This window comes from Diadema setosum, chromosome 2 (genome assembly GCF_964275005.1).
Source record: "Diadema setosum chromosome 2, eeDiaSeto1, whole genome shotgun sequence".
Taxonomy (NCBI): Eukaryota; Metazoa; Echinodermata; class Echinoidea; order Diadematoida; family Diadematidae; genus Diadema; species Diadema setosum.
Genome location: NC_092686.1, coordinates 41918789 through 42189533, shown reverse-complemented (window position 1 = coordinate 42189533; position 270745 = coordinate 41918789). Strand labels below are relative to the sequence as shown.

At 38.3% G+C, this 270745-nt stretch overlaps 4 protein-coding genes and 1 pseudogene across 4 annotated transcripts; 3 read left to right on the top strand and 2 right to left on the bottom strand.

The window, feature by feature from the left end:
- Positions 1-18476: 18476 nt before the first annotated feature.
- Positions 18477-19475, bottom strand: LOC140245190 (uncharacterized). Its single transcript, XM_072324787.1, has one exon. It carries the CDS (start codon positions 19473-19475, stop codon positions 18477-18479), a length of 999 nt encoding a protein of 332 aa, XP_072180888.1.
- An 8108-nt stretch (positions 19476-27583) lies between these two features.
- Positions 27584-63925, top strand: LOC140245180 (plexin-A1-like). Its single transcript, XM_072324781.1, has 27 exons — positions 27584-27598; positions 28465-28677; positions 29733-29870; positions 36020-36157; positions 37196-37289; positions 37749-37939; positions 38357-38511; positions 42281-42445; positions 42994-43093; positions 49049-49288; positions 51123-51311; positions 51444-51666; positions 52038-52177; positions 52724-52845; positions 53246-53311; positions 53999-54076; positions 55805-55871; positions 56276-56419; positions 57009-57162; positions 58364-58464; positions 58845-58944; positions 59347-59432; positions 60427-60522; positions 60765-60928; positions 61610-61748; positions 62669-62803; positions 63842-63925. Exons 1-27 carry the CDS (start codon positions 27584-27586, stop codon positions 63923-63925), a joined length of 3537 nt encoding a protein of 1178 aa, XP_072180882.1.
- Positions 63926-77188: 13263 nt separating this feature from the next.
- Positions 77189-94988, bottom strand: LOC140245169 (uncharacterized; annotated as a pseudogene).
- Positions 94989-95458: 470 nt separating this feature from the next.
- On the top strand, positions 95459-189868 carry LOC140245158 (plexin-A4-like). The gene is made up of 30 exons (XM_072324760.1): positions 95459-95960; positions 96156-96499; positions 101822-101959; positions 102336-102458; positions 110723-110860; positions 114284-114382; positions 118417-118571; positions 120690-120804; positions 162202-162335; positions 163340-163504; positions 164583-164682; positions 165306-165554; positions 166255-166443; positions 167173-167395; positions 170262-170404; positions 171979-172100; positions 172619-172684; positions 173058-173132; positions 173789-173855; positions 174215-174361; positions 176875-177028; positions 177830-177939; positions 178982-179062; positions 179969-180058; positions 180757-180932; positions 181854-182001; positions 182348-182488; positions 183369-183446; positions 183648-183670; positions 189760-189868. Exons 1-30 carry the CDS (start codon positions 95459-95461, stop codon positions 189866-189868), a joined length of 4404 nt encoding a protein of 1467 aa, XP_072180861.1.
- A 45966-nt stretch (positions 189869-235834) lies between these two features.
- LOC140245996 (plexin-A4-like) lies at positions 235835-254907 on the top strand. Its single transcript, XM_072325447.1, has 20 exons — positions 235835-235884; positions 236386-236485; positions 237189-237437; positions 238723-238911; positions 239342-239564; positions 239854-239993; positions 241097-241218; positions 241899-241967; positions 242691-242768; positions 246451-246517; positions 247385-247531; positions 248760-248913; positions 249403-249503; positions 249841-249940; positions 250447-250532; positions 251660-251755; positions 252400-252563; positions 252839-252977; positions 253897-254031; positions 254821-254907. Exons 1-20 carry the CDS (start codon positions 235835-235837, stop codon positions 254905-254907), a joined length of 2496 nt encoding a protein of 831 aa, XP_072181548.1.
- The last annotated feature ends 15838 nt before the right edge of the window (positions 254908-270745 follow it).

The following is a 270745-nucleotide window of genomic DNA, read 5'->3' as shown; positions in this document are numbered from 1 at the left end:
ATCGGAAACAAAAAGAGAGTCTTAGGAATTATTCAAATGTGCTGTGGTTCTTAAGGGGACTTCACGTAGGCCTAACTACTTGAGAAAAAGCAAGTTTAGGAAAAACAAATCCTGCAAATAATCTTAAACTGTTATTCCGATTGGAAAGAATATATCACACAAATGCCAACGTCTGAAAATGGGCTCGACAGTTGCCCGGAGGACAGGTGGCCCGGGGCCGCTGAAAATTTCTATCGGCTACCAAACTTTAAAAAGGCTATCTTTTGGTTGTCCAATCAAGAAACTAAGATTCAATATGGATTATTATGTTTCCTTTGATTTCGGGCAGTTGAATCTTTACTCGGGCCACCAAATTCCAAATCTAAAAATTTCAGTGGGAGATTTGGAACACCAGGGAGAAAGAAAATGTCGAGCCCTGCAATCTTCAATCTTCTCAGTTCTCATTATCAAGAGTCAACTGAGTAAAGGACAAACTGATAACGCTTCTTTCACGAAAGGATCAAGTCTTTGTGAGTCATTCAGCACGTTAGTATTATAATTTCTTAGGAATGACAATTTCTTTCTCATAAAAGCTAATTTGTGAAAAAAAATGATAATAACCCCACGGCTCTACTTTCTTTTCATTCTACCTTCATAACAGTCAACATGGCTTGGAGGAGTCCAAAGTCGCAGTCATTTCCAATTTCCCTGTTTCACGCACTCTGCCTCGTCAGCCTGTTCAATCTTCACATTCGGCTCCTCTCTCCTCCTACCTGGTGTCATCCTTCTCCAGTCCCAATCCCAGGCTGCCTTTCAGACTCATGGTTGTAGATAACACTACTGGTGATGTCTATATTGGAGCCGAGGAGGAGATTTACCACCTAGGAGCAGATTTTAACTTGAGAGAGACCGTTGAGGTCGGGTTATGCAATATACCGGGATCTGACTATATTGGTGAACAGGACAAGAACAGACTGCTTGTCATCGCACCTGCACCTACACAGAGACTCATTACGTGTGGAACATGTGATGGATATTGTGAGATGAGGAAGCTATCCAATATCACTGATGCAGAAACAAACTATGGTTGGCGTGATGAAGTAGTAGTGAGGAGAGACGATGTGCCTATGGTTGGAGTGGTAGTTCTAAGTGCCATCCAGAGGTCGCAGTATCTCTTTACAGGCATCAGTCTAACTAATGGGTATGGAATCCCTATTTCCAAAATTGATATTATTTCCTTCGCACTTCAGCAACAAATACCATACCAGACAGAGCACGTGACTGTTAACTACATTTAGGTCATGCTGGAGACTTCATATATATATTACACAATTCAGCTTAAAGAAGCAACAACGTCGCCTGTAATAGGTCGCTTATGCTTGGACACAACTGATCCAAACTTTGAGTCCTACACACAAATTCAACTAGAATGCATAGACCAAACTGGATCAAACTTTAACGTGATTCAAGCAGCTCACATTGGTCCAGCAGGATCCCAGCTAGCCGACTCCTTGAGTATAAGTAGTACCGATGACGTCATGTATGCTGTGTTTATCAAGGAGAACTCATCACCTGTACAGTCTGCTCTGTGTCTCTACAAGATGAGTGATATCCAACAGAGATTTACACAAGCTGTAGTTGACTGCATCACATGCTGGAGTGATTGTGATGGAAGATCAATCGACTACTTGGAACGCAATAGATGTGGTGTGGTACGTTTCTTTCTTTGCGTAGGATATACACATACAAATCTCTTTGAAATTAGGTCAGGCATTTCATGAAAAAAAAAAAAACATTATTCAAACGATAGCAAAGGTTAATGGAGATCAGAAAGATACAAATGACATTATTTTTTGTATGCTGAATAGTAATCTTACACTACAACCTTCTCGACAGTTATCTCGTGATCATTTCGTCATTCCCATGCATCATGCTATTCTTTCTGTTATGTGACCATCAGCGAGAAACCATTAAAGTTGTTTAACAATCTCTCACCTCTAGGGTTGTATTTTTATGATTATGATTTCGTTGTATTATGGACCCACTACAACCCACTACACATATGGACTATGAACGGAGGTCTTTCTTTGATCCCATCATCACCATCGCCACCTGATTATGTGCATCTTAATGAGTACATTCAGGTCCTTGGATAATGACGATTGTGCAATCGTGCATTGTCACTAACAAAAGTAACATGTCCTTCATTGCGGTCTTGTTTCACTGATTTGCCTTTTTCAGACGGAAATTGTCTTTGAATAAATACAGATGATGAGGAGCAGCAAAATCTGAGAACATGGCAAATTCTGTGTCAAAAGATGGATAATTGCTGATTCGCACATTTTCGCACACGCATATAGGACCTTGCCAAATGGCAAGATATACATGTTCTCTACCATTACCGTCCCGAAAATGACCATTTAGTTGACGAAATGTTCATTTCGTAACGAAATAGGCCATGCGACACTTGGCGCTCCATACAAATTGTCCATGGTTTAAACCATGGTTATACGGCTCACACCTGTAAATAAAATTAAATGTCCCAGACCCCTTCACAAATTCGTACCAAAGATACCAAAATAAATGAAGAAAAAATAATTAAAATTCATTAATGCAGTTTGGCATAAAACTGAATAGCTGCAGATATTGAGTATGAATTCCTCTACAAACTGCATTTTTGTTTGAAGATGAAAGCTTTTCTCATGGAATTTGAAGGGACTTTATTTCATTGGGTGCGTGTACGGAAAATAGGTGATTTTTTGAGTGAAAAGAACTCGTAGTCTGGCTTTGCGGACCCTTGGACAGAGTTAAAGCCAAAGAACCCGCCTTGGAAATTTGATGGATGACAGGGTATAGCTCACTTATCCAGGTTAGTGAAGATGAAACACCTCATTTCTCCCAGCTATTTTACAGAATTTTTTGAAATTTGAATTTTAACACACGTCTCTATGTGGAATTATTTATCCGTGTGAGCCTTATAGAGAATGCACGCAATGCACACATTACAAGTCAATGGGAAGTATTCATCCTGTACAAGCTCATGCTGGTTTATGTTGATTTATTCTGTCAAATCCATCCCTCCCCTTCCCTCCCCAACCCCCCCCCCCCCCTTCTCCCCTTACCCATCCCCCTCTACCCCCCCCCCCCCAACTTTGCTTTACTACAATTTGTTTTCTTATTATGTTCTTGTTAGAAACTAGTCTTGGTAGAAACTAGTCAGCAGTATCACACAACTTTGAATGATTGTGTCATTTTAATGTATTTCTTTGTTTGGGCTACCACTGAAACAGCATCAAAATACATCAAATTAATCTGTTTGATAAATAAAAGTGTTTTACAGTACTTTGAGGCAATAAGGTGATGATGACACCCCCTTAATCAAGGATGATAACTACCTGCATCTATGTATTCATCTTATGAAAAGCTAATCAAAACTGCAAGATTTATGTTTGGAAAAAAAACTCCAAAGGGCATCATTTTCAAAAGTGTATCTTTGAGAAGCTTTATAACCCTTGAATGCGCAATTTCCCATATGATGTAGGGGCAAATATCATCAAAAACACATTTATGATGTTAAAAAGTCAAATAAGAAATATGACCTCTACTATAGGCTCACACCTGTAAATAAAATGGAATGTCCCACACCCCTTCACAAATTCGTACCAAAGATACCAAAATAAATGAAGAAAAAAATGATTAAAAATCATTAATGCAGTTTGGAATAAAACTGAATAGCTGCAGATATTGAGTATGAATTCCTCTACAAACTGCATTTTGGTTTGAAGATGAAAGCCCTTCTCATGAAATTTGAAGGGACTATATTTCATAGGGTGCGTGTACGGAAAACAGGTTCAAGTTCAAGTTCGAATTTATTCGTTTTTCCACAATAAAGTAATATAAACATAAATCTCACTTTCTTGAGTGACAGAAACAATGCATGTAAATTTGTACAAAGAAAACAACAATAATGGGATAAACTAACAGTATCAATACATTGCAATTGTTGCAGAGGTAACGAAAATGAAAGAATTGTCAATATATACTGTGTGAAAAAAAAAAAACCGGAGGGACCCACTAAAAAGTCAATGTTTGTAGAGTGTGGGCCCCTCTTGTATTAAAAACTCGATGCAAAATTTGACTGAATATAGCAACAAAGCAGCACGAAAAGTTTGGCATAAAAAGTTTAGCAGCCCACTAAGAGACAGACGGACAAACAGTTACACACAAAACAATAACAAACGAAATAATGAGCATGAGACAAGACTGGGACAGCAACAAGACTACTTATAGGACAGAAAACTGACTTGACGACACGACAGGAAACAAGACTATAGCGCGACGAAGAGGTAACAAAACAGACAGGAATATGCAACAGAGACAACGATCCTCGGAGGTTTGAGGAAGAAAGAGAAGAAGAAGAAAAGAAGAATATACAACAAACCCTTCAACTGCGAGGTATAAGTTAAAGAAGATCTTATCATAAACAAGGCTTAGGCAAAAGTAACAATAATAAAAAGAACGCCAATAAAGATTTTGCGGACGGGTAACAAAATAAGCCTATGAACTAATCTGATTCTGGGGGTCGTCATTCATAGGATTGCAAAAGAAAAAACTTCAGTCTCCTTTTAAAGGAGTACATAGAAGGAGCAGATTTTATATCGTGGTACAGGGAATTCCAATAATTAGGTCCAGTGTAAATAAGTGTATTCTTTGCTAGAATCGTTCGAAGAAGTGGTAAATGAAACTCGTTAGAGCGTCGGGTGGGGTAATTATGGAATGATTGATTTTTTTGGAACATAGAACCAAAGATAGGTGGCAGTAAACTTTTATCATACATATACATAAATTGGCCTAAGTTGTATAAAAATAGTTCGTTGATTTTTAGTAGCTTATTACAGTTAAACAATACATTTGTATGTGAACGAGTGGGAGAATTGGAAATGATACGGAGTGCTTTCTTTTGCAGTAATAACACTCTATTCAGCAGCGTCTGATGAGTATTGCCCCAAGCTAAAATTCCATAATGAAGGTAAGGGAGTATCAAAGAGGAGTATAACACAAGTAATGTCTTTTCAGGAATATAAAATTTTAGTCTGTTCATAACACCTATATTTCGAGAAATGATTTTGCAAATATCAATATGTATTTTCCAAGAAAGTTTATTATCTACAAAAATACCAAGAAATTTAAAATATGACACACTTTCTAAATTACAATCATCCAGAACTATTTCTGAATTCAAAGAATCAACAGTATTGCTGAAAAGCATACATTTTGTTTTTTGAACATTCAATGACAACTTGTTAGCTCTGACCCAGTTGGTCACTTTTTTCAATTCTGTATTAACTTGTTGAACAAGAACATCGATATCGTTATGGGCAAGAATCGATATCGTTATGGGCAAGAAAAACAAAGGTGATTTTCCGTACACGCACCCTATGAAATATAGTCCCTTCAAATAGTCTGGCGTTGCGGACCCTTGGACATAGTTTGAGCCGAAGAACCTGCCTTGGAAATTTATCCAGGTTAGTGAAGATGAAACACCTTATTTCTCCCAGCTATTTTACATATATATTTTTTTTTTTGAATTTGAATTTTAACACACGTCTCTATGGGGAGTTATTTACCCGTGTGAGCCCTTCAATTGTACCACCATTGTGGATTCGGGCCCATGTGTGTGGTAGGTCCATGGTTATACATGAATTTTCATATCACGCTGGCGCAGTGCTTATACGTAGCTGTTGTGTACTACTTGAGCAGGAATGAGAAATTATATTCTTGTGTTCACGGTAACTGATGTTCAATATCTCAAAGACTGCTGAGGAGATTTCCCCTAATGACTGTTGAGTGAAATTTCAAAAACATACAATATGTATCTTGAAAGGAACTCTTACCAAGTGATCCAATAAACACATTTTCTCTGAGCAGAAAACGTTTAGCGAGAATACCATTATATTGAGTGAAAATTAAGTTCAAAGCAACTGATTTTTCAATTGAGATTTTTATGGGATTGCAAACAGGAGCCGTTATGGCCCAGTTTCATAGATACAACCGCGAACTCGCAATCATTAGTTTCCCCGTTCAATTATAATGGCTGCAGTGGTTGTGCCCTTCAAGCAGACGTCCACTTGGGCGCGGACAAGCCCAGGAAGTGTTGCAGAAGCAAATTCTGTCATTTCGGCATCCTGTCCGCGTCAGACGCGGAATAAGTGTGTGAATCGGCTTGTCCTGGGACATTCCTAGGAATGTCCGCGGACTGTCCGCGGACTGACTGCGGGCATTCCTAGGAATCACTCCGGAAGAGCGCGAAATACTTCGGAATATGCTAATCGTAGCCGGGCAGCGCGGAAACATCTAGAATTACACCAGGAATGAACGCGGACAATCAGGATGCCTTCCGGACAACATAAGTTAGGCATGCGGACAAACTGCGGACAATACCAGGAAATGGAAAGGTATATATTTGGCGCTGACTTTGACCACTTCCACCTCCCTGCTTTGACTTTTCCTCATCTGACTGCTAGCCGTCATTGATGCTCCTTGTGCTTCCGCAGTAGCTGCTGATATAAATATGATATGGTCATTGTTATTTTACAAATGTGACCACCAAAAGTCGAAGAATAGGATTGTCTGCATGTCGGCTGACGACTCATTTTTTTTTTTTTTATTTGTCTCATCTGGGAGAACAATCTTTTCTCTGCCTACAGTCACATGGATGATATCAGCAAACTTATTGAGCCATATATGTATATATATATATATATACATATTATACATATATATATATAATATATGTAAATATAAATATAAATATAAATGTATATATATGTATATATATGTATATATATATATATGTATATAAATATATTATAATTTATATACGTATATTCTTTTAGACCTGTGCTTTATCCATCGTGAAGTATATATATGTTTTGTCTGATACTTCTGCAGATCATGCCAAAATGATCCTAATCATTAAATTTGTTTTTCATTCTCTCATTTTTACCCTTGTGCATCTCTAACTCTCTTTTATTTTGATAACTTTTGAACATTTTGCAATGATTCAAGTCCGAGAATTTTTTTTTTCATGCTGAGAGCTTACTAGCCTATTGTCAATGAAGTGTAAAAATGGGAAAATACTTTTACCCTACTTTAATTTACCATTTTTTTGGGGGGGGGGGGAGGGTTCAGCTGGGCTGTCAAATGGGACAATCGAGTTTATTTGCAACTAAAACAAAAAGAGAGGATAGGATTATTAGGTAATAACAACTACGAAAATCATTCAGGTAAAGGATATTTCTGAAATGATTTGTGATGCTTAGAGTGTACTTAAATATATACACTCAGCAAAAATAAAACGAAAAGAAAGAAATTAAACACTTTTTCGGGTTCATAATTCATTGCTTTTTCTCTCATTTCACTTGAATTTTGATTTGACAGAAAATTCTTCATTTTCCTCCATTATCTTTAGCTTTCATTGTTATTTTGGGCTTCAAAGATATTACTAGTACATTGTAATGAGACCACAGGTATATTTTTGCAATTGAATTCATGCTTTTTATTGTGATGATGGTTTATTTGTCTTTTGTTCTAATATATTGTATCATTAGGGAGCATTTACATATGAATAGCAACTTGTTCATGTTCATATAATACATTAACATTTACCCAAAAATTCTATGCTCTTTTTTTCTGAGTGTATTTCCACCTACTTTTTGATTTTTCAGCTGGGCTGTCACATGGGACAACCTATATTGTGCAGTTTGTTTGCAAATAAAATAAGAAAACAACATAAAGGAAAATGTACCATAGTAAGAAATGGGAACCATGAAAGTCACTCAGATGAAAAATAATTTCTGAAAAGATCAAATCAACATAAACTTTCTAGGAGGTTAGGGGGGCTTATTTCACTTCTTTCTGGTTGCTATTGGCACAGTCTCTACTACCTTCTTCTTTGCCTTCTGGGACCGGGAACTCCTTAAATTTACCTGTTCTTCATCACTAGACGAAAGATGTGCCTGTGATGGGGATATTTGCATGGGGGCCTCGCCTCCCTTTTTGCTCTTTTTGCGTTTCATTGGCATGACGCTCACGGAAAGTGTCGACACTTTCGTGTCTGGATCACAAAATTTCCGCATCGGTTCCGGACACTTGCACAGTGGTCGGACGTCCACTTGGGAGCGGACAAGCCCCGGAAGGGTTGCGGAAGCAAATTTTGTTATTTCGGCATCCTGTCCGCGACAAACGCGGAATAACTTTGTGAATCGGCTTGTCCTGGGACATTCCTAGGACTGTCCGCGGACTGACTGCGGACATTCCTAGGAATCACTCCGGAAGAGCGCGAAATACCTCGGAATATGCTAATCGTAGCCGGGCAGCGCGGAAACATCTAGGATTACACCAGGAATGAACGCGGACAATCAGGATGCCTTCCGGACAACAAAAGTTAGGCATGCGGACAAACTGCGGACAATACCAGGAAAATGGAAAGGTATAAATTTGGCGCTGACTTTAACTTTTCCTCATTTGACTGCTAGCCGTCATTGATGCTCCTTGTTTTGCTTCCGCAGTAGCGGCTGATATTATATCAATATGATTGGTTAATATCATTTGATAAATGTGACCACCAAAAGTCGAAGAATAGGATTGTCTGCATGTGGGCTGACGATTCATTTTTTTATTTCTGATTTGTCTCATCTGGGAGAACAATTTTTTCTCTGCCTACAGTCACATGGATGATATTCGCAAACTTTTTGAACCATATATATATATATATATATATATATATATATATATAGTATGCATAAAAATGTAAATGCATATACATATATATATATATATGTATATATAATCATGTTGATATACAAATGATGCACAGGATAGAGTGTGTTAGTGTAGGCGTGGTGCACTCGAGGGTATTTACAATTGTGAAACATGCACGAGGCGAAGCCGAGTGCATGTTGCACTACATTGTAAATACCCGAGAGTGAGCTACGCCTCCACTAACGCCACGAAATAATCCTGTGCATCATTTGTTTTATAAAATGGGTCGAAAATTCGAAAACTAACATCATTTTTCAGCGTTTTTCACGTACCTTTGTGGGTCAAGACGTCCGAAGATGTTCGTCCCAAACATTTACGCACGTCGCACTCGCGGAAGTCCCGCACATACAGTATGGCCCGAATTCACGAAGGTGGTACAAATGAAACCATGGTTTAAACCATGGACAAAAACCATGGAGCGCCAAGTGTCGCATGGAATATTTTGTTACGAAATTGCTCATTTCGTCGACAAAATGACCGTTTCGTTAACGAAATTATCATTTCGTGGACGAAATGTTCATTTAGTTACAAAATATTATCATTTCATTACAAAATAATAATTTCATCGACGAAATGACGAAATTTCATAACGCAATATTCCGTGTGACACTTGGCGCTCCATGGTGAAGTGAAGAAGTGTAAAGCTTATCCTCTCCTAAATATCATACCAGCAATATAATGTATGTTTTCTGTGACAGTACCAAAGGTTCTGTTTAATGGAATTGTTTTCCTGCCCTTTGTAGTTGTTTTTAGGACAAATATGCTTTAAAAGAAAAAAAAAACAACAACACCAAACAAACTAGCAAATATGCGGAAAACGATCCCATACTACCTAAGTAATGTACTTGACTTCTGCATATCTGAAGACTGACACAATTACTGTACCTCATCCATACAGTAATTATTTCATAGAGAATTAGAAATTTTGTTATGTATTTCCAAAGCCTGATGCACCTCTTGCTATATCTGTACAGAGATGTGTGATGGTGTTTCAAGAACTGCTCGGTACACAAATGACGAATATTGTGGGGAAAAAATGAGTGAACAAATGAAAACATTTTGTTAAGAATATTTGACAGATTATAACATGACAAATACAAACCTCACCTTTAGATTGTAAAAGTTAAGGTGAATAAATACATTTCTGCAAATTTGTGAAAGAGCAAATTTCTATGGTTTTCAGTTCAATTCAATTCAATTCATTTATTTCATTCTCATTTTCTTTCCAACAAAACATAACACGAGGTAAATCAGAAAATCCATCATAAGCATGTATACAGTACAAAGTGCGAAGGATTAACGATATCCAACAAACTAATAGAGATGAATCATGTATACATACGGGAAAATACAAAGTTATATTTTGAGGAGAAAAAAAAGAGAACTGAGAGGTCCACTAAAAAGCAGTGCTTGTAGATTGTGGACCACTCAAGAATTTCTTCCAAAAATACACATACAATTACAAATACATTACACATATGCACAACAACATAACTAAACTAACATAACTAAACTAAGGAGATACAATCGAACGGAATGGGACAAAAACAGAATTAGTGGAAGAAAGGGAAAGGAAGAAAGAGAGAGAGAGAGAGAGAGAGAGAGAAATGAGAGAGAAGGGGGAGGGAGAGGGAGGGAGAGGAAAGATAGAGAATGCCTACACGCTGAACAAGAGAAACGGAAGAGAGAATTGATGAGGTGCTTCGAACAGCTGGTGACTGCACGCAGCTGTGTACGTGCAGTGTAGAAATTATGCAAATAACATGCCGTATTTCATTGCCTAGTAATGCCGTTTTTCACTGCGTAATAATGAATTAAATAACCGATGATGACCCTCATGTTTGCTGTAACCTGTATAGGTAATGAAAATAAATATCTTAGCTAGAATTTAACAAAAAAGATTTCAAATTACGCTTAAAAATGTATAACGATGAAGAATTTTTTATTTCAGGACCTAATGAATTCCAAAATTTAGGGCCGATGTATATAAATGTGTTCTGAGCTAATAAGGTTCTCAAAAGGGGTAAGTGAAACTCATTAGAGCTCCTAGTAGGATAATCATGAAAAGATTGATTTCGTGGAAACATTGAATTAAAAATATTGGGAAGAGCATTTGTGTTATAATTGAACATGAACTGGCCCAGTTGAAAAAGAAACAAATCTTTAATTTTTAAAATCTTATATTCAATGAACAATGAATCTGAATGAGAACGTGGCGAAACCCCACAAATAATACGAAGTACTTTCTTTTGTAATAATAATAATTTATCTAATAAAGTTTGATGGGCGCTACCCCATGCTAAAATTCCGTAATTAAGATAAGGTAATATTAAAGAAAAATACAACGTTAACAAAGACGACGATGGAATGTGAAACTTAAGTCTGTTGATAATACCAATATTTCGTGAAATTATTTTACTTATGTTGATAACATGAGGCCTCCACGAAAGCTTATCATCCACTGTAATACCAAGGAATTTTATGTGGGATACACGTTCTAATTGAATACCATCAAAAATAAGATCTGTGCTTAATGTTTCTATGGATTTACTAAAAAGCATATACTTAGTTTTCTGGAGATTAAGTGATAATTTATTAGCTCTTATCCATTGAGTCACTTTTTTCAATTCAGAGTTGACGGTGTCAATTAAAGTAACTGGGTCTTGATGGGAAAAGAAAACATTTGAGTCATCAGCAAAAAGTATAAATGAGAGTGTATCAGATGACCTGCAAAAATCATTGATGTAAACAATAAAAAGTAAAGGACCTAATATACTACCCTGAGGGATGCCACATTTAATAAATTTGAAACTTGAGTTATTCTCGTTCAGAGATACATATTGTTTTCGGTTTTGCAGGTAACTCCTGAACCACTCCAAGGCCTTCCCCCTTATGCCATAATGTGACAATTTATGAAATAAAATGTCATGATTAATTGTATCGAAGGCCTTGGAGAAGTCGAGGAAGATACCAACAAGATGCGAATGATTATCTATTGTATGCGCGGCATTATCAATAAACTTCAGTAGAGCGTGAATAGTGCTGTGTTTCCGACGAAACCCAAATTGAGAGTTTACAAAAACATTATGAGAATTAAGAAAATTAATTGTTCTTTTAAATATTAATTTTTCTAAAATTTTAGATAAGGATGAAAGTAAAGAAATGGATCTATAATTGCTGACATCAAGATCATCTCCTTTTTTAAATAAAGGGACAACCTTAGCAATTTTCATTTGATCAGGAAAAACGCCATATAACATAGATTTATTGAAAATATGTACAAGTGGGTCCACAATTGAAGATATAATACCCTTTAAAATGAAATTACTTATGTCATCATAACCCGCACTGCGTTTGTTATTCATTCCAGCAACAATATCCATTATTTCATGTTTCGTAGTTGGAACGAAAAAAATAGAACTAGAATTAGATTCACCTAAAAAATGTGAAAAATGTGTATTAGACGGTGGTACTTCTTTCGCCAAATTCTCTCCAATCATTGAAAAATAAGAATTAAAAATATTTGCCATATCACCAGAATCTTCAAAAATTCTATCATCGAATCGAATTTTTGTAATACTTGATTTCTTTTTTGATACATTCATGGCCTGTTTCAATACCTTCCATGTATTCTTCATATCATGTTTATATTTTTCTAACTGAATCGCATAATATTTCCTCTTTTCAAATCGTATAACTTTAGTTAAAACATTTTTATACGATGTATATTTCCTTTTTGACTCTTCAGTTTTTTTCATTTTATATTTATAATATAACCTATTTTTCCTATTCACAGAACGCAAAAGGGATTTAGAAATCCATGGAAGCTTAGGGGATGTTTTATAATTAACTAACTTATCTTTTATTTTAGGAATATATTCATCTAAATTTCTATTAATTATCTCTAAAAAATTATCACATGATACATTAACATCATCATTATCACAAACACCAGACCAATCAACTCTTTCTAAGCTAGCACCAAGGCTAGCTAAATTTTCTGGTGTGGCTCTTCGTCTAGTTGGAGGAACATGAAACTTATTAACCGCATGCTTAAGATTAAACCAAGCCATAACTGGGAAATGATCAGTCATATCGGATAAAATTATAGAAGAATCTAAAAATTGTAATAAATTACCAAAAATATTATCAAGGAGGGTGGCGGAATGATTTGTAACACGTGTGGGTTTCGAGATTAAAGGCAAAAATGAGGCTGATAAAAGTATTTCAAGAAACTCTTGTGACATGATATCATTTTTTATCAATCAATATTAAAATCACCCATTACAAAAACATTGTTATTAACAAAAAGGGAACTCTTTAACACATTTGTAATACAATTCAAAAAATCATTAGGATTAGAACTAGGGGGTCTGTAAACAATACCAATTATAATATTCTTACTTTGTGGAACAGATATTTCCACAAATAAAGATTCTATAATATCATTCATTGAATTTAACTCATCGCAAACGTTGTAATCAAATTCATGAGACAAATAAAACGCTACCCCACCACCCGTCCTATTCAATCTATTATTAACTATTAAATTATAACCATTTATTGCATACGGTAAATTAATATCAGATGATAACCATGTCTCAGTTAAACCTATAACTGAAATTTGTTGTTTATTTTGATTATCTAATAATATCTGTAATTCATCAAAATGCTTATTGATACTCCTGACGTTTAAATGTAACATAGAAAAAATATTTCCAGAAAAATTTTTCACGATACCTTTAAACTGATCAACTGTAACATACTTAGAAGAAATTTGGGCCGGATCATATTCAAAATCAAAATCATCATATAAATCTTGTGAAGACGAATTAACATTATTGGCAAAACAATTATCAATAAAAGCAGATGAATGTGAATTATTCCGACTTGATTCTGTAGGGGAGTGTCTAAACAAATCAAAGAGTTCATCATCATCAAGGGAATCAAATGCTAGGTTGGGTCTATTAGCCATAATGAAAAGCAGGATCTACATAACAGCATATCAATTGGTGAGGTTGCAAGAGAAAGACATATTCTGGCATAAGTGAAGCACAAACAATTCCGAGTTCATGGAGAGTACAGCGAGTAGGCAAACACAAATAAACAAAGAATTCTGACAACATAAACAATGAACATAGAACACATAAACAGACTTGAATAAGTGTATGAAAAAACATTAATTTTCAGCACAAAGCATAATATGTCTGCGTTGCAGGTCTCATAAATTAATCTTCTTGTTTTTCTACATGGGACATTGGCTATCCTCTTGACAAAATATGGATGTAATCAAGGTGTCGATAAAAATTGTTAATGGCAAACAGATATTGCAGAATGTTGGGGTTTTTTTTAAATAAAAAATCAAGATACACATGAAAATGAGCTATAGCTTATCATGCTAAGTGGATGAGTAATAAACAGATTAAAGCTTTCACGCAATGAATCCATTTTGGGAGAAAAATATACAAAGAAAGTGTATATTATTTGTGTTGAACAAAAGGAGCGACAATGTGGAGGCCACAAAGAAAAGAAAAATATATATATAAAATCACACATTATCAACTCAATATCAGAATAAGTTTACACATATTACACAGCACTGTTATTTCCAATAACAATTCAACAGTAAATCTATTCTGATCACTTTAAAAAAAAAAAAACTTGAACTGCATGTGAATAATAATCAATATATGTAAAAAAAAACAAAAAAAACAACAAAAAAAAACATGCAATACCCTCAGAGTACATCGTTAACCTGTACACCTGTTTTGCAGTCAATCACCTCACAAATGATTGTGCATACAGCCACGGTGCAAGTCATTGTGCATGACCGGACGGTCGCGCACAGAGTACAGTCGAAAAGGTAAGTGTGCCAGCACGGACGGACAGCAGTACAGGTGTGGTGAGGTAAATAAGAATTCCTTTCATAATCTGTAAATACCTTTCATACTTGTGACGTTTGTAATAACTATTAACCTATGCATCAACTTACTATAACCTATCAATCATTTAAAAAAAAAAACGTTTTAGATATAAATTCATCAATATTCAAACCTATCATATCGAGTGGATGACTGGTAACAACTACAGACAATATCATTCTCATCGTATTAATATAAGCTAAATATTGTTTATGCTTAGAAAATACGAGGGAAAAAATGAGGGAAAAAATGAAGAGCCTGTTTGCAAAAAACCGATAAGTCCACATTTGCCAAACGGAGATATTTGCGATTAAAGGACAAGAAAAATAAAGAGAATAATAAGAAAATTTTTGCTTCTTTTGACCATAACTTCAAAAAAGTACCTTTATATGTAATGACCAAGATATCATTTAAAAAGTGATATTTTGTACTTTATGACAGAGACCGTACTTCAAAATCTTCAAAAATGGACCCATCGGTTTCTGCAAACAAGCTCCTCAAATGTACCAGTACAGACATCGAATAAAGAAAGCACCGATATAGGAGTCATGAACTCGATCCATGTCGAACTATCACACAGCTGACTCGATCATCATCGGGATATAAGCCAATATACATGTACCGATGGGTCTGTGTATTAAACAGTACCAGCCACCATTTATAATACCTATTCTTATCAATAAATTCCTAGATTACTTAATACTAACGTAGTCAAAGTAACGCCACTCTGAGCCTATTCCCTATTACACAGACGAGCGTAAAAAAGTACTCATACTGCATGCACAGTACATCACCTTTCGCCCGCACGTAATCATTCTGAAAAATACATGTTGTGTAACAGCAGGGATGGACGGTAACACCACCCTTTAACATGCGCGCACACCCACATAAAGTTACATGTTTAATAATTACGACTAAAATCTATAGGAGTGCCAAATGAAACAACTGATTTCTTAAAATTCTTCTTGTTTATCGGATTCATACATAAGATCCAGATGTAGGGCTATTACTATAAGCCTCGGGCCTTCCTCCCCATATCATGTTATTGCACTAATACTATGTGCAGTACGTGAATCACCGTCTTCATCTATGCATGTGAAAAAGAATTTTAAAAAATCTAAACAATTTGCGTTAGAGAAAAAAAAAAAGCAAATAGTTTTATGACTTGTGGTCTCAGTACAGATTGTTGTGATAAGACTGTAAACCATGATGAGAAAGACGAAGTGTATAAACTGCTCTGGATGTCAATTTCAGTCTGCCAAAAAAAAAAAAAAAATAGAAATGATAAATATATATATATATATATTCGGCTGTTTTCCTAACAAAAATGTTTATATATAACACACCCCGCGCACAATCGTCTTGCCTTTTACATGCGGATATCTAGACTTATTACTCAAACACAAAAACAAAGACTGAAACGTTCAGAAGAAAAAAAAAAACAAAAAAAACAAGGAGAATTATCTAACTGATCCATACTCACTCCCACCTCAGTTTGATAACTTTCCCCCAAATTGAGTGAGCTGCAGTTACCGGAGAGGGGATTTAGATCATAAAAGTACACGTATTCTTCTTGGGCGACTTAATTCATGCTGACAATCTATTCATCTAGTGCTTTATACTTACTGAAAAAAGGTTACCTTAAAACTGAAAATTCGAATATCAAAGGTAAGTCATGGTGCTTGGCTGTATGGCCGCGCACAGACAGTCTGAAAAGGTGAGTATGCCAGCACGGACGGACAATAGCACAGGTAAGTATATATGAAATGAATAAAAATTTATCTTATAATCTGTAAATATCTCTCATACGTGTTACTTTTGTAATAACTGTAATCCTATATACCAGCTTATTATAACACATCATTAATTAAAAAATATAATTTACGTTTCAGTGATGGATTCATCAATACTCAAATTAGATTGTCCTGTCATATAAGATGGATGACTGGTAGCGACTACATCATTCCCGTCGTGTATATAAACATATTATTGTATATGCATATAGTAAATACAAAAGAATGTACCAATTCAGACATCGAACAGAGAAAACAGCGATGTAGGAGTCATGAATTCAATTCATGTCAAGCAATCACACAGCTGACTTGATCATTATCGGGACATAGGCCTTATACATGTACCGATGGGTCTGTATATTAAACAGTACTAGCCACCATTTGTAATAATATCTGAAGAGCCCGCTCGCAGAAACCGACGAGTCCACATTTGTCAAATGGAGATATTTGCGATTAAAGGTCAAGAAAAACAAAGAGAATAATAAGAAAAAATTTGCTTCTTTTGACCATAACTTCAAAAATATACCTTTATATGTAGTGATCAATATATCATTTAACAGGTATTATTTTGTACATTATGACAGAGACCGTATTTCAAAATCTTCAAAATGGACCCATCGGTTTCCGCGAACAAACTCTTCATCTATTCTTCTCAATATATTCCGAGACTACCTGATACTAACGTAGTCAAAGTAACACTACTCTGAGCCAATACACTATTACACAGTCGAGCGTAAAACAGTACTTGTGTGTACTCATACTGCATGCACAGTATGCACCACCTTTCGCCCGCGCCAGTGCCGTATATTATACGGCACTGGCCCGCGCGTAATAATTCTGAAAAATACATGTTGTGTAACAGCACGGACGGACGGTAGCACCACACCCACAAAGTTACATAAAATGATTACTACTGATGTTTGAGATCTATGAGTGCCCAATGAAACAACTGATTGCTTAAAATTCATATTTATCGGATTCATACATAAAATCCAGATCAAATATCATTAAAGATCCGTAAGCCCATTACTATAGGCCTCGGGCCTTCCTCCCATACTATGCAAATGTACTATGTGCAGTACATGAATCACATTCTACATCTGCATGTGTGCAAAAGAACTGTGAATATCCAGACAACAGCAAAGAGATGAGAGCAAATGAATGATAACTTGTGGTCTCAGTACAGATTGTTGCGATAAGAATGTACACAAGACCATGGTGAGAAAGTCAGACTTTTAGAAACTGCTCTGAAAATTATTTGCAATTTGCCAGCTAAAAAAAAAAAGAATACTCGGCTGTTTTCCTAATAAAGTGTTTTTTTTTTTTTATGTATCACACATTGCACACAAGCGTCTTGCCTTTTCACTATAACACAGATTAAAGGATGGAGCGTCAAACAGTACTGATATTGAACAGTACGCCACCTTCCGCCCGCGCGTAATCATTCTGAAAAAAATACATGTTGTGTAACAGCACGGACGGACGGCAGCAACACTCTTTAACATGAGCGCACGCCCACATTAAAGTTACATAAAATGATTACGACTGAGATCTATTATAGGAGGCTGAGGGCCAAATGAAACAACTGATTTCTTGAAATTTGTCTTACTTGTCGGATTCATACATAAAATTCAAATCAAATATAATTATACCTCAAAGTGAGCTTCTCAAATAGCTTTATTTCTCATTAATATCAAATGGAGAAGCATTTGTATAGCTTTCTTGATTGAGGACACAGTGTAAGTTTGATACAAGAACTAAAAAAAAAAAAAAATAAATAAATAAATTGCCATATATGCCAAATGAGCGTTGCACGTAATTTGTTACAAAAACAAAACAAAACAAAACAAAACAACCCAAATGGTTATTAGTCAATATCCATATATTCTTATCAGATTCATACGAATCATAGATATACAGCAATTATTTAGCACTTATCTTCATACATGTAGGTCGTCCTTCACTCAAAGTTGAAGGGGATGCCACCAGCCTGTCGCCATTTGCCGGAGTAAAACTTCAGTTTTGTTCCTTTGTTGTATAGATCCTGAACTTGTTTTGTCCACTTCTTTTTTTCCTCCAGGTCCGTTGGGGTGAGATCATCTGTGATGAAATACCTTTCATCCTTCAGGGTCTCGCGGGCACGGCGCATGATGTCGACCTTTTCTCTATACGAGAGAAGCTTCACTAGAATATGCCTGGGACGACCTTCGACTTTTTTCCCGTCACGATGGGCTCTCTCCACTTTCGTCTTCACCTTAAACTTGGAGTGGAGGATCTCCTCCACTATGGTGACAGGATCTTCGCGTTCGCCTTGAGGAGCTTCCGGAATACCCACCAGCCTGATGTTGTTTCTTCTGGAGAACCTCTCGCTTTTGTTGTTGGCCGCTTTGTTTCTCTGAACTTCCAGTTGGAGCTCTGCTATTTCTTTTTCCATGGCTTCTAATTTGCTTTTCATGCCCTTTTGATTTTCCACCAGGTCGTCTACACGCTTCCGCTCAAATTCCAACGAAGCTCCAAGATTCAGCTCGAGCTGGTGCAGCTTATCCAGGAAGTTATCCACCGCACTGCTGATCATCCTCTCGAACCTCTCAGTTGCCTTCTGAAAATATTCTTCCATGTTCGATAGAATACCTTCTCTCTCCACCACAGGTTCCGCAACGGCCTGGCAAGAGGACTGGGAGGGTGACCGACTTTCGTAAGACGTGGTTGCAGGCGCCATATTGATGACGTCATCACCCTCAGCTTCTACAACTGGTAGCGTGTCGCTGTTGTCTGGCGGCGTAGTGGCTGAGTTCACCGGGCTAGCAAGGCTTGCCCGGCTCGCGGACCGAGCATTCAAATTTGGCGGGCTGTTCCGTGCCGTAGCTGGTTGGGCCTTTCGAGCAGGTTGAAATGGTACATAAGTTTTCGGCCTCGTAGCAGCTAGTCGTTGAGGTCTTTTGCTCTGTTGTTGATCCATACTCGATCTACGATGAGTAATGAGTAAGATACTGCAGAGATTGTTTGAAGAAAAATGGCCTTGGAGTCCCAAATCTGGAAAATTGTAGCCACTTTTGAGACGAGCAACAAAACGCGTGTTCGCTATTCCATAGCGCCCTCTATCTTGAGTTAGATATTGAGTAATGTTTAGTTATTGAGTAATGTTTCATGAAAATATAATTGGTGAATTTCATGTACATATATTCATGCTTGTGAAACTGTGTGTGCATGAGTGTGTTACCCTTGCTTTTTTTTTTCCAGTGTCAACGATAATGTATGGCATGCTCATGTATTGCTAATGTATGTTTTGTACGTATGTTTGACAGATGCGTTTTGACAAGTTTGTGATGCACATTTCCAATGCAGATTCATACTTAAATGTCTTTAAGAATGGTGCCAGTGAAGCACCTTACCAGCACTGCATGTGAAACACACCAACAATACAGACATCAATTCACATACTACATTCTAAGGAGAAAAAAAAAAAAGGTTCTTTTGAGCACCATTAAATGGTTCTCAGCACTGTCACAATAGCGACATCTTTTTTGGAGCCTGTAGTGGACGCCTGGTCATATATAGATCCGCATCGGCTCCGCGCTGTTCTAAAACATTCCTGGTGTCTTTCGCTTTCATTCGCGAAGCTTCCCCACACCGCGGGATTCTTTCCGGAGCGTGTGCGGAAGGCACGGAAGGGTTCCGGACAAGCGGGACATCCTCAGGACACCGTGAGGACAAATCGCCGAAGGTGTCAGGAAGTTCATTTCCGCGTCCAAATTTTGGTCTCGATCAAACTTTGGACGCGGAAATTTTTCTCTCTCCCGAAGGTGCGGAAACGCCCGGACATGTTTAGGACAGTGAGCGGACACGTTCAGGAACGTGCGAACAGGTTGCCGAATTAAAGGAGTGCCGCGGAATACCAAATTTGTATTCCGGGTCTTGTCCGGGGCTTGTTCGCGCGCCTGGTCGAAAGGGCATATCCTATTTTGCCTTGTCATTCAGCATGTTTAGAGGAGACTTATAGCACTCGGGTCAGTGGTAGCGTTTTTTTAAAGAGCACTGTTTAGGTGCTTTGTTGCTTATCGTGGTCACGTTATAATCCAAGCAAGTAGATAAATTATAACAAGATACGTGCTTGAGGAAATTGATTAAAGAAATGAAAATCACTCGAAACAAAACAAATATCATTCCTTTAGATGTCTTGCAAAAAGTAATAAAAATGTTGTGTAGATTATATTAGTAAGTTTCTGCATTTCCAATCATTTATAGATTTCATTTCAATTCAATTCATTTATTTTCATACTTCTCATTTACGAATATTACATCAGAAATAATAGTACAAATTCTTTTACCTTGTTAACAATGTGCAAAAATAAACAATATATATGGTAATAACACAGCAATTGTAATGATAACTGGTCGAAATCGAAATGGGGTTTAACAAAGAGAAGTATGACGGGACCTCCATGAAAGCAAGCTTGTTAGGCTGTAAGCCCCGAGTAATCAGTGTTTGTGAAAAGGAAACGGAGAACGAATAGAAGATTATACCAGGTGACTAGTAATACCGAAGAAGCGGGCTATGCCTATGTGATTGGGGGGGGGGGGGGGGGGAAAGAGGAAGAAGAGAAGAAGAAGCAAAGAGTGACATGCACAGCTATTTAGCCATTTGGTACCTGCCGTCAAGCTCCTCATGGGTAGAAAGTGAGAGTGAGGTAGAGGGAAGGAGGAGAGAAGGAGACGAAGTAAAGTGAGGAATTGCTGATCATAAATTCGGAGAGCCTGACGTCAAGGCCCAAAACACAATCTGCAGCGTATTAACAAGAATGTTTGATCGGACAATAACATTGCACGATATTACATAAGACATTGCAAATTTATTCAGTGTCTGCAGGACATACACTCAATAAAGACTCGTTTGATTTGCGAGCAGCTTGTTATTTGAGGGGGGAGGTCATTCCAGTATCTGGGACCCGTATACATTATCTTTTTTTCTTTCTATTTTTTTTTTTTTTGACGAAAATTGTTCGAGTACGTGGAAGGAGAAATGCGTCACTTTGGAGGGAAGGATGATTATAAATCAAATTGTTTTTCCTGAACATGCGAGTAAAAACATGCGGTAACTCCTTGGAAGAAAATTTATACATGAATATGTCGACGTTATAACTGAACACATCTGATGTTTTCAATATTCTATTTTTGAAGAATAAGGTGTTCGTGAGGGACAAAATTCGACATGGTTGATTTCATTATTTCTAATGACGCGTTTTTGAATACGGAACAGTACATCCAGAAGATTTCTAGTTGCATTCCCCCACACAAGAGTATCATAACTAAGGTACGGAATAATCAAAGTAGAATAAAGATAAAGCAAAATTTGACTAGGAAAAACACTCTTATGTTTATTAAGAACACCCGTGTTTCTAGAAAATATATTACTTAACTAACATGGGATTTCCAAGATAAATCGCTATCAATAAATAGCCTTTAAAAAATTGTACAATGAGCTTGATTTAATTCAATTTCATTAAACGTAATATGAAGGGGAAGCCTTTTGAGACTGTTGCTTAAAAAGCACACAATGAGTTGTATCTATATTAAGTGATAATTTGTCGGCGTATATCCAAGATTGCACAGATTTAAGTTCTTTATTCATTGTGTTAACAAGAGTATAAGGATCTCTGTGCGTGTAAAAAAAAAAAAACCCAGATCGGAGTCATCAGCAAAACATAATTATAAAGGAAAGAATTGGGAATTTGGAAGAAGAATTTGGAACTGGGAAGATCGTTGATGCAAAATAATGAACAGTAGTTGGCCTAATAGGGAACCCTGTGGAACACCACATGAAATTAACTTTAACTGAGAATCACGGCCATTTATTTTCACAAATTGTTTCCTGTTTGATAAAATAGAAAAAGTAGAAAGATAAAGTAGAAAAAGAATAATCTGCCTTTCTTGAGGTGTTCAATTTTCCGCTATATTGAGGTATTTGTACATATTGAACGGTTGAAAGCTGTACTCTAATTAAGAAAAATAAACAAAACATGTATAACTGCAATGTGCAATAATTCTGGCACTGAGGAGTATCACAGTATTTCAACAAGAAAAGAAGCTGTGCAGCTATAGCTGCACAGCTTCTTTTCTTGTTGAAATACTGTGATATTCCTCAGTAAAAAAAGGTTCTCAGACAGTTAAAAAGGTTCTCAGAGAACCTTTTTAAATGGTGCCTGACAGCACCTTTTAACATTGGTGCCCAGTAGAACCTTTTCCAATGAAATGGTTCTCATGAGCACCTTTTGAAAAGAGTAAAAAAGGTGCCCATCTTTAGTCAAAAAGGTGCCCATGGGCACCTTTCAAATGGTACTCACGAGCACCATTTCATCGGGAAAAAGGTTCTAATGGGCACCTTTTGCAAAAGGTGCCGACAAGCACCATTGAAAAAAGGTTCTCACGAGCACCAAAAAGGGTGTCGCTATTGTGGCAATGCTGAGAACCATTTAATGGTGCTCAAAAGAACCTTTTTTTCTAAGAGTGTACATGTATATACTTTTTTTTACGCTTGCAATGCTAGGCCCCTACCTTACCATATCCAGAAAGCAGAGAGTGCCAAGCTACTGAGGGTGGCAATGCTTTCTACGCCTACGCCAATCGGCCGTCAGATGGTAAAACGGTCTATCTCGAAAATTGCTGTTCTGAGAAAAATGACTTTAAAGTTTAGAGGTTTGAGCTTTTTTACGAGATGGGTATAATGCATTTTTAGCAATGGGACAAGAAGAAGCATATCAAACACTGATAACTGAAGAATTTTGTGCTTATTTGGGGTTTTAATTATAAAATAAATGAGATTTTTGTGCAGATAGACTGTTTAACCACAGCACATGTATACACTCCGCTACACATCATAAGATGGTAAAATGGTCTATCTTCTAGATAGACCACAAACACTATTGCCATACTATGGTAAAATGGTCTATCTTTTAGTTAGACCATTTTACCGTTTTATCTTGTGGTTTTAAAGTGGTCTTTCTTCCCAGATGAAAGTTTTGCAAAAATACTGAAGTTTAGCGTACGGCCGGATGTCAAGCGCGTTTTTGCCGAAAAATGCCTTTTTTAGCCAAAAATTTGAAAGAATATCAAAAAATCAAGATTTTTACTTTTTTATCGAAAAAATTAATAGTTTATAAGTACCTTTTAAACTAGAAATGTGTTATCTTCCATTTCAAGTGTAGAACCTAACTAATATACATTTGAAAGTAGAATATTACACGCACATATATGGCGCAATGAAACATAAAACCGTGATTTACTTAAAATTTTACTTTGCAGAATCTACCAATATTTCAAAGTTGTTGTTTTTTTTAAACTACCGAAATCAGTCTATTCAAACGTTTTTATTTGTTCGACATATAATTTATGTTCTGATATCTTATGCAGCAAAGAAATTACAAGATAAGGCGAAAGATAACTCGTTTTATGTTATCCTAAATGGGACAATGTATTTTTTACTGGACGCGCATTTTGAATGGAAAATCGAATGCATAGCGTAGGCCCATATATATTGTACATGGTATAGTGCGTGTAGGTATACTTATCTTACACAATCGGCGAAGTCAATGGACAGGTTGGATAGCTGACTGCAAAAACCCTTTGTGACACCTTGATATGACTGAAATGTGCTTATTTGCCACAAAAAAAAAATACAAAGAGGGCTGGTCAGTAATGTTGTTACCATGGCAACTGATCATTTAGGTCACTCCCAGAAAATTTCAAATATTCATGATTTTAAAACGTAGAAGTGTTGAAACATGTTTTTGTATGTGTGTGTGAGAAATGTATTAATCTATCTAATCTGTTTAGCAATGAAACCTGCTTATACCAGTTATATATAGATTGCTTACTATGTTTGGAAATGGTTGTCATGGAAACCGTGATAACAAATCACGTTTTACTTGGCAAAATTACGGTACCAAATCTCCCATCCTGCATACTCAACCTCCCCCTCCCCCCCCCCCCCCCGAGAAGCTTGGGAATTCATGGTTATCAATACAATGCTATATAGTTTGCATTCTCGGGCCCTGAAACGCAGCCCTGCAAGGGATAGGCACGAAAGCACTTTTACATTTGTAATGTTCTAAGGCGAGGTCTTTGCGTTTTATTTTGATCTATCCTCCCGCAGAAGACTTACTAAATGTTTCTTTTATGATGATTGATTGTTTACATGAGCGTTGTTTGGAACGCACAATTATTCGGCGACATAAGAATATCATATATGTATCCTAGATATTTGTGTGAAATAATAAGGCAAATATCACCCTCAAAAAAAAAAACAAGTAAAAAGGAAGTAGAAATGAAATGCGAACAATGCAATAACAGCCTCATTTCCCCTTCCCATCATTAAGTCGGTTAAATCATCGAGTCTATAATATTTATCCTTGGCCAAGTTCTATGACCTTGGAGCAGACATGTAACAAATGGTTTGTTTGCAATTCGATTGTTTTTATTTTTTTGCGTGTGTGTTCTTTATTATCACATCTTTGTGATTAAAAAAAAAAAATCATTTCAGTTATCATAAACACTCTAAATTCCCAGTCAACCAACAAAACGTATTACACAATGTGCACACGCTCGCAACCATCGTCTCAAACTGCGTTTACGGACTATATCAACACACAATGAAATACAGTAAACACTAAACGAAGCAATTTCTCTCTTTTTTTTAATAATGATTTGCCATCAGCGCACATTTACTAGAAAAGCAGCACTTGACATCTATGTTGTTGGTTATCAAAATGCTTTTTATCTATTTCGTTTTGGAAGGTAAAGAACATCAGTCTCGATTTGTGGACATCTAAAAACAAAAACAAAAATTCCATCTGAAAGCAATCTTCTTAAATGAAAGAATGAGTCCTCAGTGATTTTTTTTTAAATCATGAACAAATGTCTGTGACATACATCCAAAGACTTTGAAAATCAGCAATACAAATTGCACTGACTACATTAACTGCATTGATAAACTCTATTTGTTTAATGTGACGTATGCTATGTGTCCACCATCACAAACGTTACACCAGTTAGAAAAACAAAATTTTCTCTTTAGGCGATATTTCAATATCTCTATCTTTTTCACAGTTTCTGGTTACATATCCTAGCTAATTATGACTGTACGCTGTTGCATTGAACTTTCGTTACTGTATAACTAAATTAGAATAGTGACTGCCAAAATTTTAAAATTCTACCTTTAGTCTGATATTATTTTTGTGTTCTGCAGACCAGTGCGATAAGATATCTGTACTGAGCATTCGTCTCTCAGTGAAGAAAAAAAAAAATCACCTCTCCAAAACATGTGGGTAATGCTTCCCTCTAATACTTTCCCTTATCCCAAGTACCAGAATACATTGCTGGGGCCCTGAATAGCTAACATGAATTATATTATAGTATTACTAACATCATGACAATTATGGCACATGTGAAAAAAGAAAAAAAAAACTGGAAAAACATACATCTTGACCAGATCATATTCTTTTCACTACTTCTTGTACTTGGTGTTTGGGTTGGAACCTTTTACTGATGTCTTTTATATCTTAAACTAGAAAAAAAAAAAAACATGCTCTGTGCTATTTCCTTTCAGATTCAGCAACTGTTCCTTTGTGAAATTTTCTCTTTTTAAGCACTTCAATGTGCAGGGTTTCTTTTTTCTGACCAACATGTCATATATTTTCCTCCATCTGATGAAGAAAGGCAAAGTTCACTTCCCTTTTGTTGACCCCCCCCCCCCCCAAAAAAAAAGACATTCCAATCTGGCAGACCTCTACTCTAGAGACTAGTATTAATTAGTGCTAACGTTCAGAGCTAATGTTAGGATATTCTATTCAGATCAAGATCTAGAAATGCTAGATTTAACGTGAACTCTTACTTTTATGGAGCAAAGTTAGCCTAACGTTAGATGTATAATATGTATCATTTATGCAGAGACTCCAACTCTCCCGTTTTCGACGGGAGATCTCCCGCCGAAAACCCGTTTTTGCAAAATCTCCCGTTCTCCCGTTTGAGATTTAATTTCTCCCGCCCTGGATCAATGTCTCCCGTTTGAGAGGATTTCTTACATATTGCTATCGTATGTTGCAAAAATTAGCCTTTTGATAGCACCAGAGAGCATCTATAACCCTAGGAACTTCGCGCTTCGCACACATATACTTGGATCTCCCGTTTGCTAGGGGTTTCAGGCGGGAGAATCTCCAGACAAGAAGGTGCTTGGGGTTGGAGTCTCTGTTTATGCATAGATTTTAGAACCTCAAGAGGGTCTAGATGTCTAAACCTAGGTCTATCTAACGGTAGGCTGGGTCTTACAATAAAACTGCCATTATATACTAGCGTAAGGTTACCAAACCTCTAACGTTAGGTAGAATCAGTGGCCCAGATTTTGACTAGACGCCAGATATTTCTACTTAAGACTCGTTAGATTTTATGATAATTATACAGGTCTAACTAGGGTTAGTACTGTATTTGATTAGACTCTAAACGTTAGTAATAGTAGATCTAGCGTTAGAGCACTACGCTATACGGTACCTTCTGTATAGACTATGCACAGTCTCTTGCCCTGGACCTGGCTCTAACGTTAGCCCTACAAATACAGTGTACATCTAACGTTAATAGTAGGCCTATTAGGGTGGGCCTGTACTGTCTACGGTATACAACTGCTAATGTGCTAACGTTAGGTGTTAAGTTCATTGTGATTAAGGCCTAAAGGTTAGCTCGATTGAATAATTGTTTTGGCATAACACTTAACACCAACAGGCGTAGAGCCCTAATTCACCTAACAGTTAACACATTCTAACCCCTAACGATAGCTAATGTCCAGAGTTAAAGAGAGTGTAATCGTTAGATCCCATAGACCTAACGTTAGACGAGGATTCAGTCTAACTGCATGTGATGAGGCCATAGATTAGAAACCTTAGATCGAACAAGACACCTAAATCTAGACGTAAACCTCAAGCAAGGCCTCTTTTCGCACCGTGTCAAGACGTGCCTTTATACGGAATAATCGGTGTTCCACACCGCCGGCACGGTCGGGTGGCGGCCCGGGGGTTGGTAGGCATGCCCGCTGGATCGGTGCGAAATGCAGTCATAAGGCATCGGCCTAATACGTTAGATTCTACTAGCGCTTGAACCTTGATATTTTCTACCAAATCTCAAATCAAAGTTATATATCTAACTGTTAGATCAAAACAAATTTAAAAGTTCCCTTATGCAGTGCAGTAGAGAACTATGTATTTATTTACTAATTTACTTACATTCGAAGGAAATAGTCCCCTTTTCAGTCACCACGTCTCCAACTCAACGACTGTTCCAACATTTTAGAGAGATTTTTACCTGTATAGATCAGACGTACGCACACGTATACAACTTACAAGCAACGCGCGGCCGTGAGGTGGTAAATTGGTCTAACTCGAAGATAGGCCATTTTACCATCCGACAGCGATGATCAAAAAATCTCACTTAAGAAGGTTAAAAGGTTTATGTAAAAGATAGCTCGTTTTACCTCCGAACGATATTACCGACAATGGGCTAACTCAAAGATAGACCGTTTTACCATCAAATCTGAAGGAAAAATACAAAAAAGTACCAAGATAGCGGAAATTATCTCTAAAACAAGACATGATGGGATTTTCTCGATAGCACCATTGGAAAGAGCACCCTCACATATCCCGGAAAGTGAACTTACCTCAAAAAGTCAAATTTTCGAGTTAGACCGTTTTACCATCTGACGGCCGCAATGGAGTGAACCCCGTGAATGCTTCACCAGTACTGACCTTCTCTGATGTGGAGACTACGTCTACCATCACTATACTACAGAGAGAAAAATACGGTGGCTTTCATTGGAAGTAGTGAGGGTGACATGCTGAGGGTATCAACCATTGTACTACTTACTTTGGTTGTTAAATTCAGTGCGGATATTGTTTTGTTTACCATGCTAGTTCCCAAACTCACCACATCCGGAAAGTAGAGAGTGTCATGCTAGGCCTGATGAAGATGGCGATGCTTACTACACCTACGCCAATGGAGTGAACCCCGTGAATGCTTCACCAGTACTCACCTTCTCTGATGTGGAACCTACGTCTATCATCACTACTACTGAGAGAGACTATACTCTGGCTTTCATTGGAAGTAGTGAGGGAAACTTACTGAAGGTATGGTCCACTTTGTAACCTGATGACATAAACAATGAGAATGAATAGCTGTGGCAAATTACTCTAATTCATGAAATATGGGACATTACTTCGTTAACTTCGGAAAGGAAAACCAAACATGTCATGTGGATTGCTTTATAGAACTCATCAGCGAAGTTTGAGGGAAGTCGGAAATTCCGTGAATAAGTTTTGAAATTGTGGAGTTTCCGTGCAGCCATTCATGGATGAAAGACTACTATATTTCGTGACACTTCGTAGCCTATACAATGATATACAAACTTATATATACATAAACTTTCATTCTTTAATGAGAGGTTCCTCGACTCGTTACTGACATGTTAAGTTTAATATTCCCTTTGCTTTCTGAAAGTGCTCTTTCATTATGCTAAAATAGTGAAAATATGTTGATATTTGAATAATGATGATGATGATGATGATAATAATAATATGTTAATAACTTCCTTTATATTTTCTCTGCATCGTTATCCATGGCGTGAAGTTACAAACTGTTGTAGTCTTTTCGTCCAGCAATGGCTGCTCAGGAACGTTAAAAATTCGTTTACTTTTGAATGGATTTTATGTATTTTTTCAAACTTTGCTGATGTGTTTTACTAATATTCCCGCATCCTGTCAAGTCACATTTTTGTGAGGTTTCATTCTCTTTTGACATTTTTTCACATCGCCTCTTACAGCAAACCCGAGTGAAATATTCTCTTCCCATAAAGAGAAATTCTTGTCATGTTTATTAAAGAATAGATTTTTGTCCGTTCGTATTTATTTTGCTTGTCTAACGTCAAATCAAATCAAAAAGAATTACATGGATGTGACAATCTTAAACAAAAACATATCAACCAAATGACAAAGGAGCAATACAAAAGTGCAGTTTATACTACATATACAGAAAAATAAAATGTAAATTTAAAAACATAACTATTTTGATTTCACGATGAATGCATTTAGAAGTAATTGCTGCATTTCGAGAGATAAAAATTACAGCTGAATGACCTTAAATCGATGTCTTTGGTATCACAACTTCTTTGTAACCTGCTGTGCAGATTCACACTTTAAACAACTCTTCAGCCTACCAGTACGAAAATGTTCCCCTTGGACAAGGATCCGTTCTACGAGATGTGTTTCTAGATGAAGACAAGGAGCAAATCATTCTGGCAACAGGCTCTGAGGAAGGTTCAGAGGTGATAACACGTGTACTGTGTATTAAACTGTAACATAGTGAATTCCGAATGCTATAATCAACATCACGATCGAGGTTAGAAAAAAGGTAGGAGCCCATTATGTGGTAATGGCTTTAGCAGGTATCAAACAGTAATTAAGAAAACTGTTGACATTTACTGAAATAGTTCTATATGTCACATGCATTTAGAAATGGATCGTCATAAGCTATTCAAAGCTTGACTGGGACGTCCATGCAGTAGATATACACCTACATGTATGTACATAAATATTGCACGGGAAATTGTATTTTGCATGTTCAGCAACCTCACAAACACCAGCATTTCTAATTTTACTCCACCGTGCAGGTGTTAAAGCTCTCTCTGGCAAACTGCAGTAATTTTATGAACTGTGAAGAATGCATCGGGCCTCTCGGCAAACACGATGGAGACCCATACTGTGGGTGGTGTACTCTTGAAGGCAGGTCAGTATTCATTCATCCAATGTGCATGCCCTACGTGAGGTCCATGATACAAATTGTTTAATACTGTTTCAGCTTGGGAAACACGGTACAGGCTGGGCTGGCACCACCAAGTTATTGCAGCACAAGTGGGAGTGGTTCAGAATTATTACTGTATATTGTGTAGCAAGTTTAACAAGATCACAATCTTCTTGTTGGTATGCCCTCGATGATATGTACATGACATCATGTATGATCAGTGTGTAACGATGTGATTTACCAATTTTTTCTTTCCTTTTCTGATAACAAATATTCATCTTTATACAATGACCTCGACACAGCATATGCTTCTAAAATAAAGTAGAGATTGCATGCATGTTTATTTTCGAAGGTGCACAAGATTAAGCGACTGTCCACTAGGTCAGGAATCCACCAGATGGTTGCCTTACGACACCGTGCCATGTGCTTCAATCTCTGAGATCCAGCCTTCAGATAAAATCATTTATGACCAACCTGAGCAAAGTGTAAGTTTTTCATGTGCAAATTAAACACTTGGTTAGAGTAAAAGTTCATCTGTATTGTAACTTTATCTCCACCGGTGTTAAACTTTTGATCTAAATACAAAATATTTACCTCCGGAATTTTCACCTGACAAATCCACAGCCTTCATTAGCCGACTGACCCGTCTTCCTCTTGATCATGTGACGGTCAATTAGTGGGTCAAAAGCTTTCGAAAAGGTATGGCGCCCAAGTAACTGTTGAGAGAAGGTCGGCAGCCCCTGAAAGATTGCTTCCTTGACTCCCCATTCGAAGCATCGAGGTTCCAGGTCCAGAACCTCAACCGTTACCTGGTGTGTTGGAGATCCGATGTGGATATGCTTTGAAACCTCAGAGGAGGTATAACTAACATTCTTCCTTTACGGCTAGGGAGTTTCAAATACCTCGCGGAAAAATGTCAACAATATTGGCTATTATGATGGAACATTACGCCAGTGTTAAGTAGCGCCGGAGGACAAAACTGAGAAGAAGGACATAGTAATCCCGTGTACACAATCGTACACTACAGGAAGACATTCAAAGGGTATCCCAGGAATCGTACATCTGTGGTGAAGCATAATTATATAACGCTCACTTACAAAACTGCAGATTCCGGGAACCAAGACGCTCTATGTAGGTCCACCTCCTTTTAAGTTTATCAGCATATTTACATCGAATCTCCAGGACACAACATGGACCTAGAAACGGTTGAGGTTCTAGACCAGAAACCTCGATAGTTCGAATGGGGAGTAAAGGAAGAAATCTGTCGGGCCCTATATTAACCTTCTCTCATTAACAGTAATGGGGGCGCTATAAACTTTCGAAAGTCAAAGACCCGCTTAGGCTGCGTTCACATAGAAGTATACTATTCGGGTATTCGGGCTCGTTTTTCGAGGGCACGCGAATAGCTTGAATCGAACGATAGGATTTCCTCACACCGGTTCACATAGGAGGGCACTATTCGAAAGTACCGAATAGCTGCGAAAAGTATAGCAAAGTGGGAATCGAACTTGTTCGATTTTCTTGCAGCGTATACCGTCTCTCGTTTATGAAATAATGAAAATTTTGGTCTGGATTTGCCCTTTAGCAAAAATAAGCATGTAGACTGACATTCTGATGCAGTTTAGAAATTGTTAATAAGATTTGCTAGGATGTAGGAGGAAGAAATCCTCACTGCATGGGATGGTGAGTTGACGGTGCGGGTGATGGTGTATTCGGGGCCCGAATAGCGAATAGCGAATAGCGAATAGCGAATACCGAATACTTCTATGTGAACGCAGCCTTATGGACCGTCACGTGATCACGGTGAATACGAGTTAGTCCACTAAATGTGACCGTGCATCACAAAACGAACAAAAAGTCGCACCCCTTGATTTTACGTGAGGACTCAAAAAAGGTGAAATGGGTCAACCAAGTCAATACTAACTTTTTCATACTTTCTGGAAGAGCTACCCTTCTTCTACATTATTCTTAAGTTAAGGATCATAAAATGGATGGGAAAGTGGATTTTTAGCAGTTTTTCTACAACCTTTTTTGTAGAGTAGTGAGATCAAGTGTGTCTTAGAGGCCCCTTTTCATTTTTTTGATTAAACCCTTTGCACACTCTTCACTTTCAAGTCTGATAACTATGAAAGGGATAGCGCTACTGCTTTGAAAGTTGGCAGTAATAATGGACAGAATGTGTTAATAGAGCATGTTAATTTCATTTTAATCTGATAATCCCTTCATTGTTGTTACACCAGTGGTTTACACCCTGTTTTTTGTCCCATTCATCACACAGCAAGCACGGTTTGGTAAAGATTAAACGCTTGAATAGACAGATAGACCCTGTACTTCAGAGCCTCTTTTCTCGGTTCACACTTTTCCAGAGTGTGTGCTTTCTTTTCAATATTTAGATAGGTTAAAAGAGTCCATATCAATTGAGCTATATATCACTTTAAAGCTTAGAGTCTGCTTTTTCAGAATCTGCCCTTAATTAAAAATCCATGTTTGGCGACTTTTTGTTTGTTTTTTGATGCAGGGTCACAAATGGCACCGCCTGTGTTTTCATTTATCCATTCATTCATTCAATTATTCATTCATTCATTCATTCATTCATTCATTCATTTCAACACGGGAAGACTCATTCAGCACATACTGTTTTTCAATGGGTCCGTGCATTAAACTCGTAACAATTAACAATCTAAAAGTACAAACGAATGAATCAAATCGCGTACAGTATATCAAAACAGAAAGTGTATGATGCACATAAGAAATGTCAAAATATAAAGAAAGAGGGAAAAAACTCGTACATAAAACAATCAAAGGCAAGGTTGTAATAAGATAATACACGTAAGTTGAGTTGAAAATGAACTTTAAGGCGAAAACATCAAGAAAAAAAGAAGAAAAAAAAAACACGTACATAAGAACAATTAAACACAAGGTTATTACATGATACAAGCAGGTTGAGTTAAAATGAAATTCAAGGGGAAAAACAGAGGAAACATAGAGTAGAGTTACAGCTGAAAATTCCGGAGGTATAGGCCTGAAAAGCTTTGTAACTGATCAAAAGTTTAACACCAATTCAAAAAGCACTTGGTTTATAAAATTTGCGATGAAGTACAGCAAGGGAAAGTAGGTACTACTTTAAATATCTCTCTTAAAAATGACCAGGCCCTACATTTGTTGTTGCAGTGCTTTTCCTTTTCAAATATTTCCCTGATTTAAATAAGTCTCAATTACTCTGGAAGTCGTGACATTTTATTTCAGTAACCTCACTTGCTTTCTGTATCAAGTTGTCACGATACGAATGACATGCAAGCCATTTTTTTTTTTGTGATCAATTGTCACATGTGTCTTATTTTGCATGATTTTATATCAATGCTTGATTTAGCACGCATTTTGCAATCCATGAAAGCTATTTTAGCAACTGTGAACGTTATGCTTACCTTTTCTTTGACTTTTCATCCAAAATAGATCGACATCGTCGTAGAGCAACTGCCAGAATTGTTTGATGGCAACCAGTACATGTGTGTATTTGACGTATATCAGGTACAGGCTGTTACCAGTGGCAACACGATCAGTTGTGTGACGCCTCCTGCTAATGTGTTACCGCTGATACCTGATGGAGGTAAAAGGACATACAGATAATGACTTCTTCACTCATATATTATGTACCGAGGCTGTGATCATGCCTGTCTTAGTAACATTTCATGTGTTCTTTATCTGATATTACAGCAACAGACTTTGAAAAGTTTTGAAAAGTATTCAAAAATACAGTGTACCTGATTTTAGTTTTCAACAATCCTGCCAACGTGTTACCTCAGATACCTGATGGAGGTAAAAATGCCTACAATAGTGACTCCTTCACCAGAATATACACGGTACTTAAGCTATGATCACAACCGTTTTAGTAATATTTTATGTGCTTTTATTGTCATACAGTATCTGATATTAAAGCAACAGACTGCGAACAATTTCTTACCTGTATTCAGAAATACCTGATTTTTCAGTTTTTAACGATTCATTCCGACAAGGGGATCACGTCATGATGTCATTGGCCATCAAATCAACTGAAACTGGTGTTCTGTTTGCAACGAGGGATCTTTTCTTCTTTGATTGCACCCTTATTGTCTCGTGAGTCCGTCTTTTTTTTTTCAAAGTTTAACTTTTATGGTACTGACTCTCAACTTATTATTTGCGCTAGCTTTGGTCATGTAATGAATCACCAATCTTTTATAGAAAGTCTATACATGAATATGCTCCTATGTGCCAAACATCAGTAATTTTCTTTCTTTAGTTTAAGATCTTTCCCCTAATGAGGAGGATGTTATGCAAACATGATACAAACTTGTGATACACGACACACTTTTAGTGAAAGTTATTGATTCACATAGAACAAGGGGGGAAGGAGACTGGGGAAAACTATGATGCCTTGATTTCAAATTTTTCAAATTATTCCAAAAATTTCCATTTAAACTAGAACTGGATGCAGTACAGTGGCGGATCCAAGGGGGAGCGCACCGGGCGCCCCCCCCCCCCCGCCTTTTATCTTTTTGTTAAAACAAAAGAAATAAAAAAGAAAAAATATGGGGGAGGGGTGCGTGCGCCACCTTTAATTTTGTAAAGGCGCCACCTCTTTGCGGAATTCCTAGATCCGCCCCTGCAGTAGAGTATGCACACATACACACTCACACACACACACCAGGGAGGTGTCTCACCTCCCTGCACACACACACACACACACACACAAAATCCAACAAGGATTGTATGGGAAGGTATATCCTTATTTGTCATAGGCTAATCCTTGTGTGCACTTATTTGATTCTAACTGGAATTCAGACTTGTTTCCTCGTTTTTATTTCACTTTGTACAAAGATGTTCGTCTTGCGTCACTCGTCCCTGGCCGTGTGATTGGTGTATCTACGAGAACAGATGCACACCTGACAGTTCGGCCTGTTCTGATGATACCCTAATAATTGGAGTGAATGTAAGCAAAGGTTAACGTACTCCTTTCATATGACATTAGATATTTCACTATTCCTTACAATGTACACTTACTATAAGGTTTCACCATTGTACACTCTCTTGCCTTCCCTGCTGGAAAGAACACAGTGTCCCACAGTGTGAGCAACACAGTGTGAACACCGTGTGCCTGAACACAGTGTGAAATCTCTTCACACTGTTAAATTTGTCCGTTTTAACTGTGTGAACACAATGTGAGTCATCAATTCACAGTGTGAAACTAAGCATTACTACCTGAACACTCTGTGAGAACCACACCGCAGTATTAAATCATCTTCACACTGTTAAATTCGAGCGTTTTCACATAGTCAACTATGTGAACACACTGTGAACACACTGTGGGACACTGAGTTCTTTCCAGTAGGGTTGTTTACCTTATTCTCTGTTACAAAAGAAAGTGAAATGTATTTTTTTGTCGATAACTGAAAATAGATTTGAATTCAGCTGAATCTAATGTCTATTTCTTTACTATTACCTTGCAAAAGGCTGTGGTTTCAAACTTCTGAATGAGACCTCGCATTATCTCTGGCCACCAGATATCGCTTATTGTTATGAACTTCATTTGCTGGATTTATTTCTCCTTGCCATTTACTGTGAACCTGTAAGCCTATAGAGGTCAATTTTCCTGCTTTTCATACATTATTTTTCTATGTTGATATCATGATCAAATAGAATCCCCTGGGAATGGGTAATAGAGGACAGGAATTCTGTCCCCAGCTGCTCGGTGTCCAAGAAGAAATTCTTGCGCCCGTTGGTGTCAACACGGCTTACACTCTCCTAGCGAAACATCTACCCACTGACCAGAGAAAGGTATGAAGTCGAGTGGAGCTTGTAAATTACTAGTTTGGCAGAACAAAGAACTAGACTCGTGTTAATCGTAGCATGGCTCAGAGTCATTTGTGTAACTTGTTCTTTCATTCTTCAGCTAGTTTGATAATTTGTACATTGCCAGAGTAATATAAAAACAAACAACAAACACATTGACATACGTAAGGGCTTCCAGAAACACAAATAGTACATTTTTGATGTTCCATGCATGTGTGCTTAAAAGTTTCAGACTTTCAAGGGGAAAACATAGCTTTGGTTGGAATTTGGCTTAAGGCTTCCAACTTTTTGTATGATGATGAGAAATCTCTAGTGACGCACTAAAAAGCATACAATTTTGAGAGGAATTCAAAGTTTATTTGATGAAAACCTATGTTAAAATGGCTGAGATATCTCAGGTTCGCTCTGCTTTACTTTGTTTATGAATATTTCGGCCATTTCAAGACCGAATTTTTATCAAACTTTGAATTCCTCATAGAATTGTATGCTCTTTAGAATTTCATAGAAGGTTTCTCAATATCTCGCAGAGAGTTTGAATCCCCACCTCAACCCAAACTATCTACCCCTTTAAAGGGTATTATGAAATTATGGACCAAAATGAAATTCAAAGCATTAACCTCTTTTGCCCTAAAATCCCAAAGAGCATACAAACTGTTTAAACAAGTTAACTACACTATAATATTAAAAGGGTGTAGCTTCTTCTTCTTCTTTTCTTTTAGGTCAGATTTTATGAGTGCATATTGGACGTTGAGGGCGCTGAACAAGCGGTGAGGGCAACGCATTACAACGAAAGCCAAGTCAGCTGTGAGGGAGCCGTGAGTTCAAACTCTTTTCGTGTGTCGTTCCATTAGTTTAGAACAGTTTGGCTTACAATAATTGTCACTCGGAGTTGAAAATTTACAAATATTCAAGCAGCGAGGAATGTTGATTTGAGCACTTTAATTGCTATTTGACGTTCAGAGAATTATTCCATGTGAAGATTATTTGTTTTCAATTGTCTCTTTTTTGTCCCCGTTCCTTCAGTACGCATACAACGAGGAACTTCTGTTGAAAAGCGTTCGTGTGTCAGTGCGCTGGAACGGCAACAATAACATCGATGACGTCACAGGCTCCCAGGGCATGTTCCTTATCTACATGTTACTTTGCATTTTGAAGGGAGGGGAAATATCTAAAACGGCAATACAGTTTCTTGAATTACGAGAATACGTTCTTAAGCAAAGTAACTGAGTCCTTTATACACACCAATAATGAGTCTTGGCAACGTAAACATAACTTACCGTTTATGTGAGTCAAACTTTTAGTAGGAGATAGTGGCAAATTTTTCCATGCTTAAAACTTCACACAGGCCTATGCACGATTTATGAAAAAAAAGGATGTTATTACTTTGATTTGAATGTGACATATCTTGCAGTTTTGATTATCACCACATTATTCAGTTCACACATGCATGCACTGATCGAGCGTACGATGTAGAAATGGCATTGATAAGATGTATACGTTTAAATTTAGGTTTGGAGTGAAACTGTCAGCATGAACAAAATATATATAATGAAACTCATTGCTTTTATCTTGCCAGTGACTCTGTACAAGTGCTCGGTGAACAGTGAAAGCTGTAGCCGCTGTTTGTCGCCTGAAGTCACCCCCGCCCGTCTCGGCTGTGGTTGGTGTGGCACCGATTGTAATGTCGCTGGGAGCGAAGTCTGTCTCGCCAATGGGTTTCTTAACCAAAACATGTACCTCCAGTGCAATGGGCCTGTCATCACTTCGGTAAGTTGTAGATACACGACTGATGCGACCGAAGTTTTTTATGTTCTTTCCGTACAACTACTTGTGGCCTAACCTTGTCGCATTAGTTAATATTAATTGCCGAGTGTGCAATATGCCTGTTTGATACAACGCGATGTCATCAGGCCAACATTTAGTTGTGCTTCTGCCATGAGTGCGAAAGGGAACATTTAGGAACAGGCAATGATACCAAGCATCAATCATTTTTCTTTTATTTCTTAAAAAAGCATTGATATTATAGTCTCATTCCAAAGACATATTCGTATTTCGCATTGTCGTCAATGATATTATAAGCTGTCATCTTTGTTTAATTTCTTATTTTGGATCGAGCAGAAATATGGAACTTTTAGTGCTGCTTTGTGTAAAATGATGGTCTGTGAACCACCTTTGATACCACAGATATTTCCAGCATCAGGACCGCCTGAAGGCAACACAAGGTTGGAGATTCAAGGAAAAGATCTGGGGCTTACTTTCTCCCACATCACCAAAATAAGTATTGGCGACTCTGACTGCGATTTAACAAATATGGAAATTTTCTACGAACCCGGACTAAGGTGAAGAACACACACACACACACACACACAAAAAAATGAAATGAACTCAGTGCTTTCTTTCAAAGAAGATGTTTTTATAAAAAAAAAATATATGTTTTATATCTTTCATACGTGTACGTGCTGTAAGAGAATCCGTGGTAATCAATTCAACGGGCAAACAGCGAGAATGCACATAATTCAGACTGACAGAGCGCCTGGTTGAAACTATGTTTGAACTTGATAATCTTGACAAGAAAATATAAATTGATATCATAGGGACTGATTTTACGGTACTCACGTGTAAGCTGTCTCATTAGGCCAAAAAAAAAAAAAATGGTTTGTTTGCCCTTCGCGACCGACCGAAAATCACGGATTTTTTTTTTCTCTTTCAAGTTTATTGTTTTTTCCACAAATTTCATCTTCTACAAATTTGTGAACGGTTTTAAACCCAAAATTATCCATTTTAAGCTACAGAAAGAATGAAAAAAAAAGTCTAAAAATGTTTTTTCATCTCATCGACCCGTCGTAATCGTGTTCGGGCCGCGCGGGGCCGCAGGCTACGTTTTATAGCATGCATTGCATGCTAGCTACCTTTTTGGCTCACGTGCATAGGTAGTGCGCTAGCTAACTGCGACCAGCAGCCCCATACGCATAGCGTAATGGGGCTGCGGACTGTAGCATTCAGGATCATGACAGGTAGCATCGCGGACAAATATCAACTTAATATCGAAAAATTTCTTCAATTTGAGGACTTACCAGTGAAGTTGAATTATTGACAACAGGTAGTCCCTTTCTGTTCGAATTGATGACTTAATGTGACTCGGTCGAGAGGAACCTGGGAGAGCCACACTGAATTGACGGCCAGCGCATGCGCACACAGACATCTTATCTAGTCAATGGATTTGAAATTTGTGCGCATGTGATGTGTACGCATGCGCTGGCCGTCAGTTCAGTGTAGCTCTCCCAGGTTCCTCTCGACCGAGTCACATTAAGTCATCAATTCGAACAGAAAGGGACTATTGGCAGAACCAAACGTTGCACGAAACCTGCTGTCAATACTTCAACTTCACTGGTAAGTCTTCAAACTGAAGAAAATTTTCGATTTTAAGTTGTCCGCGATACTACCCTGTCATTATCCTGAATGCCACAGTCCGCAGCCCCATTACGCTATGCGTATGGGGTCGCTGGTCGCAGTTATGCGCTAGCTAGCTAGCTACCGTACCGGCCGCGGCGCAGCACAGCGCGACTGCCAAGATGGCTACTTTTGCAGCATCCGTTACCAGCTGCCATGGCACCAAAACTGTTTGGAGTTCAGTTGCCAGCATCTCACTGGAAGGTACTTTTTTTGGAGCTGTTTGCAAAATTTAACAAAAGGGGTCATATACAGTAACCGCAGTACAAAGTATTTGTACAAAGCCGTTTCAAAACAGCTTTGCGTTTATCTTGCTTCAAAGGGCTTCTAGAAACAGGTTTCTAGAAACCTGTTTCGGAAACCTATTTCTGAAAGCACAAATTTGCGGCTTTCGAAAAGGCTTTCCGAACCCCATAATCAAAACAGCTTTGCGTTTATCAACGCGTACAAATTCCTTGAAAGCCGTTTGGAAAACCTGTTTCTGCCGAGAAAAAGAGTTGATAAACGCACCCAAAGATGAACGTTATAAGTGTTTGTCAGTGAGTGTTTCTGCCTCGTCTACACGGGCCCTGGCAAGACGTATTTTTGAATGAATCCCTTGGAGTTTTGAGTGCATTAAACTTGCGCCACATCCTGTACAAAGTTGAACTAGAACTCAAAGTACCGCCAGAAGGATGAGTGTATTACTAGATGCCCTGCCAAAGTTACAAAATTACATGGGTAAAAAGGGTATTAAAAAACACCCCCCCCCCAAAAAAAAAAAAAAAAAAAAAAAAACCCGACCTACCGACCCTCTTGGGTTTTGACAATTAAGGGCAAACAAACATTTTTTTTTTTTTTGGCCTTACGTGAAGTATTGTAGTCTAAAAGATATTATTTTCCCAAGTTGATGACAATGGAAATAATCATCATAATGGCAGCCATATCAAGCCACTTTGAAGTTAATATCTGCATGCCATGATTCTTTCATTTCAAGACATATTAATTCAATTTGGAATACAATGTAAAGCATGATCTTCTTTTTCTGCTTGACAGTGTCAGCTGCGTGACAGTTCCACACGAACGAATTTCTGCGGAACAGATACAGATCGTTGTTACACTAAGTGATGGTGAACGAACGGCTTATTTTGAAGACCCCTTCTACTTCAGGGTAATTCTAAAAGTATATTAGTTTAAAGAAGCCTTATGCGGATTCACTGATTGAACGAGAAAACTATGTCTTTTAACTTTCTTGAAAATCTTTCAAAGAATCTTCTACTTACTCGATCAAATTGATATTGTAAATTATGTTCTAACATCATTATCTCTTATGTCATTGCTATTGTGTGATATCAAATTCATTTAAGTATTGTAGTAAGATAGCTGTATTCATGTCTGTGTTTAAGCGTAGTTCTCAACATTGTAAAGCGCATTGAGACGAAACAGCCATATAAGCTTATTGTTATCATTCATTATCATTATCCTTTAAATGCAAATGAACCACATTTTCATTTTAGATCCCACGAAGAGGACCAACCTCTCATTTTTTACAACATGCGTTGAGGAAATTAAAAAATGTTTTTGAAGGTATCAACTAGTAGATTTTAACAAATCTTGAAAATATCGAAATGATCTTGTCAAAACTTTGCCGATACTGCTTGAATCTTCAGCATTTTTTTTTTTTTTTTTTGCTTTTAAAGCGCACTCTAAATCCGATAAGTTCTCAGTGTTTATTTTTTCGTCGTTACAATAATGGACCAGCGCTGTACATGCTGGTTAACAATGATATGGAAGGAATTTTCTTTCCAGTTGAGATGTATTCTAGTTTCACAGGTAACGCAGTTACAGTTGTTAATATTTTCTCAAAGTTTCAAAACATCAAACAGGTCGATCCTCTTTCCTTTCGTTGTACAGGATCCTAGGGTGACCAGATTTAATCCCACGAAGGGACCCGCAGCAGGAGGGACAAGGATTACGATCTACGGAGAGTTCTTAAATACTGGGAGAAATATCACAGCACGACTTGGCAGCTCAGAATGCAGTGATGTGTTAGCTGAAATATACACTCATATTCTTCTATTTCTAGTGCTGTATATCCGTTATAATAGATTTTACGTATTTCATTCTGAAGCAGACTAAGTGCACAGGCATATTCAATGTACTGATTTGCTCGTTTAGGTGACCAAACGGATACTGTTTTTGTATCAAATTACTTTAGGTGCTTCATTTTGTCAGCATTTTTTTTTTGATACAGTGAATACCACATTTTTGGAACTTTAACTGGGCAGGCGGGTGACGTAGCAACGGAGTTTTTAGAGCAATATACTAGTCACTTTCGTTTTGTTTCACTTAATTTGTTTGTTCCTACAACACAACAGCTTTAGTACCTAGGGCTTACTCTGAATCTGGTGAAATTGATCTTCAATGTTTATCATCGATACAACAGTTTTGGACAAAACCATTACCTTGCTTCTCTGCTTAAACGAAGTCTCTTCAACTGGGACAGTCGTGAAGGTCTTTGTTCCCCGACGTTAGACTGAACTTTTTGTGAATAAAAACTTAATTTCCGACGGAACAGGCAGTACACCCACTTTTTATTTCGCCTTACCTAAAAAAAAATACATAATTGTAGGCTGGATCGAGTTTTATGAGAGAAAATGTATTTCAAAATTGCTGTAGAACGTACGAAGGAAGCGAGGCAAGATGTACAACCACAGCTGTCTCTGAGGGAGCACAAAGTTTGATCATGACGTTTGACGGAGCGGATAGATTCTCACCTGACGCTTTCACAGTCCTGCCTAATCCCGTAGTTACATCCGTGGACCGGGAAGAAACGATCATGTCGTATGTTATCATTCCACTTTGAGTCGGACAATAGTGGACTGTAATAGAATCGGAGAATGTGGTTTGTTTGCAAGAAGACACTTGCCACATTATGAACACAAGAGGTAGTGGAAATGCATTTTTGTATATCCTCTTCATATTCGTGTGTCTTGTGCACAGCTATTATGTGCGTAGGCCGTATATTTGTAAATGTATGTATGTACGTGTATAAATAGATAGCGGTATTTATTTGTAATACATATTTATTTCTTTATACATACATGCATATGCAGTGTATGATCATTGTATTGTATTATTATATGATATTATATCATATTACATTATTTTTATCAATTATGTTATATTATGTATGTGATATGGTCATTAACATGTTCAGTCAAAAAAGGTTTACATTCGAGTTTCGATATCTTCCCTAAATACTCCTACATGCTATTTCGACTGAATAGGTACCCCCCGTAATTCAGCGCAGTATTTTATTGTTCACATAGCACGTGATGCCAAGACAAGTCGTAAATTGTGTGTCCCTATTTTTTTTTCTTTTTTTTCAGGGGAGGATTACAAATGTACATTACAGGGGAACGATTTGATATCATCCAAGAGTCACGGATCATTTCGCAGTCACTGTCATCTGGAGCTATCCGTACAGAGGTCTGATCTTTTGTCATCCATCGTTCGATCATGTTTTGCAAATAGTTAAAAAAGCGTAGGGACTTCCTATACAGGGTGGCCCAGAAAGAACGGAACACCCATGATCTTTCATCTCAGCAATATTGTTGCAAATATGCAATTATTTGCATAGAGAAATCTTTAATTTCAGCAGTATTATTGCAAATATATCATTATTTTGCATACTATTGGGCAGACCATTCTTTCTTCCAATAGAATGACACCAAGTTCTTTAATTTTGGTTAATGCGTTATAATTTTAGGACCATTTTTGTTAACCCTTGCAATTTATCATTTTGCACTCGCAGAGATACCGAAACCACCGAAAATTCGGCTTGCCATAGAACCAGTAGCGTTCACAATGTGTGGAATGTGGGGCGGACGGTGTGATTGTCATTGTCCGTTATCATTGTGAATGAGACGACATGTTGGGCTCATGGAGATGCTAAATTTAGCTGGAAAATAGCGAGGTTTATTCAAAGGCATGATTGCAGTGACGTGAGTTCATGAGTGGTTTAGGAATACTTGATTCATTGATTAATACAGTGAAAACTGAGAATATTGCTGTGTCGGTTTATGAACGAATTAATGGGTATCTCACCGGGCTTAAAACTAGTTCGCGACTGCAGATTTTGCTAGTTGCAGAGATGTTGTTGCGACACGACACGTTGTCGCCCCCGTCACGGATTGTCGTCTGGCGACAATCCGTGACGCTTGTGCAGTTCCCAGTTTTTGACCTCGAAGGCGACAATCCGTGATGGCAAAAAAATTGTTGCGACACGGATTGTCGCCCCGTCACGGATTGTCGCCCCGGGCTCGGGGTGGTTCCTCCGGTGTTAAGCTTTGGTGGGATGGGTACGACTGGTAAGTTATGCGTATGTGTGTGTGTATGTGTGTGTGTGTGTGTTTGTTTGTTGTGAGCTGCATGATATGTGCTGTGTATGATTTGTAGGTGCGTACAATAAGTGACTTGTGTATGAGTTTCCGTATTGTTGTGAGTGTGTGTGTGTGTGTGTGTGTGTGTTTGAAGTATAATAATACAATATGTAGAAACTGTGCATGTGTGGTGGTTGTTAGGTATAGTGGTAGTGGTTTGTTTGTCTGTGTGTATACGTGTGCCTGTATGCGTACGTGTGCATGTGGTATATAGTGGCGTATGTGTATATCAAAGGGTATGTGATGGTGCGTGTTTGTGGGCGCAGTTTTGTGCCTGCATGAGTATCTGAGGGGTTTGGTGTTCGTGGGCTACGTAGGCCCTACGTATGTGTGTTGTGTGTGAGCGTTCGTGTGTCTACGTAAGGCCCCAGTCACATAATGCTCTGCGTCCGGCGTTACTTCCAAATAAGTCATTTTTTTTTTTTTTTTTCTGCGGACACCCGGGGATCTCTTGCTGTCACCAGAGCATTTTTACAAAACATACGGGAAAAAAATATGCGGGCGATACGGAGAGATGCGACCAAATGCGAATACTTGCGTCCACTTGCGGATATTCTTACGAATTGGCACGTAATTTTGTTCGTTCAACTTGCATAAACTTCCGAATAGTTCGGAACACTTGCGGAAAGTTGCGACTATTTACGGAGAGTTGCGGATATTTTCGGATAGTTACAGATTGTTATAAATAATTATGTACAATAATATGACGATCCCTGCCAAGTCAATGTATTATGACAGCAAATTTATCACATATTGAACTGTCTTACATTGTACACTGCATGGGGAAAACTCAAATTGAATTTACGTACAAGTTGTGAAATGTTTTCGCATTTCTTTAGTTTGCTTTACAGTAATGAAAGATATATGAAATTTTGAACTTGAAGTTTGAATTTTGTTTTTGCAGCTCAAATATGGATAAACATCATAAATGTAAAGACTACATAACATAATTATACCACAAATAGAATACTATCTAGATCGATAAGTTAAACAGAGTATGAAAATATTACTTACAGTCATGTATTAGACAAACTGTGGTTACGCTGTCATTGTGCAGCAGTATTCATGACTTCCTGGGTTATGTTAAGGAGATTGTTAAAATAAAGCAATGCCTATTACATTTCCGAAAAAAAAAACCCCAAAACATTAGGACATTCGGACACCCCTCCGACACCCAAATACAATATAAAAAAAAAATGTAATATCCATTGAGCGTAAAGTGGGTAAGACTATAGGGAAATAATAAATTCGTTCTCATTTTATATAGTTTATCGCTGTCCCACACCTTCCTGGCCAGAAAAGTGAAAAAAAAAAATGCTGTCACCTCATCCCCAACCCAAAAATTGCCTTCCGAGTTACGTATATACATTCAAAGAGACAAGAAAAAAATGTTCATCATCAATGGTCAAGCGATTTCATGCGTATATGGGTGCCACCTAAAATGACCACAAATCTTCTGCTGCAGGCGCTACTGTGGCAATGAAAATGCCTTCAGCGTGTATGAGCACGTGTTTAAAGAGTTCACACCAGCGTTGATCTAAAATTAGTATGGGTGTGACAATTTCAGCGGTTAGGCGGGCTAGACGAGAGAGAGACCGAGAGAAAATACATACATACGAGGGAGGTACCCTCCCCAATGTTATCTGTCTTTGTTTATTTTTTTTTTTACTGCAGTCATTTTCTTCCATCAGTCTTAACTACAAATTCCATACCACTATTTGTCCCAGAATAAGTTTGGCATGCTTTATGCATTAGCGAATAATTTCCACACGCCGTAAATAATTTGTCAATCGTTAGTTGATTTTAGCACAAACGAACTGCCATATGCACACCACTAATACATACGTAATACAAACAAACACCAACAAACACTCAAACAAATCCTCATAATGCAAATAAACCAACTCAACACTTTTTTTGGTGTTTTTCCTTGATATTCATTGATTTCATTCAAATCATTCATAAATCGACCCATTCTGGATGTAACATGAACAAAAAAGTTACAAATGGCAATTCGAAACACAAACAAATCCATTTGTCATTTTATACTACAAATAATCTCATTTCAGCATAGATAACTCGATTATAGACCAACCCTACTAACAATTTCTTCACGAGAAAGTTTTGACATGTAGGGCCCTACCAAACCTATATCCCTTGAATATATTGGTTTGGATCATGTAACACCTCCTTACTTATAAGGGCATATACATAAAAAAACAACAACACACAAATACATTAAACAAATCTAGAATGAAATCAGTCATAAAAAACCCGACCAACCCCCCCCCCCCCCCAACCGAAACAAATCTAGGGCCTACATCTATCCTAAATATTAAATTCTACCAAAATCTGTCATACCATTTATAACTATCCTTCTTCAAATCCAATCCCCAACCCACCAACCCCTGATTGACCAAAGAATTAATCATCCCACACCCACATTCACCAACCCACATACATACACACACCCACACACACACACACACACACACACACACACACACACGAAGGCTCGTTATTCGGAAGGTTCGTTTTTTTCCGAAGCTTCATTTATCCGAAACACACAATTCCCTGTACCTAGAGGTTCGTTGATCCAAAAATGAAATTCGGAATAACGAACCTTCGAATAAAGAACCTTCGGACTAAAGAGTCTTCAGAATAACGAACTTTTGCAATAACGAATTGTAACCCCCTCCCCACATACACACACACACCCGAACCGATACCGCATTCCTTCCTGATGAAACGACTTCCCAATGTTGATAAATAAGACATAATGGACCGTACGCAGAAAAGCAGCATCCGCCCGCACGCAAGCACCACTCTGAATTCACAAACAAATCCGCCAAACCAACTCATCAAAGTCAAAGCTGCTGATAAAAATCAATATCAATGTTTATGCCAGCAACAGCTTACAAGTTATCCCTACCCACGCGCAGCTAAAAAACACATACGCAAAAAGCTGACATAATAAACACATTCTTCCAGCATACACACACACACACACGCACAAACGGACACTAAATTATCATGTGTCATACCATGTGCGCGCGCACATACACACTTCCTTGACACCTCACCATGACTTTTTACATGGCATGTTTGCATGGATGTAGCCATGTTAGTTATGTGTTAGTATTTCAATGACTATGTCCAGAACGATATTACCCAGCAAAATGTGCTTCGAGGGCGGGCGACAATCTGTGCTGCCAGCCCTCGTCACGGATTGTCGCCAGACGACAATCCGTGACGGGGGCGACAATCCGAGCCGCCAACGCCCGTCACGGATTGTCGCCCCGAGCAGGAGGCGACAATCCGTGTAGGGGCGACAATCCGTGTCGCAACAGATGTCTTCGCTAAATGCCTACGACTCTGAGACGTCTATTGTGAAATTACAGTGTCTCTGAGCAGTCGCAAGAAATAATATTTAAAGACACGATTTAACAATGTAGCTGACCGATTTAAAAAAAAAAAAAAAAAATCTTAATCTGAGCTGTCTGTTGGACCTGTATGATTATGTTCAGATGAATGAAAACTACAAAGAAAAGCAAGCATAATGAAGATCATAAATTAATTTAATCATAAACCGACACAGCTATATTCTCAGTTCTCACTGTATTTATCAAAGTACGGGCTTTATTTCTAAACCACTCATGAACTCGCGTCACTGCCAATCATCATGCCTCTGAATAAACCTCGCTATTTTCCAGCTATATTTGGCATCTCAATGAGCTCAACAGGTCGTCTCATTCACTATGGTAACGGACAATGACAATCACACCGTTCGCCCACACATTCCACACATTGTGAGTTATAGCAGGGAGGTGGTCCCTGGTTATAAAAGGGCTCACACGGGTAAATAATTCCCCATAGAGACGTGTGTTAAAATTCAAATTTCATTAAAAAATTCTGTAAAATAGCTGGGAGAAATGAGGTGTTTCATCTTCACTAACCTGGATAAGTGAGCTATATACCCTGTCATCCATCAAATTTCCAAGGCACGTTCTTCGGCTCAAACTCTGTCCAAGGGTCCGCAAAGCCAGACTACGGGTTCTTTCCACTCAAAAAAATCACCTATTTTCCGTACATACAACCAATGAAATAAAATAGTCCCTTCAAATTCCATGAGAAAAGCTTTCGTCTTCAAACCAAAATGCAGTTTGTAGAGGAATTCATACTGAATATCTGCAGCTATTCAGTTTATGCCAAACTGCATTAATGATTTTTAATTATTTTTTTCTTCATTTATTTTGGTATCTTTGGTACGAATTTGTGAAGGGGTCTGGAAATTTCCATTTTATTTACAGGTGTGAGCCCAGTAGTGGTTCTATGGCAAGCCGAATTCTCGCTGGTTTCGGTATCTCTGAGAGTGCAAAATGTTCATATTTTGAAAATTGCAAGGGTTGACAAAAATGGTTCTTAAATCATAACGCTTTAGCAAAAATTAAAGAACTTGGTGTCATTCTATTGGAAAAAGAATGGCATTTCCAATAGTACGCAAAATAATCACATATTTGCAACAATATTGCTCAAATTAAAGATCTTAGGTGTTCCGTTCTTTCTGGGCCATCCTGTATATTGAGCCTTCGAAAAGATCATCAGTTTGAAATAAATCCTTACTATAGATATTTACATGTTATTCGATTAAATAGAGTGTATATAAACAAATTAATTCTTGTGGCATGCTTCACAAATCGCGTGATGCATTCGTCAACCATTAGCATAGTAATGAAAAAGACGCATAAAGATCCATGACATCTACTACACAGCAATGACCATTATTCAATAAACTACGATTCTTGTAATAAAGTAAACATTTCCGTTGCAAAACCTTTAGGTGATCTTGAAATATATGTGTACATGTGTACAAAGTAGATACATCTGATTATTCATAGAAACATAAACAGTTTCTGAGCAGTAATTTTGCTTCTTCACCAAAGTTAATGCACGAAAAATGAGAGGCTCTTGCCCGATAGTAATCGTGATTTCTGCCTCACAGGTGTGTGTGAACGTGTCTCCAACTCTGTTGGTATGTCCCACACCTCCTTACCCCGATGGCCAGTCACACGGGAGAATAACAAGGCAATCTGACGCCAGGGCAGCAAATATAACCTTTGACCTCGATGGTTTCGTCACCAATGGTGGTATCATAACGTATCTTCCAGACCCGGTTTATTTCGACATCGCTGAAAGTGATCGAACTGCTATTATCACTGATAATAGGAGGCTTGACTTGGAGGTGAGTTCGTCTTACTATACATAATTAATATACATATATGTATATACACACACACACCTGTATTTTCCATTTTTTGTATTACTCACTGTTAAATTTCCCAACGTCATAACCATCAGACAGTCAGCAGGCTTAAAATGGCGCTGTGACTAAACTGGTACGGTGAAAAAGAATCAAGGTTCTCTATACTGTTATTACCAAGTCGATCTAAATACGATTTGAGATTTCTCTACCGCCTTCACGACTGTCCTTCGGGTGTACGAGCTTCTCCTTTATAACTGTCCTACTTAACATGTTTAACTTATAGGTAAATTCTTTATTAGTAAGCAAATAATCAACGTTGGTGAAAGTGATGGGACAAACCATCACTTCCGAGGCGATCTTGATGTAGCAATCTTTCCGAGGCGCAGCTGAAAAAAGATAGTGTATACATTCAGATCGCCGAGGAAGTGATAGTTTGTCTCATTGCCTGAAACCAAAAGTTGATTATTTGTTTTATATTCCACATCTGAAACCATTTTAACTATCCATAGAAAAAAAAATGATATTGAACAAGACAAAACGGGGTACGAACAACACAGCTGACAGTTAGGTCTAGTTAGATATAAAAACATGAAGACTGCAGATCTAACGTTTTATAGGTCTAGCAAAAGTCTAGCCTATCCTAGGTAGGCATATTTATCATTGGGCTTAGGCTACGTTCGCTTACAAATTATGTTGTTGCTAAAAACGCTGAACATTCTGAAGCACGAACAGGGCAAAACTCCAACAAGACAACTGTTAACAATTCAAACGACGCAAACTCACGACTATAGAATATGTATAATGTACACGCACGGTAACACTACACTCATTCCGGTGTCCAAATCATCATCTCTGCACTCCACAAGCTGGGCAGTACTAAGGCAAACTCAACAAACATTCAGGGCTTGAAGGGAAATGCAGAAGAAGGAGGTCCTCTGTCAGTGAGTTCCTGTGGTAGACTGTCTCATTCAGAACCCACAGGATTTGCATATTTAAATCACAGAGTTCACAAACCAATCAATATGCTATCAGGAAGAATGCGATCTGAGGTCAAACCAATAGAACCAATAGAAAGTAAAGATGAGGTGATTATGAGCTGAACTTACACATGAATGTGAGCAGAACAAAAGAATCATGAAATGTGGAGGTGAAGGGAAGGTACTGGAAAGTAGACTATGAAGGCACAAGGAAGGGGAAAAGAATTGGGATGTATGGGAGGCTAAGTATGAAAAAAGAGTGATTAGGAGCATGCATGGAAAATGAGCTCTATGGAAAGCAAAAGAAAAAAATGAGTTTAATACAAATATATCTTTAAATCAATTTCATACTCTTACACGAGTCCCCACGCATCGCGGCAACGTCTGCGGACACTCGGACTATCACTAAACCTAGGTCAGAGGATAGTCCAGAGTCTAAAGCACTTTCATTTCGCGTATACTCAACACTATAAGAGATCACGCGTTGGCAGGACTGTGTGGACTGAAGAGATCAGCGAAACAAAAAGGATTATCACCACTTTTCTTAGGTAATGTGATGAGCAAAACTAGGCTTTATCAAGTGATCAGCTCTTGACCAATCCTATATAGCAAGATTCGTAGTATGCATATCATCATTCTTAGTTGTTGAGATAGGAGTGTTGCTATATCAAATATGGGCCACAAATGGCGATAAAGAGAAAAATCTAATGGTTACATTTCGTAACAGACTGAAGACATCTACATTAACCGTTATATCTGTCGTCATTGTTTGTTTGTTTGTTTTTGGCATATTACGTATCCTTTTTTTTTTTTTTTTTTTTTTGGTTTTATTCAAGGGACAATATTTAGATACAGTCAGCAACAAAGATGACGTACAAGTACTGATAGGTCCCGATGGAGTATGTGATGTTCTAATCCTGGAATTCGACAGCTTGATTTGCTTCGTACCTATCCCACTTCCCGGGGCTGGTGATTATAACGGAAGTCATGGAGAAGGCCCCACCAAGTCGCTTCCTGCTGTGGTGGTAAGACAAACCGCTTGATTATGATTGTTTAAGTACCCGTGGTAGTCTGATTGGAATTTTCGCGTTATTTTATTTCATTGGAAGAAGCTTGAGCCAATAACCGAAACACATTGATATGGCGTTGTCTTTCAGGTCCAGCATGGAAATTTGGAGTTCCGGCCAGGTTTTGTTAAGACACACTCAGAATCAAATATCCTGCCAGTAGTCATCTCGATTGCAGTGATCGCCATTCTCGTTCTCCTGGCAGTAGGTGTAGGTATCGGATGGAGACTAACAAAGAAGAGGCAAGAAGCAAATCAAGTTAAAGAGGAATTGGAACTGGAACGACGAAGACTGAGGTCAAGAATAAAAGAAGGTATGGCACTTTAACAACAACAACTACTACAACAATAACAAGCTCCACTTCTCTTTATTATAGCTGTTTGTGTAATTTCGTTGCTAAACATGACATTCAGTAGGTCTAATTTGCTTTGTTTTTATTCCCTTTTTACATTTGTTTTTTCATCATCAATTGTCTGTATATAGGATCTATGATCTCGTTCTGTTTTCAAATAGCGTTTATTGCCACTTTCTTCCACATACTTGATAGGGATGAAGGAGGACATTGCATACTAATCGTTTAGTTTGATATGCTTTTCTTCTGTAATTTGTTTGCTTATATTTGTTTGTTTATTGGTTTTGTTTTGTTTCGTTTTGTTTTGTTTTTGCCATGAACTACATTGGCAGTGCCTGATACTAAACTCGAGCTGACTGATGTGGACGAAAGAGTCAAGAAGTACGGCATCCCATTCAGAGATCATAACCAGTACGTGACAGTCATGCTCTTCGGTGGGCTTGGGGTTCGTCCAGAGACATCGGACCCAGAGGTAGGAGACATTCGAGAGGAATTTTGCCACTTAATTGATTCTTGCATATATCATAAGACCAGCCTGACATTAAAAATATACCTTTTCCTTTTTGGATACTGGAAACATATATTTACTATCAAATTATATCCATGGAAGGCCTTATACAGCGTCCATACCAGTGCGCATTAAATCTCCATGGTAACTGCGCTGTCCCGAATTCATGATGCCAATGTCCGATCATCCCCTTCCTCTAATGACGTCGCAGGCTCTTTTACAAGTCTTTCCATAATGCAACCTTTTCTCTCTCTCCCCCCCCCCCCCTCTCTCTCTCTCTTGATGCAGTTAACACATGTACTAAAAATATATCAATGCCATACAAACAATTAAAAAGCCTACTATGTGAATTTCTGATCTAGTAGACACAAAATGATGAACTTGAGCCATGTCAGATGTATCGATTCCTTAAAAAAAAATAATCGGTTTGCAGGTCAGGGGCACTGAGAAAAAAAAAAGGATTTGTGTTCATCTACGTCATCTCCTTCATTATCATTGTTTTTATTGCAGTATATGGAAGACTTCATGGAACAAGCAATAGTGTCCTTTTATCGGTCGCTGAAGGAAGAGGAATCTGCCGTGGCTTTCATCCAAACTCTTGAAATGCAAAGGCAATACGAACAAAGTACAAGGTAATAGGACCTTCGCAAGTATGAATTAGAGAATCAATAGTTTTGGAGAGATTTTCAAATAAAAATGTTTGTGATTTTTCACGCCTTACTCTGATGAAAGATGAAAAAGAGTACTTTGGATGAAAATCAACTGAACTTAATCCAGGAATAAGAACAATCCCTTGGACGTTGTCTGTCGGTATCGTTTTCATGCAACCGTTTTCTTTAGTTTATTAACCGATTTCGTTTGGGCAGAAATATGAAATAATACATTTTTGTGATATAGTGAGAATGAAGATCAAGTTTTTGCGGAAACAGCAGAATGTTGCAAAAGATAAATCATGTTTTTACCTGGAAACATACAGTATATCTGGTTTGGATTTATTACAAAGGTGCACTTTTATGTTGATTTCCTTGCCAGGCAACTGATTGCATCACTTCTGTCTCTTATCTACGTGAGCGAGGGCAAAAGCATCTATTTCTCAAAGTGAGTGAAATTACATTGTATGTCTCGGCAGAGTAGAAATCAAATACAGTCGCAAACACATCCAAGAGATTTAAGCCACCATGAGTGCGACATGGATGTCCAATAAAGTCCTTGAGTAAAGATTAACGAAAACTTGTTTTAAAGATTTTACAGCGTAACAACCTAATTGCATGTCAGGCCTTTTAAAACGATACAATGTAAATTAAAGCGGCAGCAGTTCTGGATTTTAACACTGTTTAAAGTGAATGTTAGTGTTTGGTATCATGACGCAGCTATGCCAGTGTTATTGACTATAAGGTTTTTTTTTTTCTTTTGTTGTTTTGAAGCTTATGAGGTAAATCGGTGATGCTGGGTATAATTTCCTATTTTATATGTCTTAATAGTGGCATTATACAGTATCTGTGTCACCCTTTAAAAGTCAAATAATATTGAATGTAGGCCCACATTCAGTCATCATTGCAGTGGCAGGCGCTTTTCATAACAATCTTGTTCAAGAGGATGTCAATATATATATATATGCTCCTCGTAAAAAAAAAAAAAAAAAAAAAAAAAAAAAAATATCGTCAGTCAATATGACATTCGCCCCTGAGAAGATATGAGTTGAGGTTAAATCATTTTGGTATTTGCTCATCTACTTTTCGGAAAATGTAACATTTTTATGGTGGAGTATCGTTTTCTTATGAAAAGGTTGATTTCTAGGCTGGTTCGAGATAGGGTTGCTGTCACAGCAAGTTCTTCAGGAAGAATGGATGAGTTGTTTAGCAGGTAAGAGTGATATACATAATATTTGTTCACTGACTGAATAGGTTGATGTTCGTTGTTTCGAAGGTTCGTTCTTCCGAAGGCTTGTTATTTCAAAACACAAATTTCTGGTACCTAGAGGTTCGTCAATCCGAAAATGAAATAAGGTTATAGTTATTTCGAAGGTTCGTTAATCCGAGAATGAAATAAGAGTCGTTACTCCGAAGGTTTATTATTCTGAAAGTTCGTTCATCCGAAAGTGATATAATGCCTGTAATTCCAACAAGAGGGGGTGGCATAAAAGAGGAGGAGAATTTTTTTTTTCATCATTGACTTTATTACAATTAATATTGCATTCCAGTATTTGTGTGTCTGAGTTTGTGGCCATGTAGGTCTGCGTGCTCTATCTAATTTTCATAGTTTGATAGAGCCTATCATTCAGAATAACGAAATGTTACTGAGTCAATACAGGAATATTGTAGAACACATCATTGAAAAATCGAGCAATCTGTTGAAAATTTATGAATTTTCAAAGTTTCGGTGCTGCCATCGCTGGATAAGAAGGCTACAATAGTTTGCGACGTCACAGTACACAATTCCTATGATATATTACTGATGTTATAAGATAACTATTATTCCTCTGCTTTCTAAAAGATGTATACAGTCGATTGCGCTTTCAATAAGCTTGGCAAATGAATTTATTCACACTTTCTTCTCAGTTAATTTGATTTAATGATAAACTTTGAAGAATTATGAACTTGGGTGTTATACTTTCCAAAGGGAATTCTGATCGCCTTGTGGCACCTTTGTCATGGAAGGTTATAACACATTATCGGTAAACATATTCGTGGCTTCTGAATTTGTCTTTGGATGTCTTTGGATTGTGTGTATTGGGCAATCGTGTTATCATAAACTTTACTCTCTTTCGTTGTTACTTTCGAATGTGTATAGTGTGTTCCCTTTTATCATTTTTTCTATACCCACATGAATTTGTGTTTTCTAGTTCTGATTCATGCTTATAATGATACAAGTTCAAATGACGTTTTTGACATTTTTTTTTGTTCGTTCGTATTTATTTTGCTTCGCAAATCAAATCAAATTGAATAAAAAATAAACTACACCAATGTGACAAATTGAAACAACACATAACCAAGTGACAAAGGAGCAACACAAAAGTGCAGTTGATACTCCATGCATAATATTTTTTTTTTTTTGTAAAACATTTATAGTTACATATAATACAGATAAGGAAAATTTGATTCAATAACGAAGCAGGAGACCGTCAGCATAAGCATAGCTTGACTTGGTTGATAGGCTCACTTTTTTAACACTTATTAGTCTAGTCATCCTTTGATTATAATAATTATGCCTTTAAATGTTTGCCGTCGATTGCATTGCCATATCATGTACTATCTGTATTGTATTATGAAGAGCTCTCTTTAAACAGGTTCATTTTAAGTATAATGGAATTATCATACCCTGCGATTATCTTCTGTTGTTTTGGGGTTGATGATGATGATGTTATTGCTGTTGTTGGTTTAAAGAGAACTCGATGTAATGGAAATGAGATGTTCACATAATTATGATAACTGATGATAATTTGATGTCACTTAAAGATTGCAATAACAATGATTTCTTGATTTGATTGTCTTTATCGTTTTGCCAATATTCTTTAATAGTAGAATGTTGTCATCAATATTTACTGGGACCAACCTTTACTTTTTCTTTTGTTGTTGTTGTTGTTTGCAACAGGTCGGAATCCATCGTAGACAGACTGTTGGCTAATTGGTTTGCTTTGTGCATGTGTGGGTACATCAAGGTAAGGATAAAGGTAGTCTTCTCAACTGTTTCAATATCTCTGAACGATATACGTCAGGAATATTTCTTCTGTGAATTATTGAAGGTGAGAGGTTTTTTGCTAGTTTTTGCAAGTTGTGTCGTTGATCTTAAAGGGAATCACTAAAATACATGACAAGCTTTTTTTCTATCCGAGTTCAAAGAAAATTGGTATCCATTACCATATAATCCACCTTATATAAGTATATGAAGAGTATATATATATATATACATATATATATATACATATATATATAATATATATATATATATATGATTAACCTTGAGGAATACAGTGAGTTTATTTTGAAACAAAAAAGAACCTCATGTTTTTATCCTTACCAGTGCTAATACGAAATGTTTCTTTTTTGTTCTCATACTTTGCAGCAAATGCTGTACCCGATGTTCATGTTGTATCAAGCCATGAAGTCTCAATGTGAAAAAGGACCAATCGATGCTATCACTGAAGAAGCATATTTCACTCTGGATTACAATCGCTTGTTCGACCAGGACATCACTTTCCAAGAAGTGGTAATTACCCATAAAATATTTCCACCCCTTATATGCGACATAAATTTGGAGAGCACAATGTAACTCAATGTCTATTCCAAGCAACGTTGACGCTGGATTTGCACTGTAACCCAAGAAGAAGTTAGTAAATAGTGTGCGTGCTGCGACGATTTCACAATTTATTTCAAGAATACAGCAATCTTTTTCGTAAATGATGTCAATCGATAGGGGAGAATTGTTCTCTTGATCATTTTGTGACAATGAGGCCAATTCTATCATTTCTGGGCCCCGTTTTATCAAAAGATATCGTCGATTATAAATTTCCTTAATACCACACAGGCTGCCATAGACTTATGGAAATCGACAATATAATCAATTATAACTCTTCATAAAACAGGGCCCTTGTGTTGACACTATAAACGAAAAAAAAAACAAACAAAAACATTGTATGCATGCAAGAGGGGAAAAATAAGCAGCACTTTCATTTCTGAAAGACATTGTTTATTTTCTGCACTTTATTGTTTTGGGTTTTTTAAAGCTTATTTTCGAATATGTCATACAGTAATTAGGAATCATATTCAGAACGGCTTTTTGGCGTTTCTTCTTCCAGGTACTTTTTGTCGTGGATGAAGACGACAATGCCTTCCTTAAGGTAAAGGTGTTGAATGTCGATACCGTGGGACAGGCAAAGCAGAAAATCTTGGATTCTATGTGGAAAGCTGGACATCGTCTTCTTCCGACCAATGGAGAGTATTTGGATGTAGGTAGGTCTTTAAATACTCATGAGCCATGCTGGTTCATGTAATACTTGACCCATGGCAATATTGAAATTTTCTCTGGTAGACAGTCAATTTGATCACATGCTAGAATGAACTGTCTGGGGGCACAGGAAAGTTTTCGCTCTTTTTTGTATGCAGAACTTGAGGCAGTGTGTCAAAAAGAGACTTTCAGTGTAAAATCTGGAAACAAACTACCCAACCACATTATTTGGAAATAGGTGAAATCATCATAATGTAAGTAAAGTGCAAAATCTGACAAGGAAGTTTAAAAATAGTATTAAAAGCCAATAATTATCCTGTGTGGATTAATGTGAAAAAGTAACAAGTTGCGTGTTATGATCTTTCTTGAGATTTGATGCCAATGTAATTATATATGTCGCCTGCGTAGCAAAAGCGAGGCATATGCGTTACTTTTCCGTCGTGGTCGGTGGCGTCGTCAACAATTTCATGTACTCAATAACTGTCCACAGCTTTGAGCCATGACCACCAAACTAACATCACAGGTACATACCTGAAAAATGCTGGTCAGGTTTGAGTATGGGTGATCGAAATTTGACAAGATAAAAGGTCAAAGGTCAATGAGCTTTCCCTCACAAGCTCCGTACTCGCAGTCTTGTGGTGTACTATCAATAACTTTCCACAGCTTTGAGCCATGACCATCAGACTAATTAATACACCACATAACCTGAAACATGCTAGTCAGGTTGGAATGTAGGTGAAGTCCGACTAGGTCCTAAAGGCTAAAATCTCTATGAAAATTAGCTGATAAGCACTATACTTGCAATATTAGGTTCTACTCTAGACAGGTATATAAATAAGTTTACAAAGCCTTTAGCTGTGATGACCACTTTTTTTTTTTTTGTTCAGCTTCTTCAGATCTTTATAACACATTCCTGCTTGGAAGCTATGTCAAGTCAACAAAATAATGTACATGATATACAAACTGCGATATGCAGACAAGACATCTCTTGGCGTTTGCTTGTTTTTCGACAATAATGAATATCGTCCTAATCATGTGGAAGATTTCAACTGTGTCCTCGAGATAAAAAAACAACAACAAAACCCTACAAGAACACAAGAAAACACAGAAAAATACAAGAAAAAAAATCATAACATGTAACGAATAAAACTCTGTTCATAGCTTAATACCCCTCTCCCCTCTCCCCCTACTATTTCACACTCAAAGTTTGGTTGAAAGACGCCGGGACATACCTGATCTTGCGAGACGAAGACGAAGGAACTGACGGTCATGTTTCGGGGAGAATGAATACTGTGAAGACGTACGGGGTAAGCGCCAAAACATTATTATGTGATGGCAGGCCAAGCAGTCCTTACCCTGTAATTCCTGCAAAGTATGTTATAGTTTTAGTTTCTTAATCATGGCACATTGGCAGATTAGAACTTAATGTGAATGCCGATACAAGAGTGAGGTGGTTAATGTAGCATGCGAATATAGGGGTGTCTCTGAAATCCTTAGAGGCGACTTTTATGAATTTGAAATACAGTATACAAAAGATGTTTGAGATTCCTCTGAATGTATCCCCCTTTTCATCAGCAAGATAAATATTAGGATGAAGCCCGTGTCACACAATAGATCATAATAATGATATGTAACACTCCCGAGACTCATCTAAACATTGCATCTCTCTCTCTCTCTCTCGTACAAGTTGGATCATGGATGTCGAGTCACTGTCAGACCAAAGGAAGCTATGGCGGATTCAAGTGGATATCAAGAACTTGTTCCCTCCACTTTTTTGTCGAACAAATGTAAGATTACCTTCCTCTCTCTTGCTTACTTTTATGCTGTCAATTCTTTGACAAATTATCATAATTATTTCATATACGTAGGCTATTCATACAGAATTCATCACTTCGGTATGACTTAAGTGTGCAGATACATCTTGACCATTTTATTGTTCCTTTGAAATGTTTCGATTATTTTGAGTTTCGGTACTACTACTTATCTTGAATTGTTTAAATTTTCAACGGCAACGTCCAACTTCATCAGTACTGCACTTTTCGAATATGTGTAACTTACTTTGACTCTTGTTTCCGAGTCTATTGTATGTGTAACTGTGTAGTATGTGTAACTTAGTTTGACTCTTGCCTCCGAGTCTATTGTCAATCCTCTCATACACGGGTTGTTGTGTATATATCTCCATCTCCCAGACGAAAGTTTGACAGCAGATCAGACGTCACCTCCCCCTGGCCCTTCGACCCAAAAGCCGAGCAACCTCGGAGCAACGCATCTAAAGGTAAGGGGTATATGTGTCTGATTTGACTAATCAAACATTAACCGTTGATTTCCGTAAAGTTTCATAATCCTCATGACGCAAAAGTCATGTCAAGATATTCATCACGTTTTTGTACTTCGAATGTTGCTTTATGTTGCAACGTCACGTTGAATTTGATGATGCGGAGCTTTAGATTTGCGGCGCAGACGTTCGAGACGACGCGTCGCTTGAGCTGGACGTTCTCCTCTTCCTTCCCTGCGTCGTGTTGAAAAGCAGCTTTAGATTACGCCGAGACGCAACCAAAGAGATTTTTCTCCTCTCCATCACTTATTAGGAAAAAGCTCTTTGGACGCAACCTATAAAAAATAAAATGGCGCCCCAGTTATGATCGGTGCATGAAGATGGTCTTTACGTAGTGAATTGAGCGGACGTACAAATAGCCCAGAACGCGTAGTGAAAACTCAGACGATGCGAGCTATAAATAGATCGACTTTGATACACGATTCTGCGCATTCTCAGATCATTTTTCCCCTCTGAACGTCCTCGTCGCAAAAATCTAAAGCTCCCCAATGCATAAAGTTTAAAAGGTCAAATAGGTATTTCTTTTAATATCGCATTTAATCCTTGTATTTCATCTTGTCTTCTAGTTAAAGTGGGAAATCTATGTCACATAAGTATGATATAGAAATAGGTCTACACTCTTGTGGCAGTATGATCAAGTTTTGATAGCTGTAGTCGGGATGACACATTGCATGGATATCAACCAATCCATCACTTGGTAATGAAATATCTCCTTCTAATCTAGGAGGAGAAAGATAACGGATGAATTCTCTACAAGCAGTGTAATAAGTGAAAACAGAATTACCCAATAAAGGTGTTATCTTTCTTCTCAAGAGTATAGTTATCAATAATCATTCGACATCTGCTTTAAAGAAGAGCAGTCGACATGACATAATTTTTGGCTACCTCATGACACTTGGAATTACATCATTACCTGTTAAATGAAACTCGGCAGCTGAGGACGGATGACACCAATTCCCCAGTTCACGTCACACAGGGGCGCGCTGGGCTGGGTAGAGATCTCGCTATAGCTCACATGCTGACTACAAAGGTAGGCCTTTTATACACAAGTATTATTTACATGTTCACGTTCATATTTTACCTATTGTTCACATAATGTACATTTAACCTGTTGAATACTCTAATATGATTTCGTCATAATTTGTGGTAGCAGTAATAATTTATAGAATTGTTATCATCATCTTATCACCATCGTCATTCTTGCCATTACCATTACTGCTGTTGTATGAAAATGGATGAAGAAGATGAATGAGAAATTCTCGTCCTTCACAGGCTGCAGTCAGTCCATACGTGACGAATGTTTTGGAATCGATGTTCAAGTTTCCACAAAAATATCCACTCCCGATCAAACATCTGTTCGACACCTTTGACGAGCTTGCCAGAGAATATGCAGTTGGCGGTAATACCAACGTGGCGGAAAGATGGAAAAGGAATTGGTAATGAAACGTTGATATAGCGTGATTTGATAAATGTGTGTATTTTCTAACTGTAACCCTACGTTTCCAAAACTCGTGTTCTCAAGGCCCTGAAATATGCATCAGGGCCGATCAACTTCATTTTCACCGTGATAATGTGTTAACAGACCATATGGAAACAGTAGCAACAGTGACCATAACCTTGAATACCTTTACGATCAATTACGTGCGTTCTTGATCATTGTACAGCTTTTGCTGCTGTTTTTTTTTTTTCACTGTGGGGCCATTAAGTTTCAAATCCTTTCCTTTCATCCACACGTAATTAAGGGTGACTCACTTCACATGAATGAGCGCTTAACTTCAAAACCTCTCTCCGGTAGACCTGTTGCTATTCCTGTAGGAACATTGAATATTTATGACTTGTTATCAACTTATAGCTCTGTACCTTCGCTATTAGAATTTTACCCTAATCAGAAATTCGATTTGATGATTTTTTCCATCGGTTTTGTCTTATTGACATTTCGGCTGATACCAATGTTATTAAGACATTCACCATTCAAGAACTTCAGTGGGTATTGTGGGGGATTGCCTTCAATAACTTTCCGTGCCGAAGCACTGTTATCGGCGTTCTCAAAAACTAGTGTTACGTACACTTAAATATCAAGCGTTTTACATGCAAATATCCTTTCTGCTTCGTTCCAGCTTGACGCAATTCTGGGTGGGGCTTCTCGCTAGCATCCCTTCTCTGTTCAACATGCCGAGGTCAGACCCAGCGGACCAATGCCTGAACGTGCTCGTTGATGCCATCTACCACGCCTTGAAAGATGAGCCACCTCCAGAGGTTCGTCCGCCTTGGTCTCGATGTTTGTAAAGGCAACGGTTGCTAATCCCGAAAATGAAATAGTTTATCGGGCATGCCGAAGGCTGAAAAATAAATAATCTTCCTGACATTCTTACTGTGCCTTGAACTTAAAATGAATTACTTTTCTCCTCATTTGGAAATTGAAAGATATTTATTTAGTGATAGCTAACAAACCTCGAAGAGTACTATAACAACGTTTACAATAATAATTCTTTGCATAGGCGAATGAATATGGAATATAAGCGTCTTTTAGCTAATCATGAACAATGGTGAAAAAATTACTAGATACATGTAATCATATCAGAAATTGATTAACGGCTCCAGGTCATGATTATTGCGTGATTATTCCGGTTTTACCTTCACCAGCCGGTTATACTTTTTTTATGAGTTTGTTTGCTACCGGTGTCTTTTTGCCAGGTTGCACATAAATTCCGTATGAAATTTAAAGAAAGTTTCGATGATGGTCTGAAACCGACTAAGAAATAAGTGATAATGATTTAGTTCATGATCTGCGTCACCGTCTTGATCCAAGAATTCAAAAAGAGTGATTGTCATCACGCAATAGGGAACGTTCAAGATTTTACTACACAGCTCCTCAATGAATGTCAGGGTGTGGTAAGAAAACTCCGGTTAACCTCACATAGATATTTGTTAACGACTCAAATTTCGATCTTTGTTTTAGCAATACCTGAATCTTGAGACTCAAAATGGTAATATCAATACTGTTCGCGAAAATTGGGATAATAATTATATGGATATGATACTATATGTTTGGGGAAAATGAGCTGTATACGGGGGAGGTCTATCTGTAGCTAGCTCCGAGCTCTGTTATTCTTTTCATGTAGAATAATTTCATGTACTAATATCATACTCTATACATTGCACCATCTCAAATTCAGACTTCAAAGCAACAACCTTACTTCGGAGATTACGCGCTCCAATCGCGTATGGTGACGACGTTCTGCAACGGCGTGTCAGGTCTACCCAAAGTACGCCAAACAAAGTTGTTCAGTGCTTGCGCCACTGTCACAAAGGTATTCAAACATTGAAACCTCGGTAGGAAATTAGCCTTGTCTCATCGTGTACTCATAATATATCCTGCGGTAATTCATGAAAGTTGCTTTCTTCAGCATGTTCTTCGCCGCCAAACGCTTCCAGGTGATAAAGATACGTAGATGCCATGTGGCTAATCTGCTTTAGAGTTTGTCGTGAAGGGCGATGATATTATTCTGGTATCAAAATGATCTCCCTCCCCACTTTTATAGGTGTCCTGGAAAGTTTCTTTATAATCATGCTCTTATATATTTTGATTATAAAAGCTCTGCTCTTAAAATGACGTATGAGAAAAATAATTATCTTAGCATTATTAAAATTCATGTATGCAAAGGTTATAACCAACTGTAATAAGTAGGACCTAATTGTGATAATTAGTTGGTAATATGTGCAGTATTTCTTTGCCACTTCTGTAATGAAGTGCTGCCAAAACGAAGTATAAATGAAAACCCAGAAACTACATTCATAAATAAATTTAATGTAGAATCAGTTTGTTCAAGAAAGATGATACTTGTGAGACGATCATCATACAGCTATTTTCAATGACTTATAAAATACTATGTAATACTTCAGACATGTAAGATGCTTTTGGTAAGCAAAATCATATCAAACCTTTACAAGTTCCCCCCCCCCCCCCAAAAAAAAAAAAAACCAACAACCGCCAACTCTACTGGATCGAGCAATGTTCACAAGGTAAAAGAACTTGTCTGGTTTCTGTTGTAATGTTCATAAATGAGAAGTATGAAAATAAAATGAATTGAATAAGGAAAAAAATGTGACAAGATACTCAAAAAGAAAGAAAAAACAAAAACATACAAGAATTAATGATGAAATCAAATGAAATTATAGATGAAAAGAAATGAATGAATGATAAAATGTTTAAATATGCGATAATACAATGATTATGCATTACGAATTTGTTCACTACCTGAACGTTGAATGTACTGAATTGAATTGTAATAAATTGATTATAATGATCAACTTTGTTATTAACTGAAGACACTTCACTTTTGAAACAGGAGTTCCGAGGGCACTTTAGCCATCACGCCGCACTCCTGCAGCTCTTCAACCTGACCAAACACGACCTGCAAGACATGCTTTAATAAGCACACGGGACATCTGGTTGTCGGCTTCATCAGCGTCAAAGCATCACTTCAATTTCACTACAAGACAATACAAGACATAATCATGTTTTATTCTCGCTATATCCCTTTTGTGTACATCTATGTATGGCTTCGTACCAGTGTAGTGTCAGAGTTTAATACAGCAAGGTCCGCGAAGTCCTATATTGCAGAGGCTGTAATGTGTAAGGAAGTCCAATTACCAAGAGAAACAGAAGCAGAATGGAGTAGCAGTTTCATCGCTGCAGGGAATATCCATGCCACTGAGGCTGAACTCATACGGGATGCTCGCCTCTCCATTTACCATCTTCTCCTTCATAATGATAAGTGAAAATGTAAATACTTTGCGCTGTACATATTAAATATCCGCTTTACCACCAAGCAGAATGATAACACGCAGTGAAATTTTAGAACTGGAGGGAAAGAGAGCAAGTTTGGAATGCCTTTACCCTGATGGTATACCTCCTTGCGTAATGTATCAAGGTATAACAAGAACAAAAATGCAAGTCGCATAAATATGAAATCTGCTTGCATCAAAGGTTATCAAAGGGGATTTACCCGAAATGTATATGTATAAGTGAATGTAGAAATCCGTATAGAACTCTTCAATGAAGTTTTAGGAAAATCAGACAATTCCTTCAGAACTTACGAATTTGTGAGTTTCAATTCCTGTGATGTCACAGTAAAACAACGATACAACGTATAATGCATTTATTGTGTTTAAAGCTCTCGATATTTTCTTGCCCTTACTCAGTATGACGAGGAAAGACACGCATGTCTCAAATTAATGTCAAATGTCACCTGTTTTATCATGGCTGATTATTCATCAAACTTTGGATATCTATCGCGGGAAACTGGTGTTGGCTAAGTAAATATTTGGATACCGTTTTATAGATGTGCTCTATTGAAGAAAAATTGTATCAGTATTGGTTTAGGTGATTAGATGAGATGTTTATGACGTTGGGGAATTGGTGTCTGTTTGATTTCTGGATGAAACAGTTTTGAAGTTTACGAGGTGATAGTCTCTTCGACGAGCAATTTGATACGTGTGGATAATCAACTTTAATACAATGAAATATGTTGTTGAACAGTAAGGAAGAAGAAAGTTGATTTGGTATTAAGTATAATGCCAACATAATGCTAATTGAAGGAGAAATATCGATCTTGAAGACGGGCAGAACGGAATATAATCATTTGCATATACAGGTATTACTTTATTATGATTTCTGCTGAAGATTACGGATTTAAATGGCACGTTTGATATGAATTGTTTACTTTGTTTGATTCTGTTATTAAGTTACAGTAACATACAGATACAAATTGTGCAAACAGTATAGAAGATATATGTGTGTGTGTGTTAATTGTGAACTTAGCTCCTGTGTGGATCAGACGACTTTTTTGTTTTTTTACTATAAAGTTAAGTATTGATCAAACTTTGAAAATGTATCGCAGGATATTGGTGTTAACTGGGTAAGTATTTGGATATCCATCAGTCCATTATTATCAGATGTGCTCAAAAAATGCAAAAGAGTTAGTACTTGTAATGTGCACTAATTATTTCAGGTGATTAGATAGCATGTGTCAGACGTTGGGGCAGTTCGGTCTATTTGATTTGTGAACCTAGACATTTTCGGGATTAACGAAGTGATGGTCTTTTAATGAGCAGTTTGATACGTGTGGATATTAAACTAACAATATGGTGTGCAAGAGTTAGCTATGGTAATGGTCGGGGAAGCTGATACGTTGAAGATGAATACGCCTCCTGATGTGGCTATGAAACGAAGCTTTTTACAAATCGTACCTTGGCATATATAATGTTAAAGGACGGGGGCAGGAGAGGCGATTGAGTGACAATAGCGAAAACAGTTGCCCACAACCTCTATTTCACAAATCTCCAAAGTCTCCCAATACATTTTTTTTTTTTGTCTTTTAACAGTGAGATACACAGAGGAAAATGAAATAAATGGCTGTGAACATATCCTTTGTGAAATAAGAAATCCGTAGAACACTTCAATGAAGTTTTAGGAAAATCAGACAATCCCTTCAGAACTTACGAATTTGTGAGTTTCAATTCCTCAGTCGCTGGTTAAGGAGACTACAACGGTTTGTGATGTCACAGTAAAACAACGATATAATGTATTTATTATGATTATAAATCTTTTCTTGGCCCTACGATATACTCAGTACGACGAGGAAAGTCATGCATGTCTCAAAGTAATATCAAATGTCACTTTTTTTATTATGGCCGAGTATTGATCAAACTTTGAATATCTATTGCAGGAAACTGGTGTTGGCTGGGTAAATATTTGGATACCATTTGATTGATGTGCTCTATTGAAGAGAAATGAGATAATTATTGCTTTAGGTGGTTGGATAAGATCTTTATGACTTTGGGGCCGTGATGTCTGTTTGATTGCTGGATGAAACAGTTTTGCGGTTTACGAGGTGATGGTCTCTTGAACGAGCAGTTTGATACGTGTGGATAATCAACTTTAATACAATGAAATATGTTGTGGAACAGTAAGGAAGAAGAAAGTTGATTTGGTATTAAGTATATGCCAACATAATGCTAATCGAAGGAGAAATAATGATCTTGAAGAACGGAATATCTTAATTTGCATATACAGGTATTAGTTTATTATGATTTCTACTGCAGATTACCGATTTAAATGGCACGTTTGATATGTTTACTTTGTTTGATTTTGTTAAGGTTCAGTAACATACAGATACAAATTGTACAAACAGTATAGAAATGTATGTGTGTATGTTTGGTGTCAACTTAGTTCCTGTGTGGATCAGAAGACTTTTTTTTTTTTTTTTTTTTACTATAAAGTTAAGTATTGGTCAAACTTTGAAAATCAATCGCAGGATATTGGTATTAACTGGGTAGATATTTGTATATCCATTATTATCAGATGTGCTCAAATAATACAAAAGAGTTACTACTTGTAGTGTGCACTAATTATTTCCAGTGATCGGATAGCATGTTTCAGACGTCGGGGATGTTATGTCTATTTGATTTCTGAACCTAGACAGTTTCGAGGTTTACGAGGTGATGGTCTTTTTAATGAGCAGTTATACTTGTTGATATTAAACTAACAATATAGTATGGTGTGGAGGAGTTAGCAATGGTAAGCGTCTGGGAAGCTGATACGTTGAGTATACTTGAAGATGAATGCGCCTCTTAATAATATATGTGAGTATGAAACGAAGCTTTTACAAATGGTATAATGGACGGGGGCAGGAGAGGCGATTGAGTGAGAATAGCGAAAACAGTTGCCCACAAATTCTATTTCACAAATCTTCAAGGTCTCCCAACACATTTTTACGTTTAAACGGTGAGATACATACAGAAAAATGGAATAAATGACTATTAATATATCCTATGTAATACATTGTCTTGCCTCTCATCTGATGCCTTTTGAAGTCTGCCCAAAGAGGAAAAAAAAAAACCTTTGTCACTTGTTCCTCTCTCCCATTTCCCCCGATTGCTATGTAAACTGTGTTCCGTAAAACAACTAGTCGTCCTTGCCTTGTGGGAAGAATGTTTGTTTTTGATGGACCATGTTCAATGATTACCTCGAAAAAAAAAAGTGCGTGAAAAATATATCCAACCACAGCTGAATATGAGTCGGTGTCGGTGGCATGTCAACAACATTAAGTAAAGTGTACTCACATGAACGTTCAAATAATGTCATTAAAGCTACGTCTCATTCGTTGCTTAACATACGTCAAACTACAATATCGCACATATCAAGTAAAAATAAGCTATGGAAAATGGTTTCACTCGTTATTACTGGATGATTACGTCGATTACAATAACATGTACCAGTCAGATGAAAGGATAGATCTAAACTATATGATAATTGTCTCGCACGGTAATGATAATGAGAATGAATGATATCATGGCATAATTCACATCATATATGACGCAAACATTGCATTCGGATTTTTTTTTTTTTTTGGGGGGGGGGGGATAAAGAGAATAGCAAATCACACATACATTGGTCTACACGCACAAATGCTTGTGAGATTTTATTCTTTATGAAACGTTTCCAAAGGTGTTTTATTTCAGGAATATTGTTGACCAATTACAAACAACTTTAAATTTCAGTTCTGTTCCCCTGGAAATATACGATTATGTTCGATTTCATTCTTCTTTCTAAAAGAAAGGACATTCGCGAAAAGAACATACATTTGCAGTAATCGGTATAATTGTTTGGATTTAATCTTCAATATCGATGATAATATCTGTTTATCGTTTTTAACTGTTCGCCTTCAAATATTTTTGTGCGGGGAGGAACAAAAGGGTGTATGAAAATATACACGTTGTGATGCGTCATTTGGGCAGAACTGGGGGGTGTTTCATCAACGAGTTCGTCGGAGGTTTTCACCGACAAATTTGCTATCAGCCAATCAGACGCAAGGATTTACACTGACAACTGTTAAAAGCTAATGAAATCCTTGCGTCTGATTGGCTGATAGCAAATTTGTCGGTGAAAACTCCGACGAACTCGTTGATGAAACACCCCCATGGTGTGGAACAACCAGTGGGAGAAACAATGGGGAGCTGATTTAATGGGCGTGAGAAAATCACAGAATGAAATCTGAACTCGTGTAAAACGCAATGATAAAGAGGAAGCAGAATATGATTTAAACAAGTTTGAGACAGAATATGAAAACAAAAATAAAAATATTCGAAGTTCCAGAGGCGACAATTACATTTCTTTATTTACTCCAGTGAAATTAAGGCACAATCTTAACAAAATTAGCAATGCTCAGCCCGTCTTTTCGGGGGGGGGGGGGGGGCACACTCTTACCTGCAGTTGCTTTTGTTCCCGAATCGAAAATTTCAGTAGTCGCTCAGGCATACGGATATATCAGCCACTTATCGTGTATCACGGAGTATTCTGTTTGTGCCTGATGATCCTGTTTGACAAAGTGGTGACCTTATGCTAAATCGGGTGGGTGATCTCATAAAAAGATGTGGAATACTTCAATCTCACTTCCAATCTTGTAATTTCATAGATGTCCCCATCTGCTGAATTTACGTCAGAAGTGTTACAAATGGGTTTGTGGTTATTTCATGTCAATATTTCGTAGATATTCAACCATCAAATTATGTCAGGTGTTTCGGGATATTTATTGACAACTTACATAATGTATATAGCAATGGGGTGGGAGATTGCAACCTTCACGTGGTCCACCCTGTTCTTTACTTATGCGATCAACCCGATGCAATACAACTTTGTACAAGTTCTCTGCACTATACGTTCCAAGATTACACACTTTCTTGTGTAATCCTTGCCATGGCGATCGTGGCCAACAACCCAAACGGCCCTTCTTAGGGCCAACACATCCGTAAATCCCAACGTATCCTCCAGAAGATTGTGGAGGGTATGTTTCGAGCAAAGAATGACTGCATTTCTCGCATTGCCAATGATTTTGATGTTGATGTTCTTCTCCAAGAGACGCATATATTATCGTAGACACGTCCTGTGCTTCCAAGTTGCGCATTTGGCTCTAAGCTAGTTGCCTATGTTGGCCATGAAAAATATGGCATTGCTACCTAATGCCACCTACCTTAGGCATGATCTGGAGGATTTTCCTGTCTTTCAGGAGTCTAGTTTCGGTGATATTTTCGTCCCATCTGTCAGGGTTGGTGACATCACCTCACTAATGTGTAGAAACCCCCTGGGGCCTCATGGCCTGTCCCAGCACTGCCGATCTTCCGCCACCCACAGGTACATGCAGGAGATTTCAACAGTCACTCTTCCTGGGGCTATTCTACTAATGACGCCAGTGGCGAACTTCTGGATGAATGACCGTCTCTCAACGACTGCTTCTTTCTTCACGATGCCTAGCAATCTGGTACTTCTCACTCCAGCAGATGGAGACATTCAAGATCGCTAATGGCCTCCCCCTTCTTGCTTCTCGGAAGATTCTCCCCAATTTCCCCCTACAGCCAACACCGCCCAGCCCTGATCCACATTGGACTGCAGATTCCAATCTTGCTTTCAAAGACTAAGCCCTGGTGGAATTTCAGAAAAGCTGATAAGGTAGGCTATCTGCAAGATGTGGAAGAATCCATTGCTGATCTCGGTCCAGTCTCAAAGAACTATAATACTTTCTGCAGTATCCTGAAACAACGCGGCAAGGAGCCACATCCCTCGAGGTTTTCGAAAGGCTTACACCCCATGCTGGCAACCTGAGTCTGAAGAACTGTTGGAACTTTATGGATCTACAGGAGACCCCAGACATCGACACTGAACTCCTCGCATCACATGACATTGCAAGACGTCAAAGGTGGCAAGAAACAATGGATGGGTTGGATTTCACTCACTCCAGCAGAAAGGCTTGGAACCTCTTTAGTCACCTTGGTTCAGCCCCACCGGCTCAGCACCAGCCTCCTAAGGTGTCTGCCAACAAAGTTGCCTGTTGTCTGGTTGTGAACTCAAAGGTCCCCTCCTCTAAGGCAGCTTGAAAGAAAGTTGCTAAGGGCCAGAGAGAATCCTATTCATCCTCACAACTGGCAACTGGTCTCTGTGATCCTTAATCCTTGGCAAAAGTGAATATAGGCTTGAAAGCCACCAAGTCAGGCAAAGCGGCTGGAATCGGTGGTATCTACCTGGAGTTCCTGAAGAACTTTGGACGCAAGGGACACATATTGTTGGCATCCTTCTTCTCCTACATTCATTCTACTGGAACAATTCCTAAGGCATGGAGAGAGTCTAAGATTATCGCTCTTCTAATGCCAGGGAAAGCTGCTGAACACCCTGCCTGCTACAGACGTATCTCGCTGTTGTTTGCAACTTTCAAGCTGTTTGAACGACTCCTACTCCCCAGACTCTGTCCTTTGGTTGGAGCATATCCTGCTGAGAGAACATGCAGGTTTTAGACCAGGCAGGAGCTGTGCCGACCAAGTTCTAGCACTGACCACTAACATTGAGGCTGGCTCCCAAAGAGGTTTGAAAACTGGTCTACTGCTCATAGACCTTTCATCGGCATACGACACTTTGTAGCGACGTGGTCTCCTTTTGAAAGTGTCCAAGTCGTTCCTGAATTGCCAGACTACTCTGCGTTGTTTGTCTTCGGTCCTCAGCAATCGAAAATTCAGGGTCACTCTTGGTAACCAGACCAGCTCTGTTACACTCAATGATGGCCTCCTCCAGGGGTCTGTGGTTAGCTCCATGATTTTTTAGCATAATTGAGTAACATGCCAACCACTTCATACAGGAAGTTTGCTTATGCAGATGACCTCGCCCTTGCATTTCAGGGAAGGTCCTTGGATGACATCAGCCAAGTCCTGACCAAAGATCTGGAGACAATGGAGGAGTGCTTCATCTTGTGGAGACTTCACGACAACCCTTCAAAGACTACCGTTACTGCCTTCCATCTTAGTAACCATCTTGCCAATGCTACACTGAAGATAGCCTTTTGTGGCAAGTCTGTCAAGCATGAGAAGTTACCCAAATACCTTGGATTACGTTGGACCGCACTCTCAATTACCGAGAACACCTGAAGAGAGTTGCAGACAAGTTGAAATCACGGGTCAACATCATCAGGAAACTTGCAAGCAACAATTATTGGGGTTCAAAAGCCAGTACTCTCCGTACTGCAACACTGGCCCTCGTCTACTCAACTGCAGAGTATTGCTCATCCTCGTGGGTCAACAGCTGCCACATGAAGCGAGTTGACACGGTTCTGAATTTGGCAATGCGGGTAATCTCAGACACACTCAAGTCCACCCCTCTTTACTGGCTGTCTGTCTTGGCACACATCACTCCCCCCTCCCTACGCAGGAAGGAAAGAATGGCAAGGGTCGCCAATGCCATCAATGCAGACCCTGACCTTCCAATCAACGATGACCTACACAACCTCCCATCAATGCGCCTGAAATCCCACAAGCCAGTCTGTATGTCTCTTCCATTACTGGAGCACTTTGACTCTAAAAGTGAATGGCGCAGATGCTGGTATGATGCTTTCTCCAACACAACTCAAGTTACATGCAACATCATCACTGACCCGACAGCAAAGCCAGAGGGCTTCAACCTCCCTCGGAAAGAGTGGCTTACCCTAAACCGCTGCATCCGAACCCTCAAAGCAAGGACAGGGAAATAGGGGGTTTTCGCCTGACCAAACTCTGCGTGACATCGTGGAAGACTGCCACCTGCGGAAGTTCCCAGATGGGCTTGAGGAGCTTGCTCAGGCAGGTGGTGCTGCCCTGGACTGGATCCGCAGCTTGGATATCAACCTTTAAGGCTTAACCCTCACCCACCCCATTGTATTGCATCATGCGACAAAAGAAGAAGATGCTGTATTTAACAATGATGTCTGCTATTAGTATAATGCGTTATATTCTATCATAAAATTCTCCAACTATAGCATTGACCGAGAACTTCTCACGTGACTTACAATAATTTTACCAGGAAAAGAAAGTGGATGTGGCGTCTCGTCAGCCTCGGAATATTTTTCGCCCGGCAAATATTTTGACGTCACTTTTTGTCAATGAACAGATACATTAATCGATATAGCAATCAGAATCGCTGAAAGCCAGCTAGCGCGCCTACATGCAGTGTAGCTTTACAAGGTGCAGTGCATAGCGCAGTGTTAGTGCTTTGCACAGGGCGGGGAGTTGGCTCACTCGGTAGCGCGTCTGCCTCACAATCACGCGTCCCGGGTTCGAACCCGAGTCTGGACTGAGCAATGTTGTGTGTAAACATACCGTCCCTCTAGCAAGAAGCAAAATACTCTGTCCCTCGGATAGGACATAAAATGGAGGTCCCGTGTACGAGAGAGTAATAACTCATGCACGTAAAAGATCCCGCTTCATTCATTCATCGCAAAGAGCAGGGTGTCTAATCCGGTCAAGTGGTCCCACCTCACATCCAGCTGGACCCCATGGAAGACCAGCTTAACGTAGCTGAATACGGGCTATCCAGCCATCTTCGCAAATGGAAATAAACAAACAAACAAACAAACAAACAAACAAACAAACAAACAAACTCTGCGCTGCGCCACTGCACTGCGCTGAGACTGGTATACGCTGCAGAAGCATGTACTGCACTGCGCCATGCACTCACAAACTATTATTGTACTGCACTGTGCAATGGCGCTTTGTTGATGGCACTACTTGGTAATGAGGACTCTGCACTACTACAACTGCACTAATTCCATGGTTGCGTGTAAGATATACAACAAATAACAGAGCCATATGATTAAAGACACAGGAAATATCTCCCAAGTTTTCCAGTTTGCATCGTTTCTAATCTAACTCGATTCAACTGCACGTTTTCATTGTTATTGATGCCTCTTTAATAATGGCCTTAGGTGAATTTAAGCAAAATTAGCGATAAAGTTGCTACAGATTGATACAATCTAGTTTTTTATAATCATCACATTATCATTATTTTTTATCCGAAGGCCCAGACTTTTCTGTTGCCATTTATCAGCATGCACTCTTTTCGTGGTACCAACTGCAATTATGGATTCTTGGCTGGTATGGCTATTTTTTTCTTCGGGGTTACGCCCCTCGGAAAATAGTACAATGCCAGTCACCTCACAGTCTATAATTTTAAATGGAGCCTCTAAGTGCATGGCATAATTGACTCCTTGGTAGGATCGAGTGTCTATACAAAGTCATACCAACGTAGTTGTGTGTTAGTATTAGTTTTGCGCATAATAGCATCGTAGATTTGATGAACACCACATTAGACAGAAACTGAAAGGGTTCACACCCATACGCGCGAAAACACATCAAAATGCAGTATATAAACATGTAAATGTGCATCATTTTTGACACCCCCACCCTTCCCGATGTGTTCATGCGCGGAACTTCATCACTGAAACAGCCCGTGCTCACTATACGCAGTTGTACATAAATTCAGGAAGGCACAATAGCTCTCACAGCGTGATCCGTGGGTTAAGCAATGGGAAATTACCGAGTTCATAAAAAGGAAGTCCAAAAATCAAATCATAGTCTATAAACACACAATGGCAATGCCAAGAGCAAATAGCAAACACAGCACTACAATTAACCAGTAGTGATTCTTGGCTCTCTAAGACCATGAGAACAGTAGGCCTAATTCTCTTCCCTATTTATTGAAAAGAACAGAACAGTTTTAACCTTGATAATCGAACAAAAGACTAGTCACGTCTTGGACAATCAGTGTTGTTTGGTCCGTGGGAGAATTTCTCATTCCTGGCTAACCACCATGAGAATGGTTGGTTCCGGACAAGTATGGTATCTCCCGTGTTACATGGGGTTACAGTTCAGTATTCTAAGTTTGTTTGGGGTTTTTCCAGAATGTTCATAACTCCGAAGTTCCGTTAGTCAAAAAAAAAAGAGAGAGAGAGAGAATAGTTAATCCAAAAGTGAAATAACTTCTTTTAGTGTCAAAATATTGTGCTGAAATTCAGAAATTACAGACTGGTACTCAATGAAAATGGGGTATCGTCTCAGGGAAGGATGACACACATACACATACCGGGTTAACATGCCTGGTTGTGGGCATTATACACTCAGCAAAAAAAAAAAAAAAGAAAAGAAAGTAAACACTTTTTCAAGTTTAGATTTCTCATCGAATATTTGGTTGAAAGCTACTGTATTATTTATTATATTGAAGGTAATTTAATTGGCTATCAACCTGGTAGGTCAACAAGAAGGGAAACTTTACGCATGAGTGAACACCATTGTTTTTCTCTTCCAAGGCAAAAGAACAAAAATTGCAAAACTGAACAAGATGTCATTCATGCGTATGTGCTCTTCCATGGAACAATAAGAACAAACAACAAATTTCACACAAAAAGAACCATGAATTAAGTTGCAAAAATAAACCTTTGTTCTTTATGATATCTCTAAAGCCCAAAAAATCAATGAAGGCTAAAAATAATGGAGAAAAATAACGCATCTTGTGTCAAATCTAAATTCAAATGAAATAAGAGAAGAAGTAAAAATTAACAAGAATGGTAGAAAATTGAGGGTTTTTTTTTTCAAATTAAGAAATTGTAAATAATGTTTGGTTCTTGAAATTGTCACATCGACTATTTAATCACTATAGATTAAAAGAAATGGATAAAGAAATTCTGCTCATTTAATCATCTTTAAGCATATTGTTCACATTGTCATTTGAAGTTTGACTTGACAGAAAATTCTTATTTTCCCCTTAAGTTTCCCATTTTTTTTTATTAGAGGTTATAAAGAGATAAAGACAACAAAAACTTATTTTTCCTATTTCATTCATGTCTCCAATTGTGCAAAACTGGTCTGTTGTTAACAATGTTATTCTGAAGGGCATTTGCCAATGACAGAAAACATGTCAATTTTTGCAATTTTCAATTTTGTGCCTTGGAGGACAAAAGCGAATGTGCTCAGTCATGCGTAAAGTTTTCTTATAATTAACCTATTAGCTTAATAGCCAATTAAATTACCTTTAACATGGTATATAGTACATTGATTTTCATTAAAATCTTCTATGAAAAATATGACTTCTAAAAAGTGTTTACTTTCTTTTTTTGCTGAGTGTAGTTATAAAGAACTTATTTGCCCCTCTGCTACTCCATCATCTGGATGCGGTGACTAACAAACTTATGTATTTGTGTGTGTGTGTGTGTGTGTGTGTGTGTGTGTGCTGTGCGGTTTATTGAGAACATGGGCATGAATATTGCTGTTCAGTGTTATATTTGTCCTTTTTTGTCTTCCATAATTTCGCCAAGTTATATTCGAAAGAGTTGAGGACTGTGCTAATTACCACATAATCCGGGAGTTCAGTGATAATGCGTTTTGTGACATTTGTCCGCTCTTGAGTTTTTCATCTGTTCTTCGTCACCTTACACTTGTGCCCTCTAGTTCTGTTGTCTGTTCTCAAGTTGAATAACTTGCTTAGTCGAATATCTTCCAGTCCATTCATAATCTTGAATGTTTGTGTCAGATCTGCTCGGTGTCTGCGATAACTTCAGTTCTGCAAGTCTCTCCGGATATGTAAAACTCCTGAGGTTAGGTATTGACTTGGTTGCTCATCTTTGCACCTTCTCAGTCTTCTGGGTATCCCTTTTCAAGTAAGAGTGCCATATGTGGGAGCAATTTACCAGTAATGGGCATATTACAGACTTGTAGATATTTGGCTGAATGATCTTTTATCAAGGGAATAAAACGATCGTTTCATAAATCCCATCTTGCGATTTGAGCTTGCTGTAACGTTATCTTCATGAGTTGAGAATTTCAGCTGGTTGTCAAATGTAACAACCAGATCCTTCTCAGTACAAGATGAGACGAGAGACATTGTAGTCAAAGCAAAGGTTATTCTTCCCATAATGGACAGCATTGCATTTATCTTTGTTGGAGGGTAATTTCCACGTGCATGCCCATTTATTCAGGTGTTCAAGATCACATTGCAAAACCGCATGGTCACTAATGTTGCTTGCCACTGAGTAGAGATTGGTGCCATTGGCAAAGAGTTTAGGTAGTATCATTGGCAAACCAATGGTGTCGGGCAGGTCATTAATGTAAATGATAAATAACTCCGGACCAAGAATGTTGCCCTGCGGTATGCCACTCGTTACCGGGTTTGTTTAGATAAAGTTCTATTAACTACTACTTGTTGTTGGCCATTCCTAAAAATAGTTACGGACAAGTCGAAATCACCTGTAAACATCAACAGGAAACTCACAAACAACAATTGGGGTTCAAAAGCCAGTACTCTCTGCACCGCAACACTGGCCATTCATCGTCTACTCAACTGCAGAGTACTGCTCATCCTCGGTTTGCCAACAGCTGCCAAACGAAACGAGTTGACACGGTTCTGAAATCGGCAATGCGGGTAATCTCAGGCACACTCAAGTCCACCCCTCTTCACTGGCTGCCTGTCTTCGCACACATCACTCCCCCTCCTTATGCAGGAAGGAAAGGATGACAAGGGTCGCCAGTGCCATCAATGCAGACCCTGACCTTCCAATCACGATGACCTAAACAATCTGCCATATGAATGCGCCTGAAATCCCGCAAGCCAGTTTGTATGTCCCTTCCATCACTGGGGTATTTTGACTTTAAAGATGAATGGCACAGATGCTATGGTGTGATGCTGATTCCAACACAGCTCTAGTTACATGCAACACCATCACTGATCCGACAGCATGGAAAGCCAGAGGGCTACAACTTCCCTCGGAAACAGTGGCTTACCGTAATAAAACCGCATCCGAACCCTCCAAGCAAGGACGGGAAAATGGGGGGGGGGGGGGGGGGGTCGGCTAGCCCGGCGTGTTACTGTTGCCATCCTGACCAAACTCTCCATCAAATCGTGGGAAGACTGCCACCTGCGGAAGTTCCCAATCGGGCTTGACGAGCTTGCCCAGGCAGGTGTTGCCCTGGACTGGATCCACAGCTTGGGCATGGATATCAATTTAATCTATATTAAAGGCTAAAACCCCCACCTAACCCATTGTATTCAATCATACGACAGAACAAAAAGATGATGTATTTTACAATAATGTATTATATTGGCATAATGCGTTATATCCTGTCATAAAATTCTCCAGCTACAGCATTTACCGAGAATTTCTCACGTGACTTACAATAACTTTACCATTGAAAGAAAGTGGATGTGGCGTCACGTCAGTCTCGGATTTTTTTTTTTTTTTTTTCGGCCGGCAAATATTTTGACGTCAATTTTTGTCAATGAACGATACATAAATCGATATCGCAATTAGAATCGCTGAGAGCCAGCTTGCGCGCCTACATGCAGTGTAGCATTACAAGGTGCAGTGCAGCGTAGTGTTAGTGCTCTGCACATTGCGCTGCGCCACTGCACTGCGCTGAGACTGGTATGCGCTGCAAAAGCCTGTACTCCACTGCGTCATGCACTCACAAACTAAATTGCACTGCACTATCCAATGGCGCTTGGTTGATGGCACTACTTGGTAATGAGGACTCTGCACTACTACAACTGCACTCATTCTATTTCCATGGTTGCGTGTAAGATACAAACAAATAAATGAGCCATATGATTAAAGACACAGGAAATGTCTCCCAAGTTTTCCAGTTTGCATCGTTTCTAATCCAACTCGATTCAGCTGCACGTTTTCATTGTTATTGTTGCCTCTTTAACAATGGCCTTAGGTGAATTTAAGCAAAATTAGCAATAAAGTTGCCACAGATTGATACAATCTAGTTTTTACAATCATCACATTATCATTATTTTTTATCAAAGCCTAGATTTTTCTGTTGTCATTCATCAGCATGCACTCTTTTCGTGGTACCAACTGCAATTATGGATTCTTGGCTGGCATGGTTACTTTTTTTCTTCGGGGTTACGCCCCTCACAAAATAGTCCAATGCCAGTCACCTCACAGTCTATAATTTCAAATGGAGCTTCTAAGTGCATGGCATAACTGACTCCTTGGTAGGATCGAGTGTCTATACAAAAGTCATACCAATGTAGTTGTGTGTTAGTATTAGTTTTGCGCATTATAGCATCGTAGATTTAATGAACACCACATTAGACAGAAACTGAGATAAAGGTTTCACACCCATACGCACGAAAACACATCAAAATGCAGTATATAAACATGTAAATGTGCATCACTTTTGACACCCCCCCCCCCCCTCCTTCCCGATGTGTTCATGCGCGGAACTTCATCACTGAAACAGCCCGTGCCCACTACGCGGTTTTGCATGAATTCGGGAAGGCACAATCGCTCTCACAGCGTGATCCGTGGGTTAAGCAATGGGAAATTACCGAGTTCATAAAAAGGAAGTCCAAAAAATCAAATCATAGTCTAATAATTATAACACACAATGGCAATGCCAAGAGCAAATAGCAAACACAGCATTACAATTAACCAGTAGTGATTCTTGGCTCTCTAAGACCATGAGAACAGTAGGCCTAATTCTCTTCCCTATTTATTGAAAAGAACAGAACAGTTTCTAGGCTAGTGCCCACGTTTCAACCTTGATAATCGAAAAAAGACTAGTCACGTCTTGGATAATCAGTGTTGTTTGGTCCGTGGGAGAATTTCTCATTCCTGGCTTACTACCATGAGAATGGTTGGTTCCGGACAAGTATGGTATCTCCCGTGTTACATGGGGTTACAGTTCAGTATTCTAAGTTTGTTTTGGGTTTTTCCCGAATAATTCCGAGGTTTTGTTGGTCCCCCATCCCCCCCCCCCCGCAAAAAAAAAAAGAGAATAGTAAATCCGAAAGTGAAATAACTTCTTTTAGTGTCGAAATATTGTGCTGAAATTCAGAAATTACAGACTGGCTCTCAATGAAAATGGGGTATCGTCTCAGGGAATGATGACACACATACCCATACCTTGTTAACATGCCTGGTTGTTGGCATTATAGTTATAAAGAACTTATTTGCCCCTCTGCTACTCCATCATCTGGATGCGGTGACTAACAAACATATGTTGTTGTTTTTTGTTTGTTTTTGTTTTTTGTGCTGTGCGGTTTATTGAGAACATGGACATAAATATTGCTGTTCAGTGTTATATTTGTCCTTTTTTGTCTTCCATTATTTCGCCAAGTTATATTCGAAAGAGTTGAGTACTGTGCTAATTACCACATAATCCGAGAGTTCAGTGATAATGCGTTTTGTGACATTTGACCGCTCTTGAGTTTTCATCTGTTCTTCGTCACCTTAAACTTGTGCCCTCTAGTTCTGTTTTCTGTTCTCAAGTTGAATACTGTAACTTGCTTAGTCGAATATCATCCAGTCCAATCAATATTGAATGTTTGTGTCAGATCTGCTCGGTGTCTGCGGTAACTTCAGTTCTGCTAGTCTCTCCGGATATGTAAAACAAAATAGGTATTGACTTGGTTGCTCGTCTTTGCACCTTCTCGATATTCTGGGTATCACTTTTCAAGTAAGGATACCATATGTGGGTGCAATTTATCAGTAATGGGCATATTACAGATTTGTAGATTTTGATGAATGATCGTTGATCAAGGAAAGAAAACGATCGTTTCATAAATCCCATCTTGCGATTTGAGCTTGCTGTAACGTTATCTTCATGAGTTGAGAATTTCAGCTGGTTGTCAAATGTAACAACCAGATCCTTCTCAGTACAAGATGAGACGAGAGACATTGTAGTCAAAGCAAAGGTTATTCTTCCCATAGTGGACAGCATTGCATTTATCTTTGTTGGAGGGTAATTTCCACGTGCATGCCCATTTATTCAGGTGTTCAAGATCACATTGCAAAACCGCATGGTCACTAATGTTGCTTGCCACTGAGTAGAGATTGGTGCCATTGGCAAAGAGTTTAGGTAATATCATTGGCAAACCAATGGTGTCGGGCAGGTCATTAATGTAAATGATAAATAACTCCGGACCAAGAATGTTGCCCTGCGGTATGCCACTCGTTACCGGGTTTGTTTAGATAAAGTTCTATTAACTACTACTTGTTGTTGGCCATTCCGCAAGTATGACTTGATCCCATTTCAGAGTTTTCCTCTAATACCGTAGGCGCAGATTTTAGATTAGAGCCTTTGGTGTGGGGCACTGTCGAAATTTTGTTCTTTTTTTTAAGTCCAGATATAATATATATACAGTCAATGGAGGCGTTGACATCCAAGACTTGCTTCCATTCTTCTGATACTTCCAGTAATTGAGTAGGACAAGATCTTCCCTTTCGGAATCCATGTTGATGGGGACTGTTGTAGTAGGCCTACATGTTACTGGATACCATGTGTCTATTAACCTCGTCTTGAACGATCCTTTCTATGACTTTGCCAATAGTACTGGTTAGACTGACTAAACGATAATTCCCTGTTTTTTGTCGCCTTTTGTGAATAGTGGTGTTACATTAGCAATTCTCCAGGACGCCAGAAAAATACTACTGTCCAGTCACTCATTGAAGAGATCTGCAAAGGGTTGGGCTAATTCTTCACCTAATTCCTTGAGTACACGATTGTGTACTCTATCTGAACCTGTTGACTTTAAATGGTCTAGTTTTTCAGGTGTATTATTATACTGTATGTTTTTGTGTTTTATTTTGCTGAATAAATAGCCTAAATTGGCCTCAATCAATTAAATGAATTCAATAATAATAGTTTTAACAACTTATTGCTATCATTATCATCACCGTCATCATCATTGTTATTACTATTCATGGCATGAGAGAGAGGGACTAGACGAGAAACAAAGAACAACATACGAGATACCAAACAAAAAAAAATTAAGACTACAGAAGAAGAAACATGTACAATGTATCACCGTTTAAGATATGCTGAAATGGAAGTTTACCTTACACAGAACAGAACATTGATGTTAAACTGTATGTGAAAAGAACTGTGTTGACAAACATACTTGTAGACATACTTGTCATACAGAGAGAACTACATGTAGTAGAGGCTAGATTGTAAGACTTTGGGTGACAGATGACTATCAGCCAGCTTACCATCCTCAACTTGACCCAAGTCAAATTTGAAGTGACAACAATTTGATTTTGTCACTGTAAGGGATCACCACTTGGCTAATTGTATAACTTCCTTCACCTCATCATCCTTCCTATTTCTGTTAACACTCCCCTTGTTTCGTCTCAACCATAATTCTCTTCACCAATGTTCTTCTCTCTGCTGCATTTCTGTTATTAGTGATAACATTTCCCTTTAACAACTGTTCTTAATCTGTTCGGTATAGTTTCTAAAGCTAGGGCCCCAGATCCAGCTCTCCTCCTCTGTCGTCATTATAATGAGACAAAGGACAGAATGTAACATTCATCAATCAACCACACTTAATCTACAATATTAGACTCCGGTGACATATAAATTGTCTATTAGTAACCCTACTTGTCATATACCGGTCATAGAGAACTGGTTGAGGCTAGACTGTGTGACTTTGTGCGCAATACTAAATGGCAATCAGCCAGCTCGTCACCCTTGTCCTGACCTAAGTCAAATTAGTAGTGACAACAATTTGTTGTTGTTACTGCCACATGCCCAAAATTGGTAGACCCATTATCTGCTTTACATCACCTACTCCAAAATTCCCTTTACAGTGACAGCATGCCATAAAAGCCTTGGCCATAGACACGCTGCATTTACATCACAACGCAGCAAACACTGCACTGGCACTGGTCTGACGGTCCCAGAACATTAGTAGGCCCTAAAAACCACTGTTGCACGAGCAAATTTTCAGAGATTGTTAAATTCCTGGTCTGACATGACAGGTAAAGGCCAAATCGTGATGTCGGTCCCCTCTCGTTCTGTGTGTGTGTTCATAATATACAATTGTATGTGCAAAGTCTACAACTCACAAGAAAGAAGTCCCCGGCTTTGACGAAAGGACTGGAGGTGAATGGAGTGGGGACCTACATTGTATTTTGCGATAATGCCCACGTAAAACAACCAGTACAACATTGTCAAGGCCAACTGAAAAAAAAAAAGTAGGCCACTATGCTACAGAACCAGTTATGGGAACAGAATAAGGAAAATGCATGCCCACGGCATGGGTTAGTCACTGTAAAGTGTGCAGTGCCCTATCTAGCTGTGTGTGTTTATACTGTGGAGTGTTACATGTACAGTTACTCTAGATCTGGTATTTTTAAGTTAAACAAGCAGCAGAAACATACATGAAAATTAGATATAGCAGGGGAATTTAATGAAATTAACTTTCAATATGCTAAGTTACGTAAAAATTGAACGAGTGGATCTAACGTTAGAACCTCTATACCGTATACCGATACCGTACCGACATTGTGACTATTTTAAGTAGATTCTACAGTTTATTTACTTTTAAATTTTGGTTAGGTAGTAACGTTAGAGTAACATTTTGTCATCAACCTCGAAATGTAGTGAGGACAGAACTAAATCATGTTTCAGTTTCAGTAAATATAACCACAGTAGATTAACTCGATGAAAGACGGAGTGGTTTAGATTCTACAATATCCGATTTGGGAAATAAATTAAGAAATGCATAGACAACCGGGCCTGGCCACTGCACTGGCACTGTATGTACGCAAAGCACGACAATAAGCGTTGACGCGTGCTTGAGAAAGTAACTCCAACATCAACATTTCCTCACACATGCTCTATTATCACCCGGGTATTTCCCTACACACGTTCAATTAGTATTATGAGATTCTTACTCACCTTTACCTTAGAAGGAAGTAACTTTTCTCGAAATGGCATTCGCAAGAAACATCAGACAGAGGTTCGACCGATCCACCTGCCTCACCGTGCACCACCACCACCCCCGGGACCCGCCGCCGCGCCGCCGGGCGGCGCTCGGCGGCCAGGATTGTCGAGAGTTCGCTCCAGGTTTCGAGTCTCGCGCATGTTGGTTGCGCGAAAGAGAGCGACGATGATACGAAGACTGTAATTTACATATGCAAATACAGTACTGTGATGCAGCCATTCACGGGCGACGGACGTATCCGCATGCGCAGATAAGGTTTTGACACAGGGGCATAAGTTCGGAAACGTTAGGAAAGTGTTAGGAATGTTAGGAAAGTGTTAGGAAAGTGTTAGGAAAGCGTTAGGAATGCTAGGAAAGTGTTAGGAAAGTGGGTGCCGTCCAATCCCCTCAATCTGCATCCCGTTCTGCTTGTACTTGGGGACATACAGTAATCCCAGTGGCCTTCAAGATGGCTGTTTCGATGCTAGTGCATCTAGTTGAGGTGTCTGCAGGAAGGTTGAATACGCCGTTGTCTCTGACATACTTTCTCATTTCCTCGGAGTTGCCTATATAGTATGCATATCATGGGGTGGACTTGATTCTCGTTGGATGCACATCTATTGAAAAATCAAAATGTGTCAAATGATCACTTTTGCCAAGAGGGGCATTTAGCTCCCAGTATTCCACTATGTCAACTTGATCTGTAATTAACAGGTCCAGGATGTTTACCTGCTGTCCTCTTCCCTTTCTTGTTGGTCTGGTCTGGTCTGGTCTCTTTCTTATTACCTGCTTCAGACACAAATCATCTAACGTGTCTAACAAGTCCAGAAACTGTTGAGCAAATCTTTGTGAACCTATCACTGACTTACTGTCCCAGTCAATCTCCAGGATGTTGAAACCACCCAATAATACCAGATGAACATATTTCTGTGAAAGTTCAACAACATTTTTGACTAACTGTTGACGGGGCTCATTGTTCTCGACTGAACTAGATGGACTTCTATACACATCCGACGAGAACCAATCCAGTTGCTGTTTTTGGTTCACACCACACACTTTCCTCAAAGTCCCGACTGGAAAAGTCGATTTCTCTGGCAGTGATACTTTGCTTGACGTACACTGCCAATCCTCTCCAATGCTTAGATGGTAGAATCAGATTGTAGCCTGAAATTGACAACTGACTGGTTTGCACTTCATTCTGGAAGTTTTTAGGATACACCTCAGTCAATGCGATGACGTCAGGATCAGACTAAGCAATTCTGGCCTCCAGTTCCTCTCTCTTATACCCCTTTCAGGTAATCGTGGATGCGGATAATAGGAGCACAAGTCGTAAAATTTCGATTACATGAACGGGAGAGGAGTAGAAAAGTGCGCATTATTTTTATGCTGCTATTATGCGCATAATTGCAGCATGAGGAGTAGATCGAGAATACATGAACGCGTTTTACGACTTATCCGCACTAACATTCCACAGTTCGGTCAAAGGTCACTCGATTTCCCGCACAACCGCTGATTGCTGAGCTTGAGCGCGCGAGAGGTGTGCATACACGTGAGGATATTCACCGGAAACATTACGTCATTATAGAGGCGTGCGCAGTAACCATGACAAATAACTCGCACCATTATATGAACGGGTGCTCGTAAAAGTAGTGCGCACTTCATGGGATATATGAACGCGATTTTGACTACTTCATCCGCATTATTTGGATGCGGATAATTGAACCGCGATTACCTGAAAGGGGTATTATTGAGTATCAATTGCATCAACATTACTACAGAAACACTTAAAGGGACTGTAAAGTACTGGTTGAGGTGGGGATTCATGTTTTGAACATTCCTAAGTCATGTAAGTGAGATAATGAGAAACCTGGTATGAAATATGAAACAGCATGTAATTTTAAGAAGGATTCAACGTTTATTTGATGAAAATTGTTTTTCAAATGGCTGAGATATCCCAAAAAGTGATGATAATAAAAGGCGACAGGCCACGCCTTTTATTAGAATCTCTTTGTTTCACCTTGTTTTTGGATATCTCAGCCATTTCAAAACCGATTTTCATCAAATAAACTTTTGGTAGGCCCTCCCTACCCCTTAGAATTGCATGCTCTTTGACGTCTCATAGAGTGGTTTCTGAATATCTCGCAAAATGTTAAAAGCTAAATCCTTACCTCGACCAGAACTGTACACACCCTTTAATGTGCTCCGTTGCATAACTGAAAGCAAAGTCACAGGTGCCGTAATAAGAAAGTGCTGGTGAGTGATCGCAAACAACGGGAATCTCCGAAGATTTATGGTCTGAGAATGGAACGCGACAGTGTTGTGCCGCCTTCTTTCACTGGATTGCTTCTCTTCTTTACCAGTTTGTCATTTAGTTTAGTTCATGTGTTGTCTCCTTCACTTTGCTTTTTCTTCAGCTCTTTAACAAGTTCTGCCCTCTTGGCTCTTTCCTTCTGCGTACGATCAGGCTGTACATAGATACCCCTCAGTGAATCGGGTGCTTGGCGAGGTTTGTTTGCTCGCTGACACAAGTCCTCGCTACAAGTGTTGCTAGGAAACTGAACTAGAACAGGGCGAGACAGCCGAGACTTTGAGTTCTCCTCCCGTTTCCCAGTCTTTGCACTTTCTTCACTTCGACTTCAACACTGTAGAAACGCAGGCTGAATCCTCTTCAAGTCAATTCTTCGAAGTTTCTTTGGTTGATTCTGGAATGCAATGTAGTATTACATTCTTTCCTCCTCCGTCTTTTTCTCTTTCTTCTTCCAGTGACTCTGTGGCAAGAAATTGCACCGCCTCTGATAGAGCTGAGGGACTGACTTCTGTCTTTTCAATCATATCCTTTTTAAGCTAATATAGATTGTTTCCCAACTTTGCACATGTTTTCTCAATGCTCTTCCAATTTGTAGCCATGTCTTCAAGTCTGCAAAGCCTGTCTCTTGTTTCACTCAAGAACTTTTTACATCTCTTTTCAACTACTTGATCAGCTTTATAATTGCTTCCAGGGCTTTTTGTTCACATGCTTGACAAAACCAATGGCCTGCTGGCACACTCTTGAATAACAGGAAGTCATCAACTGACAAAGCACAAAATGTCGCACAGAACCATCTCTCGCATCGTTCACATTCAATACTCGTTTGGTCAGTATCTGAGAATATGTGGTTACAAGACGCACAACAAGTGTCATCTACATCTGATTCTGGTGTCTTAGTGTCTCTTGCACAGGAGCTTTTAGAATCTATGCGACCTTTTTTCTTTGTCACGTTTGAGCTGATGCTCCTTTCAGGTTACTATTTGGTTTAGTATAGGGTTTTGATTCTTTTTGATTTGTGTTTGAACTTCCGTATCCAATGTCACACTTTAGCTGGGGGGCTCTGTGTCACCTCAGGTGGTGTGAGTGATAATAATAATAATAATAATAATAACAATAATAATAATAATAATTGTGAATTTATATTGCGCTGTTTCTACGAAGCATATAATTACTCAACTGCGCATAACAATAAGATATAATCAAAGAAAGAAAATCAGATTCATAAGGAACACAATATAATTCTTAACTGAAAGTCATACAATATAAAGAAAACACAATAAGGACTGATAATTGCATAATCATAATTCATGAAAAAATATCCGATATCTGTGAACCATGTAGATAATGTAATAAACTGTGACTATGGGAAACTTTCGTGAAATAGATGTGTTTTAAGGAGATTTTTGAACCTGTTGATTGATGATGTATGTCTGATTGAGGGAGGGAGGTTATTCCAGAGTTTTGGTGCAGCACTAACAAAAGCACGGTCACCTGAGGTAATTTTCGTCTTGCACCGTGGATGACTGAGGAGCATGGTGTCATTTGAACTACGAAGTCTGTAAAACTGGGTTGCTTTTATGGTGAGAAGTTCGCTGAGATAAAAGGGAGCCAAGCCATGAATAACTTTGAATGTAATAAGAAGGAGCTTAAACTTAATTCTCTGGCGTACTGGGAGCCTGTGCAGTTCATAAAGTAGTGGACTTACATGTGAAAAAATTAGAAGAGTTGCAAATGAGTCTGGCACACGTATTTTGTACGCGTTGTAACTTACTTATCTGAGATTCAGGTAACCCATACAGCAGTCCATTACAGTACCAGATGAAGGCATGGACCAATGTTTCCATACATGTGCTACTTAGATATTTGCGAATATGACGAATATTATATACAGATAGTAGAATGCTGCTTTGCAGGTCTTGGATATGTGTATCTCCATGCTCAGCTGAGAGTCAAACCAGACACAAGGTTTTTTGCAACCATAAAACTCGTAATTTCAGTGTTTCCAATCGTAATTGAATTCAGATTCAGTTTTGACACTTGCCTAGGTGTTTCAATAACAAGAAATTAAGTTTTGCCCTCATTAAGTTTCAGCCTACTGCCTAACATCCACCTACGAAGATCCCTAATACATTGTTCAAGTTCCAAAACACAGGACTGCTCTTGTATACTCACGGGGCTGATTGAAATAATAGTTGAGTATCGTCTGCATAACAATGACAAGATATTTTGTGAGAGCATGGATCAATTATAGCAAAAAGTCGGCTAGCGTAAAGAGAGAAATGAAGGGGACCGAGCCTCGAACCTTGAGGAATGCCCCATTTAACATCAAACTTCTTTGAAATAGTGTCACCAATTAATATTTGTTCTTCCCTATCAGACAGATACGACTGCAACCAAGACAGAACAGAGCCTGTGATCCCAAAGTTAGATTGCAGCGTCTCAGCAAGTATGCTATGATCGGTAGTGTCAAAGGCGGCACTGAGATCGAAGAGTACTAAAAATGTGACCTTTTTTTTTCATTCATTGCCATCAACAAATCATTCTGGACTCTTAGAAGAGCAGTTTCAGTACGATGATACTTCCAGTATGCCGACTGTGTTACAGGGAGGAGGTTATTACGGAGGAGGTGTTCCTGAATTTGAGAAGTGGCTGCCCCTTCAACCAGTTTAAACACATAATGAAGGTTAGGCCTATTTATTGGCCTGAGATTTCTGAAGTTAATTTCTGCACTAGGCTTCTTCAGCACAACTAGGGCAAGCTTCCAGGCCGAATAAAACTCACCATTGTGTTGTGACAAATTGATCAGTTTTGTGTACACAGGCAATAATACATCTAGACATTCAACCACTAGTCTTGTGGGCATAGGGTCAAAAGAACATGATTTCTTACTGAGATTCAACACAAGCTTCCGAACGTCACTTTGAGATAATAGCGTAAAATTAGCGAGCACAGGTGGGTTAGAAACAGAGGAGTGTTCACACGAATTACCAACACCTACAACATCTTTGTGTAACATTGATTCAATATCACAGTGGATCTTGACAACCTTCTGTTCAAAATATTGACCAAGTCTGTTGACGAAGTCATGAGTGTCTACACCAGGGAGTATAACAATGTCACACTTTGTCATGTGTAATAAAAATTTTGTTATATCGAAAAGTTTCTTTTGGTTTGACCTGTTATCCAAGATACAATCAGTGTAGTATTTTTTGCGTGCACTGTTCATCACAGACAATGTCTTCTCCCGAGCTGTCTTTAGAGCATTGTGGTCGGAAACAGATCGAGATTTCCTACATATTTTTTCTGCCTTTCTCCTCTTCCTCTTTTCCATTCTTGCCTCATCAGTAAACCATGGCACTCTGCGGCGAGTATGCACTTTTTTAGTGGTTAAAGGTGCATGTTTGCTGAAAATAGATGACAGGGTAGAATCATAATGTAATGAGGCTAAATCATCCAAAGAATCTGGTGGGCTTACACACAACCCACTTGAAACAAGGTCATCTGTCAATGCATTGAGCTTAACATTGGATAATTTGCGAAAAAACACCCCCTTTTTCCGATGAAAAGGGTCTACTAACTTTAAGTGTACAGAGAACGGACATATGGTCAGAGACCAAAGAGTCTGCCCAGGATGGACCTAAGATAAGATCATCAGACTGACGGGTTATTACCAAATCTAAAGTGTGACCAAATACGTGAGTAGCCACTTTGACGTGCTGAACACAACCAAGAGATTCTAACAGATCTCGGAATAATTTTGACTCAGAGTTATCTGCAACATCAACATGAATGTTATAATCTCCTGTGAAGAAGATAGGAATGTTTGACATCAGGTGTGGCTGTATAAATTCACTGAATTCAGACAAGAACATGGAAATGGGAACACGCTGATTCTCAGAGTAAGGTGGTCTGTAGAGGATGAAGAGTCGAAGCTGAAAAGATCTCAAGGTGATATGATACTCAGCGAATTCAAATGACTTTGTTTCCCCAGCTTTGCATTCACGGACAGTGATGTTTTCCTTGTGAAGAAGACCTTTTCCACCGCCGCGACGACCAGCTCGTGGATGGTGTAAGAACTTGTAACCTGACGGGACAATATCACTGATGACTGCTGCATCATATTCAGTCAACCATGTTTCTGTTACAGCATAAAGGTCTGCTTTGCTGTCACAAACGTAATCCAGTACAGATGCTGATTTATTCTTTAACGATCTAAGCAGTCATGCAGGTTTGTGGTATGTTGACAAGGTTGTTCAGGTTTCTGCTGCGGCAGCCGTGATGCCTGACGGGCAAATCATGTCGAAGGGTCAAGCCAACGACGGGGATCCTCTGCTGCTCAGAGAAGGTAGATGATTGCTCTGCCACATAGGCATGAGATGTTTGAAGTGGTGGAGTAGCTCTTTGTCGGGGCTGTGCCTTTGTCAGCAAGGACACTGTTTTACCAGCTCATGATTCACCAGTAGATATGAGCAACCAATTTGCATCTTTCTTTGCTGATAAGGTCAAAGATATTAGCTGTGACCTGAGTAACCAGTGCAGCAACTTGATCTTGAACCCCATGTACGCAGATCAGCAAACTCAACATGAATTTGATTTTTCTGCTACTGAACTTACACGGATAATCACGAAGAGCCCTTCTAAGACTTGCTGTCTTGATCCTTTACCTACATGGTTGCTGAAGAAGCATCTTCTAATTGTTGCTCCTTCGCTCACTGCTTTGGTAAATGTCTCTCTATCAACAGGAACCTTCCCAGACTCACTGAAGCAAGCTATTGTGATTCCAGTGATAGAGAAAGGACATTCTCAAGAACTACAGACCAGTTTCCAATATCGAGTTCAGATCATTGAACGTGTAGTCACATCTCAACTTGTTCAGTACATGAACGAGTCTCATCTCTCCGAGTCCTTTTAGTCTGCCTATAAGAGTAACCATAGCTGCGAGACAGCCCTCCCCAAAGTCCAAGATGATATCCTTCGCAGCATTGACAAAAGGAAAGGGGTTATGCTGGTAATGCTCGACCTGTCTGCTGCATTCGATACAATCGATCATGAATTCTGCTCGATCGCTTTGGTATCAAAGGTTCAGCTCTACAATGGATGGCTTCCTACCTCACAAATCGAAGGAGTCGTGTCTGCGTGTCTGGTCACTTGTCTAGGGAGTGTACTTCAGTGGTTGGCATTCCACAGGGATCTGTAATTGGGCCCCTATTGTTCACCATGTATACCAGTCCTCTTGTAAATCTCCTTCGTGCTGAAAATGTTAAGTATCATATGTATGCGGATGACGTGCAAATCTATCTTGAGTTTGACCCCAGTGGCCCTTCCAGTGTTGAACTCACTCTGAATGCACTGTCCAGATGTGTAGGTAAAGTGCAGGAATGGATGACTGTGAACAAGCTGAAACTCAACGAAGATTAAACAGAGTTTCTTGTTCTTGCCTCCCAACGCCATCTTAAGCTTGTACAGGACATCAAACTTGCTCTTGGTACAACTCTCATCTCTCCCTCTGATCATGTGCGCAATCTTGGAGTTATCTTTTCCTCTGATGCAAAGATGAGCACGCATGTTTCACAGATCTGTAAGTTAGCTAACTACTACATCAGAAATCTGTGGAGGATCAGAAAATGTATTCATGCTTTTACTTGTTACGCAGCAGTCCGTGCATTGGTCTTATCGCGACTCGACTACTGTAATGCTCTTCTTGGCGGAATCAGTCAGGCTGATGTGGATCGCGTACAGAGAGTTCAGAATGCTGCCTCTAGACTAGTGTACCATGTTCGTTCACGTTCTCATGCCACTCCTCTTATACGTCAACTCCACTGGCTGCCAGTCAAAGCAAGAATATCCTTCAAACTTCTCCTATTGGTCTACAAAGTAGTCAACAATAGAGCTCCAGAGTACATTGGGGAGTGTCTGGTACGACACTCTCACTCTAGGCGCACTCGTCTTTCATCATCCATTACCTTTACTCAACCACACACGAAAAAAACTAGCTGGCGATGCAGCTTCTCTTCTTCTGCTCCTAGGCTGTGGAATAAGCTCCCTCCTCTTCTCAAATCATCACCAACACTTGATCATTTCAAACAAAACTTGAAGACTTATTTATTTTGATGTCCCTATACATATGTGCACTGGACTTGTACTGTCACTGCCTGGTATTTTGTATATAATTTTTATCTCCTATGGCGACCAGGGATGACATGTCATAGCGCTTCGTATCCAGTGGAAAAGGCGCTCTATAAATGTCTATTATTATCATTACTATTATCATTATTATTATTGTCTTCCAGCCTGCTCTGGTTCCTCTACGGGTTGGCCGTTCAGTGTTGAGCCCAAGAGATTTGATGGTGGAATATACATTGCGAGGTACCCTATTCTTACAGTCCTTCTGGATAGCAAGAAGACTGGCTGTACTCATGTTGTGGATGAGTTGGCCTATGTGCTTTCACTTCACTAAATTGTGTAGTTGGCCTAGGGTCACTCTGAATGTCTCCAGCTTTGAGTATCGCAATCTGGAAGGAAGCATAGCTATTGGAGCTTCTACAATCCTTTTCTACAATCCTTTGTTCTGCCACGAGTTGGTCTTTCCATACTGACTGGTGTTTAATCGATTTTTTAATCTCGTAGTAGGTATATTGAGTTTCACGTATATAGCATGGAAGAAAATAATAACCAGATAGTGCTCGTTCAGTCAATTCCCGAAACCCTAAAAAACAAAACAAAACAAAACAAAACAAAAAACCAATATCAAAATATCATAGGTAGCATGCGTGGGTGTATCACATACAGATTCCAATGCAGTGACTATAGACGCAGGTAACACAGCATGCATGCGTGAAGCACTGACTTGCACTGTATGCACACTTTTCACGTTGCACACGATGCAATTTTAAAATCCATCCGAATCCAATGCATCCTTCAAAATAACGTCCTGAATATGATCCAAGAAGTGATTGGAAGTGTGTCAGATTGCATCGTATCCAAGAAGTTAGCATGCGTGGGTTTTGCCTTCCTTCAAAATACTTAATGTTAAAAAGTAGATCAAAACTCCACTTTGAGAGCATTGCAAAAAAAAAATAGTCTCATCACCGCACATCGTCCTCACGTGTAAATATAAAGGAAAAACACGTGTTTCCTCAAGAAATGGCGTACATAAAAAATTCCAGTTTGACACTTTAAGCAAACAAGGCCTGCTAGGTCGACACATTAATCCTCGCGAGTCTTTTTTTTGTTTTTGTTTTTGTTTGTTTTTGTTTGTTTGTTTTTTTTTTTGGTTATTATCGAACTCGTGGGCCTTATTTTCCCAGTATCAAATTCAAGGGCTGTGTGACTCATGGATCTTTTTTCAATGTCGAACTCGTGAGCCACATGACTCGAGACCAACGAGTTCGACACTAAGCAAATAAGGCCCACGAGACCGGCACATCAAGCCGCGTCTTGTAAAAAATGTCGAACTCGTGGGCCTTAATTGCTTAGAAAAGGATTCATAGGTCTTATTCGCCTAGTGACGAACTCATGGGCTGTTATATGACTCGCGAGATCTATGACTTATGGACTTTCTTTCAGTTTTGAACTCGTGGGCCGTATGACTCGTGGGTGTCTGTCTCGTGGGATGACCCCTAATAGATATGTGTGTAAACACACACTGATACAGACTACGAACTGAAATACAATCGTAGTCCAACTGTATTATTGATGGAGAAAGTCCCTCTCCCACGAATGTCCATTCTCTTCCTCTTCATCATCATCATGATGAGCCATGCATTTAAATCTAAGGAACCCTATTTCATTTTCGGACCGTCGACATAACGCCAGTAAGGTTCTAGGACAATTACCCCTGGACAATTACCCCAGACCCTTCCGCTGACCCTAACCCTACTCCTACTCCTGAACCTCTTATCCTAACCCTAACCCTTATCTTTACTCTAACCCTATCGATAACCGGTAATTGTGTGTGTGTGTGTGTGTGTGCGGGGGTACTTGTCGCGATACACGCCAGTATTACTGTCTAGAAATTGATATAGCGCGCTCGTTCTTTGCTTGCATAGGCCTACGGACACCAAATCTGTCATCCAAAACTTCGTTCGATGCAACTTGATCCGGACAATGAAAGAAAGCAGGATTTTTTTAAAGGCTCTTCTTCTTTGTTACCTTTATTAGTATCGTTTCCATCATTATTTTTGATACTTTTGGTTGAGATGGAGATTCTATTTCAAACATTTACGAGATAAGAAGAAACAACTTGTATGAAATATTGATAAAGAACATACAATTTTGAAGGGAATTAATACTTTAATAGATGAAAATCGGTTTTGAAATGGCTGAGATATCCAAAGACACAGTAAAACAAAGTGGTTCGGGGATCTAAGGGGATTGTAGTCATTTTGAAAAAAAAAAAGAAAATCTGAATCCCATTCTCAACCAAAACTAAACCATCCCTATAAGTGTTGCTTGTGATTGGATTGCGTTTTACCTCCATTGTATTATTTCCTTCATATCACTGTGTATAAAGTGACAGTAGGGTATGATTGAACCGCTCCTTATACCAGTTTAGAATGAAAGGAACTAATTCCTACTCTCAAACGTCTACACCCTTATATTCTGTAGATATGGATATCGATTATTGGCCATCTCTTATGACGTATATTACACCTGCAGTTTTAAACCTCCTTTCTGTCTCGGGGGAGTTTTCTCTCTTAGCCCTGTAGCTATGTCACAACCATAATGCGGAAGGCACCAGCATGACCAGGGACCAGAGTCCGATTGTCATTACATCTGTTATGATGTGCTGTTGCCAACCATAGGAACGGAGCAGGTCGAACCCGTCTCCCATCTAAGGGCAAAGGTCATCGTACATGAATATCAGTGCGAATCTTCATTGCGGAAGTAGAACAAAAATATTGAGTCTCATTGATCCTGCTGCACACTCAAAAATATTCAAGGAGTATTTCTCTCTTGTGGAGCTCCGGGCCAAGACGTCGCACAGCTTGATATGAAACTACACGTTTTATAACATTGTTGATGATTACTTATACCTGTCTGATAAAGATTTCTTTTTTCAGCTGACCTCAATGGACGCTGTTAACTTTGACTGCAACGTGTAAAGATTATCACTTTTTCAGTCTATCTGGTAAGTTTTTCAAACTCTTTTAATTGAGTTGCTGTATACTGTTGATATCATACATTTGAACACATCCAAATTCATTGCTGCAAACTGTGTTTATACAGCTTTTGTTTGACTTAAACTATGATAAATTCTGGCAAGGGGAAATACCTACTATTCGCCTTCTGTCAAAGCAGTAAACAACATTTCCGAGAACGAAGTTTATGTGAGTTTGGAAGTTATAAGGTTAACTGATGTCATGCATTAATTGTTCAAACTATCATTTACAAAGGATATTACCAAGTGTTTGAATTACATTGGGAACGAAAAGAAGGTGTTTTAGAGATCATTGAAATGCGCTGTATACTTAGTGGACTTCACGTAACTATTCGAGAGAAATCAAGTTTAGAATAAAACTTCAAACAACATTGAACTATGATTCTGATTGGAAAGAAAGTATCTCGCAGATGCAAATACCTGAAACAGGGCTTGACTGTAGCGGAGGCCTGCTTGCCCCATTGGTCCGGGAACACTAAAGAATTATGTCGGGCCATCAAGCTTTAAAAAAAAAAGGCTATTTTGGGGTTTGGCAGCTAAGTTCAAAATGGATTGTTATATTTCCTTTTGTTTTGGGCGGCTGCATTTCTAGTCGGGCAACCAAATCTCAGATTAAAAAATCTTAGTGGACCTTTTGGGCCACAAGGGAAAAAATAGTGTCGTCGAGTCATAAGATATAAATTCAATCTTCTCAGTTCTCATTACCAAGAGTCAATTGACAGAAAGACAAATGATGACGCTCTTTTCACAAAGGGTTCAAGTCTTTGTGAGTAGTTCAGCACGTTGGTAGTATTTCATGGATGAAAATGATTTCTTCATTATAATTGCTGATTTCTAAAACAAAATAATCCATACAGAAGTACGACTTGCTCTTAAATGACAGTAACCCCACGAATCTACTCTCTTATCTTTCTATCTTTATAACAGTCAACATGGCTTGGAGGGGTCCAAAGTGGAAGTCATTGCCAATTCCCCTGTTTCACGCACTCTGCCTCTTCATCCTGATTCAATCTTCACACTCTGCACCTGTCTCCTCCTACCTGGTGTCATCCTTCTCCAGCCCCAATCCCAGGCTGCCTTTCAGACTCATGGCTGTAGATAACACTACTGGTGATGTCTACATTGGAGCTGAGGAGGAGATTTACCACCTTGGATCAGATTTCATGTTGAGGGAGACCGTTGAGGTTGGATTATGCAATTTACCGGGACAAGAAAAGGACCAGAACAGACTGCTTGTCATTGCACCTGCGCCTACAGAGAGACTCATTACATGTGGAGCATGTGATGGCTATTGTGAAACAAGGAAGTTGACTAATATCATCGATGCAGAAAAACACAACGGTGGAGAAAATAATTTAGTAGTAAAGAGAGATGACGTGTCCATGGTTGGAGTGGTGGCTGCATCTTCTGACAGGTCTCAGTATCTCTTTACAGGTATCACTCACACCCATGAAATTGAGTTCCCAATTTCAAAGTTTGTTATCAATACGTTCAATAGTTCGCAAAGAGCACAATCTCAAGGACAACCTGATGATGTTGAATACATTCAGATTTTTTCGAGAACTTCTCACATTTTTTACCTGATTCGAGTGCAGACTTCACAAAATCCCGTAATTACTTCTGTGATAGGTCGGTTGTGCGTAGACACAACCGATCCCAACCTCGAATCCTACACACAAATTCAACTAGAATGCACAGACCAGACAGGAACGAACTACAACGTGATCCAAGCAGCTCACATTGGTCCTGCAGGATCCCAGCTAGCCGACTCCTTGAGCATCAGTAGTTCAGATGATATCATGTATGCTGTGTTTACCAAGGAGAACTCATCACCTGTACAGTCTGCTCTGTGTCTCTACAAGATGAGTGATATCCAGCAGAGATTTACACAAGTTGTAGTTGGCTGCATCAAATGCACAAGTGACTGTGGTGGAAGATCAATTGACTACTTGCATGGCAGCGAATGTGGTGCGGTAAGTGTAATTAACATATTGTTGTGCACTTACAGTATATTTACAGCATAATACACACTGCAAGACCCTTCAAAGATTATGAATGAGAAAATACATTACTTTAAGAGAAATTGGCTTTCATAACCCATTTGTAAGCTGTGTACATATTTCATACATTTGAACATGTGTATCTTTACTCTTCCAGCTGTTTTACCAGAACATAGGAGTAAAGTTATTGCTTAATATGCTATGAAAACACCTGCATGTAACTTAATACTCATAATGGTTCTTTCACATGTGTGAAGATCTACAGGAATGTTTGTTCAGTTATGCTGCTCTAATTTTGTTGTTGTTGTTAAAATATATTTATTCAAGATAAAAAGTTCAGCAAAAGCTGTTTTACAACAATGTCCTGTATTAAAACAGTCTCAAATGCAGTTTCTAATGCAGTAGATTTTTCATGCATGTCATATATAAATTGAATCGAATTATTCAAACTAAAATATCAAATTAGTAATTTCATAGTAGAAGTAATCACTAAAATAGAAATTATCAAATAGACTTATACGGTGATGAGGTGAACAGCAGCAATGACTGAAAAAAAAAAAAAGTTTAATTATGCAACGTCCAGGCAGATCAGCGTCACCATGGTGAGGACCGCTGGCCACGTGCCATCAAAATCCGTCCAACGCACCGCGAAACGCGGTTTCATTCCAGAGTACAATACTCTCCCACCCAAGCCCCGCCCCACGGTCCGCACCCGACTGTGACAAAGATCTACCCGGACGCCGCACAAACAAATACATTAAATGAATCTTACTTATTCGCTCAGCGGCACGAGCATTCTCAATCGCCAACAGATCCCCAATGCCCCATCCAAATAGGGTTAAGCCACGTTGAATGGGACATGCAGAATCCGTCAACTCATGAAAAGACTCGCACCGCTGAGCCCAAACACTCATTAAATGTATACTAAACCAAAGCAGGCATAAGCACACACTATACAAATTTATGCAAGCATGCGCACAATCAAAGGCATGTTCATGATAATTATACAGACACTACCCAATACCATGCACACATGCGTCGAAATCAAATACACGAACTCACTCACATAACCGAAATATGCTTACAATTAAATACAGAACAAAATTGCTACACACTAAATCACCGTGTTTGTCCAATGAGCAAATTGGTGGGGAAAAAGGAACACAGTAGGGAAATTACAAGAAGTAATTGACCGGGTTATTGTAAAAGAAAATCCACTGCATTAGAAAAAGCTTACAGTGATATTTAACAGATCAACAGTAGCAGATAAAATCAACGACATAAGAATGAATAATACATTACAGGTAAAAGATTTAAAAAAATCAACGATTATCAGTACATTGTGTGATTATGGGGACTGGGGAAGACAAACTATGGGGAGGAGCAATTCATAATACAGTAATCAATAATGTATAGTAATTGGAGGTGCTGTAAAACACATATACTAAAAAATTTTAAAGTTTATATAATGTTTTAAAAGATGTTAGGGTATGGGAATTTTTTATTTCATCGTCTAAAGAATTCCACGTTTTCGGGCCAGAATATACAAAGGATTGTTTAAACATTTCAGTATCAGGTTTTGGTGCTACCACATTTAATGAATTAGCATTACGGGTGTTAAAACCGTGCCTATCAAAATACATTTCAATTTCATTACAAAGTCGTACAGGAGCTGTACCATGTATACATTACATGCATTCATCAACATACATAGAAAGTAGTCTCTCCTAGTTCAAAAGTTTGCCATTTTAAATCCTTGATTAAGTCAGTGACACTAATGTCACGGGCACCATACTTCTTAGACACAATTCTGGCCTCTCGTCTTTGAATGCGGTTTATTAATTCACGAGTTTTCAAAGAATAATTTCCCCAGACTGAGCAAGCGTAATCAATACATGGTTGTATAGAAGATTTATACAGTGTATTTACAACTTGTAGGTGGGGGGTACTGAGTGTGTTACTTCAACGACGTAATGAAAGCACTTTACAAGATAAATTTTTACAAAGTTGCTTAACATGATCAGTCCGTGTTAATCTGCTATCAATGTTTAAACCCAAATATCTGACAGAGTCAACTTGCCTAAGGCTAGTGCCATTAAGACTGACATTTAACTCGTTTAAATCATGTTTTCTTGATGGTATGAGCATAGCATTTGTTTTATCAGCATTGATTTTTAGTCTATTGTTTTTATACCAATCACCAATTTCATCAATACAAACTTGTAATTTCAGTTCCGCTTCTTTAATGTTATTACCATTAGTATATATCGCAACATCATCTGCAAAAATGTTACACGTTCCTGCATTAACACTCTGAACACAATATCATTAATGAATATGAGAAAAAGGATAGGTCCAAGCACCCCTCCTTGGGGTATTCCTACAGTCATCATATTTGACTTGGATAAATTACCATTTAAATTAACAGATTGTTGTCTTCCACTCAAATAACTTTTAAACCAGTTAAGTTCTGTATCATGGACCCCATGATATTGTAATTTTAAAATTAATAACTCATGAGATATTGCATCGAAACATTTAGAAATATCAAAGAAGCACACCGCAACTACTTCATGGTCATTCAGAATTGCATGTCAGTAATCAACTACTCTGTGAAGAGAGGTTACAGTAGAATGATTCATCAAAAAAGCTGATTGTTCGATTGTTATGAATTCATGTCTACGTAAGTAAGAAATGAATTGAGTTTCAACCAATTTCTCTTGAATCTTGGCAAGGTGAGAAACAACAGAGATGGGCCTATAATTTGACGGAACATCTTTATCTCATTTGCCTTTATAAATGGGTGTTACACGTGCATACTTCCAATCTTCAAAAACAAAACCTGATTTAAGCAAGAAATTAAAAATTGCAGTAAGTGTATGAACAATGAATGGTGCAGCTATTTTAAGCAATTTGCAATCAATATTAAGTATATCTAAATTGCTGTGACTTGGCAGGTTATTCAAAAGTTTAATTACATCATCCCCAAGAATTTCAGAGAATTTGAAATTGTGGAGACACGTCGTATTTCTCCACTTCAGTGGTTCATGTTGGAAGGAATCAGAAATTGTCTTCCCTACTTGAGCAAAATAGTCACTTAATACCATGTAAGAGTGTGATATTACATAATTAATCAAAGTTAATGGTATTACTTTTAAAGCGATAGATGAATTTCAAATACTAGTAAAGAATGAAATCTAAATATTCAGAATGAACAAAAAAAAAATCAGCGTACGTGTATTTCAGTTGATACTTCAGTGAATATGATATGTGTTTTTAACGCCATGAATAAAACTCAGGACTTTGTAACTAAATTTTCTTATCAGTGTTGGAAAAAAGGTGAAAGTTCAATCTCAAGTTGTGGACGATGATAAACTTTGTCTGATATTGAGCACAAAAAAAAGTGACTATGAACAAGAAATTCCATGCCTTCATGATCAAAGTTGTATCCAAGTGTTGCAAGATTTCCCAAATTGCATTTCTGTGTTCTAGTGTCTCTCATCATGTATTTTTCTGGAAAATATGAATTTTGAAGACTGATCAGAATCTCTACCTGGTCCCCATTTTCTCAGGAATTAGAGCAAACTACTATATACTTTGCATATTAGGCTACCATGTGCATTTCAAAGTAAATTTCGTTTTTCCATTACTGTTGGAATGATTTGAAATTGATAAACCCTACTATGGTGGTAAGACCATGTCAAAAATGATAAATTCATGTAAAACCAGAAATGTTCACATACATTTCAGTTTTGTAAATTTCGTGAGAGTCAATATTCATGATATTGAAATTCACACAGATTCCTGTCGACATTAAGCATTGGATGTTAGGGCAATTCTCAAAATTTTATGCTGCGAAAAAGGACACTGGCTTCAATTTGCAAAAATTTCATGCCACAAAAAAAAATCATGCTTTACAGTATGATACAGACTGCTGACCTTATGATGAATTATGGAGGCACATTTATTTCACAAAGTGCCACAAGAGTACATGCAAAAACCTTAGGATTATTTATGCAATATTATCATGGGGGAGAGGGAGGGAGTAAAGAAGAGTACATGTACATGTCTTCAAAATTTGATTAGGTTGTTTCTTTTTGCGTGGATTGTGTTGTGTTTACCATGCTAGGCCTCAAATGATCAAAATCCAGAAAGTAGACAGTGCCAAGCTTTTGATGACGTTGGGACCTACTACGCATATGCCAGTGGTGTCAATGCTTCAACTGCTCCACCAGTACTCACCCTTTATGACGTAGAGCCTACATCTATCATCACTACTACAGAGAGAGACTTTACTGTGGCTTTCATTGGAAGTAGTGAGGGAGCCTTGCGTAAGGTACTCTAGCTGCCTACATTTGTGTGTGATCACGCGCATTGTGGCATTAGTGGTGTATGCAATATAATGACTTACAATGCATATTAATGCTGTTAAAGTCCCATATGCATGTAATGTAATTTGAAGTTAAATGCCACTCAATATGAAGAGGAACCTTGATGCAGAGTAAAATCAAGTTATCATTGTAGTCTTGTAATATTTGGAGATTAAATTCATGAATTGTAAATTGGAGGTTCAATACTTTCATGATGGTGATGAGGGTCACAAGATGGAAATAAGATGGAATGATTATTACATTACTCACAACTCTCTTATGGTGTGCCCGTCAGATAACTATAGAAAAAAAAGACAAAAATCATATTTGGCCATTGATTAACCAAGTACACCCTCTCCTAAATAAGACTTATCGTTATATGTACTTTGTAATTACAACTTCATGTCTACTTGATAATGAAGGATATGGCTTATACGTTGTATGCATATATTTACTTTTCAAGACAGAAAGATTAATTGTGTGAAGGCGTGTGTGCAGTTCTGTGGAACAGTGCATTCTATTTGAGACATCACCTTTCATCATTTGTATGTGATCAATGCATATCACTCGGTTAATAAGTCATGTTAATATTGAGAATATGAAAATATTCTTGATTTCGTTCAACTGCTGCTTCTGTTTGATGTATCTTCAAGCCACAAAAATTCACATTGAACATGCAGTAGATTTCCCTTTTGCAGTCCATTAATGATCATACATTTGTAGACATTAGACTGTCCAAAGGACAACAAAGAGGCCTATCATTTCTCTTATGGATTTCATGATCATCATGTTAATCTATGCTGTAAAGAGTGACTTTGAATTTTTTTCAGCTGATTAGACAAAATGATACTCAAATGATGTTGAATCCATTGTCAGAACTGTGCATTGCATTAGTTGTATCATGTAAATTCTTCCTATTGCATAGGTTCACGTATTGAATAGTTCATCAGCCTACCAGTACGAAAATGTTCCCCTTGGACAAGGATCCGTTCTACGAGATGTGTTTCTAGATGAGGACAAGGAGCAAATCATACTGGCAACAGGCTCTGATGAAGGTTCACAGGTACTGTAATAATTGACAACTATTACAGTATATGAAAAAGAGAGAGCTCTCATTTCGAGAGTCATAGTACAAACATAATTTTACACTGAGCCAGTCTCGAGTCTCTCATACTTTTGGCGTGAACTGACATGTCTTTTCTTTAATAGATATAGCCCACATGCATTCAAATCGTTACATTTTGGAAGCTTTTTGTTATAATTTGTCAGAAACCTAGTTTGATCTCATCAATGTGAACATCCACGTAGTAAACCTTTCCTCTGCAAACTGCGCTAACTTTCTTGTAACCTGACCTGTGATGAATGTCGTATTAGGGATTTTGTCAGTTATTGTAATTATTATTCAAAGGTTTGATCTTGTTACTGTTGTGAACATGCAGGTATTGAAGCTGTCCCTTGCAAACTGCAGTAATTACCAGACCTGTGATGAATGCACTGGAGGAAGCGGTGGTGATGATGGAGACCCTTACTGTGGATGGTGTACTCTAGAAGCCAGGTACATCGTAAGATGACCACAGCTAAATGACCTGAAGGAAAAAAAAATAGTTTCATAGTGTTCATACAGTGTTCCATGTCATATTTTCATTTATGTAAATTCCGAGAAACTTGATACTTTTTTTTGTTCCAATGGTATACCATCCACCATAATATTTAAATGTTGCATTTCATTTTTATGCTCCTTAATTATCAAGATAGACAAAATTTGTCTGTTTGATGTTGAGTGATACTCTATTACTCTTAAGCTATGTAGATAATTTCGGTAATTCAGTATTAAGAGTTCTTAGGAGGGAATGAAAATCAGAATTGGAACAGAATACATTGGTGTCATCGGCAAACATAATATATTGCAGTAACAAAGATGAGTTAGAAATGTCGTTTATATACACCAGAAATATTAGCGGTCCCAATATGGATCCTTGTGGGACGCCACATTGTATAGGTAACACTTAGGAGTTTCATAGTACACATATTCCTTTCTATTCGATAAGTAATCTTTGAACCATTCTAGTGGAATGCCACGAACTCCATAGCTATGTAATTTACATAGATTATAAGGACAGTGTGGTCAAGATTGTTGAATGCCTTGCCTAGGTCCATGAAAACACCAATGACATGTTTTTGTTCAGCTAAGGCAGGCGACACTCTATCGTATAATTGGGGTAATGCCATATCTGTAGGATGAAATTTCCTGAAACCATACTGGTCTTGATTAGTTATATCACTCTGGATCAAAAAATCATACAGTCTGTTATAAACAAGCCTTTCTATTACCTTACAAAGACTAGGAAGAATAGAGATGGGACGGTAATTGGATACAAGAGAGAAACCATCGCTTTTGTATATTGGAATAACTTTTTGCAATTTTACATGCATTCGGAAATATACCAGTTGAGAGGGACAAGTTACAAATAATGTACTTAAGGTGTCAATATACTACCAACAATGAATGTACAATGGCAAGGATCTCACTATCGTTGGTTTACAAAATATTGAATTATTCTTTGACGTACCTAAATACTGCGAGAAATCTGTTTGTGTGGGATCTATTTTTGAAGCTCAACTGGGACCTATATTAACAAAGTACTCATTAAAACAGCACGCCACATCTCTAGGATTACAGAGTGTTTGTCCGTCACGAATAATTTGAAATGTTGACATCTTCTTTTACTTACCAATAACCTCATTAATAACTTTCCAAGTGGCTGACATGTTTCCAGTAGCATTTTTAAAGGCTTCCGTGTAATACATTCTGCGGGAAAGCCTTATAGTTTGTGTCAATTCATTTCTATATGATTTATATCGGTTAACTTTATCATTATTAGGATACCGTAAGCTATAGCACATTTCTTTTCTTAATTGATCGAAAATCCCCTTTGTTATCCAAGGATATTCAATTTTTCTATTTTTTTTTTCTTTTCAGCTGTAGGGATGTTTGTCGAAATTAAAGAAAGACATATATTCCAGAACGTATCATAAGCAACATTTGGGTCTGCGCAAAGTAATATTGAGCTGAATCTCAATTGTAGATATTTTAGCGAAGTCATCTCTCCCTCTCTCTCTCTCTCTCTCTCTCTCTCTCATAGCTCTTTTTCACGATAGTGAAATGAAAATCAATTTTAAGTCACACATATTACTTTCAATATGATATTTTACCTGTCAGATGTACAAGATACATGGGCTGTGATGAGAGAGATGAGTCTACTCGGTGGTTGTCCTACAATGCTGTACAGTGTGTTAGCATTTCTAACATTCTGCCTTCAGACAACATTAGACATGACCTGAGTGAACAGCCAGTAAGTTCTGTGTCTGTCTGTGAACTATACAATGACAATGCATTTCAAAACTAACAAAAAGTCTCTTGACATGGATTTTAGTTAAGGGTAGATTCTGAAAGAGCAGAACCCAAGGTTTAAAATGATGTTTGTAAACTCAATACAAATGGACTTTCTTAACCTATCTAAATGACAGAAAAAGTACACTACACTCTTAAGAAGTGTTTATTGAGAAAAGAGGCTCTGAAAAAAGGTCTAGTAATAGTGCCTAATCTCACAACAAGAAGTGCTCTGTGATGTAAGTGGGACAAAAAAACAAACAACAGGAAGTAAACCTCATAACAACCACAATGAAGGGATTATTATATTAAGCTGAAGTTTAGCACCCTCAATGATTACATCATATTTATGACTAGCTTCCAATGCAGTAGCACCATCGTTTCTGAGAAAGGCTCTTTCAGGAAATATGAAAAAAACAACAACTGAAGATTGACTAGTTTGACCAATTCCACCTATTTTCAGTCTTGACGTAAATTGGGGAGTACAACTTTCCGTTGATTTTGTGAGGCACAGTCAAATAATGACCATGTCTTTTTGAGTAGATAGATCACAAGAACTGATTTGAGTAGGCACAAGTGGCATGTCAAGGGCAAAATGTTGTCGCAGTTGTAAATACGCAATGTACACAGTACATCTGTATGTTAAAAAAAAATGTCATTTAGTCATCCTGTCGTTTTACAATGTACACTTGAAATTCCTTTGTGATTTTTAAGTATATTTTGTTACGAATTCATGGTTATTCTATTCGTTTTATGTGATTTCCTTGAGAATGTTGAACCAAGCGTGTTATCATGGATGTGTATTATTACATTAAAATGTAAGGCAAATGACCATTTATCATATGTGTTAAACCCCTAACTTATTTTAGTGCATATATGCAATTGTGGGTTAAGTTCAAGAGACTGGTAATTCCACGGTCGGTTGATTTTAAAGATCGTCACCTTTCTTCTCTAGTACTTGACATGCATGTTGTGAGCATTTTTGCTTTTCTCTCCTCTGCTTGTATAACATCACATGTGGTGTCTAGTGCTTACGCTAGCTGTTTTTTTTTTTTTTTTGATCATGTGGTATTTTATACATGCATGTTTCGTTTTTGTCTTTGATATGCCCATCAGTGTGTAATATCTTTAGCACGTATTGTCATAGAGCAAAGCCATAACATCCCGTGAAACAATTAAAAAAAAAAAGTCCATTTATGAAATGTAAAATGTAAGTGATAGACTTGGGTTGCATTAAGTCTTTTCAAATATCATGCATATATTTTGATGTTAGAGATTGAAACTTAGCATCTCTTCTTCTCAATTTTTTTTTCTTTTTACAGTTAACCATCACAGTACAGCAGCTGCCTGCTTTGACAGATATTTACCAATACATGTGCACATTCAATTCCTATGAAGTGTCAGGTGTTACTTCTGGAAATACAGTCAACTGCACTACGCCACCTTCAAGCTTTGTACCACAAATACCTGAAGGAGGTTTGTAAATATTACAGTATTTCATATTATAACTTTTTTGTATGTCTAGACATTCAATGGGGGTTTATGGGATGCAGAATAGGTCAATCCTCCTTGTAAATTACTGCTTTGACATAAACCCCTTGAAGTTTAAGCTTTCCATTCATGTTGCAACTCTACAGTATCAATTCATAAAGTTAAAAATACTTATTTTAAGTCTACCTCCCCCACTGGGTATATTGCACTCATGGCTAGGCGGCCTGCTCTTCTGCAACTATTGTTTTGACGCAACATCAGCTTGTGATGCAGCTAGATGCGTTTGTGTGCATGAATGTTATCTTAGTGAAGAATTCAAGTATTGCGCTGAAGTCATATAGAATATCATTATCACAATCTCTAATTTCATGACTACTCACAGTTAGAAAAATTGCAGTGGAGTTCGTGATTTTCTAGTAACAATCCATTTGCATAGTCTTCCCTCATTCCCTTATTTGCACATCTTTTTCCTCCTTACAGCTGACAATGTGGTTGTGCCACTATCGATTAAGTCGGCTGAAAGTGGAGTGAACTTTGTTGAAAGAGATTTCTTCTTTTTTGACTGTACCCGCATCTTATCGTAAGTCATGTCTATTGTAATCCCGTACTAGATACTACATTTTGTTGATAATCTGATTTTAGGGAAGTTTGAATACTTTGGAATTGCATATTTGATAATGGAAAACGTTTATTTGTTTGTCCCCTTCATAATATGTATAGGAATTTTCCACAAATTAATAACAATTGATATTTGCAAAAGCAATATGGATATTAAAGATAACTCTCGTCCAAAGCAAAAGCATAGTCACTGAAACTATCAGTGACAAATGGTTTTACTTTTGCTAAAACCCTGTATTTGTTTTACAAGATTTTGTCTGTAGAGTCCTCAAGATGCCCTGCAGACTGTGTAACTACACCTATATACTTCAGCATCCATTGATTATAATTTTCCTCACAGGGACTTATTAATGCACGATGTTAGGGGAATTAATTAATTTTGACCTGTCTCTAGTCATGCAGGGTCATCCTCGAATGATTTTGAGGCATGCTGGTAGATAAATCATTAGAGTGTCATTTGGGCCAAGAATGTACAAATACTATAATACCAGACATTTTGTTGATTGCATTTTGCTGTCTTAGGTATCTTGAATTGGATAGATTACTATTATAGTAAATTGTGATTTATATCAGCGATTCATGTTTAAAGGACAAGTTCACCTTCATAAACATAAGGATTGAGAGAATGCAGCAATATTAGTAGAGCACATCAGTGAAAGTTTGAGGAAAATTGGTCAGTCGATGCAAAAGTTATGAATTTTTAAAATTTTTGTGTTGGAACCGCGGGATGACGAGACTACTAAGGCTCGTGATGTCATATGCAGTAGTCCTCTCATCCAGCGGTGACTGCACAAAAACTTCAAAAATTTATAACTTTTGAACGGACTGTCCGATTTTCCTCAAACTTTCAATGATGTGTTCTACTAATTTATTTCTACATTCTCTCAATCCTTATGTTAATGAAGGTGAACTTGTCCTTTAAGGAGTATAATATGTTTAGGAAAGGTGCAATGACATTATAAAAAAGTTAAAATCTCCCACGTTGTTTTGATATGTTGTAATGAAATTATGAGCTGAGGAAAAGAAAACCCCATGTATTACATCACTACATGATGAGCATTATTGATGCAATAATACAACAAAATGGTCCTAAAGTCGCGCACGGTCGAAGCCGTGAAAATCGAGTTTGAAGTTAGAGCATCAAAATTGGTCAAAACTTACGATTTTCTGAATTCGACATATTATTAGAGTCTTACATGTCTTCTATCATCTGTCGAAATTTTGAAGCAAAATGATGAAAGGAAAGACCAAAAAATAGCGTTTTTCTGGGCCATGTTTCTTTGGCGTTTCAACGAAGCAGAAACTGGTTCGAACATTTGGATTGAGCGCCACACATAGGCTCCGCCCCTAACAACGACCAGAGTGATCTCATTGGTCAGTTTTCTGCTTGCCGCTAACCGAAGCGTGAAGCGCGCACACTGCCCAGTCGACTGGTGCGTGCTGGCGGGGTGCGCTGCCCAGCCGCTTCTCCTGGCATCCTGGTCACTGATTGGTCGGTGAGGAGACCGCCGACGCTGTGTTTGAATGAGCATTTCGGGGGTTGCTAGGGCTTAACTTCTATTGTCCGGAGGTGAATACTGACTTGCATGTTTCTTGATTGTGATTGAGTCGCAAGGAGAACTTTTAGGGCGCTTTTCTCGAAACAGTGATTTCCCAGACGTCTTGAAATGCGCTCTTTTAAACATCGATATCTCCGCAGCCGATTATTTTTATAAGACATGTAATATATAAATTTAAAGCAGAAAGATTAGGGAATTGTGTCATGCAATTTTCAAATAATCGACCTCGCCCGACTTTAGGATCATTTTGTTGTAGCGGGTTACCAATGTCCTTTGATAATTCTGTGTGCATTTAGATTACTTCTACTATCATTTCTCTCATATGTTTTGCTTTGTATTATAAGACACTGATATAGTAATCTTCAGTTTCTCTTGTATTCAAACCTCAGAAATCTGGTCTTCTCAGACAAAGACACTGCAGACATTCATTTTTTTTTTTGCTTTTGTTTGTTTCACAATTCTGGATAATTTTGAGGGGTTTGAAGGGAAAACTTTATCTAGAATTGTGATGTTGTTATGCAGCAACTTTGCATAGACTTGTTGTCCTCATCATTGGTCTGAGGGCTTAAATTTGCATCCTTTGAATTTGCAATTTGCAAGATTTCCTCAGCTTCATTGCTAGAATTGTGTCATTCCAATTAATCGATCAATTTTGAAGAGAGTAATAAATAAAGACCAATTTAAGAGCCAATAAAAGAAATGAAGATTGGGAAAATGAGACACGTTATATATTATTCTCTTTTCTATTGATGAGATTCCATGTAAAATCTACCACTAATTACCTTCATACATTCCATCCATTCCTTCAATGCACTCAAATCTTATCAAGTTCCTTCTCATCCTTTTAAAAATTGCATTGTTTTCCATCTACCTGTATGCCCCAAACTGTGCTTCACATTTCAAAGCAAATGATTTGTGTGTTACTAGTGCTTCATCAATCTCTTTTTTTGTTAATTAACTCTTATTGTTTCAAGTGGAGTTTGTTATATATGCACTCTGTTGTATCAATTGACGGCGATATGCTAGATTTTGTCTAATGTTGAGTCATGTATATTTCTCAATCTAAGCTAATGATGCCAGTGGAATACCAAATTTGATGTATAACTCCGTCTCAAATAATAATGCTCCACACCAAAGGAAAAAAAAAGAGAAAGAGAAAGTGTATACAAAGTAGTCGCAAGAAATGGGAAACCCCACTTAACTTATTTCTTGTAACTTACTCTTTCCTACAATGTTTTCACACATTTGTATAGATGTTCATCTTGTGTGACTAGCCGGTGGCCGTGTGACTGGTGTGTGTATGAAAACAGGTGTACACACGACAGCTCATCATGTGTAGACGACACTATTGTTACTGGGATTAATGTGAGTCTACCTATCATCGCATTCCATATTTTCTGAAAGAGCTATTATTCTTCTACATTATGCTTGAGTTTCGGATCATAAATTTAATGGAAAGTAGGTTTCCAGCAGTTTTTCCGCAACCCCTTTTTTGGTAGAATATATTATGATGAGGTTTTTCTAAGCGGCCCTTTTCATTTTTTGAAAATCCTTTGCACCCTCTTCACTTTCAACTCTAATGACTTTTGAAAGGATGACGCTACTGCTCTGAAAGTTGACATTTATCATTGTCAGATTGTGGTTATAGACCATGCTTAATTTCAGCTTAATTTGATAATTCCTTAATTGTTGGTGCTACAGTAGTTAACATGATGTTTTTGTCCCTTTCATGGCACAGGTAGCACGGCTTAGTAAAGATTAAGCACTTGAATAGACCCTGTACTTCACAGCCTCTTTTCTCAGTTTACATTTTCCAGAGTGTGTGCTTTCTTTCAAGTATTATAGAGGTTAGGAGAATCCATTTGAATTGAGTTATACATCATTTTAAAGCCTAGATTCTGCTTTTTCAGAATCTGCCCTTGACTAAAAATCCATGTCTGGCGACTTTTTGTTTGTGGTGCAGGGTCACATTTGTTCGAGAGGGCACAAATCATTGATCTTTGTTTCTATGTGCTGGAGTGTGATGTCACAACTAAAATGATAGGATTGATTATGTGAACAGTATGGTGTTATTTGATGTACACCAGTGCTAACTTCTGCCAGAGGGCCTTCCCATTATTGTTCAAGCACTGCCAGGTGGGGTCTGTCCGCTTTAAAAGGATAGTGTAGTATTGGTGGAGATGAGGATTGGGCTTTTAATTTTTTTTGCGAGGTACAAAGAAACTACTTATGAAATAATAAAGCATACCATTCTATAGAAGACGAAATCAAAGTTTATTACACGAAAATTGGTTTTGGAATGACCGAGACATCCGAAATCAAAGGGAAACAAAGCGATCCCATTAAGAGTCGGGTGTCACCTTTTATTACGATTGCGCTGTTTTGGATATCTCAGCCATTTCAAAACCAATTTTCGTCAAATAAACATTGAATCCCTCTTTGAATTACATGCCCTTCTATATTTCATAAGAGTTCTGTCATTATCTCACCGAAAAATGTTAGAAACCTGAAGTCAGTAGGGCCTACTCAACGAAAACTACACGATCTTTTTAAACTTCACATCATTGACAGCTATAGACGTGATAAAGGGACATCATGGGTAAAGCCTCTTGTTTAAGGATGATAGAATGCACCATTTAAACATTCTTAATCTAAGACATTCTAATTACAAGTTCTTGATCTTATCGATTGCACCACACTGCTTTCATAAATAGCATGACTGATGAGTAAAAGCTATGATTTCGTTGCTTATCATCACAACAAACAGATGCCAGGTCAGACAGACAGAAGGGGGCAGGAATATTGCCCTCAGCTCCTAGGTGTGCCAAAAGAAACCCTGATACCAGTCAATATTGCAGCTGGGTACAGCATAATGGCATCCAATCTACCAACTGATCCAACCAAGGTAGGAAAACCATCATGGTTCAATCATCATGGTTCAAAACAAAGTTTCTTATTTGTCATAGTTATAGCACTATTAATGTATTGTGACAAAATTTAAAAGCAGTGTTCAGATGTAGTACAAGTATTAGTCCGAGACACTTTGAAAAATTTTTAATGATAAAATGTGTGCTGTAAGGTTTTCTTCATCAACTAACACCCCGAGAATGTAAAGAAATAGTGTCTGGATCAATAAAATGGGGAAGTTCCAGGTATGACGTTCCTGTAGGTCGAGTATATGAACGCAAACAAATAGTGGGATGAAAATCATCCCCCATGGAAGATATAGAAGCCTTTCAAATGTGATATTTCATGCAATCAATTTGTGTATTGAAATTATGCAGACGGCACAACATTTGATATTAAAAAGAATGTGATGATGAACTGTCAAACTTAATTTGATGCCGATGACAAGATGTGTATTCTGACTCTTTAAAAGAATAAGTATACAGATTTCTGATTCTCTTCTCTCTTCCATTAAGCCTATCAGTCCTTATCTTAAAGATAATAAAAAGTTTTGGTACCTCAAAAGCTTCCCTGAATTTCCTTGTCTTGGTTTGTGTTTCAGGTTACAGTACGTTGTCTGTGAGAATTTAATACTCGCCCCAAAGTGCTCTCATGTCTTAGTAATCATGCAATAATGGTTTCGTACCAGAGCCGACGCTGTCCAGCGTCGATAAATATTGTACGAAACCACTGACTGCGACCAGCAGCGTGCAGCCCATTGTACGCATAGCTAACTGCGACCAGCAGCCCCATACGCATAGCGTAATGGGGCTTCGCATTGTAGCATTCAGGATCATGACAGAATTAGTATCGCGGGTAAATGTCAACTTAAAATCCAAAACGTTTGGTTCTGCCAATAGTCCCTTTCTGTTCGAATTGATGACTGAATGTGACTCGGTCGAGAGGACCTTGGGAGAGCTACAATATACACTGGATACCATGGCCAGCGCATGCGCACACAAACATCTTATCCGGTCATGGATTTGAAATTTGTGTGCATGTGATGTGTTCGCATGCACTGGCTGTAGTATTCAGTGTACTGTATGTAGCTCTCCTAAGGTCCTGTCGACCGAGTCACATTCAGTCATCAATTCGAACAGAAAGGGACTATAGGCAGAACCAAACGTTGCCCGAAGCCTGTTTTCAATACTTCAAGTTAATTGGTAAGTCTTCAAATTGAAGAATTTATGGGATTTTAAGTTGACATTTACCCTGCGATACTAAATCTGTCATGATCTTGAATGCTACAATGCGAAGCCCGATTACGCTATGCGTGTGGGACTGCTGGTCGCTATGCGTATGGGGCTGCTGATCGCAGTTAATTGCATGATTACTAAGACATGAGAGCACTTTGGGGCGAGTAAGTCTCACAGTGTTAGTTATATGAAAGGTACTTTAACCTGAAACACAAACTAAGACAAGGAAATTCAAGGACACTTTTGAGGTACCAAAACTTTTTATTATCTTTAAGGCGGTGTCACACCTGTCCGGGCAGCGAAAAGCTACTCGGGCTTGTGGCGAGGAGGTAGTTTAAAGCACGTAGAAGATTTTCCGCGGGCGGACAAGAATGTTTGCAATTTTCGCACTTGTTTCTTACTTACTAGACGCGTGCTACTTAGCTTCAACTTGCGTGCATTCCGTGTGACTCGCGTGAGAGCTTTGAAACCGATCCATTCTCTGTTACGAGCGACTTACGGGGATTGCGAAGTACCTGCTTTGGAGTTGCCTGTGAGGTGCTACCGGTAAGGGTTTCCTACTTGTGTTCTGCGCGTATCTCTACGGGCAACTTCCGTGACTCTTCCGGAACAAGTTTTGAGCATGCTCAAGGCCTTGTCATACCGTATCTGGGGAAGTTTTGCGGCTTGACTTGCGGGGAAACAAATTTGCTACCCGGAGCTCTCCGCAGTTGGCCCGAACTTGACAGTACCAAGCACTTATCTCGTCCTTAGTTGCCCGAAGGTGCGCACGCTAGTCCAATTTTCCCGCAGCAAAGTTTTGAGCATGACCAAAACTATTTCCGGATGAGTCGCGAGGACTGCCCGAAGAGTTCCACGCAGAACACCCGTAGGAGGGCCGTAGCCGCCGCAATTCACAGGCATTTGACCCACTTGAAGTAGGTAATTTGCCCGCTGATCTATGCCTATGTGAAGGGAGTGCGTGCCATTTGCGGGCATTCTAAGAGCATATTTTGTGTGACGTGTTGGACTCATTCTCTTCTTTGTCCTCTGTGGCGTCGAGGACTACCTGGTCCCTTTCGGACAGGACTTCATCCGCCGAATGGACTTCAGCAGCAATTTGGTGCATTTGCTGTGAATCTTCCGGGCTTTTAAGTGGCTGTCCATCCACTGGACGTTCTCTGCCCTTGTGCACTTTCCGTCTACGGGGCATCTTCACTTCTTGAAAGCTAGTTGACAAATGATTGTTTGCCCATCCACTCGAACCAGCCTATTGTTCAGGCTAGCACTCATCTCGCAGGTGACTAGTACGCAGATAACACGCAGTTGTGGCGCAGGTACTTCGCAGAGCCCGTATATCGCCCGTAACTGACATAAAAGAAGCTATCACGAAGCTATCACGTGACACCCACGCGCCTAGCATGCAGTTCAACGGAATACACGCAAGAAGGACTTAGGTATCACGCGTTTATCATGTAATACCCACGCGAAACTCGCCCTAAACCTTGTCCGGCCGCAGAAATTATTCTGCGTGCTGAAAAATCCCCATACGCAATAAGCCCGCTTAGCTGGTGTGACAGGGCCTTTTTTAGGCAGCGGGTAAATAGAGCCAGCGTGCGCACCTCCGGGTAACTACTTTTGAGATACATGCTGGGTACTGTCATGTGCGGGTCATCTGCGGGGACCTCCGGATAGCAATGTTCTTCGGAAGTCGCACGCAAGGCTGGTGTGACACGGCCTTTATGTAGAATAAATCGATGTGTCAGCAGTCTTCGCTACTTAGGCCTACGCAGCTAATAAAAGAAACATTTGAAATGAGAATGTACTTAGGATATAGAAATAAGATGTTCATGATTGTGGATTGTATTAGTGTTTTCAATCTCCTTCCTTTCAAATCAAAACAGAATGTTCATTCTTGCAAGTGCTCAGTAAGTCAAGTAGCTTCTATCACATACACTTTATAAGAGAGTTGCATTTTTGAAATCAGAGAATTAGATAGATATTCGACAAGGCTCTGGTAAAGGTTACAACCATTCAGGAAGACATTTCGTGTGCAGGAAGTTACGGCAGACTTTTAACAAGCTTGAAAAGATACAGAATCGGAGTGACGTCAGATGTATAGATATTGAAAATCAAATATTTTAGATACGGGGAATTTAGGATTGAGTTTTGCCTTGAAGATTTGTCTGGCTTTTTCTTTTAAACAGGTCACTTTGTATGAATGTGTCATGCATGTAGACGGGACTGAACAGACTGTAGAAGTAACAGACTTCAATGAGACTTTTGTCAACTGTCCTCATCGACAGGTGAGATATTGTTGACCATAAATGACTGCCTATATATCATTCTTGCACAATATTCTTTATAATGATATGACTTGGATGATTTGACCACAACTAGATGAAAGCCCATCAACATCTTTTGTAATACAACAATTATGACTTGGGAGAATGGAATATCATTAACGCTGATAAAACAAAGCAGAATATGTTGTATGTCCAGGTATCGTCCACCGAATCCTTTCTCTGGGGGCCTGCTTGGGCCACGAAAATCTCCAAATCTGATTTTGTTGTTGTTGTTGTTGTTGCCTAAAAGAGATATATATAGTAGCCTGAAATACAAGCAGAACGTAACCTTGGTAACAATCCATTTTAAATCTTCGTTGCCTAAACAGGCCATCAAAATATAGAGTAACTTTTTCATATGGCAATTTCATATGGCAGTTTGTCTAAAACATTGTGAATGATATGTGCCTAAGACCGTAGGTCTTAGGCGTAGGTGTATAGTCTCCATTTACTATCTGATTGAAAGGATGAGCAGAGGAAGTGACGCAATCATATTTTTGGCTGTACAGTAAGTAATCATCATCTCACTTATTACAGAGTAGATGTAGCATGAAGTTTACTTCAAATTTGTACAATATATAAGCTGCTGCACAGGCATTTATGAGTGTGAACTTGAACTCGATATTAGCATGCACCCTAAACATTTTGTAACACACGTTAGTTGTTTAGAATATATGTAACACACGTTGGTTGTTTAGAATATAGAAGAAGTAGACATAGAATTTGTATTTGCAAAGGAATCATTTATTTGAATATGGGCTTGATTTCCACCTCACAAATTGTGATCTTGACACCTACAGTACATGTACAACAGTGAAGTTCTCCAAACCAATGTGAATGCGTCTGTCCGCTGGAATTCCCAAAACATCATTGACGACTGGACAGGATCTGAAGGTTTGCTCAAGTTTACATACATGAAGTACAGCATATTACGTTGTGCACCGTGTGCAATTCTTATTTCCATCCTGATCATGAAATATTAAACTAAAGACATTCTGTTCATATTTCTGCCTGTCTGATTAGTTTCAGTAGAGTTTGAATTTATCAAAATCAATATACCAAGTACTAAAGGGTAAATACTACGTGTACCAGTGTTCCAATTTATTATAATAAATTTTTATCATTAACCATATTATTGACAAAAAAAAAGATAGTTTGGGTATGAATGAGAATACATGTGAATACATACACTATATTTTCTAGATGTATTAAGTGGATGATATCTTAAAAGATGTTGAGCTCTCAAAGTTCTAATGATAATGAAGAAATAAGATGTACCTTGTAAGGGGCACAAGGTAAAAGTATAATGTAAAGGTCAATGTGTGAAGTCTGCTATACATTTCACTAATGACTCAAAAAGCACTGTATAATAGTCCACTTTGGCACAACAATATGAAATGAACTCTACTCTTCATGTCAGTGATAGAATGATGTTCACCGTCTGGGCATGCTGGGGGTAAGACCAGCCCCTTTGATTCAGCAAGCATGTCTCTTTGGGTTTTTGGTGTTTGTGCAAATGGCATTTCGTGTATTGAATTCAATTAGATATTGCTATTCTTAATCTGTTTAGATCATATCAATAATTTGTATTTTTCATGATTTGTTTATTAAAATTGCTACTTGAACAATATATGCTCTAAACTGAGGAGAATGTGGACCCATAAATTCAGTTTATGGATAACATGTTGACACTCACATGTAACACAAATGTATGTTTGGGTTTGTGTTTGGTGTACGGCATAGTGTTTAAAAAACATACAATTGTACTTGAAGCGTTTGTCTACCGAGTTGATACAAGTCTGGGAAACCTTCATGTATAATTATGTACTACAGGGCTTAATGAAATCCAGCTAATAAAGCAGTTCGTAAAAGCACTTTGTATTAATTCCTTTTCTTCTTTCTAACTTCAGGCACCCTTGCTGACTTCATTGGTGGAATTATTACTTTACTATAGGCCCTACATGATCAATAGAAGCAATTGATATCACTGTTAATACTTTGATATGTTGGCCCTCAGCTTGATATAATATACATGTATTGGTGGAGAAAACACGAACACTAAAACTAAGATCAACCTTCGACACTCATCATATGAACTGGTGGAATTTTGCTTCGTAAAAGAAGCTTGATCATCAAATCAAGAAGACAAATATTGAGGTAGGACATTATGGATGAATTTGAGGCAAATTGGCAGTGATTTTCTGCTCTTGTGGAATTATTCCTCTCAGACGTACTAATTGACTTCCCACTGTTCTTATAAAAGTGACACTTTACAAGTGTTCAGTGAATAATGGAAGCTGCAGTCGCTGTCTATCACCTGTGTCAACGCCTACAAAGCTAGAATGTCTCTGGTGTGGTGATGACTGCAACGTCCAAGAGAGCGAAGTCTGCCAGAGGAATACTCCTCTCAATCAGAGCCTATATCTACAATGTGATGCCCCTGAAATCACTGATGTAAGTACTGATTAACAAACTGTAATTCCTGGTTCAATTTTATTTCGAATACTGTGCGTGAGATAATGTCAAAATGCCCATAATAGGAAAACCATGATATAGGTCATCATGATATAGAAAGGTCTACTGATTTGAATGTTGGTGTGAAGCATTGTTTTGGGCATAGATGACTCTCTAAGAGTTGGAGCATTTGGCTTGAGTTTTGGCATATTTGTGGTAGTGTAGTGTGTCGATGTGTTTGTCTTTTGTCATCATTGAACGAAGTGTTGCCATGGTGGCAGCATTTTTCTTTCTTATTTTGTTTTATTCTCTTTTGGTGAAAATGTTACAAATTGCTAGCGGATCTAGCTGACTCTCAATTTTGTGGGTAGTGGATTCGAAGTTTTTCGTGTGGGAAATATATATATAGTCAATATGCGTGCAAAGCAATTTTTAAAGTAAAAAGTACATAAACACATTGTTAATTTATATATATATATATATATATATATATATATATATATCTAATATTCGATTTGAAATTTGGTACATGTAATTGTAGTCGGTTGGGGTAGATGTATGTTATGTATATACATATGTTTATATATATTATAATGTGTATATGCAACTGTAAGTATATTTGTATCTCGTCATATTTTAAACCAGTTGATTTTATTTTGAATTGTAATTTATTATGTGTTGTAAGTCTTTGATGGAATATTGTATTTTGAAAGAGAATTGTATTTGTAGTTTCTGTAACAAACGTAAACAGAGAAAAACTGACCAGAAATGAATATGATTTATCATTGGAAAGCATAGCAAAGAAAATGGGATTCCAACGGGATATGTACGGGTGTTTACGGATAGTTAATTTACGGTTATTTACGGGTATTTTATGTAATAAGGCTTACTTTTTGTATCTGTTTCATGTGAATAATCATTGCATTATATTGTATTGTATTCTATTGTATTGTATTTTTGTTTGTGCACTTAAACACCAAGGACACGCAATTCATCATCTGGGTTGCTATGTATTTTCCTTTTGATGAAATAAACCAATATCTATCTATCTATCGATCTATCTATCTATCTATCTATCTATTTATCTATCTATCCATCATAACAAAGGCTGTGTAGCGTCAATGAATGTTTTAGATAATAATCTTTGTGCAGTAGTACCTCACTTTTTGATACATCATATTTCTACAAAAGTAACAGAACTATGCAGAAGTAGGCGTGAACATAGTGCATTTAATTTAGTTTGCGCAAATAAAATTTCTTTTTTGAATACTCAATTCAAGGTTTGCAACTCCTTGAGCAAATACTTTAAGTATATGAATTTACAATGTGTGCATTATGAATAATAAAACAGAAGGTTAGAGTTTTTTGGGTTCTGTAGATTCGAAAGCTGACAAACATTGGATATATTATGACAAATTGCAAAAACATTAAGCTGTAGCAAATTTCAATAGAAAACTCATGTTCCCTTTTCACTTTTGTTAGTGATATAAAGCACATGAAGATAATCATAAGTGTTTTATCTGTATGAAATTCTCTGACAGTTTTACCCTGCAATTGGACCAGTAGCAGGAGGAACGAGAGTAGAAGTTTTTGGAACTGACCTTGGAGTGAACTTTGAGGGTATCTCCAGTATCACAGTGGCAGGGATTCAATGTGATCTAAATGGCATGGAAGAGTTCTATGAGCCTGCGCAAAGGTGTGTACTTATAACTATATAAGCCAACCAAAAATATGTTGGGGTAATGATTTTACAAAAAAAAAAAGAAGAAGAAAAAAAAATGAATGCAGAACAATCTTGTTACCAGCTACTCTTATTCCCATTAATTTTGATACAGCTGTAACCTTGTTAAACTCCCTCTAAACATACTTGGAAGACGGTATAGTTATAGGAATCAGCGTGTTGTCGGTAGGATGGACGGTTGATATGTTGTGAATGTGGCAAATCAGTCTACTACTACCAAGCGCGCCGGAACATTTCTGGTTTCGGGGGGGGGGGGGGGGCAAAATCTCAACGGGGGCACATTACCTTTATGTGACGAGGTGAGATCCTCGGCGCGGGAGCGAAGCGAGCGAGCGGGGGGGGGGGGGGTGGAAAGGGAGATACCCCCCCCCCCCCCCCCCACTGTAGGGAGCTTTTGTAAAACAGGGTACAAAAGTCGCGTTTATAGACCATTTAAAAGCAAATTTCTAAGGAATTAAACATAGTGAAAAATAATCAGTGCGAAGGACTATGATTATTACATACGGGAATACATAATAATGTGATGGTATGAGATCGTCGGCGAGGGAGCGAAGCGACCGAGCGGGGGGAGGGGGGTACCCCCTCCCACGGTAGGTACTTTTTGTGAAAACAGAGTATAAAAGTCGCGTTTATAGAACATTTAAAAGCAAATTTCTAGGGAACTAACATATTGAAAAAAAATCAGTTGGAATGGAAGGACTATGATCTTAACACGGGTTTTTATTATGTGATGGTGTGAGATCCTCGTCGAGGGAGCGAAACGACCGAGCGGGGGAGGGAGTGGGAGGGGGATACCCCCTCCCACGGTAGGGAGTTTTTGTAAAAACAGAGTATAAAAGTCGCTTTTATAGAGCATTTTAAATTAAATTTCTGAGGAATTAAACATAGTAAAAGAAATCACTGCGAAGGACTATGATAATAACTTATGAACACTTTTCATTTAACTATAAGTACTTGCAGAACGAGCGAGCCACTTTCACTTTGTAATTTATCTCAAATGTACTCATTAAAAGCTTAAACGTGATCGCATCGTTCGAACAATAAAAAATATTCTTATACTGCTAGAAAACAAAGAAGAAAATGAAGAATGTAAGGTTTACTAAAGGTATGTTTCAGCGGGCACACTCGAGGACACGAGGCTACCATCTATACACTAAATTTACTCATAAGTTCCTATTAGTGTATAAATACAATAATGTATGTTGTTAGTGTATTATAATTTTCGCCCTGTTAGGGGCGAAAATTTTTGCATTTTCAGTTATGAAATTACAACATTTAGACAAGAAATATGCCTTTATTGTTCATTTTGGTCTTTAAATCAGTGATTAATTATTTGTTACAGGGGGCACTTTGGGGGGGGGGGCAAAAACTCGTTTTGCCCCCCCCCCCCAACATTTTGTTTGGGGGGGGGGGGGGGCAAGTGCCACCCCTGCCCCCCCCCCCCCCCGCTTCCGGCGCGCTTGACTACTACAAAGAATCCCAAAGAATGGCTTATCATGGACACTGTGTTATCCTTGCCATAGCTATCTCTGTCTCTTTGACCTCCGATACAGCAAAAGAGAAAAGACAATCCATAAAGTGCTTGTCAAGGATAGTTTTCATTATTTATTTGTGTAAAATTGGAGTCTTCTAACGTTAAAAACACCTGTGTTACATTATACCATTCTGTTGTTGTTTTTTTGTAAGCATTTTTGATATCCCACTCAATTAATCTTGCCTGGGCACCTCGTTTAAGACAAGAAAAAAAAATGACTTGCTAAGATTAGCCAAGGCACCCTACTTTTTAGGAAGAAGGTTAGAAAGCAGGTTAACCTTACATTTGTGCAAATCGTTCAAAATACATCACCGTACATGATGTACATCAGCATTAAAGGCATCTAAATAACTGCATTATAGGACCCATTATCCTCAAAGTACATTTTAGCAAGTCATTTCTGTCTTCTTTATGTTTTTTATGTTCAATTTGTATGTCCACGAAGTACATTCTGCATGTAATAATTTAATAGATAATTAAATTTAATAAATAATTTAATAAATAAACAATATTGATGGTTTTTGCCTTTTTCTTTTTAGTGTCAGCTGTTTGACGGGAAGAGCAGGTCAGATACGCGAGGGACAGATCGACCTCACACTCACTCTGGATGGTCAAATGAGAGAGGCAAGCAGTGAAGAGGAGTTTGCGTACAGAGTAAGTGTTTTTTTTTTTCTAATATTCATTTATTACAAAGCTTCATTTTAGTACTCCTTCAAGAACCCATGAGTGCATTTACAGGTGTATATTCTTTCGGCTCATTCTCAGCTCATCAAGAGGAGAAAGATGTAGCACACCTAATTTTAAGACAAAAAGAGCCAAAGTGTGGAAGCCATTTTTGCTGATTGGAGATGAGACTCTTCTTCTCTTCTTATTGCTATAAAGATAATTATTAGGTGATACGCTATCAGCGTATCACCTATTGTCATTGTCAAAATCTCTCTTTATTAGGTGATACGCTATCAGCGTATCACCTATTGTGATTGTCAAAATCTCTCTTTATTAGGTGATACGCTATCAGCGTATCACCTATTGTGATTGTCAAAATCTCTCTTTATTAGGTGATACGCTATCAGCGTATCACCTATTGTGATTGTCAAAATCTCTCTTTATTAGGTGATACGCTTTTAGCGTATCACCTATTGTGATTGTCAAAATCTGTCTTTTTTAGGTGATACGCTATCAGCGTATCACCTATTGTGATTGTCAAAATCTCTCTTTATTTCTTTTTATTCTTCTTTCTTTCTGGACAATTTTGTGTCATCAATATCTCAAGAATGACATTACGGAATAACATGACATTTTCAGGGAACATGTCTCATGACAATATCTAGCCACAATAAGGTTTTCATGACAGTAACATATCTATGACGTCATCTAGGCGCCATTTTGTGATTTTCGGACCATGTTACATGATCGATCATAACTTCATAACTAGAGGTCATTTCTGTATCATTTTCGGTGGACATTAAGTTCAGGTCACGCTCTATCGTACATTTTAATGCTAATTACCTACGACATTATTACGCGCACGTACGCGCGCGTCAAACTTTTAAAAGGCTCAAAACAACTTACCAATGGGAAATCTCGAAGTTTCAGACAATTTTAAGCGTTTCGCGCGTTCGCGTCCGTCCGCACATTTTCGCGCGTAGTGCGCGTAAGCAAAATGAAAATGCGAATTTTTTGACAGATTTGGATTCCTGATACATTAAGTAACAATATCCCTTGATTTCCGATCAATTTTGACCTATAACAAAGGAATGCGTTGGCGTCAAAGTTGAAATTTCGTGTGCGCGTCTATGTGCAAATATAGCGAAAAACATGTCTTTGTTTATTTCACCATAGCTCTTTAAAACGTCTGGTTACCCTATGTTTTTATTGCATATTACAAAAACATAAGAATTCGAAATAACGTTTCAAGTATCAATATCTCCATGAATACATTATGACGTCATCATATCATCATCTGAAATAAAAAAAGTGGAATTAAATTTTTTTAGGTACTGTTTCTGACATTCATTTGCTCGTATCTCTGTTGTTTAAGCTCAATATTATCCCAAATTCAGATATGTTGTACTTTGAACATTTGCCTTTCAAGTCCATGTCATAGTTTTGAAATTTGATGACGTCATCATTCTTTAAATTGTGTTTAAAGGTAAAGACGCAAAATCGGACAAGTTTACGTGTTATGTCTATGGGAGGTGATTTTTTTAGAAACCATGCATTGACTTGATAACGTTTAAGCACCTTTATCTCAGCTGATTTTGCTTCATTTCCTCTGAAACTTAAGTATGTTGTAGCTGTGACAATAATCTGCAGTAATCATGCATTTTATTCTTTGAAATATCCTCATGAGGTTGACAATTTTGCAATTTAAAACTGAAAATGAGAATGGAATGCGGACGAAACGATTCCTGATTCATCTTTCACGTACATAAGTTTACGTTCCTCAAATTTTCTCGTCGAGACGTATGGCCGAGTGGTTAGAGGCGTCGTCTCAGAAACGTGAGGTTGCACACGTACGGGTTCGATCCTCACAAGAGCACGAAAGAAAATAATTATTTTTTTTTTTTACTTTTTTTTCTTCAATGGAGTACTACACCTTCGTCCATGTAGAAATTACAATTGCATGTAAACACACCCATACGCACACACTCACACAGTATACCTTTGTTTTGCGTTGGAGACTGCATTACTTCGACTGCTGCAAAATTTTGCAGGCTGGGCTTTTGAAAATGATTTAGTATATTGTAACAAAATGAAATTTGTTCATATCAATTCAGTAACACAATGTAGTCGTGGTTACTTTGTGCTGATTTATACATGTAACAAGCTATACATTGTAAAAAAGGTATTTGCATTGTTCCTTTAAGTCAGTCTTCTGTATTGATGATTATTTGTCAATTAGTGGTTTTTGTGGAGTTTCAGATAGTGATAAAAAGTATGGATGATAAGTGCAGCGATAATTCCTACAGTTAGTTTAAAGTTGTGTTACAGATGTTTGATACATACATTTAGCATTGTGTGTGTGTATATACGTGTGTATACAGGTTGGCCATATCACACATTCTAGACAATTAATCTTAATTAATTAGCAAATGTGATCAGCTATGGAACTGAATATGGTACTAATATATGATGTTAATGATTCTAATTAAACTGTGACGAGTTTAAAGGGATAGCATAACTGTGTGTAAAAATAAGGCAATTATAAGGAAATTTTAGGGGAATTTGATAACCATGCCTATAATAATTTCACACAGGTACTAATACGTGCCTCATATTCATGTGATAGATCGTCATGTCAATAGCAAAATGACAACGTATGATGAATGTATTATATACTAGTATTGAACAACTGTCTTTCAAGTCCATAACGTTCCCCATATGTATGGCCGAGTGGTTAAAGGCGACGTCTCAGAGACGTGAGGTTGCGGGTTCGAACCCCACAAGATCACGAAACAATTTTTTTTTTATTTCACTTTTTTTTCTTCAATTTTGTATTAGATATTCGTCCATGTAGAAATCACGTTCGTATATAAACGCACCTATACACACACACAGACACACACACGCCATATCCCTCTTTTTTGTGTGTTGGAGATCACATTGCTTCGACTGCAGCAACATTTTGCAGGTTGACTTTGTCAAACCGATCATATAGTATGTAATGACGACGACTGAGGTGTTGTACTTTGAACAATTGTTTTTCAAGACGATGTCATTGTTTTGTAATTTGATGACGTCATTACACTGAAAATTGTGATTAAAGGCAAGGTCTCAAAACCAGCCGATTATAAGTTTCATGTCTGCGGGACGTATTTTTCCCAAGTTGCCAGAAATGGCATAGCGACCTCAGTCGTTACAAGGCCGCTTCTCCGTCTACCAATGCAATAGATGTTCACACGGCCACGTTAGTTGAGTGGGCATTGACTTTCCCCCTGTTATATCTATACATTGTTTTTTTTTTTTTTGTCTTACCATTTCCGTGGATGACCCGTGGCCGAGTGGTTACAGAAATGGTTTCGCATGCACGCTCAATATAACTTCAAGGTGCCTATATCACATTTTTTTCTTTGTCGATCACAGATGACCGTCATCTGATGACCACAAGCGTATCACCTAACTCGTCCTCAATGTGACGAGTTTTCATGTCTCGTTCTTATTCTTCTTTCTTTCTGGCCTATTTTGTGTCGTCAATATCTCAAGAATGACATTACGGAGTAACATGACATTTTCAGTCAACATGTCTCATGACAATATCTAGCCACAATAAGGTTTTCATGACAGTAACGTATCTATGACGTCATCTAGGCGCCATTTTGTGATTTTCGGACCATGTTACATGATCGATCATAACTTCATAACTAAAGGTCCTTTCTGTATCAGTTTTTGTGGACATAAAGTTCAGGTCACGCTCTATCTTTCTTTCTCTGATGCTAATTACCTAGGACGTCATCTAGGACGCGTAAGCGCGCGTCAAACATTTAAAAGGCTCAAAACAACTTTCCAATGGGAAATCTCGAAGTTTCAGACAATTTTAAGCGTTTCAAACAATTTTGCGCGTGCGCGTCCGTCCGCGCATTTTCGCGCGCACAGCGCGTCAGTAACATGAAAATGCACATTTTTTGACTGATCTGGATTCCTGATACTTTGAGTAACAATATCCATTGATTTCTGATCGATTTTGACAAATAACAAAGCAATGCACTGGCGTCAAAGTTGAAATTTCGCGTGCGCATCTATGTGCAAATATAGTGAAAAAACATGTCTTTGTTTATTTCGCCATAGCTCTTTAAAACGTCAGGTGACCCTATGTTTTTATTGCATATTACAAAAGCATATGAATTGAAAATAACGTTTCAAGTATCATTATTTCCATAATTAAAATATGACGTCATCATATCGTCATCTGAAATCAAAAAAGTGGAATTAATTTTTTTAAGGTACTGTTTCTGACATTCATTTGCTCGTATCTCTGTTGTTTAAGCTCAATATTATCCCAAATTCACATATGTTGTACTTTGAACATTTCCCTTTTAAGTCCATGTCATGCTTTTGATATTTGATGACGTCATCATACCTTAAATTGTGATTAAAGGTAAAGACGCAAAATCGGACAAGTTTACGTGTATTGTCTATGGGAGGTGATTTTTTTTAAAAGCATCAATTGACTTAACAACGTTTAAGCACCTTTATCTCAGCTGATTTTGCTTCATTTCCTCTGAAACTTTAATATGTTGTAGCTGAGACAATAAGCTGCAGTAATCATGCATTTTATTCTTTGAAATCTCCTCATCAGATTGACAATTTTGCAGTTTAAAACTGAAAATGAAAATGGAATGTGGACAAAACGATTCCCCATGTATCTTTCATATACATAAGTTTACGTTCCCCATATTTTCTCGTCGAGACGTATGGCCGAGTGGTTAAAGGCGCCGTCTCAGAGACGTGAGATTGCGGGTTCGAACCCCACAAGATCACGAAACATTTTTTTTTTATTTTACTTTTTTTTTCTTCAATTTTGTATTACATATTCGTCCATGTAGAAATCACGTTCGTATATAAACGCACCTATACACACACAGAGACACACACACACGCCATATCCCTCTTTTTTGTGTGTTGGAGACCACATTGCTTCGACTGCAGCAACATTTTGCAGGTTGACTTTGTCAAACCGATCATAGTATGTAATGACGACGACTGAGGTGTTGTACTTTGAACAATTGTCTTTCAAGACGATGTCATTGTTTTGTAATTTGATGACGTCATTACACTGAAAATTGTGATTAAAGGCAAGGTATCAAAACCAGCCGATTATAGGTTTTATGTCTGCGGGACGTATTTTTCCCAAGTTGCCAGAAATGGCATAGTGACCTCAGTCGTTACAGGGCCGCTTCTCCGTCTAGCAATGCAATAGATGTTCACCAGGCCACGTTAGTTGAGTGGGCATTGACTTTCCCCCTGTTATATCTATACATTGTTTTGTTTTTTTGTCTTACCATTTCCGTGGATGACCCGTGGCCGAGTGGTTACAGAAACGGTTTCGCATGCACGCTCAATATAACTTCAAGGTGCCTATATCACATTCTTTTCTTTGTCGATCACAGATGACCGTCATCTGATGACCACAAGCGTATCACCTAACTCGTCCTCAATGTGACGAGTTTTCATGTCTCGTTTTTTAGGTGATACGCTATCAGCGTATCACCTATTGTAATTGTCAAAATTTCTCTTTTTTTTTATTCTTCTTTCTTTCTGCCACATTTTGTGTCGTCAATATCTCAACAATGACATCACGGAATGACATGACATTTTCAGTCAACATGTCTCATAACAATATCTAGCCACAATAAGGTTTTCATGACAGTAACATATCTATGACGTCATCTAGGCGCCATTTTGTGATTTTCGGACCTTGTCACATGATCAATCATAACTTCATAACTAGATGTCATTTCTGTATCATTTTCGCTGGACATAAAGTTCAGGTCACGCTCTATCTTACTTTCTAACGCTAGTTACCCAGGTCATCATTAGGCGCGCGTAAGCGCGCGTCAAAATTTTAAAAGGCTCAAAACGACTTCCCAATGGGAAATCTCGAAGTTTCAGACAATTATAAGCGTTTCAAACATTTTCTCGCGTGCGCGTCCGTCCGCGCAATTTCGCGCGCAGAGCGCTTAAGAAACATGGAAATGCAATTTTTTTGACTGATTTGGATTCCTGATACTTTGAGTAACAGTATCCATTGATTTCCGATCGATTTCGACCCATAACAAAGGAATGCACAGGCGTCAAAGTTGAAATTCCGCACGCGCGTCTTTCTGCAAATATAGTGAAAAAACATGTCTTTGTTTATTTCGTCATAGCTCTTTAAATCGTCCGTTGACCCTATATTTCTATTGCATATTACAAAAGCATATGAATTGTAAATAACATTCCAAGTATCAATATTGCCAGAGAAACGCGATGACGTCATCAAATCGTCATTTTATATAAAAAAAGTGGAATTGATTTTTTTGAGGTACTGTTTCTGACATTCATTTGCTCGTATCTCTGTTGTTTAAGCTCAATATTATCCCAAATTCAGATATGTTGTACTTTGAACATTTGCCTCTCAAGTCCATGTGATGGTTTTGATATATGATGACGTCATCATACTAGAAATTGTGATTAAAGGTAAAGACTCAAAATCAGACAAGTTTACGTGTTATGTCTATGGGAGGTGATTTTTTTTCAAACCATGCATTGACTTGACAACGTTTAAGCACCTTTACCTCATCTGATTTTGCTCCATTTCCTCTGAAACATAAATATGTTGTAGCTGAGACAATAAGCTGCAGTCATCATGCATTTTATATTTTCAAATCTCCTCATCAGGTCGACAATTTTGTAGTTAAAAACTGAAAATGAGAATGCAATCTGTACGGAATGATTCCCGATTGTTCTTTGCAACTGTATATTGGTCGAATCCACGCGGCCACTTGTGGGAAGTTGAATAGCGCCATCTCAGTCAGCACTGTCACGACAGTATAATCATACATTTAAGTTTCGCATAGAATCTCCAGGACAGCCATATGGCGTAATCGCTTAGCGCGCTGGGTGTTCATAACGCCATACCGGAAGGCGAGAAGTTCGACTCCCGCGGAAGTTTTCTCTTTCTTTTTTTTTTTTTTTTTTCCGGCAATTCAGCTTTACTCCGATGTCATTTATCGTATTATTTTACCAAGTATACGTAACCCGTGAACACGGCTGCTCTATTTCCCTCGTTTTGTATTGGAGTTTGGAGATTGGGTTTGCTTCATTAATTTTGTCACACTTAATGTTGTAAATTGCCCCTTGTTACAGTGTCCCGCTTGCCACCTTTCGTTTGCTCTTTCCTTTTCTCTTCATTGGTTCTTGTAATATTGTAACAGGATAGGTAGGAACATGTACGTTTAGATAACTGGCAGGAATGGGAGCTGAATTGATTAACTCTAGTCCAGGTGTATGGCGTCTCGCTCATCTCTTTGAAATTCCAGGTTGTTATTGTTTGACCCAATAACGGAGTTGTAGACAGGTTTTATGTTGCTATAGAGGTATCTTGTGCCACATGAATGGAAGGCATCACTGTTTAGTAGTAGTAATGAACTTTTTCATGTTGTAAATGATATAAAGATATGAATTTCACATCCAATCTTCGGGACAGCCGTGTGGCTTTATAGTCGCTTAGCGCGCTGCATGGTCATTATGCACTACCTTAGGACGAGATGTTCGGGACCCGCAGGACGCTATTATTTTTTTTTCTCTCTCTCTCTTTCTTTGTTTTTCTTTTGGCAGTTCAGCCTCATTCCGATGTCATTACCCCACGACACACAGTCACTCAAGTTCCCTTTTTTTTTTTTTTGTCGGAGGCTGGAGGTTGGATTTGCTTCATTTATCATACGTAATGTTGTAAATTGCCCTTGATATACAGTGCCCCGTTTGCCACCTTTCGTTTTCTCTTTCCTTTTCTCTACGTTTGTTCCTGTTACACTGCACAAGACAGGTCGGAAAATAATTTACATAACTCAACTGGAGCAGGAATGGCAACTGAATAAATTAACTCTAGGACAGGTGTATGGCGTCTCGCTCGTCTCTTTGAAATTCCAGGTGGCTATTGTTTGACCCAATAACGGAATTGTAGACAGGTTTTATGCTGCTATAGAGGTATCTTGTGCCACATGAGTAGAAGGCATCACTGTTTAGTAGTAGTAATGAACTTTTTCATGTCCCTCCATGTCAATTATAGTGTGTTCAAAGGGGTTGTGTGTCTATCTGCCAAAGAAAAGGAAAACCTTATTTTCGCCATGGCTATTTCTCTATACGTAACCGTAGGTGATGAGTGTTGTTGGTATCTGAGCAGTGAATAACACAACATCAGGCTAAAATCCCCCTTTTATACGCGCTAAGCGTTCAATTTGATATATCTTTATTTATGTAGTCAATCACTGCTAATGGCGTTACAGAATTATGTTATAACACCTTTCACTGAAAGTTTATAAAGCAAAGTTTATGGACAAGGCAAGCAATTGTACATGAATAATACCAATGATTTCAGAGGGAAATTATGGTATACCTAAATGTAAGGGTATCATTGCTTTGGAATTGCTGAAACAATATCTTGGCACGAGGTCTTCCACCTCTAATAACTGATCCCTTTAAAGATGTGTCGGTCACGGGTGATCGTCATGATTCATCTTTCACGTAGAAGCTTCCGTTCCACACTCTTAGTTCGAGAAGACTTACCATCATACTTCAAATTGTGATTAAAGGTAAAGACTCAAAATCAGACAAGTTGACGTGTTATGTCTAAGGGAGGTGATTTTTTTTTTAAACCATGCATTGACTTAACAACGTTTAAGCACCTTTATTTCAGCTGATTTTGCTCCATTTCCTCTGAAACTTAAGTATGTGGTAGCTCAGACAATAAGCTGCAGTAATCATGCATTTTATTTTTTCAAATCTCCTCATCAGGTTGATAATTTTGCAGCTAAAAACTGAAAATGCGAATGGAATGTGGACGAAACGATTCCTCATTCATCTTTCACATACATAAGTTTACATTCCTCATATTTTCTCGTCGAGACGTATGGCCGAGAGGATAAAGGCGACGTCACAAGATACGTGAGGTTGCACACGTACGGGTTCGAACCCCATAAGAACACGAAACAAAATACTTACATCTTTTGCTTTTTTTCTTTTATGGAGTATTCACCTTCGTCCATGTAGAAATCACGTTTTCATGTAAACGTACACACACACACACACACACACACACACACACACACACAATATCCCTTTGTTTTGTGTTGGAGACCACATTGCTTTGACTGGCAACTTGGACTTGAAATTACAAATGTTAAAGTGAAGATGGCTCTTAAAAGACCGCATGGCCATGTTTGATTTCTTTTTTACAATATAAAGACCTATTGGTAAATATTCATTCACATATCCTTTCCAATCAACTTACTTGGACACGCCGACACCACACGAAATTTTCAATTGGTTGCATGACAGAAACAATTTCATCTGAATTATGTAGGACTGCATAAAGAATTGGACTTCACGAATATTTCTCAATATTATATTATACTTCAAGTCGCTACTTAACATTATTTTCGTTGTCGATCACTGAAAATGAGAATGGAATCTGGTCGAAACGATTCCCGATTTATCTTTGTAACTGTATATTGATCGAATCCACGCGGCCACTCGTGGGAAGTTGAACAGCGCTATCAGTCACTTGACGTATATCGCCAAAAAACTGAATATCAATGTAAATTTGTGTTGTGTATAGCATACATAGATAGATTTAAGTTTCGCACAGGATCTTCGGATCTTCCGTGTGGCAGAATCGCTTAGCACGCTGCGTGTTTATAATGCCCGACCGGAAGGAGAGAAGTTAATCGAGTCCCGCAGGACTTTTTCCTTTTATTTCTTTTTTCTTTTCTTTTTTTCAGCAGTTCAGCTTCACTCTCATGTCATGAACACAGCTACTCTATTTCCCTTGTTTTGTATTGGAGTTTGGAGGTTGGGTTTGCTTCATTAATTTTGTCACGCGTAATGTTGTAAATTGCCCCTTGAAACAGTGCCACGCTTGCTACCATTCTTTTTCTCTTTCCTTTTCTCTTCATTTAGATTTTGTTCTTGTTATACTGTAGCAGGATATTTAGGAACGTGTACGTTTACATAACTAACAGGAATGGGAACTGAATTAATTAACTCTAGTCCAGGTGTATGGCGTCTCGCTTATCTGTTTAGAATTCCAGGTTGTTATTGTTTGACAAAAACGGAGTTAAAGACAGGCAGGGAAGGAAGTGACTTGATATTGCTTCATATTATATGAGGAATTTCGGGCAATACCTTTCCAATTAGTGTAGTGATTTTGACAGGGTTCTCTGTCGTTTATTTTCGTCATGGCTGTTTCACTAGTTTAGCCATAGGTGATATGTGTTGTTGGCATCTGGGAGAATAGAACAGATCAGTACCAAACTGGAATAGCCCTATAAGCAATGTGGTAAGCATTCAATTTGTTGCATTATCTTTCTTCTTTAAAGTCAATCACTACTGATCGAATTACACCATATAATATGGCACGTTTCACTGGTAGTTTAGGAAAAGGGAGCTAATTCAATGCAAGATACAATGATATGTGCTACCATTGATTTTAGAGACGTCATTGTGGTGTGGTGCTGGTGGTGGTAAGGGAATCATTGCTTTTAAATTAATGAGACAATCCTTGGAACTTTGCATCAAGAATATAATGCATGTTCGTGGGGCGTTTTTTTTTTTTTAATCCTGACGTGGACATTATTTTTCTTTATCTTGTTTTTAATTCAAGAATGTTATATCTGAATATGTTCGATTTAGTTACGGTTTCAATGCATCTTGTTTACCATCTTCTCTGACATTAAATTGATGGTTTTTAAATTTGACATTGTCTGTCTATTTGTCTGTTTATGCTCATAAAACACTGCTATAACAACTAAAACATTTGTTTCACTTGTCACACGCAATGCTATGGATTGCAGTTGTGCATGCAGTTTTCCTTTTGCCACCTCTCGTTTTTCTCTCCCCTTTTCCCTCACTTTGGTTTTGTTATACTGCAGATGGGAATGATTACAATAACATAACCCAACTTGAAGTAGGAATGAGAACTGAATAAATTAACTCTAGGCCAGGTGTATATAGCGTCTCGCTCATCTCTTTGAAATTTCAGGTTGTCATTGTTCTATCAACGGAGTTGAAGACAGGCTTTATGTTGCTATAGAGGTATGTAGCTCCACATGAATGGAATGCATACGCTGTTTAGTATTAGTAATGAACTTTTTCATGTCCATCCCTGCCAAGAAAAGTGTGTTTGACGGGGTTCTGTGTCATTGTGCCTATGAGAAAGCAAAGTTTTATTTTCGCCATGGCTGTTTCTCTATGCGTAGCCGTGAGTGATGGATGTTGTTGGCATCTAGCTGGGCAGTAAAAAACCGAGTATCATGCTATAATACCCCCCCCCCCGTTAGGTTCTAAGCGTTCAATGTGATATATATTTCTTCTTCATTATGTCAATCACTGCTGATGGAATTACAGAATTATGCTATGACACGTTTCACTCAAAGCTTAAAAAGCAAAGTTTATGCACTATACAAGTAATGGTGCATGAATCCTATAGACCATTGATTTTAGATGAGAAATTATGATATGCCTATAGTAGGGATGTCATTGATTGGGAATTAATGACACGATTAAGCATTTTCATAATCCTTATCCTTCACTCTAACCTCCGTGAAAATATCATATTTGAATTCAACCAATAAGATGGTAAAAACTGCATGCATTCATGTTTTATCAATATACAATGTATGGACTTTCCAAACATTCAACAGCGATTATCTCAAAATGAACATTGTGTGGGTTAGCACTATATTGCATCGACCCCTTCAATTGTCTATCAAGTTCATGTCGATGTTTTCTAATTTGATGACGTCATCATACTAGAAGTTGTGATTAAAGGCAAGATATCAAAATCAGCGAAGATTACTAATCGCTGCCTCATGTTCCTGTGTTTGATCGTCCAGTCAATACCAAACTGACGACATACGTTGAATATGTTATACTTTGAACAATTGTCTATCAAGTCCATGTCGATGTTTTCTAATTTGATGACGTCATCATACTAGAAGTTGTGATTAAAGGCAAGATATCAAAATCAGCGAAGATTATGTGTTATGTCTATGGGGGAATTTTTTTTTTTTAACCATGCATAGACGATAACGCTCAAGCACTTTTACCTCACTTGATTTTGCTTCATTTCCTCTGAAACTTAAGTATGTTGTAGCTGAGACAATAAGCTGCAGTAATCATACATTTTATTTTTTTTCAAATCTTCTCATCAGGTTGACAATTTTGCAGCTTAAAACTGAAAATGAGAATGGAAGGTGGACGAAACGATTCCTGATTCATCTTTCACATACATAAGTTTACGTTCCTCATATTTTCTCGTCGAGACGTATGGCCGAGTGGTTAAAGGCGACGTCTCAGAGACGTGAGGTTGCACACATTCATTCATTCATTCATTTTCATTTTCATTTCATTTATTTCATTCCTTCTTTCTTTTTCGTCAAACATAACACGAAATGTATCAGAAGATATAACATAGGCATGTATTCGACTTTACATGGTAGATAATGGTTAACAAATACGAAATTATACATGCATACCGGCAAAATACAAAGTTATGTTTGGAGGATAAAAAAAAAAGAAAGAACTGAGAGGTTCACTGAAAAGCATGCTTGTAAATTGTGAACCACTCAAAAGGATTCTTGTGAATACATTAAACTTTTTTTTTTTTTTTTTTTTTACAAAGACAGGAGAGAACAAGACAGTAGAAACACAACGACATTACATGACTTTACAGTAGGGTATACTATGACACATGCGGGTTCGAACCCCACAAGATCACGAAACAAAATACTTAGCCATTTTACTTTTTTTTTTTCAGTGGTGTATTACATATTCGTCCATGTAGAAATCACGTTCGTATAGAAACGCACCTATACACACACACACACACAATATCCCTCTTTCTTGTGTTGGAGACCACATTGCTTCGATTGCTGCAAAATTTTGCAGGCTGACTTTATCAAACCGATTATAGTATAAGTAATGACGACTACGGAGGTGTTGTACTTTGAACAATTGTCTTTCAAGACCATGTCATTGTTTTGTACTTTGATGACGTCATCACACTGAAAATTGTGATTAGAGGTAAAGACGCAAAATCGGACAAGTTTACGTGTTATGTCTATGGGAGGTGATTTTTCTTTTAAACCGTGCATTGACTTGACAACGTTTAAGCACCTTTATCTCAGCTGATTTTGCTTCGTTTCCTCTGAAACTAAAGTATGTTGTAGCTGAGACAATAAGCTGCAGTAATCATGCATTTTATTCTTTGAAATCTCCTCATCAGGTTGACAATTTTGCAGTTTAAAACTGAAAATGAGAATGGAATGTGGACGAAACGATTCCTGATTCATCTTTCACACACATAAGTTTACGTTCGTCATATTTTCTCGTCGAGACGTATGGCCGAGTGATTAAAGGCGACGTCTCAGAGAAGTGAGGTTGCATACGTGCGGGTTCGAACCCCACAAGATCACGAAACAAAATACTTTGCTATTTTACTTTTTTTTCTTCAATGGTGTATTACATATTCGTCCATGTAGAAGTCAAGTTCGTATATAAACGCACCTATACACACACACACACACACACACACACACACACACACACAATATCCCTCTTTTTTGTGTTGGAGACCACATTGCTTCGACTGCTGCAAACTTTTGCAGGCTGACTTTGTCAAACCGATCATAGTATGTAATGACGACGACGGAGGTGTTGTACTTTGAAAAATTGTCTTTCAAGACCATGTCAATAAGCCAGTTCGGGGTTAGCTCATGGGCACATGGGTACAAATGACCTTTCTTCTTTCTCAGTTGATTAGGCACTCCACTAGTTTCAAGCGACAGAAGGCATGAGCTTACCCAACGTAACAATTTATGGAATTCATCAGTCATGTTCAAACAAAGGATGAACTTGCATAGACCAGGTGACCAGAATGATCCTTCCATTGACATTTTGGAAAGCATCCATTTCATTATTTTGCATTGAATGTATTAACAATCTCTTTCTATTGATATTGTCAGACACCGCTTTTGCTGTCATGTGGATGTGCTGGCAAGCACCACTTATAGGGATCAGTTGAATAATCATTACATTACAGATGCTTATCTCAGTGAATTTAAAAACCACCATGCTCTGCTGGTACAGATGACCTTTTTCTGCTCATGCTCAAAGTGGAACCCCGAACTGGCTTATTGTTTCGTACTTTGATGACGTCATCACACTGAAAATTGTGATTAAAGGCAAGGTATCAAAACCAGCCGATTATAGGTTTTATGTCTACGGCACGTATTTTTCCCAAGTCGCCAGAAATGGCATAGCGACATCAGTCGTTACAAGGCCGCATTTCCGTCTAGCAATGCAATACATGTTCACGCGGCCCCGTTTGTTGAGTGGGCATTGACTTTTTCCCCCTGTAATATCTATACATTTTTTTTTTTTGCCTAACCATTTCCGTGGATGTCCCGTGGCCGAGTGGTTAGAGAAACGGATTTGCATGCACGCTGAATAATTTCAAGGTGCCTATATCACATTCTTTTCTTTGTCGATCACGGATGACCGACATCTGATGACCCCAAGCGTATCACCTAACTCGTCCTTAGTGTGACGAGTTTCATATCTCGTTTTTATTCTTCTTTCTTTCTGCCACATTTTGTGTCGTCAATATCTCAAGAATGACATTACGAAATAACATGACATTTTCAGTCAACATGTCTCATGACAAAATCTAGCCACAATAAGGTTTTCATGACAGTAACATATCGATGACGTCATCTAGGCGCCATTTTGTGATTTTCGGACTTTGTCACATGATCGATCATAACTTCATAACTAGATGTCATTTCTGTATCATTTTCGGTGGACATGAAGTTCAGGTCACGCTCTATCTTACTTTCTAACGCTAGTTACACAGGTCATCATTACGCGCGCGTAAGCGCGCGTCAAAATTTTAAAAGGCTCAAAACGACTTCCCAATGGGAAATCTCGAAGTTTCAGACAATTTTAAGCGTTTCAAACATTTTCTCGCGTGCGCGTCCGTCCGCGCAATTTCGCGCGCAGAGCCCGTAAGCAACATGAAAATGCAATTTTTTTGACTGATTTGGATTCCTTATACTCTGAGTAACAATTCCATTGATTTCCGATCGATTTCGACCTATAACAAAGGAATGCACTGGCGTCAAAGTTGAAATTCCGCGTGCGCGTCTTTCTGCAAATATAGTGAAAAAACATGTCTTTGTTTATTTCGCCATAGCTCTTTAAATCGTCCGTTGACCCCATATTTCTATTGCATATTACAAAAGTATATGAATTGTAAATAACATTCCAAGTATCAATATTGCCAGGAACACGCGATGACGTCATCATATCGTCATTTTAAATAAAAAAGTGGAATTGATTTTTTTGAGGTACTGTTTCAGACATTCATTAGCTCGTATCTCTGTTGTTTAAGCTCAATATTATCCCAAATTCAGATATGTTGTACTTTGAACATTTGCCTCTCAAGTCCATGTGATGGTTTTGAAATATGATGACGTCATCATACTAGAAATTGTAATTAAAGGTAAAGACTCAAAATCAGACAAGTTTACGTGTTACGTCTATGGGAGGTGATTTTTTTTCAAACCATGCATTGACTTGACAACGTTTAAGCACTTTTACCTCATCTGTTTTTGCTCCATTTCCTCTGAAACATACGTATGTTGTAGCTGAGACAATAAGCTTTAGTAATCGTGCATTTTATGTTTTCAAATCTCCTCATTAGGTTGATAATTTTGTAGTTTAAAACTGAAAATGAGAATGCAATCTGTACAGAACGATTCCCAATTTTTCTTTGCAACTGTATATTGATCGAATCCACGCTGCCACTTGTGAGAAGTTGAATAGCGCCATCACAAGTCAACTAGTCACGATAGTATTATTATATATTTAAGTTTCGCATTCACTCTTCAGGACATCCGTGTGGCGTAATCGCTTAGCGCTGGGTGTTCATAACGCCATACCGGAAGGTGAGAAGTTCGACTCCCGCAGGACTTTTCCCGTTCTTTTTGTTTTTCTTTTCTTTTTTTTTCGGCAGGTCAGCTTTACTCCGATGTCATTTATCATATTATTTTATCAAGTGTACGTAACCCGTGAACACGGCTGCTCTATTTCCCTTGTTTTGTATTGGAGTTTGGAGATTGGGTTTGCTTCATTAATTTTGTCACACTTAATGTTGTAAATTGCCCCTTGTTACAGTGTCCCGCTTGCCACCTTTCGTTTGCTCTTTCCTTTTCTCTTCATTGGTTATTGTTATACTGTAACAGGATAGGTAGGAACATGTACGTTTGAATAACTTGCAGGAATGGGAGCTGAATTGATTACTCTAGTCCAGGTGTATGGCGTCTCGCTCATCTCTTTGAAATTCCAGGTTGTTATTGTTTGACCCAATAACGGAGATGTAGACAGGTTTTATGTTGCTATAGAGGTATCTTGTGCCACATGAATTGAAGGCATCACTGTATAGTAGTAGTAATGAACTTTTTCATGTTGTAAATGATATAAAGATATGAATTTCACATCCAGTCTTCGGGACAGCCGTGTGGCTTTATAGTCGCTTAGCGCGCTGCATGGTCATTATGCACTACCTTAGGACGAGATGTTCGAGACCCGCAGGACGCTATTATTTTTTTTTCTCTCTCTTTCTTTGTTTTTCTTTTGGCAGTTCAGCTTCATTCCGATGTCATTACCCCACGACACACAGTCACTCAAGTTCCCTTTTTTTTTTTTGTCGGAGGCTGGAGGTTGGATTTGCTTCATTTATCATACGTAATGTTGTAAATTGCCCTTGGTATACAGTGCCCCGCTTGCCACCTTTCGTTTTCTCTTTCCTTTTCTCTACGTTTGTTCCTGTTACACTGCACAAGACAGGTCGGGAAATAATTTACATAATTCAACTGGAGCAGGAATGGCAACTGAATAAATTAACTCTAGGCCAGGTGTATGGCGTCTAGCTCATCTCTTTGAAATTCCAGATTGTTATTGTTTGACCCAATAGCGGAATTGTAGACAGGTTTTATGTTGCTATAGAGGTATCTTGTGCCACATGAGTAGAAGGCATCACTGTTTAGTAGTAGTAATGAACTTTTTCATGTCCCTCCATGTCAGTTATAGGGGCTATAGGGGTTGTGTGTCTATCTGCCAAAGAAAAGGAAAACTTATTTTCGTCATGGCTCTTTCTCTATACGTAGCCGTAGGTGATGAGTGTTGTTGGTATCTGAGCAGTAAATAACGCAACATCAGGCTGAAATCCCCCTTAGTTATACGCGCTAAGCGTTCAATTGATATTTATCATCTTGATTTATGTAGTCAATCGCTGCTAATGGACGGTTGCAGAATTATGTTATGACACCTTTCACTGAAAGTTTGTAAAGCAAAGTTTGTGGACAAGGCAAGCAATTGTACATGAATAATACCATTGATTTCAGAGGGAAATTATGGTATACCTAAATGTAAGGGTATCATTGCTTTGAAATTGCTGAGACAATATTATCTTGGCACGAGGGCTTCCACTTCTAATAACAGATCCCTTTGAAGATGTGTCAGTCACGGGTGATCGTCATGATTCACCTTTCACGTAGAAGGTATACGTTCCACACTCTTAGTTCGAGAAGACTTACCATCATACTTCAAATTGTGATTAAAGGTAAAGACTCAAAATCAGACAAGTTGACGTGTTATGTCTATGGAAGGTGATTTTTTTTTAACCATGCATTGACTTGACAACGTTTAAGCACCTTTATCTCAACTGATTTTGCTCCATTTCCTCTGAAACTTAAGTATGTGGTAGCTCAGACAATAAGCTGCAGTAATCATGCATTTTATTTTTTCAAATCTCATCAGGTTGATAATTTTGCAGTTAAAAACTGAAAATGAGAATGGAATGTGGACAAAACGATTCCTGAATCATCTTTCACGTATAAGCTTACGTTCCTCATATTTTCTCGTCAAGACGTACTGTCATGGCCGAGAGGATAAAGGCGACGTCACAAGAGACGTGAGGTTGCACACGTACGGGTTCGAACCCCATAAGAGCACGAAACAAAATACTTATGTCTTTTGCTTTTTTCCTTTTATGGAGTATTCACCTTCGTCCATGTAGAAATCACGTTTTCATGTAAACGTACACACACACACACACACACACACACAATATCCCTTTGTTTTTTGTTGGAGACCACATTGCTTTGACAGGCAACTTGGACTTGAAATTACAAATGTTAAAGTGAAGATGACTTTTAAAAGACCGCATGGCCATGTTTGATTTTTTTTTTACAATATAAAGACCTATTGGTAAATATTCATTCACATATCCTTTCCAATCAACTTACTTGGACACGCCGACACCACTACACGAAATTTTCAATTAGTTGCATGACAGAAACAATTTCATCTGAATTATGTAGGACTGTATAAAGAATTGGACTTCACGAACATTTCTCAATATTACTTCAAGTCGCTACTTTACATTATTTTCATTGTCGATCACTGAAAATGAGAATGAAATCTGGTTGAAACGATTCAAGATTTATCTTTGTAACTGTATATTGATCGAATCCACACGGCCACTCGTGGGAAGTTGAATAGCGCTATCAGTCACTTGACGTATATAGCCAAAAAACTGAATATAAATGTATAGCATACATAGATATATTTAAGTTTCGCACAAGATCTTCGGATCTTCCATGTGGCAGAATTGCTTAGCACGCTGCGTGTTTATAATGCCCGACCGGAAGGAGAGAAGTTAATCGAGTCCCGCAGGACTTTTTCCTTTTATTTCTTTTTTCTTTCTTTTTTTCTGCAGTTCAGCTTCACTCTGATGTCATGAACACAGCTACTCTATTTCCCTTGTTTTGTATTGGAGTTTGGAGGTTGGGTTTGCTTCTTTAATTTTGTCACACGTAATGTTGTAAATTGCCCCTTGAATTAAAACAGTACCCCGCTTGCCACCATTCGTTTTCTCTTTCCTTTTCTCTTCATTTGTTCTTGTTATACTGTAGCAGGATGTTTAGGAACGTGTACGTTTAAATAATTAACAGGAATGGGAACTGAATTAATTAACTCTAGTCCAGGTGCATGGCGTCTCGCTTATCACTTTGGAATTCCAGGTTGTTATTGTTTGACCAAATGACGGAGTTAAAGACAGGCAGGGAAGGAAGTGACGTGATATTGCTTCATAATGAGGAATTTCGGGCAACACCTTTCCAAGTGTAGTGATTATGACGGCGTTCTCTGTCGTTTATTTTCGTCATGGTTGTTTCACTAGTTCAGCCATAGGTGACATATGTTGTTGGCATCTGGGAGAATAGAACAGATCTGTACCAAACTGGAATAGCCCTATAAACAATGTGGTAAGCGTTCAATTTTTTGCATTATCTTTCTTCTTTAAAGTCAGTCATTACTGATCGAAACACACAATATAATATGACACGTTCTACTGGTAGTTTAGGAAAAGGGAGTTACTGCACGATGCAATGATAAATGTGCTACCATTGATTTTAGAGACGTCATTGTGGTGTGGTACTGGTGATGGTAAGGGAACCATAGATTGCTTTTAAAGTAATGAGACAATCATTGGACCTTTGCATCAAGACCGTATTCCCATCTAGAATATAATGCATGTTCGTGCGGCGTTTTTTTTTAATCCTGACGTGGGCATTTTCTTTTTCTTGTTTTTAATTCAAGAATGTTATATCTAAATTTGTTTCTTTCCCCTAACATTTTTTTTTTGTTGAATATAAAGTTGGACGTTCCGTGACCGAGTAGAAAAGCAGCGATTTAGTTACAGTTTCAATGCATCTTGTTTACCATCTTCTCTTACATTAAATTGATGGTTTTTATATTTGACATGGTCTGTCTATTTGCCAGTTTATGCTCATAAAACACTGCTATAACAACTAATACATTTGCTTCACTTGTCACACGCAATGATATGGATTGCAGTTGTGCATGCAGTTTTCCTTTTGCCACCTCTCGTTTTTCTCTCCCCCTTTCCCTCACTTTGGTTTTGTTATACTGCAGATGGGAATGATTACAATAACATAACCCAACTTGAGGTAGGAATGAGAACTGAATAAATTAACTCTAGGCCAGGTGTATATAGCGTCTCCCTCATATCTTTCAAATTTCAGGTTGTCATTGTTCGACCAACGGAGTTGAAGACAGGCTTTATGTTGCTATAGAGGTATCTCGCGCCACATGAATGGAATGCATACGCTGTTTAGTATTAGTAATGAACTTTTTCATGTCCATCCCTGCCAATAAAAGTGTGTTTGACGAGGTTCTGTGTCATTCTGCCTACGAGAAAACAAAGTTTTATTTTCGCCATGGCTGTTTCGCTATGCGTAGCCGTGGGTAATGGATGTTGTTGGCATGTGGGCAGTAAAGAACCGAGTATCATGCTATAATACCCCCCCCCCGTTAGGTTCTAAGCGTTCAATACGGTGATATATCTTTCTTCTTTATTATATCAGTCACTGCCGATGGAATTACAGAATTATGTTATGACACGTTTCACTGAAAGCTTAAAAAACAAAGTTTATGCACGATACAAGTAATGGTGCATGAGTCCTATAGACCATTGATTTTAGGTGAGAAATTATGATATGCCTATAGTAGGGGTGTCATTGATTAGGAATTAATGAAACGATTAAGCACTCCTTCCACTTCTAACTGTCCCCTTTGAATGTGTGTCGATCACGTGAGATCGTCATAAATTATCATTCACGTATAAGCTTACGTTCAAAGTGTACTCTTAGTTAGAGGAGACCTATAGTTACATGGTTAAAGGCGATGTCTCTTTCGCTGGAGCCGTACGTTTGGCCCATTTTTCTTTTGCCCTTTTCTCTTTAATTGAGGTATCACTTTCGTCCAGGATAAATCACATTCTCATGTAAACAGACACCCTTGCTCTATATCCCTTGTTTTGTATCGGAGGCTTCATTGGTTTTAATGCTGGTAAATCTCACAGGCTTGTATATAGCTGTAAGAGATCTCTGAACTGAGCATTGTAATAGCAAGATTAGAGGGAGTCATATTGGTTATGTAAATAATGGTCAAAGGTCATGTTTTAAAAGGCCACTGTTAATGCCAGGATGGTTATAAACACTTAATTGTCATATTTTATTTGTACGTGCCGAGGATCGCTTGGACCCCGTTTAGAGTGCGAGGCTCGGCCGCGGCTCGGCCGCGGCTCGGCCGCGCCGAGCCCACCTTCATTTCGGTGTAAACGCGCAAAAGGCCAAATGCGGGGCCAAAATTGACCTCGCATTATGCCACGCTCTGGAGGTGGTCTCGGCCGCGGTCGAGCCGCGGTCGCGCCCGGCCTTTTTCTCAGTGTAAGCGCAAAGTGATCTAAATGCGCGGCCAATTTTAGTCTGGCTTCCAAACCCTCGCCTGTACTATTTCGCTATTCAGGATATTAACCACTTTAACGTCGAAAACTAGGATAGTTTAAGGTGATTTTGTCCTGCAAAGGATTTTCTCCTTCGGCAAAGGCCTTTGCCCGAACGGCGACTTCGTCGCCATGGAATTCAGTTGGCAAAGGATCTGAAAACCAGACAATACCAAATTGCGTTTGTTTAAAAGTAGAGCGCCACTACGACAAAATATTGAAAGGTTTGAATCAAAAGTGCGGCCGAGCCCGGCAGTGTAAACGGACTAAATTGCGGGGCTCGGCCTCGCAATTGAGGTTGGCCTTGGCCGCGGCTCGGCCGCGGCTCGGCCCAGCCCCGCACCGTAAACGGGGTCTAAGTTTATGCACTGTACGTACTCAAAAAGTCCGTAAATCGACTTAGTCGCACACGCACAGAATTTCCACTTAGTTTGTGTGACAGAAAAACAAATGTGATCTGAATAATGTAGGCCCAAAAAAGTTCAACTAAGTATCTCATTATAACTTCAATGTGCTATATTACATTCTTTTCTTTGTCGATCACGGATGACCGACATCTGATGAACCCAAGCGTATCACCTAACTCGTCCTCAGTGTGACGAGTTTCATATCTCGTTTTTATTCTTCTTTCTTTCTGGACAATTTTGTGTCGTCAATATCTCAAGAATGACATTACGAAATAACATGACATTTTCAGTCAACATGTCTCATGACAAAATCTAGCCACAATAAGGTTTTCATGACAGTAACATATCTATGACGTCATCTAGGCGCCATTTTGTGATTTTCGGACCTTGTCACATGATCGATCATAACTTCATAACTAGATGTCATTTCTGTATCATTTTCGGTGGACATGAAGTTCAGGTCACGCTCTATCTTACTTTTTAACGCTAGTTACACAGGTCATCATTACGCGCGCGTAAGCGCGCGTCAAAATTTTAAAAGGCTCAAAACGACTTCCCAATGGGAAATCTCGAAGTTTCAGACAATTTTAAGCGTTTCAAACATTTTCTCGCGTGCGCGTCCGTCCGCGCAATTTCGCGCGCAGAGCACGTAAGCAACATGAAAATGCAATTTTTTTGACTGATGTGGATTCCTGATACTTTGAGTAACAATATCCATTGATTTCCGATCGATTTCGACCTATAACAAAGGAATGCACTGGCGTCAAAGTTGAAATTCCACGTGCGCGTCTTTCTGCAAATATAGTGAAAAAACATGTCTTTGTTTATTTCGCCATAGCTCTTTAAATCGTCCGTTGACCCTATATTTCTATTGCATATTACAAAAGTATATGAATTGTAAATAACATTCCTGGTATCAATATTGCCAGGAAAACGCGATGACGTCATCATATCGTCATTTTAAATAAAAAAAGTGGAATTGATTTTTTTGAGGTACTGTTTCTGACATTCATTTGCTCGTATCTCTGTTGTTTAAGCTCAATATTATCCCAAATTCAGATATGTTGTACTTTGAACATTTGCCTTTTAAGTCCATGTCATGGTTTTGAAATTTGATGACGTCATCATACCTTAAATTGTGATTAAAGGTAAAGACGCAAAATCGGACAAGTTTACGTGTATTGTCTATGGGAGGTGATTTTTTTTTAGACCATGCATTGACTTGACAACGTTTAAGCACCTTTACCTCATCTGATTTTGCTCCATTTCCTCTGAAACATAGATATGTTGTAGCTGAGACAATAAGCTTTAGTAATCATGCATTTTATGTTTTCAAATCTCCTCATCAGGTTGACAATTTTGCAATTTAAAACTGAAAATGAGAATGCAATCTGTACGGAACGATTCCCAATTTTTCTTTGCAACTGTATATTGATCGAATCCACGCTGCCACTTGTGAGAAGTTGAATAGCGCCATCACAAGTCGACACTGTCACGATAGTATTTAGATTTAAGTTTCGCACTCGATCTTCAGGACAGCCATGTGGCATAATCGGTTAGCGCGCTGGTTGTTCATAACGCCATACCGGAGGTTCGACTCCCGCAGGACTTTTATCCGTTCTTTCTTTTTTTTCTCTTTTTTTTTCGGCAGTTCAGCTTTAATACTCCGATGTCATTATCGTATTATTTTATCAAGTGTACGTAACCCGTGAACACGGCTGCTCTATTTCCCTTGCTTTGTATTGGAGTTTGGAGATTGGGTTTGCTTCTTTAATTTTGTCACACTTAATGTTGTAAATTGCCCCTTGTTACAGTGTCCCGCTTGCCACCATTCGTTTTCTCTTTCCTTTTCTCTTCATTTGTTCTTGTTATACTGTAGCAGGATATTTAGGAACGTGTACGTTTACATAACTAACAGGAATGGGAACTGAATTAATTAACTCTAGTCCAGGTGCATGGCGTCTCGCTTATCTCTTTGGAATTCCAGGTTATTGTTTGACGGAGTTAAAGACAGGCAGGGAAGGAAGTGACTTGATATTGCTTCATAGTGAGGAATTTCGGGCAACACCTTTCCAAGTGTAGTGATTATGACGGGGTTCTCTGTCGTTTATTTTCGTCATGGCTGTTTCACTAGTTAGCCATAGGTGATATATGTTGCTGGTATCTGGGAGAATAGAACAGATCAGTACCAAACTGGAATAGCCCTATAAGTAATGTGGTAAGCGTTCAATTTTTTGCATCATCTTTCTTCTTTAAAGTCAATCACTACTGATCGAAATACGCAATATAATATGACACGTTCCACTGGTAGTTTAGGAAAAGGGAGTTAATGCATGATGCAATGATAAATGTGCTACCATTGATTTTAGAGACGTCATTGTGGTGTGGTACTGGTGATGGTAAGGGAACCATAGATTGCTTTTAAAGTAATGAGACAATCATTGGACCTTTGCATCAAGACCGTATTCCCATCTAGAATATAATGCATGTTCGTGCGGCGTTTTTTTTGTTTTTTTTTTTTAATCCTGACGTGGACATTTTCTTTTTCTTGTTTTTAATTTAAGAATGTTATATCTAAATTTGTTTCTTTCCCCTAACATTCGTTTTTTGTTGAATATAAAGTTAGACGTTCCATGATCGAGTAGAAGAGCAGCGATTTAGTTACAGTTTCAATGCATCTTGTTTACCATCTTCTCTGACATTAAATTGATGGTTTTTATATTTGACATTGTCTGTCTATTTGCCAGTTTATGCTCATAAACCACTGCTATAACAACTAATACATTTGCTTCACCTGTCACACGCAATGACATGGATTGCAGTTGTGCATGCAGTTTTCCTTTTGCCACCTCTCGTTTTTCTCTCCCCTTTTCCCTCACTTTGGTTTTGTTATACTGCAGATGGGAATGATTACAATAGCATAACCCAACTTGAAGTAGGAATGAGAACTGAATAAATTAACTCTAGGCCAGGTGTATATAGCGTCTCGCTCATCTCTTTGAAATTTCAGGTTGTCATTGTTCGACCAACGGAGTTGAAGACAGGCTTTATGTTGCTATAGAGGTATCTCGCGCCACATGAATGGAATGCATACGCTGTTTAGTATTAGTAATAAACTTTTTCATGCCCATCCCTGCCAATAGAAGTGTGTTTGACGGGGTTCTGTGTCATTCTGCCTACGAGAAAGCAAAGTTTTATTTTCGCCATGGCTGTTTCTCTATGCGTAGCCGTGGGTGATGGATGGGTGTTGTTGGCATCTGGGCAGTAAAGAACCGAGTATCATGCTATAATACCCCCCCCCCCCCCCGTTAGGCTCTAAGCGTTCAATACGGTGATATATCTTTCTTCTTTATTATATCAATCACTGCTGATGGAATTACAGAATTATGTTATGACAAGTTTCACTCAAAGCTTAAAAAACAAAGTTTATGCACTATACAAGTAATGGTGCATGAGTCCTATAGGCCATTGATTTTAGATGAGAAATTATGATATGCCTATAGTAGTGGTGTCATTGATTAGGAATTAATGACACGATTAAGCACTCCTTCCACTTCTAACTGTCCCCTTTGAATGTGTGTCGATCACGTGAGATCGTCATAAATTATCATTCACGTATAAGCTTACGTTCAAAGTGTACTCTTAGTTGGAGGAGACCTATAGTTACATGGTTAAAGGTGATGTCTCTTTCGCTAGAGCCGTACGTTTCGCCCGTTTTTCTTTTGCCCTTTTCTCTTTAATTGAGGTATCACTTTCGTCCAGGATAAATCACATTCTCATGTAAACAGACTCACTTGCTCTATATCCCCTGTTTTGTATCGGAGGCTTCATTGGTTCTACTGCTGGTAAATCTCACAGGCTTGTATATAGCTGTAAGAGCTCTCTGAACTGATCATTGTGATAGCAAGATTAGAGGGAGTCATATTGGTTATGTAAATAATGGTCAAAGGTCATGTTTTAAAAGGCCACTGTTAAAGCCAGGATGGTTATAAACACTTAATTGTCATGTTTTATTTGTACGTGCCGAGGATCACTTGGACCCCGTTTACAGTGCGAGGCTCGGCCGCGTTCGGTGTAAACGCGCAAAAGGCCAAATGCGGGGCCAAAATTGGCCTCGCATTAGGCCACGCTCTGGAGGTGGTCTCGGCCGCGGCCGAGCCGCGGTCGCGCCCGGCCTTTTTCTCAGTGTAAGCGCAAACTGGGCTAAATGCGCGGCCAATTTTAGTCTGGCTTCCAAACCCTCGCCTGTACTATTTCGCTATTCAGGATATTAACCACTTCAACGTCGAAAACTAGTATAGTTTAAGGTGGTTTTGTCCTGCAAAGGATTTTCTCCTTCGACAAAGGCCTTTGCCCGAACGGCGACTTCGTCGCCACGGAATTCAGTTGGCAAAGGATCTGAAAACCAGACAATACCAAATTGCGTTTGTTTAAAAGGGTAGAGCGCCACTACGACAAAATATTGAAAGGTTCGAATCAAAAGCGCGGCCGAGCCCGGCAGTGTAAACGGAATAAATTGCGGGGCTCGGCCTCGCAATTGAGGTTGTCCTTGATTGCAGCTCGGCCGCGGCTCGGCCCAGCCCCGCACCGTAAACGGGGTCTAAGTTTATGCACTGTAAGTACTCAAAAAGTCCGTAAATCGACTTAGTCGCACACGCACAGAATTTCCACTTAGTTTGTGTGACAGAAAAACAAATGTGATCTGAATAATGTAGGCCCAAAAAAGTTCAACTAAGTATCTCATTAGAACTTCAAGGTGCTGTATTACATTCTTTTCTTTGTCGATCACGGATGACCGACATCTGATGACCCCAAGCGTATCACCTAACTCGTCTTCAGTGTGACGAGTTTCATATCTCGTTTCTTTTTATTCTTCTTTCTTTCTGGACAATTTTGTGTCGTCAATATCTCAAGAATGACATTACGAAATAACATGACATTTTCAGTCAACATGTCTCATGACAAAATCTAGCCACAATAAGGTTTTCATGACAGTAACATATCTATAACGTCATCTAGGCGCCATTTTGTGATTTTCGGACCTTGTCACATGATCGATCATAACTTCATAACTAGATGTCATTTCTGTATCATTTTCGGTGGACATGAAGTTCAGGTCACGCTCTATCTTACTCCTTAACGCTAGTTACACAGGTCATCATTACGCGCGCGTAAGCCCGCGTCAAAATTTTAAAAGGCTCAAAACGACTTCCCAATGGGAAATCTCGAAGTTTCAGACAATTTTAAGCGTTTCAAACATTTTCTCGCGTGCGCGTCCGTCCGCGCAATTTCGCGCGCAGAGCCCGTAAGCAACATGAAAATGCAATTTTTTTTACTGATTTGGATTCCTGATACTTTGAGTAACAATATCCACTGATTTCCGATCGATTTCGACCTATAACAAAGCAATGCACTGGCGTCAAAGTTGAAATTCCGCATGCGCGTCTTTCTGCAAATATAGTGAAAAAACATGTCTTTGTTTATTTCGCCATAGCTCTTTAAATCGTCCGTTGACCCTATATTTCTATTGCATATTACAAAAGTATATGAATTGTAAATAACATTCCAAGTATCAATATTGCCAGGAAAACGCGATGACGTCATCACATCGTCATTTTAAATAAAAAAGTGGAATTGATTTTTTTGAGGTACTGTTTCTGACATTCATTTGCTCGTATCTCTGTTGTTTAAGCTCAATATTATCCCAAATTCAGACATGTTGTACTTTGAACATTTGCCTCTCAAGTCCATGTGATGGTTTTGAAATATGATGACGTCATCATACTAGAAATTGTGATTAAAGGTAAAGACTCAAAATCAGACAAGTTTACGTGTTATGTCTATGGGAGGTGATTTTTTTTAAAACCATGCATTGACTTGACAACGTTTAAGCACCTTTACCTCATCTGATTTTGCTCCATTTCCTCTGAAACATACGTATGTTGTAGCTGAGACAATAAGCTTTAGTAATCATGCATTTTATGTTTTCAAATCTCCTCATCAGGTTGATAATTTTGTAGTTTAAAACTGAAAATGAGAATGCAATCTGTACAGAACGATTCCCAATTTTTCTTTGCAACTGTATATTGATCGAATCCACGCTGCCACTTGTGAGAAGTTGAATAGCGCCATCACAAGTCAAGACATTCACAATAGTATTTAGATTTAAGTTTCGCACTCAATCTTCAGGACAGCCGTGTGGCGTAATCGCTTAGCGCGCTGGGTGTTCATAACGCCTTACTGGAAGGTGAGAAGTTAGACTCCCGCAGGACTGTTTTCCGTTCTTTCTTTTTCTCTCCTTTTTTTTTTCGGCAGTTCAGCTTTACTCCGATGTCATTTATCATATTATTTTATCAAGTGTACCTAACCCGTGAACACGGCTGCTCTATTTCCCTTGTTTTGTATTGGAGTTTGGAGATTGGGTTTGCTTCATTAATTTTGTCACACTTAATGTTGTAAATTGCCCCATGTTACAGTGTCCCGCTTGCCACCTTTCGTTTGCTCTTTCCTTTTTCTCTTCATTGGTTATTGTTATACTGTAGCAGGATAGGTAGGAACATGTACGTTTAAATAACTTGCAGGAATGGGAGCTGAATTGATTAACTCTAGTCCAGGTGTATGGTGTCTCGCTCATCTCTTTGAAATTCCAGGTTGTTATTGTTTGACCCAATAACGGAGTTGTAGACAGGTTTTATGTTGCTACAGAGGTATCTTGTGCCACATGAATGGAAGGCATCACTGTTTAGTAGTAGTAATGAACTTTTTCATGTTGTAAATGATATAAAGATATGAATTTCACATCCAATCTTCGGGACAGCCGTGTGGCTTTATAGTCGCTTAGCGCGCTGCATGGTCATTATGCACTACCTTATTATAGGACGAGATGTTCGAGACCCGCAGGACGCTATTATTTTTTTTCTCTCTCTTTCTTTGTGTTTTGTTTGGCAGTTCAGCTTCATTCCGATGTCATTACCCCACGACACACAGCCACTCAATCCCCCCCCCCCTTTTTTTGTCGCAGGCTGGAGGTTGGATTTGCTTCATTTATCATACGTGTAATGTTGTAAATTGCCCTTGGTATACAGTGCCCCGCTTGCCACCTTTCGTTTTCTTTCCTTTTCTCTACGTTTGTTCATGTTACACTGCACAAGACAGGTCGGAAAATAATTTACATAACTCAACTGGAGCAGGAATGGCAACTGAATAAATTAACTCTAGGCCAGGTGTATGGCGTCTCGCTTATCTCTTTGAAATTCCAGGTTGTTATTGTTTGACCCAAGAACAGAATTGTAGACAGGTTTTATGTTGCTATAGAGGTATCTTGTGCCACATGAGTAGAAGGCATCACTGTTTAGTAGTAGTAATGAACTTTTTCACGTCCCTCCATGTCAATTATAGTGTGTTTAAAGGGGTTGTGTGTCTATCTGCCAAAGAAAAGGAAAAACTTATTTTCTTCATGGCTGTTTCTCTATACGTAGCCGTAGGTGATGAGTGTTGTTGGTATCTGAGCAGTGAACAACAGAGCATCAGGCTAAAATCCCCCTTAGTTATACGCGCTAAGCGTTCAATTGATATTTATTATCTTTATTTATGTAGTCAATCACTGCTAATGGAGTTACAGAATTATGTTATGACACCTTTCACTGATAGTTTGTAAAGCAAAGTTTGTGGACAAGGCAAGCAATTGTACATGAATAATACCATTGATTTCAGAGGGAAATTATGGTATACCTAAATGTAAGGGTATCATTGCTTTGGAATTGCTGAGACAATATTATCTTGGCACGAGGGCTTCCACTTCTAATAACTGATCCCTTTGAAGATGTGTCAGTCATGGGTGATCGTCATGATTCATCTTTCACGTAGAAGCTTACGTTCCACACTCTTAGTTCGAGAAGACTTACCATCATACTTCAAATTGTGATTAAAGGTAAAGACTCAAAATCAGACAAGTTGACGTGTTATGTCTATGGAAGGTGATTTTTTTTAAACCATGCATTGACTTGACAACGTTTAAGCACATTTATCTCAGCTGATTTTGCTCCATTTCCTCTGAAACTTAAGTATGTGGTAGCTCAGACAATAAGCTGCAGTAATCATGCATTTTATTTTTTTCAAATCTCCTCATCAGGTTGATAATTTTGCAGTTCAAAACTGAAAATGAGAATGGAATGTGGACCAAACTATTCCTGAATCATCTTTCACATATAAGCTTACGTTCCTCATATTTTCTCGTCAAGACGTACATGGCCGAGAGGATAAAGGCGACGTCACAAGAGACGTGAGGTTGCACACGTACGGGTTCGAACCCCATAAGAGCACGAAACAAAATACTTATATCTTTTGCTTTTTTTCTTTTATGGAGTATTCACCTTCGTCCATGTAGAAATCACGTTTTCATGTAAACGTACACACACACACACAGGCACACACACACACACACACACACACACAATATCCCTACTGAATATCAATGTAAATTTGTGTTGTGTATAGCATACATAGATAGATTTAAGTTTCGCACAAGATCTTCGGATCTTCCGTGTGCCAGAATCGCTTAGCACGCTGCGTGTTTATAATGCCCGACCGGAAGGAGAGAAGTTAATCGAGTCCAGCAGGACTTTTTCCTTTTATTTCTTTTTTCTTTTTTTCTGCAGTTCAGCTTCACTCTGATGTCATGAACAAAGCTACTCTATTTCCCTTGTTTTGTATTGGAGTTTGGAGGTTGGGTTTGCTTCATTAATTTTGTCACACGTAATGTTGTAAATTGCCCCTTGAAACAGTACCCCGCTTGCCACCATTCGTTTTCTCTTTCCTTTTCTCTTCATTTGTTCTTGTTGTACTGTAGCAGGATATTTAGGAACGTGTACGTTTACATAACTAACAGGAATGGGAACTGAATTAATTAACTCTAGTCCAGGTGCATGGCGTCTCGCTTATCTCTTTGGAATTCCAGGTTGTTATTGTTTGATCAAATAACGGAGTTATAGACAGGCAGGGAAAGAAGTGACTTGATATTGCTTCATAATGAGGAATTTCGGGCAACACCTTTCCAAGTGTAGTGATTATGACGGGGTTCTCTGTGATTTATTTTCGTCAATGCTGTTTCACTAGTTAGCCATAGGTGATATATGTTGCTGGCATCTGGGAGAATAGAACAGATCAGCACCAAACTGGAATAGCCCTATAAGCAATGTGGTAAGCGTTCAATTTTTTGCATTATCTTTCTTCTTTAAAGTCAATCACTACTGATCGAAATACACAATATAATATGACACGTTCCACTGGTAGTTTAGGAAAAGGGAGTTAATGCACGATGCAATGATAAATGTGCTACCATTGATTTTAGAGACGTCATTGTGGTGTGGTACTGGTGATGGTAAGGGAACCATAGATTGCTTTTAAAGTAATGAGACAATCATTGGACCTTTGCATCAAGACCGTATTCCCATCTAGAATATAATGCATGTTCGTGCGGTGTTTTTTTTTTTAAATCCTGACGTGGACATTTTCTTTTTCTTGTTTTTAATTTAAGAATGTTATATCTAAATTTGTTTTTTTCCCGTAACATTCTTTTTTTGTTGGATATAAAGTTGGACGTTCCGTGACCGAGTAAAAGAGCAGCGATTTAGTTACAGTTTCAGTGCATCTTGTTTTACATTAAATTGATTGTTTTTAAATTTGACATTGTCTGTCTATTTGCCTGTTTATGCTCATAAAACACTGCTCTAACAACTATTGCTTCACTTGTCACACGCAATGATATGGATTGCAGTTGTGCATGCATTTTTTCTTTTGCCACCTCTCGTTTTTCTCTCCCCTTTTCCCTCACTTTGGTTTTGTTATACTGCAGATGGGAATTATTACAATGACATAACCCAACTTGAAGTAGGAATGAGAACTGAATAAATTAACTCTAGGCCAGGTGTATATAGCGTCTCGCTCATCTCTTTGAAATTTCAGGTTGTCATTGTTCGATCAACGGAGTTGAAGACAGGCTTTATGTTGCTATAGAGGTATCTCGCGCCACATGAATGGAATGCATGCGCTGTTTAGTATTAGTAATGAACTTTTTCATGTCCATCCCTGCCAATAAAAGTGTGTTTGATGGGGTTCTGTGTCATTGTGCCTATGAGAAAGCAAAGTTTTATTTTCGCCATGGCTGTTTCTCTATGCGTAGCCGTGGGTGATGGGTGTTGTTGGCATCTGGGCAGTAAAGAACAGAGTATCATGCTATAATACCCCCCCCCCTTCCCCGGTTAGGTTCTAAGCGTTCAATACGGTGATATATCTTTCTTCTTTATTATGTCAATCACTGCTGATGGAATTACAGAATTATGTTATGACACGTTTCACTCAAAGCTTAAAAAACAAAGTATATGCACGATACAAGTAATGGTGCATGAGTCCTATAGGCCATTGATTTTAGATGAGAAATTATGATATAGTAGGGGTGTCATTGATTAGGAATTAATGAAACGATTAAGCACTCCTTCCACTTCTAACTGTCCCCTTTGAATGTGTGTCGATCACGTGAGATCGTCATAAATTATCATTCACGTATAAGCTTACGTTCGAAGTGTACTCTTAGTTGGAGGAGACCTATAGTTACATGGTTAAAGGCGATGTCTCTTTCGCTGGAGCCGTACGTTGGGCCCGTTTTTCTTTTGCCCTTTTCTCTTTAATTGAGGTATCACTTTCGTCCAGGTATAAATCACATTCTCATGTAAACAGACTCACTTGCTCTATATCCCTTGTTTTGTATCGGAGGCTTCATTGGTTTTACTGCTTGTAAATCTCACTGGCTTGTATATAGCTGTAAGAGCTCTCTGAACTGATCACTATGATAGCAAGATTAGAGGGAGTCATATTGGTTATGTAAATAATGGTCAAAGGTCATGTTTTAAAAGGCCACTGTTAAAGCCAGGATGGTTATAAACACTTAATTATCATGTTTCATTTGTACATGCCGAGGATCACTTGGATCCCGTTTACAGTGCGAGGTTCGGCCGCGGCTCGGCCGCGCCGAGCCCGCCTTCATTTCGGTGTAAACGCGCAAAAGGCCAAATGCGGGGCCAAAATGGCCTCGCATTAGGCCAAGCTCTGGAGGTGGTCTCGGCCGCGGCCGAGCCGCGGTCGCGCCCGGCCTTTTTCTCAGTGTAAACGCAAACTGGGCTAAATGCGCGGCCAATTTTAGTGTGGCTTCCAAACCCACGCCTGTACTATTTCGCTATTCAGGATATTAACCACTTCAACGTCGAAAACTAGTATAGTTTAAGGTTGTTTTGTCCTGCAAAGGATTTTCTCCTACGGCAAAGGCCTTTGCCCGAACGGCGACCTCGTCGCCACGGAATTCAGTTGCCAAAGGATATGAAAACCAGACAATACCAAATTGCGTTTGTTTACAAGTAGAGCGCCACTACGACAAAATATTGAAAGGTTTGAATCAAAAGCGCGGCCGAGCCCGGCAGTGTAAACGGACTAAATTGCGGGGCTCGGCCGCGCAATTGAGGTTGGCCGCGGCCGCGGCTCGGCCGCGGCTCGGCCCAGCCCCGCACCGTAAACAGGGTCTAAGTTTATGCACTGTACGTACTCCGCAAATCGACTTAGTCCGCAAATCGACTTAGTCGTACACGCACACAATTTCCACATAGTTTGTGTGACAGAAAAACAAATGTGATCTGAATAATGTAGGCCCCCGAAAAAAGTTCAACTAAGTATCTCATTATAACTTCAAGGTGCTATATTACATTCTTTTCTTTGTCGATCACGGATGACCGACATCTAGATGACCCCAAGCGTATCACCTAACTCGTCTTCAGTGTGACGAGTTTCATATCTCGTTTTTAGGTGATACGCTATCAGCGTATCACCTATTGTGATTGTCAAAATCTCTCTTTATTTCTTTTTATTCTTCTTTCTTTCTGGACAATTTTGTGTCATCAATATCTCAAGAGTGACATTACAGAATGACATGACATTTTCAGGGAACATGTCTCATGACAATATCTAGCCACAATAAGGTTTTCATGACAGTAACATGTCTATGACGTCATCTAGGCGCCATTTTGTGATTTTCGGACCATGTTACATGATCGATCATAACTTCATAAATAAAGGTAATTTCTGTATCATTTTCGGTGGACATTAAGTTCAGGTCACGCTCTATCTTACATTTTAATGCTAATTACCTAGGACATTATTACGCGCGCGTACGCGCGCGTCAAACTTTTAAAAGGCTCAAAACAACTTACCAATGGGAAATCTCGAAGTTTCAGACAATTTTAAGCGTTTCGCGCGTTCGCGTCCGTCCGCACATTTTCGCGCGTAGTGCGCGTAAGCAACATGAAAATGCACATTTTTTGACAGATTTGGATTCCTGATACATTAAGCAACAATATCCATTGATTTCCGATCAATTTTGACCTATAACAAAGGAATGCGTTGGCGGCAAAGTTGAAATTTCGTGTGCGCGTCTATGTGCAAATATAGCGAAAAACATGTCTTTGTTTATTTCGCCATAGCTCTTTAAAACGTCTGGTTACCCTATGTTTTTATTGCATATTACAAAAACATATGAATTGGAAATAACGTTTCAAGCATCAATATCTCCATGAATACATTATGACGTCATCATATCATCATCTGAAATAAAAAAGTGGAATTAAATTTTTTAAGGTACTGTTTCTGACATTCATTTGCTCGTATCTCTGTTGTTTAAGCTCAATATTATCCCAAATTCAGATATGTTGTACTTTGAACATTTGCCTTTCAAGTCCATGTCATAGTTTTGAAATTTGATGACGTCATCATGCTTTAAATTGTGTTTAAAGGTAAAGACGCAAAATCGGACAAGTTTACGTGTTATGTCTATGGGAGGTGATTTTTTTAGAAACCATGCATTGACTTGACAACGTTTAAGCACCTTTATCTCAGCTGATTTTGCTTCATTTCCTCTGAAACTTAAGTATGTTGTAGCTGTGACAATAATCTGCAGTAATCACGCATTTTATTCTTTGAAATATCCTCATGAGGTTGACAATTTTGCAATTTAAAACTGAAAATGAGAATGGAATGCGGACGAAACGATTCCTGATTCATCTTTCACGTACATAAGTTTACGTTCCTCTAATTTTCTCGTCGAGACGAATGGCCGAGCGGTTAGAGGCGTCGTCTCAGAAATCATGAGGTTGCACACGTACGGGTTCGATCCTCACAAGAGCACGAAAGAAAATAATTATTTTTTTTTACTTTTTTTTTTCTTCAATGGAGTACTACACCTTCGTCCATGTAGAAAACACGTTTGCATGTAAACACACCTATACGCACACACTCACACAGTATACCTTTGTTTTGCGTTGGAGACTGCATTACTTCGACTGCTGCAAAATTTTGCAGGCTGGGCTTTTTAAACTGATATAGTATATTGTAACAAAATGAAATTTGTTCATATCAATTCAGTAACACAATGTAGTCGTGGTTACTTTGTGCTGATTTACACATGTAACAAGCTATACATTGTAAAAAAGGTATTTGCATTGTTCCTTTAAGTCAGTCTTCTGTATTGATGATTATTTGTCAATTAGTGGTTTTTGTGGAGTTTCAGATGGTGATAAAAAGTATGAATGATAAGTGCAGCGATAATTCCTACAGTAAGTTCAAAGTTGTGTTACAGATGTTTGATACATACATTTAGCATTGTGTGTGTGTGTGTATACGTGTGTATACAGGTTGGCCATATGACACATTCTAGACAATTAATCCTAATTAATTAGCAAACGTGATCAGCTATGGAACTGAATATGGTACTAATGTATGATGTTTATGATTCTAATTAAACTGTGACGAGTTTAAAGAGATAGCATAACTGTGTGTTAAAATAAGGCAATTATAAGGAAATTTTAGGGGAATTTGATAACCATGCCTATAATAATTTCATACAGGTTATAATACCTGCCTCATTTTCCTGTGATAGATCGTCATGTCAATAGCAAACTGACAACGTACGATGAATGTGTTATATATTGAACAACTGTCTTTCAAGTCCATAATGTTCCCCATATTTTCTTGTCGAGACGTATGGCCGAGTGGTTAAAGGCGACGTCTCAGAGACGTGAGGTTGCGGGTTCGAACCCCACAAGATCACGAAACAAAATACTTAGATATTTACTGTTTTTTTCCTCAACTTTGTATTACATATTCGTCCATGTAGAAATCACGTTCGTATATAAACGCACCTATACACACACACAGACACACACACACGCCATATCCCTCTTCTTTGTGTGTTGGAGACCACATTGCTTCGACTTCAGCAAACTTTTGCAGGTTGACTTTGTCAAACCGATCATAGTATGTAATGACGACGACTGAGGTGTTGTACTTTGAACAATTGTCTTTCAAGACGTCATTACACTGAAAATTATGATTAAAGGCAAGGTATCAAAACCAGCCGATTATAGGTTTTATGTCTGCGGGACGTATTTTTTCCAAGTTGCCAGAAATGGCATAGCGACCTCAGTCGTTACAAGGCCGCTTTTCCGTCTAGCAATGCAATAGATGTTCACACGGCCACGTTAGTTGAGTGGGCATTGACTTTCCCCCTGTTATATCTATACATTGGTTTTTTTTTTTTTGTCTTACCATTTCCGTGGATGACCCGTGGCCGAGTGGTTACAAAAACGGTTTCGCAAGCACGCTCAATATAACTTTAAGGTGCCTATATCACATTCTTTTCTTTGTCGATCACAGATGACTGTCATCTGATGACCACAAGCGTATCACCTAACTCGTCCTCAATGTGACGAGTTTTCATGTCTCGTTTTTTATTCTTCTTTCTTTCTGGACAATTTTGTGTCGTCAATATCTCAAGAATGACATTACGAAATAACATGACATTTTCAGTCAACATGTCTCATGACAAAATCTAGCCACAATAAGGTTTTCATGACAGTAACATATCTATGACGTCATCTAGGCGCCATTTTGTGATTTTCGGACCTTGTCACATGATCGATCATAACTTCATAACTAGATGTCATTTCTGTATCATTTTCGGTGGACATGAAGTTCAGGTCACGCTCTATCTTACTTTTTAACGCTAGTTACACAGGTCATCATTACGCGCGCGTAAGCGCGCGTCAAAATTTTAAAAGGCTCAAAACGACTTCCCAATGGGAAATCTCGAAGTTTCAGACAATTCTAAGCGTTTCAAACATTTTCTCGCGTGCGCGTCCGTCCGCGCAATTTCGCGCGCAGAGCCCGTAAGCAACATGAAAATGCAATTTTTTTGACTGATTTGGATTCCTGATACTTTGAGTAATAATATCCATTGATTTCCGATCGATTACGACCTATAACAAATGAATGCACTGGCGTCAAAGTTGAAATTCCGCGTGCGCGTCTTTCTGCAAATATAGTGAAAAAACATGTCTTTGTTTATTTCGCCATAGCTCTTTAAATCGTCCGTTGACCCTATATTTCTATTGCATATTACAAAAGTATATGAATTGTAAGTAACATTCCAAGTATCAGTATTGCCAGGTAAACGCGATGACGTCATCATATCGTCATTTTAAATCAAAAAAGTGGAATTGATTTTTTTGAGGTACTGTTTCTGACATTCATTTGCTCGTATCTCTGTTGTTTAAGCTCAATATTACCCCAAATTCAGATATGTTGCACTTTGAACATTTGCCTTTCAAGGCCATGTGATGGTTTTGAAATATGATGACGTCATCATACTAGAAATTGTGATTAAAGGTAAAGACTCAAAATCAGACAAGTTTACGTGTTATGTCTATGGGAGGCGATTTTTTTTTAAACCATGCATTGACTTGACAACGTTTAAGCACCTTTACCTCATCTGATTTTACTCCATTTCCTCTGAAACATAAATATGTTGTAGCTGAGACAACAAGCTTTAGTAATCATGCATTTTATGTTTTCAAATCTCCTCATCAGGTTGACAATTTTGCAATTTAAAACTGAAAATGAGAATGCAATCTGTACGGAACGATTCCCAATTTTTCTTTGCAACTGTATATTGATCGAATCCACGCTGCCACTTGTGGGAAGTTGAATAGCGCCATCACAAGTCAACACTGTCACGATAGTATTTAGATTTAAGTTTCGCACTCGATCTTCAGGACAGCCATGTGGCATAATCGGTTAGCGCGCTGGTTGTTCATAACGCCATACCGGAAGGCGAGAGGTTCGACTCCCGCAGGACTTTTATCCGTTCTTTCTTTTTTTCTGTTTTTTTTTTCGGCAGTTCAGCTTTGCTCCGATGTCATTTATCGTATTACTTTATCAAGTGTACGTAACCCGTGAACACGGCTGCTCTATTTCCCTTGTTTTGTATTGGAGTTTGGAGATTGGGTTTGCTTCATTAATTTTGTCACACTTAATGTTGTAAATTGCCCCTTGTTACAGTGTCCCGCTTGCCACCTTTCGTTTGCTCTTTCCTTTTCTCTTCATTGGTTATTGTTATACTGTAACAGGATAGGTAGGAACATGTATGTTTAAATAACTTGCAGGAATGGGAGCTGAATTGATTAACTCTAGTCCAGGTGTATGGCGTCTCGCTCATCTCTTTGAAATTCCAGGTTGTTATTGTTTGACCCAATAACGAAGTTGTAGACAGGTTATATGTTGTTATAGAGGTATCTTGTGCCACATGAATGGAAAGCATCACTGTTTAGTAGTAGTAATGAACTTTTTCATGTTGTATATGGTATAAATATTTAAGATAAATATATATATATATATATATATATATATAAGATTAAAGATAAATTTCACATCCAATCTTCGGTACAGCCGTGTGGCTTTATAGTCACTTAGCGCGCTGCATGGTCATTATGCACTACCTTAGGACGAGATGTTCGAGACCCGCAGGACGCTATCATTTTTTTCTCTCTCTTTCTTTGTGTTTCTTTTGGCAGTTCAGCTTTATTCCGATCGATGTCATTTATCGTATTATCTTATCAATTATACTACCCCACGACACACAGTCGCTCAAGTTCCTCTTTTTTTTTTTGTCGGAGGCTCTAGGTTGGATTTGCTTCATTTATCATACGTATTGTTTAAATTGCCCTTGGTACAGTGCCCCGCTTGCCACCTTTCCTTTTCCCTTTCCTTTTCTCTACGTTTGTTCCTGTTATATTGTCACAAGACAGGTCGGAAAATAATTTGCATAACTCAACTGGAGCAGGAATGGCAACTGAATGAATTAACTCTAGGCCAGGTGTATGGCGTCTCGCTCATCTCTTTGAAATTCCAGGATGTTATTGTTTGACGCAGTAACGGAGTTGTAGACAGGTTTTATGTTGCTATAGAGGTATCTTGTGCCACATGAGTAGAAGGCATCACTGTTCAGTAGTAGTAATGAACTTTTTCATGTCCCTCCATGTCAATTATAGTGTGGTTTAAAGGGGTTGTGTGTCTATCTGCCAAAGAAAAGGAATAACTTATTTTCGTCATGGCTGTTTCTCTATACGTAGCCGTAGGTAATGAGTGTTGTTGGTATCTGAGCAGTGAAGAACAGAGCATCAGGCTAAAATCCCCCTTAGTTATACGCGCTTAGCGTTCAATTTGATATAATCTTTCTTTATGAAGTCAATCCCTGCTAATGGAGTTACAGAATTATGTTATGACACGTTTCACTGAAAGTTTGTAAAGCAAAGTTTATGGACAAGGCAAGCAATTGTACATGAATATACCTACCATTGATTTCAGAGGGAAATTATGGTATGCATAAATGTAAGGGTATCATTGCTTTGGAATTGCTGAGACAATATGCTTGGCACGAGGGCTTCCACTTCTAATAACTGATCCCTTTGAAGATGTGTCGGTCACGGGTGATCGTCATGATTCATCTTTCACGTAGAAGCTTGCGTTCCACACTCTTGGTTCAAGAAGACTTACCATCATACTTCAAATTGTTATTAAAGGTAAAGACTCAAAATCAGACAAGTTTACGTGTTATCTCTATGGGAGGTGATTTTTTTTTTATGTGCATTAACTTGACAACGTTTAAGCACCTTTATCTCAGATGATTTTGCTCCATTTCCTCTGTAACTTAAGTGTGTGGTAACTGAGACAATAAGCTGCAGTAATCATGCATGTTATTCTTTGAAATCTCCTTATTAGTTTGACAATTTTGCAGTTTAAAACTGAAAATGAGAATGGAATGTGGACAAAACGATTCCTGATTCATCTTTCACATACATAAGTTTACGTTCCTCTTTTTTTTCTCGTCGAGACGTATGGCCGAGTGGTTAAAGGCGACGTCTCAGAGACGTGAGGTTGCACACGTGCGGGTTCGAACCCCACAAGATCACGAAACAAAATACTTAGCTATATTACTTTTTTTTTTCTTCAATTTTGTATTACATATATCGTCCATGTAGAAATCACATTCGTATATAAACGCACCTATACACACACAGACACACACACACACCATATCCCTCTTTTTTGTGTTGGAGACCATATTGCTTCGACTGCTGCAAAATTTTGCAGGCTGACTTTGTCAAACTGATCATAATATGTAATGACGACGACGAAGGTGTTGTACTTTGAACAATTGTCTTTCAAGACCACATCATTGTTTTGTACTCTGATGACGTCATCACACTGAAAATTGTGATTAAAGGCAAGGTATCAAAACCAGCCGATTATAGGTTTTATGTTTACGGCACGTATTTTTCCCAAGTTGCCAGAAATGGCATAGCGATATCAGTAGTTACAAGGCCGCATTTCCGTCTAGCAATGCAATACATGTTCACGCGGCCACGTTGGTTGAGTGGGCATTGACTTTTCTCCCTGTAATATTTATACATTTCTTTTTTGCCTTACCATTTCCGTGGATGTCCCGTGGCCGAGAGGTTAGGGAAACGGTTTTGCATGCAAACTCAATTATAACTTCAAGGTGCCTATATCACATTCTTTTCTTTGTCGATCACAGATGACCGACATCTGATAACCCCAAGCGTATCACCTAACTCGTCAGTCTGACGAGTTTCATATCTCGTTTTAAGTTGATTTTGTGATAACGACTGCACCTAGCTCTCATTATTTCCATTCCTTTCATTTCCTGAAATTATATCATCAGAAATAATAATGAAGAGATATCTCTCACTAATCAACACTAATTTGGCTTTAACATGAATCACATGATCCATCACAACAAAAGGGGAGCTCCACTTTAAAGCCCACACTAAAATGGGACTTAAACATGTGGCAACACCTATTTCTGTGTGTGTGTTAGTGTGTGTGTGTGTGTGTGTACTTCTTACATTTGGTCCTGAGAGGTATCTGTTTAGATTAGTACAGTGAACCTGAGATACAACCAGCCTCAAGGATGTTCACACACTAACAGGTGCCTTCAAACAGTATGACTACAGAAATAAATGCCCAGTCTTGAAATGGACTTTTCAAGGACTGATCAGACACGTACATTGTTTATTAAAGTATCCTTGTTAACCCGTGGTTCCTGTGTGTTCTACCAAGGATCCCATGATAAGTGGATTCACTCCGACGGAGGGACCATTGGCAGGTGGAACCAGAGTCACGATTTCTGGAGATTTCCTCACTTCCGGAAGGAATGTTATAGCCCGATTCGGAGATGCAGAATGTATTGATATGTGAGTTAACATTAGAAAGCTGCATGTGACCAGGTTTTTGCAATAAATCTTTCTCTTTGAGACAACTATAGCAAGTAGATGAGGAACGTGTCTTATTTGCTTATTCTACCTTGGCATATTCATTGCTCTTGAAACTAAATATGACTATGTTAATAAGCTCTGTAAAGGATGCACTGCTTTAATTTCTCATAAGTACTATTATATATAAAAAGAAATTGCTGAATGCAATAGTTTCCAAATGTATTGTTTTGTATGAGTTATCATAAAAGAATGAGAGACGTGTAAATAGGTGAAATTATTACTTTTTTTATTATGAACAATAAGGGAAATTGATGTTATCAGCCCTTTCATTTTTTGTACACTTTCATTGCCAAATCTGGCAAAGTTTCTTTATCCTGTCTGTTTACGTGTATGGTGAAGAGAATTACAAATTTACAGCCTCCTCATGTCAGAAATTCTTGAGTGTACACAAATACTCTTATCATTGATTTCTTGGATTATTAGGAGGAGAATTTGTTTGTTTGTTTGTTTGTGTGTGCATGTGCTTTTGAGAAAGAAATTATAGATGTGAGGCATAGAGTAACATGTTCTGACTTCATTATTAAGCTGTCATGAGCAAAACAAAACAAAAGAAAAGAACATAATAACCGGAACAAACAAAGATCTGTTTATTGCACACACACACACACACACACACACACAATCAACTTCATTCATAACTGTTTTATCAAAGAGATGGAATGACGACAATGGAGGTGAAATAATAGGTTAGGCATTGGGTATACATTAGATTCCAAATTAACAGCGTCACTCTTCTGAACTGGCTTCAACTTAAGTCGGCAATGTCCTAAAGCCCAGTGAGCAGAAAGTGATGAATTCAAATCCGTTCCATTTATTTCTTTTTCATTTGGTCTTTTTGAGATTATATATTCTGATGGCATTTTATGGATTGTAACGGCAAAAAGAGAAATTAAGAAATATTTATGTTTATTTTTTCTCTACAGTGCTCGTAGATCAAATGAAACATCTTGTACAACCACAGAATCTTCAGTGGGTAGTTACACTTTAACCATGACCTTTGATGGAACACAGCTGACAACAGTTGATATGTTTACCTTCATCCCTAACCCAGTTATTACTCGCTTGGACAGGACACAGTCAATTATGTCGTAAGTCAGACTCCATATTACGTACACACAATGGATCAGCATGGTGGAATTGTCAATTTCACCTGTAGACTCTTGAATGGGATTCCTTGAGTTTTATTACCATAGTAGAAAACATGTTAACCAACAAACACATCAAATTTACCTTTTTTCCTGTTGCTACTAAACAATATACACAGATAGTATAAGGTTTTCCGGCCAATTTTGCACTTTTGTCAGTCCATTTATCGCACACTCTGTCTTTCAAAATTGCAACTTGTGCGTTCAATTTATCATGAAATCGATCAATGAGATTTGCACTATTGGCTTTCGAATTCGTAAAAAGGGTATTAAGGTACTCTATGTTCATTCTCGAAAAAATAATGAAATGTGTACGATGCTGACAAACAAGAATTATGATGAAAGAAAGAAAGACCTATTTTAAAAGCATCAACATGTCTGCAAAATTGATTGCAGTATATGTTGAATTGGATGCCCCAAAATGAATTCGAATGAACGAGTGCAGCACATACGTGATCACGTGACTATATCATTCTATATTGAATGAACAATGGGGAAATTTCAGTTGAAAAGTGTTAATTAGAATGATGTTATAATGTATGAATGCTCCAAAATGAATTTGAATGAAGAGATATTAAGTTGGAATGCCGAACATGTCACCAAGGCTTAGTTTTGTTAAATTTAGTGCAGAAAAGGAATTGAACTGGAAAAAAAAAACCGCGAAATTGACAGGGAAAACCTAAACTTACCTCGTGGCAATGTCATGTTGATTAACCTTCATTAGGCGCGGCACAAATTGAGTTAATGCCTTTACAAGCATATGACCTTCCTTTTGTTGTCACTTGCTATAAATACAAATAAAAATCAGCCACAAACGTACATGTATATTGAAGCTGATTGGCTGAAGCTATGGTAGTTATAATTATTCCGATGCATAACTTGGGAATGCTTTTCACGTAATGGGACGAAGACAGGTTTTAAAGATTCTCAATACTTACTAATAATTTTCGCAACTAGCACCTTAACAATAGCATAATGTATGTACACTGTATATTAGATACGTATAATTTTATCCGTTTAGGGGAGGTCTGAATATAACCGTCTATGGAGAAAGATTCGACCTGATTCAGATGCCAGTCATCAAGACAGTATCACTCACTTCTGAAGCAGAGACATCAGCGGTCGGTACATTATTGCTTACGAATTATTCGCATTACGTATGTATTTGTGACATCCCAGCTCAAATCCCACAACAAGTGTGCCAATATGAATTGTCACTTTTCACCGTTGTTTAGAATAGTAGGCTCTTCGCTTTGAAATCACTTGTGAAAATGGTTCTATCCTCACCCATTTTATTAGAACGCGAAAATAAGAGAGAGGTGCAATTTCCTTGAAAAGGGAGAAAAGGGTGTGAAAGATCAGGGTCACTCAAGGGTGCTCTGCACTTGTATAGATTTCCCAGTGAATCAGCACATACGCAATTAAAAAGAATATGGTCAAGCAAAACTTCAATTTCAGTTTTGCTTTCAGCTGCCAAATTTTGACATTAAGTAGAGAAAATATTATTCTCCAAGGTAAGACACACTTTGAAAATTTGAGTTTGTCAATCTAAATGACACATTTTGATCCATGACAGAAGCAAGAATCCCAATCAAGCTTGTTTTATTCATAGGGAGAGGACTTTTAAAGTGACATATTTTTGCAGTCCTAGGCGTTATGTATTTAATTTTTGGTCCTGTAGGCCAAGGCTGTCACATATATTCTGAACATGGAATTCTTTACTTCTATCTGTCTTTATTTTCAGATTTGTAATGGTAATGGCAGTGCCATTATCATTACTTGTCCCTCGCCGCCGTATCCTGGGGACATGGCATCACGGAGAAGAAGACAGACTGAGGATGGTCTTACGGCTTCCTTACAATTTGACTTTGATGGTTTTGTCATCAACCCGCCGAGTGATATCATCACGTACTTCCCAGATCCAATCTACTACAAGTTTGATGGACCAGATTCAATTTTCTCTCTGCCTAAAAACAACTTGCTAGAACTTAATGTAAGCATTGCTAGTGGAAATTAAGTTAACGAAATGCCATACACATATATATTTTTCTTCAATTTTTCGTGTCAAATGCATGTTATGCTTGGGAACGAAACTGTGTTTTGTCCTTTCACATTCAAGATTCGTCTCTGAAATTGCTTCCATAGGGTTTAAAGTTTGGTCAAATTGATGTGCCAAGAAAATGCAAGAAAAAAAAAAAACCCAGAAATCATGATTTTCCGTAGTTCAATCAACCAATCTGTATTTTCACAGCAAGATTGAAAATAGAGAATAATACACTTTTTTCATCTCATTTGGGAAAACAATACAGACTACATATTGGACAGTAAAAACAATGTTTAGCTAAATCAGTTTAAAGAGGAGAAAGAAGAACGCATAAAGAAATACACCTTTCATCGATCTGAATTTCAGGTTTGCAGAATATGACGTCATTGCACAACATTGCACCCTTTATTGTACACTGCAATAATTACATTATGAGAATGACCTTGTCGGTAAACGCAATCTACGCTTATGAATGTTAAAGTTATGTTATCTCAGATTGGAGTTACCTCTTAGATATATTTCCTCCTTATATTAGCATCTTGTTTTCCACTGCATATTTGAAATAAGCAGGGGTTGGCATGTCACAGAAGGGAGGAAAAGACGCTTTCTGTTATCTCTTTCCCTTCCATCCACAATTTATGTCTTTTAGGGAGGTAATCTTGACCTGGCCAGCAATGAAAACGATGTGCAGGTCTTTGTCGGCGGAGGCGGTAAATGTGTAGTCCAAATCTTGGAAAGCGAACAGCTAATTTGCAAGATGCCAGACAGTGTACCAACGCCTGGAAGTAGGAATGGTTCTCTCGGGGAAGGTCCGACAAGAAATCTTCCAGCAGTACATGTGAGATAATAATTATATTTCGTAGATATTAAAATAGTATAATATGCCTTTGATAATTTGTTCCTTCTCCATGCAATTGCTGAAGTTCTTTAGACATCGTATTCAGCTGTTCTCTTTCTATTTCTAGCATGCGTGACACCCACGTCGTAATCTACAAGATCGTGTCTTAAGAGCTGTTGAAGTTATGAACTTCTAATTTTGACTAGTCAATTATGCGCCTTAAGCCCAAGATCTTATTTCAGCCTTATCAAAAGCATCGACAGTCTACTTCTTGGATTTTTGAACATATTCATCAATCTTACATCATAAGAACTTCAAATGAAAAAAAAAAAATCCTTATTCATATTATGAATGACACGCTTCATGACCGGCACCGCGTGGGGGCACTTCCAGGGGTTCATGAGCTGACAAGCAACAACAACAACAACAACAACAACAACAACAACAATGTCCTCCATTTTCTCATTCCATTTCCGAATTTCTTCAGCTGACAAGCCAAAAAAAAAAAAAAGTCTTCAGCGCATGTTTCTCATTCCCCTTCCGGATTTCCTCAGCTAGCAAGAGAAAAAAAAAAAGGTCTTCAGCAAAAGTGGGGGGGGGGGGCAAAGTCGTGACCCTATGTTTTCCCATATGTAGGGCCCTGCGGGTGCACGGGTGTATGGGTACCTTCCTGGCCCCATGGTTCCGCCGGCCCCGTGCTTGACTCGTCTCTATGTTGTCACATTGTAGGTGAGGCAGGGCAACGTGGACTTTGATGTTGGCTATGTGGAGTACCCAACAGGTTTACCTTTGGGAGCCATCATCGGAGGTGCTTGTGGAGGTGCTGTGCTGATCATCATTGTGATGGTGCTGGTGGCCGTTGGAGTGTACCGTAGGAGTTACAAGAATTTGGATCGACAGGCACAGGAGCTGGAGTTGGTCGAAAAGAAAATCCAGCGGAAAGTTGAAGCTGGTATGAAAAAAAAAATCAGTCATTGGTAGATCTTTGTCACTTGTTTCTTCAATATAACATAAGATTCAATAAGTCCTCCTTTACATTGACAAAGTTGCAGGTCCTGCTGATAAGATTATTTTCAAAGCAGGTGATCTTGGATTTTTTTTTCAAATATGGGAAGAATAATATCTTAATTGTAATATTTTTAATATGTTAATTTCTTTTTTCTGGATACGATGTATTAGGGTCATTTATTAACGTGAACATGGCAGAACAAGCCCTTCTCGATCCACAGTGAATTGCAGCTATTACATCCACAACACCACTCTTCAAAAGTGTGAGTCTGTAAAATATCTTGGTGTCACTTTATCTAATGACTTCAAGTGGTCATCACATAACTCAGCAATCTCCATGAAAGCTACTCAACAGCTTGGTTTCATCCGGCGCAACACAAGGTTCTTCCCCAAGTCATTCAGGGAGGCAGCTTATAAGTCCCTTGTACGACCTCACCTAGAATATTGCTGTAGTGTCTGGGACCCACATATGGCCTCGGATGTTCAAAAATTGGAAAGGATTCAACGCCAAGCAGCTCGCTTTGTCACAGCTGATTATAGAAGAACGAGCAGTGTGACCAGCATGATCAATAGGTTGAAATGGCCCATCTTCACGACGTACTGTGAGCAGGCTCACTATGGTGTACAGAATCATGAACGACCTTGCTGCAATTCATCCAGATACACTTTTTTCACAATTAACTCGTCTAAAACCAGGGAAAATCACGACATGTGCTTCCAAACATACTGCTCTAGGGGTAACATCGACAAATTTGCATTTGCCCAGAGGTCCATACCTGAGTGGAACAAACTTCCAAGCTTTGTAGTTTGTGCAGTCTCACCTGAACAGTTCAAGGATCTCATAACGACCCACCTTAAAATTACACCTTGTGATTAAGCACACACCCCTTCTCTCATCGTGCACACAAGTTGTATTCATCTTCGTGATAGGCTGCATTTTATAGCCCTTTGAAAATTATAGAAGAAGAAGGTGCAGCATGTTGATTGTACTCACATGTGTTATAACTTTTCCCGGTCAATTTCATACTTTTTTCATTTGATTTCATGAATATGTATTCAAATTGACACAGCAATACAAATATTCTTGTATTCAAATTGAGAATCCGAGCAATCAATATCATTTATGGGAGTTCTATTTCGTTTTCGTCAAATCAAATTCACGCTTGGGCATTTAATTTCCAAATAAGAGCAATGCATTTCCTACTAGTGCATTCAATTCACACGATAGTTATGTGATAGTCCCGATGAGTTTTTCATTTTCAGGTGATCAAGTCCCTATTTCGAGCAATCAATTTATGAAAAAATAAAGTAGACTTTTTAAGAAAGGGGAAGGGCATACACAACACAAGAAGGCTTGCATTATAGTATAATTACGATTGTTTAGAGGTTCTACATTGTTCTGTTTTCGTGCATTCTTTGCTTTTCATCTCAATAAATCTTAAATTGTAAGGTCTAAACGGCAGTGCATCCAAACAACACGACAATTTAATCATATACAATTACTTGATGATACTGCTTGCTGAAAAAGCCCCAGCACTAACCACACTATGACAGTGCATCGATATGAAGACAAACTGACACACAATGATCTCACATAGTCCCGCAGAAGTAAACGAATACGATGGAAATAAACAACAAATAAGCCGTATATACAATGGTCACGTTATCAGTTTCGGTGTAGTCGGAATTGTTTGTTTTTTCTGACGGTGTCAATCAACCTTCCCTATTATCAAATCATGTTCATCTGTCTGTAGGCATATACAGTGCCTAATGTGTCTGTAGGATCTATATTCCTTCTCGTGAAACCCGAGTTCAAATTTTAGAATGAATAGGTGCACCTATACTACAAAATAAATGATCTTCATCTTAAATCCAATGTATTCAAAAGTTCAACAGGACCTCTTTAGTTGCCTATTCACGAATTTGAATGACGGACGAGATGCCGTCGCCAGCTTGAGGTGAATTCGAATTCTCATTGCTGCATGCGTGCTCCTCTCTTAAATTTGAATGCTCCGATAGTGAATTCGAATAACCGGATTTTGAATTTGATTTGCTGATTCAGTGCTGCGAGCATGGAATGCGTGAAACTGAATGTTCGAAATAGAAACCTGAATGACAAATGTATGAAATTGACCAGGAAAAACCTATATTACCAGATTTTACCATTGGTACATGCCTGTTCGTGGAACTCTGATCTGCAGGATATACACTTGGAGAATGTTTCTTTTAATTTTTTAAATTTTCATGGTTAAGATGAGGGAAAATAATGCGGTAAGGTTGTGATTACAAATCATACCTGTGCTAGTCATCACATGCAACTTTCATTATCTGGTATCTACTTTTGTCTTGTATCTTAATAGTGTAAATGGGTTTTATTATTAAAGGTATTTTGGCACTTATACGTGTTGCACAGAGTAGATATTTTAGAGCTTATGGAAAGATATAAATATTGTAGCCATATTGTATGCAACTCGTGTATTACATTATCCTAATTATTATTATAGCCATCGAACGTCTTGCAATCTATCTCATTAACAGGGATTCCCTTTTCCTATGGACATTGTAAAACAAGTAGGCCCCATTATCAAGAGCTATCATTACTGCATTTTCCAAAGTAATTAATGATCTTCGCTACCAAACATTACCATTAAAATCATAGATGAATGTTAAGTGTAAAAGAGTGTTAAACGTAACAATACACAATACACCTATCTGCATATATTTCATCGAATGATAAGAGTGTACCATAATATTTTCATCGTCTTTATACAGTATAATTATGCTAATTTGTGTTCTGCCTATACCCGTAGCTTTTCACGAATTACAGAGCGACATGACTGAGGTAGAAACGCAAGTCGTAGGTCTCGGCATCCCATTTGTCAACGCGCAGGACTACGCTAGGAATATGCTATTTGCGGGGCTTAACATCATTCCCAGCACAGCAGACCCGCAGGTACGTTTTACGTTCCAGTAAATCATTAAAATTTTTGCATAAATTTATTAATTCATATGTTTGTCATTTTCTCCTTCAAGATGAAAACATTTGAACTTAATATAGCTCATTCATTGCAGGTGTATGCTAACAGCAGAACTGGAAACTGGACATTCAACGTGATGTACGTTGACATAAAGTATCAGACATGTTCGATGTTAGAACAGCTAGTTCATGATCTCGAAAGTACTGTATAGATATATGACAAGAACGATACTTTGAAGAGGCTGTCAGCACAAACATAAGTCCAAAGAATTTTCCCGTTTCTTTTCTTTTCTGGGAGATCTATATTTTGTGGACAACCAGGCCAGGATGAAGAAAACACAGTGCTTTCTCATGCTCAGTGTGTATTTGATCTGATCAGGCTAGATTTAATACTGACAAATAGCCTATGTCTCATAACAAAAACTATGAAAACGCATCATACTCTTATATTCAATGTAGTCATCCATAGAGTTATAATAATTGTTGAGGAGCATTTTTATTTTTACAGTCGGAATTGCACTTTCCAAAGCATTGGAACTCACTTCATAGCAATATAATAACAGCTACAACTTTGAACTCTTTTAGAAATGAATTATAATTATGTTTATTGAAATCTTATAATATACAAACAAATTAGGTTCGTTTCCTCATCTCAATCAAGTCATTTTTTAAACACAAGTCCTGTATAATTTTCTAAGTGATGAAAATAAAAATAAATTTGAGCTCTGAAATATGTATTCAATAGAAGTACGTATTGCACAAGATGAAGAATTCCATAGGCAATGATATAGGGTAAGATCATCAACAGAAAAAGTGAACTACAACAAAGAGGCAAGTGGAGATTTCTGTGGATCATGTGATATATTGTGAATTCGAATTAAGGAGAGTTATTCTAAAAAAAAAAAAAATAAAAAAAAGTTTGTGGTAGTGAGATTCTGACAAAGATAAATGAAAATACCGAGTGGTAAGGGGTTGAATATATATGTATGTATACATATATATATTCACTTCCTCATTAAAACCTCTTCCTACAGAGTTCCTGGATATTCTGAATGTGTGTGGACGTGACATTATCTACTTACACTTTACAATACTTTATGCTGATCTCGTGATTTAGCCTTATACAGTCGAAGAAAAATACGTTCAACTTTGCACCTGCTGGATCAGTGAGTACCTATAAAGGTGCAAGTTTGCACCTTTCTGTCCTGAAATCGTCGTGTGCATGCTGAATAGAACGACACGAACATGTGCCTAGAACCACGCGAACGCTTGCGAAGCCCGTTTAAGTATAACAAGCGCCTCCCGTGCGTTCGTTTCGTTTTCCGGTTACACAACGAATTAGGGTGCAAACTTGCACCCGTAAAAGTTTCTCCCGGTTTGACACTGGAAAAGGTGCAAAGGTGATTTTTTTTTCCTTCTTCTTAGAGTGTACTTGGTTTAGACAAAGAATGGGGCATGTTATACGACTAAGTTCAGTTACTCTTCTATCTCACCATTGGGCGGATTTTTCGTCGTTTGTAATAGCGATGTTTCCAATTTCAATCTAACAGGAAATGGATGACAAATTGGAGCATGCCATGATAATATTCTCGAGACAGCTTAGCAACCCCGACTTCTTAGTCAGATACATCCAGGTCTTAGAGGAAAAGAAAAAGTCATTCCGTAGAGAAAGGTTAGTTACTTTCTCATCGTGACAGTGAAGCAGAGCTTTAATGTTTTTGTCTTTTATTAGTTGCTGTTGTTGTATTGTTTGTTTTTATTGATCAATTATTATTTTGTTTATCATTGGCGATAAAAGGCCAAATGTGATTCTGTCGTTAGTGGTCGTGGCAAGGAGACAACTGGATTCTTTCGCCATTGTTAAGTGGCTATGCTTCTAGTAAAATATAGATATGTGTTGTTGTTGGTTTTTTTTTGTGTGTGTGTTATATTCACGTGACATTTTTGAAAGCTCATGATGCAAACGAATTATATATGGTGAAAAGATTTTTACAGGACACCTTGTTTTTAACTTTAGGTTAAAAGACTTTTACTGTAATGCTCTGTAAAATTATTAACTTAGGCTTACAGAGATGATCGTTACTACACAACGTCAATCAGACTTAGTCAGCTTTGTTGCAGTATAAGAACGACACGATATTGCTGTAATTCTTATTTGTGTATCCCTGTGTGTACGTGTTTTAAAACAAGGGTCAATATTGCATCGCTCATCACTATCATCTTGGTGTCAGAAGGAAAGTTTGAATACTTCACCGGGTGAGTAAAATCATTCTGTGGTATAGTTAGTCATCATTAATTTCAAAAGAGCATGAGACTTACATTGAAGCCTTGCGTTATAGCTTTACATCTGTGCGACGCTATTCTATGTTGTTTGAATATTCCTGAATATCATTCATCAGTTACGACGTGATGAGGGAAGCTTCATGTCAGTGATATGTATGCAAGTATGAAGGGCTGTATGCTGTACAAGAGAAATGAGATGGAATTGAATCAAATTGTTTGATACAATTTCTATTATGTCTGAAGCGATTTATCAGTATTCTGTGATTCTTTGGTTTCTTTCATGCTTCCAGCGTGTAGAAGCATTAATCTTGTTTTGATATACTTTCTTCTTAAATTCGTGTGCCAGGGTGTTGAAAACTCTCCTAGAGGAGCAGATATCTGACTCGAGCGACACTGGGAGGCTTAGATCCCTCTTCAGACGGTAGGTCAAAAGAGATTTAATGTAAAGCAGTAAATTTATACAGGGTTGTCATCCATATCAGATAACATATGAATGCAAAAACAACAAAAGCAGCGAAACCACAGTTCTTAAAGAGTTGTCTGATGATTGCCACGAATGATCCAAGCTAATGATTCCACACATAAACCATGAAATGATGTCTGATAATCATTCCTTTAGCTTGTGCTACTATTAGATTATGCATACATTATAGTACTATATGGGAGAGCATTATGAAAGTAGTAGCTTTATCACATCAGTATCCACTCTTAGCTCATCCCATGTGAAACCACAATTCAGTGAATGCAGATGATAATTATCATACCTCACTTACTGCAAGTTCAAATATATTATTGTCTAACACGCCAGGCACCACCTTCTTTCCCGCTCTATACACAAAGATCAATTCGGAGTTTGTTCATTTGCTTTGTGTCAGGACTATACACTATTCCTAAGTCGTTTTGTATTATTCCGTTATGATGCATGTTACTAGTATGCATTTCACTTATCAATACCCATTTTGATTTACAAAAATACTTATATAAAGTGGAAGCAAACTGCACCAGTTTAGATTCGTATTTTTCACTGAAGCGCAGATATCTCCATTTTTTTTTTTGTCCTCATTTCTTCCCACACAGAACAGAGACAATAATTGAGAAACTCTTATCCAATTGGATGGCTATCTCCATGTTTAGTTTTCTAAAGGTAAATATGTATTACAAAGTCATTGTTGTATCTTATTGTTGTTTTCCGACCACCCTTAACGCAAGCATGTGATAAGTATGATTTTATTTTGCGAAGCGCTGTGATACATTTCGTCGTATACGAGCGTTATACAAGTAGGCCTACATCGAGATTGTACTGTATTGGATTGTATTGTATTCAAGATATTAGCCTTTATCATGAGTGACTCCGTGTTCTATGTTTCATTTCTTTACACATGCCTTATAGAATCAACATAGTGATGGTTTGCTTTTGACCGTTGCTCCCTATGAATTCTTCTTGTTTATCTTTATGAAATGATGTGAATTATTTTATTTATTTCTTTTGAAATGTCTAATCAGAGTCATGTTGCCAAGTCGCTCTACTTGCTCTACCAAGCCATCAAGATACAGTGTGAAAAAGGACCTATTGACGTCATTAACGGACAGTCCTACTTTTCGCTCAACATCGATTGTTTGTTGGACCAAGATGTTGAATGCAGTGAACTGGTATCGACTAAAATTCCCTAGAATTATGTCGTCTGTGATCTGTCAGTAATTATGAAGTGCTGCATGTACTGCTTAATCAACTACAAATTGATTATAGCAATAGTTAACAGTGAATAAACATTCTAGTAATGCTGTCCTTAACTTTATAACCCTAACATGCATGTCCTCGATACCTAGTTATCACGTTAAAGAAACTTTTTAAATGACCTTCATGAGATTGAGGTTTGTTCTCCATTGTTCTTGTGTGCCTTAATGGATGTGGAGTCGTGTAAGTCAAGTGTACATTTGTTTTTAATTCTACTTTTTTCAAGTCTCCTTCATATTTTCAGCAGAGCAATTTCACACAAAACATATTCAAAATAAGAGTAAAACAGGCACGGCGATGCGGTGCAATTCAAGCTACGGTCACAAAGGTTCGTACGAACGATTTTTTGTACGAACGATGCGTTTGTACGAATGTCACTGTTCGTACGAATTCTGGAGTTCATAGAGATTCGTAGATGGGGCACAGATTCTTACGGCCTTCTTACGAATTTCGTACGAACGCTGTTTAATTCGCAAGAACAAATGGTGTACGCCTTACGAGTCCCTTACGAACGCCTTACAAACTCGAAGAGTTGTTCGTAAGAACGCCGTACGAATCTCGATCTGTTCGTAAGGCATTCTTACGAAAGACGTAAGAGTCCTCTATGAACAACTTAAGGCGTTCTTACAATCATCGTAAGAATTTAAGGCTTCAGGAATTGTCTCTCGACCCTGCAAAATCTTGCGTAGTTGTTACGATGTTTGTACGACGCCTTACGAAGAGAGGGTTTCATACGAAGTTAAAAAAAATCTTGGACAAGACCATCGACCGGTCTACGAACGGTCTACGAACGCTGGTTTCGTACGGCCTTCTTAAGAAGATCTTATACGAAATTATCTACAAATCGTTCGTACCTCGTTCGTAGCAGTTCTTAATGGTATTTGTGACCGAGCCTTACATTTTGTAACTCGCCAAAAGCATGACCTCGAAGACTTATTTGCATAAACTAGACAGCTTGTTTACACAAAACCGCTGGGGCAGTGTTGCAGGACAATCGCAATATCTCACCTCAGAAGCCATGAAATGATTAAATCTATACAGCAAATTGAATAAGAAATTATTCTCTAACCTGCAATGTTAGTTATTTTGGGTTTTATTGAGGATAAACCTGTGAAACTAAGGTCGAAACTTAGCTTCCAAAACAGAAAATTTGGTCTCAAAACAAGTGTTATTTTTTCAAATTTTCCTTCATTGCCCCAAAATGAAACTTCGCTATATGACTTATGGTAGTATATCCATACTGTGTTCGAATATCTATTCTGTATCATTTAGCGCATGGCTATGTCCAAAAAAAAAAAAAATCGAGATCACTGTCACTTGTGACCCACGTAAAATCCATAGCGTAAGCAGTACGCAGTCCGGTGTATTGGCTTTCGTGCTGTTGAAGCACATTGCAGGATTCCTCTCTCGCCCACTCACCACCCTGTGGACCGAAAACCGAACCCTGTCGCATTGCGCCGAACCTGACACCGCTGATTGGCTAAGCGTGCACTGACCAGTAGAGAACGCATGCGCAGGAGGATGATGTAGTTGTGCATGTCCATGTCTTTTTGCTCCTTTTTTTTTCCACCTAACTACTTATTGCGCAAACACGAAACTTCGCAGTAGTGAATCTGGTGTATACAGACTAGCGATATGTTAATCAAATGCATATTCATGCAGGCGCAGACTTATGTCCAGAAAAAAAAAAATCGTAACCCTTTCTCACGGTCGACTCAAACAGAAAAACACACATATCTCGAAAGATACATCAGCATTTTCGCCCAAAAATCATATGAAGGATGATAATTAATTAATATTAGATATATGTGTGAAGTTTCAAGGGATTAGGTGGTAAAATAAGGGCGACACGAGGAGGTGAACTTTCGAGACTTTTTTGTCCTTCCCTCCGCACAGCGCTTCGATGACCGTTACGAATCAAAAGCTTTGGCCTCTTATCAGTGAGTTAATTGTACCGTATCGCCGGGGCTGTATAGAGCGCAGCAGTCGTCTATGAATGGTTCGAATTTCAAATGCTTTAGCCCGTAATTACAGTTAAATGAAGCACATTACTTTTTTTTTCTTGTTAACTGAAAGAAAATGAGCTACTGTGAAGAGTCCAGTTTAGGACAACCCTGAAATTTGACATTCCATACAGTAGACTATGGAAATGAGACCAAAAAAAAAAAAAAAAAAAAATCCTGAAATCACCTCCTCCGATAAAAGTTGATACTAAAACTAAAGTCCTTCCAGTTCTGTCGAGACTTTTAACTAAAAAGTGCATATTAATGTTTAGTATGGATGTTTGGACGAGACAGTATGCAGAAAGTCAGAATGGTGTCACAGAAATTGTAACGTTCATCACGTGTTAATGAGGTTTGTTTCTCATTACAACTGAAAGTTATAGTCCAGTATCAAGAGTATCCACTTCTCTTATTGCTGGTTGCAGACATTATCTGTGGTGGGTAGCAATGGTCGACATGACTACTACGTGAAGGTCCTGAACGTTGATAGCATCATTCAAGTGAAGCAAAAGATCCTTGATGCAGCTTACAGGAGGCGACATCTGGTCAGGCAGAGACGAGCCCACGAGATGGACTTACGTGAGTAAACCCTCGGCTCGAAAGCTATCCGGCTTATCTGGACTTTGACATTGCTTCATTATTGATTCTTTGCCACTTCCATTTCACCGATTTAGCATGCCTATTTTCAATTGCCATCGAATAAATGCTTGTAAACAGTCACAAATTTTGAGACAGACCTGACAAATATCTTTTCACTGCATTTCTTTTTATATTTCGTTTTGTTATGATGTCCAAGAACTGAATTTTTAGATATTGTATATGGGCATGTTTGTATTGTATACTTCAAATTTGCGAAGTAAATTGAAATTCAAATGTCATTCACTCTTAGAAGAAAAAAGTGAGTTAAGTTAATCAAATTCCATTTAAATCCTTCAAATCATTCTCCTTATCAATTGATGCATCCCTAGCCCGTTTACGTGAGATATATTCATCGTCTCCATGTTCCATGGAGAACTCCTCTCCTGCTACTCAATGCATGTTATTTGCTACGTAATACTTCAACATCCGGGCAAACGCGGAAAATTACAAAATCATCCGTTGATCATTTTACGTCCATGTGTTAAAACTTTGTGTTTGCCTTACTTAACAAAAAAAAAAAAATGAGAGGCAAACGATTACGATTCTTGAGTAGCAGTTTGCATGCTTCGAGTCGGCATTAGCGTCTAATATCGGAAAACAGCTTTCCCCACTCAAAAAAGACAATGAAAAAAGAAGTGCTCCGATGATTTCAGACAAACGTTTTCTTGATTTGATTTGAGAATGGTTGAGCTTAATAATCTGACTCGATAATATACGGCTCATTTTAACATTACATCACAGTCTGGTACCATCCAGGAGGAGAACAGCGGATTCTGAGAGACCAAGATGAATTCAATACCCGAGTCCATGACGATGAACCTGTTGTGATCAACACCATACAGGCAGTCGGGGTAAAGATGACCAAATAACAGTGGACAAAAGTACCATAATTCGTATGAAGTGAAGGAACAAACATGGATTACGGTCTTGGATGCATTTCTAGTCATCCGGTCTTTCAAATGATCGTTAATACTATAGTGTGCACAGTGACGTGGTTCTGCTGTCATTAGATTTGGATTTTATGTCATGACCATCATCTTTGTATTTGTAATATATAGTGTGTAAGTGTGACATGGGGTGTGAATAGGCATTACAGGCATATATATCTTTCAGCAATTAGTGAGTAGTTGGCAACAAACTCTGTCGGCACACTCAGCACAATTAAAGGGACATCCCAGACGATTTTCATAATTTCACAATTTCATGTAGTACATAAATCGACAACTCCATGTATAGATCTATGGAATTTATTGTGGTTCTTGAGCAGAGAAACAATACTTTGAAAAACCTTAAACAAATTACACTGAACAAGGATGATGACATAGGAGGTTCACATATTTCAGAAATGTAGCAGTGTAATTCCATTACAATACCACTTGCTTGCGAGTTCACCTGTGTAAAATCTATGCATGCCTTCTTCTTTTGTTCTGCTTCCTTGAGCTCCAACTCATGCATTCTTATGGTGACTCTGCCATGTCATCATCCTTGTTCATTGCAATTTGTTCTAGATTTTGAAAATATTCTTATTCTTCATCCCAATCATCACAAATTCTGGAAACTCTGTCCTCGGTATAACTAATTTATAGTTGTTCAAATGTAAAAATCTGAAAATCATCCGGAGGTCTCCTTTAATAGTCACGTGGTGCAGCTGGAATTATGAAATGGGAATATCTCTCACACCCGTGTAGGGCCTTCACGTCGCATATTATCAATGTGCCTGAAGTTGCGGTTCGTGTGTCATTGTACATTTTATTATATTCATACATGCATGTATATAATCAGATGAGAACCATCTTGTTCTGCTTGTTTAGCACACAGTAGGTGTTATTGGTATATCATAATGTTTACAATACAATTGTACAGTGCAATTCTCCGTATACTTTACATTACCAGATAGAAGATGGCGCCCGCGTCGCCCTGATTGAGAAGGTTAAAAAATCGGACGATGAGAGCCGTGCTTTCCAGCCTGTTTCAGTGGGTACACAACTGTTTCAAGTGTGTAAGTGACAATAAGAAACATCGTACGTTCTGATCCATTACAAAATGCGATGTACATTGATTATTGCATAGTTCATGACATGTACAAAGAAATTTGTATACAATGAATTGCGTATTCAAGTTTTTGTATTTTAGATATGAAACCCGTGACTAGAAGATTCGAGAAGAAAGAAGTAGGCTTATGTAGAAAATAGTGAAACAATTATTCGCCGCAGACATAGTGATATCATACAGTATAGAGCTTACTTCCTCCGGAGGACATAAACAAAGGTGAACTATAATTTCGACTTTCTACAAGGTTACTTAATCGGAATACAGACACATTGAGCCTTGATATTCGAGATAATCATCACCATCATCAATTTTTTGTGCTTTTCTCATTACATTAGATCATGACACTGGATTTGATGACGTCATGAGAAGAGACTACACCAGGATACAGACACAGGATCTAAACGGCAGACGAATCAAGCATTTGGTACTGCCCAGTGAATGTCGTGGATACATTTAATATTTTCTATGGTGAAAGGGGACATAATTCCATCAAAGATAAACGAATGAAACAAAGAACAGGACAACTATATTTTTGTGGTGATCGACTAGACATTGAACGATAACGTCTTTTGATGCTCTTTGTCTTCAATCCTCTGTTAATTCCCTATTTCAAAAGACTATATGGTTTGAGAATAAGAGCATTCCTTCTAAAGTGATGAATTGAAAAACAAACAGGCCAACAGTAGTTGAATGTGCATTTGGTCTGTGGCACGCAAGCAGAAAACAAGTCTTTAACCGTTGATACACTTTGCTTGAGTTTTATGAAACATGCAGTGTGGGTAACTGCTGCTGATCACTAATACATACTATCGTTGTCCCCTGATGCAGATGTCGGAGGAGCCACCATCGGCTGGAGTGAAAGAATCACGAATTCAACTGGACAAAGAGATCTCTGCTCCACGACTTCTCGTCACGAAGGTACTGTCAGATTTAACTCATAAAAGGAAACGGTCTTCCCACGGAGCAGACTCCAAACTGAAGACAAAAATATTACATGTAATCCACATAATTTTGATAGCATCTTTGTCCAGTAACTTTATATCATAAATCTTATAGCCACATCAAGAGTCTTACTTTTTACGTTTGTTGCACTTTCACCACTGCATGATTTCAATGTGCACGATGCTGAATTAGCAGGTGAAGCTGCATTTTTTTGTCCCAAAAGGTGACCAAAATTAAGGACACATTTCTTGAAATACGCATTGTATAGTGGGGCTGTTGAAGCATTTGAAGTCATTTTTGCACATTTGAAATATCACTGATTTTCGAAGAATTATGGGAACTTTAATTTGGAATTCATTGTCAATGCACAATTGACATTTGAAGTTATTTTTTAAGCGATTTGGAATATCAGTGATTTTTGTAGAATTATGGAAACTTTAATTTGGAATTCATTGTCAATTCACGAGCGTTCGATCAATCGCCATGAGAGGCTACGGAACGGACTCAACTTTGAGATCTTAGGAAAATGTAGGCCTATACACTCTACCATACAATTACTTGCTTGTACGTACAAAGGCATGCGCATAACAGGTTTACCTTTCCACGGAGACGCCATGTTTGTATTCTGGTGAAATACGTTGAAAAACAAAGTCCTTGTTCCTTCTAATATGCAGAGGACGGTGGAGCCTTTCTTGAATGACTTTCTGTCGGCAGTCTTTAAGAAAGTGGACGAGACACCAGCTACACTGAAACACCTCTTCGACTTCTTTGACGAAATGGCGGCAACGTACTGCTCAGGTTCCGGCCAGGAGAACCCAGACGACTGTGCCGAGGCTTGGAAAAGTAACAGGTCAGAATTGCCAGGTTATATAACTGGAGTGAAACCTTGTTTAATTTTGGTCAAATTACCTTAAAGGGAGGAAGCTTCACAGGTTTGTGCTGCAAACAGTAGAGTGACCGTATACAATGAGACAAGAGCAACAAGAAAAGAGGGCAGGCACCTTCAGGAACGAATAAGCTGGCATTACATGTTTGATATCGATGGCAAGAAATTTCAGGTGAAAGTTCAGTGCAGCGTGTTTGTATTCGAATACTATTTTACTTTTCGGAAGATGAGCTTTAAACAGATATGTTATTTCATGATATTTGAAGCAAAGTGAAGTGAGGAAACGAGGGAACTGAAACGTGAAAATTACAAGTACAGGTGTACTTGCCTCACCCTTGAACAGTTTATAAATTATATTTCATTAATAGTCTAGATTGGAGCCACGATGAATCACGATGTTACTCTACATATTTTTGTAACATTCCTTAATGCGAGATCGTTATTAATCGATCTTGATAGTGATATACATGTATTACGTGAAAAGAATGGAATCGACCTGTTATTCGTTCAATACGTTAACATTGATGTCTCTCATTGCTTCGTGGTTTTTATCACATCAACCCGAAACATACTGTATCTCGGCTATATCAACCGTGGTATTTGTGTTATACGACTATGATTCAAATTGTAACACATGCTGTTCTGACTATTAAATGTTCCTTAACTTTGTTTGGTCAAACATATTGGTGACATTAATTTCACGCATGGCTGGTGTCATTATTCTTTGTAGTCTACCCACTTCTCCCATGAAATTTCTTGTTATCAACTCAACTTTCGCTGATTGTACTTTAACAGGCACCATGTTGCGGTTATGTTTACACGTAAGTGACTTTCTTGAACAATGAAATAAAATGGTGTGATCTTTTGATTTATTTCGTATTAAAGTCTTCCTCAACACTACTGGGTGACCACCTTGACCCATCCCTCCTACGTGTTTGACATGCGCCAGTCTCGTTGCGCCGACCAGAGTGTCTCAGTCTTGGCCAACATGCTGGACAACGCCTGCAAGAAAGTCATCCCTGAAATGACGGAGGTACGTTCATGTTGCCAAGAATCATACAACATCACCAATCGAGCACTGCAAGTGTCATAATCAACCTTCAAGCTTAGGAATCAGGCAGATGCAAAAAGAAGATTCAATAAATCCATTTAGTGGTAATCTGGTTTTAGTGGTTCCTTACTCGATTAGTGATCTGAAAGGGAAAAATAAATGTTTTCTCTAAACCCCTACTGATAGACACAAGCTCCCCCTGAAAGCGTTCGTTTGGAACAAATTACTTTATCACTTACCTGAAGTAGTATACAGGACATAACATGTATGCTAATCAGTGTTGTCCTACATTATTGTCTCGGTTTTTATTTTCTTCCTTCTTTTTCAGGATTCATCCTTAAATCGTGTCCTCTTTGTGAAAGATCTTCCTGGATACATCAAGACCATCAGCGAGTACTACGGTGGCATTGCGAGGCGTCCAGCCCCAACTGCAGTCGAACTCCAACGTGAATATAACGAAATCAGACAGGTATCTTTCTTTAATAGTAACATTAAAAAAATCACAAAAGGTGTGCGCTTCAAAATTGCAATCCTGGGAAAGAAATATGAACAGAAATACATTACGCATCTACCAAGTTTGGGAGAAATGACAATTGAATAAGTAATCTAGAGTTTGTCATCAGTTCTATAAGGTAAAGACTTGAACAAGATACAAAGTCCCATTTCGCCATCGGTTGTCGCTTGTAAACTTACTTCATTAAGTCATAATCGTGACGTCTACTTTAAAACATATTATGTTTATCTTTGAAACCTACGAAAGAGTCCACGTTATGGAGATTGGATACGTGCTCATATGGAAAATATCCTTCTCAAAAACCAAAAGGCCATGTGAAAGTGTGTATCAAAGCACTATAGAGGCAACGAATATAGAATGGTGTTGACAGTGGTGTTGAATGACTGAAGGGAGGGTTACATGTCTTAAATATATATATATATATATATATATGATATCGAACAGAAACAAACACTCTAACATTTTATCTCCTTAAAGATAGAAGTTAGATTTCGGACAATGTGGGCAAAACTCTTTCATCGGGGGATAGAAATAGCACACTTATTCAAATATGCATTTCAGTTAGCGAGACTTGTCCGTAAATCGAGGCACTTGGTATAAACATCGTGAAGTTCATCTGCTCTCTAACAAAAATGATATCAATAAGCTGTATAGAATATAGATGACATCATGGGCGAGGAAGAACTGTTAATAGGACCATTAAAGGGACGTCTACAAGCATAATATAAAACGACTAGCTAGTGGTACGGTACATATGGTATCATTCCGTTATGACGTTGGATATTATTACACGTGATCATCGATGGCACTCGTTCAAATTCGATTTAATCTGCAGGAGTTCACTGGTCTTTTCAGCCGATTTGGGAGTCTAAAACTGCTGTATGACTTCACCTGCCGGGATGCTGCTGAACTGGTGAGTTACCATCCTTTCCCTTTTCAAAGCGTTCATTGCATTTCAATATCACCTTCTTTGCATGCCAAATACTTGAGGTAACCACTTGAACTTTTAGGTAACCACTTGAACTTTGTAATTAAAATGTGTTGTCAGGATGCAACACTCGAACAACTCATCCATATTTGTGACACATTTATACTCTTTTCACTTCTCCTTCAGCTGGACGCCGTTGCAGAAATGATGTAAGGCTGTCACGGATCAACCACTGGTGTTGCATTACTTATCTTGATATCATATCATGTGTCAGAACTTTTGTTTCGTCATGTAAACTGGATATATTGTAGGATATCTATAGACGATCAACCTGCACTGTAAGTGTTGTTGTTTTTTTTTCCCCAACAAGATCATGCTTGTATGTGGAGATGACCATTTTGAAATGCTAAGTGTGTAATATACATTTTATACACAGGCGAAATGGAAATGCATTTTGAATAATTAATCAGATAGATTTTGTTTGGGTTTACCATTTTTCTTGAGGTTATACAAGTCTGTATAAAAACAAGACATAAAACACAACTTTCGAGTATGTCACTCCAATAGATACGCAGTTTTTCAGAATTGCATAGACATCATGACTAGAAAAAAAAAATCGTTCCTCACTCATTTGACTTCCACGTCATGTACCTTCCACAGTGTATTCCTAAGTCTCCAGTTCTTTCATGCTCTATCACAGACATGTCCACTTTGGAGCGAAGCGCTATTGCCTCTAAGAAAAAGAGCACAGAAGCCGGCTTGTGCTTTAAAGTTACTACATATATGACTTGCGAGTTGAAGAAACTACTCTGCTGCGCAGAAACGCTATACAAAAGGCAATGAATATACTGTATATCTTTTAAAGTATACCATTCTTGTATAAGTGAGACTCTTCTGTTTTCTTTATGATATAATGGTAATCCTTATGATGATATTCCATAACATGATATTCCATGAGGTTTGTGTGATTAGAGTGCTCTATTGCACATTAATGTGTTATACATGTTACTGTATATCGATATCTGAACCTTAGATACTGTGAAGCATGTACTAACTTAACTGGAAAAATGCAATACTTGGAAGTTGCAGGAGCAGGAGTGGGTTAAATGATAATGAAATATATATTCAAAAAAATGTCTAAGGATAGTTTTTGGCTCACTTGTGACTATGACTATATAGGCGACTATGACTATGCATCAAATGTAATAAATTGTTGTTTTTTTCTCACACTAAAAAAAATGGATTTCGGTGATTTGTAATATCATAAGGCAAAGAGTTTGCACTGCTAATTCCTCCTCATTTGCTTTGGCTTTTATAGCATGATTACTACTGAGATGACTTGCATTAAAATGCTTCGTGGCGAGGCTTTTGGATGATCTTTTGCAATCCAAGTGCGTTTGAGTGTTTTTACGTATGTAACTTTTGCTCAAATATGTTTGATAAAACTCGTAAAAATTATCATATTGGAAGGTAACCTTTCAAAGAAAGTGAAAAGGCGTAAAAAATTTAGAATGATATATGATTCAATCAACTTCTCTTCTTTTTCATCGTGGTCAGCTTCAAAACAAGTGTAATGTTATATGATATACTTACTGTACATACAAAGCATTTAACATTACATTTATAGTTTTTTGTTTGTTTAGATATACCCGAGACATTATACATGTAGAGTCAATTTCAACAAGTATATGACTGTAGCATTATGTCGACTTTCCACAGATTTTTGGAAAAAACAAAGAAAAGTAATTATGAAAGGTATACGTGTGAATGCTTACAATTGAAATTGATATAACTCTTATCTATTATTCGGAAATATAAGGTTTTTCATAAGAAAGAGGTCTACACAGTTGAATGGAATTATGTTAATATCTATAGGACTTTTTTGGTTTTTTCTTCATTTTTTCTCCACTTAATGAGTGGTGGAAAAAGAAATTGTTGTATTCTTTGGCTTGTATTTGTATGCTCTTTCCGCCCTGTATACAGGTTTGACCATCAAAGATAACGACTAAATGCAAAGCTTACCAGTATAGTTACCAGATATCATGTTCATATGAACTGCATTTTTTTTTTTTTTTTTTGGGGGGGGGGGTGTAAGTTGTACATCATATCAACAAGATTACAAAGTTCCATGTTCGTATGTAGAGATGACCATTTCGGTATGTTGAGGGTACATACTATATATATATATATATATATAGGCGAAATGGAAATGCACTTTACCTATTTACTCAGAGAGATTTTGACTTTACCGATTTTCTCGCCGTTATACAGGTCTATATAAAAACAAGACATAAAACACAGCTTTCGAGTAGGCTACTCCAGTAGATAAGCATTTTGTTTTCAGAATTGCATAGACATCATGATTTCTCTATATTTTTTTGTCCGTTTCTCACTCATGTTACTTCCACGTCATTTCAAGAATATGTATAATTATATGTTTATTGTACATACAAAGCAACATTTATAGTTTTCTCATTGTTTAGATTTACCAATGTTATTATACATGTGTCGAGTCAATTTCAACAAGTGTATGACTGTAGAATTATGTCGAATTTCTGCAGGTGTTTTGAAAAACAAAGAAAAGTAATAATGAAAGGTATACGTGTGAATGTTTGTAATTGATTTCAGTATAACTCGTATCTATTATTATTCGGAAATAAAAGGTTTTACATATGATAGAGGTCTACACAGATGAATAGAATTGTGTTGATATCCATAGGGAACGTAAAATTGGTAAAATTTACTTTTTTTTTCTTTTATTCTCCACTCAATGAGTGGTGGAAAAAGAAAAAGTTGTGTTCTTTTGCTTGTATATTTTGTTTACGCGAGTCTTTCCGCCTTGTAGACAGGTTTGACCATCAAAGATGAGGACTTAAGGCAAAGCTTACCAGTAGTTACCAGGTATCATGTTCATATGAACTGCATTTTTGTGTGTGTGTGTGTAAGTTGTACATCATATCAACAAGATTACGAAGTTCCATGATCGTATGTAGAGATGACCATTTTGATGTGTTAAGGGTATAATATAGGCGAAATGGAAATGCACTTTACCTATTTACTCAGAAAGATTTTTTTTTTTTTTTTTTTACTTTACCGATTTCCTGGCCGTTATACAGGTGTGCATAAAAACAAGACATAAACACAGCTTTCGAGCAGGTTACTCCAGTAGAAAAGCAGTTTTTCAGAATTGCATAGACATCGTGATTTCTTTATATTTTTTCCCGTTTCTCACTAATGTCACTTCTGCGTCATGTACCTTCCACACTGTAGTCCTAAGTCTCTAGTTCCTTCAAACTGTATCGCAGACATGTCCACTTTGAAGCCAAGCACTATTGATTCAAAGAAAAAGAGCACAGAATCCGGCTTAAGTAATAAAGTTACCTAATGTATGATTTGCAAGTTGAAGAAACTACCCTTTAGTGCATAAATACTATACAAAAGGCAAGAAATATAATTATATCTTTTAGAGTATGCCATTCCTCCTGTATGAGTGATTGTGTTCTGTCATGTGTGTTGGCCTCTTAATAATAAGGATTGCAATATTCCATAAGGTTTGTGTGAATAGAGTGTTCTGTGACACACAAGTTTGTCATATATGTTATGTCGATATCTGAACTTTAGAAACTGTGAAGCATGTTGTTCTGCCTTGGCTGGAAAAATCCCATACTTGGAAGTTGTAGGAGCAGCATTGGGTTAAATGATTATGATATATATATATAATATATATATATATATATATATATATATATATATATATATATATATATATATATATATATATATATATATATATATATATATATATATATATATATATAAACATAATGTCTTAGCATAGTCTTTGCTTGAGTTGTGACTATGAATAGGTGACTATGACTATGCATAATGTAATGAATTGTTTTTTCTCTCACGCTAAATGGATTTCGGTGATTTGTGATATAGTAAGGCAAAAGGTTTGACCTGTTGAATGTCCTCCATTCGTTTGAGCATTCTTTCTGAGTGGCGGATCCAGGGAGGACCGCAACCGGCGCACGCCCCCCCCCCCCTTTATTTTTCGTTGAAACAAAAGAAATGAAAAGAAAAAAAATGGGGGAGGGGTGCGTGCGCCCCCCCCCCCCTTTAATTTTGTAAACGCGCCCCCTCTTTACGGAATTCCTGGATCCGCCCCTGTTTCTCATTTGTTTTGGTTTTAATAGCATGTTTACTACTGAGATTTTTTGCATTAAAAATCTTAATGCATCGTGGTGATACTATGGGGTAATCTTTTGCAATCGAGTGTGTTTGAGTATTTTCACGTATATAGCTTTTGCTCAAATGTATTATGTTTGATAAAACTCGTAAAAAGAAAAACAAAAATGCTTTAGAATGTCAACCGAATCTACGTCAGCTAGAGTCCGAAATAAATAAAGATCACGAACACACTTTAATTTCTGTGAGGTTACTTGTATAAATCTTCGTATGATATCAAACCTTTTGATGCGATGTCTGCCTCCATTGCCTCAATGTGAAAACGACCTTTTGGAATTTTGCCTTATAGTCAAATAAAGTAAACTGCAGCAGTTTCATTGCACTCAGATTGAGAGCAAGCTAAAATTTCAGTGAATTTCTTTATTTTTCTAGCAATTACATTGGAAATATATCTCTCAAAAAAAGTGAAAAGGTGTGAAATTTTAGAATGGCTCAAATTTTTCATTTTGCCATTTTAGGTGAAACAATCTGTCCTGTTTGATTCAATCAAATTCACATCTTTTTCATCATGGTCAACTTCAAAATAGATATAAACATGCATACTTACTGCACATTCAAAACGACATTTATAGTTTTCTGCTTGTTTAGATATACCCTGGTCATTATTTTATACAATCATGTGAATGTTAACAATTTATATTGTAATAACTCATATCTATTGATATTCTGAAACACAAGGTTTTTATTTAATAGAGGTCTACACAGATGAATAGAATTGTCACTTTATTCTACACTAGAAATCGTAAACATGGTAAAATTTACATTTTTTCTCCACTTAATGAGTGGTGGAAAGAAGCTGTTCTTTTGCTTGTATTTATATATGCTCTTTCTGGCCTGTACACAGGTTTGCCGATCAAAGATGACGACTTAAAAGCAAAACATGCAAAATTATCAAATTTCGCTCCAAAATGTACACGTATGCCTAAGAAATGTGTGGCATAACGCTGTAATAGCACGATATTCGTTGGGTAACGACGAAAATGCGTAACATTAACCAAAAATGTTCGCATCACGGAACTTACCCGATCGGGGTCAGGCTAACTCGGACTCAGGGACAACTCGGCCTCACCTTATGGCGGGGCCGAGTTGTCCCTCTGGATTGTACATGTTGCACTATGAGAGCGCTTCGGGTTCTGGCTGGTCGCAGTTATGGGCCGAGTTGATACAACGCGCGCATCAAAGAACCTCTTTGGCGTGCCTACAAAATGAACGTGCGCCTATGTATAGAATATGGCGATCACGAACTGCGTATTTTGTTTGAAATAGGGCCGATTTGTCTCTGAGACCGAGTCAACCTGGATCCTTCTGGAATAAAAGTCGGTATACCGACTTTTATTTTTGGTCTCAAAATACTCCGAAACAACTCATCATCCCGGCAATCGGGTCAGCCAGGTACGTTTCTTGGTAGACTCTATCGATATATTGCAAGCAAATATGAAATGGTGAAGACGGGTTCTCAAACCCTTACCAAAACTATGCTTTCACTTTAAGACAAAGCTTAGGCCTACCAGTAACTTCCTATTTAAGAATATGTCACACATAATGAACTGAGGCCTATTTTGTTATAAATCAAGACAGGAAGTTGTACTGAATGCGAATTTTTGTTTTTTTAGTCTAACATTTTAAAAAAACCCGAAAGGCTGCAAAATGTGTCGATTTTCCCTCACTCACGGCCTCCGAATTCGTCTTGAATTCAGCCAATACATTTAGTACTCACTTGATGACGTCACTTTGTGTACTACGCATTCCACTAGCGTAAACGCGCGCGTCGGCCGTTGCATATGAGTTCGCGTGCATTTTGAATGAAGCAATAGATACTTTGTTATTGACGCAAAATGGCGATATCGACCTGAGTTTTGAAGTCGATGGGGATGAAGACTAGAGGGATCTTGAAACCGGGGGGGGGGGGGGGGGGCATTTCATGAAGCGTTTTGTCAGATATTTTGTCTGACAAATTGTTAAAAGCTACTGAAATCCTTCCATCTGATAAGCTGACAGCAAATTTGTCCGACAAGTATGTCGGACATAATGCTTCATGAAATGCCTCCAGGAGTGATAACAGCGACAAACATGATGGGGATTTGGGAGACCTAGGGGACGCGGAAGACGGCGTGCAAGCGGCAGAAGTAGATGGTAGTGGCAAGGGCCGTGCAGAATGAGCGACAAAACCCTGAGTGCATCTGCTCAATATTCATAACCGAGCTGTTAGGGGTCATGAATAACATGAATATCATGTGTAGAAAACTTAAAGGGAAGGTAAACCCAAAGAGCAATGTGGATTGAGTGAAAGCAGCAACATTAGTAGAACACATCAGTGAAAGTTTGAGAAAAATCGGACAATCGATGCAAAAGTTATGAATTTTTAAAGTTTTGGTGTTGGAAACGCTGGATGAGGAGACTACTAGAGGATATGACGTATGAGTGGACAACAATACAAAGAAAATATAAAGGATATTCAACAAAAATTCACTTTTCTAGAATTATGAAAGAGCAGTGGACCAACCGCTTACAGAAAGCAGGGGGAATAATTGCTACCCTTAACATATGTCAATATCAAGTTGCTGGAATTTGTAATTTTCATGAAAAATTGATTTTTGTAGTATTTTCTTTATATTTTCTTTATATTGTAGTCCACTCATACATCATACCCTCTAGTAGTCTCCTCATCCAGCGGTTCCAACACCAAAATTTTAAAAATTCATAACTTTTGCATCGACTGTCCGATTTTCCTCAAACTTTCACTGATGTGTTCTACTAATGTTGCTGCTTTCACTCAATCCACATTGTTTTTGGGATTTATCTTCCCTTTAAGCTTTTAGGGTGGGACAAGGACTTATCGTACGGGAGCTGGAGGAGCTTGATCAAAACAGGTCAAAACAAAATGAACCAAAGAAGACTGACTTTGGCGGTTTGCCAATTCAGCGAAATCCACATATTTAACAATCTCCCCATAATATTAAACTTTGTCAAGTACTGGCATAAGCAAAAATATCTTTCAGACTTTGAGATAGTTCTATGGAGCACAAAACTCATTTCAATTTCCACTCCGTGGAATATTCCACAACTTCAGAATGATGGTCATACTAACATTCATTACTAACAACATTTGTGACCCGCTACAACAAAATGATCCGAAAGTCGGGGGAGGACAATTCTCTGAAAATGGCATGACATTATTCCCTTACTCTTCTACTTTAATTTCATATATAGCACAGCTCATAAAGGTACTCGGTTGCGGAGATATCGATGCTTTTATTAGCGCATGTCAAGTGGTTGTGGAAACCACAGTTTCGAGAAAAACTCCTTTAAGTTTTCCACCTGACGCAATCATGATCAAGTGGAGGCGAGACGGTTTTGACCGCTTGACAATAGAAGGTATGCTCCTAGCGACCTCTGCGATGTTCATTCAAGTTTAACGCCAGTAGTCTACGCACAACCAATCAGTAATCAGGATGCCACGCACTGACCAATAAGATCATTCCCTCGTTGCTAGGGGCGGAGTCTAGCTGCGGCGCTAAATCCAAATCTTCGGACACGTTTCTATTATGTTGAAATTCGGAAAATCATGGCCCAGAAAAACGCTGATTTCTTGCCTTTCCTTTGATCATTTAGCATCAAAATTTCGGCAGATGATAGACAAAACATTAGACTACAAAATTATGTAAAAAACAGAAATCCGATTGTTTTGACCAATTTTGATGACGTGACTTCAAACTCGATTTTCTCGGCTCAGCCGTCAGCGACTTTAGGGCCCTTTTGTTGTAGCGGGTCACATTTATTTGTCTACTATCAATTTCGTCCAAAGCCCATCTGGTCTAATCCTCACTTATACCCCGTTTAGAGTCCCCCTGTCTAGCCTCTGGAGGACATGCTAGATGAAAACTAGCAATTTTTTTTTTTTTTTTATACAAACTCAGTGGGTCGTAAGAGATACCCCCGTATAGACCCCGTTTACAGTGCGAGGCTCGGCCGCGGCCCAGCCCACCTTCATTTCAGTGTAAACGCGCAAAAGGTCAAATGCGAGGCCAAAATTGGCCTCGCATTTGGCCTCGCTCTGGAGATGGTCTCGGCCGCGGCCGAGCCGCGGCCGAGCCCGGCCTTTTCCCAGTGTAAACGCACACTGGACCAAATGCGCGGCCAATTTTAGTCTGGCTTCCAAACCCTCTGCATGTATCTTTCGTATTCAGGATATTAACCCCCTCAACGTCGAAAACTAGTATAGTTTAAGGTGGTTTTGTCCTGCAAAGGATTTTTTCCTTCGGCAAAGGCCTTTGCCCGAACGGCGACTTTGTCGCCACGGAATTCAATTGGCAAAGAGTCTGAAAACCAGACAATACCAAATTGCGTTTGTTTACAAGCAGAGCGCCACTACGACAAAATATTGAAAGGTTCGAATCATAAGAGCGGCCGAGCCCTGCAGTGCATACGGACAAAATTGCGGGGCTCGGCCGCGGCTTGGCCGCGGCTCGGCCCAGCCCCGCACTGTAAACGGGGTCTTAGAGTCCCCCTGTTGTCTAGAGTGAGGTCCATATACATTTCTATGGAAACCAGACGAGTGGAAGGGCATTTTTTCCACCACAAACAGTGCTGGTCACTGGAAGTGTGTGCTGTGCTCACGCTAGTTTGTTTTTCAGACCGTCTTCTTGCGCTAATTTCCTTTTCGGAATATTAACGCCTTCTAACAACAAAAGAAGTAGCAGGTTTAGCTGACGGGCCTTAGCCTTTGGCAAAAGCAGCGACTTCGTTAAGGGCGGAGACGAAATCCGCGGAGGACGCGTTTTGTAAAAGGAGTATAGTTGGCAAAGGGTTTGAAACCAGACCATGTTCACGCCGTGTTTGTTCCAACCCGTTTAGCATGTTTAGAGTCCCCTCGTCTGGCGTGAACACAGCACAACCTCTAGAGGTTGTGCTAGACTCGTGCTAGGCTGTCTAGCACGACATTCACCCCAGATTCACGCCAGACTCACTCCAGACTCGTGCTAGATGCTCTGTGCCGAGACCGTTTAGAGTCCCCATCGTCTGGCATGAACACAGCACAACCTCTAGAGGTTGTGTCGTGTTTGGTGGGAGTCTAAACAGGGTATAAAATACCCAGTTTGGCTAATTATAGTTTCGCCTAATGGCCAGATGGTCTAATTGTCATTTCGTCTACGTGAATTTTTTCCCACTTCGGCAATTATCATGTGGTTTACTAGTATTGTCAATTATTCGTCTAATTTCCATTTAGTCTATTGTCCTTTCGTCTAAATTCCATTTGGTCTATTTATCATTCGGTCTATGGACGTTTCGGATAATTATTACCCCATGGTCCACTGCCCGATTGGTCTATATTTCACTAGGTCTAATAGGCAGTTAGTCTACTCCCATTTCATCTAATTTCCAGTTAGTCCACTAGCCAATTCATCCAGTTAGAATTTCGTCTAAACACCGTTTCGGCTAACCATCTTTTAGTCTAATATTCATTTGGTCTTTTTTTTTAAGAATTTAATCATTTCTTTAATCAAGAAAATTTTTAACATACATAACCAGGTCAATTGTCCATTTAGATAAATGCAAGTATACATCGATGGTTGAAAATCACAATTTTAAAAACGTATACTACAGATGACATCCGTGAAATTGATACGCCGATATCAACAATAACATTTAGCACTAACAATCATTATAACAACTATATCAATTCTATAAACCAAAAAATATATTCATTCAAAGGATGCAAATTAAACATGATATTTTATATTAGCGACTTGGCTGTGCCTTTGAAGTGTCTTTCTTGGTATGGTATATTTACCAAAATAAATAGATTATGATTTCATCTGTCTATTTCTGCATGTTCTATTTTGTGAATTCACCACCTGGGATTTGGCTCATACATTAGACTACCGTGCCTACGTACCTGGTTTGTGGACAGTTTTAGCGCAATTGATTAAAAAAAAAAAAAAAAAAAAAAAAAAAAAAAAAAAAAACATTCTCCGGACGTCACAGTTTAATATCATAAAATCAATAGATATTTATAACATTGTGGTTAAAAGTTGTCACATTGTGCAATCTTTTCACTTTCTTCCTGTTTAGCTGAAGAGCGAAGTAGACTGCAAAATCATGTTGACGTCAACATCAGATAATCCTCGTCACCAGTGATGTGTCATACACAAAGATTCAGTTGCGCTGCGCACGCGCTATGAGGATGCTAGAAAGTAGCATTACCGGTACGCAAAGCCCGGGCTCCGTCCCTTTTTCCTTGGTCATGTTGGTACGATATTTTGCCAATTGCGGCAGACCAAGAGAGGGCGTAAATTTTCTGATTGCGACAATCGAGAGACTGCGGCGCCCAACTCGGTTATCGCTGCATTCTCGGTGTGTCGCAATCCTCGGATGTCACGCCCTCTTACGGCTTGTCGCGTACATTGAATCACCGCTGCGAGAGAAAAAACAAGAGTCCAGAAGCATGTACGGTACGCAAGGAGGTAGGATCTCCTTGGTGTAGAGTTAACTCTAGGAGTTGGCATAGGGCATATACTTGCACATTTCTCTCTGGTTCATAGACATGCAGATACATGGGCGTAAATCCCGGGGGGATGGGGGGGGGGATGTATCCCCCCCCCCCCCTGAAATGGAGGAGGGGGGGATGGCCTGTACAATCATCCCCCCCCCCCTGAATATTGAGGGGGAAAAATGGAGGAAGCAGAAATGTGATTGTATCAATTTTGGCATATTGCATGACGTTTGTACGTCGGCCTTCAGACAGGTAACAGAGCTGAACAGTATTCTATCTTGTAGGAAAATGTATAATTTTCTCAAGCGCTCGCTCGCTTCGCTCACTCGCGAAGAAAGTAACATCGACATACACTGTAAGGTATGGCTCAGGCGTTGACAACGTCAAATAGTATAGGTCTACATGTAAACATGTTATGACGCGAGTAACTGTGGACCATCTGCAAAATGTGTACGAAAACATACAAACAAACAATAACAACAACTTTATCGCCATAATTGAATCCCCTCCATTTCCTGAATCATTCCTGAGAAACGACAGTGACTGATGACTCAGTCAGGATACATCTATGGGCATACCAAGGGAAGATCAGGGACGTCGAATCTATGGGGGGCAAAGGGGCATTTGCCCCGCCCCAAAGGAAGTGTTTAGACAGACAAATCATTTATCCCCCAAGCAATTCCCGAGATGAGGACAAATCTCGAACTTTCTTAATGGAAAATTGTCCAAATATCGCCAGAACTATGCACCAGATCGTTGTATTGCAATCATGAACATGCAAAAGGTCCGCTATACAGGATAAGGGATAAACTTTGTACACCTTTGACATAGACGTATATTCCCTAATTCATCAAAGAGTGTGCAGCAGATCTTTCACTTAACAAAAGCAACCTAATATGTATAGAGGCGTCGATGGGGGGGGTGGTTCTCAAATAAAAGTGGGACAAACAAAAGCGAAAAATATAGCTACAAACGGCAGTTTTTGGAGTGTAAAATGTTAAAATTTTAAAGCTCGCTCGCTCCGCTCGCTCGCATTTAACCGCTATGCCATTCTCCTGATGTTGCTGCCAGTGATTGACAGCAGGTGCACCCGGTGCGCCCCCCTTAATTTCCAAAGCGAAAATATAGCTACAAACGACAGTTTTTAGGACTGGAAAATGTCAAAATTTTCAAGCTCACTCGCTTCGCTCGCTAGCATTTAATCAGTATGCCATTCTCCTGATGTTGCTGCCAGTAATTGCCGGCAGTTGCGCCCGGTGTGCCCCCTTAATTTCCAAAGCGAAAAAATACAGCCACAAACGGCAGTCTTTGGACTGTAAAATGTCAAAATTTTCAAGCTCGCTCGCTCGCATTTTACCGCTATGCCATTCTCCTGATGTTGCTGCCAGTAATTGCCGGCAGTTGCACTCGGTGTGCCCCCTAAATTTCCAAAGCGAAAAAGTTTAGCTACAAACGGCAGTTTTTAGACTGTAAAATGTCAAAATTTTCAAGCTCGCTCGCTCCGCTCGCTCGCATTTAATCGCTAGGCCATTCTCTTGATGTTGCTGCCAGTGATTGTGAGCAGGTGCGCCCCCCCCCCCTTAATTTCCAAAGCGAAAAATATAGCTACAAACGGCAGTTTGGGGACTGTAAAATGTCAAATTTTTGAAGCTCGCTCGCATTTAATTATTATTCCATTCTCCTGATGTTGCTGCCAGTAATTGCCAGCAGTTTTCGCCCGGTGCGCCCCCTTAATTTCTAAAGCGAAAAATATAGCTACAAACGGCAGTTTTGGGACTGTCAAATGTCAAAATTTTGAAGCTCGCTCGCATTTAATCATTATGCCATCCTCCTGATGTTGCTGCCAGTAATTGCCAACAGTTTTTGCCCGGTGCGCCCCCTTAATTTCCAAAGCGAAAAATTACAGCCACAAACGACAGTTTTGGGGACTGGAAAATGTCAAAATTTTCAAGCTCATTCGCTTCGCTCGCTCGCATTTAATCATTATGCCATTCTCCTGATGTTGCTGCCAGTAATTGCCAGCAGTTTTCGCCCGGTGCGCCCCCCCCCCCTCCCTTAATTTCCAAAGCGAAAAAATACTAGTACAGCCACAAAGGACATGTGGGACTGTAAAATATCAAAATTTTCAAGCTCACTCGCTTCGCTCGCTCGCATTTAATCGCTATGCCATTCTGATGTTGCTGCCCGATTGCCGGCAGTTGCGCCCGGTGTGCCCCCATAATTTCCAAAGCGAAAAAATACAGCCATAAACGGCAGTCTTTGGACTGTAAAGTGTCAAAATTTTCAAGCTCGCTCGCCCCGCTCGCTCGCATAACTGCTATGCCATTCTCCTGATGTTGCTGCCAGTAATTGCCAGCAGTTGCCCCTGATGCGGCCCCCCTTAATTTCCAAAGCGAAAAAGTATAGCTACAAACGGCAGCTTTTAGACTGTAAAATGTTAAAATTTTCATGTTCGCTCGCTCCGCTCGCTCGCATTTAATCGCTATGCCATTCTCCTGATGTTGCTGCCAGTGATTGACAGCAGTTGCGCGTGGTGTGCCCCCCTTAATTTCCAAAGCGAAGAATATAGCTACAAACGGCAGTTTTTTGACTGAAAAATGTCAAAATTTTCAACGCAAAGAGATTTCACCGTAGGAGGGGGAAACCCCCCTACCATACCCTCCCCCTCGCTTGATTCGTTCCCTCACATAACCGCTCCTCCTAAGATCAAATCCTGTCTACGCCGATGAAAGGCCCCATTATTTAGTAGGCCTTCACAGTGATGTCGCACAGCAAGAGCTGAAATACCACGATTTTGTCATTCAATAATATATTGTGAATATTTCATTTTCTTATTGTTTTTTTAAAGAAAAGAAAACAAAATTTTCACCACAAGTGAGCACCAGATCGCTGAATTTCAGGTCTGAAAATGCAAAATCTTCCTCGTGTGGGAGAGGGATACCCCCCCCCCCCCCTTACATACCCTTCCCCCGTTCGGTCGTTCCGCTCCCTCTCACGGATATTTCCCAAAAAAAAATGTTTTCATACTTTTAAGGTCTGATTTTCCGCCGAAAGTCGTCTGACAAGCAAAAAAACAAAAAACAAAAAAGCAACAAGAACAAAAAGTCTTTATGTCGTTGCTGCCACTTTTCTCCCACTTTATATTTCATGCAAAAGAGTGGGGCATCCGATCCCTGTAAAGTGTGTGTGGGGGGGGGGGGGAGGGGGGCACAAAGCTTCTCCCCCCCCCCCCCCCCCCCCAAAAAAAAAAAAAAAAAAAAAAAAGGCTGCGCCGGTCCGGTTATGGGCTTGTAATCGTGGTGATGGTGACCATCCCCCCACTCCTCAGTATGGATTTACGCCGTTGTGCAGATACAATGTTTCTTGCAGGGAGATGGAAAGAAAGTCTCTCTTCAACTTCCTCGATGGATGTAGGCCTATATCTCTTTTGGATGTATTCTAAAATTGGACAGCAATCGTGCACATGAAAATAGGTTTTGAAAATACATGTAACTTATAGATTCGACATAGTTATTTTCCCTGTGACTTGCTCTCCGCACGCTGATCTCAGGAAGACCCATGTTGGAGAAAAAAAAAGTAACCGCCCAAATTCTAAAATCCGTCGAGTAAATATTAAATAGAAGGGGCGGATCCAGGAATTCCGTGAAGGCGGAGGGGGGCGCAAAAAAAAAAATATATATATATTTCTGGCATTAGACCAACTGGTAAGTAGACTAATTGATTAGTAGCCCAAGTGGTTATTAGACTAATCGATAAATTGTCGAAGTGAATATACGTAGCCAGTGGGTGTAGCGCAAGTGCGAATTAGACGAAATGACAAAGTGGATATTAGACGAACCGAAAATTAGACGAACAGGTGATTAGACAATATGGTATATAAACCAAATGGCAATAGACCAAATGGATATTAGACGAAATGGGCATAACCTATTTGATATTATACATACAGGAGAATGAAATGCCATTATGACTATGAATATATCCTATGAATACATCGTCTTGCCTCTCACTTGATGCATTTTATGTCTGCCCGAAGAAAAAAAATAATAATTTGCCTTGTTACTTGTTCTTCTTTCCCATTTCCCCTGATTACTAAACTGTAAACTGTTTACTGTTGCGTAAAACACCCTGTCTTGTGAGAAGAATGCTTGCTTTTTGATGTACCAAATTCAATCGTTACCTCGCAAAAAAAAAGTGCGTTAGAATTGTATTCAACCACAGCTGAATATGAGTCTGCGTCGGCGACATGTCAACAACATCACTTCAATAGCTTGAATAAAGTGCACTCACATGAACGTTCAGACAATTTGATTAAAGCTATGCCTCACTCGTTACTTAACATACGTCAAACTAAACTATCGCATCTAAGTAAAAAATAATTAGCTATGGAAAATGGTTTCATTCGTTATTACTGGACGAGGATGTCGATTACAATAACATGCACCAATTAGATGAAAGGACAGGTGTAACTGTATGATAACTTCTTATCTCGCACGGTAATGATAATGAGAATGTATGATATTATGGCACATCACATCTGACGCCAACATTACATTTCGGGGAATTTTTAAGCAGAATAAAGACAATAACAAATCACACATACATTGCATGGTCTACACTCACAAATACTTGTGAGATTTGGTTCTTTACGAAACGTTTCTAAAGGTTTTATATTTCAGGAATGTCGTTGACCAATTACAAACAACTAAATTAATTCTCAATTCTTTTCCCCTGGAAATATATATAACGACACTATTATACTGTATGTTCGATTTCATTTTTCTTTCTAAAAGAAGGGACATTCGCGAAAAGAACATACATTCGCATTAATCGGGATATATTGTTTGGATTTGATCGACCATATCGATGACAATATCTGTTTATCCCTATAACTGTTCGTATTCAAATATTTTTGTGCGTGAAGGAACAAAAGGGTGTATGAAATTATATTCATAGGGGGCGACGCGTCATTTGGGCTTCACTGGAGTGGAACAGCCAATGGGCGAAACAATGTGGACCTGATTTAATGGGCGTGAGAATATCACAGCATGAAATCTGAACTCGTTGTGTAAATGACGCATTGGTGAAGAGGAAGCATGATGTGGTCTTGACAAGTTTGAAACAGATTTTAGGGGGAAAATGTAAGAATAATCGATGTTCCATAGGCGACAATTACATTTCTTTATCTACTCCACGGAAGTCAAAGCACAATCTTAACAAAATTAGCAATGCTCAGCCCATCATTTCGGGGGGGGGGGGGGGGGCTCACTCTTACCTGTAGTTGCTTTTGTTATGGAGGAGAAAATTCCAGTAGTCGCTCAGGCATGGGGAAATATCAACCACTTATCCTGTATCACGGAGTATTCTGTTATGTGCCTGATGTACTGTTTGACAAAGTGGCGAGTTTGTAGTAAATCGGGTGGATGATTGCATAAAAAGACATGGAATACATTAATCCCACTTCCAATCATGTAATTTCACAGATGTCCTCATCTGCTGAATTTACTTCAGGAATGTTGCGAATGGGTTTTTGGTTATTTCATGTAAATATTTGTTTGGTAATATTCAACAACCAAGTTATGTCAGGCGTGTCAGGGGAGGTATGGACAACTGACATGTTATAACAATGTATATAATCTTATGTTATTGGTATAACATGTTATAGCCTTCATCATGAAATTCTCGAACTAGCATTGGCCGAGAACTGCTCATGTGACTTACAATAATTTCACCATGAAAAGAAAGTGGATGTGGCGTCACGTCAGCCTCGGAATATTTTTCGCCCGACCGATATTTTGACGTCACTTTTTTGCCAATAACGAGATACCTAGCTATCGATATCGCAATCGCAATTGCTGAGAGCCAGCCAGCGTAGCAGCGAGCACCGGCATGTATTGTACACTACCAAAGAAATATATAATCTCTGAGTATCACAGAGTGCAACGCAGCCTAATGCTAGTGCACTGCACATTGCGCTGCACCACTGCTAGGCCGTGGGGTGAGCTGGTTTTTTCGCTTGTTTCGTTCCGACAACTGCGGCACTAAAATGTCTCCACAGCTACGTGTAAACAAATAACCAAAAAGGCTACAGGAAAAAGTTCGACACAAACCCTCCTGCAGTATTTTGGTAATTTAGGGGGAAACAGTGAACTTTTTTTGTCACTGAGGAGCTGAATATGTACACTTTGCCGTGTACGATATTCATTCGCGAACGATCATGTGATGTATGTTATCCAATCCGAATCGAGAATTTTTGTTTACGAGTCAAAATGGCCGCCCCCTGTGAGCCTGTCAACGCGTCTACGTCGTCTGCTCTGCCGAAACTTTTAAGATGCGTAATTATGCATGTAACATCGATGAAGTTTGGAAATTTCACGGCTATGACAAACCTAAGATAGACGAAACCTATTTTGTGTGCCAAAGAGTGGATCAAATTGAGTGGGGGAGACCGTGGAATCGCAGACCAGAACGAAGTGACTCAGCTGCTCAGGGGGACTGACTGCAACCTACATAGGATAATTTACAGGTTAGTTTACGTGCATACAGTCGTAGCAGTCGACACTGCAGTGCAGTCTCTATATATGCGTAATGTCAATGACCATGCATGATGACTACGGTAGTACAAGTACAACGTTAGCTATGTTATGAACGTTGCTTATGTATGTTATAATGGACGCTAATGCAGTAGCTTAGCCGTTTGATAGCGTGTCTGTTACATTTTAGATAAATTATCTTGAATTTCACCTTGGCATGGCATAGCGCCGTTATAATGTAGCCTAGATGAACTGATACATGTTGTTCTATGTACAGCCTAACTATACACAGCCCAGTCGCGTAGCGTATTAACAGCGTCTGGTCGGGCTATGTACAGCCCAGGTTAGGTTGATGTAGCTGATCGGTGATATTGTTTTGTAAAAATCTTGACACACAGGACTGGATTGAAAAAGGTCTAAAGTGCATGTAAATTTATATTTTCATAATCATGGCCATGGAGTATTAATATCAAAAATCCATCCTGTCTCTCTCACCCCAAAATTGGCGAATCCCCCCTCAAAACACACATTTAGCATCTCATTAAATTAACTTATTAATATTTGATATAAATAGGTCTAAAAAACCAACAATGACAATAACATAATTTCAACAATTAAACTCCCTAAAACATATGATTACCATTATGTTGAGCCAAATTATAAAGCAATGGGTGGTGGTGATAGTGAAAGGCCAAGGATTACTAGTATTAATGATGATAAGGCAGTTGTATTCATAATTATGATAATTGATATTGCATGTGATCAGGTGCTGAAAGCTGTAGATGTAATTTAAAATCAGTAATTGCACTGCAAGTACAAGTTGAAGTAGTTGATGATGACAATGATCATGAAGTGTTAATGATTACCTGGCATAGTACTAGGGCCTATTGGTAATTACAAGATTCAAATATTGGCAGTCAATAGTCTGCCGTACATTTAATGATATATTGAGTGTAACGTTCAACCCCTCCCCCTAGCGTTTAGCCTTTTTTTCCCCCTAACAAAATCCAATGGCTAATAATTGCTGTTCATTTCTCCATTGTATTAAATAGGATTCCATGAAACGTGCTACAAGAGGTTTATAGATAGCAAACGCCTGAATCTCGCTAGGAAACGAAAGCTGAAGGAGGAGCCTGGTCCGTCAGCAGGAGCATCTGTTTCCTCCCCTAAGACGTTCACATCAAGATCAAGATTTTCTTCTGGAAGCTCTTCAGGTTCAGCTGTGTTGCCTGTAAAATGCATCATTTGCAACAGAGTCAACCTGCTCATTACTTGCCAAGGGAAATAGGTCAATATGATTGATATTGAAGAATGAAAACATTGTCATGTTACTATAAGTTGTCCTTGATAGAATGGAGCAATATATATCCACCACTGAAACATTCACACACATACACAAAGAACTTCAGTGCAAAGTTCAGAAACAACAGAATGTACTGTATATGCACAAATGCTTTGGTCAATGTGATTAATGTTCAAGAATTGACATCTTACCAAAGTTGTGCATGATAAAATGTCTTTGTAATACAGATTGCTTCCTGTATTTTGAATGCCAATGTTTATGCAACATGTTTTGACTCCTTGCCTCAGTATGTGATTGTTCGCCCTTTAGCAAACATTTCTGCCCACTATTATGATTTGATTAGGGTTGAATTATTCTAAGAACAAAAATGTTTTCCTAAGTGTGGTTTTTTTCATAAAACTGAATGACTATGATTAAAATTTGTTTTTTCCACTCTGGGGGAAAAAGATATGTAACTATTATTAATACTGAAACAGAATGTTCATGTAGAAAGGTCAGTACAATGTAGGTGTGAGTACAAAATCAGTTCGCTAAAACTAATACCAGCCAAATGAAAATTGTGCATAAGTTGAGTCAGGTTTGCACAGATCCTCTGATATTGGAAGTTAATTGCAATATTATCATAATTTTTAATGCCAAACCTGTTTTATTCTCTCCAAGATTTTCAGGTACACATTGCCTCCAATACAGAATCCAACAGTTTTCACTCATGAATGGGTAAAATATAATATTGCCTTTATTTTATATATTGGCATTCTTCAAAACCTTTACACCCTTTCAAGGATATTTGGACCATGGAATGTTCCAGGAAATTTATCAAAACTAGAAAATTTGACTGATTATCATTTTGAGCTATCTTACATGAAAGGAGGTAGTGTCCCACCAACCTAATGATAGCAATGAAAACTTCAGGAAATTTTATGAAGATTAAATTTTTCTAAAGTACTGTAATATTTCATGAACAACGTGATTGCTATGTGATCTAAATATATTAAAGCTTCTTAAGAAGAAGAAGAAGAAGAAGAAGAAGAAGAAAATAATAACATGTTTACTGATAAACAATATGATCTGTTTAATAGTAATGTCTCATGTGTGTAAATGAGTTAGTATGTGTGCGTGTGAGTGTATATAATATGTCAGCGTTTTTATGCACCTGTGTATGTGTAATGCACTGATCAATACATGTATTATATCATTGTGTGTGTTCATGTTTATGATAATCTTTTTTTATGATGCTGATGTGATAAATGGCCAAGGCATGTAGAATAATATTGTAATACACTTGGGTATCTTCATAACTATGTGTGTGTGTATGTGTGTGTGCATGTGAGGGTGTGTGTGTGTGTGTGTACAATAAGATTCTCCCACATGCAAGCGGACACACACACAAACAAACGTTCTTATTTTTTTTTTTTGCCTTGAATGATTAGTCATTTGATTAATAACATGTCTTTGAACAGAATATAAGGCATTTGCCTTGACCTCTGACGGTCAGTCAGTGCTCTCTCTCATTATGGTCTCGAACCACCTTGTTCTTGTCCTCCTTTGCATAGCCAGCATCAGGAAAAGATGAAACATGAGATATAATGCAACTATTAAACCAAAACGTCATTTTTTTTTCTAGGTATATGGCTAAAAGCAGTGCTTTACAAATGTGTATATGTATTTCAGCTTAGAAACACTATGGGAACTATACTGCGGCGAGCAGCCCCATACGCATAACTGCGGCCAGCAGCCCCATACGCATAGCGTCATGGGGCTGTGAACTGTAGCATACAGGATCATGACGGATATTGTATTGCGGACAAATATCAACTTAAAATCGGGAAAAATCTTCAATTTGAAGACTTATTAATAAATTTCAAGTATTGATAACAGAGTTCGTGCAAGGTTTGCTTCTGCAAATAGTTCCTTTCTGTTCAAATTGATGACTAAATGTGACTCGGTCGAGAGGAAACTGGGAGAGCTACACTGAATTGACGGCCAGCGCATGCGCACACAGACATCATATCCAGTCAATGGATTCGAAATTTGTGCGCAGTGATATGTGCGCCTGCGCTGACCGTCAATTCAGCGTAGCTCTCCCAGATTCCTCTCGACCTAGTCATATTAAGTCATCATTTCGAACAGAAAATGACTATTTGTAGAACCAAACCTTGCACGAACCCTGTTGTCAATACTTCAACCTTACTTGTAAGTCTTCAAATTGAAAATTTTTTGTTCGATTTAAGGTTGACGTTTGTCCGCGATACTACCTTGTCATGATCCTAAATGCTACAATCCGCAGCCCCATTACGATATGTGTATTGGGCTGCTGGTCGTAGTTTATAAAATATGGATTTTCGCGAAAACTGCAGGATATTTTGAGGATAACTTTTTACTGTATATTTAGGATGTACAAAACATCACATTTCCGCATTCAGAAAGTAGTGCCAGTGTTGCTGGAACGAAACCCATTTTCTAAGCCTCTTTTTCAGCTTCACCCCATGGCCTATGCACTGCGCTCAGACCAAAGAGATTTTGGCTCAGACTGATACGCGCTGCGCTCTGCGCTGCAAAAGCATGCACTGCCCTGCCATCCATGCACTCACACACTAACTTGACCTGCACTGTACACTGGATAATGAATAACTGAGACGTATGATTATGGACATAGGATTTGTCTTTCAGTTTTTCAGCTTTCATTGTTTCTAATGTAACTCGATTCAACTTCAGTTTATTTATGGTTATTGTTGCCTCGCTAATAATGACCTTAGTTAGGTGCCTTTAAGCAAAACGAGCAATATAGTTGCTACAAATTGATGCAATCTATAATTATTTTCTATCATTATCATATTATCATTATTTTTATCGAAGCCTAGATTTTTCTGGTTTAGGATATAAATCAAATATGCTATGAACTCTTTTCGAGATACCAGCTGAAATTATATATTCTTGACTGGCATGGTTACTATTAATTTTTCTTCAGGGCTGCGCCCCTCAGAAAATAGTCCAATGCCTGTCAAATTCAGGAAGGGACAACAATGGCGTGATCCGTGGGTTAAGCAATGGGAAATTACCGAGCTCAGAAAAAGGAAGTTCAAAAATCAAACCATAGTCAAATATAATACAAGAGCAAATACAGACAACACTACGCTACAATCAAACCACGGTGATCCCTGACATTCTATAACCATGTGAATAGTACTCCTCAGCCTTCCCTATTCATTGAAAAGAACATTGCACTTTCTATATATAGGCTCATGTTTACGTTTGTAAACTTGATAAGTGAACAAAAAATCTAGTCACATCCTGGATGGTCAGTGTTGTTTAGTTCGTGGGAGAATCTCTCATTCTTGGGTATAACTGTATACCATAGAGGACAGGTTGGACAAGTTTGGTATCTCCTGCATGTGTTGCATGTGGTTACAATTCGGTATTCTGAAGGTTTTATTGCGTAGGTTCGTTATAATTCCGAACGTTTGTTGGTCCAAAATTGAAATAACGTTAGGGAATCTGAAAATGAAATAACTTTATTTAGCGTGAAAATAAGGTGCTGAAATTCGACAATTTATCATTTTGTAATTCAACAACAACAGCATGGTACGGAGTGAAAATTGGTTATTGTCTAAGGGGAGGATGATACATGTGTATTAAGGCAAAGCACATGTTGCCTTAAGAATTGGCGTAGATCAACATGATCAAGAATTTTGATTTTGATTTTATCTGAGCAATTGCTACCCGAGCAAAAGGAAAGAGAGTATTGGGACTTTGTGTTAGTTATTTGTAGCCTACTTTCAGACTATCTGCGGATACATTATGTTTGCATATGAATCTGCATAAAATCTTCCTCTGCATGTTAAAAGATGTCATTACGCAGCACGAATAAGTGGATACTAGCTTTTTTATGTTGGCTTTTGAATTGTGATTACGACCTTGGTGTCGAAAGAAACTGAAATGGAGAATATCATTAAAAAGATCTTGTCGTTATGTGCACATTGTGAATGTGTGGGGCGAAGTTGTACATAGAACCCTTGAAATTATTGTTTGGATGCCCATGTCATCCACGCCACCACGCATTATAATCATATGCGCACTTATAGCCTCACATTTAATGTGAATTTAACATCATAAAATTTCAGGGGAATCAAGCTTACTTTTCCGGGGGAGGGGTGCCTGAAAGTGTATAGAGCTCGTTACCTCATAGGTTCATTATTCCAAAGTTTCGTAATTCCGAAAAGGAAATAAAGTTCGTTATTCTCAAGTTTCGTTAGTCCCTTTGTCCGAAATCAAAATAAGGAAAATAGAATAAACTTCTTTGACAAACAGTCTTGAAATTCAACAATTATAGGATACATTGTATTACGCAATGACATTTGGGTGTGGTGTCAGGGAAGGATATACACGTGTATATTTTCGGACAAAGCGCGTGTTGCGTCATGAAGTAGCGTACATCAAGAATCTTGCTCGTGAATTTATCTGAGCAATGAATTGCTGCCTGAGCGAATGAGTTAAGATAACAAAATTATGATAGTAATAACAACAATGATAACAAGTACGTAGATATGAATAAAAACAATATCAATAATAGTAACAAGCAGGATGCCTGAATTCTTATAATCCCTTTAGGTAAAAAAAAAAGAAAAGAAATCCACTCTATTAGCGCACATGTGTGTAAACACACACCGATCATTGCTGATACAGTCTCATTGGCGAACTGGAATTTAAACGTATAACGAAATTACATTATTGATTTTTAAAAATGTGTTTTTTCGACAATCAGGTGGGTGTCAGACATGTCGCGCGCGATCCTCATCGGATCAACGCCCGACATGTCTGACGCTGACCTGATAGTCGGCCAACACTAGTCAGTGCTAGTCGGATTCATCGGACTGCGATCCGATACACTTTGGCGGGTAGCCGCAATCGATAAACTTATAGCTTCCGATGAGTGACCGATGAGAGAAAATCTCTGTGGAATGGGCGTATATGAGGCTACTCTAAGGCAAAAAGGAAGAAAAAAATCACACTTACGGGTTACCTTTATTAGTATGCATGTAGATTCCACCATTATTTCAATTACTGCATCAATTGTACTTGAGTATTATTGTTGTTATCACATCACGTTTTACCAGTAATGCATTATTTCTTTCAAGCCATTGTTTGTAAAGTGACAGTATAGAGTACGATTGCACCGCCCCTTAATTAACAGTTTAGAATGAAAGGATGCATCTCCTACTCTCATTAATGTGTACATACCCTTAAAGTTATGAATATTTTATGACATCATATTACACCTGCAGTTCTTAGCCCCTCTAGCTATATCAAGACCTTATAGTGCGAAAGGCACCCTTTGCATGTCTGTGGAGAGAAATTTAACACTTGCCCGAGGATAGCGTTGGCACCAGGGTTCGATAACGGACAAATTTGTCATTACTTCTGTAACGGTGCCATTATTAACCACAAGAATGCTGCAGGTCGAACCCGCTTTTAATGTAAGTACAAGGGTCATCGTAGATGTTAATCAGGTTTATTGCGGAAGTTGAACAGAAATATTAGGTCTCATTGATCCTGCTGCACACTCAAAAGTATTCAAAGAGTAGTTCTCTCTTGTGGAGCTCCGGACCATGACGTCGCACAACTTGATATAAAACTAGCCGTTTTTATGACATGGCTGAGGAAGCTGACATCAGTGGATTTCTATAGTGACATTGCAACTTTTGTCAGTGTTAACTTTGACTGCAACGTGTAAAGGCTATTATTTTTCAACTTATCTGGTAAGTTTTTCAAACTGTTTTATTTGAATTTCTGTAGACTGTTGGAATCGCGAATTTGAACACATCTAAATTCATTGCTACAAACTGTGTTTATACAGCTTTTGTTTGACTAAAATGATAAAAACTGACAAGGAGACATACTAGCTCTTCCATTCTACCAAAGCATGTGAGGTTTGGAAGTATAAGGTTAACTTATACCATGCATTAATTGTTCAAACTATCATTTACAAAGGATATTATCAAGTGTTTGAATTAAATTTGGAACGAAAAGAAAAAGCCTTTTAGAGATTATTGAAATGCGCTGTATAGTTCTTTAGTGGATTTCACATAACTATTACAACTTCACACGATCTTGAACTATGAGTCCGAGTGGAAAGACAATAGGCAAAAGGCAAATATCAGTACCTGAAACGGGGTTCGACATTAATTAGCGGTGGTCCAGTGGCCGGGTGATCCGGAGTCTCTAAAATTTATGTCGGCCACCAAACTTCAGAGGAGGGTATCTCTTGGTTGCCTGATCGGGCAACTAAGATTCAAAATGGATTGTAGATCGGACAACTGATATTCAAAATGGATTGTTATGTTTCCTCGTATTTCGGGCGGCTGCATTTCTACTCGGGCCACTAAATTTCAGATTTAAACATTTCAGGGGTTTTTTGGGGCCACCAGGAAAGAAAAAATGTCGAGCCCTGCATGATTTCTATAAATTCAATCTTCTCAGTTCTCGTTATAAAGAGTCAACTGAGAAAAAGACAGATGATGACGCTCCTTTCACGAAGGGTCCAAGTCTTTATGAGTCGTTCAGCACGTTAGTATTGCACTATAATATCAGAAATGAAAGACTACCTAATAAAAGCTAATTCTTAGAAAGAAATAATCCACAGAGATATTACGACTTGCTCTTAAATGACAGTAACCCCACGAATCTACTCTCTTTTCTTTCTATCTTTATTACAGTCAACATGGCTCGGAGGGGTCCAAAGTCGCAGTCATTGCCAATTTCCCTGTTTCATGCACTCTGCCTCGTCATCCTGATTCAATCTTCACATTCGGCTCCTCTCTCCTCCTACCTGGTGTCATCCTTCTCCAGTCCCAATCCCAGGCTGCCTTTCAGACTCATGGCTGTAGATAACACTAGTGGTGATGTCTACATTGGAGCTGAGGAGGAGATTTACCACCTGTTAGCAGATTTCATGTTGAGGGAGACCGTTGAGGTTGGATTATGCAACATACAGGGATCTCAGTATTTTGGTGAACAGGACAAGAACAGACTGCTTGTCATCGCACCTGCACCTACAGAGAGACTCATTACATGTGGAAGATGTGAGGGCTATTGTGAGACGAGGAAGTTAGCCAATATCACCAATGCAGAAACATACTATGATGACAATTTGCAAAAAGTAGTAACGAGAGATGATGTGCCCATGGTTGGAGTGGTAGCTAGTGACCATTCAGACACGTTTCAGTTTCTTTTCACTGGTATCAGTAGAACTCTAACAGGACGACGTCCTGTTTCGAAGTTTGACATTTTGACATTTTATGGTATCGGACCAACATCCGCCACTCATGTCAGTACTATCAACTATTTGCAAGCCATTTTAAGTTCACAGTACATATATTACACAATTCAATCAAGGCTAACGAGCTCAGCGATAGGTCGCCTGTGCGTAGACGCGACTGATGACAAACTTGAATCCTACACACACATTCAACTGGAATGTTCAGACCAGACTGGATCAAACTACAACGTGATCCAAGCAGCTCACATTGGTCCTGCAGGAACTCAGCTAGCTGACTCCTTGAGTATCAGTAGTACCGATGACGTCATGTATGCTGTGTTTACCAAGGAGAACTCATCACCTGTACAGTCTGCTCTGTGTCTCTACAAGATGAGTGATATCCAGCAGAGATTTACACAAGCTGTAGTTGACTGCATCACATGCTCACCCTCGAGTGATTGTGATGGAAGATCAATTGACTACTTGCAAGGCAGCTCATGTGGTGCGGTAAGTTCAGACTGCGCATGTTTCAAGTTAAAAAAAAAAAAATGCGATACTCACAATAAATCTGCAACGTGTGGTGGTATAGGCATTTACAGAAATATCATCATGTTCTGCAAGAGCAGAAAATCATTTAAAGCAAAGAAAAAAAGTTCTTTTTTGATTGAGATGCGCGATGCACTCAAGTCACACATAACGATACTCAGAATGCATTATGATGATTGCACGGTGAACCATATCCGTGGTATTGTGGCATGAAAGTTTAAAAGTAATTTTGCAATCTTTATCTATGGTACCCTGCTAATATGTTTATGTGTTACTTGCAGGCCTACATGAATCTTTATATCGCGCTGACACACTTGTTGGCACATGCCGTGGACTTCATGAACACGGAAGATGCTGGAATTATATACAAAGCTTAACTGTAATAAATTATTCTGTTTACGGGAGTTGACCTTCTAAACTTCATAATTAAGCACTATACAGTAAGTTTCTAGTGATGTAGTGACGTTAGATATTGGGAGCCAGATTATTTGACAGGCAGATTTTGAATTGGGAGCTCTCTGATCTTGGAAACAAGCCTTACGCTGTTGATTAGTGGGTAAATCCATAGACTCTCAGTCATTATAAAGGTCCCTGGTTATTCGATCTTCCTGGCGACGGCGCTTTTGCTCCTATAGGCAATGCACATTATAATCCCACATGTACACTTGCTGAGTTCGTCGGTGCAGTGTAATTTTGTTCATGTATACTAGGGTCTACGCACCTGAGTACTCCTTGGTGGCTACGTTATAATCTAAATAAACAACAATGAACGAATTAGACAATTAGAATTGGAATATGAAAGTACGCATCACGGAGAAAACCATTCATTTAGAGCCTTACAGGCCTGATATGGAGATGGTGAGTAGGCATAGCCCCTTATTGGTATTGGATTTTATCGTCAATTCTATTAACAAGACATTTTAGATGAAGTAGAGGAAATCTTTTATGCTTTCATTTGTATAATTTGTTGTTTATTTCTGTCCACAGTATATTAAGGAATTTGTACACAAAGCTGTACGCTAAAACAAAAAAAAAGTAGTAACACAACTTGCAACTAGACTCGGAATTTGTCAAGACTGACAAATTAGGTGATCCGATTTTTTTTTTTAAATCAATGATTCGAGTCCTGATCGCAATAGGCATGACCATATAGGTTTCATCTGTGTTTAGAGACATTGGCCGTGTGATATTCGGGTTCTCATTTAGAAAAGAGAGTCAGGTCTGCCATCTTTAGTACCAAATTCGGTATACACTATAACGAAGATACAGAATGAAGTATATTTGACCATTGACCCAACTTTGCACAGCCAAGATGGCATCACATTCTGAGCAAAAAGTGGTTATTTTGTGAATTCTTGTAACATGGTCTTTGCGTGTGCAAAATGTGGGAAAGATAGGACATGTATTCACCAAGATACAGGTTGAAACATTTATGACCTTTGACCCTAATTTACATACCCAAGATGGTGTCTGGTCAAGTGGTTGTTATTTTATGAAATAATGTACGTGACATGAACTAAACATGTGCAAAATATGGGGATGATAGGGGCTGTTTTTCTTGAGTTATTGCAAAGAAAGTTGCAGAAAGAAAGAAATATCTTAATACATCGAAAATAAGCTTTAATTTCAACCACGTTTTTTTGACGTAATGCCGACACCATATGAAAAACAAAGGGAACACTAGCGATAGCGCGCAGTCTCAGCTACAACATATATATTATTAAAACCAAAGAATCCGTACAGATACAGAATGTGATCCGAGAGGATACTCGGATCACCTAACTAGATATGGGGGTGGTAGGGTATGTTTTTCTTGAGTTATTGCAAAGGAAGTTGCAGAAAGAAAAAAATATCTCAATACAATACATCGGAGATAAGCTTATTTCAACCACATTTTTTGACATGATTCTGTCTTCGTATGAAAAACAAAGGGCACACTAGCTATAGCGCAAAGTCTCAGCTACAACATGTTAAAATCTGGGAGGGTAAGTGAGCTAGTGCTCGATAAACACAATCATGTCAATTTTCACATCTAGAAAAATTCCCTCCCATAGGGATAACACGTCATAATGAAGATAAAGAAAGAAGTACATATGACCTTTGACCCCAATTTGCACAGACAATATGACATCTGAGCAAAAAGTGGTTATTTTGTGAACTGATCCTTGTAACATGGTGTTTGCGTGTGCAAAATATGGGAAAGATAGGACAGGTATTCACCAAGATACAGGATGACACATTTATGACCGTTGACCCTAATTTACATACCCAAGATGGTGTCTGATCAAGTAGTTGTTATTTTATGAAATGATGTACGTGTCATGAACTAAACATGTGCAAAATATGGGATTGATAGCCATTGTTGTTGTTCATATATTGCAGTAGTAGAAGTAGTAGAAAGAAAGAAAGAAAAATAAAGAAAAAATTATGTTATTTTATAGAAATTTGAAGAAGAAGCATAAACAAATCAGAGAAAAATAAAAAGTTTGGAAGGGAGATTAAGACTAACTAAAGAAAAAGAAGAAAAAAAGTGTTTAAAAAAAATATTGGCAGGGGTGAGCCTCGAACCAGGGACCTCAGGATTACGAGTCGGATGCGCTATGCAATGACCTATTTCATGCTCCATAGGCCCTGTGTGTTAAGCAAAATGACGCTGCATCGAAGCCGCGTGCCATTTTCAACCAAGTTTTTCGACGTGATGCCGACGTCGTATGAAAAAATGGAGGGCACGCTTACGATAGCCCAAAGTCTCAGCTATAACATTACAAACTCTGGTAAAAATTCACCGAAGCATAAGCGAGCTAGTGCTCGAAAAAGATAGTCATGTCAATGTTCACTGCCAGAAAAACTGCTCTCCCATAGAGATAACACGTAAACTGGTCAAATCTTACAAGGATACTTTCAATCCATTTTTACGAGGCGATAACGTCATCCAATCAAAATGTTGTTTTACATTAATGAAAGAGCATTTCATAAGCTACAACATAATGAAATCTGGGTGAAAATTAACAAAGGAAAAGTGAGATACGCTCGAGTGAACTTATAATTTGATGACGTCATTTTGAAAATTTACTTTTTTTATTTCATTAAGAAATTTGATATCTTTTAATCATTTTTCTAGCATCGCCAACCCATGAAATGACATGTACAACTCATCAGCTTTCAGAATATGTAAGGAAAATGGGGGGTCACCGTCCATCCTGACGAGTAAAATCGGATTTAAAATTGGCGGTTTTTTGGCATTGTTGCACTGTATATCGCCATTGACGCGTGCGCGTAATTTCAACTTTGACGGGCCCGTATGACGTCATATTGAGTCGGATTGACTTGAAACTTGGTAGAAATATTCCTTGACATTTCAGGCAGCCGATAAGTGTGAAAAAACGGGAAATTTCTATTGCATATGAGCTGTGCGTGCGTATATAGGCGCGCGCGTACGCGTCCGTCCAATTTTTTCAATTTTTCCAAAAATGCTCCAAATGGTCTGAAACGTGTGCAAAAAAAATTTGAGCTCGATTTGAACATACAAATATTTCAACGCGCGCGTACGCGCACGTTTTAAGGTATAGATGAATTTTGAGAATTTGAGTAGAATGCGCTTGACTTGAAATATATGTGACGTAAATTTCATTACAAAATTTCATTCCATGAATGAGATATGATTGAGAATGTGTTTTCATATAATGACGTCATAGTGACGTCACGGTCGACTGATCACTTTCATTTTAGTTCGATTGCCGTCTTTGGGAGACGATACATATATGGTATAAGTTTGAAATTGATAGGAACAGGACTTTCTGAGCTAATCGATGCACAACTTTTGGGGAGAAATAAGAAGGAAAAGAAGAAAGAATCCGTACAGAAACAGGTGATCCGAGAGGATACTCGGATCACCTAATAACTGCTGCACTGAGGAGTATCATAGTGTTAAATAAAGAAAGAAAAGAGGACAGCAGAAAGTGTTGCTTTCCTTGTTCCATGTAAACCATGCTAGGCCTCAAACGATCAGAATCCAGAAAGCAGACAGTACCAAGCTTTGATTTAGATGTTTCTTTTTATGTGGCTCGTGCTGTGTACACCCCATTAGTTCCCGAACACACGCAATCCGGAAAGCAGAGAGTGCCAAGCTACTGAGGATGGCGGCCATGCTTTCTACGCCTATGCCAATGGAGTGAACCCTGTGACTGCTTCCCCAGTACTTACCTTCTCTGATGTGGAGCCTACGTCTGTCATCACTACTACAGAGAGAAAGAATACAGTGGCTTTCATTGGAACTAGTGAGGGTGACTTGCTGAAGGTATGAACCATTATACTACATACTTTGGTTGTCAAATTCAGTGCGGATTGTTTTGTTTACCATGTTAAGGGCTTTTTACACTTGTGTTTCTTAACCCCGGACTTTCTCTGACCCAGGACTATCGTTAGTCCCGTACCAATTTTTTCAGCTTTTTACACTCGCCAATTAGTCCCGTACTATCTCTTGTCCGGGGCTAAGGAGAAAACTGACCTTTTTACACTCGTCTTTCTTAGCCCCGGACTTTCCAAACCACATAAATATTCATAATTACGCTGTGTACTGTACACGTACACGCACGCACCGGCAGCACTTGATTACCTCGTTTCTGATTGGTCAGTGAGGGTCGCACTTCGTCTCCGTCGCTTAGCCCAGGATTATTTTTTCGTTCTGTTTACACTCACTTGCTTGGCACCGCAATTTAATTGCGGTGCTAACCCCTGCTATTTTGCAGGGCCAGATAGTACCGTACTATCGGTGGGGCTAGCCCACTTTGGCAAAAACGAGTGTAAACAGAAAGTGGGCTAAGGATAGTCCCGTACTATCGGTGGGGCTAAGGCCCCCCCCCCCCCCCCCTTAGCCCCACCGATAGTCCGGGGCTAAGCAAAAATTTACAAGTGTAAAAAGCCCTATATAGACCCCAAACAATCAGAATCCAGAAAGCAGACAGTGCCAATCAACAGAGGGTGATGAGAAATACTATGCCTATATGCCAATGGAGTGAACCCTGTGAGTGCTTTACCAGTAGTCACCTTCTGTGACGTGAAGCCTACGTCTATCATCACTACTACTGAGAGAGACTACACTGTGGCTTTCATTGGAAGTAGAGAGGGTAACTTACTAAAGGTACTGCAATCAATATTTATTGACTGGCTGACTGACAGACTGTCACCTAAGTAAAGTAGCACCTATCGAAATGTATAATACCCACACTTCCGTTCTTGTTTTTTTTTTTTCAAGTTTTTGTCAATTCTCAACTATGACAGAAATGCTATTTGATTTGAAGCATCAACGACCTGTCTTCTTATTAAGAATTATAGAAGGGCAACTAAATTTATTTGCAGACTCACACAAACACGCACACACATGCACACAGGTGCAAGATTTGACTTAAAAACGTGCACATTCAGAATTCACGTTGTCTTGCACTGTCACACTTTCACGCACATTATGCACCCTAACACAGTCAGTGATACAGCGACTGTAATAATTTAAACGACATATACACACGAGCATACAAAAACTACCTCCACATACATGTAAGCCAGAAATTATAGGTCCCACAGTTTATTGCCTTTGACAAAAAAAAAAAACAAACAAACCCTGTATAATAATGAAAATGAATAAGCTGATGCGCCATCCATGTCAAGCTCTGCTTGTAATGACGTTCTATATGCAATGTCGTATGCATTACAGATGAACACACGCGATTTAAGAGTATGTTACAAAAATGTACTTGGTCGAAATGATAAAGAACGCAGATTAGATTCGGAAAAAGTGCATGTCATCTCCACATAACTCTCTTTACGGGTTTAGACATTTGATCATAACATATGTTTTTGTTGATAATTTTGCATGTTGTCGTTGGTGAGTAACGCTCCCATATTTTCATGCGAAGGATACTGATATCAATATATTTTATGACAGAACATTTCTATCAAAGTTCAAAGTTCAAATTTATTTTTATTTCCATCACAACTGCGAACAGAGAAACTTATATACAATGTATAAGCAGAACATATTTGTAATATAGGTTGACGAAAGAGACATTGTGGTTACTGAGTGATGGCATGTATCTGACATTTTAGAGCCGACATTCTATATCTACTATACGATCTGTTTTCTTGTTGTTACATACTGTAGGTTCACATACTAAATAGTTTATCCGCCTACCAGTATGAAAATGTTCCTCTTGGACAAGGATCCGTTCTACGAGATGTGTTTCTAGATGAGGACAAGGAGCAAATTATCATGGCAACAGGCTCTGAGGAAGGTTCACAGGTAATGGAAAGAAAAGATGCAAGACAGTCAAACACACAATACCCTTATGATTTCTGTCAGTATCCTGGTACGTTTGTCTGAAGGAGTTCTGATTGAAGTTTGAGAGCATAATTTGGATGAAAATATTACATATTATTTTCAATGCAAGAAGACCCATGACGCTTCATTACTATCTTGCAATGAGCTACGTAATAGGGCACACATACTTAGCATCGGTAGATATTGTTTTTAAACCAGTCGATAATCTTCTCCCCTTGAATCCAAATGAAAATCACGAATAGAATGAATACTAGTATGTAAATCACATTAAACAAGTGTTGAACCCAAACACAAAGTATGTCATATCCAATAGTCGTTACAAGTAATGTTTCAATGCTCTCCCCTTACTACACAAACACGCAGTCAAACACATACATATAAATGTACATCTTATATACGAAGAGTTTCATCACAAAACGAGTCAACTCCAGTCTTGTAAATTAGAGATATTTGCAAGCAAATCTGCTACAAAAATTGTCAAATATATTTTTAAAAAATGGAATATTTTTAATTGTGACTGTAAAAATACTCCGTGTCATGCTAAAGGTAAGGTATCGTTGCAAAGGTTTTATTTTATACTGACGATGACTGTGGACTTTAAACCGGGACTTTTAATTTGCTTAAAAATAGCGCTTAACCCGTTTTGCGATGGATTTACCGATCTTTGGTGTGAACATGCAGGTATTGAAGCTGTCCTTGGCAAACTGCAGTAATTACCAGACCTGTGATGAGTGCATTGGAGGCAGCGATGGAAATGGTGGAGACCCTTACTGTGGATGGTGTGCTTTAGAAGCCAGGTAAGATGGCCACTCTGAGCTTGCAGACCTCGAGGGAAAAAACATTTCATATCCAAACTATTGGAAAAGAATTCGAAGACAAATTTAAATGTGTTTGTGAATGAGGGGAGCTGACTCAACTGAATTTTTTTCCAGTTTAAAGGATTGATAATGAATATTTCTTGCTTATCAAGGTTGCAAAGTATGAGCGGCTGTTGTTTTTTTTTTTTTTTTTAAGCAGTGCTTATCTAAAAATTTATATTGATCTACTTATTACTCTTGGCTCTTGTCTGAAACTACAAATCACTCATTTGAAATAGACTTACCATGGACACTAAGCTTTTTTTTCTCAAACTTCTTCAAGATTTCCGGGGGGGGGGTTGAGCAGTAATAGAATTTTTTTCTACGAAATGAAAGATTTTCAATATACACAATTTGAATATCACGTGATTGTGCACTCAATACAGAGGTAGCTAGTGTAGGACATTTTGTACAACATCAGTGACGTCCCATAATCAAATACATGTATCTAGGTCTGTTACTCACTTTAGTGCTAATGAAAATTAAGAATTTTTGCTTCTTAAATCATCAATCGAAAATAAACAAAATTTGTCCCTTGGACTAAAATCGTACTAATCACCTTAACATTTGGAACTTGAATGGGTATATTTAGGTTCTACTTTTTACAGGCAAATGAGGTCACAGATACAAAACTTACCAAAAAATGGTACTCAAATAGGAAAATAACAATATTAGGCTTTAAAATTCCGGGGGGGGGGGGTCGACACCCCCCCCCCCCCCGAAAAATCAGAGGGGATGTTCCCCCACGGCCGTCAGATGGTAAAACGGTCTATCTCGAAAATTGCTGTTCTGAGAAAAATGACTTTAAAGTTTAGAGGATTGAGCTTTTTTAGGAGATGGGTATAATGCATTTTTAGCAATGGGACAAGAAGAAGCATATTAAACACTGATAACTGAAGAATTTTGTGCTTATTTGGGGTTTTAAGATTTTTGTGCAGATAGACTGTTTAACCACAGCACATGTATACACTCCCGCTACACATCATAAGATGGTAAAATGGTCTATCTTCTAGATGGACCACAAACACTATGTAAACTGGTCTAACTCGAAGATAGACCATTTTACCATCTGACAGCGATGACTTAAAAAATCTCAGTTAAGAAGGTTATATGGTTTATGTAAAAGATAGCTCGTTTTACCTCCAAACGATATTACCGACAATGGGCTAACTCAAAGATAGACTGTTTTACCATCAAATCTGAAGGAAAAATACAAAAAAGTACCAAGATAGCGGAAATTATCTCTAAAACAAGACATGGTGGGATTTTCTCGATAGCACCAATGGATAGAGCACCCTCACATGTCCCGGAAAGTGAATTTACCTCAAAAAGTCAAATTTTCGAGTTAGACCATCTTACCATCTGACGGCCGCCCAGTACCCCCCCCCCCCCCATCCCCGCCTATGATTTGTATCCACTTGATATACAAAAGACGACATCACAACATCTGACTGTGTTGCACTCATACATATTCTTCAGTGTTAAGTTCTGCATTTTCAGTGATCATTGCTTTTGCTTGCGCCTAGAAATTGACTCTTTGACTCAATCAGTGAAATGAAAATCAATTCCAAGGCGCAATAAGGCAATAATGTGATGTCTGCCAGATGTACAAGATACATGGACTGTGCTCGGAGCGATGAATCCACTCGGTGGTTGTCCTATAATGCTGTACAGTGTGTGAGCATCTCTGACATTCAGCCTTCAGACAGCATAAGACATGACCTGAGTGAACAGCCTGTAAGTCCAATATCTGTTCGTCCACTGCATGTACAATGCTATAACCAGATTCCTGACAGAGAGCTTTTAGATGTAGGACAGAAAATGAAAAGGACAGAGTTTATGACAGTGAGGCCCTGAATGTAAAGTCGTTGTCATTTAAAGGTATTAAGACAGTATTCGTTTCAAAGACTCTTTAAATGCCCAATGTTATTTGTACAAACTCTAACGAAGAGATTATGTGCTGCACTGTTCTTTTTGAAAATGAAAGGTGGAAGTGTGGTTCTCATGATGTGTTTCAAACATGGACATATGAAAAATGTATTTATACATACATTTCATAGATTTAATTGATTTCCCTATGATTTGCTCAACTGCTATGTATGCACCTCTCAGTTTATTAAACGTACATCCGTATTTATTCATACGAGGCCATGTGACCGTGTTGTACCCTCCCCTCCTCCGTGCATTTTTCTATTCTTTTTTGTGACTCTCATAATAATGTAATCTCGCCCTCATTTGTATAACAAAACAAAACATTGTGCAACTATTAATTTTGGATGCAAAAAACCTGTAATTCCACGCCAGATTCTACTTTAGCTAATCAGTGACGCCCTCGTTTAGACACTTTAGGTGGTTTGTGAAACTGAAAGGGTGCGTTGTATAACAATTTGTGTTCATTGTATTGTTGTTGGGGTTTTTTTTCAGTCAAATCGATTTTAGTGGATTTAGTATTTGTCTGTGTTGTTATTCTTATTTTAAATACGTGTATGAATTCATAGTACTGTTTTATTTCACACATAAGTCAATCTGTAGCTCTTTCAGTTTTGAAATAAACATCGTCTTTCCCATTTTATGAAGTGGAATTTCACAATTATTAGACGTAGGCATTACAATGTGCCTGAACATATTCCCTACGTATCCTCATACAGTTTCAATAACTTTAGGACGGTATCATAATGTATATGTTTTGACGTTTGCTGTTGTGAAGTTTTGTGTTTCGTTTATGTATAGTTGGCCTTCACAGTACAGCAGCTGCCTGCTTTGACAAATAGTTTCGAATACAGGTGTGTGTTTGATTCTTATGAAGTGTCAGCCGTTACTTCTGGAAATACAGTCAACTGTACTACGCCACCTTCAAGCTCTGTACCACCATTACCTGAAGGAGGTTTGTAGTAATCACAGTACTTTGTAATGGAACTTTTGACACTCCCTTGTCTTTTAGGTATTATGGCAGAATGTGTCTTTCTGTCTTAAAATTTAGCATCATTGAGGCAGTTTCGGAATGCATGTACCTCCATGTAGGCCCTACATGTTGATAATACCGAATGAAAGGGAATTTGAGAACAAGACGACTGATGATAAACTAATTCGATTAGCCAAGTTTACATGAGCGGCGTCCTGTTTTATATTTGTAAAGGGGGTCATGATAATATATCGGCTGTTTCATATTGCGATTATTGTAAAACTATGTGATTGTGATAACTGATTGTATAAAAGTTGCATGGACTTTATTTCTGCCATAGGTGTCCAGAAAATAACTATCCTTTCACCCAGGATAACATTATCATGATTATGATAAACATGCAAATGGATGTTAATGAGATTAGTGAAAATGGGAAGGGTAAGATCTCTTATATTGTTTTAGGTACTCCGACTCCATAGTTTAACGGTTCCTCTATCTCTCTCTCTCTCTCTCTCTCTTTCTCTTTCATGATAATGTTCTTCCTCTGCACAGCTGACAATGTGGGTGTGGCACTCTCAATTAAGTCGACTGAAAGTGGAGTGAACTTTGTTGAGAGAGATTTCTTCTTTTTTGACTGCACCCGCCTCTCGTCGTAAGTCGTGTTTGTTGCAACCAACAGCTCCATAACATCAGTCTCTGTATATCATGGAAGAATTTGTTTTGAGATTAGAATTGAATTGCTAGATTTTTCCAGGATTTTCAGCATATGTTTCAGACCGTAGACCCAATATGATCTCATGTTATTGCTCAGCAAGAAAGACCCTGATCTGATATAGATTTTCTTGATTTCTACCTAAGGTGTGCCTCCTGTAATGTATAGGTGACCGAATATGAGCTTGGGGGGGGGGCATACTCAAAGTACTATATAGTAGAATATCAAAGGTCAGTAAACTTGAGTTACAATTGATATTTTTAGTCATAATCTCAGCTATAGAAATTTCCAGAGACTATATGATTTTGTATAGGATAGATATACATAATCTAATGTAATAATATACATATCTAAAATACAAGAACGGTGAGAAAATGGTGTGAAGTCGTTACGAACTTTTATAGGGGGTGTTTTCAGGCCAAATACCCTTAGACAAGATAGCTAAGCCAAAAAGGTATAGTGGGTAATTTGGGAGAGCAATAGATTAGGGGAAAATCATTCATGCAAAGTAGGATAAACGTTTGCCGTCAAGATCAATTAACTACATAAAATCCTTATTGAAGGCTAAAAGAAGTGGATAAATTCAGTTTGATCTTATTAGTTTAGTTTGATTCAGACTGCATTAGGAGCTGCATGGGTGTACCTCAGTGGGCCGCGCTGTAGCTTTGTGTAGCTTTACAAAAGTGTTCAAGCTTTGGCTCAATTTGTAAAAATAGAATACCGAGTCAGAGACAATGAAATGGAAAGCTTAAGAGAAAAAGGCAAAGGGGGAGGGTGAAAGAGACGTGTCACTAAAATGAACTCTCTTGCAAAATGGCTAGGTAGACGAAAGAATAAAGTAAAGCAATGGAATAATAAATATGCCATACAATATTCAGCTTACCGGCTCAGTTCACGAATTTTAACGTATTTTCACATCTTATTTATAATAATCTCGTTGATAACTTCATAGCTCTGTTTCAGTCCTTCACTTATATTTTCTTTTTTTTTTCTTGCTTTTCCTATTTTCTTCTTCTATCCCTTCATTGAAGTCATATGCGCTACGTAAGGAGTGTAGATTGTTGATATATTACATAAAGATTAAACTCATTTTCCAACATATCTAGATCTGTCCAAGCCTTTCTTGTCCTCATGTTGTTGATCAAATATCAAACACTGTTTTTACATTTCAAAACAAATTGTTTGTGGTGATCTGTTACTCTCTCCTTCATTATTCTACTTCATTATTTTTTATTTTTTTTTTTGTGATTGACTCTAATCACTCCGGATTTACTTCATTATACTAGCACTATGAATAAAAAATCCATATCAAGCTGATTTCCAAGCAAGACACTGCAAAAAAAAAAAAAAAAAATGCGTTAATCCTGACACACAAATACATCTTGTACACTTCTCGCATCGTTTCACTGTATTTGTAGATGTTCATCATGTGTGACTAGCCGGTGGCCTTGTGACTGGTGTGTATATGAAAACAGGTGTACACACGACAGCTCATCATGTGTAGATGACATCATGGTAAATGGTATTAATGTGAGTCTATTTTCTTTTACATTCCGTGTAACTCACATACATCATAACACGTACACATGCATTTACAAATTGCATATGGTAACCTCTCGAGTCTAGCGTATGAGTCAGCTTTTCAGGTAAAAAGCGGAAATAAATTTTCGAAGACGTGCAATTTTGTCTATATTCATTTGGTGTTATGTAATGTAATTTGTTGTTTATCTGTTGTCAATATGTGTTTATGAATGCGTGACAAAACCAATTTTACATGCCACGTTGTTATACATAATTTGGACTAATAAAGAAATGAAATGAAACGAAATGAAAAAAAAAAACATAACACAGCAGTATTGTCTTGGGAACAGACCCCGGAATAAGTGAGATCGGAATTTCGTTTGAATGTGCTTGTAACTCGCTCTAGATGCAACTCTCAATCTGAATCTTTGCATCATTGTTAAATACGCTGTTGAGCTGATTTAGCAGTGGCGGATTCATAACGAACGATCGCCCCCTCTTTGTTTGTTGTTAAAACCAAAAAATAAAATAAAAGGAAAGAAATGGGGGAGGGGCGCGTGCGCCTCCTGTAAATTTGTAAAGGCGCCTCCCCTTTACGGAATTCCTGGATTCACCCCTGTTTAGACGTGCTAAGGTTCGAAGACGTGTAAAAGAAGATGTTCATCTGTTACCCTGAAGTATGAAAGAGAACGAACAATCGACGAATGTGATGATTAATGTGTCATGATATGATAACGTTAGCTCACAGTAAAGTTTGTTGATTGGTTCCATAAACTGCATCACCTATGCTGAGTCCAGTTGTTATATTGTCACTGGTATCATTTCAACAAACAGATGCCAAGTCAGACAGGCAGAAGAGGGCAGGAATATTGTCCTCAGCTCCTCGGTGTGCCAGAAGAAACCCTGATACCAGTCAATATTGCAGCTGGTTACAGCATTAAGGCATCCAATCTACCGACTGATCCAACCAAGGTAGGAAAATCTATCTGCATGATTCTAGGAATAACATCCGAAATGTGCATGTGTGTATGTTTATTTATCTGTGTGTGTATTCCATACAGCGAAGGCCATATTGCGTTACCTTGATAACATTACATTACACTACATTACATTAAAGTATATAACATTATATGACAATATGACATCAAATCTAAGTTGTGATACCAGAGAATCAACACAAACATTGAACTTGTAGACTTTAAGATTTCGCTTTACTGCTCTGTTCGACAGGTCACTTTGTATGAATGTGTCATGCATGTAGACGGGAGTGAACAGACTGTAGCGGTAACAGACTTCAATGAGACTTTTGTCAACTGTCCTGATCGACAAGTGAGTACTTTTTAAAGGAGAATTCTAGACCATTCAAAAGTAAGTCTGAAAGGGGAGAGTATAGCATAATGGTGAAAATTTGATCAAGATCGGATGAAAATTATGGAAGTTTTGAAATTTTGAAGTCTAGTCGATTTTCACAAAACAGGTAACATTCAATATGAATATGCCTTATGGCGACTTGATATCATCACCTACTATCTTACCGTATACTTTGTACATAAAGTTGTGAAATTTCTTAATTTTTTCTCGCCTGTTTTTGACAAACAATAATATGCCCTTGTCTCAGATCCTAATATTTTGTTTGATCATTATTTTGAAGTTATTAAACCACGAATATTAATACCTTTCGCAGAAGAATTGTTATGGATGTGGGAAAGGTTGTTGCAGAAGAACTGAATTTTCGTCATATTTTCCTCATCAATAGAAAAAAAAAATGACTTGACATCATCAGTTCACGATTAACAAATTCATATGAAATTTTCGTGAATTGTTTTGCAAAATCAACGAAAATCTAAAGTCCGTAACTTTCCAACTCTTCATCCGATACTGATCCAACTTTTACTGCTGTGCTAGAAAAATTTTATGTTTTTTTTTTTTTTTAAACAAACTGTTCACTGGCCCGAAATTTCCTTTTAACAATGACTCTTTACCTAAGTGTTATATACAAATGATTTGATTTAATGAATTTACTCAATTATGAGAGTTATAGAACTAGTGTTATTGCGAACCTTATTTAGTTTTCGACACTAACGAGCTTTCGGATTAACGAATTGTAACCGTTTTTGCCATTTGTACTTGGAAAATCTTCAAATCATCGCTGTCAGTATATGAAAAAAAAAGCTGCAGATGTTGTAAATTTCAGCAGCACAATTTCGTATACATTCTCTAGTGATCACTAGTAAAAAGAGCGAGGTGAAGAAGTCATGTAGGGTCCTCATAATTTCATCTTTACTGCTGATGTAGATAAAAATCTATTTACTAATACATATACATTATAGGTATGATTATTTGCTGTGTGTTGGTAGCATTATAATTCATGCAGTTGTAAATGCCACACATTATATTTAAACTGGTAAGATATTGATTGAATGTTATAATGCACATTATGGATAAACGTTCTGCACTGTGATTACTATGTCCGCATGGAAGTGGAACGCCCATGGAATTAGTATTTTTGAAAAATGTTTGTTTCATTTGATCTTAAATTACTTGTTTCCTATGATAATATTATGCTCAATTAATGTGTATACTACTGTATGATCTGGCACCCACAGTACACGTACAGCAGCGAAGTCCTCCAAACCAATGTGAGTGTATCTGTCCGCTGGAATTCCAAAAACATTATTGACGACCTGACGGGGTCTGAAGGTTTGTATATGTGTTATAAATGAATAAAGTTCATGCTTTGTAATACAATTATTCGATGCATTTAATGAGGGAGGGGGCGATCATGAATCACCATCAATCGTCACAAAAGTAGTTGATATACGCAATATATAAATAAAATAAAATGTACGTGTGGTTCTCAACGACTGGATTATAACTATAACCACTTGATAACGAAATGAAGACACCAAGGGTACAACAGGTGCAACGTTAATGATCAATGTCAATATTTGAATTTTTTATCTCATTTCACTTAAACTCGGGAATCAATGCAAGTCATTCAGTCAAGTCAAGCACAAGGGTATGGCATAACAATCATCTACGTTCAATTTAGCTCTGGGATTAAAGTAGCATAATATTTGCAGTTCCCCTTTATTGCTACTGATAAGAAAAGTTATTGATAAAATCTGTTAACACTGTCTTTTTGCAAGCATATTACACAGAACTATCCATGTAATATGTTAAAATTCTATTACTGCGAGTTAACATGGTAACAAGAATTGCTTTGGTCAAATTCTAGAAAAATAAAATAATCGTTATCAACTTTCTCTGTTACTTTGCCTAGTGTTGAGCTCATGGGCTCCATACCTCGTGGGCTGTAAGGCTCATGGACTTTTTGTAATGTCGAACTTGTGGGCCGATGACTCGTTGGTGTCGGATTAATGCCCCGTCACTGTAAAGCCATACTAGCCTGGAACTATTAAACTGCACATTACTTAAATATGAGACCATTCTGAAGCAAATAATTTTCACACAACAATAGATATATAATGTACTCCTAAATGAATCCTACAAGAATTGGAACAATCATCCCCAGCATTCCCACTGATTCCCACTGATCAGTTACTAGTCATCCCCTTTAATAATGATTCATTACCAAGTGCTGTACAAGCACTACCCTGAAGATTGTTTACCGTATACTTTGCTTGAGTGTCTATGGATTCATTTTGTTTTGTAAACTGTTGTTTGCTCTGCACGAAGCCCTTTTAAGTGTTTGAACATGGCAGTCTGGTCGGAGAGAGGATATCTCGATTTGATATTGCGAACTAAATATTAACATTATTGTGAACAATGTATAATACCATGTATCCATACCATATATAATTATTTTTAGGGTGAAGATTCGGCAGATGGTTTTGATGCAAACATACTGAAAGCAAGAGATCCATTAATCTTGTACTAATCGTAACCAGCAACAATGCAGTCTTCATGTGGAGCCATCAATAGCTATATATTGACTTCCTCTTTTTGTCAAAGTGACACTTTACAAGTGTTCAGTGAATAGTGCTAGCTGCAGTCGCTGTCTATCACCCGTGTCGACGCCTACAAAGCTAGAATGTCTCTGGTGTGGTGATGACTGCAACGTCCAAGAGAGCGAAGTCTGCCAGGGGAATACTCCCCTCGATCAGAGCCAGTATCTGCAATGTGATGCCCCTGAAATCACTAGTGTAAGATCATTTCTCGTTCAGAATCCATTGACCTGTGTATAAGATATTATTGGAATGTTCATGAGAGTGATATCATATTACAAATTAGGTGTAATATAAGAATACTCCTTTGGATGTAGGCGTATCAACAATAGCCCCCAAAGTAAAGATAGAGAATGGCTTTTCATATATATTTCTGTGTACAGATATTACCTCACTTTTAAATACATCAAAATTTGTATTGCACTACCGAATTACAGGATTGCCTTTTACATTATTTATAGTACTTAGTTGTAATTTTAAAGCAAATTTGATGTTTTGAGACCTCAACATTAGTGTTGGTGTTCTTATTAATGCAAGAATTTTAATTACAAATTTTACTCCTATTCAATAAACAATGTTCATCATATTCATTAAAGGCTATGATCTTCATATGCGTTATTGAAAGGAAATTGATTCAGAAGTTCTTGATATATCATAGATAGATAGATAGATAGATAGATATTAGGAATATACAAGTATTTAGTATAACATGATACATTGCATGAGCTGTTAGAGAAACCTCTAGCAAATGTCGATAGAAAACTCTTGCTTCCATTGTCACTGTTAGAGTCATTATACAAATAAGCACGTGCTCCACAGCATAGTTTTAAATGCTTGTCCTCTTTGAAATTCTCTGATAGTTCTACCCTGCAATTGGACCAGAAGCAGGAGGAACGAGAGTAGAAGTTTTTGGAACTGACCTTGGAGTGAACTTTGAGGATATCTCCAGTATTACAGTGGCAGGGATTGAATGCGATTTAAATGGCATGGAAGAGTTCTATGAGCCTGGGCAAAGGTTTGTATTAGTGGTTCATCAAGCCAACCACAGTATATAGTTGGGGTAGTAATCTAACAAAATCAATGCAGAACCAGCTAGTTTCCAGTCACCTGAAAGAAAAAACAACAACAACAACAACAAACAAACAAACAAACAAACAAACCAGTCAGGTACCCTCACTGGTTAGTGACGCTATCATTAACCTTGTTCATATTTTGCATCATGGATAGTACAAGAGTTACATCAACCGCGTAATTTTCTGACTGTTAGTAGGAATTGTATTATGATAGAATTTGATTATATGTTTGTGACAGCAACACGTATTATTTGAAGAAAGTCTTAATAGTTCAATTCACAGTTCTTTTATGTTCAAATATTAACGAGTGCAGAGACAGAGAGAGAGAGAAACATGTTTTATAAAAGTTTCAAAAGTATTGGCAGTTTTCCTAAGGTTTCTCCGAAATGTGTCAGATAGTTGAGAAAGATTGTGTTTATAGGCAAGAGTGTTAAAACAAGACATGATGATGATGTGTTTGAGTGCATGGGCAGATTCGCCACAAATGGTGACATTAAAGACAGCAGCGATGAGGTGCCTTGTTCCATACTCCCATCTGTTACCTTCATGAGAATAATTTAAAGCACAATGTTCTACCTGTCGTATATTCTTGTGTAAGACAGGACAATCTTTTCTTTTTGATTTCTTTTGAATAGTTGAAAATGGCCGCTATGGGGCTCATATTGAAATAAAAAAGGACACTTTTCTCTTTTTTTTTTCACATACTTCTGTGCAAGTTTGAAAGTGTAAATGTCTGTACTATGTAAGGCCTATCCACAACTGTAAAAGAGCAAAAACAAACAAACAAACAAATACAAATTGGGAGAGAAAGTACACTTTCCATTTCGGAGTTTGCAGATCTTAGATTTTAGATCGTTATTTCAATGTCGTTAAGCATATATGAGATGGGACATGTTTAAACTTGACGCAACACCTTCTTCAAGTACAACTATCCCCGACACTTTGGTTAGGTCAAGAAAAGGAGAAAGAGACTTGCTAAAACTCACCCATGACCATTTAGGGTAAGAAGACAAAAAAGCAATACCTTTGAACACACTCGGGTGATTCGTTCTTTTGCGTTCATTGTGAACACGGGTGAAGGCGAGGAGGTAACTTTTAAAACTCATAATTTCATGATTCGTGTGGAATTTTCAACTTGCCTGGGCGCTGTATTTGGTACAAAAGTTATCTTGTTTTACAAACCCATGTGCCCTGTTAAGAGAGATAGGAAAAGACGTTGAATTGTAACAAGTATCTATATATGACTTGTTAAAACTCATCTGTGTGTGTGTTTGTGTGTGTATGTGTGGGTGTGTGGGTGTATCTATCTTATAAAAGCAAAGCACCTGGCAGTTGCCTGGTTGAGTTGCAGCGAGTCATTTCTCCCCCGCATATTTGAGCTTATTGCGTGCAGTTCATATTGATCGCTTTTTAGTGTCAGCTGTTTGACGGGAAGAGCAGGTCAGATACTTGAGGGACAAATTGACCTCATACTCACTCTGGATAGTCAAGTGAGAGAGGCAAGCAGCGAAGATGACTTTCTGTACAGAGTAAGTGTGTTTTGTAGTTTTGTCCTACTAGTAATCACACTATGATAAAACTGCAGTTAATTCTCCGAACAAATCCAGTGGAGAATTTGAAACGTTTGTCATGGACACCACACTTAAAAGGAATTTCAAAATAACATTCTTTATCACAAAGAATTAATTTCTAAAAGAAATCTTTTGATATGAAGTATATAGAACTCTTTTCAACTTCTTCTTGTATTGTTTTAAAATGAAAATTGTTTGAGAATTTCATGCTTACAACTGTCCTCTCCTTTTATTCTATGAGCTGATAATGTATAAATGTCACCATATCAAAAATATTACATTTCTAGCACATGATTCATCACAGATCAAGGGGAGCTTGTAAAGCTCGTACTAGTACCTATACAGTGCACTCCCGTTATAACGAACACGGTTATTACGAAATTTCGTTATAACGAAGTAAAACTTCTGGTCCCAAAATTATTGCCATTGAAGTCTATGGTACAAAATTCGCTTATAACGAACACGGTTATAGCGAAATTTTCGTTATAACGAAGTCTTTTCTGAGGACCACTGACAAAGAAAAACAAAAGAAATGTGTTCCGTTGTAACGAAATGCAGATCGCTTCCGAAAATACGTAGCGGAACAAGCTTCCCCACCTCCCTGGCATGGGCGAACGCTTCACATCACTGTGTACATGTTCGCTCCTTGTGTCCTGCACAGTTTCCGAGGGGAACTTGTATTATTGTAATACAATAATCTGAAATTTCACAAGGTTTGTTTTATTGTTCCGAAGGTACTTTATTACAAAACACATAGATTCTTATACACCTAAATGTCCGTTGGTTCGGAAATGAAATAGAGTTTGTTATTACGAACATTTTGGCGTTATTCAAACAGTTCGTTATTATTAGACCGACAATGAGATATGGTTCTTATTACGACGGTTCGTTAGTCAGAAAATGACAGGAATTCTAAACATTCGTTAATCGGAACATTAACAAAAAAAAGTTTCGTTAATCCAAAGGTGAAAAAGAGGTGTCCTCTAACAAAACTTGGGAATTGCAAACCTCATAATCGTCTTAAAATAACCGAACCTTCGAAATAACTAACTTTTCTGGGTTTTTTTTATTATTATTTACAAACCCTCGGAGGTACATCAAACCTTATTTCATTGTCAGATGAAAAGACCTTCGGAACAGTGAACCTTTCTCATTTTTTTTTTTATTTACAAACCTTCGGAATGAAGAAACTCATTTCATTTTCCGAAAAACCAGCCATCGGAAAATGAACAATATATTTATATCTAAATCATGAACCTTCGGAAAAACGAATCGTCGGAAGAGCGAAGCTTCAAAATAATGAACAACCCTTCGGATTCCCGGGAATGACGAAACTTTGGAACAAAGAGTCTTTCGGAGTAACGAACTTTAGTGAAAAACGAATCTTTGGAATAGCGAACTGTAACGGAATCCTAAACCATCATTTTCTATACGACTATATGACAACAAACAACTTTATGCTCTCTTTTAAGTGTAGGCCTAATATCCAAACAAAATCAAGAAGATTCAATCCCATTTCACATCGCTTTCCAGTGTATGATGAGTATTCAACAAACATAATATGATATAATGCGTCGTTTCCTTGTTTTTGTTAGGTGATCCGAGTATCCTCTCGGATCACCTTCTGTATCTGTACGGAATCTTTCTTTGTTTGTTTCTGGACAAAATTTGTGCAGAGGTTAGCTCAGAAAGTGCATTGCCTTTCAATGTCAAACTTATACCATATATGTATCGTCTCCCAAAGACGGCAATCGAACTAAAATCATGGTGATCAGTCGACCGTGACGTCATTATGACGTCATTATATGACAACACATTCTCAATCATATCTCATTAATGGAATGGAGTTTTTCAATAAAATTTACGTCACATATATTTCAGATCAAGTGCATTCTACTCATATTCTCACAATTCATCTATACCTTAAAACGTGCGCGTACGCGCGCGTTGAAATATTTGTATGCTCAAATCGAGCTCAAATTTTTTTTGCACACGTTCAGACCATTTGGAGCATTTTTTGAAAAATTGAAAAATTTGGACGGACGCGTACGCGCGCGCTCATATACGCACGCACAGCTCATACGCAATAGAAATTTCCCGTTTTTTCACACTTATCGGCTGCCTGAAATGTCAAGGAATATGTCTACCAAGTTTCAAGTCAATCCGACTCAATATGACGTCATACGGGCCCGTCAAAGTTGAAATTCCGCGCGCGCGTCAATGGCGATACACAGTGCAACTATGCCAAAAAAATGACAATTTTAAATCCGATTTTACTCGTCAGGATGGACGGTGACCCCCCATTTTCTGTACACATTTTGAAAGCTGATGAGTTGTACATGTCATTTCATGGGGTGGCAATGCTGACAAAATGATTGAAAGATATCAAATTTCTTAATAAAGTAAAAAAAGTAAATTTTCAAAATGACGTCATCATATTTCAAGTTCATTCGGGCGTATCTCACGAGTCTTCGGTCAATTTTCACCCAGATTTCAGTATGATGTAGCTTATTTAATGTTCTTTCAAACATAAAATTACAACATTTTGATTGGATAACGGTATCACCTCGTAAAAATGGATTGAAAGTAATCTTGCCAAATTTGACCAGTTTACGTGTTATGTCTATGGGAGTGCAGTTTTTCTGGAAATGAAAATTGACATGACTATCTTTATCGAGCACTAGCTCACTTAAGCTTCGGTAAATTTCTCCCAGATTGTAATATGTTGTAGCTGGGACTTTACGCTACCGTAAGTGTTCCCCTTGTTTTTTCATACGATGTCAGAATCACGTCAAAAAATTGGGTTGAAATTCAGGCTCATCTCTGATGTATTGAGATATTTCTTTCTTTCTGCAAATTTCTTTGCAATAACTCAAGAAAAACGGCCTCTATCACTTCCATATTTTGCACATGTTTAGTTCATGTCATGTGATGTCATGTCATGTGAATTATTTCATAAAATAACAACTACTTGATCGGACACCATCTTGGGTATGTAAATTAGGGTCAAAGGTCATAAGTGTTTCACCCTGTATCTTAGTGAATACATGTCCTATCTTTCCCACATTTTGCACACGCAAAGACCATGTTACAAGGATCATTTCACAAAATAACTACTTTTTACTCAGTTGCCATCTTGTCTGTGCAAATTGAGGTCAAAGGTCATATGTACTTCTTTTTGTATCTTCGTTATGACGTGTTATCTCTATGGGAGGGAATTTTCTTTAATGTGAAAATTGGCATGATTGTCTTTATCGAGCAATAGCTCACTTACCCTTCGGTGAATTTCTCCCAGATTTTAATATGTTGTAGCTGAGACTTTGCGCTATCGTTTTGTTTCCTTCGTTTTTTTTTATACAATGTCGGGATTACGATGAAAAATTGGTTGAAATTAAAGCTTATCTTCTATGTATTGAGATATTTCTTTCTTTGCAATAACTCAAGAAAAACACGCCCTATCACCCCCATATTTTGCACATGTTTAATTCATGTCTCGTACATTATTTCATAAAATAACAACTACTAGATCGGACAACATCTTGGGTATGTAAATTAGGGTCAAAGGTCATAAAGGTTTCATCTTGTATCTTAGTGAATACCTGTTCTATCTTTCCCATATTTTTCACACGTATAGACGATGTCGCGAGAATCATTTCACAAAATAACCACTATTTCATCAGATGCAATCTTGGGAGTGCAAAGGTGGGTCAAAGGTCATATGTATTCATTGCTGTATCTTCGTTATTCAGTGTATACAGAATTTGGTACCAAAGATGGCAGATATGACTCCCTTTTCTAAATGAGAATGCAAACATCACACGGCCAATGTCTCTAAACACAGATGAAACTTGTATGGTCATGCCTATTGCGATCAGGACTCGAATCATTGATAAAAAAAAAAAATCGGATCACCTTAATTTGTCAGTGATGACAAATTACAATCTCTAGTTATATATTGTATTATGAAATTTCGTTATAACGAAAGAAAACGGCCGGTCCCGAGCATTTCGTTATAACTGGAGTGCACTGTATAAACATCTGACAGCACCTTTATATTTTGCTATGTATTGCATCTAACCCTTTATGAGGGGTTACTATTCAGAGGAGCATAGCTATGCAACACACGACCAGCGCCTTTGTGCTGATGTAGACTTCCAGTGTCTTGATTAACAGTTCGAGACTGATAAAGACACAGTAAAACGTTATTTGAGTACCTTTGTTCACCCATACAAGACATTGTTTATGTGTGTTCTACCAAGGATCCCACAATAAGTGGATTCACTCCTACAGAGGGACCAGCGGCAGGTGGAACCAGAGTCACGATTTCTGGAGATTTCCTCACTTCTGGAAGGAATGTCATAGCCCGATTTGGAGATGCACAATGTATTGATATGTGAGTTAACATTTGAAAGTTGCATGTGGACACGTTCACATTGAATATCCATGATGACAACTACTCCTGATTTAACGATCATTTGGCAAGAAGACGGGGAATGTGTGTCATTTATTCATTGTGACTTAGCATTACAATTCCCTTGACCTTTAACCTCTCTTTCAGTTTTAACTACATGTATAAAGCTCTTGCACGCGTCATTGCTTAGCATTCTTATTTATACATGAGTTGCATGAGTGACCTAACAAGAACATGAGGTTAAATTTTTCTTTCATGAATACGAGAAATTTATTTTTATTATCAATTATGACTTGGCAGTGCTGGCTCCTGTGACATCAGGGCACCGTTTCATGAAAGTTGTCAGCCCTGACAAGTTGTCAGTCTCTGACAACTTCGGTAAAGTCCTTGGTTTCGATCGGCTGAGAAGCTCTGGTCCTGACTGGTACCATGGTGATTATCAGAAACAGGCAACTTGTCAGGCCTGACGACATTCATGCAACGGTGCCCTGAGCCTCCTATCAGTTTTAACTACGCTCTTGTATACTTTAAGATATTGAAGAATTTTAATTGAACATTTATGGCCGAAGTAGGCGGCTTAAATATAGATTCTTTTTCTTTATCATTAAGGGAAACTTGTATTTATCATCTCTTTCATATTATGTCCACACACTTTAAAAGGAAAAGCTGAAGAAAAAGTTACCTTCATTCTCGAGCCCACCGGAGGTGAGGGGAGACTGAGGGATCGCCTGCGGCGTCTGTCCGTCCGTCGTCCGTCCGTCCGTCGTCTGTCCGCAACGCTACAAAAAATTCAAAAACTCTTTATTCTGGGCTTCAATTGCAATCAAACTTCGAGGGAAGAGGGGTCATACAAAGTTTCACATTTTGCCATATATGAAGGTCACCTCAAGGTCAAAGCTCACAAGCAGGGGTCAATGAACTTTAGAGCCCAATGTTAAGTTTTTATGGCGCGTTTCTATTATGGGTCTCAACTTTTGATCCATAACTCCGTTTGTAAATAAACTTGGATGGTAGATGTCCCTTGGGGAGTGGATGGTCACCGCAAGGTCAATGGTCACAAGCATGGGTCAACGAACTTTTAGAGCCCAATGTTAAGTTTTTATGGCGCGTTTATATTATGGGTCATAACTTTTGATCCAGAACTGTATTTGTGACTAAACTTGGATGGTAGATGTCCCTTGGGGAGTGAATGGTCACCACAAGGTCAATGGTCACAAGCAGGTGTCAACGAACTTTTAGAGCCCCATGTTAAGTTTTTAATGGCACGTTTCTATTATGGGTCATAACTTTTGATCCATAACTCCATTTGTAACTAAACTTGGATGGTAGATGTCCCTTGGGGAATGGATGGTCACCACAAGGCCAATGGTCACAAGCATGGGTCAACGAACTTTTAGAGCCCAATGTTAAGTTTTTATGGCCCATTTCTATTATGGGTCATAACGTTTGATCCATAGGTCGGTTTGTGACCAAACTTGGATGGTAGATGTCCCTTGGGGATTGGATGGTCACCACAAGGTCAAAGGTCACAGGCAGGGGTCAACGAACTTTAAGGGCCCAATGTAAAGTTTCTATGGCACGTTTCTATTATGGGTCATAACTTTTGATCCATAGGTCCGTTTGTGACCAAACTTGGATGGTAGATGTCCCTTAGGGAGTGGATGGTCACCACAAGGTCAAAGATCACAGGCAGGGGTCAAAGAACTTTAAGGGCCCAATGTAAAGTTTTTATGGCACGTTTCTTTTCGGCCATAAATTTTTACCCTTTTATATCTCGTTTTATCTGTTATATCTCTTTTTTTATCTGTAATATCCCATTCGCGTACAATTTCTTGTACGCGAATGGGCGAGACACAATATGGCACTTGCCTTGTTTTGTATGTTAATGTTGGGAAATATTGCAAAACTGTCTTTATAATGAGAAATGGCGTGCTTGAGTGTACACATATGATCTTGGTGATATTTTTAGGATTAAGTGATTTTTTTTATTTTACTTAAAACGAAAAGATGGCATTTCTATTACAACTGTAAATGCCTCACTTTTTTACAGTGAAACCATACTATGCATTTTGGGCAATAATACACTGGGTGATGATCTTCGTATATCATTGAAGAAGATGATTTTTTTTTCAAAAAGTGTGAGCAATTATAGATGTTAGACAAGGGTAACTGCTCCAGTTTCATCTTGCTACTACCATGAGTAAAAGCAAAACAATACAAAAATCCCAAAGCTTGCACTCTCTATGAAAAAAAAAAAACACGCCTCATTCATGAAGCAACTGAAGACTAATACACATTACCAAAGAGATCTGAGGGCATTTGGTATTCATTCCAAAGCCATTGTGCCACTGTATTGAAATGGCTACAGCACAGCTTGAAGTCTTAGCCCTGTAAGCAGTAAAGTAAAGTGTTCAAATCCCAAACTGTTTCTTTATTTTTTTTTAACTTCAACTACAATACAATTATTTTGATCCATTATGATGCAATGAAATGGGGACTAACAGAAAGAAAATCGACTTGTTTTTCCACAGTGTTCGTAGTCCAAATGAAACATCTTGTACAACCACAGAATCTCCAGAAGGCAGTCAAGTACTGACCATGACCTTTGATGGAACACAGCTAACAACAACTGATGTGTTTACCTTCATGCCCAACCCAGTTATCACTGACTTGGACAGGACACAGTCGATTATATCGTAAGTCAGACTTTATATCAAGTGCACACAATGGATCAGCATGTTCGAAAGGTCAAATGACAGTAGCCTCTTTGAAATGATACCTTGAGCTTTATGAACATAGCAGAATACATAATTTAACTACAGACTCTGCTATTACAAAGTCTCTAACATAACTTGGCCCAGTATGTAATATACAATGTAATGTCCCAGTTAGTGTTCTGTAAGCATGACGCTAAATTAGATAGTGTTTTCTTTTCATTAATATTACGCACATGGTCTGTACTAGTATTGAGACTCGCACTAGACATAAAAGTTACAATGACATAAATTGAAGGATATTGACTTTAACTTTGCCAGTTATAGTTATAGTTATAGTCATAGTTATCCTGATGCCTTATCATAGGAATACTCTTCATAAAATAGGACAGAGATATAGATCTTCAGGATTTAAAATACTTCTAATTTTTTACATGCAACACCGGAGTACAATATATCATCCTCCTAATTATTTCAATTCAGGGGAGGTCTGGATATAATTGTCACTGGAGAAAGATTTGACTTGATTCAGATTCCAGTCATCAAGGCAGTATCACAAACTTCTGAAGCAGAGACATCAGCGGTCTGTGCATATAGTTTGTTGTTTCTGCTTTATTTTCACTAGATGTTTCCAGTAAATTTGTTTATCAGTTGAGTAAGTTTTAGCCCCTCATTGGCAACGAACATGTAGTTATTTTCTTTGCACAAAAAAAAAGGAAAGAATTCTACGTCTGTCTTCTGGAAGCTCTCCTAATTGCCTTCTAATGATATCATCCAAGAATTCAAAATACTAACTACTACCCGTACATTCGCTCATATTTGATTTTTTTTTAAAGGAATTACGACGAGACTTCATTGAAAGTTTAAGCGTCATGGGACAGGCCATTTTGGCGTGATTTAGTACAAGGCGAGCAGTCCTTGCTCTGCATTGCATTAATTAAAGATACTGAAATGAAAGCATGTCAAGCTTTCAGAAGAATGGGTAGATTAGACAGTTACCAACGTGGTTAGAATTTGTAATTCGGTTTTGGTATTATATTTCTACACTTGCATAATCCAATAGTGATGTAATATCTCCTTTATGTCAGTGCCACAACCACGAGACAGAAACATTTTCTGAACATTTTCTACTGTTTGGTTTATAGGTAATGACAACAATATGCATTGGCAAATATTTTTCCTACTGCTTCCTATTGTAAACATTTATCCCTTGTCAGTAAATTATAAACTACGATGTAATTTAATATGTTCAACTCTGAATATGATTTATTTGCCTTTCTTTTCAGATTTGTAATGGTAATTCCAGTGCAACTGTCCTTACCTGTCCCTCCCCGCCATATCCCGGGGACATTGCATCACGGAGGAGGAGACAAACTGAGGATGGTCTTACGGCTTCCTTACAATTTGACTTTGATGGTTTCGTCATCAACCCGCCGAGTGATATCATCACGTACTTCCCAGATCCAATCTACTACAAGTTTGATGGACCAGATTCAATAGTCAATCTGCCTGAAAACAACTTGCTAGAACTTAGGGTAAGACTTGCAAATGAAAGTGAAATCAATTGAAATTTCATTAGTGGCAAATTGTTTGTGTGCAGACCACGTGATGCATGAGAAGGAAGTTGTATTTTGTCCTTTACACATTCAAACTGATCTCTGAAAATGCTTCCATAAGGTTGACCTCGTGGGTTCAAATTGTGGTTCCAGAATTCCAAAAAATTGATGAAAAATGTTAAGATACACTATAATCCAATCATTCAATCAATCAATCAATCAATCAATCAATCAATCAATCTATCTATCTATCACTATCTATATTGATCAATCATCAGCAATGTAGTTCTTCAAATAAAAGTATACACTAACATATACTAGAGTACACAGTCGTCAGCTCGGGGAGGGAAAGCACTGCAGCAATTCTTTCGTCGTATTGAAAGTTTGAGGCAATACTATCAAGCAAAATTATTGGTTAGAAAAGAAATAGACCAAAAAATAGAGAAATGTAGATCAACCTTACTTGCACCTTTAATATCATATCAATAGAATTCAAAATGAAAATGTATAATAATGACACTCTGTTCACGTTTATTGCCTTATCAAAATCAAAGTGTGCCATCTCGAACCGGAGTTCCCCTCTTGATGAATATTCTTTTTTTTTCCAGTGCACTAATTAACAGGGTCAGAAATGTATAAGTGAAAAAAGAGAGAGTCGAGAGTGAAGAAGCGGGGAAGCTGTTGATGTAGAGGGTAAAGAAAAAACAAATACAGGGGGTGGGGAGATAAAAACGTAAGAAAAGTGAAGAAAACAATCTTGTACGTTAACATGAGCAAGATCATAACATTTTTGTGGTTACTGATAATAATTATGTTGCACTTCATCTGAGTTTGAATTCCGAAGGTACAAAGAGTTTTAAAATTGTATGTCCCATACACGGTACAAGTGCCAGGTAGTCGTCTGTCGGCAATATTAGACGTAGGATGAGCAACATTTTCTAGCAGGAATTTAGCCTGTTCAAGGATTTTCTCGAAACAAATGTATTTTCAAATGTGATATTTAAAATCAAATGTGTGGCATTTTACATAGATTGCGTTGTAATTCTACTCTATAAAGAAGTGATGGGTGCGTTGGCAGTATTATAGAACATGACCATTGTGGTAATCATTCTTTGTTCAATGCATATAGAATCATGGAAAGTTTAGCACTAATTCTAAAGTTTATTTTAATAACCCTAGTTGGTGTTCTCTTTTCATTTCAACTTTCTGTTGGCTTTGCTTCACTGCTCATTTGTTTTCCTTCATCCACATTTTATATATTCAGGGCAGTAATCTTGACCTTGCCAGCAATGAAGATGATGTGCAAGTCTTTTTCGGCGGAGACGGTAAATGTGATGTGCAAATCTTGGAAAGTGAAAAGCTGATATGCAAGATACCAGAGAGTGTACCAACGCGAGGATTTAGAAATGGTTCTCTAGGGGAAGGAGTGACAAGAAATCTTCCAGCAGTCCACGTGAGTCGGTCGTTTTTCATAACGATTTGTATATGGTAATCATGGTTCACTGTTCCTGTCGCATGCAGATGTCATAGTTATTAAAAATTTGTCATCTTATAGAGCTTATGAGAAGAAAACATAGACCTAGACAGCAATAAAGAGGACATATTAGTATTGATTCGTCCCGATAAAGTATATCAGCTTGATTTGCTTCGTACCTTTCCAACTTCCCGTGCCTGGTGACTATACTGGAATCCTTGGAGAAGACTCCACATTAAGTCACGTCTATCATGTTCTTGTAGAATATTGATCAGGTAATTAACAATGCTCAGGTACCTGACACTTCTGTTGATATATTTCAGCCCCTCCTTTTAAAATAGCAGAGTATTTTGCAGCATTCGAAGAAACATGTTCAGATGTTACGTGTTGTTGTGGGGTTTTTTTTCAGGTCGTTAATGGAAATTTGGAGTTCCTGCCAGGTTTTGTCAAGACAGATTCAGAACTGAATATCCTGCCGATAGTCATATCAGTAATGGCCGTCGCCATTCTTGTCATGCTGTTTGTATTTGTGGTTGTCGGACGGAAGCTTACCAAGAAGAGGCGAGAAGCAAATCAAGTAAGAGAAGAATTAGAGCTAGGACGACGACGACTGAGATCAAGACTAAGAGAAGGTATGTTGAACGAAATAGTATTCAGTTGCTATCAAATTGTTATACTCTCTGTCTTTTGAATCAGTTTCTGTTTCAATATTTTGGAGTGTAGAGATTGTCTCCGTCCAAAAGAAAATGATTATGACTTATGTTGTTATGTTGTTTTCGACATGCGTTCATAAAATATTTATGTACCGTCAATATGCAGTGATACATCCCCTTCGGTGAAAGGCGAATGTATCATGAACACTCTTTCTTTCTATGGTGTTTGTTTATTTGTTTGTTTGTTTGTTTGTTTGTTTGTTTTTAGTGCCTGATACTAAACTCGAGCTGACGAATGTGGACGAGAGAGTCAAGAAGTATGACATCCCATTCAGAGATCACAACCAGTACGTGACAGTCATGCTCTTTGGTGGACTTGGAGTTCGTCCTGAGACATCCGATCCAGAGGTAGGAGAAACTCAAGAGGGAATTTTGCCACTTTAAAGGGGAAATCCAGTCCAAATATAAAGTCTGATTAAAAAAAAAAAGTAAAATCTAACGAGTTCAACGTTAAAAAAAAAATCGACTCAAATCGGATGAAAATAGGGAAGTTATGACATTTTGAAGTTTTGCTAATTTCAGCAAAACATACAGTTCTTGTACCGTGGATATGAATATGCAAATAAGTGTACTAACCATGTCATACCCTCACAATTTTCCATTCATCGTGTACAAAAAAAAAAAAATGACGAAAGTTCAATGTTTCTGTCATTGGAGTCTGAAACATGATGATATTCCTGATTGAATAACTTCAGAATCGTGATCAGTTAGATATACCAGGATTTGAGCCTCGGGCATAATTGCGTTTGAATGAAAAACTGGAAATTAATATATATACATATATATATACATATATATATATGTATATAATACATATACAAGCTATATGGCAAGTTGTGAGGGCATGACATGGTCACTTTGCCATTTGCATATTCATATTGACCGTTTGGACTATAACGTCCCCTTTAATTGAAACACACATTTTACAATGTTTTCATTTATAAAGTCTTCACTTCTCAATTGCTTCATGTACGCCATGCAGAAGAGACCGGCCGAAGCTCAGAAATTTACTCTCATTTTCAGTGCATAAATGATCGCGCTATTTGACTGCATGCGTTATTGTAAATTTCATCGGAACTATACGAACTTCTTCCCGCTGATAGACGGATCTTGTTTTTCTCTCTCCTTCCTGTAACGTATAGTAAATACATCACAAATCTGTATTATTTTGGTTGCGACTAAAGTAGCTACAGGCTCAACGACAAACAAAGTATGATCGTGGATACAAGACAAAAAGTTGTAAAACCTACTGGCCAGTGCATGAAAAAATGCCACACAATTACACTTGTCCACATGTCGAGATATCTGCGGTCACTGCCACTTTGGAAAAAACAAACAAACAAACAAAACGAGACATCTGTGACATGTCCAACCATGCTCTTTTCTTGCCTGTGTTTCCCACTGGTTTTTATCTTCTTCTTTTTTTCTTTTCTTTTTTTCGTGTGTCACAGTATATGGAAGACTTCATGGAACAGTCATTGATGTCTTTTTATCGGTCGCTGAAGAACGAAGACACAGTTGTTGACGTCATACAAGTTCTTGATGTGAAAAGTCAAAACAGACAACCTACGAAGTAAGTACTAATTAATGCCAATAAGTCCTCTCAAGACCATTTATCAATGGCCCAATAATCTAGATATCAATAAAAAAAAAAGAAAAAGACAAATCAAAACTGATAGTTCTCGATGCAAGAGTAACAATGTTTCCGTTCAAAGCGCTTACAGTTTTTGTCAATAGAGTGTGTTTTGTAATCTATTTGTTCCGGTTTATAGCCAATCATTTTTTTCCTTTTTCATCTGCAGTTTTCAGATTACGTGTGAAAAAAAAGCCCCGTTTTGAAATCATTGATGTCTTAGTGACTACTTATTTACGACTATGTATATAAAGCATGACTGGAATGATTTGGCGTGCAAAAGAATTTCATAAATTTCACTGTTTTTTAACTAACATTAACAGCGGAAACTGAAGGAGCGTATTAAATAACATGATTTCAATCGCAGTGAACAGCGTCTGGGCGGTTTATCCATTTCCACTGAAATCATTTGCAAAATATTTTCCTGGCGTTTAAGACTGGCAAGAATGCGTATAAAACATCTAGACACATACTGAGATATATAAAACTTAAGAAAATGACATGTTCACAGGGGGAAATATGCTTATTCTGCTATAAGCAATGAAGATTTGGCATTGTGATATTTTACAACACAAGAGCTTCAATGAAATAAAGACAGCGTTCATATCAATTTTCATCAGCAGGGAACTGATTGCATCACTTCTGTCTCTAGCCTACTTGAGTGAGGGCAAGAGCATCTACTTTTTAAAGTAAGTTGATTTAAGCTAAATTAAGCGGTAATAAACCCCTTCTGGACGCATTATACTCAGACATATTTATGAAAAGTGCCGGCATGGATGCATTAAGATGGAAATCTTTTGAGTCCTACTTGCTTACAAAGATTATCTTAAGGCGTCATCCCGTACATAGGAATATTGATGAGATGCCCACCGAACGATTTCATGTCATTTTGAACTGGTGTCAACAAAGTAATATTTGGCTGCCTGTGTTTTTGAGTATAGGTATGTCAATTTCACTCTGGTATTTACTTTTACTCTTGGTGCCTGTGTGAGGTCATAATATGAGATACGCACTATAATATGACTTATTTTGTCTGTTTGTCCATATAATATCAGCAAAATACTGTCAGCATAAACGTAGTTGCGTGACAGTGGCTAGATCAACATGCTGTCATAAAAATGTTTATGTATATCATTTTGAGTAGGTGTTTCAATTCCTGTTTCGGTAAGCTTTCCCGACTAGCACACTTTTACAAGATGAACACCACTGACTATCTGTAAAAAAAAAAAAAAATGTCTCAGAATGATAATAGTATAGTAAATGAAAAGGCACATATATTATTTTGCAGTAGTTGTGCACACGAAATGAATGTATATGTAATAATACAATGTCTGAATAGTTGCATAATGCTTCTCTAGTTGCATGTGCTTTATTTACTTTTCCCTCTAATGTAACCGTTTTGTATCAACAAGGTTGATATCATTGCTGGTTCGAGATAGGGTCAAAACAACAGCAAGATCTTCGGGCAGATTGGAACGCTTGTTTGGCAAGTAAGAAATATGAGAAAGAAGGAATCATGCAACTTCTCCGATTTTGAATATTTAGTCCTATTACAGACTGTCAGTACAGTTGTGATTTTTTTTTTTCACCAAAGGGACCAGAAAAGCTTATATTTCCTGTTATCTCAATGGCCCGAAAACATTTTCAAAACCTTTTATGCCTCATATACCTTATATTGAATTATTAAAATTTCATGGTGTTTTTTTAATCAACTGATATCCCGTTTGTCATGTGATCAAAGCATTTGATTCAAATGCATTTCCGTAACGCCTGCTTATTTTTTCTTTTAATGAACACGTAAGTTAAGCCCCAGTCACGTAATGCTCTGCGTCCTCTGCGGGTGATACGGACAAATACGATCAGATGCGAATACTTGCGTCCACTTGCGGATATTCTTACGAATTGGCACATAATAGTTCTGAACACTTGCGGAGAGTTGCGGATATTTTTCGATAGTTAGGGATAGTTACAGATTGTTATAGATAATTATGGACAGTATTGTTTTCTTTGACGATCCCTGCTAAGTCAGTGTGTTATGACAGCAAGGTTATCACATAGTGGACTGTCTTACATTGTGCACTGGCATGACTGGGGAAAACTGAAATTCAATTACGTACAATTTGTGAAAAAATCGTAATCCTTTAATTTGCTTTGCAATGATAAAAGATATATGAAATTTTGAACTTGAGGTTTAAATTTTATTTGTGCAACTCAAATATGAATAAACTTCATAAATGTAAAGAATACATAACATAATTATACCACAAATATAATACAATATAGATCGATAAGTTAAACATTAGAGTAAGAAAATTATTACTTACAGTCATGGAATAGACAAACTGTGGTTACGCTGTCGTTGTGCAGCGATATTCATGACTTATTTGGTTTTGTTAAGGAGATTTTTACAATAAAGTAATGCTTATCAAATTTCCAGAAAAAAAAAAGACATCAAGACATTCAAACACCCCTCCCACACCCAAGCACAATATATATACAAAAAAAATGTAATACACTTTACATGGAGCGTAAAGTGGGTAAGACTATAGAGAAATACCAAATTCGTTCTCATTTTTTTCCAAGTTGATTTATTTCATTTCCATCAAACAAAATAATTAGAAATACAATGAAACACTCAAATACACAGATGTCATGAAATCAGTACAACAATGCGATGATCAGAATAACATTGTAAAAGATATACAGGTAAATTATCAACAGAGATACGAATAACTGTTACGTCACTGTGGTGAATGCATAAACAATATTGCTGGAAATGGAGGGGACTGCTAAAAAAACAGGGCTTGTAGAATGCAGTCCCCTCATACAGAAAAAAAATATATAATTGCAAACAACAACAACAACAATTTCCCTTAACAGTAGTAAAAAAAAGACAGACAGAGTAATTGACACATACATGCACACATACCAACTCACATTAACAAACACAAAGATGCTCTCTTGTAAGGAAAGATTGATGAGTGGATAGAAAGATAGTAAGGGAGGTAGGAAGTCCGAGGTGGACGGGGGGGGGGGAGGAGAGGGAAATGGTGGGTCATAACCAGGGCACTGGAGGCACAGGCTCGCTGATAAACAAAGAGTAGTGAGGTTACCGACGCACAGACGATTTTGAAAATCAAAAGAAAAAAAAAAGAATTATTCATTTTGCTGCATACGAAGTTTTTGAATAATTCTTTAACTTTAAAGATAATGTATTAAGAATTAAAGCTTCTTTTACATTATTATCGAAAGAATTCCAGAATTTTGGTCCAGAAAAGGAGAATAAAGATTTTGCAAAAACCGTCCTAGTCAAAGGCAAATGATATTCATGGGATTGACGGGTTGGATATGCATGAACAGTTTCATTCTTTAAGAACATGGAATCAAATACAAGGGGGAGAGAATGGTTGGTGAGTTTATACATGAATTGTCCTAATTGCAAACGATAAAGGTCAAATTTTCAAAATATTATTTTCGTGAAATAAATTATAATTATGACTTCTCCACGATTCGTGACAAATGATACGAAGAGCTTTTTTCTGTAATAATAGTATTCTTTCTGTATATTTAGAAAAAGTGTTTCCCCATGCGAGTATACCATAGTTTAAGTAAGGAAGTATCAAAGAAGAATGTAACATAAAATGTAATTTTTTGGGAAGATAAAATTTAACTTTGTTTATAATACCTATATTCCTTGAAATAACACGACAAACAGAATCAATATGCAAACCCCATGCAGGTAAGTTTATTTTCCAGAATCAAACCTAGAAATTTGATGGAAGAGACTTCGTCTCATATGACCGTGTCTTCCAGGAAAACGTTTCTCGGTAGATTTTCTAGCGAATTACTGAACAGCATGCATTTTTTCTTGCAGTTTTTTGCAAATTTATTGACAGTTTGTTCGCTCTTATCCAATGGAGTAACTTCGTTATTTCACAGTTTAAAGTATCATGTGTTAATCGATCAGAATCAGAATCAGATAAAACACATTATTATCATCCGCAAATAATAAGAAAGAGAGGATGTTTGAAGAATTTGACATATCATTGACATAGAGAATGTTGACATGGACATAGAGAATTTCATATAGTTATCGCTGTCACTCACCTTTCCCGGCCAGAAAAGTGAATGAAATGCTCTCACCCCATCCCCTACATAGAGAATTTTGACATACCATTGACAGAGAGAATTGTATATAGTTATCGCTGTCACACACCTTTCCCGGCCAAAAAAGTGAATGAAATGCTGTCACCCCTTCCCGTAATCAAAATATTGCCTTTTCGAAAAATATACATTCAAAGAGTGCAAGAAAAAAAAAGTTCAGCACCAAGGGTCAACCGATGTCATGAGTATATGGGTGCCACCTAAAATGACCATTTGTGGTAGAAATGTCATAATTTGACCATGCGGTTCTGCCTCTCCACTGCTCCGACTGTATTGTAGCATTCCTTCATATAAATGCGCTGCAGCTTGGCAACACGAGTTGTGTGGCTTCCCACGAGTTGTGTGGCTTCCCACGAGTCTCTGTGTTCCAATGCGAGTGGAAAACGGAAAACGTCGAAGGACGTAATCTTCCGCAGCATCCGTAACTGTCCGCAAATATACGTAAGCGGACGAAAGTGTTGATATACATTAACTTGCGATTACTTTCGGATACTTACGGTGGACGTAAACGAACGCAAACGGACGGGAGGTAAATTTTTTTTGCGGATGGTCTGCGTCCAGGCTACGGATAGTTACGTTCAGTTACGGATAATTACGTTTGGTTACGGTTACTTGCGAAAGTCTGCATCCGTAGAATCCCTCTGCGAAATTTAGAACATTTCAAAATTTCGCAGGCTTGGCGCCGTCATTTTGCGTTTCTTTACGGATGAGTTACGGACAGTTACGTCTACATACGTCCCTGCGGATGCCTGCGTCCACGCTGCGTCCTCCTGCGTTCACTCATTCGTATCTATCCGCGGCGGACGTAACCCACCGCAAAGCACTGTGTGACTGGGGCATTACGACGAAAAAAAAAAATTGTGTCGAATTTATCTTGATGAAGAGTGTTAATACATTACATGACTTTTTACTAATATCATTGAAATCATTGATAGGGATATTATCTGGTAAGCAAAATTTTAACTTCATTTTTTCTGCTTTTTGTTTGTTTTGTGTTGTGTGTGTAAGGCCGGATTCCATCGTAAATAAGTTGGTCACCAACTGGATCGCCCTGTGTATGTACGGATACATTAAGGTCTGGATAAATTGTTGTTCTTGTTTTTATCGTTCTTTTTATGTCACCAGGATATTAATGTTTCCTATCATAGTTCATTGGAACTTGATCAATATTATTGACAGCAAACTATATTTTGTATATCATTACTAGTGTTACACTATCGTTTACATCATGTGTGAGTGTGCGGTGTGACACCGTGGTGTGAAGCAGCGTTATGACATCATGTGCTATGTTTTCTATTCCTATACACAAGGAATTATTCAAGTATAAAAGATCTGCACGTTTAAAATATCAAAAAGACGATACAAATATCTTCTGTGAAGAAGTTGTTGCTATTCTCGTGACTCTGTCCGTCTATAGCATAATTCGATGACTTTGCTTGAGAAGTGCAGTGGACAGAAGCAACAATAAAAACAACTTACACAACACATATCAGCATGGTTATAGGGACACGTCAATCAATGCGCGTGGTTCGATGTGTGTAATCTTAACAGTCCTTAAAGCCGCTGTTTACCATCGGAAGCAGTGATTAAAAAATGTTTGAGTTTCACATTTGATGCATATGCATAGTTCAATTGTATCACAAAACATCATACCGTATCAAAAAAAAATCACAATAAAGCCATAAATATGAGGAAATATCACAACTTTTGAAATAAACCATAACTGTAGACGATTTATTTTACAAACGATTTTAATAAAACTATTGTTCATATTTTGTATATTTAACGTTGCTTAACATTGATTATACCGATTAACATTTTTACGTTGGTTCTTTCTATCCCTAACTCATGATTTAGATTTATTTCGAAGAACTATTTTTTTCATCTGCAAATGGTAAATAGTGGCTTTGTACTTTAAGTTTCGATATCTTCTTACACTCAGAGGCACATGCTGTACCCGATGTTTATGTTGTATCAAGCAATGAAGACACAGTGTGAAAAAGGACCTGTCGATGTTACTACTGGCGAGGCTTATTTTACGCTGGATTACAATCGCTTGTTCGATCAGGATATCAGCTTTCAAGAAGTGGTAAATATCTGCAGACATGAAGGTCAAATTCTCCGGAGTTTCAAAGAATTCGGTTTTGAATTGACTTGAATCCGAATTGACTCTTTATCAGAAATTAAAAAGACATAAAAGTTACTCTTTACATTTATTTACCTCTCACTTTCAAAACGCCGACATCTGGTTGGTAATATGCCAAGACAGAAAAATCTCTACTGACTTTATAAAAAGTTCACTTACCGCTGATAGAATTCATAAAGAGTCGATATCAAACACAACCCTGGATATCTACAACACTAGAGATTTGGATTTGGGTCAGCGTGTTTGCGTGTGTGTGTGTGTGTGTGTGTGTGTTTCGGTTTGTTTGTTTTTTTATGTTAAATCAGCCAGACAGCAACGGCACCCCTCCCCCCCCCCCCCCATATCAACGTCACGGAAAATTTTTAGATTAATGAACCTTACTTCATTATTGCAATAACTATCTTAATTTAACTCTGGTACTATTTGATTCTCGGATTATCGAACTTTTTTTTGTCATTATCGGAGAAGCGAATCCATAGTAGACCAAATTCTTCAAACTCATGAAATTTTTCTGTTTTTTTTTTATTATTGCAACTGATTGCCTTACATCGACATATTATTTACGTCGATAGTGGGGCAATTTGTCAGTCAGTTGCAATAAAAACATCTCGACGGAAGTATAACTTTGATGAATTTGAAGAATTCTGCAGTATCCGCTGCGTGCTGTAAGGATTTGAACCAGTACTTATTGTCGGACGGAAGCTCGATAGTCCAGTGAAGATGTCGCCTGTCCGGAGATCAGGAGGTTGTATCAGGTTCGAATCCTGCTCGAGTGCGTACGCGCATGATTTCTTTCATCATGGCAACCTCTAAAGCACTGATCAATTTAGCGCTTATTTACGTCAATGTAAACCGAACTCTGTTACACTTTCCGGGGGGGGGGGGGAAGAAATTGATAGACAGCCGGAATAACAAACCTTCGGTGTGAACTTGAAAACACTCGGATAAACGTACCCTATTTTATATTCTCCCAGATACAAGAATTGTGTTTGTTTGCAGTAACGAACATTTGGAACAACGAGCACCGTCAGTCGCTTGGCTGCGATTTTCTATCAAAGTGTCCACGGGTGTATAGTGTCTTATCCATTTGCCATCTTGAGAAGCATACTCGTGCAAGTAAAATTTGTCTGAGTAACATGATAAATTTTTCTTCTTTTTTTTTATCTTTCAGACGCTTTTCGTCGTTGATGAAGATGACAACGCCTTCCTCAACGTAAAGGTCTTGGATACTGATAGCGTTGGACAGGCAAAACAGAAAATCCTAGATTCTATCTGGAATGCTGGACAGTGTCTTCTCCCTAGAAATGGAGACGCTTTGGATGTAGGTAAGTCTATAGTTATACGAATAACCTTTGATCGTTGAACACATGAATTACGCGACAATTCATTCACGTTGACCCTGACTTTTTCTTGACTAGACACTCTTTGATGATTGATGTGAACACATTACATACATTTCTCTACATACTCGACGCTTCATTTGGACAATGTACACAACGGATAATAGTGGGTAGTTCTTCTTCTTCTTTTGTAGAAGTGCATCCTTCATAGTTGAAGATCAGCGCACTGCAGAGTGGTGGCAGAGTTGTAGTTAAGTAGCTTGAATCCGGATTCGGAACAGAGATGGGTTGGTTAGTTTCGTCGAATTAACGCAGATTTTGTTTTTTCAACTTAAAATGTATGACCGATCATTACCGATCAAGGTCAAGAACCTTTAATGTTCAGTCTTTGATCAGTTTCTGGAGAAATAGCGAAAATATGATACAATCCAGACTTTGATGGTCAAGTTTCCTCCACTATTCCACACTCCCAAGTTTGGCTGAAAGAGGCCGGGACATACCTGATCTTACGAGACGAAGATGAAGGAACTGGCGGCCATGTTTCGGGGCGTGTGAATACGCTAAAGACGTATGGGGTAAGCGCCATAGGCATTTTACGCGGCATCAGCTCAGCTGACGTGTCGTTAGTCTACTTACTTCCTTATGTTATGTTTCCTTTAATCAAATGTTAGTTTCAGAAACTTAATTTCCAACATGTCCAATCAGCAAATGAAAACCGGATATCGAGGTAAAAGTAAGATGATGAATGAAGCTTACAACTACATACGCGTGTACATTATGGTTTCAACAGTGAATGTCGGTCATTGGTCTGGACGGTTTCTGTATCACATTATTCCTTCATTATGACACTTTTTGGGAAGCTCTAATCAAAAAGCTTCATCTCTCTCTCTCTCTCTCTCTCTCTCGTTCAAGTTGGATCATGGATGTCGAGTCACTCTTAGGCCAAAGGGAGCTATGCCGGATTCAAGTGGATATCAACAACTTATTGTCCACTCTACTGCGGAGGAAAAATGTGAGCTTTTCTTCTATTCCTTTTTCATTGTATGTTACAAACTTCTCCTACAATTTGATTCTGAAATTATTTATTCTAAAAGGTATAAAGCTCGTAGATATCATTAGCTCAGCATACATCGCTATGCATAGATTCATCTTGATGTTAAAGTTGTAGTTTAACATTCTTTGGTACATAAACAATGTGACATGAAATGCCTGGGTTGCCTCCTGGATTATACAGAAGATACAGTGCAAAGACAAATGGAAATACAGAATAACATGTAAATACATCTTACAAGTAAAAACACAACCAACAATTACAGTTACATAACCATAAACAAACTGACGAAAGAAACAATTGTACTATTCTTTAAATTAAAGTATAAAGATTCAGAACTGATTCACGTGTGAGTGAATTGATATCTTCATAGACCAACAGATAATTGCACACGCGGGTTGTATTGATTGTTGCTTGTATTCGATGTGAATGCTCTGATGTTGTATGAATATGACGTCATTTCTCAGACGAGAGTATAACGCCTGCAGAGACAGAAACTGCCCAAGGTCCGTCCACCCAGATAAAGAGTAACCACGGAGCAATGCATCTGAAGGTGAGTAACACACCTTCATCCGATTCGACTGACCGAACACGTTAGGAAATCCGTAAGGTTTCACTATCTTTATGATGCATAGAATGCACAAAATGTATCAAGATTTTCTCGTCTCGTACTTCCGATTATCACTGATATGGTCACTTTTCATTTTAATGCAGCTCGTGATAGAGTTAGAGAGTGAAATCGATAGAAGATTTGTATTAGAATAACGGATTATATATATATATATATACATATATATATATATATATATATATATATATATATATATATATATATATTTAACTTCATGACACGACTGCGAGTTTCCTGCTCTGAAATAACCCCCCCCAAAAAAAAAAAAATAAATAAATAAATAAATAAATAAATAAATCCTTAGAAATGATACGCACTGTTTGAATAAGAAGTATGTTTAAGACATGTAGCAGTTTATATTTCTAATATTATTTTTGCTTCTTTGCAATGGAGGATCCCATCAATTTTATTAAATTTTCCCACAATAGGATGAAAATACAGGTACTAAAGTGACACATTATGATAATTATGTTCAGCATAGACAGGAAGAAATAAATATAAATTTCCAAACATAGTACAAAGTACGTCGGTACAAATTAAGAATTGCGGAATATAAAGAAATATCAAGAATGCAGCGAGAGAAAAAGATGTATATATTCATATATTACATAAATATATATATATATATATATATATATATATATATATATATATATATACATATATATATATATATATATATATATATATATATATATATATATATATATAATATGTCATTAGAGTCAAGAATAAAAACTGTACTGCGGATCGTCTGCCCAATGTGTAGAAATACAAAAAAGAGGCAAGTGTGGAGGAGTTCGGTCCTCAGAAAATAATCCATTTTATTTGTTTGAACAGACTTCGATAGAGGATCCATATTAACTGGTAATTTGTACAAGCAGCAGCAAAAGCAATGCTGTAGGTATTTCTTCTTGAAGAATACAGATAGATATTGTAGAAATGTATAGATACCTGTTTTGTATATGGATGAATGTTTGATACCAGAAGTACTAAGACATCATAACGGACTATGATCTGTGACTATGTGTTTTATGTGCTCCTATAAGACCAAAATTGCCGTCATCAGCACGTCAGACCCCATCAGGCAGAGAAGCGCCGGTCTGGGCAGAGAGCTTGCCATACCTCACATGCTTACCACAAAGGTGAGCTATTGACATGACAAAAGATATATTGATTGATTGATTGATTGATTGATTGATATAAACATTTTATACATGTATACGCATGTCCAAGAATAGACGAGATCCAATCTAGTCTCTTGTAACGACGCTAATCAAGTTCATTGAATATTTTGCGAGTGGTATATTTCACTTTTTTGTTTTTCATTTTACACGACCAAATACTCCTGGATGAAATGTCACTTCATTCTAGCAACATCATTTAAATCAATATTTTCTGTAGGTTTGACAGAAACTTTATTTCACAATGCCCAGTTTCTACTAGTGAGTATCTGTCAAATTGATGAAGCAAAGATGGCAGGACATACACCATTGTACTGTACCGGAAAGGCACTATTGGAACTATAGATATATTTTAAAGCGTTTCCATTACCAATTTCTTTTTTCTTTTCATCAGTTTCCATGGCATTTTTAATTATATCAGAAAGGACACTGTATTTATTGTCAATTCGCACATTTCTTTATCAAAACATGGTAATGATTTTGTGCTACTATGTGTATGTTGATATTTTATGTTGTTGGAAATGAAATGAAATGAAATGAAATAAAATGAAATATATTTTTACCGGTCATGCTACCGTTTATGAACTCATCTTCCCGCTTTACAGACTGCTGTCGGTCCATATGTGACGTACATGTTGGAATCGATGTTCAAGCTCCCATCTAAACTCCCTCTTCCCATCAAGCATCTTTTCGACATCTTCGATGACCTGGCCGTAGAATATGCAGTTGGCATGGAGACCTACATGGCGGAAAGATGGAAGAGAAATTGGTAATAAAAACGCTTATGATGCAGAAGCACCTTATTGGCAATATGATTAGAAGATTATTTCTTTGCCTTTTATTGAGATGTTTATCTGATGAAGACCTTTTGTTCGTGATCAGTGTCTCTTTCTAATGACTTTCTGAGCCTGGGAGGTGCATCTGAATTTCGAAACGCTGAACGAGTTCCACAGGGGTATCTGTTCCGCTCGTTCTCAGGTAAGATTCAAGAAACTCGCTGATAAAAACCCACAATTTTTGTTGTGTGTCTGTGATTCCTTCCAGCTTGACGCAGTTCTGGGTGGGGCTTCTCGCCAGCATCCCTTCTCTGTTCGACATGCCGAGGTCAGACCCAGCGGATCAATGCCTGAACGTGCTCGTTGATGCCATTTTTTACGCCACGAGAGACGAGACACCTCCAGAGGTTCGTCTGCATTGGTGTATCTTGGTTTTGTGGGAGTTATTCACGATTTGCTGGCTGCCGCCGCTAAAGCAGAAAAGATTTTCTCAGAAGCGGAAAATATCCCTCTTCCATGTTGGTCCCACAATCAACCTTCAAATGACACCCAAAGACAGAATACTATAGACGACAACCTGACGACAACCTGACAAATCTGAATAATTATGTAGATACGAAGATGCTGTCATTGCTTGAGATGTACGGGTATTTACAAAGGGCAAATATATGTATATAACTATATATATATATATATATATATATATATATATATATATATATATATGTATATAATTACATCCCAGAAATAATACCATTGAACAATGCAATTCTGGGATGTAATTATTGCCTGATGATTGCATGTCATGAAACTCAGAGTTGCAATAAATACGGATGAACCTGCGGTCAACCGCGTGAACTTGTTTCATTACTTTTGTGTATATTCAAAACATTTTGAGATTTCACGTATTGGCTCCACGAAAAATGAAGAAACAAAATGGTAGTGCATTTTTTGTCAAGATTACTGAAGAAGGCGTAGGACGCCGAAAATTTGAGTCGAATAAACTCATGCTTTACTGGCCAAAAATGCATTACCAGTTTGTTTCTTCGTTTGTGTATATATATATATATATATATATATATATATATATATATATGAAGATAGATGTGAAGTCAAGTTCTTTCATGTCATAATCACATCGCTTTAATAGACAAATGGTTCTTTCAATTTTCCCAGTTGATGTACTGCGGAAATAAATCATTTATTATTGAATATATGTCTACGTGTTCAAGGAAATTGAAACAAAAATAATGACGATTACTATAAGTGTATTTTCTTGTACATGTATTTGCAAGAATGACTATCGATAATTATTTCTACTTTCAGACGTCAAAACAACAACCCTACTTCGTAGATTACGCCCCCCAGTCACGCATGGTGACCACGTTCTGTAACGATGTGGCAAGTCTACCCAAAGTTCGCCAGTCGAAGCTGTACAGTGGCTGCGCACTGGTCACAAAGGTAAAAAGAGAAGCAAATTTTGTTGGATATTGTATTTGTAAATGCATGCGGATGATTATGAATACAAGACTGCTTTATTCAACTATAAGCTGCCTTTAAATGTCGGAATCACCCAGGAGTGAACGAATCATGGTTGATTACTACTTGGAATTATCTCACTATAGGGGCTGGTCAAATGTTGTTGTAACTCCTTCTAACCTCCATATGAGATTGCTATAAAATTTACAAGTTCGTTCATGATACCCAGAATAATAGGTTTATTCTTATTCAGTGCAAGCTATAGCAAAAGATGGGTGTATTCTGCGAATCAAAAACATACACTGCCCTGACAAAGATAGGTTGAAAATCCCACCTATAAATTCATTCGTCCCAGTTGCAAATCAACGTGAAATGGTAAATTCGGGTTGCCTGCAGGTCGATTAATATGAATGTAAGATATTTAAAAGTTCCTGTCTACTTTTCTTGCTTTAATAACGTTATATTTTTCTCGCCTTATGACCCATGAGTACGCAAAGTTATGCAACTCGGTTATCAAAAGAACGCGATTCCCCCCCCCCCCCACACACACACACACAAACGCAACAGTGACACAGCAATTTTTTGTTTATTTCATTTTCCATCTGAGAAGATGGCTGCATATCCCATATTCAGCTACACTAGGTGGTCTTCAATGGGGTCTTCCATATGTCTTCCATGGGGTCCATTATGAAAATCCTAATATCCAAGTCAGACATCCACAATTCTGAATACAGAATGAGACTTAACACTTTCTTTCAATCCATCGAATAGGAGTTTCGAGGGCACTTCAGCCACCACGCCGCACTCCTACAGCTCTTCAATCTGACCAAACACGACCTACAAGACATACTTCAGTAAGCACACAGGACTTCCGGTGTTTGGCAGTCTGTTTGATCGTCAGTTTGGCTCTACCAGTGTCAAGACACTACCATCAGCTTTTCTCAGCGTTCAGTCACCTTTCCAAGCTTTGTCTGACCAGCTCATTCATTCATACTTTGTAATTTCCATAAATATACCTTTTAATTTTCTCATAAAATAACTGTCGAAGTTGTAATACGATTTATGTATTTAATTTATCATGTTACGGATGATCCCAGCAAGGCAGAGCTGTTATTTGGTTGGTTATTCAATAATCCATATTTCTGCATCTCAATAGCCCCGAGTTCCAAAGAATGGTACAAGAGATCACTAGTGTCCCTGCGAGCATGTAATCAGTGGTAATCGAGAATCCCATAAACTTTGTGGCTGTTTTATAGGCTGCAGGCATTTGCCGTAGGGAAAAGTCATGTGCAAGCATCAAGATCATAAACGACACTTTGTACTTGCTGGCTGAATAATCAAGAGTAATTTGCATTAGACTTTTGTACCATATTATACTGTACCATGTACCAGAATACTTGCATGAAGTGCAGAAGAAGGATTTTTTTTTTCTTCGGTTATTATAGAAAGGTTTTCTTGTATGCATTTATTTCGAATCTAACATAGGTGATAAAAGCGTGTATTTTAAATCTGTTCGACTGGACTTACTAGTGAAAATCACTGAGAGAACAGTTTCGTGACTCGTCCAAGTCACTTCTTCAGCTCTGTCTGGCTGGCGTGCAGTCACCATAAAAAAAAAAAAAAAAAAAAAACTATTGAATAGACGCTTTTATTGTACTACCTCGATGAATCAAAATCATCGATATACTAAGGTGCCTATTTTTTTCTCCTTTTCTTATTGCAAAGTCTACAGTGCATGAAGGGATACCGACGGAATTGTAAATACCGAAATATAGTTGCTAATCCTAATCCACGATGTACGAGATCGCAACTCAGAGGCATGAAAATTACCTACAGACCGTTTAGAATATACAGTAACCGGATTTGGAACGCTGCGAGATCGTGCGCTTGTGGCGATATGAACGTTGGTGGCGGTGTAATAATTTGGGGAAGCTCTTATCGGAGAATCTAGAAATCAAGGTGCAACACACAACGTAGCTTATACTTTCAGAACGAGAGTCGTTGTTTTCACCGTGGATTTATGAGGTACTCAATTAAGTACTAGTACACTATTTCTACGAGGAACTGTTCTTATTTCAAGAGGAGTTGATACATTCACAAGTAATTTGAGTACGATGATAATGTTGCAGCATGCTACTGTAGAATACGATGGATTAATTTTGGGTGTGGCTATGGTGTTTACTTGGTTACCAAGACTGGCAAGGCAGAGCCCGAGATGTAAAGAAATAGAAAAGAAGAATGATGGATCGAGCGAAAAGCCAAATGGTAATCAATAAAGTAGATGCAAATTAGAATGCGAGTCATAACACGGAAAAAGGGCGACAGCGGTTACAGGGACGTAATGAGAAAATTATAGCACAACATGTTAAGTAAGATAAAAACGTAGAATATAATTGTAGGACATACTAAAAATGGCATATCACATGTTTAAATTTGGTTTTTACATGACAATATTAATTATTTAGGCATTCCTCAGAATCATATACTTATTGTATCCCCTGAACAGAGTTCGGAGATACTATTGATTTGGCCTCGTTGCGCCGCGTCCGCCGCAGAGATTTTCTTGTGAGCACTCTACTGGCTGCAGTTCTTCTTCTATCATCTTCAAATTTGGCATGAAGGTGTATTATGGTAAAACAAAGACGCCTATTGTTTTTGGTGATGGCGCCCTCGCTTGTTCCGTCTTTATACATGAAAAGGTGTAAATTTAACAGGGTCTGCTTGTGTGTGCGACGCTGGCCTTGTTTCTTGACCGATTTTTTTTTTTCAAATTTGGTATGTAAATAAATCATAGTCAAATCTATACACCTATACCTATTGATAATGCTGCCCTCACTGTTCCACCTTTTACAGGGTCAAAGGTCACCCTGCTCATGTCAAAATTTGCAAAAGTGCTTATTTATGCAATAACTTGATTGTTACTCTACGGATTTTATTCAGACTTGCTAAGCAGGTGTATGGGTGGTCATTCCACATGAAGGACACAAACAGTTTGTGGTGACGGCGCCCTCAATGTTCCGACTTGGATGCCAATGCACATTTCTTGTGTGCGCTCTATCAGCCACATTTGTTCGGAGATTTTCTTCAAATTTGGCAAAAAGGTGCATTATAGTGAAATGAAGATGCCTATATTGTTTTTGATGGTGGCGCCCTCTCTTGTTCCGTCTTTATTGTATCCTGCGACAGTTGCCATATTATACAACATTCCGGCCTAAAAAGTAATCCAGATGGGGTATGGGAGACGAAAGGTAGAGTGGAAATATACTCGTGTTTGGATTGAGACTGCATAGGACACCTGTATGAGGATCAAAACTATACAATGTAATTCAGTGACAAATTAAGGTCAGAGAGTGTCTTTACTACGCAAAGGAATATTGTTAAAGATAGTACAATATCGGGATGAAGAAAATGCAAAACGATGAGAAAAGTTTGTGGTGTTGTCACTGCATCCCCTTTTTATTTGGGGGGGGGGGAGGGAGGGGGGTATAGGCATGCTCTTGTAGTTGATCCATGAAATCATACCAGAATCGTTTGAGCCTTACAGTAAATCTGTTGTATTACGCGATCACCTTTCCCTTGGATTTTTAAGCAGATAACAATAATGATAATCTTATTCGCAATGTGTGTGTGTGTGTGTATTGTGAAACGTGCGTGTGTGGGCGAGGGTGAGTGAGGCTAGTGAGAAAAAAAAAAGTTAGTTTAAGATCAGTACATTTGAGCAAGAAGGTAAAGGAGGGGCAGGACACTGCAGGATGAAAAGGCGGACCGAGGGTATGGGGAGGAAGGACTAATACCACATGGTAAAGAGCGGAGTTTTTTAATGGTATATAAGGTAAGAGACAGATTCTCGGTTTGCTTTGTGATATTGATTCTCATATTGTTCAATATTTGTTTACATACTTGGTTTGCAAAGGAATATTTTAGTCACGTGTTTATTATAATCAGTGATTTTTTTTTTACCACTATATAGTAATTCTTTTGATGTCTAAAATGGTCTTTGAAAGGTTGTTGAATATAAAATTATGTATAATCGAAGGGGAGGGAAGTAGCGGTTTTTACGTAAGACTTCTTTTACATCTGTATATACTGCATTCTTTGATTATGGGACGTTATGTTTTGTAGATTTGTTCTTGTGCATTCATATTTTCAAGTGGAAGTTGTATCAATGAGTATAATAGGAAAAAATACTGGGGGAAGAAAAAGAAAAAGATGTTAGTAGAAAGGTACCTAATGGTAAAATGTTACCAATGAATTTATTTATAATTTGTTCATAGTTGTGCTGACATAGGTAATGCAACACCCCACAACTTGTAATAAATCTAATAAGCCTTTACCTATATTCTCTCATTCAATAATTTCTTGTTGAAGTTTAACAAATAGAGAAAATAAATTCAGTCACAGCGGCCTTGTGACGAGACAATATCAATAAATGGAGGAATCTGAGAATATTTTTCTCGGCAAATTACAGTATGCTGGAATAAATCTTTTAATATATAGGTACTGAGCGGGAAAGTCCGGATGATGATAGGATTTCATGAGCAGTACCTTCTTCACAGAGCAGGATGATTAGCATAACATGAAAGCTAATAGCTTAGTTTCAGTTATTAGATATCTATCTTTTTAAAAAAAAGAGTCTGCATCTATTTTTTTGACGAAATGTGATATTCGAGTAATAATTTTTCAGTTCTTATTGATTTATTAAATGATACTATTAACACATAATTCAAAAGATGGTTTTGTTTCTGGGACATTTTGTAGAACATTCGATAGCTTTTACTTTAACTACGTTGTAGATCTCTGTTGATTTTATGAAATGATTTCGGAAATGATTGCCAATAATTATGCTTTCCTTTGTAAGACATCTGAATTTCAGTTGATAGAATGCTGGGTAAAAGGTAAATGTTTTTATCTATTAATATGTATGGTGATGTTCTTCAGGATCATGTAAATTCCACCGCCGCTTTATTCTGATTATTGCTAAGGGAATAGGAAACTATGTCGCTGCATACCGTGAAAAGTACTCGAATTACTTTATGCAATTTAGCCTACGCATAGAGTAATAAGAATGGGTTTAGTTAATTCCGCAACACATTCAACAGATACGGAAAAATACTGTACAATGATAACGACTGATAATGAAATAAACGATCTTTATAAGGAAAAAAAAATCAATTTTTCGCATTTGTTTTGTTTTTGTTTTTGCTTTGCTTGAATATTCACAAATGTTGTCAGATTGTACTGCTGCATGGAAAGAATAAAAACAAGCGTAACCGAACACTCTTTATTGTCAATGTATTATTTTGCATTATGGCTCATAGTAAGTTCTCGCATTGATTTTGTTTTTCTCAATACGTAGCCTTCCAAAATTTGCGAATTCGCTGTAAGCTATTCATGGAGTATGTTGACGGTCACTAAAGCTCATATAACGGAGGCCTTAAACTTCGCATTCACAAGAAGAGAGGAGGACTAGACCCAGAAAGAAAAACTAAGTTATCATCACGTTAATTTTAGTTCGCAGCCACATTTTGTCTCATCAACTTTTCTAAACCGAACAATGACACGTGAAGACACGGTCAAATGACACTCGTTACCACTTTTTCACATGACAATAAGCAATTATAGATGGAGGTGTGTGTGTGTGTGTGTGTGTGGGTGCGTGTGAGTGTCACCGTTTGGTCGCTCTGTATACAAACAGGTGCAGTTTGCTGATATACACGGGCAAGGATGTAGGCGAAACCTGTGCAAAACTGAAGTGATGCGAGATTGTATAGCTATATAGCTTCTTCTGAAAAAAATTGTTTCATCTTTAAAGTAGCTTTCACATCAAACATCAATTATGTTCATTATCCTCCCTGTTCCACACAAGACGTTACACTTTAACGACACTTTGTATCAGAAGGGAGGTGGAAGAGAGTAATAAGATAAAGAAGACAACTAAACTTTAAAGAGAGAGAGAGAAAGAAAATGTTCCCTACAGAATTGATTGATTGAAAAGGTGTTTTATTCATCAATATCTATCGCAGCCCGGAGGCTGAATTACAGACATTGTTAACAAATGGTCATTAAAAATACTCACAAAATACACTGTAACAATGAAGAAAAAAATGCATATAACAACAAAGGGTCAATCTTATTCATCTTAACCATTGCACAATGAGATTAACCTACATGTATAATACAAAACAAAAACAAATATTACAAATGCAATATCTCATATCACTATTCTCAATGATTATCAAAAAATAAATTGAGTTTATGTTAATTATGTATGCCGGTCATTTATACTTACTAATACAGATGTTGTTATACAGCTCAAATCAACACATTTTACACAGCAAAAATAATCAGTTTGATTCAAAAAATATTTTCTCACAATCTTCTCTTCCTAAACATAAACTCCAATATCAGAATACATTCAATTTATACACAGCGCATCACATCAAATCAATCAATCAATCAATCAATCAATCAATCAATCAATCAATCAATCAATCAATCAATCAATCAATCAATCAATACTATTTTCGAATTATTATAATACATGTATATACGATAATAGCGTCTGATATTTGCACATCTCTCTCTCTCTTTCTCCCCCCCCCCTCTCTCTCTCTTCTAACTCTCATTCCACTAATACACACACTCTCTCGCATATCTAACCAGCAGATATACACTAATGTTTCTATAACCAACACTCTGTAATATACCATTGCACATTTTTGCACCAGAATTTGATCTCACGTAATAAACAACACCAAAACGCTGAAACGTAACATTATAAGATATTTTAAACCGTTTCCGAGAATAATGATATAAAGAAAATACAATTATATATATATATATATATATTTTACTTTTCATTAAACCCTTGACCCTGTGGTCCACAACCTTTTTTATATTGATGATAAACTCTCTGGCAACGCATACCATGCACATCATAGTTTAAAAAAAAATACTTTCAGAAATTACATATTCACATAATAAGGGAAATAGTGAATATTCTGTGGCACTTTATGGAGGAGATATAAAACAAAACAAACAAACGAAACAAAACTGTGCTATTCATTTAATAAGTGTATGAGGTAGGGAATGGCACGACATTAAAGCCGTTTTGTTTTGGAGTTAAATTGTTGGTAACTATGTCTTTTACGTAGGCTGTAATTGACATTCTGGGTTGTAGGAATCCAATCACTACACAATGGGTTTCTGGCTATTTTAGTGGCAAAATCCAGGCAAAGCTTGTTTCGCCTGTTTCTGAGCGTGTCCAAGGAACAGATTTCAAGTGCTTCATTATACGTGGTATAATTATCGCCTAGTATTATAATGCAAGACCGTTTTTGAATGACTTCAAGGAGATCACTTCCTTCTTTTGTTAAGCTGCCACTGAAAACAGGTGTTCCATATTCAAGTATAGGTAGGATGTATCCACAATAGATTGCGATCATGTCACGCAATGGCAATCTGTGTCTTTTCAGACACCTCAGCATGTACGGTTTTTTTGTAACACCGTTTCAGTAGGTCAGATACATGGGAATCCCATTTCAGGTTTGACTGAATGGTGATGTCCAATATTTTGGTTTTGTCAACTGTATGGAGAATCTTATCGCCTATTGAAAGAGGGATTGAAATTGCCGGGTTTTTGGAGAAACACACTGTCATTGCTTCACATTTTGCAGGATTTAAAATCATGTTATTGCGAAGGGACCATTCATGGAAATCATTCAGGGCACTTTGAACGTTTTGGGGTTGGCTTTCTTTCCTGCTTTCAACAAGCGTCAGATCATTCACAGGGCACCACGGAATCATTACAGGCATCATTTATCATTAAAAGAAACAGAACTGGACACAATTTCGTTCCCTGTGGAACACCAGAACAATTTTCCAAAATATCTTGTACACTGTTGCCGATTTTCCAGAAAGTTTAAAATACAGGCGATGAGACATAGTCGAGCTTTCGAGGCAATTGATATCTGGGCGAGGATATTGTGATCAATGCGATCGAAAGCTTTTGAGAAATCGGTAAGAACAACAGTAGACACGGAGCGAGCATTTTCCGCATTTTCTGTTACCTGATTCAGGAGTTTAATGAGATAATGATTCGTTGACAGACCTGGGCGATTTTCGTATTGATTAGGGTCTATTTGATTGTTTATATCTTCCAATAACCAGTTGCACATAAATGACTCTGCTATTTTGGCAAAATGACTAGTCAGAGATATTGGCCGTTAATTCTCTACTGTTGGTGGACGGCATTTCGGTATGGGAACCACCTGCGCTTGTTTCCACCGACGCGGGACATCTGATGATTGGAAGGAAAGTACGTTTGTCAGACGGAAGCAAATCTCATACGCGAATTCACGAAGGATGCGGACAGGTAAGTCTTCGGTATACCTGCTTTACACTGGTTGGGTGAACGCAGCTTTCGGTAAGTTTGCCACGGCTGGATTTCAGGACAATAGGCCTGCGGATTGAGGCTGAATTTGGGGGTCAACTGGCAACTATCGTATAACAAACAAATTTTGTAATTTTTTGAAAGTATATTTCTTAACAAACTTACCAGTAAAATTTACCCGAAATTTCTGCGTCGGAACATGCTCAAATGACGTCATCAATATGGCCACCCCAAAACCAAAAAAAAAAAATCAATGAGAATTTTAGGATATCTCAAGTGTTCATTATACAACTGACATCATAATCATTAGATAAGTTGCCAGTGTATGTATTTCCTATTTCCTGCATTTCTTCAAACAAAATTGGGCCCATTTGTGACCTCTTTTCAAAAAATCTGAGCCCAAATTAGGTCATTTCTATGGCAACTTTATGCTGAAAACATTTTTTTTTCTCAAACAAAAAATGCAACACCCTCTCAACGATAAATACCATTCTAAATTTACATAAGTATGTAAATTTAATAGACTAGAGTTGAGACCTAACCTGTGAGAGACCATAGCTACCATGGTTACACTCAAATTTGCCTGTAGCCATTATAACACAGCTGTCCAGATATATATATAATTTTCATTATAAGTGGTGTATTATGTATATTCCATCTCAGTAGCTGGATTTTTTTGTTGTTTTTCGTTTTGCATTTGGCACAATCATAGGACAATCTGACATTTTTTCAAGCCAATTAGGCATAGAACATAGATTAATTTCTCATATTAGACGAGACCCTCCTCCACCTCAGCCCCCTTCTTAGTTCATGGCTGTTCCTTTCTCACAGTCCTGTAGGGTGTTTCACCAAACTTCTCATTGGTTTCATTTTCACTTCACTGGTTTCAGTCTCGCTATCTCACTTTTTTTTTTATTATGTTTCAGTCACGAGGACTTGCTAAGTGAAACTGGAAACACTAATTGACACTGATCTCACTGAAATTAATGTCGGTGAAATGGGTCTTGCATGGATTTCTGTACGATATCAAAGCAAGCTCATTATATTCGATGTACTACTACAACAAATACTGTACTTCTGAAAGAAATGAAGCACTGTTAACAGAAACTGGATACCGTTGTACACATTTTGTCATAGATCACATTAGTCCAGTCAAAATAGGGTAATTAGGGTTTCACCCACTATACTAATTGCAGTAGGAAATTCCACTGCAGTGCTACTTGTTATGGGCTCCCAAACACCTTACTCAAAGTCCCAAGAAATCCAGTGGGGCATAGTGGCTAAATTTCCATAATATGCAAATTAGCACCCATTATGATAAAAATACAGTGTTTCCATGAAAACTATACTTCTAGGTTTTAGATTGGAACACCGAAAGTGTTGAAACCTATGTTTATGATGTCAGTTAGTGCGATGCAAACATTCGCCATGACATGTACATAGTCTGGGCCTCATTTGCATAATATGCAAATTAGCTCCCATAGGCCTAATGATAAAAATACAGTGTTTCCATGAAAACAATGCTTCTGGGATTAAGACTGGAACACCAAAAGTGTTGAAATCTATGTTTACGATGTCAGTGCGATGCAACTATTTCCATGTACATATAGTCTGGGCCTCATTTGCATAGTATGCAAATTAGCTCCCATAATGATAAAAATACAGTGTTTCCATGAAAACAATGCTTCTAGGTTTCAGATTGGAACACCGAAAATGTTGAAACCTATGTTTGCAATGTGAGTTAGTGCGATGTAAATATTTACACGTATATAATCTCGGCCTCTTGCATAATATGCAAAGGGTTCCGAGCCAACGGAATACTCTAATGCATCAAAGTGCCCGATATGAGCATATCAAGAGTGTTCAAATATGATATTTCAGTTTCTCTTCACCAAACACAAACTTTACAGCCTTGAAAGCATGAATAATATCATAAAAATTAGAGTTTGTTATCCAACATATAGCTTAAAATTACGAAATTAAACAAGTGTAAACATTTATAATTTGTCTAAATTTGTAATGAATTAACTCTATTTGGAGGGTGGTTTGCTCGAATCTTGATGATTCATCTCTTGCATCCTTGAGGGTTTTGAGATATTGAAGATGGCACAGTCAAAGGAAACCCTGTAGGTAGCGCCCAAAGTCACCCCAGTCGATCATATATCCCCACGACCATTTACACAACATGCATCAACCAACGCGATTTCCGTTGTTTTAAGCGTACGAGATTTTATTTTCAAGTCGTTTGGCCGTCTAGCAAAGACTTTTTTATTTCCATGAAATAGAATTGGCATTAACAGAGACATTTTCCTACAATGTGTATAATTATCTTTAAAAAGTGGTGCACAGTCAAAGCGACTCGTAGGGAGGTACTCGAATTCATCCCTATACCCTCACGGCTCGGTACAAAACATAATTATACACACGTGAATACAGCTGTTTGAAGCGAAAAAAAAACTCTGTGCATAACGTCCCTTTAGTTTCATTTCCATTAAAATTCAGTGGAAGTTATAGAAGAATTTTTGTTCTACAATATCTATAGGGTGAAAATGGTTCACATACGAAGGCAACTACGTGGAGAGCGCCCAAAATTACCCCACCCAAAGGCAGTCTAAGACATGCAATAATCATGTACCAACGCAAATACATAATGATGTTCTATGGGTACATGCCTTTAAACAGTCCCTTTGGTCCTCTAGCAAAGAAACTTTTATTAAATGAAATTCAACGGAGTCAACAGACGATATATTGCTCTGCAATTTTGACTTACACTGACATAGTTAAAATGGGTATCATTCGAAGGGAGCGTGCTATATGGAAAGTACCCACATTAATTGCCTCTATACATGACCCTTTGTAACGCAAATATCAACGCAATTACAGTCGTTCCAAAAGTGCATGTCTAAAAAAAAAAAAAAAAAAAAAAAAAAAAAAACGTTCCTTGAGTTTTATGACTATCACTTGAGTTTTACGTTTATGTATAATTATCGTATGGTGCTATAATCATTGCAAATTCTTTTCATTCGACATAGTCTTACAAAGATAGTGATGTCTCGATCTGTTCTTGTTGAAAATGAAATAAAAATTAAATTGAATTGTATTGAACTGGATTCCTGCCATATCAAGACACTTTTTTTCTATAAAAGTTGCCGGGGTAGAGATGAAATAACAACATTGATCTACAATATCTATGCAGTCCAAAGGGTTCACTTGCAAAGACCACCTTAGGAGAGGTGCTTAAAGTAACTCCATGCATCCTAAAGGCGATGAAAAACATGCAGTATACAACCGAGAAAAATGTTCCATGGTGACATACCTCTGAAAAGCTCTTTCGCCTGTGTAGCATATGCGCTTTTATGTTCGTAAAATGCTATTAAGGTGATATAGGACACGTTGCTTTACAATATATATTTTGCCAAGCCCTTGGGAAGTGCCCAGATTACCGCCCCTACCCTGACCGTCGTGGTCCTGAAACGGATTAACAAAACATGCATTTATGCCAAAGCAAACTCACTTGTACATGCATGTAAAGTCGTTTTGCCGAGTGGCAAGTAAAGACACTTTACTTTTCATGATTTTTGAATGGTAGAGACACTGCTTTGCAATCATCATATAGTCAAAGGGGTGCACATTCAACGGCAACCGAGTGGGATGTGTTCAAAATCATCTAACCCCACGGCAATATAGAAACATGCACTAGCATATAGCACAAATATGTTTCAATTTCCCATGCCTTCACATTTTCCCGATCGTTACGGTTGTAGAGCAATTTCCCTTTTGTTTGTAAGAAATGCAATATGATTACAAAAAGAAAAATGCTCTACATTAACTACATTGTCAAAAGGGTGAACATTCAAAAGCAATCTCTTAGGAAATCTCCAGAATTACACCGCCGCTCAAGACCCGTAATTACATCACATGGATACTATGAACGCAAATACCGACGTTCTTTCGTGCATGGTTTTAGAAGTAGTTGCAGCAATACAGCTACACACTTTTATATCAATGAATGTCGTGAAAATGATAGGAAAAGCATTGCTTCAAAAAATATCTATTTAGTGGGAGGATGCACATTAAATGCCAATCCTGTGGGATGTGCCCCCAAAGTGCACCACCCTCATGGCAATAATATTGAAAACATTGAATATTGTTACGAATTCTGTTGAGACATAATTCATGATATAGCATTTACATCGTATGTTCTGTATATTCCATATATATTCATTTATTTTTATGTATTGTTGTATAGAATTGCATTTAAATTGATATTGAAAGTAAACTGAGTTCTATATCAGGCCTTGCTTCTCGTCCTCGCTCTATCCTTGCTTCTCGTCCTCCCTCTATCCTTGTTCTTTTCGTCCTTGCTCGACGATCGGCCTCTGTCCTCGTACGATCCTTGCTACTTTCTCCTCGAAATGTCCTCTCGTAAATTTTACTTGTCTCAACTGCCTGTAGCCCTCCTTCTCGTTTTCTGCTGACTATTATTTCTAACCCACGCTATCGTTTCATTTCTGCTTGCTTGCACTTTCATCTCACCTTCCCTCGTGATTTCTCTGACCCTGCAGCCTGCGCGTCCGCGAGCAGTGGCCTCGTGTCGTAAAAAGCAAGGATGCCGCATGCGACCTCGGTATTACGTAACGAGAGGACGCGTCCGCATGCGACCCCAGCTAAGGACAGGGTCGTGTGAGGACAGGGACGCGTAAGGACACGCCCTCGTCCTCGTAGTGATGGACGGCGACAGCTGTCCGTAAGGTCAGATTGCTTGCTCACAGGAAGGCCACTCTCGCTGCCGCTAACAGGCGAACTCAGTATAAATAGACTTGTTTATGCCAAGTTGAGGAGCTTGTTCGTTTAGGAGTTTCAGCATGTAGATCATAAGTTTTTCGTTGTAGTTTTCGTGGTGGACATAACTTTCTTCACAAATAAATTGGACAAACTCCATATGATGCCTCCTGTGGTCTTTGTGACTTGTGACTCTAGTATTTCTTGTTCCGCAATAGCTTACAATTAATTACGTGATTTCCAGTACACTGGCTACCAGTAGGCACGCTTACCAACCACATAACGGATTTTGAGGAGAGTAAACGAGGAACGGAAACTAAGTACCCTCAGTATACCAATCGCCCTCTCCATACCAAAATTTCGTTACACTGGTGGCAGCGGTGGGATCTGTACTTTAACACGCACAAATAATCGAATCATGGCACCAAAAAGGAAAAAGATTGAGCTGGAACAAGAGGTACATCGCCTGGAGAGAGAACTGGAGTATGCGAATAGGCAGATTCACGAGTCCCGGGCGAGTCAGGGGTCTCAATCGCAAGACTACGTAAGAGAGAAGCCGCAGCGAGATGGTGCTACTGACCGTGCTCGTGTAACAGTTAGTCTTCCTCCACAGGAGCACTACAACGGCCATGACAGACCATGGGAAAGTTTCATTTTCTCATTCCGGAGTTTAGCGGCCACATGCGATTGGGATGAACGGGAACAGCGCTTCCGTCTTCTTGCCTGTCTTCGCGGGGACGCCGCCGACTTCGTCTTTCAGCAATTGAGCGCCGAGGTCGTCAACAATCTCGACCAGCTGATCGCTGCCCTGGAGAGTAGATTTGCTGCTCGGAGAACCCCCTCTGCCTTTGTTTCCCAACTCGAGGCTCGTCGGTTAGGAGCCAAAGAATCAATTCCCGAGTACGCAGCCGACATCCGCCGGCTCACCACTTTTGGGTATCCAACGGCAGACACAGCCACACTGGAAACAATTGCAACAAGACACTTTTTAAGGGGGCTTGGAGACAATAGCATGTCGATGGCCATCGGTATGCAGGAGCCTAAGACTCTCCAGGAGGCCAGGGAGATCGCTGAGCGGTACCACCACTTGCGAGAGGAGGCTAGCAGGAGCAATCCTCGTGGAGTCCGCTCGATCGTGTCTTCGGTCGTGGATAACGTAGTGACGGAGGAGCGGCTCGTGACATTTGAGCGACGGCTGCTGTCAAGCATGGACGACAAGATAACTGAACTTTCCCAGGCTATCAAAAAGCAACTCCAGCAGCAGGGAGAGCAAGGACCGCGATACAGGCAGGGAGTACAGCGTGGTCGACCACAGGGTCGCCCCACGCATTGCTACGAGTGTGGGGAAAACGGGCATTTCGGGAGAAATTGCCCCCTTCGATTATACCAGGAGCAAAATAGAATGAATCTTCCCTACTCCAACAATCAAAGGGCTGCATGGGAGCATAACCAGCTACAGCCAAACTGGGTGTCACAGCAACCACGCCCGGCCCAACAGCAACAAGCTCCTCCACCACGCCCCCAGCAGCAACAGCCGCCTCACCCCCCTCATCCAATGGACCGTGGGTCGGGAAACTAGTCGGGGCCGGCCCGGTCGACCAGGACCCGGCCCGTGATCATGAACCAGCGCCAAGGATTATTCAGATTAATGAGTGCACTGGAGTAGCGGCGTACGTTAATGCATGTGTGAACGGTGCTACATGTAAGTTATTGGTCGACTCAGGCGCAGCGGTGACGGTTATCTCCACAAAACTGTATAAAACAATGCCAGTTGAAACGCGCCCTGAACTAAACTCCCCCTCAGAACACATTCAACTGCAAGCGGCAGATAGTGGATTACTGACTGTACACGGGGTCATACAAGTAAGTGTAAACATTGAAAATGACAATTTCATATGGAATGCATATGTTGCGGATGTGTGTGATGAGGGATTATTAGGCTTTGATTTCTTACACAATTTCAACTGTTCCTTGGAAGCGAGGCGTGGACTTCGTATCAGTGATCGTCTCTATCCAATCGAAATCGAGAGTAACTTTGTAAATAGTGCTGTTTATGTCAAGCATGATGTTGTTATACCCCCCAAATCGGAATTCATTGTCCCGGGGACCATTAACAAAGTTAACTGTGATGGCTATGATAGTGCGCCGCTGGCAATAATTGAACCTTGTCTACAAAGAAGCGGCTCACACGAAGTCCATGTTGCATCGTGCCTCATCGATGCGACGCGAGATGACATTGACATGCCCGTTCGCGTTGCAAACTTGTCGAATGAGGAAATTAAATTGTATGCAGGCACACGGATCGCGACTTTGAGTAGGACTATAGACGAGGTTTATGAACATCATGGAGATGATAATTCTTGTAAATATGTCGACATAAATGTCCGCAATGTGAAAATAAATTCGAGTGGAAACAATAACCCTCCAAGTGGATGGTCGGACGATTTAAAACACCTATATGAGAGATCGTGTGGTGACATGGACTCGGATAAAAAGGAGCGATTGTTAGCCTTATTCGAAAAACATAAATCGACTTTTGCCTCTTCACCCACCGACCTCGGGCGGACCTCGATAGTCCAACATTCAATTGACACTGGAGATGCAGTGCCCATAAAGCAGCGACCTCGACGCCCCCCTCGAGCCTTCGTCGACGAGGAGGATAAAATAATAGAGACCCAACTCAAGGCAGGCATCATCCGCGAGTCAACGAGTCCCTGGTCGAGTCCCCTGGTCTATGTTAAAAAACGCGACGGAACGACTAGACCATGCGTCGATTACCGGAAACTTAATGAGGTGACGAAAAAGGACGCATATCCTCTTCCGCGAATCGAAGACTGCCTTGACTGCTTGAGTGGTGCCAAAATTTTCTCCACCTTAGATTTACAATCGGGTTATTGGCAGATCGACATCGACGAGGAGGATCGCCCCAAAACGGCATTTAGTACTCGTACTGGGCACTATGAATATGTCACCATGCCATTTGGATTATGCAATGCCCCTAGCACCTTTGAAAGGGCAATGGAGCTCATCATGAAAGGGCTCCAGTGGCGAACCCTCATCCTCTATCTCGACGACATTATCGTCATCGGATCGACATTCGAACAGCACATTGAAAGACTTGACGAAGTACTCGGGCGTCTTGGGCAAGCGGGCCTCTAGCATCAAGGACGCTCTTCCCCCTCGCCGATCAGCTCGCACCTCAAGGATGCCAAATCGTCTCAAATTGTAACCCCCCCCCCCAAAATAAAAGACCAAAAAAAAAAAAAAAAGGAAACGACGAGGGATGAGTGCTGACGCTAAGAATTGCTGAAGACTGCGTTTTCTCGGATTGATGGGGGCAATAAAAATTCTTCACTGAATTCATGTTGCCTCCCTGATGTTTCGTCATTTGAAACGAAACCCTGGTATCGCGAACATTGTCTAATACCATACGATTTTTCTTCTCCCTCTCTGTTAATTCGAAATTATCGAATTATCATGGCGTTTAACTACTTTCTCCCTTCCACCGCTGGTGCTGGACAA

Excerpts from the sequence above, each read along its gene's own strand:
- LOC140245180 (XM_072324781.1), top strand. Across the intron at positions 28,678-29,732 it reads GTGAGGGAAACTTACTGAAG|ATTCACACTTTAAACAACTC; the intron begins GTATGGTCCACT and ends CCTGCTGTGCAG. Across the intron at positions 43,094-49,048 it reads CTGGAGCTATCCGTACAGAG|GTGTGTGTGAACGTGTCTCC; the intron begins GTCTGATCTTTT and ends TCTGCCTCACAG.
- LOC140245190 (XM_072324787.1), bottom strand. The coding sequence starts at position 19,475 with ATGGATCAACAACAGAGCAAAAGACCTCAACGACTAGCTGCTACGAGG.
- LOC140245996 (XM_072325447.1), top strand. The coding sequence starts at position 235,835 with ATGCCCAACCCAGTTATCACTGACTTGGACAGGACACAGTCGATTATA. Across the intron at positions 242,769-246,450 it reads TTGGAACGCTTGTTTGGCAA|GCCGGATTCCATCGTAAATA; the intron begins GTAAGAAATATG and ends TGTGTGTGTAAG. Across the intron at positions 246,518-247,384 it reads GTATGTACGGATACATTAAG|AGGCACATGCTGTACCCGAT; the intron begins GTCTGGATAAAT and ends TCTTACACTCAG.
- LOC140245158 (XM_072324760.1), top strand. The coding sequence starts at position 95,459 with ATGGCTTGGAGGGGTCCAAAGTGGAAGTCATTGCCAATTCCCCTGTTT. Across the intron at positions 167,396-170,261 it reads CCAGCGGAAAGTTGAAGCTG|CTTTTCACGAATTACAGAGC; the intron begins GTATGAAAAAAA and ends CTATACCCGTAG. Across the intron at positions 174,362-176,874 it reads ATGTTGAATGCAGTGAACTG|ACATTATCTGTGGTGGGTAG; the intron begins GTATCGACTAAA and ends TGCTGGTTGCAG.